The 288358-nt window shown below is 43.1% G+C and overlaps 1 protein-coding gene across 1 annotated transcript; it reads left to right on the top strand.

Moving 5' to 3' along the window:
• Positions 1-73737: 73737 nt before the first annotated feature.
• LOC126355096 (uncharacterized) lies at positions 73738-207349 on the top strand. The gene is made up of 5 exons (XM_050005291.1): positions 73738-73864; positions 100131-100348; positions 137849-138060; positions 171487-171844; positions 206722-207349. The coding sequence occupies exons 1-5, from the start codon at positions 73801-73803 to the stop codon at positions 207076-207078; spliced, it is 1209 nt and encodes a 402-aa protein (XP_049861248.1). The 5' UTR covers positions 73738-73800; the 3' UTR covers positions 207079-207349.
• The last annotated feature ends 81009 nt before the right edge of the window (positions 207350-288358 follow it).

Below are 288358 nucleotides of genomic sequence, written 5' to 3'. Positions count from 1 at the left end.
GCCTGTTCCTCGCAATGTGTCCGAACTGCTGTGAGTACTCGGCAAGATGTCGTACTACATTAGGTTCATTTTCGAATGCCGATCAGATCAAGGCCCCATTGCATCGCTTGCGTAGCAGAAATGTATCATTTATGTGGTCTAACGACTGTCAAGACGCATTTCAGAAATACGAAAATGCTTTGGTTAGTGACAGATGTTTAGCGCATTTTGACCCTGCCGCACCGGTACTTTTGCAAGTCGACGCTTCTTCCTTCGAAATCGGCGCTGTGTTTTCGCACAGAATTGGTGCACAAGACAGACCTATTGTTTTTGCCTCAAAGTTCTTAAAGCAAAGTCAGTGCAATTATTCTCAAATAGAAACAGAGGCCATCATTATTGTGTATGTTGTCACCAAATTCCATGACTATTTGTATGGTCGCAAATTCTATTTAGTGGCAGATCACAAGCCTTTGCAGTCCTTGTTTCATCCGTCACAGCCAGTTCCTACACGCAACAACTCAAAAATTGCAACGCTGTGCTTTGCTGCTTTCGCAGTATCAGTATGATATTGTGTGCCGACCTACGACAAAACCTGACAACGCAGACGCCCTATCTCGCCTTCCGATTGGCCCAGACTCTTGATTTTGATGCATCTGCCGCTTCTTGTTGCCAAATCGATACGCAGGACTATGAATTGCTGGAAACTTTTCCCTTGCACTACTGAAAAATTGCACAAGCCATGGAAGCAGCTTGAGGTAGCCGCGCATTCTGAGGCGTCTTGTCACGGCCCAGGCTGTTTCACCGTCGCAGGTTCGAGTCCCCCCTCGGGCATGGCTGTGTGTGTTGTCCTTAGCGTAAGTTACTTTAAGCTAGATTAAGTAGGGTGTAAGCTTAGGGACCGGTGACCTCAGCACTTTGGTCCCATAAGACCTTACCACAAGTTTCCATGGAAGCAAACCCAGACCTCAAGATTTTGTTTCATTAAATTCGTACGTCTTGGCCTCGTTCATTGAACAGTATCCGGAACTCAGTTGCGGGCCAATACTTTTCTTGTCAGCATAGCCTTTCAGTTCAACAGGGAGTGAGTCTAGTTCAAAATGACAGTGGACAATCACATGTGCTTATTCTCAAAGTATTGCAAAAGGATGTGTTGCGATTGGAGGAATGGTTCGCACCAAAACGTTAGCGTGCTGGTACTGTACTTGGCTGGGCATGGGCGCCCACATTGAACAGATGACGTAACAGTGTCGCGGATGCGCGGAAAACCGATCAGCTCCTCCACAGACCTTCTCAACTTGGCCTATGGCTCAATCGCCATGGCAACTAGTGCTCATTGACTTTGTAGGACCATTTTGGAATACTCGTTGGCTCATACTGGTAGACCCTTTTAGCAAGTTCCCATTTGCGGTGCTTATGAACTAGACCACGTCACATAGCATTCGGGAGGACGACGGTTCAATCCCGCGTCCGGCCATCCTGATTTAGATTTTCCGTGATTTCCCTAGATTAGTCCAGGCAAATGCTTGGATGGTTCCTTTGAAAGGGCACGGCCAACTTCCTTCCCCACCCTTCCCTAATCCGGGCTTGTGATCCGTCTCTGATGACCTCGTTGTCGACGGGAGGTTAAACACCAATATCCTCTTCCCACGTCACATACCACCATTCAAGCGTTGTTCTTCATACTTTGCACAGAAGGGTTGCCAGAAGTACTTGTGACGGACAACAGACCACATTTCACTTCATATGATTTTGAACAGTTTAGTGATGAAATGGCATTGTCATCTCACAAGTGCTCCATTTCACCCGCAGACCAGCGGAGAAGCAGAACATTTCGTATGCACTTTCAAATAAAAGATGATCAAACTTCACACCACCCACACAAGGCAACAGGCGATGCAACTCCTTCTCGCCTCCTATCGCTCCCACCTATGAGATGGACCATCACTCGAGGAACTTCTGCATGGCCCGCCTATGGACACTGCTCCATTTATTACGCCCACTGCAGCATCTGGCCACCAATGCTCTGCAGAGATGGTTTTGTGCCACGCGATCTTGTTCTTTCCAGTTTTATGGCAACCGTGAGCGCTAGGAAAGAGGTGTGATCCAGGAATTCATTGGTTCTTCTATGTGTTTGATTTCAGGTCCCGATGATTTGCACCACTGACACCAGAAGCGTGCGTTTCATTTGTCCCCTGATTCTGGTGCTTCTCTAAACCAAGATTCACCACCTCACAGGATCACGCGGCCTTCGCAGCCCACCCCCCCCCCCCACCCTCCCCTCACTGGTGCCACTGTGTATCCCAGGAGGATTGGATGGACGATGTGCCCTCGCCACTGCCGTCCCCACTCGCCAACCCAATGGACCTGGACCCACCATTGCGTCATTGCCCCACGACGCATCCTCAGATTTGGACATATGCTCTGGCAGCAATTTTCCAGAGGATGTTCCTGTCGGTTCAGAAGCCAGATGGCAGGGTACGGTCCAGAGTATGTCGTCCTCCACAGCTACGGCTCCCGGCTCGTCTCTATGTCACAGCAATCTGTCTCCCCGTTGTCATTCACAGCCTCACCACACGACAATGACGAAGCATTTCGTGGGGGGGGGGGGGGGGGGGTTGTGATGTGCCTAAGCTGTCGTCAGCACACGGGGCGGAGAAGAGGTTGTGAAAAGATCGGTAGAGGCCAAAGACAGATTCGCAAGAACCGCACCGCCAATGTCCTCTCGGCCACCAGTTTTTAGATCACAAATGCGGACCAGAGGGCCCAGTCAGTCATCCAGTGAGTCCACGAGTCGAGTCATCTGACGCAGCCCAGTTGGAGTCGCAGTCGCAGTCTGATCCTTTAGCTCAGAGTCAGTCAGTACCTAGCGACCAGAGTATTGTACATAGCGGGATGTGTACTTCAGAAGTGAGGCTAATGTGGACTGTTATGGAAGAGCTTGTACCACAGCGTAAGTGGCTTTCTTATTAACATAAATACAGGATCCTGTTAATATATGCATGCAGTTGTGTTGTAGAAAGAGGATACCGGCTATCAACAACATCCTCGTCTTGTTTCCCACGGTACAAGCCTACGCTAACAACGAGGTGACACAAAAACTGAGGACGAGTATAATTCAGTGCAGATTTTGCTTTCTTCTCTTGTGTTTTAGCTTGGAGGGGTGCTCATTTCTTATTGTTAATTTCTTGTTGTGTTCTTGAATGTATTCCAGGAGGGGAACAGCGGAACTAATCAAATTTCTCTTTTCAGAAGCCATGCATACTTTTTTGCTACAACGTTATTTGTGTAAACCATAGCTATCCCGCCCCTTCAACCCCCTGTCACCGCGCCACAGCCGCCGATGGCCAATGTAATGTATCTTACACAAGCTTCCCACGGAGTCATCAGATGCAGACCAGTGGGAGTCGCAGTCGCAGAGTCAGTCAGTCAGTACCTAGCGACCAGAGTAGTGTGCATAGCGGGACGCGTACTTCACCAGCAGTGAGGCTAACGTGGACTATTATGGAAGTGCTTGTACCACAACAACTACCTTAGGTAGCTTTCTTATTCTTATGAATACAGTTTGCTATTAATATGTGCATGCAGCACATCGTACAATCCTACAGTGACAACGAGATGACACAAAAGAACGCGAGAGTCATAACATGTGGTACTTGTGTATAATAAATAGGAGGTCCCTTCGTCACACGTCGCTGTTGCAAACCGACATTTCACCACGACACGGACGCAAATTTCAATATACACATCAATGACTGGGTGGACAGTTCATAATTTTGTGTAAAATGATAACAAATATGAAATACGAGTGAGATTCGAACACGGACCTTACCGTTTGTAGTCCAACACCGTGACCATAGAAGCACGAGACCGTCGTTATTCAAGTGCGCCCGATACTTGACGCGCCATCTTACCGCTAAATCTGAGACGGGTGCGATGGGAAGTTTCCCTTATCAGTTGCGTAGCGTCACGCGTGCGCTAAGGCAATTAAATCGGGACTGTCAAACAGTTTCCGATCCAACCACCAGGACGCCGTGTTTTGTATATGTTCTTAGGATTTCAGCGTATGATTTTTATATGTTCTTGCATATTCCATGTTTATTTGTTCTGTACTTAGTATTACTCCGGGTTCCTAATCTCCTGATTACAATAATAACGAGTAGCCTGCTTTTCACGAAATATTCTTAAGCTAAGGAACGTTACTGCTGTGCGTAAAGTATTCGCCGGCCGTGGTGGCCGAGCGGTTCTAGGCGCTACAGCCTGGAACATCGCGACCGCTACGGTCGCAGGTTCGAATCCTGCCTCGGGCAAGGATGTGTATGATGTCTTTAGGTTAGTTAGGTTTAAGTAGTTCTAAGTTCTAGGGGACTGATGATCTCAGAAGTTAAGTCCCATAGTACTCAGAGCCATTTACTGATGACCTCAGAAGTTAAGTCCCATAATACTAAGAGCCATTTGAACCATTTTTGTAAAGTGTTCCTGACCTTCTACTTGTCTCCTGTAACAATCTGTTTTCCGGGCTAATAAACAGATGAAATTAGTCATCAACGAAGAATTTTAATACAGCTCTTTTCTTAGTCTCACCCGGAATACGCTATTTCAAAGGTCGGTCAACCCAAATTACGCAGATCCCGATACCACTGACAGGTTATAATGCATATTTTTCTCTACCATTTTAAACCATTCCATGTTTTGTTGTTTCCATGTTTTCTTGTTTTTCTTTAATCTTGTTGCCACAGTGCTTTATCTGCATTTGTAGCCTTTCCTACTAGTGTCAAAATACAGAATACACCAAAAAGATCTGCTTCAAATGTAAGGTTAAATTGAAAGTTTTGCTGGTATGTATGCGAGCTAATTTGACACGACCGTGGCTATGTAGGAGCGAACTTGACAGAGAAGTTTTACGAGGGCTTTTACACATTATTAAAAATTTTCTTACACATTCGAAGGAGGCTGATATAAATAATGGTTTCTGTGAGTAATGACTCCTTTAGATTTTCGTGGATAAATCCACTGATCTCTACACTACATGGATTTAGAACTCTGATCATAGAGCGTGGAACTTTGACATGCTTGCACAAACTTACGTTTGCTTAGCCCACAATGTTGTAGTTAGGCCAAAAAATTTCCATCGCTGTATGTGATACATAATTCTTTACTTATTTCTGGCTTCCAACTTTATGTCAACATGCAATGTAATAGACTGATGAGAAAACAGAATCGAAAAATATTTTCGCTTTGCGCTCTCGTGACATTTCGTGGCAGCCATGTTGGTATTGAGCAAGAAACGTATTACGAGCTTCTTTGGCCGTCATGCTCAGACAGCTGGAGTTCGACATCAAATTACCTGAGTACAGAGGTCACTGGGTAAATCCACAGAGTATATACATATACGGAGTGAGCATAGCCTACTGCGCATGTTCTCAGCATCAAACCGGGCTGCTCACGTGATTTTGGGACGACGCTGCTTGTCTTCATTCTGCGCTAATAGCAAAACTTGAACATTACGCTTATCTGCGCTGTATTATATTACGTTTCTGCAGGTTTGAGAATCAGTGACAGCTACTGTGTATCGTTGTTGTAGCTACTGGTGTAAAGAGAATTTTGTGAAAGGAGGGCCAGTTACTTTTCATAGGTATGTACAACAAATGTATAACAGTAAATGTCATATTGATATGAGGCACTAATATGTTGAAAAAATCGGAACACGGTATTATAAAGCCTTGTATTGTAGAGCCAACTTCTGCGATTTTTAGACCATGTGTTTAGGAGACAAGAGCTATTTAAATTTGCAAGTGTGTTTGAGTAAACTGGCAGTCAGCGTATACATATTTGAGCTACGTTCATGTGCAGATAAAATTTATACTTGATAGTCTGATTAATTTCATCCAGTTTATGCAGGTTTTCAAACCGTTCTGTGTATTTCAGTACTTCTACCGTGAGACAGTTCCCTACATTATGCGTGGTATTTGTATTCTAGCTTCCTGAAAGATGAACAGAAAGTCAAAATATTGCTCCACAAAGTGAAACGGAAGCATTTCATCTCTACAAACATATTCAAAACTGTGCTGTAAACAGTTCGCACAAGATTGTTTTGATATGTTAGGTAACATGAATCGCTTTTCAGTTCCATATAAAAAGCTCACAGTACTTCTGAAGGTGATGTATATCTACCGGCGAAGCAATAACACCAAAATACGCTAAGCATTCTATGGGCTAAAATGCGCTCAAAATAACGTGACTTGAGGTGCTGCAGATGTTGCGCGCAGAATTCTCTTTACATATTTATACTTTATGAGTAAATCTCACTCTTATTTTAAGGCAGTCCCTGGACTAGCGTCTTGTTTCTTCTTCCTCTTCTTCTTTAAAGACAGTGCCAAGCTCAATGCCAAAGTGCGCGTGCACTTGTGGCCATTCTTACTACCGTCAAAGTACTCAGGAACACGAGCAGCGTCTGCTTCAAAGTTCTGACAAACCCTATTTGAACGAGTACAAACGTGTTTGACAAATCCGCAGCTGGTAAGGCCGAATCTGACAACCACGTTTGCCCCTTACGATCAGGAATGTGTCAACAGAACAAACAGAGAACACCTGCATACAACTAAAATAAAAAATGGTAATACTTATATAGCTACATACAGACCACGTACAGGCATTATTTTCTTTAAAAACAAGTAACTCTCTCTACACAGAATTTCTCTATGGTATAGAAGGGATTATCAAGGAGAAACATTTTAATTAACATCTGAAAAAACTTATGCTATGTCTCAAAAATTTTATTTCGAGAGCTGGAAATTTACCTTCCAACTATTACAGAAAAATAGATATGTTATTTGCAGTGTATAACTGTTAATGTTTCCTCTAATGAAAGTATTTGAGAACAGGAAGGAGGTCATACCACTTACAAATCAACAATGTTTGTGGAGACGGACTGCGTTGATCAAAATGCATATTTTTACCTTTCTATTATTTTCCAGACATGATTCGCTGAAGTTTCAGCATCAGTAGTGGGCTTACATAATCTTTCTACAAATCAGGAAGAATGCTCTTTACTAATTGCACACAAATAAGAAAGTATTTACAAATTTGAAAAACAGTTAAAGTTTTGTATAAATACCGTGCCTTGTTAGTAGCAAAAGAATTCATGAAAACTGCAGCATGTAGTAAAGAGGTACATATAAAAACGCTTGGTCTGTTTTCAAATTTGTAAACACTGTCGCAAAAACTCAAATTCCGATGTATGCAAGTAGTAAAGAGAGTTTTCCTGTTTTATAGAAAGACTAGCCGTACGTCCACTGCTTCACTCGCAAGGGTTGCATGGCCTGCACAGACCTTTTTTGTTTCTCTGTAATCGAATTTTTATGGTTTTTTTCACAAACTAGTAAGTTTTCGGGCTAATTACTGCCACAGAAGCTTTGTCTTTCGTGGATGTGCTTGTGACCAAAAAGCGATTCTGGTAGACCGAGTTCAAGGTGTTTGTTAATCATGCCTCTTGCGTCCTTACGGTGATATTTCCATAGAAAATTTTTCTAGTGACACATATTTTTTAAATATCTAATCTAGACCTGAAGTAACAATTTTCATAGATTTAGAATTAAAGTTATTTTAATACAAAGAAATATTTTCCTAAAAATTTTCATACCCTGTTTCAGCCACTTAGGAGATGACTTTCCGAAAACATTGAAACACATATTTTTTTATCCCTAACTTAGAAGTCAAGTACCAGTTTTCATAGATGCAACTTTAAAAATACTTTAGTACTTCTTTAATACTTATCTGCTTTCAAAAAACTTTTCACCCACTATTTACCCTCTCAGCAATTGAATTTCCAAAAACGTTGAAAGAAGTATTTTTTTTTATTTCTGACAGAGAAACCAAATACCAATTATTGTAGTTCTAGCTTCAAAACTGCCTTAATAGCGACATATTTTCAAAAAGTCTTTTATAAACTTAGGAGAGGAATTTCGACAATCTCTTCTCAAATGATGCCAACGTTATGAGATCCACACCCTCTCCACCCCATGAGACAGTGAGGCAGTCTGTTGGTACATTGCCTGTTATAGAAAGAGATAATGACAGCCCGCAGATGATGCTGGAACTTCAGCAAATCATGTCTGGGAAATAACTGAAAACTTAAAAATTCTCTTACTCAAGTCGGACCCTCCACATGGTGAACCTACTTGTATACTAATAAATGCAGTTCATTGTTAACCAAGCATTTTCTTATCACGGAGATACTTGTTTTCTTTCAGGTCGTCTTTCCACGATATCTTCTCTTTGAGTAAAGGGTCTCATAACCAACATTCATTTTCTTATCACAGATTTATCACGTTGTAAAGGCTCCATTACCCATTGGCAAACCAAACTCTCCAAATCAACCAACCGTTTTTGGTAATTCCCCTTGATCGCCTATACGGAGTAAGAGCAGCTTGTTTATTGCCTCCCAGAGTTTGCTTTCGTATACTGCTTTCGAATCCTAACCTTACGTTACCTGCCACGTTCCCGGTGGGTGACAGCCCTTCACCGCCTTGGCTTCGTACAGAGATCTGCATTCATCTTGAACTTAGTTCATTTCCCAAAGACCCAAATAGATTCGATCAATCGCTGTTAAGTTTCTCGAACGTTGCACACAACTTGGAGACAGCACCTGCGTCTATACTGAGAGCTTTAACACCGACTATGGTGTTGGGTCCACATTTTTCATTGGCAGCAAGCATTTTAGATTCCGGCTTCTAGACCAGTGCTCGATTTTTACTGCAGAGCTTTCCACTCTCTACCAGTCCACCCAGTACATGCGACGACACAGGCTTCTCAATATTGTGTATTATGATCTTCTGTAGTGCCCTCCAGGGCCTATATGTACTGTACACATAGCACCCCTTTGTACAACGAATCCACGAATTCCTCCATTCGCTCGCTGATGTTCATGAGGGTTGTGATGTTACAAAATAGAAGTGATGTTGTTATTCAATTGAAAAGTTGGAGTTTGAGATTTCGCTTACTGTTTTATCAATCACAACTGGCGTAAGAATCATGGATTGACCATTGTCATAAAATATTGCAGTATGAAATGTGAATAGTTTTTACTTGCAGTTTCGCGTGGCTTGAAGCAGTCACAGCTAGCGTGCTATTGATTAATAAATTGCATTATCGTCTTTCTAATTACTTCATGATCGTAGATACGATCATACCCGAAGTTATTGTTATGACAAAACAATTTCCTAAGGGACCAGAAAGTTCTTAAGGGCGCAAAAACAACTGTAACATCACACAAAAGGGAAATTCAGTAGTAAAGCTGATGCAAGAAGAGGATAAAACAGTTTTCTTTTTATCAGTGTAACACGCACATTGGACTGCTGATCTTGGTGTCTGTAATCTTAGCAAAATTCATAATTAAAATGAAAATAATACTGAGGGGATGATAGGAATGAGCACTGCTAAATGATTCAGTATTCCCAGAAAAAATATTTATTATAATTAAAACATATATCGTACCTTAAGCTTAGTACTACAATGACGGTAGATTTTTATGTCCGTATCATGTCCATTAAGCGCTCTTTTATATAGCCATTGTCCTTTTGAGTCACCCGTGCGTCGTCACGATAAGTTGTAACAGTTCTTCTTACACTTCACTCAAACTTAGACGGAACACGTTTTTATTTATTTTGTTAAAAAATTAGATCAGACCGCCACAAATCTGCGTCCGTCTTACTTCAGAAAAACAGTACAAGTCTTTAGCGCTCAAGGCTTCATTTGTTCTCCAGCGAACAAAATAGTGAAGGATCGCATACCTATCCGTATTTTTCTGTTTATATTGCCGCCCAAAGACGACGAATTACATTATTTAGAAAATTCCACCGTCGCTATGCGACGCCTTATTGTACATTAATCATTATTTATTAAGAAGTATTTGCCTTCTTGCTGAAAGTATTAACTACTCGTATTTGCTGTTTTAATGAAGTCAAAAATAGCGAATATCACATGGTCCCTGGTCACGTCGGGGAATAAAGCTGCCGATGCTGCTGCGAAGGCTGCAGTCCGAATACCTATGCCTTTTATCTATATGTGAACAAGCTCCGGTAAATGTGGCATATCCTGTCGGCTTCCTGTCGCACCTTCTCTTAGTGCGGAGTTCTTTATAGCCCGGCTGCGTAGTGGGCACGACGCAGTCGGTCATCGTTATTAATTGAATTAAAATTGCACTTCTCCAGATTTACTACAATCGGTCACGGAATCTAGCAACACGTGCACCCCTCATCGTATCTCCACGTAATGCGTTTACCACATGTTGTGAAAGTTCATTTGCCGTTCGGCAAATACTCCCCACAAAAATTGATACTCAGAAGTTATTTCATTGCACACGACACGAATGAAACGAAGGTATATGCAAACAATCGTTATGATAAACGTCAAGCGAGTATGAAATATATTCACCATCAATATTTCGGATACACGTTAATTTATAACCACTCCTAGAACGACCAAGGTACCTGTAATCGTGGATATGAGTCTTACTTCATTTCTGGCCACAGAGAACTTCAAAATAGAAACTAAAGTTAACTACCGCCTTTGGATACAATCGAGCGGAATTCCATACATCAGTTGCTCGGCTTGGTCAACAGATGGCAGAGCAGCGGTGCAGTCTACAGTGTGGCAGCAGTACGACAGATCGCTGTTGTCTATGTTCGCAACACTAATCATTTGCGTATAGAAGTCGTTGTGTACTTATCTGTTTGTTCTGTCACATTTATTAACTTGATTTAGCACCGATAGATACATCATACTGCAAGTCAGATGTGCAGCGGTAATCTTCGAATTAGATTTACAAACCAGCATTTGTAGACTACATGCAAGATGGCCATATTTCTAGAAGTCGCAACTGGCGAGAATTTTAAAACTCCTTACTATTCGTAATGCAGCAATGCTGTGATATTGGATTTCATTACTAAAGTTTAAATGAAATGACAGCAGGGGCCAAATGATAATATAACAAACATAATACAAAACAGAGGCACATGCCAGGAACTGTATGATTATGATAACCGTAAAGTACAACAGCTGTTGCCCACTTCTCCCGGTTTTTGAACGTTACAGTTTATTATGTCTTGCATTTTTGTCAGTATAGAGCACCAGGTTCAAACATATTCAGCATAATTTCTAGAGGAAAATAATTTATATTTTTTCTGTATGTAGAACAAAGTTGTCCCAAAGGACCAAGTTGGCTCAGTTTTGATCTTAAAACTTAATACATGGGATAAAACGAATTGGACTCAGAAAGAATTCTGAACAACTGTATTTCAAACTAATTTTCATCATCAGAATTGCTTTCAAAGTCTCTACTTTCATTTGACTTTCCTTAGAAATCCATATCTTATTCATCAAAGAAAAGAGACACGCGACTGGTGCATTTGTAATGGGAAGACATAACATTAATTCCACAATTTTAGAAATATTTTCAAGATATATGTTTGGGTGTCAAGTGTTGGACCTTTTTCTACTCAACATATATTGGTGAGAGTTTTTTCTATACTTCGTTTCTCTTTTTGTTGAGGTGTGACAAATTGCTGTATACTAACATACTCTTGAAACTAGTCATTGTCATTACTTTTTTCAATTTGGTAACACATTTGTCAGAGACTTGTAGCATTTTTGTACCTCATTCCATATAGATATATTGTGCAAAAGGCTCTACTCATAGTCTGAAAAGGCATTAACACGATATCCCTCCACTTCTCAGAGTATTGTGCTCCGCTATCTCAAAATTCACAGACGGTTTTAGTGAACTTCGTAACATTTATATTGCACTCTTGTTAAGTTTACTTAATGGGCTTCAGAAAGCCTATCTTTCCAACGTTAAAAGTTAAAACAGAGCTTATAAATTACGTGTTTTCTAGGGAAGTATGTGAGCTAGGAAGCTGAAATTTTTGCAAGTTATTTATTTGAGTATTGGCTCCAACTTAACATGGGGTTTTTTAAAAATTTGAATTCTGATGTTAGAGATTAATTTTTTTCTATTGTGATGCAAATGCACTACTTTTTGTACCATTTTTTGTTTATAAGTCAACAATACTCATGTTTGTGGAAAAAGCCTGTGTTAAGTTACATGTTTTCCCTAATAGCCATTCCATAAAATATCTTTATTTTGTCAATTACACTGTCAGTTAACCTTCCCTTCCCATCCAGCCCTTTACCATGACTGAATTTTTCTTTTTGTATCAAGGTTTCAGTTGCTGAAGTCTTGATGCCATTCGTTTTTGTACATCTCCAATACACTCAAACTTCTCATCTACATCATTGTCATAGGTTCAGTTCTTGAAACTTTTAGAATCACCATCACTAATGTAATTCAAATAGCTTACTTTATCACACAGAATAGAACGTTGAAATATATTAGCAACACCAGCCACTTTCATTCCTCCACTACTGCCATTGTAGTTAGTTGTGCAACTATTTTCAGATGTACCTTTATTGTTTTAGTGGGCAGCTAAAATACACTCCTGGAAATTGAAATAAGAACACCGTGAATTCATTGTCCCAGGAAGGGGAAACTTTATTGACACGTTTCTGGGGTCAGATACATCACATGATCACACTGACAGAACCACAGGCACATAGACACAGGCAACAGAGCATGCACAATGTCGGCACTAGTGCAGTGTATATCCACCTTTCGCAGCAATGCACGCTGCTATTCTACCATGGAGACGATCGTAGAGATGCTGGATGTAGTCCTGTGGAACGGCTTGCCATGCCAATTGCACCTGGCGCCTCAGTTGGACCAGCGTTCGTGCTGGACGTGCAGACCGCGTGAGACGACGCTTCATCCAGTCCCAAACATGCTCAATGGGGGACAGATCCGGAGATCTTGCTGGCCAGGGTAGTTGACTTACACCTTCTAGAGCACGTTGGGTGGCACGGGATACATGCGGACGTGCATTGTCCTGTTGGAACAGCAAGTTCCCTTGCCGGTCTAGGAATGGTAGAACGATGGGTTCGATGACGGTTTGGAAGTACCGTGCACTATTCAGTGTACCCTCGACGACCACCAGAGGTGTACGGCCAGTGTAGGAGATCGCTCCCCACACCATGATGCCGGGTGTTGGCCCTGTGTGCCTCGGTCGTATGCAGTCCTGATTGTGGCGCTCACCTGCACGGCGCCAAACACGCATACGACCATCAGTGGCACCAAGGCAGAAGCGACTCTCATCGCTGAAGACGACACGTCTCCATTCGTCCCTCCATTCACGCCTGTCGCGACACCACTGGAGGCGGGCTGCACGATGTTGGGGCGTGAGCGGAAGACGGCCTAACGGTGTGCGGGACCGTAGCCCCGCTTCATGGAGACGGTTGCGAATGGTCCTCGCCGATACCCCAGGAGCAACAGTGTCCCTAATTTGCTGGGAAGTGGCGGTGCGGTCCCCTACGGCACTGCGTAGGATCCTACGGTCTTGGCGTGCATCCGTGCGTCGCTGCGGTCCGGTCCCAGGTCGACGGGCACGTGCACCTTCCGCCGACCACTGGCGACAACATCGATGTACTGTGGATACCTCACGCCCTACGTGTTGAGCAATTCGGCGGTACGTCCACCCGACCTCCCGCATGCCCACTATACACCCTCGCTCAAAGTCCGTCAACTGCACATACGGTTCACGTCCACGCTGTCGCGGCATGCTACCAGTGTTAAAGACTGCGATGGAGCTCCGTATGCCACGGCAAACTGGCTGACACTGACGGCGGCGGTTCACAAATGCTGCGCAGCTAGCGCCATTCGACGGTCAATACCGCGGTTCCTGGTGTGTCCGCTGTGCCGTGCGTGTGATCATTGCTTATACAGCCCTCTCGCAGTGTCCGGAGCAAGTATGGTGTGTCTGACACACCGGTGTCAATGTGTTCTTTTTTGCATTTCCAGGAGTGTATCTCTCACTAAACCTATGCGGCGATACATCACACTTTCAGAGAGTCAAAATTTGTCTCAATCAAAGGTACAATCAATTTCTGTACCTTTTTCGACACAGAGAACATACGGTTGCTTGGATACAACAATATTAGGTGGATGGTCTTGATGCCAGTAGTTGACAGAGTTGTGCAGCTGTATGGACCACTAAAATCACATTTTTTGAGAGAAGGAAAATGCCTCAAAATATGTAAGACTTTTTTTTTATCAAGTCCATGTTCTGAATTCCTTATGTTTTTACATAATCAGGGATAAACTTTTCAACAGCAGTATTGAAGGTAGAAGGATAGCCTATTACATTTGCAGAGGTTGGAGAAGCATTGAGTGATTTAAGAATGTTTATGACAGGAAAATGAAAAACCATATTCATGCCACACCTTATATTAAAAGTGCTTTAAGGGGCTCTTAAATGTTCAAAATCATGAAATGTTCAATTTTTATTTTTTCTCATTTAAAAAATCTACAGACTTTCACCTTGCGATTGATATGTAGTTTATTTAGCTCAGAAGACTACAACTATTTCTAAAATATTTTTGAAATACGTTCTGCATGGCTGTGACCCACTGTGGGCTTTTTAACTGCTGTGAAATGCTGTACTCATGAATATATGCTCATCATGTACATTTTAGTGATGCAAGAGAAGGTAAATGTTACAAAATAAGTGTTGTGGCTAGCCTTTGGTAGTTCGATATACATCTCTCATAATCATGGGTAAAGGTAAAGTGACTAGAAATCCTCTGAAGGCTTTTAAGAAAAGGAGAAATGTTGAAAAGCCAAAAGTAGGTGTTATTACCGTAAACAATAAAGACGATAACCAAGTGTTGGTACAGCCACTTTGCCGTGGCATACGGAGCTCGATCGCAGTCTTTAACACTGGTAGCATGCCGCGACAGCGTGGACGTGAACCGTATGTGCAGTTGACGGACTTTGAGCGAGGGCGTATAGTAAGCATGCGGGAGGCCGGGTGGACGTACCGCCGAATAGCTCAACACGTGGGCGTGAGGTCTCCACAGTACATCGATGTTGTCGCCAGTGGTCGGCGGAAGGTGCACGTGCCCGTCGACCTGGGACCGGACCGCAGCGATGCACGGATGCACGCCAAGACTGTAGGATCCTACGCAGTGCCGTAGGGGACCGCACCGCCACTTCCCAGCAAATTAGGGACACTGTTGCTCCTGGGGTATCGGCGAGGACCATTCGCAACCGTCTCCATGAAGCTGGGCTACGGTCCCGCACACCGTTAGGCCGTCTTCCGCTCACGCCCCAACATCGTGCAGCCCGCCTCCAGTGGTGTCGCGACAGGCGTGAATGGAGGGACGAATGGAGACGTGTCGTCTTCAGCGATGAGAGTCGCTTCTGCCTTGGTGCCAATGATGGTCGTATGCGTGTTTGGCGCCGTGCAGGTGAGCGCCACAATCATGACTGCATACGACCGAGGCACACAGGGCCAACACCCGGCATCATGGTGTGGGGAGCGATCTCCTACACTGGCCGTACACCTCTGGTGGTCGTCGAGGGTACACTGAATAGTGCACGGTACATCCAAACCGTCATCGAACCCATCGTTCTACCATTCCTAGACCGGCAAGGGAACTTGCTGTTCCAACAGGACAATGCACGTCCGCATGTATCCCGTGCTACCCAACGTGCTCTAGAAGGTTTAAGTCAACTACCCTGGCCAGATCTCCGGATCTGTCCCCCATTGAGCATGTTTGGGACTGGATGAAGCGTCGTCTCACGCGTTCTGCACGTCCAGCACGAACGCTGGTCTAACTGAGGCGCCAGGTGGAAATGGCATGGCAAGCCGTTCCACAGGACTACATCCAGCATCTCTACGATCGTATCCATGGGAGAATAGCAGCCTGCATTGCTGCGAAAGGTGGATATACACTGTACTAGTGCCGACATTGTGCATGCTCTGTTGCCTGTGTCTATGTGCCTGTGGTTCTGTCAGTGTGATCATGTGATGTATCTGACCCCAGGAATGTGTCAATAAAGTTTCCCCTTCCTGGGACAATGAATTCACGGTGTTCTTATTTCAATTTCCAGGAGTGTATTTTGTTTTACAATGTACATCTCTGAACTGAGAGTTACCACAACTATGGAAATTACGATCTGGGATAGAATCGAAACAGCACTGGCAATTGTCAATATCGTAGAGATGTCACATATTTCCCAACCATATTCTATGCATTACATGTAAGCAGGAATGCAATGAAATATAAAAAATGGAAATTATCCGGTTATTCCTCAAATGATGTGAGACATATCTTCCTACATTGTGGTATTTTAATGAACTGTCATTAGACGACCGAGTAGAAGACAATTTACGCATATTTGTGCAGTCATTTTCAATGTGAGGGCGAACTAGCTCTACACAAGCTATTAAAAGTTTTACTGTCGATCCACAGAAAGTTGATGTAATTATCAGGTTTTGATTGCAACATTTCCCTCGTAGCTTCAGCAATGGTAAACACATGTGTGTGTGGCTCAGAGGATGATTTGGAGCTTATTTAGGTAGACATGTGGTATCAGTATAACACTGAAAGAAATTTAACTGTACATCTGAATTTCACATGCTGTTGTCAGCAGCGTGATGGCCATTTTTCCCCACCCCAGACCGCCATCTTGGATTACGTCATCGAGGGGATGACAGCACTCTCTGGTGGTGGTACTGTGTTCTAGGTCACTTGGACTCTGGTCCTTGTTGTTTACATAAAGACTGCATGCAAAATAAAGTCTTATGTCCAGCACAGTCTGAGCCCATTTCCCGCCAATTCCTAGGATTATGCCGCAGTCAGATGACTTAGGTTAGTGGAGGTAGCCCAAGTGACCTATTTTCCCGCCATTTCCTTATGTTAGTGGAGGTAGCTGTGGTGTGTTGCATTGTCCTGATGGAATTTGAAGTTCCCACCATTTTCTGGGGGAGGGGAGGGAAGGGGTTTAGGTAAATAGAGGTAGCCCAATTGACCTATATTCCCACCAAAATTCAAACTTCTCGCCAAAAGCCGCCACCTTGGAAAACGGTATTCGTGCCATCAGCTGCGCCACATCCACCATCTTGGATGACGTCACGTGCTGTTGCCAAGTCTACAGGGCGCCATCATGGATGACATCATCGCCGCCATTTTGGATACACCTGGCAACAGTGGAGAGTCGGGTGACACATACTTTGTCCTACTACTATGGTGAACCTAATTTGAAGAGAGCTAAACAACGTGAGCTGAAGAATGCTAAACAACCACTGAATTTACTAGTTCGTGTGATGACCTGCAAACCAAAGATGTCCAAACTATCGGTCCGTTTGCCTCCCTTCTGGGCCAACATGCTAGTGCTGTTGTTTCCACAAATGGAAGCAATCCTTTGCTAGGTGAGAATCAAGGCTGACTCGACGAAGCTTGCTCTCGACGTGAACGCAGACATTCAGGCAGTCACTACTGTGTCACCACGAGAAAAATCATATGAGAAACTTAAATCCGAACTAATCTGGTGAGTTACCGTATCACAAGAGGCTCAAATGGGGCAGGTACTGAAGAAAGAGAACATGAGTGATCGCAAGCTGTCACAATAATTACGTCAATTACGAAGCAAGGTAGACACAGTAGGTGTTCCAGACAAGCTACTAAGCACCCTGTGGAGCATTCGACTACCAGCACAAGTCAGAGCAATCGTGGTATCTCAAACGGAGCAGTCATTGGATGATGTGGCGGATCTCGCAGATCGCATCTGAGAGGGCATTTCACCTGCTCAGGTTAATGGCACGTGGTAGTAGAGCAATGGCTCCCACAGTCTCACGTGCAGATTTGGACTCCTTTGCGTCAAACATGGAATTGTTATGCATGCATAGTGGCACACTTCTGGAAATGTTAGGGGGCGTTGTCGTTGGCTTTCCCAGAGCCATTGAGTGTCCAAGGCTGCATTGTCTAACATGCAACAACTACCTGCTAGTATCACCATATGTTCTGTGCACAGGCACAGAAATCTACAACAACCTGCTGATTCCCAAACGCCAGCAGCAGTCAGTCAGCTGTAGGTGGAACTGATTAAGTCACAACACTGTTCATCAGTGACAGAAGATGCAAACAGAACTCCCTAACAAACTGCAACTCGGACTTGAACATCTTACTTCACAGTTCAGTGCATGGTTACAGACCGCTGACAGAATTATGTTTGTCCATCACTAATAACTCCTCCAACTCTATGTATGGAACACAGTGGATTGAACTAAATTTTTGATGTCGCCACCCAATGATGTGGGATTTCACCTTGACGGACGTCACGGAGGCCATTATAGGAGCTGATCTCTTGTCACTATACCACCTCGTTCCTGAGGTGACCAACACTCGGCTGGTCGGCAGCGTTATGGACTGACGGCGGTAGGATTCCATTGTGATGCAACCGTGCACAGCCCCAAGCTGCTAAAGGCGTATGACGAGGAGTATACCTTCCTATGAAGATTGTTCCCTGTTTGTACCAGACCTGCAGGTGCACCTACGCAAGTGTCTGACTATATGGTGCAGCATACACAAATATTGCGGAAATGGAAAGTGCTATTGGTGTGCAGTCTTCTACTTCATTCATTACGTACAAAATAATAACAAACAGTATCACGTGACTGCTTGTTTTCTCTCCACATGGAGCGCTAATGTCGCTCCAGCTGTCAAACGGAACAACTTCCACAACAGTGAGTGTCGTGACTGCATGTACTAGACTGTGCTACACCACTGGATACATATAATGCGACCGGTTGACACGAATCTTGACTGACACTGTCACTCGTGTAGCAGATGCTACATCAGCCCCTTTCGTAGAAGCGGAGTATCATCTTGGAGACAGGGGGGAAAATAACTTATCCAGGCGGAATAGGTTGTGGAACCATGTCGTCTTTTTGTGTTGGACAGTTGAGTCATTCCATGTCAAATCAACACACCCATTTTACCTCACCCTCTTAGATTTTGCTGAAAGTTGGTATACTTGTAGTGGGCACTGAGACTAAGAAAAATACCAAATTTCAATTTTTTATCTCAAACCATTCCTGACATATGGCTAGGTAAACTTTTCAAAAACCAGCCAATAATGTGTGAATGGACTTTTTTTAAATTGTCCTAGGAGCTGCCCTAATTGAACTAGAGAACTGGGAAAGGCGTCATTTTGCAGCATCGTGACATTAAATTAACCAAAGTAATACGAGTAACGAGTGAGCAAATGGAATACCACAGACTAACACAAGAATGCCTAAATGCATGTCGTACCTTCCCACCGTGAGGCAGACGCAGTTCCGAGGGGAGAAACGAGGACAGAAGCCGAGAGCAGAACCGTGTTAAGCTAGATAAGGTAGGGGCTGGGCACCCACGCCGCGAGCCTACCTGTACAACTATACAACCCGCACGTTTTAGCGTGAGGCTGTTTCGCGTCTCAGGTATGTCAAGGACAACCCCCAGCCCATGTTAAAAGCTAGAGCCCTCCAGAAAAGCAGTATAGATCTTACGATAACACTAAAGAGGGCCACTACCACCCGCAAGTTTTAGCGTGAGACTTTTTCGCGTGTCTGTTACATTAGGATCACTCCCCAGCCCATGTTAAAAGATAGAGCCCTCCAGAAGAGCAGTATAGATCTTACGATAACACTAAAAGGACCACACTAGCTGCAGGTTTTAGCGTGAGACTTTTTAGCGTCTCTGTTACGTTGCAAACTTTAAAAAACATTGCCCCACCACGAAAAGTATAACGTTTCTCATTGGATAGATAGAATTTTTGTAGGCGGAGCTTAAGGTTAACATTGAGACCCTGATTGGTCAGATGAAAACATAGCCAGATAGTTTTTTTTAAACTAACTTCTGTAAATTGTAGTAAGGAGAAGTTAGAGGAGAGTTAGTTCCGAGACGGCGGGCTGGATGGCTGCTGCGCCGGCCGCTGCGGCCCTGACGCTGCTTAGACACCGACAAGGTAATGAACGCACGCGATGCCGCATTTTTGAGCGCATAAGGCTTCACTCAGAACTGCAGAAGTCTCATCTGTTACACTCCTTTTTTCCGTAAAACTAATGGTGATCGTTAATTCAAACTCATGGTGTTCACATTTGCCACTTGAAGAACAGATCTGAAACGCGATGATTTTTCTTTTATATAGTTATTGAGAAGCCACATCAGCTACTGTAATTTACGACAAGTTAGATCAGTTATTAAAGATAATTGAGGGTCACTGTAGACCATTTTGATAGTTTTCTCTTTTGTGAAACTTAAATTAAACCTAGATTATAGATGTGATATGGCATAGGTCATCCTTCGATCGATTGTAGAACTTGGAAACCCATTTAGGGAATATTCGTTCACATTTTTGTTGAACGCTGTTGGTTTTTACCATCTTGTATTAAAACATTTCCTTTTATCAATAGTGCAATTTATAAACGATGTTTTGTGATTAGAATAAATTTCCAATGGTAAACTTAACTGCTTTTACGACGTTATTTTACCAGCTAACTAAAAATAGGAAAGCCTTGAACCCTTTCCACTAAATTTAGTTAGTATTAAGATTCTTTTACAGGGAGTACAGTGGAGCTGACGCTGAGATCATTTAGTATTTGGTTATATCATCGCTAGTCTCACTGAACTCTTCTGAATTCTACATGTCATGTGTGGTCTGGCGTCTCCTTACCAGCAACAGGTCCCAGGTTCAAACTAGTTAATTCCCTAAAAAACACTCTCAGAGCGTCGTTGCGCGAAAGTGGTAGGGAGACATGATATAGAACAAATGTTTAGAAAATGGCGACCCTTCCAGGATGGTAAAATACCATGATTGAAGGTCGACCACATGCCTAAGTAGGTCAGAAAAATATCATATTTAAAAAATTTTGTAAAAAAAATTTCTTAAAGTTATACATAGTCGTAAACAGTAGCTGCAGCGATAGATAGTAATAAGGTATTCAACAAAAAGTGAGTCAGTCTAGCAGAGACAATAGCATAATTAAGTTACGAATTTTAAAAATTGTTAGAATTAAGTTTTCTCTCCAATGCAAGCGCGCAGGTGGCGGATACATCTTTGACAAGTTGGTTCTGTCCCAACAAGTAAGTGAATGGATTGTCGGTCTTGATAGTGTCAAGTCGTGTGAACAAAAAGGTTATGAAACGTGTGAGATCTTATGAGCGCATTTTGACGCGAAGTAGGGCGCGTGAATTGCTTTTAAAACAGAAAATAAGGGATTCGGAAAGATTAGCAATGGCAAATCGAGATCTTGACCGAATTGAGGTACAGACCCAGCATGAAAATCGACAGAGAATAGAGGACAGGACAACAGACGATGCAGTATCGCGAGAAGTAGGACAGATAACGAACCATAACGAGGATAATGTATGCCAAGGCATAGAAAACCTAGGTCAGAGTACGACAGAGGAGCAGGAAAGTAGAGAGACAGTCGATGAGGATTCTAACTTGCGTCTTGAATACGTAGAACCCATAGTACAAGTAATCAGAGCTCCCTCACCACATAGTACAAGGAATGCGAGCAGAAACGCGTCACAGCAGAGTTCAATGCAATCGGTTGCGATCCAACACTTGGGAGAAAACACAGAGCGAAGGACGTCGGAAGAAAACGCAATAGGACCCACCAATCTGGCAGAATTATTACAACAAATTACGGAAACCATGACAAGGCAAAATAAAGACATTGCGAACCAAATTAAAATTCAAAATGCGGAAACCACGAGACAAATGCGTGAGATTAAAGAACAAACCAAAAAAATTCAGTTACACCAATATGACATTGAAAACGAGGCAAAAGAATCTCGAGAAGTGATAGGACACTTAATAACAGGTCACAATCAATTGAGAACAGACATTGACAAGGTACAAGCGGACGTACAAACATTGCGTAATGACACTGAGGACGAGATCAAAACATTACGTAACAACACCCAGGGAGAAGTCAAGAAACTAAAGAAACAGATAAACGAAATTACTAGACAAGCCGCAGGTACAGCGCGTGAAATTGTTGAAAACAGTGTGTTACACAAACGTATCACAAAAGCAGCGCTGAAAAGATATGATAACCGCATAGTCAAAATGGAAGCCCAAACGAAGCGACAATTTCAGAAATTGCGAACAGAGCTGTTGCAAACCATTGAAGAGCGTAGTGAACAGGATCGAACAAGCACAGAGTCTGCAATCACATCCGTATCTGTAACGGCACCGGAAAAAACAAGCAATTGACGAAGATATTACGCATTTTCGATTCCAATCACAGGCGGAAAGTAACATACGTGAAATCAGACATCCTGCACCGCGGGTATGCGAAAGTTACAGTGGACAATATCCAATGGATCTACCACAACAGGAAAGAACGACGAGAGAAATGATCAGAAACAAAAGTGGCGAAGAATCGCGAATTTCATATGGAACTATGACGAAGTACGACAACGATCATTTCCTCACAGTCAGAAAATTTCAACACTTTCGAGAAGGAAACTCATTACATCCACGAACTTTTATTGATAAATTCCGAGTAGGATTACGAGAACACTGGACGCTAGCACACAAATTAGACTTTATATGTGCACACATGTCAGGAACAGTCGCAGAAATCATGCAAAATGTTGCAGCGACATGCCGATCGTACGAAGATTTCAGAGAGAAGTTTCTCTCACGATATTGGTCAAGGGAAGCACAGAACAGAGTGAAGTATGGATTATTACAGAACCCATATTTTGAAAATTCTGGAGAGAAGAGTCCCGTGAAATTTTTCGAAGCAATGGAAAACAAAAATCAATTCTTAGATGTACCATACAGTGACGAAGAGTTGATTAAATTATGCGCAATGAAGCTACCATTGAAATACCAGCAATCATTAGTAGGTCGCGGAGGCAATGACGTCGAAGCATTTAAAGGTATTCTAAGGGAACTAGAGTTCATATTTTCGGAAGATGACGCAAGAAAAAGACGAAGCGCACGTGAAAACGAAAGCAAAAAGCGGTGGAATCCACAAGACACAGTACGAAGAAACAATAATTACGAACCACGTGATAACTTCGCACCAAGAAACGACAATAGATTTCAACAAAGAACCGGTTATGGATTTAGAAGAGAATATGGCAATAACTCTAATTCACCCAGGAACGGCAACAACTATTATAGAGGGAATAACGACAACCGGAACGGGTACTGGAGAACCAATAGACCGACAAATTATCAACAAAGAAACCACTATCAACAAGCTGAACAAGGAAAGCGAATACAGACAGAAAAGGTTGAGGTAAGACCACCAAAACCCGATAAACGTTCGGATTGACAACTAAGCGCCCATGCGAAAGAGAATGACGCACCGACCCAGGACAATTGCAGCACCTGGAACAGAGAAGTAAAAGTCTTATCACGAGAAGAGAAAAAGGAAGAAACAAATCCGCAGGGACCAGATGAAAACGAAGACAAGAAAATAAGAATATCATGTTGGGACGAAATTAATTGGGAGAATACTGACGAAGAAGATGAATTACCAGAGGCATGCACAACGAATGTAGGACGAAAGGACGAAGTAATGAGTATTGCAGAGCTATTTGAGATGGAAACCAGGGAAAGCGAATTCAATGAGGATAATGCACAGTCGACAGAAGTTGAAAATAAGTTACGAGTGGGCACACAACACAACGTATATGATGAAGGAAGTTATGAAGCGATAAATAGTGCATTTAGATGCGATTATGTGGAAGTAGCGACAGAAAAAGGAGAAGATAGACGAGGATGAGGAAAAAGTAGAGGATGTAGAAGAAAGCGCAAATGAAGGAAGAAGTAGAGAAGAGGAAATAAAAGAGAGAAAAGTAGCAGTCGAAGCTTATCCTACAGAAAGTTCGAATTCACAAGGGAAATTCCTAAAAAAGACTCATGTATGATTCAGTGGAGGATTCGTTGATGCAAGAGGAAGAAGAACAGAACCAACCCTTTCAAATTCAACCAATTGTGAAGGCCATGGTAAAGAATATCCCAGTCAATATTGTAATTGATAGCGGAAGTGAACTGACTGCGATCTCAGAAAATTTATTCATGCAGTGTAATGCCAATGAGGAATTGCCAGTTCTGAAAACACGTAAGATTAAAGTAAGAGGTCCTATTAGAAACAATGCTGCGGAAGTTACGAGACAAACAAGGTTAACTCTTTCGTGCCAAGGTCAAAAGATCGAAGCCTACTTCGTGATTATACCTAAGCTAACTGTAGATTTGATTATAGGTGCGGATTTTTTAAATGAGAGACGAGCGATAATAGATATGGGGAAAGGTAGCGTAACATTCGGGAATGTCAGACTTCTCTTTGAGCAAAAGCTAAAATTAGAAGTAGTACCAGTTATAAACAAACAATTAAGAATGATGCGAGATTAAGAGGATAAAGAATTAGAAAGGTATGCACAAAAAGAAGGAATCGCTTCAACTCATGTTAGAAGTCCATAAAGAAATCGACGAGTAATTGCAAGAAGTTCAAGGTATTTTGGAACACAGTAAAAGGGAATTAGAGAGTATTTTACGAGATAAAGCAGAGGTACATTTACCTAAGACTGGCAGTATTAAACACTTTCAGTACAGGTTTGAAGATTAATTTTATTACTCGTAAATAATCAGCACAATATTTCAAGATTATGTTGCAGATAAGTTCGTCAGGTGAAAGAAGAATGAAGAGAGAGAAAGGTGGAAAAAAGAAAGTAGTTTCAATATTAACACCAATAGTACCATAGATTAAGGTGAAGGGATAAAGCGTAGATAGTCTAACAGCATGAAATACTAAAATGCTATACACCACGACACTACACAAAAATAAAAAACGAATTTGAGGATTCTTGAGTAGACGTTAAGACTCCAAATATCTTAGAATTGTAACATGGAAAGGGCGCCGAAATTTGTAAAGCTTTTTAAGAAGGTGTATAACAAGTAGATACTAGATATATGTTAGATGATTATAAGTAAAACTTTTTGTAAGAACCATTGTAAAAACTCCAGCAAGGAAGAGATGCAACGACCCACAAGTTGCAACGCGAGATGTATCAGGAAAGAAAAGGACGTAATCAGCAAGACTCGATTCCCACATAGCAGGAGCGTCGAGAGAAGGGAAAGGCGAAACTAACAGACGGCCCTTGTAGCGAAAGTGGGCAATAAATGTGCCCGCTAGGTAGAACCTTGCTGGGATGGAACAGGAAGCCGCACAGTGACAGCCCTGCAGAGGCGCCACGGGACGCCAGGACACCGGATTTTCACCGCTCGTAAACCCCAGGGCGCCCCCGACTCAGCGGAGCGAGCAAAAAACGGCCGGACGAGAAGACCGCTTGGGCAAGCAACCCCTGGCAAAAAATATGTGTAAAAGTCACACTACTGCTATTAAACAGCACGCTGATGCACGAAACTGAAGAAAACTTCCATAAAGTAAAAATGACACACCTAAACAATTTATCAAACTGTTACTAGGAGGAGAACTTCAAAGCGACTAGTTATCAATAAATATTTCCATATCCTGCCTAGAGAAGAACCAAGAAGCAAGTAAGAAGCAGAGAAAAAGCGGGAAGAACAGAAGTTGAAGATTCGCAAGATTGAGACCAAGAAAGAAGATGGGTGAAGAATAGACGACATACCTTCCCAAATCCCTAGCCTATTGTAAACTAGTCGTCTGCGAAGTATTACAACGAAAAACGACCGCACTCAGCGACACATAACGATGACTTTCACGCATACAAAGCCAGTAAACCACGGGATTCTGCACTCACAGCTCCATTCCATTATGGGACCGCCACAACAGCAACACACACTTGCAAAGCCAACCAGGAACGACGAACGAAGCTGTACATCAAATGCTTGCCCACATCCATCTCGCTCAAGTCCATCACCTTCGTTCAAAAACATTCGCCAACGTCATGCTTAAACATTCATAGGATTGTGTGAACGTGTGAAATCAAATTATGTGATGTAGGAATTGTGCAAAAGAAACGTGTGAAAAACTAAATACGTTAAGCACACCAGACAGCTAATAAACTACAAAATAACAGCCATTGACTATGGACTTAAGTAAAAAATAGACTGTCGATAAAAACAAGTCATTTGTTCTGAAATGGACAGTATATAAAGAAACAATATGCCACTTATTTTCTCCTCATAAAAATGAAAGAATAACTATATTTTACTTATTTTCTCCTTATAAAAACAAAGAATAAAAAATTATCTTGTTGGATGTTTTCCCTTTCTTTAACATTTGTACCATTTATTAGGATAATACCTCAAAACGTGTGTATGTATATTTCTCTGTCAAAGCAATTTTTTTAACATTTGTACCATTTGTTAGGATAATATCTCAATACTTGTGTATGTATATTTCTTTGTCAAAGCAATTCTTGGAAATAATTCTTATTTGTTAGTGTAACAATGTTGAAATGAGTGTCTAAGAACAAAGACATTTTTCTTGCACATGATATTTAGAAAATGTGTTAGGAATAGATCTTACTCAATTACTACATTCATAAAAAAAAAATATTTCTAAGAAAATCGATGTGAAAGACTCCTCACTTTCGATAACAAACTTCTTAAAAAACAAACATCACACTTAAATAAAGAAAGAAAATAATTAAAAACTAATAATAGTATAAAAATATTCTTCTCTTGTCATTTTAACTATAATGTTGAAGAATATAAATAAATAAATTAGTAATAAAAACTAGCATAGAACAGAATAATGTGGCTGAACAGTGTGCAAAATTATTGACTGACTTAGACAACGATTCAATCATTGCCTAAATTCAGTGCAAAAATTAAGTTCGAAGAGTGGTGATATGTAAGGTGTCAGGCACATCCAACACCTTACATGAAAACCCTAACATAATAAGCAAATCTACTAGTATGTCACATAGCTCGGAATAAATCGTGACATTAAATTAACCAAAGTAATACGAGTAACGAGTGAGCAAATGGAATACCACAGACTAACACAAGAATGCCTAAATGCATGTCGTATCTTCCCACCGTGAGGCAGACGCAGTTCCGAGTGGAGAAACGAGAACAAAAGCCGAGAGCAGAACCGTGTTAAGCTAGAAGGCCCTACGATAAGGGAGGGGCTGGACACCCACGCCAGGAGCCTACCTGTACAACTATACAACCCGCACGTTTTAGCGTGAGGCTGTTTCGCGTCTCAGGTATGTCAAGGACAACCCCCAGCCCATGATAACACTAAAGAGGGCCACTACCACCCGCAAGTTTTAGCGTGAGACTTTTCGCGTGTCTGTTACATTAGGATCACTCCCCAGCCCATGTTAAAAGATAGAGCCCTCCAGAAGAGCAGTATAGATCTTACGATAACACTAAAAGGACCACACTAGCTGCAGGTTTTAGCGTGAGACTTTTTAGCGTCTCTGTTACGTTGCAAACTTTAAAAAACATTGCCCCACCACGAAAAGTATAACGTTTCTCATTGGATAGACAGAATTTTTGTAGGCGGAGCTTAAGGTTAACATTGAGACCCTGATTGGTCAGATGAAAACATAGCCAGATAGTTTTTTTTTAAACTAACTTCGGTAAATTGTAGTAAGGAGAAGTTAGAGGAGGGTTAGTTCCGAGACGGCGGGCTGGATGGCTGCTGCGCCGGCCGCTGCCGCCCTGACGTTGTTTAGACACCGACAAGGTAATGAACGCACGCGATGCCGCATTTTTGAGCGCATAAGGCTTCACTCAGAACTGCAGAAGTCTCATCTGTTACACCCCTTTTTTCCGTAAAACTAATGGTGATCGTTAATTCAAACTCATGGTGTTCACATTTGCCACTTGAAGAACAGATCTGAAACGGGATGATTTTTCTTTTATATAGTTATTGAGAAGCCACATCAGCTACTGTAATTTACGACAAGTTAGATCAGTTATTAAAGATAATTGAGGGTCACTGTAGACCATTTTGATAGTTTTCTCTTTTGTGAAACTTAAATTAAGCCTAGATTATAGATGTGATATGGCATAGGTCATCCTTCGATCGATTGTAGAACTTGGAAACCCATTTAGGGAATATTCGTTCACATTTTTGTTGAACACTGTTGGTTTTTACCATCTTGTATTAAAACATTTCCTTTTATCAATAGTGCAATTTATAAACGATGTTTTGTGATTAGAATAAATTTCCAATGGTAAACTTAACTGCATTTTCGACGTTATTTTACCAGCTAACTAAAAATAGGAAAGCCTTGACCCCTTTCCACTAAATTTAGTTAGTATTAAGATTCTTTTACAGGGAGTACAGTGGAGCTGACGCTGAGATCATTTAGTATTTGGTTATATCATCGCTAGTCTCACTGAACTCTTCTGAATTCTACATGTCATGTGTGGTCTGGCGTCTCCTTACCAGCAACAGGTCCCAGGTTCAAACTAGTTAATTCCCTAAGAAACACGCTCAGAGCGTCGTTGCGCGAAAGTGGTAGGGAGACATGATATAGAACAAACAGACACCACCATGAATGTTTAGAAAATAGATCTCGTGCGGTTTGGATCTGATTTTGGTATGGCCTTTGCAAACTTGCATGAGCTTGCCAGTCTCTTTACTGAACCCCCTACTCCATCACAAGGCCCTTTCCCATTTGCTGTGGCTGAAAAGTGCCACTCAGCTTTTATGTTGAAGTCTTCCTCATGAAAACAAAGGTTCAGGAAGTTTTTCTTATTTTTATACTGAGCGGCAGAACTGTCACAATAATAGCATATCTTTTTTGGAATCTTTTGAAATTTATTTGTTATGAAATTAGCTTCTTTTGAAAGGTGTAAACCGCAGTTGTATTGTGCTCCAGGCAATCAGAAACAATGACAAAGCTCATATGCTCAATTTTGTCTTCCTGTTTGTAATATATAACGAAAGGATGAATGGTAATCTGTTGTCTTGTCCCGTGGAAACTCTGAGCTTCATTCTGTAGAAATATACTATAATTTTCTGAAAAATCACATATTACGACAAATTCAGATTCCATAAGGTTTCCTCTTGTGGAGTTAAGGTATGTCTGTTGTTGCTTGGCAATGAAGTCATGCCGAATCGAAGTCGACATCTTATTGCAAAATAAATCTATGAATTCTTCAGAAGTTTTCTGAACAATTTCCAGATTACATAGGTCAACTGACACCCACTGCCAGAACTGAACTTGTTCAATTAAGTTTTCATGAAAAGAGTTTTAAAATTTTACATATGACAGTTTCTCCTGGGCGGTATTCACAGTTTCCCATGTTGCAAACAACTGATGATGGGTTGCAAAGCATTTTTGCAACGCACTGCTTAAAATTGTTTAAGCTGCTGTTTGTTACTGTATTTAGTTTGGCATTTTCTATCATTAATTTTATGTTTTGGTGAGATGTGCACACGCAGACAGAGTGTGAGCCACTCCGGTCAGCAAATACACAATGTTTTGGTCTCAACCCAGCAAATTTAGAGAAATCTCTTTTTATGTTAGGAAACTTGTCTTTAAAATGCGTGTAAGATTCTTTAAGGTTACACAAAATAAGTCTTTTTGATATTTTTGTTTTATTTCCACTTGTTTCTATAATTGTCACACAATCTTTCATACCTGGCATTGCCCTGCTAACTTCATCATTTTCATAAAATGAATGTACAGTTTTGACAGTTTCTGTTGGTAAACACTTCCTTGGTTTTGGGTTTGGACCTTCCATGAATCCTTTCTCTACAAAAATTTTTTTGGACTGTTGAACAATGTAATTAGGAGCATTAAATTCTCTCATTATTTTCCTGACACTCCACTTTTCAGGTAAACTTGTAAGAATCATTAGTTTTTTTGCTCTACTTGTAGAATTTTTAAAGAACGGATCCATCAGTATCAATATCTGGCGAAGAAGTTTCACGAGCAACAAAAAGTTACGTGTCGTTGATGAGATTTTCTTCACTTTTGATTTGGCGTAATGTCTAGATGTTAGTTTTCCCTTGTCAATTGGGGACTAACCTAGTTCTTAAAGTGTTGTGTTAAATGTTTTAACAGCTACTGCAGTTGGAGTGAAGTCAGGGTCTTGGTCTCAGGTGATTATCTCTGATCCAGAAGTTTCTTCTTCAACACTTTCAACATTGATGGGCTCTGGTGTATTTTTCAATTTGGTTGCACCTTTCCTACATTTATCACAAATCTTGGCACCACTTGGTATCTCTATGTATACAGTCCTCTACTGACGTACTACCTTAACGGTCAGTTTGGTCAAACTAGGGCCGTTAGTGAAAAATAAGAATGTGAAATAATTTTTTTAACAATGAACCCATCATCATCCCACATTTACATTTTGCCATGTGATTTACAACAGTATGAAGTAGTTATGGAAACATTTTTAAAATTATCAATTATATACTGTTTGTAAAAAAATTTAATCGAAATATTAATTACCATTTTGAAAAAGGTTATTAATTAGAAGCTATATTTTGTTGTATATCTCTGGAAACAGCATGAAAAATGCTGCAAAATGACACATTTCCCAGTTCTATAGCTCAATTTGGGCAGCTCCCAGGACAATTTAAAAAAAGTCCGTTCACACATTTTTGGACAGTTTTTGAAAAGTTTACATGACCATATTTCAGGAATGGTTTGAGGTAAAAAATTGAAATTTGGTATTTTTCTTAGTTTCAGCACCCACTATAAGAATACCAACTTTCAGCAAAATCTAAGAGGGTGCGGTAAAAATTTTATTTAAAATGTGTTGATTTGACATGGAATGACTCAGTTGTTGCAACCCCAGTGGAGGATGTGGCGCTGGTGCGGGCAGACGCTGCGGTCTCGAAGCTCCCACGGTTGGTGGTGCTTCGTAAATACTGTACCCTGGATTCACGAGCTCGGTTGACATAGTTGGGGATTTCTCGTTTACGGCAATGTCTAGCATCTGCATATCTTTTATTAAGAACGACACGGGCCAGGATAAGGATGTCGCTCGCCATCTTGAGTCCGGAACATTAAGTGGGAGCTGCAGTATAGATCGCGATGCACGTAAGTGGTCAGTGCACTGTGCTTGGAGGCCCTGGACAGTCGCATCTGGCCGGCCGGAGTGGCAGTGCGGTTCTAGGCGCTACAGTCTGGAGCCGAGCGACCGCTCCGGTAGCAGGTTCGAATCCTGCCTTGGGCATGGATGTGTGTGATGTTCATAGGTTATTTACGTTTAATTAGTTCAAAATTCTAGGCGACTGATGACCTTAGAAGTTAAGTCGCATAGTGCTCAGAGCCATTTGAACCAACCAGTCCCATCTGAGCGACAGTCTCAAAACTGATGTAGGAACTCCGGCTGGTATCTGTAGAGAATTGGCGTCTATAAATCCTCCAGGAAGACGCAATGTTTCGTCACAGACTAATTCTACGGCGAAGGAGTCGATGTAGAACTCGGCAAATAATTATTAGTCCGACGAGAACCGTCAGATGGACAGACATCCAGGTAGTTATTCAGAACAAGCAGCCAGGGAATGATGCGAATGCTCGATCGTACCATTACTCACAGGACGGCAGCTGGTGGTCTCGTGGTGTACGTATCCGCAGAAATTTGCCAGCTGTGCGCACAGATGAGATGTGAACGGCCGGCCGTAGTCAGTAGTTACGTGTGGCGAGCACCCGAATCTCGCTAGTCACGCTGAAGTGAATGTGGCGGCTACTGTTTCCACAGAGGTGTTTCCTCCAGACAGTACGTAAAACGATCTGTTGTGATGAGGAAATCCTGCTGGCCATGTAACAGAGGAAGCAGGCCTACAACATCGTGGTGTTCACGTGCAAAACGTGAAGTTGCATCTGGAAAATCATCGACGTTTACATGCGTGCACATGACGTGACACGTTACAGCGCCGACACTGGAGACATGTCCGTGTCCACTCCCAACAGTCTTTCTCCATACCAGACCGTACAAAAAAGTGCGACCTAAGCCGAAGGTTACACGGATTCCAGGGTGGGGCACATCGTCAAAATCGTCGAAAACTTCCCGTCGAAATGCGAATCGGTAAGAATGCATATCTAGCTCACTGTTTACATGCGAGGGAGCCGGCCACTGTGGCCGAGCGGTTATAGGCGCTTCAGTCCAGAACCGCGCTGCTGCTGCGACAGCAAGTTTGAATCGTGCCTCGGACATGGATATGTGTGATGTCCTTGGGTTAGGTTTAAGTGGTTCTAAGTCTAGGGGACTGATGACCTCAGATGTAAGTCCCATAGTGCTTAGAGCCATTTGAACCATTTTGAACACGCGAGAGACAATCGTCCGCTACATTGTCAGCGTGAGAAGTGTTCCAAGTTGCTACTCTTGGCGGGTGTAAAATGAATGTGCGCAACGGAGATACGGGACGCGAAAATGAAGATTTGGCCCTGTTTGACTACCCCCTGAAGCAGATCTTAGTAACTCTTAATTGTGATTATCTCCTCCTTCTTGCACTTTAACATATAAATTACAACACAAACATAAATGAATGATTAAGGGAACTAGTAACTACCAAATGATAAATGATGTTTCCGCTTATACATTTATTGTAGATTAAAACCCCTTTATATTACACCATGACACAACAAATAGGAGGTCCCTTCCTTACAACTCGCTGTTACAAACGGATGTTACACGACGACACAGACGCATTATTTCAATACATCGAGTAGACATGCCACTGACTCGGCGAAGAGTTCATAATTTTGTTGGGTTGATTTGGCGGAGTAGACCAAACAGTGAGGTCATCGGTTACGTAGGATTAGGGAAGGAGGCGGAAGGAAGTCGGCCGTACCCTTTCCAAGGAACCATCCCGGCATTTGCCTGGAGCGATTTGGGGAAATCACGGAAAACCTACACCAGGATGGCCGGACGTGGGATTCAAAGGCCGTCCTCCCAAATGCGAGTGTTGTGTGCTAACCACTGCGTCACTTCGCTCGGTCATAATTTTGTGGAAAAGAATATGGAGCACGACAGAGATTTGAACACAGATCTTACAGTTCGGAGTCCAACACCGTGGCCACATAACCACGGCACATTGGCTGTTCAAATGCGCTTTTAATTTAATATCTTTTAGTGCACGATGTACAAGATACACCAACCTGCTGTGATAACCTCCTTAACGACTTGCGGAGACTTCTCGTAATGTCCATACGATTCTTTTTCTATAGTGTCAGGGTCCTCACTGTCGGTGGCGGATTTCTCTGCACGTTCTAAACGGGTCCTACAGCCCTCCATTTTTTGTATAGCTCTTGAACAGTCCTGGTCGTGAGGAGTTTCCTATGAGGATCCTATGCTTGAAACATTTCTTTACGCTTCTTGACGGTGAGTGTCTTTATGTACCAATCCACAATATCAATTCGCTGTTCTATGCAATCTGCTCCATTTCTGTAAAAACTATTTGGGCTTTTCACAACAACTGTCGCACAAGCACACAGCTGCACTTAACTTTCTGTTAAAATGCAGTGTAGCCAACTTTCGAAACAGCGTTGCCACTTCACAAGCAATTCGACCAGAGGTCACTGGTATATACTCCTCCTTTTAGCTAATCTATAATTAAACATTCACCTTTCATCAGTTAATTGTCTATGAGGTTCTGTCCCTACCATATTGCGTCTTTTGAGGCCAAAAGCTTTTACGCAGTAAAATAACAAGGAAATTTGCAAATCTTCTTTCCGCAAAGGCGTTGGATCGGGAAGTGTATTCTCACGCGTAAGCAAGACTTTACCATAATAACTTTATCAGTATAGAAAATATGACGCACCAGTTGTCTAGATGTGTGCTTTATTTCATTTTAAGTCACAAGATGATTGGGAAGGACATGATTGCATTATGATTACAGGATCGAGTAATATTTTTAAGAACTTGATAAGGGATCATGTCTTTCCAGACATGTTGTGTTTTTGAGTTAAATAAAGCACACACCTGGACACATCCGAACTGACACCATAATACAGATGTAATATAGCTTCACAACAGGTTTCTTTTAATACTGCATCAAGGGATCACAAATTTAGCATTGGAGGGCAGCGTGGAGGGTAAAAATCGTAGAGGGAGACCAAGAGATGGATACACTAAGCAGATTCAGAAGGATGTAGGTTGCAGTAGGTACTGGGAGATGAAGGAGCTTGCACAGGGTAGAGTAGCATGGAGAGCTGCATCAAACCAGTCTCAGGACTGAAGACCACAACAACAACAACAACAACAACAACAACAACAATCATCACTGTTGCAGCCATACCTTCCAACATTAATGAAAGGATGTACCTAACAATAAGTTTTAACATTTGTTGATTATTGTTAATGAAGTTGATCGAAGTCAGGAAAGATTCGTCGTCCGAAGAAGATGTGGTGGCACGTTACTAACTATTCTTACTTCTTTTAGCGTCGAGTAAGGCGCGTGACACGTCAGCGCCACGTGTCTGGCGCACCACGTGTCACATCACTTGATTGTCACACCTCGTGTGTTAGGCGGCGTCCTCTGTGAGCTAACTGTGACGAACGCTTACGGGCGCTGCGACCGCGCGAAAATGCATGGTGACAGTTACTGAACAGTATGAAATACGAGGCGTGTTTTTTTTCCATTTGAACACAAGTACACAACGAAAGGTATTTCAAAAAAATAAATTTATTTTCAGAAAGTACATACTTCACTCTATTTTTCGACATAGTTACCAAGTTTGTTCAAACACGTATCATGCCTCTCAACCCATTAAAAAAAACGCTCCTCGTAAAATCGTCATAACTTCTGAATGGTTTGCATTAGAATCTTCAAACTGCACTATTGGCCGGGGAGCATGATGAAATTAGTACGCAATGTGTGATCTGGTTTAGCGACGAAGCCCCTTTCATTTGGACGGATTCGTCAGTAAGCAAAACTGGCGAATTTGGGGAACTGAGAATCGGCATTCTCAACATCTATGTCCACACACTACATTCGTAGCGTCCCACCCCAACACACTCATTACTCGTGGAAGACATTCTTACCAAGCCCAGTAAGAGTTCGGGGAATATGAGTGCATCCGCACAGAATACGAAGGCCACGGCCGGTATTGCCAGAATTACATACTTATATGGAGATGGTGTCTGTTCTTTCGGATATGTCCGAAAGAACAGACACCATCTCCATATAAGTATAAAAATCAAAATATCTTTCAGTTTCTCTATATGGCATATAGGTGGTGTGTAATTTCATTTAGGTGTAGGTTGCCCCGGTCCCTGGATTCCCCCTTTCGCTATGTCTTTCGATTGTGTAGAGGGAAAGTAGTTTAAAAGTTTATCACTATTAACTCGATATTGATAGATAAAATTGCATCATAAATACGCAAAATGTGTCATTAACAGCCACCTCCTCCCAGGTTCTTCCCGGGTTTCGATTTTAAAAGGCCAAATATGTTGTTTTCATCTCTGCGGTTTAACCCCCAAAATTGGCACTGCAGTTGTCGCTCCAAAATGGTACACATTTTTTTAAAATTAATTTTAACATCTGTTAGCCCTGAAATGCGTAAGTTGGATATTGTCTCTGGTGTTTCATTTTGTACACAAGCCAGCTTAATTAGTTTAGTTTTTATCCCTTCATCTGCATCAAAATACTGAACAATATAGGAAATAATTTCAATGGTTTATGATTGACGCCATCATTTGCTAGTCCGTAAAACGACCTTTTTTTTCCAAGTCCAGATTTCGAAGGGATACAGGATGAGGAGCAAGAATAAGTTTGATAACTGCTGTGGCTTCAGTTCTTGCAACACTTTGCTTTTTAGCAGTCAAAAAGCTGAACACTATTTGGTCGTGTAATCAAGTGACTTAAATGCTTTCGTCAGTTCAGCGGTAACAGTCACCATTTGCTTTATTGTATCCAGCTTTACAAAAGAAAGGTTGGATGCTTCTCCCTGAGCTCCTGAGCTCTTCGTTTGTGCTTTTGGGTCTTAAAGTACGACCTACGACAGATTTCCCACCATACTTAACTGAAAAATAAAAGGAACCATATTTGCAGAATGCTTCGTCATCTGGTTTGTCTCTTCTTATGAAATGCCATGATTTCTGTGTATCCGTAGCAGAAACAGCACTTACTGGCTACGATTCGCTTTTGCAACACAAAACAATGAGAACTGTTGTTGTTGTTGTTGTCTTCAGTCCTGAGACTGGTTTGATGCAGCTCTCCATACTACTCTATCCTGTGCAAGCTGCTTCATCTCCCAGTACCTACTGCAACCTACATCCTTCTGAATCTGCTTAGTGTACTCATCTCTCGGTCTCCCTCTACGATTTTTACCCTCCACGCTGCCCTCCAATGCTAAATTTGTGATCCCTTGATGCCTCAAAACATGTCCTACCAACCGATCCCTTCTTCTAGTCAAGTTGTGCCACAAACTTCTCTTCTCCCCAATCCTATTCAATACCTCCTCATTAGTTACGTGCTCTATCCACCTTATCTTCAGTATTCTTCTGTAGCACCACATTTCGAAAGCTTCTATTCTCTTCTTGTCCAAACTAGTTATCGTCCATGTTTCACTTCCATACATGGCTACACTCCAAACAAATACTTTCAGAAACGACTTCCTGATACATAAATCTATATTCGATGTTAACAAATTTCTCTTCTTCAGAAACGCTTTCCTTGCCATTGCCAGTCTACATTTTATATCCTCTCTACTTCGACCATCATCAGTTATTTTACTTCCTAAATAGCAAAACTCCTTTACTACTTTAAGTGTCTCATTTCCTAATCTAATTCCCTCAGCATCACCCGATTTAATTTGACTACATTCCATTATCCTCGTTTTGCTTTTGTTAATGTTCATCTTATATCCTCCTTTCAAGACACTGTCCATTCCGTTCAACTGCTCTTCCAAGTCCTTTGCCGTCTCTGACAGAATTACAATGTCATCGGCGAACCTCAAAGTTTTTACTTCGTCTCCATGAATTTTAATACCTACTCCAAATTTTTCTTTTGTTTCCTTTACTGCTTGCTCCATATACAGATTGAATAACATCGGGGAGAGGCTACAACCCTGTCTCACTCCTTTCCCAACCACTGCTTCCCTTTCATGCCCCTCGACTCTTATGACTGCCATCTGGTTTCTGTACAAATTATAAATAGCCTTTCGCTCCCTGTATTTTACCCCTGCCACCTTTAGAATTTGAAAAAGGGTATTCCAGTCAACATTGTCAAAAGCTTTCTCTAAGTCTACAAATGCTAGAAACGTAGGTTTGCCTTTTCTTAATCTTTCTTCTAAGATAAGTCGTAAGGTAAGTATTGCCTCACGTGTTCCAACATTTCGACGGAATCCAAACTGATCTTCCCCGAGGTCTGCATCTACCAGTTTTTCCATTCGTCTGTAAAGAATTCGCGTTAGTATTTTGCAGCCGTGGCTTATTAAACTGATAGTTCGGTAATTTTCACATCTGTCAGCACCTGCTTTCTTTGGGATTGGAATTATTATATTCTTCTTGAAGTCTGAGGGTATTTCGCCTGTCTCATACATCTTGCTCACCAGCTGGTAGAGTTTTGTCAGGACTGGTTGTCCCAAGGCCGTCAGTAGTTCTAATGGAATGTTGTCTACTCCTGGGGCCTTGTTTCGACTCAGGTCTTTCAGTGCTCTGTCAAACTCTTCACGCAGTATCGTATCTCCCATTTCGTCTTCATCTACATCCTCTTCCATTTCCATAATATTGTCCTCAAGTACATCGCCCTTGTATAAACCTTCTATATACTCCTTCCACCTTTCTGCCTTCCCTTCTTTGCTTAGAACTGGGCTGCCACCTGAGCTCTTGATATTCATACACGTGGTTCTCTTCTCTCCAAAGGTCTCTTTAATTTTTCTGTAGGCAGTATCTATCTTACCCCTAGTGAGATAAGCTTCTACATCCTTACATTTGTCTCTATCACACTGTAATAACACAGAGGCACTGCAAAGGCAAACGAATTTATGGAACTCAAGGTTATGCAGCAATATGAACAAGCGAATAAGGGCTATTAGAGAAGTTACCCACTGCAATCAAATGAAGTAGACAATAGTTTGACAGTAAGTTGCTGGCGGTTGCTTACATGTTATATTTTAATAATGTACTGAACCAGTAGAGTATATGTCTTCGTTTCTCCTACTTGAAAATTGATACATTTAATCGATAGCTTAAATAAATTTACATTCGATAATCTAATCATGTAGGCTCATAAAAGCCATACAATTTGTGTAAGAATTTGTTAGATCGTCGCTGAGCAGCGAACACCTGATATTTCAAAAAATATCTTACGCGCCACAGCGCAGAATACGAATTTTTCATAAATTTTATCGATGTGTTTCTTATTTTTTGACAGCTGAAGCATTGTAATCCTCTTTTGTTACCATAGTCCTGATGTATTTTTTAAAGACGGTGGACGCGTATGTGGCGTGCTCCGTAATCACTAATTAGTTACAATAAAATATTACTATTGTTCAGTGCTATGTAAAAGTTTGTGTGTTCATCTAAGATGAAATATCGATGTTAAAGGACTTTCATCAAAGAAACAGCCAGCAAGATAGAAAATTGAAACTGTACAGTGCCTATTGTTAGCAATACTGACTACGGTAATTAAATTGGTTATTGTGCTCTCAAGTGCTGTATTGCCTGTATCTTACTTAAAGTATTTCCATGCTATCCGTCTCCTATTAATGGTAACAGAAATAACGGTGTTTTTATTGTTTTCAAGTGGTTCAAATGCCTCTGAGCACTATGGGACTTAACTTCTGAGGTCATCAGTCCCCTAGAACTTAGAACTACTTAAACCTAACTAACCTAAGGACATCACACACATCCATGCCCGAGGCAGGATTCGAACCTGCGACCGTAGTGCTCGCTCGGTTCCAGACTGTAGCGCCTAGAACCGCTCGGCCACTCTGGTCGGCTATTGTTTTCATACAGCTACCAGGGACCGACTGCGTGTCGGCAAACGTCGTAGTTAAGGCATTGCCATTTACCTTGTTTCTCATCCAAAACCAATTTTTTTAAACGTGTGGTGTAGTATAACAAAGAAAATTTCCAGCTCTGTCTGGTCCCTTAGGTTTCTCTGTTCGTAGTTGCTATATCTCATATCCAGTCGTGATCGAACACGAACACGACACAAATAAATTAAAAGTCGATGCGAACTCTGTTCTTAATCTTGAGAACGGTATGCCTTCTGCAAACGATTTCAGGCGACATATAAACTATTACATACAGTACTTAAGTTTTTGAAAAGTCTTTGCTCTCGCCGCCAAGAAGCGGTACAAAACTTACAACAGTATTTAGGGAAAAAAAGATGACAGCTTCTTGTAGAAGGCTACAGAGTCAAGTAACCAACTAAATAATTGGTCAAACAAGCACATGCATAGAGGCATATAAATGAATCAATTATATATTCTAAGTGACTAAGTGAATGAAATGCAAAAAGCAATTGCAGCAGAATAAGCGCTCGTATATAAGTGTTTCTTGTTTAGTTAGCATGATAATTTTTATAATGCCCAGAATATTTTAATGCTGATTTTTGTGTTTCTTTATAAAATCTTATTCAAAACACCGACCCCTGATAATCCTTCAAACATCCTATTCCAAGGATCAGTTCGAAGAGGTTTACTTGTACCGTCTGGCCGAAGCAACTCATATAAAAAGCGTGTAGGTTCGCGACGAGATCAGTTAAATTTTGCTTTTTGAAGCCAACTAAAGTCAAGACACTTGTTTGGCATGCAATTGAGTTTGTTGTCTTTGTAACGCACGATTAGTTAGACACCGCCCGTATATTTTTAAACGAATAGTATGCCGCATGGAAAAGGAGGCAGTCTGTTTGTAGGCTGTCCTCAATTTAAATAACACAGCAAACACAAGTTAATGGACACACAAATGAAAAGAGTGATAAAAAGAGGCGTCTACTAAAAGAGGAAATCAATTAGTTAAAAAATGTAATAAGAATTTGACGGTAAAGAATAAATGAAACTGGTAGCTGAGTTAATAAGAGGAGATTGAAAAACAGTCTTAAGAGGAAGACGTAAATTTTAACTGGTAGGCAAGAGAGAGCTATAAAGAAAATTATCGACAGCAGTTCTGTACCGGACGTGACATGTAAATATTATTAGTCAAGGTATCTTGTTATCCTTCTGTGAAAGTGTTATTTTTGCAAAGAGTAAGTGAGATGAAGGACGTTTAGCTCAAGAACACCTATCAAAGTGAAAGTGAAAAATTTTGCGTCGAAAGGCGAGTCTGTGTAACGACTCTTTATACCACATCTTGTGTGAATCAGTTTTATTTTTAACGTGTGCAACGGTCACTGAACAAGAATCGTTCACCATGAAGCCCTGGCAAGACAGCAAAATAACTTCCTTTTCACTTACCTGTGAGTCCTTTACGGACAGTAGACAAGTGGTACGACGAGATGACTTCGTGCAGGCTTCCTCGGTGAAGCAACAGCAGCAATCCTCAAACAACGTGCTTTAAACGCAGCACGTTATCGGCGGACAACACACCCAATCTTCGACTGCGCGCGCGATTTTGGCCGGTGTTGGTATGTCAACATTGCCGCGCAGCGACATATGACGAAATAATGGATATTTGAAACTTTAATGGCCGGGTCCACTTGACTCGCTCTGACAATAATTGAGACTTCATTCTACTTTGAAAGACATTGTTCTATTTGTACATTGCAAACATCATATTTTAGATACTGAAAGAGAACGGTTTGTATTAAACAAAGTCACAACTAGAATAAATTTCTGTCACGATCAGAATGAGGTTGATATTTGCCTTAACCGCTGTCATAAACAAGAGCAGAAATCAGTGCGAAATGAAAGAAAGAAAGAAATGATTCTTACCCATGCTGAACCCATTGTAAATAAACCGATAATTTTAAATAATACTCTTGCAGAGTATTCTCTATTTATGTGCCATATTCCATGAGTTGACGGAGAGTGGCAAATTCCATTCAGTGAAGTGGTAGAAAAGAGATCCCATCGTGAGCGATTGTTGACAAACAATTCGACGGCACAGTGTGATCCACAAACCAATGTACAATGTGTGTAAAATAAGAAGGAATATTACGATGAAATAAACACGAACCTATTGAGCTTGGAGCGACATTGAAAACTAGGAAAACATGTGAAAGAATGATGAAGATGTCATGTCAGTTTCATAGTATGTAAGCATTTTAGGATTATGTAGGTACTTCTACAGGGTGTTTCAGAAATGACCGGTATATTTGAAACGGCAATAAAAACTAAACGAGCAGCGATAGAAATACACCGTTTGTTGCAATATACTTGGGACAACAGTACATTTTCAGGCGGACAAACTTTCGAAATTACAGTAGTTACAATTTTCAACAACAGATAGCGCTGCAAGTGATGTGAAAGATATAGAAGACTACGCAGTCTGTGGGTGCGCCATTCTGTACGTCGTCTTTCCGCTGTAAGCGTGTGCTGTTCACAACGTGCAAGTGTGCTGTGGACAACATGGTTTATTCCTTAAAACAGAGGATTTTTCTGGTGTTGGAATTCCACCTCCTAGAACACAGTGTTGTTGCAACAAGACGAAGTTTTCAACGGAGGTTTAATGTAACCAAAGGACCGAAAAGCGATACAATAAAGGATCTGTCTGAAAAATTTCAACGGACTGGGAACGTGACGGTTGAACGTGCTGGAAAGGTAGGGCGACCGCATATGGCAACCACAGAGGGCAACGCGCAGCTAGTGCAGCAGATGATCCAACAGCGGCCTCGGGTTTCCGTTCGCCGTGTTGCAGCTGCGGTCCAAATGACGCCAACGTCCACGTATCGTCTCATGCGCCAGAGTTTACACCTCTATCCATACAAAATTCAAACGCGGCAACCCCTCAGCGCCGCTACCATTGCTGCACGAGACATTCGCTAACGATATAGTGCACAGGATTGATGACGGCGATATGCATGTGGGCAGCATTTGGTTTACTGACGAAGCTGATTTTTACCTGGACGGCTTCGTCATTAAACAGAACTGGCGCATATGGGGAACCGAAAAGCCCCATGTTGCAGTCCCATCGTCCCTGCATCCTCAAAAAGTACTGGTCTGGGCCGCCATTTCTTCCAAAGGAATCATTGGCCCATTTTTCAGATCCGAAACGATTACTGCATCACGCTATCTGGACATTCTTCGTGAATATGTGGCGGTACAAACTGCCTTAGACGACACTGCGAACACCTCGTGGTTTAAGCCCGGCCACATCGCACGGCCGACGTCTTTAATTTCCTGAATGAATATTTCGATGATCGTGTGATTGCTTTGGGCTATCCGAAACATACAGGAGGCGGCGTGGATTGGCCTCCCTATTCGCCAGACATGAACCCCTGTGACTTCTTTCTGTGGGGACACTTGAAAGACCAGGTGTACCGTCAGAATCCAGAAACAATTGAACAGCTGAAGCAGTACATCTCATCTGCATGTGAAGCCATTCCGCCAGACACGTTGTCAAAGGTTTCGGGTAATTTCATTCAGAGACTACGCCATATTATTGCTACGCATGTTGGATATGTAGAAAATATCGTGCTATAGAGTTTCCCAGACCGCAGCGCCATCTGTTGTTGACAATTGTAACTACTGTAATTTCGGAAGTTTGTCTGCCTGAAAATGTACTGTTGTCCCAAGCATATTGCAACAAACGGTGTATTTCTATCGCTGCTCGTTTAGTTTGTATTGCCGTTTCAAATATACCGGTCATTTTTGAAACACCCTGTATGTATGTGTATTTTTTTTCTCTGCGACAATGCCTGTCATCTCCACTTAATATATATAGCCCTTTATTGTGAATAGTAATACTTTCCATGTTGTTGTAGGTGTTAAGGAACCCTGTGACAAAAACACAGATGCAGATGGACTGCACAAAGACAATTTTTACTAATGGTCTTAACAATGAATAGTTTCTTTATTATGGTAACTTTATGAAACGTCGAACGCATAGTACTACATGACTACTCAATTTCAGCAATAGACATGTACTGGAAGCCATTAATATTACGAGTGACATGAGGATGGAAGTAATACCTCCGGTATTCCTCCGGTATTCCTCCCCTCCTCATGGAAGGCAGTGTAATATTACTATCTGTCTCGATAGCTCTAATAAACTTACATTCGATAAGCTAACCATGCAGGCCATGCAATTTGTGCAAACATTTCTTAGATCGTCACTGAGCAGCGACCACCTGACATTTCAAAGAATATCTTACGCCACACGACGCATAATACGAATTGTTCATAAATTGTATCGATAGCGATATTTTGTGTTTCTTATTTTTTGACAGCTGAAGCATTGTAATGCTCTTTTGTTACCATAGTCCTGATATATTTTTTAAAGAGGGCGGACGCGAAGGTGGCGTGGTACGCAATCACTAATTAGTTATTATAAAATATTACCATTGTTCAGCGCCTTGTAAGATGAAATATCGAAGATGTTAAAGGACTTTATTTAAAGAAACAGTCAGCCAAGACAGAAAATCAAATAGTACGGAGCTTATTGTTAGCAATACTGACTAAGGTAATTAAATTGGTTATTGTGCTCTCAAATGCTGTAGTGCCTGCTTATTACTTAAAGTATTTCTATGGTGTCCATCTCCTATTAACGGCAACAGAAATATCGGAGTTTTTATAGTTTTCATACAGCTACCGCATGTCGGCAAACGTCGTGGTTAAGGCAGAAGGCGCATTGCCATTTACCTTGTTCGTGATTTAAATCCATTTTTTTTAACATGTGGTGTAGTATAGCAAAGAAAATTTCCAGCTCTGTCTGGTCCCTTAGGTTTCTCTGTCCGTAGTTCCCATGTCTCATATCCGGTCGTGATCCAACATGATCATGACACAAATAAATTAAGTGGCAATGGAACTCTGTTCTTAATCTTGAGAACACTATGCCTTCTGCAAACGATTTCACATGACATATAAACAGCATTTAAGTTTTTGAAAAGTATTTGCTCTTCCCGCCAAGAAGTGGTGCAAAACTCACAACAGATTTCTGAATCTTTACAAGAGAATAATAATTTAATCGAAATATGAATATTTTTTTTTTAAAAACACCACAACATTCTTCCATTACCTTCCCTTTTTAATCCTCATGTTGGCTGCTATGGACACAGTCCTTTGTTGAATGCTTACTGGTAATACAGTTATTAAAATCCTCTCTGTACAACACCAACACCTCATCAGTTTAACATACCAATTTCCAACAGGATAACACCCAAAATAAAGAAAAGAAACACCCTATGCCTTTCACACCAACAGTTCAATACAGACCGACTTTTTCTGACAGTTTTGTTCAGTGAGGGGAGGGGTGGGGTGGGATGTGGAGGTGAAGGAGGATAGGGAAAAATCCATGATGTCATCAGTGCACTGTTGACACATTTACACCAGGAGTCAGGGGCAGAGTGGTGGAGGGTCTGCTATCTTGAGTAAATCTGCATTGTTGCAAACTATGCTCATTCTCTCTTCACCCCTCTACTGCTGATTACATAGAAACTAGGGTGAGTGGGACTGCACTCAGACATAGATAACTTTCAGATTGTAGTAGTGTAAGGATACACATGGCAGCGTGTCTATGCCAATGTCTCCTAATCGTTCATGTGTCCAGCAGTAATTGTCTTCACTTGTGGTCCTGTTGCATGAAACCTCGTTCTGCATATGACACTGTACTAAAACCATGACATACTGATATGTGCTGAATCTACCTTGAAAATTCTTTATACGCTCAATTAGCATTCTAAACACAGCAAGTTCGAAGCTCTCCATATGCTACTGCTGTACTCCTATAATTAACTATTTTGTTTTGTTTCCTTTTGCATTTCAACTGAGTCTGATAAAACATATTGTATGTGAGCTGTGCACGGTTGATGTTCATCACATTAATTGTTTGTCATCTTCTATTACGGTAGTGACACCTCGTTTTCTTATTCCATTTACTAGGGTCACTACCTTCCTGCCTTACTTGCCCGTGAGTGGCAGCAGCAGCGCGTATCGATAAGCGCACTGTCGAACCATCTCTGCAGCGACCGATAGTATTTCCGGGTCGTCGTGTGTCGGGTGGTCAGTGAGTGGGAGGCGCACCAGCAGTGCAGTCTCGACGGAGCAGCGGTCTCCGACGGACCAGCAGTCGAGTCGGTTGGCTGGCGTGGAGCAGCAAGCAAGCCCAGTCGCCCCGAGTGGGGGGGGGGGGGGGGGGGGGCAGCAGCCGCTGGCGGCGTGCACGCGCGGTTGGAATGTGAGGTGCTGCTTGCGAGTGCTACGAAGTTCGTCGCCCACCGATCTTGAACATAAAAGTTGAGTCCTCACTTAAGCCTCAACTGTTAACATTTCTTCGTTGGATCCTGGTAATCGCTTTTGGGACTTTCCCGGGAGCAACAACGTGTGTGCATTTAAGTCGGATGAGGTTCCAGCTGTCTTCCTGTGAAATTTAAATTAATTTATGCCCGGTTATTGAAGTTTACCAGCGGTATCTTTCACCTTGTGGCCATTGACGTTCCAGTTTCCTGCCCTGGTCTCTGACGTAATTTTAGGCAGTGTATTTTCCTCATCGTGTTGTTGCTGTCCAGTGCGGTGTGTAGTTCGACAGCTGAGGTGTTGTTGTTCGTTGTGGGCGCCAATATTGTGTGTGTCGTGTATTGAAATCTTGTGGTCATTTTTCTGGTTGCGCGGAGAGGAACTGATTTGGTTGATTGATCAGTCGCTTGGGTTGCTTCCAGATTAAGAAGTCAGTGGACAAGCTGCCTGCCTCACCTAAACGGGCGTTAGTGTTGGAACCCAGGCCGTTCATTGGAAACTTCTGAGCGCCGTTCCCTGTGTTATGTAGTAATTTCCCTGTTTGGATTTTAGTTATTTGGTTGATGTGTGGCTTTCAGCCGAGTATCAGTATCTCTTAAATTAATGTTCTTGTCAAGCCCTTAAGACATGAGATTGTTATATTTTTATATGGGGCCTTCAGCCGTACTGGAGAGGTTTTAAGATAAGGTCTTCTGCCTTTTAGATTGAAACTCTTTCTAGGCCTTAAGCCGTTAAACGGCGTTCAGCCGAGTATTAATATCTCTTAAATTAATGTCCTAGTCTTGCCCTTAAGGCATGAGATTGTTATACTTGATTTTATATGAATGTTTTAAGATACGGCCTTCTGCCATTTAAAATTCAAACTCTTCTGCTAGGGCTTAAGCCGTTATTGTTGGTGAGCGTCCTTCGGCCGAGTTTTAATATCTCTTAAATCAATCTTTTTCTCTTGCCCTTAAGGCATAAGATTGTTATGCTTTTGAATGGGGCCTTCAGCCCAATTTGCTTCAAATGTCTCAAGATAAGGCCTTGTGCCTTTTGATTGAAACTCCTCTTATTGCTTAATATGAGACTTCGAGCCTAGTTCCATTAAAATTAAATTGCTAAGGCCTTCAGCCTATTAGATTGAAGATTTAGAAAATATTCTTGGGTGAAACCTCCAGAAGAACCTTGTATTTCAATTTTGCCTAAGCCTTGTGTCTTGGATTTTGAATGTGGCCTTCAATCGATCTAAGGTTAATCAAAGGAGGTCGATTAAAGTTTTGAATGTTTCGCATCCTTGTTGAATATTATATGTTGATAAATAGAGGTAGTAAGTTGAGTGCAACTGACAGGAACTCAGTTTGGCCCCTTTCCACAACCTATTCCGCTCTCTCCTGCTAGCCCAGGCATTTCACTGGTAGCAGGGCGTGGTTACCTTTGTGCTTGCCACTCCAGTTACTGTCAGTTTCACCCTTGTTTCTGTTCTATGGCACAGTATTGTTTTGGTGGTTGATTCTTTCAGGTGTATTCTAATGGCGGTCAGTGTCCAGGGATCGGCCTGCTCAGGAAGGACCATCTTGTTTACGAGTTGGCAATAAGGCGCCAACCTACTGAGGGCAGTGTTCCGGATTTAGTGGCTCGTTTGCACGCTGCCGTACTTCATCCGGTTAACGTCACGCCGGCGTTGGTGGGTGAGACAGTAGCGGCCACTGAATTTTTGTTTAAGTGGGGTAGGACGTCAAACAGGCCGACTTGGAGCAGGAGAGGCACCACAGGACATTTTAATTTCCACTGTCTACACTTTTACAAATAAATTCATAAAACTTTAACAGCATGACCAGGAAGGATTCAGGATTCAACTCATAGCAGTGGAAGCTCAAAATCGTAACAAAACACTTTTTTTAACATGTGAAATTTCATCATTTTTTCATTTACTACTGGCTGCATTTGTTTCTATAGGTAAACTTTTCTTCCTAAGTAAGAGAGATTCTTCGATGACTTTTGTACAGCAATCAAACCATAGCTACAGGTGTATGAAATTCTAGAATTTTCCAAATCTATTAAAAAACTGTGGACAAATTGAGATAATTAACTATAAAACTTGAGTTTTTTCTAAACATGAAGTTTAAAATGTAACAGTTCATTCATTTTTTTCATAAATTAAATAACTTGTAGAGTTTCATACACCTGTAACTATGGTTTGAATGCTGTACAAAAGTCATCGAAGAATCTCTCTTTCTTAGGAAGAAAAGTGTACCTATAGAAACAAATCCAACCAGTAAGAGAGAAAAATGATGAAATTTCACATGTAAAAAAAAAGTGTATAGTTACGGTTTTGAGCTTCCAATGCTGTGAGTATGAATCCCGAATCCATCCTGGTCATGCTGTTAAAGTTTTATGGATTTATTTGTAAAAGTGTAGACAGTGGAAATTAAAATGTCCTGTGGTGCCTCTCCTGCTCCAAGTTGGCCCGTTTGACGTCCTACCCCCCCTTCAGGCTGTTAGAGGCATTGAGGACACTATTTGTGTTTTAGAAGGAACCCAACCTAGTGACGGTCAGCTGGATAGGGTGCTGGCGCAGTTAACGAAACGATGTACGGCACGAGGTTAAGGGGCAGGCCGTCGGTGCTGGTTCCCAAATCCCTACATCAGCTCAAGTCATTGGAAGGGAACCCCGGCGTTGTTTCAGGTCCGGCAGTACGGCTCATTTGATGCACTCTTGCGTTCAGTCTCGCGCACTCAGAGCCAATAAATGACGCCGGACTGTGCAGCGACCTCGGGATCGAGCCTTTAGACCCTGGTGTACCCGTGTCGTCGCTCCCTCATCACCGGCCTTGCCTTACGTTTGTTCTCGACTAGGTGGCGAAACGATTGGTGCTCTTCTGGATTCTGGTAGCTCCTTTTCATTATTGAGCTTCGAGTGGTTTTTGGAATTTCGGCACCTTACGAAACTTCGATCGGTTCCTTCTCCCGTGCATAGAAGTCGGGTGGCCAATGGCCAAGTGTTGCCTTTGCACGGTTGCGTCAGAGGGAGTATTTCGGTGGGGGATTTTTAATCAAAGGAGGACGATTAAAGTTTTGAGTGTTATGCATCCTTGTTGTAATATTATGTGTTGATTAATAAAGTTTTCATGTTGAGTGTAACGGACAGGAACTTATTTTGGCCCCTTTCCACAACCCAATCCGCTCTCTCCTGCTAGCCCAGGCATTTCAGTATGTGTGTTGCATCTCGCACCCCTGCAAGGAAAGTGACAAGTTTATGTCACTGAAAAATACGCGTGAGGTGTCCCAGCTTGCAAGAAAAATGTAATGAAATTTGCTTCCATTTGAAATTTAAATCAAGCTTATAATCTTTTATGGAATTACTTATTTTATTCGAATTTTCTCCAGTACTGCATTTTTAGCTGTGTCACTGTTCATGCCAAGTTGCAATATACTAGATATGGCCACAGTACTATACATGCAATAACTCACAATAATTTATTATTTAAGTGGCGATTTTCAAACTGGTGGTTGTAGTGATATAGTTAGTTTTGTTTAAAACCATGCCTATTAAAAGTAATGCATAATGTAACACTGGAGATAATCGAATGAGCTAACCATAAGCTCTGAGAGGATTGGCAGTACTCAGTAGAAAGTCCTATATCGATTATTCCTGGTAACTATATTTGTGTTTCTGGAAATTAAGTGACTTAGCAGATAGTTATAATTAAATTTCTGATATATCCAAATTTATTTTTGACACCTGAGCCATTATACTTGTTAATTCTCGAAGTCGACATTATACTTTCGTTACCTTAATTTTCATGCACCATATGAAACTCTCCATTGTTCAATTAAGTCACTAATTAAAAATGTGTATAAATTAGCATAATTTCAAACGTGATATCTGTACGTGTAAACAAGGTAACTCATAGCAGATGCATATTAAATAGTTGTGTAATATTTTGTTACTTTAACTAAGAATACATAATGCAAATGAAGTTGTCGTTGGAACACACAGCTCATCTACAATAATAGACCTTACTCTACTGGTTTATAAACTAATGCGTCTCTACTGAAATCATAAACTATCTACAAGTACATGCCCCTTCCTAAAAATAGTCAGGACACGCTTGGAGTTATCCAGGCTAACATCTCCGCGTTCTCGTTTACTGAACAACGTTAGTCATTTACCTTTATGAACTTATTTGGTAAACGTTAGTCCAGGCTTGGACGCCTTAACAGCGACATCATGTACTATTTTCCATTGTAATCTTTTATTACCTGTTTGTGAGACCACATAAGAACAAGTCCGGATAACGGATCGATGCAGCCGGCCGCGGTGGTCTCGCGGTTCTAGGCGCGCAGTCCGGAACCGTGAGACTGCTGCGGTCGCAGGTTCGAATCCTGCCTCAGGCATGGATGTGTGTGATGTCCTTAGGTTAGTTAGGTTTAATTAGTTCTAAGTTCTAGGGGACTGATGACCACAGCAATTGAGTCCCATAGTGCTCAGAGCCATTTTGTCGATGCAAGTTCGCAGCTCGCTTCATGGAAATGTAACAAGGCTCGCGGATAGCACTTATGTGGCCACGTTTTCTATGAACTGCGATTAATGAAAGAATGTGGTCTATGATACGTGTTGCTACTGAACTGTAACTACTCATATGCGCTACACTGGCTTTTGCGATGTATAAGCAGGTTCAGGACCCCACGACAAACTTCGAGGTTTGGTAGATCACACAAATACTATCACTTTCCGTTAAGGAACATATCCGTTTTGGTCTTCCACTCATGAGTTATCCACATGGTCGTGATGTGCTCTGACACCAACTCATCTGCTGCACAGCTCCTAGGGAGCTTCTTATTCTGTGCAGCTCGTGTTGTTGTAAGATTACATCTTCAGAGTCACACATCTTACTAGTCCGAAATGCAGGTTTTCTTGCTGTTAGTACTCAACATGGAGTATGGATTTGATGAGCTTGCTGAATGATTAGATTATGTGTCAGAGTTAGTCAAGGGGAAACAGAGGAGCAGCTATTCCTATCTGCGAAAATCGATTCCCAACAGAAGACATCTGCGCCACGGCACCTTTGCTGCAATTCAAGGACACTTACTAGAAAGGAAGAGTTCGCGTACTCTGCATGTTGTTGGTAGGTGTGACGTGAGGACACTAGATTTTGAGGATGAAGTGATTCGTAGATTTATCAATGAACCTTCAAGCAACAGGGGTTCTATACGTATGTTTTTGGATAGTGTGCGCATTTAGCGAAACAGTTTTCTTTTTAACCCTTGACATGTTTCACTGCAGTTGCAACATCTTCAGTGGGCTTTTATTTCTTATGTTCTTTACTATTTGTATACATGTAACTATTAGTTTTTAAATAGTAATTACACATTTGAAAAACACATAAATTATCAATTCGTACCTTTTTTACGACATGGTGTGGTTTTTCTGATGTGTTGTGTTTCTAAGTGACTGTTTTGTTCCGAAGTTTGTCATTTGCAACTACTTACACCTTAAAGTAGATAAATTATTTAAGCCAAAATTACGATTTGAAATTGTTATTTCTATGGCTGATATTAATTAATTCTATGCTTTGTGTGTAGGTGTGTGTGTGTGTGTGTGTGTGTGTGTGAGAGAGAGAGAGAGAGAGAGAGAGAGAGAGAGAGAGAGACAGAGGTTCTATGGCTCGCCCTTTGGGAGAAGGTCAGTTATCCATTTGGGGAGCACTGAAAGGTACAGCGTACACGCATACCGTCTTCGAAGGGTGCAGGTTTTAGCACCGGTTGATTACCTGCATCCTATGCAGTACTACCTACATTCTGAACATTCATGGTGGTGTCTGTTTGTTCTATATCGTGTCTCCCTACCACTTTCGCGCAACGACGCTCTGATCGTGTTTCTTAGGGAATTAACTAGTTTGAACCTGGGACCTGTTGCTGGTAAGGAGACGCCAGACCACACATGACATGTAGAATTCAGAAGAGTTCAGTGAGACTAGCGATGATATAACCAAATACTTAATGATCTCAGCGTCAGCTCCACTGCAGTCCCTGTAAAAGAATCTTAATACTAACTAAATTTAGTAGAAGGGGTTCAAGGCTTTCCTATTTTTAGTTAGCTGGTAAAATAACGTCGAAAAAGCAGTTAAGTTTACCATTGGAAATTTTATTCTACTCACAAAACATTGTTTATAAATTGCACTATTGATAAAAGGAAGTGATTTAATACAGGATGGTAAAAACCAACTGCATTCAACAAAAATGTGAACGAATATTCCCTGAATGGGTTTCCAAGTTCTACAATCGATCGAAGGATGACCTATGCCATATCACATCTATAATCTAGGTTTAATTTAAGTTTCACAAAAGAGAAAACTATCAAAATGGTCTACAGTGACCCTCAATTATCGTTAATAACTTATCTAACTTGTCGTAAATTACAGTGGCTGATGTGGCTTCTCAATAACTACATAACAGAAAAATTATCGCGTTTGAGATTTTTACCTCAAGTGGCAAATGTGAACACCATGTGCTTTAATTGACGATCGACACTAGTATTACGCAAAAAGGGGGTGTAACAGATGAGACTTCTGCAGTTCTGAGTGAAGCCTTATGCGCTCAAAAATGCGGCATCGCGTTCATTACCGTGTCGGTTTTTAGGCAGCGGCGGGCAGCACAGCTATGCTCACCTCGCCATCTCGGAAGCAACTCTCTTAACTTCTCTTTACTACAATTTTCCGAAGTTGGTTTAAAAAAACTATCTGGCTGTGTTTTCATCTGACCAATCAGGGTCTCAATGGTAACCTTAAGCTCCGCCTACAAAAATTCTGTCTATCCAATGAGAAAAGTTATACTTTTCGTGGTCGGGCAATGTTTTTAAAGTTTGCAACGTAACAGAGACGCTAAAAAGTCTCATGCTAAAACCTGCAGCTGGTGTGGTCCTTTTAGCGTTATCGTAAGATCTATATTGTTCTTCTAGAGGGCTCTATCTTTTAACATGGGGTCCTAATGTAACAGACACGCGAAAAAGTCTCACGCTAAAACTTGTGGGTGGTAGTGGCCCTTTTTGTGTTATAGTAAGATCTATACTGTTTTTCTGGAGGGCTCTAGCTTTTAACATGGGCCCGGGGTATGGTCCTTGACGTAACAGAGACTCGAAAAAGTCTCACGCTAAAACGTGCGGGTGGTAGTCTTAGAGGTAGGCTGGCGACATGGGTGTCCAGTCCGTCCCTTATCGTAGGGCCTTCTAGCTTAACACGGTTCTGTTCTCGGCTTCTGTTCCCGTTTCTTCCTTCGGAACTGCGTCGGTCTCACGGTGGGAAGGTACGACATGTATTTAGGCATTCTTGTGTTAGTCTGTGGTATTCCATTTGCTCACTCGTTAGTCGTATTACTTTCGTTAATTTAATGTCACGATTTATTCGGTGCTATGTGACATACTAGTGGATTTGCTTATCATGTCAGGGTTTTCATGGAAGGTGTTGGATTTGCCTGACACCTTACAACATGGTAGGCAGTTTGTGCACTGGTTCGTACACCAAAGATGCTGCCTTCCACACACATATTTTATTTGCAGATGATGCCTTCTTTACACGTCATGGGTATTTTAACAGCAGGAACAGCCACATCAGAGGCTATGAGAATCAGCATGCTGTTGCTATTAGAAGGCACCAACCAATGTTTTCCGTAAACATTTGGGCGGGAAGAGTGGGTAGTCTTTTAGGACATGTTGTACTGCCACCTAGGTTCACTGGAGGAGCTTACTTACAGATCCTACAGAGCACATTTCCGGAACTTCTGGACAATCTGCCACTTTCTGTGCACAGAGGCAGCTTGTTCCAGCAAGATGAAGCCACAGCAAACTTCAGCGATGATGGATGAGCACAGCTGCCTTTCAGTTTTGGGGGAACATTCAATAGGACGAGAAGGACCTGCTGCGTGACCAGCGCTTTCGCCTGTCTTGACGCCCCTTGATTACTTTCTTTGTGGACACGTCAAAGTATGGGTTACGTTACTCCAATTGCCACTAGGGTTGAGCTGACACCCCGAATCATTGATGTACTCCACCAAATGCAACAGGATCCTGACATGTTCTTCGGAGTTGAACGGGCAATTATATGAAGATGAGAAGCATGTATTGAGACACACTTCGGATTGTTTGAATAATTCATGGAAATTACTGTCAAAACTTGCCTAATAATAACAAAAGGTAATTTTTGTGCAATAGTATTTATTCACTATTCTAACCTTATGTACACGCTTAAGAGTATATGTTCCGTAGTAAAAAATGATGCTCTTTGTGTGACCTATTGTTCTTCAAAGTTCGTTGGCGAGTTGTTGAAACACCATGTATGACGAGCAGAGTTAAGAAGTCAGTCATCGTTCAGAAAGTCGATTTAAATTTAATAAATGAGTGAACATGAGAAATTAAAAACAGTGGTGTTGCGTCCATTATTGTTTAACACCAGTTTTCAGTTTTGAGGCGACAAATTTGTGATGCTACCGAAAAGAACAGGTGACAACCGCGTTAATACCACTACAGTTTGCTAGAACAGCTGCATCAGGATGCCTATTAAAAACGATCGATGGGACGAGTAATATCAACAGTTCTCCGCATAAATAGAATCCCTTCCTGTCGCTATATCCTTCATTAAAAAATTACTACCTTCGATTTCAACGTGGAAAATTATAACTATATGGCAAAGAATTTTAATTTTACTCGGACCATGGAACCAGGACGCCTAACTTGAAGAGGCTATACATCGAGCGTGCAGCAAAACATGCTGCATCCCCTTCCCCGGTACTACTCATTCTATATGACATCGATTAATTGTGCTGTTTGCATGTCGCAGTCATCTCTCATTTGTAGAAGACATATACACTCCTGGAAATTGAAATAAGAACACCGTGAATTCATAGTCCCAGGAAGGGGAAACTTTATAGACACATTCCTGGGGTCAGATACATCACATGACCACACTGACAGAACCACAGGCACATAGGCACAGGCAACAGAGCATGCAAAATGTCGGCACTAGTACAGTGTATATCCACCTTTCGCAGCAATGCAGGCTGCTATTCTCCCATGGAGACGATCGTAGAGATGCTGGATGTAGTCCCGTGGAACGGCTTGCCATGCCATTTCCACCTGGCGCCTTAGTTGGACCAGCGTTCGTGCTGGACGTGCAGACCGCGTGAGACGACACTTCATCCAGTCCCAAACATGCTCAATGGGGGACAGATCCGGAGATCTTGCTGGCCAGGATAGTTGACTTACACCTTCTAGAGCACGTTGGGTGGCACGGGATATATGCGGACGTGCATTGTCCTGTTGGAACAGCAAGTTCCCTTGCCGGTCTAGGAATGGTAGAACGATGGGTTCGATGACGGTTTGGATGTACCGTGCACTATTCAGTGTCCCCTCGACGATCACCAGAGGTGTACGGGCAGTGTAGGAGATCGCTCCCCACACCATGACGCCGGGTGTTGGCCCTGTGTGCCTCAGTCGTATGCAGTCCTGATTGTGGCGCTCACCTGCACGGCGCCAAACACACATACGACCATCATTGGCACCAAGGCAGAAGCGACTCTCATCGCTGAAGACGACACGTCTCCATTCGTCCCTCCATTCACGCCTGTCGCGACACCACTGGAGGCGGGCTGCACGATGTTGGGGCGTGAGCGGAAGACGGCCTAACGGTGTGCGGGACCGTAGCCCAACTTCATGGAGACGGTTGCGAATGGTCCTCGCCGATACCCCAGGAGCAACAGTGTCCCTAATTTGCTGGGAAGTGGCGGTGCGGTCCCCTACGGCACTGCGTAGGATCCTACGGTCTTGGCGTGCATCCGTGCGTCGCTGCGGTCCTGTCCCAGGTCGACGGGCACGTGCACCTTCCGCCGACCACTGGCGACAACATCGATGTACTGTGGAGACCTCACGCCCCACGTGTTGAGCAATTCGGCGGTACGTCCACGCAGCCTCCCGCATGCCCACTATACGCCCTCGCTCAAAGTCCGTCAACTGCACATACGGTTCACGTCCACGCTGTCGCGGCATGCTACCAGTGTTAAAGACTGCGATGGAGCTCCGTATGCCACGGCAAACTGGCTGACACTGACGGCGGCGGTGCACAAATGCTGCGCAGCTAGCGCCATTCGACGGCCAACACCGCGGTTCCTGGTGTGTCCGCTGTGCCGTGCGTGTGATCATTGCTTGTACAGCCCTCTCGCAATGTCCGGAGCAAGTATGGTGGGTCTGACACACCGGTGTCAATGTGTTCTTTTTTCCATTTCCAGGAGTGTAAAATAGATCTTGAAATTTATTAAACTGTTAATCGTTATATTGTCGGATCATATAATTTTACAGGAGATTCGTCTTAATTTACTGTCTAAAATGTGAACTTGTTATACAATGTGGTATGTGATAGCATATGGTCTCTTTTAACCATAGTCTTACAGTCATTCTCTAACATAAATATTCAAATGCTTACGGCTTCTTGTTCGCCAAGCTTTTACATCCGTACAAACTTGAAGACAATATTATGTAAAGGGAAGGAAGAAGAAGCTAATGGAGGAGATATGATACTGTGGGAAGAATCTGACATAGCACTGAAAGACCTGAGTCGAAATAAGGTATCTGGAGTATACGACATTCGCTCAGAATCAATGAGATTCTTGGGAGAACATGCCATCAGAAAAGTATTTCACCAGTAGGGCAGGATTGTATTGTATTGTATGTTAACCGGGGACCTAGAAACGACGGAGAGGCTCCGTCCCCGCCGCAGCCGCAGTGGTCCACAACCCCACGACGACCACCGCAGTCCACTTCACCCCTCCGCCGCCCCACACCGTACCACTCTTTCAGGGTTATTACGGTTCGGATCCCGGTGTACGCCTCCCCCCTCCCGCCCTTCGCCCCCCTCTAGGGAACGTATCACAACAGACAAGTCTGATCCCTATGTTTGCATGGTAGAGTAATGGTGGTGCACGCGTACGTGGAGAACTAATAGGCAGGGTACATATGACGTGCGAAATACTATCAGAGTTCAAGAAAAGTGTGAGAGATGCATGTAGTGTCACCGCCAGACACCACACTTGCTAGGTGGTAGCCTTTAAATCGGCCACGGTCCTTTAGTATACGTAGGACCCGCGTTTCGCCACTATAAGTGACTGCAGACCGAGCGCCGCCACACGGCATGTCTAGAGAGACTTCCTAGCACTCGCCCCAGTTGTACAGCCGACTTTGCTAGCGATGTTTCACTGACTACATACGCTCTCATTTGCAGAGATGACAGTTTAGCATAGCCTTCAGCTACGGCATTTGCTACGACCTTAGCAAGGCGCCATATTCAGTTACTATGTCTTCTGAACAGATAATATTGTGACTCGTGTACCGTCAAGAGCGACGTTCATCATTAAAGCATTAAAGTTAAGTATGAAACTAATTACGTCCGCTTTCTGAATTCTAATTCCTTGTCATGTTCCAGACCTCACGTCAGTATAGTCCTTCCCTCCTCACGCCAGACTGCGTGAGCTAAACGCGTGCATTTCGGCCTCCTCTCGTAACATGGTGTTGGCTCTTCTGCCAACATAACAATGCATTCGGTAAGTAATGCAACGTATGTTTTTTCTCGGTCCATTTCGGTTGAAAAAATGCGGGATTGGTGGTGGTGCATCGTGGAATATTCCTGTTTCAGCTCTTACAGTTCCATAGAGTACCGGTAGGTGGCTGCAGTACATGTAGCCTTCAAAACGGCGCCTGTAACGGTGGTGCGTTCCAAGAAGAGAGTTGTCAGTGAGTTCCTTTTCGTGAAAAACCAGAGCATCGCACATATTCATTGGCGCTTGTAGAATATCTACGGAGACCTGGCAGTGAATAAAAGCACGGTGAGTCGTTGGGCGATGACTCCGTCAGCATCCCAACAAGGTTGCGTAAGCCTGTCCGATCCCCTGGACGCAGGGCGGCTACACACAGTAGTGACTCCTGCAACGTTGGAACGTGCGGACACTCTCATTCGAGGCGATCGATTGATCCCAATCTGACACCTCGCTGCTCAGCTGGATGACTCTGTTGGTAGTACTGACACACTCGTCCACCAGCTGGGGTACTCAAAGATGTCTGCCCTACTTCCATCTGTTTGGTCCAATGAAGAATGCACTCCCCAGAAAGCAGTTCGTGGATGAATGGAAGGTTATTGTTGCAGCAAGGGGTTCGCTCCGACATAGACCAGTAGAGTGGTACCAAGCTGGCATAGAGGCCCTACCCGTAAAGTGGCGTAAGCCGTTACAGTGAATGGAAATTATGTTGAAAAACAGGAATTTGTAGCCAAAAGAGTGCGGACTAATATGGTGTAATAGAATCTTGAACAAAACTAACCTGCGTTCAGAAAAAAAAATTACGTTACGTATTCAGCTAAACTAAGAGCTGAAAAAGTAAACTCCATCCGAGCAGGCCTCGGAAGGCCCAATGGTACTGACCGACCGCCATGTCATCGTCAGCCGATAGGCGCCACAGGATAAGGAGAAGAAGGGGCATATAGTCAGAAGACCGCTCTCCTGGCCGTTGACAGTTTTCATGGCCTTATTTATTCAACGCCCCCATAAATAATTCCAATTCCAAAGAAAGTTGGTAATGACAGGTGCGAATGTCATTGAGCCGTCATGAGTAATGCAATATTGACACGTATTGTTTCCAAAACAAAGGTAAAATGATAAAAGCTGGCCTTAGCAAAGTTGAGTACCGGTTCCGGAGAAATACAGAAACATGAGAGGATATTCTGACCTTACAACTTGAAACAACCTCTTAGAAAAATTACTGAGTGACTGTGTTGATAAACCTCTTACGTTATTTGATTTTCAAACAGCCGAGCAGAATTGAACGTACTCAGACATTTCTCTCATTACTTATTCTGAACTGACACAAAATATTTTTAGCGCAATCCCTGACAGACAATAACCTACACCTTTCATGAATCACTTACCTCACAAAAATCTTCGTTACTCGAACTACTGCAATACAGCGAGTGCCAATACTGCCAGCTAAATAAAAATGTCTATCTAATGAAGGCACTAACTACTGATAAGCATAGTTAGCAAATGAAAGATTTTGATAGAGAACAAACAATGTATTTACCTTAATAGTGTTCAAATAAAGTAGTACAAATTTACTCTTTCTGATGGACACACGTCCAGATCGTCCGCTCTCAAAAATCTGCCATCTCACTTCCCCACATCCACCACTGCTGGCGGCTCACCGCCAACTGCGCAACGCTATGCGCTGTTCACATCCAACTGCCCAACACTACAATAGCGAATATTCCAACAATGCCAACCAGCCACAGACTGCACACAACACAGCCAGTGATTTTCATACAGAGCGCTACGTGACGTTACCAACATAAAAACGTAAACAGCCTACTTACATAGCAAACAACCTACTTACAAACTTATCTTTGAAGACAGAAGAAATGAAGGTGGTGGTTAGTGTTTAACGTCCCGTCGACTACGAGGTCATTAGAGACGGAGCGCAAGCTCGGGTTAGGGAAGGATTGGTAAGGAAATCGGCCGTGCCCTTTCAAAGGAACTATCCCGGCATTTGCCTGAAACGATTTAGGGAAATCACGGAAAACCTAAATCAGGATGGCCGGAGACGGGATTGAACCATCGTCCTCCCGAATGCGAGTCCAGTGTGCTAACCACTGCGCCACCTCGCTCGGTCAGAAGAAATGAAAATACACTCCTGGAAATTGAAATAAGAACACCGTAAATTCATTGTCCCAGGAAGGGGAAACTTTATTGACACATTCCTGGGGTCAGATACATCACATGATCATACTGACAGAACCACAGGCACATAGACACAGGCAACAGAGCATGCACAATGTCGGCACTAGTACAGTGTATATCCACCTTTCGCAGCAATGCACGCTGCTATTCTCCCATGGAGACGATCGTAGAGATGCTGGATGTAGTCCTGTAGAACGGCTTGCCATGTCATTTCCACCTGGCCCCTCAATTGGACCAGCGTTCGTGCTGGACGTGCAGACCGCGTGAGACGACGTTTCATCCAGTCCCAAACATGCTCAATGGGGGACAGATCCGGAGATCTTGCTGGCCAGGATAGTTGGCTTACACCTTCTAGAGCACGTTGGGTGGCACGGGATACATGCGGACGTGCATTGTCCTGTTGGAACAGCAAGTTCCCTTGCCGGTCTAGGAATGGTAGAACGATGGGTTCGATGACGGTTTGGATGCACCGTGCACTATTCAGTGTCCCCTCGACGATCACCAGAGGTGTACGGGCAGTGTAGGAGATCGCTCCCCACACCATGATGCCGGGTGTTGGCCTTGTGTGCCTCGGTCGTATGCAGTCCTGATTGTGGCGCTCACCTGCACGGCACCAAACATGCATTCGACCATCATTGGCACCAAGGCAGAAGCGACTCTCATCGCTGAAGACGACACGTCTCCATTCGTCCCTCCATTCACGCCTGTCGCGACACCACTGGAGGCGGGCTGCACGATGTTGGGGCGTGAGCGGAAGACGGCCTAACGGTGTGCGGGACCGTAGCCCAACTTCATGGAGACGGTTGCGAATGGTCCTCGCCGATACCCCAGGAGCAACAGTGTCCCTAATTTGCTGGGAAGTGGCGGTGCGGTCCCCTACGGCACTGCGTAGGATCCTACGGTCTTGGCGTGCATCCGTGCGTCGCTGCGGTCCTGTCCCAGGTCGACGGGCACGTGCACCTTCCGCCGACCACTGGCGACAACATCGATGTACTGTGGAGACCTCACGCCCCACGTGTTGAGCAATTCGGCGGTACGTCCACGCAGCCTCCCGCATGCCCACTATACGCCCTCGCTCAAAGTCCGTCAACTGCACATACGGTTCACGTCCACGCTGTCGCGGCATGCTACCAGTGTTAAAGACTGCGATGGAGCTCCGTATGCCACGGCAAACTGGCTGACACTGACGGCGGCGGTGCACAAATGCTGCGCAGCTAGCGCCATTCGACGGCCAACACCGCGGTTCCTGGTGTGTCCGCTGTGCCGTGCGTGTGATCATTGCTTGTACAGCCCTCTCGCAGTGTCCGGAGCAAGTATGGTGGGTCTGACACACCGGTGTCAATGTGTTCTTTTTTCCATTTCCAGGAGTGTAAAATAGATCTTGAAATTTATTAAACTGTTAATCGTTATATTGTCGGATCATATAATTTTACAGGAGATTCGTCTTAATTTACTGTCTAAAATGTGAACTTGTTATACAATGTGGTATGTGATAGCATATGGTCTCTTTTAACCATAGTCTTACAGTCATTCTCTAACATAAATATTCAAATGCTTACGGCTTCTTGTTCGCCAAGCTTTTACATCCGTACAAACTTGAAGACAATATTATGTAAAGGGAAGGAAGAAGAAGCTAATGGAGGAGATATGATACTGTGGGAAGAATCTGACATAGCACTGAAAGACCTGAGTCGAAATAAGGTATCTGGAGTATACGACATTCGCTCAGAATCAATGAGATTCTTGGGAGAACATGCCATCAGAAAAGTATTTCACCAGTAGGGCAGGATTGTATTGTATTGTATGTTAACCGGGGACCTAGAAACGACGGAGAGGCTCCGTCCCCACCGCAGCCGCAGTGGTCCACAACCCCACGACGACCACCGCAGTCCACTTCACCCCTCCGCCGCCCCACACCGTACCACTCTTTCAGGGTTATTACGGTTCGGATCCCGGTGTACGCCTCCCCCCTCCCGCCCTTCGCCCCCCTCTAGGGAACGTATCACAACAGACAAGTCTGATCCCTATGTTTGCATGGTAGAGTAATGGTGGTGCACGCGTACGTGGAGAACTAATAGGCAGGGTACATATGACGTGCGAAATACTATCAGAGTTCAAGAAAAGTGTGAGAGATGCATGTAGTGTCACCGCCAGACACCACACTTGCTAGGTGGTAGCCTTTAAATCGGCCACGGTCCTTTAGTATACGTAGGACCCGCGTTTCGCCACTATAAGTGACTGCAGACCGAGCGCCGCCACACGGCATGTCTAGAGAGACTTCCTAGCACTCGCCCCAGTTGTACAGCCGACTTTGCTAGCGATGTTTCACTGACTACATACGCTCTCATTTGCAGAGATGACAGTTTAGCATAGCCTTCAGCTACGGCATTTGCTACGACCTTAGCAAGGCGCCATATTCAGTTACTATGTCTTCTGAACAGATAATATTGTGACTCGTGTACCGTCAAGAGCGACGTTCATCATTAAAGCATTAAAGTTAAGTATGAAACTAATTACGTCCGCTTTCTGAATTCTAATTCCTTGTCATGTTCCAGACCTCACGTCAGTATAGTCCTTCCCTCCTCACGCCAGCCTGCGTGAGCTAAACGCGTGCATTTCGGCCTCCTCTCGTAACATGGTGTTGGCTCTTCTGCCAACATAACAATGCATTCGGTAAGTAATGCAACGTATGTTTTTTCTCGGTCCATTTCGGTTGAAAAAATGCGGGATTGGTGGTGGTGCATCGTGGAATATTCCTGTTTCAGCTCTTACAGTTCCATAGAGTACCGGTAGGTGGCTGCAGTACATGTAGCCTTCAAAACGGCGCCTGTAACGGTGGTGCGTTCCAAGAAGAGAGTTGTCAGTGAGTTCCTTTTCGTGAAAAACCAGAGCATCGCACATATTCATTGGCGCTTGTAGAATATCTACGGAGACCTGGCAGTGAATAAAAGCACGGTGAGTCGTTGGGCGATGACTCCGTCAGCATCCCAACAAGGTTGCGTAAGCCTGTCCGATCCCCTGGACGCAGGGCGGCTACACACAGTAGTGACTCCTGCAACGTTGGAACGTGCGGACACTCTCATTCGAGGCGATCGATTGATCCCAATCTGACACCTCGCTGCTCAGCTGGATGACTCTGTTGGTAGTACTGACACACTCGTCCACCAGCTGGGGTACTCAAAGATGTCTGCCCTACTTCCATCTGTTTGGTCCAATGAAGAATGCACTCCCCAGAAAGCAGTTCGTGGATGAATGGAAGGTTATTGTTGCAGCAAGGGGTTCGCTCCGACATAGACCAGTAGAGTGGTACCAAGCTGGCATAGAGGCCCTACCCGTAAAGTGGCGTAAGCCGTTACAGTGAATGGAAATTATGTTGAAAAACAGGAATTTGTAGCCAAAAGAGTGCGGACTAATATGGTGTAATAGAATCTTGAACAAAACTAACCTGCGTTCAGAAAAAAAAATTACGTTACGTATTCAGCTAAACTAAGAGCTGAAAAAGTAAACTCCATCCGAGCAGGCCTCGGAAGGCCCAATGGTACTGACCGACCGCCATGTCATCGTCAGCCGATAGGCGCCACAGGATAAGGAGAAGAAGGGGCATATAGTCAGAAGACCGCTCTCCTGGCCGTTGACAGTTTTCATGGCCTTATTTATTCAACGCCCCCATAAATAATTCCAATTCCAAAGAAAGTTGGTAATGACAGGTGCGAATGTCATTGAGCCGTCATGAGTAATGCAATATTGACACGTATTGTTTCCAAAACAAAGGTAAAATGATAAAAGCTGGCCTTAGCAAAGTTGAGTACCGGTTCCGGAGAAATACAGAAACATGAGAGGATATTCTGACCTTACAACTTGAAACAACCTCTTAGAAAAATTACTGAGTGACTGTGTTGATAAACCTCTTACGTTATTTGATTTTCAAACAGCCGAGCAGAATTGAACGTACTCAGACATTTCTCTCATTACTTATTCTGAACTGACACAAAATATTTTTAGCGCAATCCCTGACAGACAATAACCTACACCTTTCATGAATCACTTACCTCACAAAAATCTTCGTTACTCGAACTACTGCAATACAGCGAGTGCCAATACTGCCAGCTAAATAAAAATGTCTATCTAATGAAGGCACTAACTACTGATAAGCATAGTTAGCAAATGAAAGATTTTGATAGAGAACAAACAATGTATTTACCTTAATAGTGTTCAAATAAAGTAGTACAAATTTACTCTTTCTGATGGACACACGTCCAGATCGTCCGCTCTCAAAAATCTGCCATCTCACTTCCCCACATCCACCACTGCTGGCGGCTCACCGCCAACTGCGCAACGCTATGCGCTGTTCACATCCAACTGCCCAACACTACAATAGCGAATATTCCAACAATGCCAACCAGCCACAGACTGCACACAACACAGCCAGTGATTTTCATACAGAGCGCTACGTGACGTTACCAACATAAAAACGTAAACAGCCTACTTACATAGCAAACAACCTACTTACAAACTTATCTTTGAAGACAGAAGAAATGAAGGTGGTGGTTAGTGTTTAACGTCCCGTCGACTACGAGGTCATTAGAGACGGAGCGCAAGCTCGGGTTAGGGAAGGATTGGTAAGGAAATCGGCCGTGCCCTTTCAAAGGAACTATCCCGGCATTTGCCTGAAACGATTTAGGGAAATCACGGAAAACCTAAATCAGGATGGCCGGAGACGGGATTGAACCATCGTCCTCCCGAATGCGAGTCCAGTGTGCTAACCACTGCGCCACCTCGCTCGGTCAGAAGAAATGAAAATACACTCCTGGAAATTGAAATAAGAACACCGTAAATTCATTGTCCCAGGAAGGGGAAACTTTATTGACACATTCCTGGGGTCAGATACATCACATGATCACACTGACAGAACCACAGGCACATAGACACAGGCAACAGAGCATGCACAATGTCGGCACTAGTACAGTGTATATCCACCTTTCGCAGCAATGCACGCTGCTATTCTCCCATGGAGACGATCGTAGAGATGCTGGATGTAGTCCTGTAGAACGGCTTGCCATGTCATTTCCACCTGGCCCCTCAATTGGACCAGCGTTCGTGCTGGACGTGCAGACCGCGTGAGACGACGTTTCATCCAGTCCCAAACATGCTCAATGGGGGACAGATCCGGAGATCTTGCTGGCCAGGATAGTTGGCTTACACCTTCTAGAGCACGTTGGGTGGCACGGGATACATGCGGACGTGCATTGTCCTGTTGGAACAGCAAGTTCCCTTGCCGGTCTAGGAATGGTAGAACGATGGGTTCGATGACGGTTTGGATGCACCGTGCACTATTCAGTGTCCCCTCGACGATCACCAGAGGTGTACGGGCAGTGTAGGAGATCGCTCCCCACACCATGATGCCGGGTGTTGGCCTTGTGTGCCTCGGTCGTATGCAGTCCTGATTGTGGCGCTCACCTGCACGGCACCAAACATGCATTCGACCATCATTGGCACCAAGGCAGAAGCGACTCTCATCGCTGAAGACGACACGTCTCCATTCGTCCCTCCATTCACGCCTGTCGCGACACCACTGGAGGCGGGCTGCACGATGTTGGGGCGTGAGCGGAAGACGGCCTAACGGTGTTCGGGACCGTAGCCCAGCTTCATGGAGACGGTTGCGAATGGTACTCGCCGATACCCCAGGAGCAACAGTGTCCCTAATTTGCTGGAAAGTGGCGGTGCGGTCCCCTACGGCACTGCGTAGGATCCTACGGTCTTGGCGTGCATCCGTGCGTCGCTTCGGTCCGGTCCCAGGTCGACGGGCACGTGCACCTTCCGCCGACCACTGGCTACAACATCGATGTACTGTGGAGACCTCACGCCGCACGTGTTGAGCAATTCGGCGGTACGTCCACCCGGCCTCCCGCGTGCCCACTATACGCCCTCGCTCAAAGTCCGTCAACTGCACATACGGTTCACGTCCACGCTGTCGCGGCATGCTACCAGTGTTAAAGACTGCGATGGAGCTCCGTATGCCACGGCAAACTGGCTGACACTGAAGGCGGCGGTGCACAAATGCTGCGCAGCTAGCGCCATTCGACGGCCAACACCGCGGTTGCTGGTGTGTCCGCTGTGCCGTGCATGTGATCATTGCTTGTACAGCCCTCTCGCAGTGTCCGGAGCAAGTATGGTGGGTCTGACACACCGGTGTTAATGTGTTCTTTTTTCCATTTCCAGGAGTGTATATGCTTTTGTACTATGGTGGATATTTGGAAATCATATTAGCTATGTTATAAACAAAAACCGGAAATAATAGGCCTAATGGACAAGAACGTAGAGAATAAGTGAAAGAAGAGTATTAAAAAATATGGAGCAAAAAAGGCAGACAAAAGAACTTCAGTAATATGTTGAAAATTCTGATATAAGAACGAGGAGTAGGGTAACGGTATAATTAACACCGACATGAAAAATGAAGGCTCTAAAGGAGGGGACTGTTGTCGGGTGTGAAGTGTGGTGGGATCTTTGTGGGCCCGTGGCCGCTGAAGTAGCCGTGAAGGCCTCAATATAGCTTTATAACAACCCTGCCTAGAGGGACACAATGCTACGGAACAAAGAATACCTACGAAGTCGGGGTCAACAAAGTACTGCCTGCAAAGATATGAGCCTCATGTGTGGGCGGCGCAGCTAGCTTTCTTGGTTGCCTGTTTCGCCGCAAACGACAGACCGTAGGCGCAGACACATTTTGCAGCGCCGTCGTAGGCTCAGCCACCTCCTGATCGATCCTGCGGCCGACGTAGCGGTTGGCCGCGCCTCTGACGCTCGCCTGCCGCACTCTCATTATTTGTAAGAACTGTAAAAAAGGGAATCTCTTACAGCCGTCTGACGTCTAATGTAAAGCATCTAGAGCCACTAACTGTACCTGTGTTAGCCGGCCGCGGTGGTCTCGCTGTTCCAGGCGCGCAGTCCGGAACCGCGCGACTGCTACGGTCGCAGGTTCGAATCCAGCCTCGGGCATAGATGTGTGTGATGTCCTTAGGTTAGTTAGGTTCACGTAGTTCTAAGTTCTAGGGGACTGATGGCCTCAGATGTTAAGTCCCGTAGTGCTCAGAGCCATTTGAAGCATTTGAGCAGATGGCGTTAGTATCGCGTACACAAGGTATGAAAGGTCAGCGCCAGGTGCTGGTCTTTCAATTTGACGCCACTGCAATCGATGAGGATGATAGCATGATTGTGAATACAGCACAACACCCAGTCCCTAGCCGGAGAAAATTCCCCGACCCAGCCGGGAATCGAACCCGGGCCCAGAGGATTGCAAATCCGCCACGCTGACCACTCAGCTACCGGGGGCGGACTCGTACTGAGTTAACTCATGTGAATATGTTTTCGACTTGATTACGGGCGCACTGCGGGGATTAACATACTTTGAACAGAAAATGGAATTTAGAGCTAGACGCATGGGACATTTCATTTCAGAAATAGTTAGGGAATTAGATATTCCGAGAGCCACAGTGTCAAGAGTGTGCAGAGAACCCAATTTTCAGGCATCCGATGGCCTTCACTTAACGACCGAGGTCAGGGACGTGTGCGTAGTCAGTGCTGACAGACAAGAAACACTGCTTGAAATAACAGGAGAAATCAATGTGGTACGTACGGCGAACGTATCCTCCAGGACAGTGCGGTGAAATCTGGAGTCAATGGCGGCAGACGACGGTCGCGAGTTCCTTTGCTAACAGCACGACATCGCCTGCAGTGCCTCTCCTAGGTTGGTTACCATACCGGTTGGATCCTAGACGACTGGAAGCCCCGATTTCAGTTAGTACGAGCTGATGGTAGGGTTCGAATGTGACGCAGACCCCACGAAGCTATGGACTCAGGTTATCAACAAGACACTGTGTTGGCTGGTGGTAGCTCCATAATGGTGCGTGCTGTGTGTACATGGATTAGACTGGGTTCTCTGGTCCAGTTGAGCCGATCATTGACTGGAAATGGATATGTTCGGCTACTTGGGGGCCATTTGCAGCCATTTTTGGACTTCATGTTCCCATACAACGATGGAATTTTTATGGACTACAATACGCCACGTCCTCGGGCCACAGTCGTTTGCGATTGGCTTGAAGAACATTCTGGACAATTCGTGCGAACGGTTTGGCCATCCAGATCGCCCGACATGAATCCCCTTGAATAATTACGGGACGTAATCGAAAGGTCAGTTAGTGGACAAAATCCTGCAACAGCATCACTTTCGTAATTATGGACGGCTGGAGAGACAGCATGTCTCAATATTTTTAGTGGGGACTTCCAACGACTTTTTGTGTTCAAGCTAATTCGAGTTACTGTACTACGCCCAGCAAAAGAAGGTCCGACATGATATTAGGAGGTATCCCATGACTTTTGTCACCTCAGTGTAATTTTAAATGTTGGGAAGTCTTTTCTGAATGTACTAGTCATGAGTGTAGACTTTCACGGGAGTCAAACATGGACGATAAACAGGTCAGACATGATACGAATAGAAAAAAAATGGCTCTAAGCACTGTGGGACTTAACATCTGAGGTTATCAGTCCCCTAGATCTAGAACTACATAAAGCTAACTAACCTAAGGACATCACACATATGCATGCCCGAGGCAGGATTCGAACCTGCGGCCGTAGCAGCAGCGCGTTTCCGGACCGAAGTGCCTAGAACCGCTTGGCCTCAGCGCCCGGCGAGAATAGAAGATTTTGAAAATTAGTGCTAGATAGGTAGGTCGGATTACAAACGAGGAGGTATTGAATCGAAATAGGGAGGAAAGGAATTCATGGTACTAGTTCACAAGATGAGCTGCCTCTTCTCTTATTTTAAATTTACATCTAGGAATCTGTAGACCAGTTTCGTGAACCTACTGGTATTGGAATCACAATTAGTGGGCATAAGACAGACAATCTGTCTTAAGCCGCTAGAGACGAAAGAAGACCTAGAGAAGGTCCTCAGGACAATGGAAAGGATTTTCAGTGATCAGGATGGTATGAGAATAAACTAGCGAAAAAGTAAAGTGATGGTATGCACTATTGAAGAAAAATATGAACGTCTAAGATTTGGGGTAGATAAATTAGAAGTGATAGAGGAATTTACTTACTTGAGGAACACGAACACAATCAACTGTAGTAGCTGAAAGAAATTGTGAGCGGAATACAGCAGGTCAAAACTGCATTTAATGTGATAAAGATATTAAGCTCTTACTCACCAGCAAAGAACATCACTATGTAAATAAAAGAAAGGATCAAGAAAGTATTGGTTCGGAGTGTGGCCCTGTAAGGGTTTGAAACTTGTACGATAGGAAAACCGGAGAGAAGGCGGTCAGAAGCCCTGGGGATTTGGTGTTACAGAAGGTTCGAGAAACAGAGTTACCAATGAGCAGGTTCGATCAACAGCCAAACAAGAAGAGACAAACTCGTGGGACACATTTTAAGACACGAACAGATGGTGCTATTGTGGGAAGAAATCGCCAGGGACGACCAAGGATGTTATACATGCAGCAGATTGTTACGTACGAAAAAATGAAAGGGAATGCGGACAAAAGAGAAGAATGGCGCATTTGTACAAACCAACCTCAGTGTTGAAACGTAACACGTGGGAACCTTTCCACTTCATTGAAATTTATTACCGCCAGATTTTCGTTCGCATTTGGTTAATTGAAAAGCTAATAACATATCAATAGTAATCCTATGTTGTTGTTGTTGTTGTCTTCAGTCCTGAGACTGGTTTGATGCAGCTCTCCATGCTACTCTATCCTGTGCAAGCTGCTTCATCTCCCAGTACCTACTGCAACCTACATCCTTCTGAATCTGCTTAGTGTACTCATCTCTCGGTCTCCCTCTACGATTTTTACCCTCCACGCTGCCCTCCAACGCTAAATTTGTGATCCCTTGATGCCTCAAAACATGTCCTACCAACCGATCCCTTCTTCTAGTCAAGTTGTGCCACAAACTTCTCTTCTCCCCAATCCTATTCAATACCTCCTCATTAGTTACGTGATCTATCCACCTTATCTTCAGTATTCTTCTGTAGCACCACATTTCGAAAGCTTCTATTCTCTTCTTGTCCAAACTAGTTATCGTCCATGTTTCACTTCCATACATGGCTACACTCCAAACAAATTCTTTCAGAAACGACTTCCTGATACATAAATCTATATTCGATGTTAACAAATTTCTCTTCTTCAGAAACGCCTTCCTTGCCACTGCCAGTCTACATAGCAAAGCCAAATTTGGGCGATATATGTAATATTACAAATTGTGAACTGTTAAGATGAAATAAACCTATGAAATATACTCATTATGTCTAAGGTACACACAGTAATTGGTAGGAATGATCGAAACCATACCATTTACTTAAAATCACTAAAATACGGTTACGATATTTGTCTGCGACACTTACTTTAAATTCGATGTTATTTGTAACTAAAAAGCCGAATTAAAGTAAAATGCAGCCCTTACTATGTAATTGCAAAGCTTTTTCCTGTCTGTGTCAAATGTAATTACTGTGTTGTAAACAAAAAAGCTAATTGCCATATGTAAAGAAACTACTTTAAGAAACTTCAAGCCAGTTTTTCGAAATACCGTTATTACTGAAATGGTGTACGTTTTTATTGCGGCTAGAAAGCATGCTAGGAAGAAATTACAGTCGATGTTTTTCATGTAATCCAGTAACATGCAATATGTACTGTTATATTTACATATTTGATGTTTTTCATCTAATCCACTAACATGCATTATGTATTGTTATGTTTACATATTTGACTATTTTCATTGTGAACTGGGCTGTTCTGTAACGAGATTCGTTTACTGCCTAATGACATTTTATGTTGCAAATCATACTGCATATTCTGTTGGACTGTATGCCAAATTTCATCGTATTTCATTAATTTTCGACCACCGAAATCGTAGCTACATGTACACAAGGCCCACTGTTCTATGCCAGTTTTGCACGAACTGCCGAGGTGACTACTGTGCCGATGTTATTTGTAAAAATGCAACGATTCTTGAAGGCACACATTGTGCCAATTTAGCTCAGTTGTGCTATTGCTCACTCTGGATGACTTCAAGATGGAAAAGCATTACTTAGAAATTCAAAAATGTGTGTGGCACTAACTAATCTGAGCAATTTGCTACTTTCGTCAGTTGCTGATGTACCCAGATTTGGACTTTCCTTTTTTACAGCAAAAGACATCGTTTCGACGCAGATCACACAGGTAAATGTTCAACGAATTCATCTACCGCTTTCACTTTCTGGGGATACTGTTATTTAACTGAATAAATTCAAGAATTTTTGTTACGGCATTATATCAACATAATTCAGTAACTTTATAAAGATATGCTCGTTAACTGACTTTCAAGTATATGATCCCAGTCAGTTTCAGTTACTTGAGACATAGTATGAATGTTATTGCTTTTCTTTTTGTTAAAGTATCTTTTCATTTGAACACCAACAAGAAGTTTGAAACATAACTAAAAACCAGGATCTGTTGTAGAACACCTGTTGAAGCAACTACAGATCTTCAATTTGGCAATGGAGGGCGCTGTAGAAGCTAAAAATTGTAGAGGAAGACCAGAGCTTGACTACAGAAGACAGGTTCAAGTGGATTGCTGTTGCAGTAAGTATACAGAGAGGAGGAGGAATCCACAGCATGACTTGCATGGAGAACTGCATCAAACCATTCTTCGGGTTGTAAATGACAACAAAAACAACCGAGCTCTGCTGCAGATGTCCTTACGCTTCAATTTGTTATCAGAATTTGGGACACCATAGCTTGCGCCAATGTACAGTCTGTATGTAAATGAATATCGGGGTTTTAACGCTTTATAATATTTATTACATTAAATTTACAGTTATAAATGATATGTCAAATGAAAGAGCAACTCAAACAGTTGTGTATGGCACCAGTGTTCATGCGCAGTGCGCAATGTTTCTGCCTCAATCCGCTAGACAGCGGTAGTAGCGAAGATGGTGACTAGTGAACAGAAAGCAGTTTGTGTTTTGCAGTTTGCAAAGACTGAATCTGTAGTTACCGTGCAACGTTCGTTCCGGCTGAAGTTCGATTGTGATCTTCCAAGTGATAATATCATTCGTAGATGGTATCATCAATTTGGTTACTGGCTGCATTTCTAAAGGGAAGAGCACAGGACGATCAAGAGTTAGTGAAGAGATTGTTGAGCGAGTGAGAGTCGTTCACTCATAGCGCAAAGAAATCAGTCCGGAAGGCTAGTCGTGAATTACAAGTAACCGCGTCGACTGTTTGGAAAGTTTTAAGAAAACGCGTACAACTACGTCCTTACTGTTTACAGTTATTACAGGCAAACGAAATGTTGCTTCATGACAATGGAGATTTTCTGGATCATGTTGTCTTCAGTGATGAATCGATCTTTCACCTTAGCGGACATGTTAACACTCACAATGTGTACATGTGAGGCTCAGAAAATCCTTGCGAGGTGGTACAAATGCAATGAGATGCCCCTAAAGTGACTCTTTTTTTATGCTGTATCCCGGCAGAACGTTTATGGGCCTTTCTTTTTTTTTGGTGAACTGGCATTTCTTACCTTGATACACTAGAGCAATATCTCTTCCCTCAGTTGGAAGAAGATGAGCCAGAGAACTTCATTTTCCAGCAAGATGGTGCGCCAACTCGCTGGCATAGCGAAGTATGCGATTAGTTGAACTTCACTGTACCCAGGCACTGGATAGGCCGCAAGGGGCCCAGTGACAGGGCTTGCTTTGCACAGCCTCCACGTTCACCCGACCTAACGCCATGCGATTTTTTTCCTTTGGGGCTTCATCAAAGATCGTGTGTTCATGCCTCCGCTACCAGCAGACCTCGAAGAATTGAGAAACCGGATTGCAGCAGCTGTTGCTACAATCACTGAAGACATACTTATCAACGTTTGGGAAAACATCAGCTATAGACTTCATGCGTGCCGTGTGACGAATGGTGCTCACATTGAACACTTATAAGGTTCTTGGTAAAACTGTTCGAGTTGCTCTTTGATTTGACATATCATTTATAACTGTAAGATTAATAGAGTAAATACACTATTGGCCATTAAAATTGCCACACCCTGAAGATGATGTGCTACAGACGCGAACTTAAACCGACAGGAAGAAGATACTGTGACATGAAAATTATCAGCATTTCAGAGCATTCACACAAGGCTGGCGCCGGTGCGACACCTACAACGTGCTGACATGAGGAAAGTTTCCAACCGATTTCTCATACACAAACAGCACTTGACCGACGTTGCCTGGTGAAACGTTGTAGTCATGCCTCGTGTGAGGAGGAGAAATGCGTACCATCACATTTCCGACTTTGATAAAGATCGGATTGTAGCCAATCGCGATTGGGTTTATCGCATCGCGAAATTGCTGCTCGCGTTGGTCGAGATCCAACTGAGATTCGCAGAATATGGAATCGGTAGGTTCAGGAGGGTAATATGGAATGCCGCGCTGGATCCCAACGCCCTCGTATAACTAGCAGAGTCGAGATAACAGGCATCTTACCCGCATGGCTGTAACGCATCGTGCAGTCACATCTCGATCCCTGAGTCAACAGATGGGGACGTTTGCAAGACAACAACCATCTACGCGAACAGTTGACGATATTTGCAGCAGCATAGACTATCAGCTCGGAGACCATGGCTGCGGTTACCCTTGACGTTGCATCACAGACAGGAGCGCCTGCGATTGTGTACCCAACGACGAACCTGGGTGTACGAATGGCAAAACGTCATTTTTTCGGATGAATCAAGGTTTGTCCTGTTTACAGCATCATGATGGTCGCATCCGTGTTTGGCAAAATCGCTGCGAACGCACATTCGTCATCGTCATACTGGTGTATCACCCGGCGTGATGGTAGGGGGTGCCATTGGTTACACGACTCGGTCACCTCTGGTTCGCATTGACGGCACTTTGAACACATTTCAGATGTGTTACGACCCGTGGCTCTACCCTTCATTCGATCCCTGCGAAACCCTACATTTCATATCCTTTCTGGATACGGAAAATGTTCGACTGCTGCCCTCGCCAGCACATTCTCCAGACCTCTCACCAATTGAAAACGCCTGGTCAATGGTGGCCGAGCAACTGGCTCGTCACAATACGCCAGTCACTACTCTTGATGAACTGTGGTATCGTGTTGAAACTGTATGGGCAGCTGTACCTGTACACGCCATCCAAGCTCTGTTTGACTCAATGCCCAGGAGTATCAAGGCTGTTATTACGGACAGAGGAGGTTGTTCTGGGTGCTGATGTCTCAGGATCTATGCACCCAAATTGCGTGAAAATGTCAGTTCTAGTGTATATATTTGTCCAATGAATACCGGTTTATCATCTGCATTTCTTCTTGGTGTAGCAATTTTAATTACCAGTAGTGTGTTATAAAGCTTTAAAAGACCGATATTAATTTATAAACACCCTGTACTTATAGTGTACCGCCTCGCTTCGGCCATCTGACGCCTTATCTTGCTTCCTAGATAGGAGAATTTTCCACTACTTTTTGCTCTATTTTGTCTTCCTAATTTTTCGATATTCAGAAAATCGCTAGTCTCCTTTCAGCTGCTCGTCTCATCTCTCGTCTTCACTTCTCGCGTGGTAATGATCAGGGATCAACCTAGGCGGGAGCATATCTCGTGCGCTCTGTCTCCGAAGCGGGGAGTGTTCCTTTCGCCAGCAAACTGCGCGTCTACTCTACGAAGCAGGCTATCGCGAAAATGAGAGGAGAGACTAGTTTTCTGCGAGAGGTGAGTCGCGAGCGTGTGAATGGTGGGCGGGAGGGGGAACGGAAACGTTCCCATTGAAGTGAGGCCGCACGTCCAACATTAAAAACAGTTACTGCTGCCGCGGCCGCGGTCGCTGTTGCACACACTCGTGCACACCTGTTCCGCGCCGCCGGCCGCAGGACCGCTACCGAGATGCGCGCCGTCTGTTACTTGCTGTCACTCTGTCTGACGTACTTCGCGCACGCCCAGCGTTACGGTAAGTAACTCAGCAACATTCAACACACCGCAAACAATATTCGTCCACTTCTGTCCCACTCGCACTTGCACACCAGTCTCTGCACCAGCTGCTGCCTCCAACCACGTCAATTCGATCCCACTCCGGTAACCTAGAAATAACTGTACACTCCTGTGTTCACAGGAACGCTGCGTAGGCAGCACACAGGACTACAAGGGTAACACTCAAAACGCCATAACCAGTGTTCTCAGAAACTAAGCTCAGTGGAAGAGGAGTGAAAATGAGCGAACGCGTGTCCTGGCTTGTCCGTACAATGGCGACCGTTTCTGAGAAAACGACTTTCGAAGCTTGCGACGTAATTTATATGCTTCCACGCGAGCCGTAATTTCAGCTGGAATGGTGGCGCCATGGCTAGCATCGCGGCGTATTACTTTCCCGCTCGGTGTTTGAAACCTTGTTATTACTTTCATTTATTTATTTCATTTATCTATCCACGTCCGTAGAACGCTACTGGGCGAATGTTTCTTTTCATGTTAGGGGATATAAATTGTAAAATTGCAACTGGATTTCACTATAAGTACCATACATTCATTATGTGATACACAGGGTGTAAATTTTAAGCTGACAAACCAGAATAACTCGAAAAATAAGCGTCACACGAAAAAATGTGTAGAATCCAAAGTTGATTATTTTCGAGGGGGACATTTACTGGTGCTAAACTTAGCCCACCACCCCAGCCCCCTTGCAGCGGGGCGGGAGGCAACTTTAAAATTTCAAATGAGAACGCCCATTTTTTATTTCAGAATCAGATTTTACGTAAAAAAACTAAGTACATTTTGTCTTAAACATTTGTTTTGATTCTTGGTAGTTGGCGCTGTAATTAAAGAAAATCTATGTTCTCATTTCTGCGTGGAAAATGGTTACGGATAGATAAAAAATACTTATTTACTTCATAAATTTTGATTCGCTAAAACTAAAACTAAAATTCTGACTCTCTCCCCATAGAGCAGGGTTTGAGAGAGAGGAATTAGAATTTTACAAATGTTGACCCAAATATTAATTTTTTCCGCATATTCGGATAAGTTTTGTTTATGCCCACATTTGTGAAACTCCAATTCCTCTCTCTCTCAAAGCCCACCCTATGGGGAGAGAGGGAGATTTTTGGTTTTGGCAAATCAAAATTTGCGAAGTAAATAAGTATTTTTTATCTATCTGTAACCATTTTACACGCAAAAATGAGAACATGGATTTTCTTGAATTACAGCGTCAACTACCAGAAATCAAAACAAATGCTTAAGACAAAATGTACTTAGTTTTTTATGTGGAATCTGATTCTGCATTAAAAAATCGGGGTTCGCATTTGAAATTTTAAAGTTGCCTCCGGCCCCACACCCAGGGGGCTGGGTGGCGGGCTAATTTTAGCACCACCAAACGTCCGCCTTTAAATAATCATTCTACACATGTTTTCGTGTTAAGCTTATTTTTCGAGGTATTCTGGTTCGTCAATTTAAAATGTGTATTATATCTTCAACGGTTTCAATCTTTTTAAATTCTCCTATTCTTGTATTTCACTCGTATATCAATTTTATTCTTATGTTTATTCTCCAGGAAGATTTGGTACATTCCCTTGGTTTCTACCGATTGTTGAAACATTCGAAACATTAAGTGTACCGGCAGACGCACCAGCAGCGGTAGCAGAGCATTAGCTGCCTGATACACAGTTGTTTAGTTTCTTTACTTTATTTTTTTTTTTCACGTGCCTCTGCATGGAAGTAAACTACACCCGTGTATTTACTATGTAGACTAGTGGTTACACGCAGTAAGCGGCTACTAGGATAGCAGAGTACTTGTGGCGTGTACATGTAACTTTTTTTAGATTAGAGAAACCCTCCGTTAGGATCAAAGGTGATTTGCCTGATAAATTAGCTACAATGTGCTCAGAGAACGTTCCTCGTCGCAAATCAGAGACAGAAAAGGTTAATATGATTTTACTAACTTGCAGGAGCATCCAAAGACAGGTCTCAGAATTAGTATAGCTTACTGAACGTTATAATGCATAGATAGCTAGGATTAGGAGCACAAAGTTGGTTGAAACCAAACATTAATGGCAACGAAACCCTAAGTTCAGATTGGAATATTTATGGTAAGGAGAGGTTAGTCGGCAATGGCGGCGGGTATTTATTGCAGTAAGGAATTCCATAAAATCAAGGGAGATTACACGGATTCCAAATATGAATTAGGCTGGATGAAATTGATCAAAGAACGGTAGAAAACGGTGATCGGATGCCTTTTAGACCACCTGTGTCAGGATCTGTAGTTGTAGAGCGCTTCAGACAGAACTTGTATAATATCGTTAATGATTTTCTGACCATGCCGTTTAATAGAGGGTGACTTCAACTTGCCAGGTGTAAATTGGGAGTGTCATGCTACCAAAACTGGTGACAGAGTCAGGGATTCGTGTGACGTTGTTCTGCATGTCTTGTCCGAAAATTACTTTGAGCAGATAGTTGGAGAACCAACAAGTGAGGGTAAAGTTCTTGACCTCCTCGCAACAAACAGACCAGAACTTGTCGAATCAGTTAACGCACAGGAAGGTATTAGTGATCATACGCCTGTGATAGCGTCTATGACAACTGGTTTGACAAAACATTTTAAAAAGGTAGGAAGATGTTTTTGCTTAGCAAGAGGATACAAATTTCGGAGTATCTGAGTAGTCAACAACAAATATTCAGTGATGAGGCCGAAGATGTGGACAAGAAATGGGAAAAACTCAAATGAATCCCGCAATATGCCCTAGACAAGTATGTTCCGAGTAAGGTCTTAAAGGATAGGAAAGACCCACCATAGTTTAAAGGTCATGTTGAAAAACTGCTACATAAAGAAAGAGAATTGCATCTCATGACCAAGAGAAGTAAAAACCTAGCGGCAAACAAAAGCTGAACGCAGCGAAAATGAGCGTAAGGATAGCAGTGAGAGAAGCGTTCAATGACTTAAGTAAAACTTTGTCAGCCGATCACAGTAAAACCTCTAAGAGGTTTTGGTCGTGTTTAAAATCAGTCAAAATCATCTATTCCTTCACTCAGTGACCATACTGGCACCGAAACGGAAGGTAACAGATAGAAGGCCGAAATATTGAATTGGGTCTTCCGAAATGGTTTCACCGTGGAAGATCGATAACACGGTCCCTCCTTTCAATCGCTGTACGAACGACGAAATGGCAGATATTGAATCACCCGATCGTGAAGTAGAGAAACAACTACACCTCGCTTACTAGTAGCAAGGCTTCAGGACCAGATGAGGTACCTGTAAGATTCTACAAAGATTATGCGAAAGGTCTTGCTCTCCTTCTAGCAGTAATTTATCGTAGATCGCTTGAGTAACGAAGTTGCGACTGGAAGAAAGCGCAGATCATTCCCGTTTTTAAGAAGAGTCGTAAGACAGATGCATATAATTGCAGACCTATAGTGTTGACGTCAATCTGTTGTAGAATTATGGAACGTGTTTTATGGTCAAGAATTATGACGTCCTTGGAGAAGGAAAACGCCTCTATAAAAATGAACATGGATTCCGCAAACAGAGCTCCTGCGAAACCCAGCTGCTCTGTTCCTCACTGAGATCCATAGTGCCGTAGACAATGGCGCTCACGCTGACGCCGTGTTCCTTGACTTCAGGATGTCATTTGACACTGTCCATATATATATATATATATATATATATATATATATATATATATATATATATATATATATGAAATGGAAAAAAGAACACATTGACACCGGTGTGACAGACCCACCATACTTGCTCCGGACACTGCGAGAGGGCTGTACAAGCAATGATCACGCGCACGGCACAGCGGACACACCAGGAACCGCGGTGTTGGCCGTCGAATGGCGCTAGCTCCGCAGCATTTGTGCACCGCCGCCGTCAGTGTCAGCCAGTTTGCCGTGGCATACGGAGCTCCATCGCAGTCTTTAACACTGGTAGCATGCCGCGACAGCGTGGACGTGAACCGTATGTGGAGTTGACGGACTTTGAGCGAGGGCGTATAGTGGGCCGGGTGGACGTACCGCCGAATTGCTCAACACGTGGGGCGTGAGGTCTCCACAGTACATCGATGTTGTCGACAGTGGCCGGCGGAAGGTGCAAGTGCCCGTCGACCTGGGACCGGACCGTAGCGACGCACGGATGCACGCCAAGACCGTAGGATCCTACGCAGTGCCGTAGGGGACCGCACCGCCACTTCCCAGCAAATTAGGGACACTGTTGCTCCTGGGGTATCGGCGAGGACCATTCGCAACCGTCTCCATGAAGTTGGGCTACGGTCCCGCACACCGTTAGGCCGTCTTCCGCTCACGCCCCAACATCGTGCAGCCCGCCTCCAGTGGTGTCGCGACAGGCGTGAATGGAGGGACGAATGGAGACGTGTCGTCTTCAGCAATGAGAGTCGCTTCTGCCTTGGTGCCAATGATGGTCGTATGCATGTTTGGTGCCGTGCAGCTGAGCGCCACAATCAGGACTGCATACGACCGAGGCACACAAGGCCAACACCCGGCATCATGGTGTGGGGAGCGATCCCCTACACTGGCCGTACACCTCTGGTGATCGTCGAGGGGACACTGAATAGTGCACGGTACATCCAAACCGTCATCGAACCCATCGTTCTACCATTCCTAGACCGGCAAGGGAACTTGCTGTTCCAACAGGACAATGCACGTCCGCATGTATCCCGTGCCACCCAACATGCTCTAAAAGGTGTAAGTCAACTACCCTGGCCAGCAAGATCTCCGGATCTGTCCCCCATTGAGCATGTTTGGGACTGGATGAAGCGTCGTCTCACGCGGTCTGCACGTCCAGCACAAACGCTGGTCCAACTGAGGCGCCAGGTCGAAATGGCAAGGCAAGCCGTTCCACAGGACTACATCCAGCATCTCTACGATCGTCTCCATGGGAGAATAGCAGCCTGCATTGCTGCGAAAGGTGGATATACACTGTACTAGTGCCGACATTGTGCATGCTCTGTTGCCTGTGTCTATGTGCCTGTGGTTCTGTCAGTGTGATCATGTGATGTATCTGACCCCAGGAATGTGTCAATAAAGTTTCCCCTTCCTGGGACAATGAATTCACGGTGTTCTTATTTCAATTTCCAGGATGCACTGTAAGACTGTTCGCAGATTATGAGGTTGTCTGTAACAACGTAGCAACGCCAGAAGATAGTAACGATTTTCAGAATGACCTGCAGAGAATTGATGAATGGCTCAGGCTCTGGAAGGTGACCCTGAATGTAAATAAATGTAACATACTGCGCATACAAAAGAAAAGAAATCGACTACTGTATAGCTTGATGACAAACCGTTGGAAACAGTATCAGCAATAAAATATCTAGGAGTAATATATGAAGATAGTAACTGTTCTCGAAAGAACAGATACCAATGATAACCGTGCAGCTTCTCTAGAATAAATGATAATTCATTGAAACCCTCAGCTGCCGACAGGTGTTATTGATATACGTCGATGAGGACGGCTGAAAATGCGCACAGGTTGCCCGAACTCTAACGGGAATCGTCACCTTAGTGTGCACGAGTAATTAGTGGATGGGCAAATATCTATTAGGTAAATTACGTATGTAGATTGTGGACAGTTGGGAATGTGGGTCTCACGGGAAGAGTGCAATGTATAAGTCCCTGCAGTCGCGCTATTTATCTATGTCCTCGTTGGCTCAGATGGATAGAGGAGCTGCCATGTAAGCAGGACATCCTGAGTTCGAGTTCCGGGCACATTTTCAGCTGTCCTCATCGAGGTATATCAACAACACTTGTCGGCAGGAAGAATATTAAGGAAATGTAACTCATCCACGAAGGAAGTGACTTATAAGGCGCTTGTTCTAGCGATTCATGAGTATTGTTCATCTATCTGGTATCCCTTTCAGATAGGGCTGATAGAATAAATAGAGAAGATCCAACGAAGAGCGGCACGATTCGTCACGGGATCATTTAGTCGGCACGAGAGCGTTACGGAGATGCTCAACAAACTGCATTGGCAGACGTTACAAGAGCGGCGTTGTGCATCACGGAGAGATTTACTGTTGAAATTTTGAGAGGGAAGAGTCATCTAGCGCAATGACCATGAGGAGGAAATTCGAGAAATTAGAGCCAATACAGAGACTCACCGACAAGCATCCTTCCCACGCGCTATTCGCTAATGGAACAGGGTTGGAGGGCTCAGTTAGTGGTCCAAATGTACCCTCAGCCACACATCACTGGATGGCTTGGAGAGCATGTCTAAGTAAGTTTTTATGTTGGTAACGCCACGAAGTGCTCTGTTTGAAAATCGCTGACTGCGCTGTGTGCAGTCTGTGGCTGGTTGGACTCATTGCTGGAATATTCGCTAGTGTAGCGTTGGGCAGTTGGATGTGAACAGCGCGTAGCATTGGGCAGTTCGAGGTGAGCCGCCAGCAGTGGTGGATGTGGAGAGAGAGATGCCAGAGTTTTGAGAGGTTACTATAAGCGGACGATGTGGACGTGTGCCCGCCAGAATTTTTTGTTGTTGTAAAGATGGATGTCATGACTTGATAGATACATATATATATATATATGACTTTTGAACATTATTAAGGTAAATACATTGTTTGTTCTCTATCAAAATCTTTCTTTTGCTGACTTTGCCGATCAGAAGTTAGTGCCTTCAGTAGTTAGAATCTTTTATTTAGCTGTCAGTATTCGCGCTCGCTGTATTGCATTAGTTCGAGTAACGAAGATTTTTGTGAGGTAAGTGATTCATGAAAGGTATAGGTTACTGTTAGTCAGGACCATTCTTTTGTGAGGATTATTGAAAGTCAGATTGCGTTGCGTTAAAAATATTGTGAGTCAGTTTAGTGATGATCAGAATAAGTAAAGAGAGAAATGTCTGGGTACGTTCAGTTTTACTCAGCTGTTTCTGTGTCAAATAATGTAGAAGTTTTCCAGCACTGTCATTCTTTAATTTTTCAAAGGGGACGTTTCACATGATGTAGATGTACAAGTTCTGAACACCATTAGCATCGCGCGAAGGCAGATTTGCCGCAGCATTTCTTTGTCTGAAACTCACTCAGGAATGAAAAGGCTTTAACGTTGCTGAAGATTCACTCGTTGGCAATTACTTCGCGCCAAATGACGCATAACATAGCACTTTACCAAAATCAGACGTTTACCGTTGGTTGTGAGTGTAGTAGTTTTCTACAGACAGGAACGTGGGGTGAGAAAACGTGGACCCGTGTTGCTAGCCATTGTGCCACTACTTCGGCTGAACAACTTACCCGCTAAAAGGCTTGTAAAGTACCTTGAAAACTTGAAACTTCGTTTTCTCAGAAACGGACGACTATCCACGGTTACGACGTGATATGAGCGATGTTTCTGGGGAATCGGGTTATGGCACACGGCGTGTTCTTCTCCTAAGCTTAGATGCTGATAAGGTGCTACTTGGTCTTAGTTCAGTTTCATGGCGTAGTACTGAGAATACGTCAAACCGAAGTACCCACAAGATGTCGGTACGGCGCTGATGTTTACATTTTCCACTACGACCCAAACAGCAACACTTATTTGCCCTGGTTTTACACGTTTATTCGTCGCTAATAACAGTGGTGCTGAATTGTTGTTGTTATGGACGCAAATCGAAATTCATCACTGGAGGAAGCTACTTTACCTGGAAGGTTCTAGTAAGATAGTAAGAGGCGCTTTATATGGTGATTCATATCGAGGTACAGTATAACGAAGTCAAGTGCTACATAAACTTAGTACCGTAGGAGTCTTGAATACGCATTTAGAGCAATGTCCATCTGCAGGTGAAAATTATGACAGTTTGGTTCAGTTCCTACACAGTATACAATTTCCAAACCACCGTCGTTATTTTAAAATGGTCACGATAGGAAGCTACACTACTTGTACCTATGACGTGGAACATAATGTTTTAGTTTTCCTAAGGATGAACTGAGATCTAAAGTATGATAATGCAAAGTAAGAATAGGAGAATTTCATCTCTAAAATATTCCTTAGTGTAATTATTCGTTAAGCTGCTACATGTTGTGGTTCCCAATTAGTTGTTTTTCGGAACACTTTCACGTGTCCGTACTAGGAAATGATTCCCCGATATTACCTTTGCATCACTACATATTATAAATTTTAGACACGATAATTTAGGTTTCTTGTCTCAAACGGTAAAAACGGAACCGTTATACTGCAGAGGTCGTCAAACTTCGGCCCATATCAAGTATCCGAGCGGCCCTTGTTTCTCAGCGGTATTTTATAATAACACAGTATGCTTGTAGCAGCCAACAGCCGAATTCCAAAACGTCAACTAACGTTAAGAACTTCTGAAGAGTGTATTTTTCTTGTTCAGTAATAAATAAAAATGCTCACAGACACAGTAATGTTTTAAGATATGTTCAGTTTTAATCATCGTTGGTAAATGAAGCCGTGAGGTAAGTAAAGTTGGCCGCTTACCTCAGGGGCAGAGTGGCATGTACCACGGCCTATGCAGAGTGAATGGAAGTGAGAATATTTTACTATTTGTCTTCCAATGCTGACAACTGACGAGCGTGCAGAACTAATACCGATCAGCCAGTATGGCATGAATATCAAACGGAAGTAACAAGGATGCGTAAGTGTGCATTGTAGAAGAGGCGGTCAAAAAAAAAAATAAATAAATAAATAAAATGTTCAAACGGCTCTGAGCACTATCGGACTTAACTTCTGAGCTTATCAGTCCCCTAGAACTTGGAACTACTTAGACCTAACTAACCTAAGGACATCACACACAGTCATGCTGGAGGCAGGATTCTAACCTGCGACCGTAGGGGTCGCGCGGTTCCAGACTGTAGAGCCAGAACCGCTCGGCCACCAGTGGCCGGCTAGCAAATTAATGATTTTGATAAAGAACAAACAATGTATTTACTTTAATAGTGTTCAAAAGTCATAATGTATATAGCAGTTCATGACATCCAGTCTCACAAATTTCAAATTTACTGTCTCTGATGGACACAAGTCCAGATCATCCGCTCTCAAAACTCCACCATTTCTCTCCCCACTCCCCACGTCCACCACTGCTGGCGGCTCACCTCCAACTGCGCAACGCTACACGCTGTTAACAGCCAACTGCCCAACACTACGATAGCAAATTCCAACAATGCAAACCATCCACAGACTGCACACAGCACAGTCAGTGATTCTCATACAGAGCGCTACATGGCGTTACCAACATAAAAACCTAATCAGCTTACTTACATAGCCCTTATGCTCCTCAAAAAAAAATTTACAAATGGTTTTGGGCAGTGGCCAATACAGATTTGAAAAAAAATTTAATTTCAGTAACAAAGAAATCAAACAGTATTGATATATTGTTGATCAAAAGCAAAGATTTTCTCACAGTCCATAAAGACAGTCCTGATCGTTCATCACAGTAGTATTTGTAGTTTTTTCTCGAAGTCTGAGCAGTGAAGGAAAATGCACAGAGAAATAGTGGATTTCCATGCAGCTTTGAAGAAGTAGTGTTGTCATTCCAACAGGAAGACGGTGCTGACTCTTGACATGCAGACAGGTAAAGGGTCACAACAGAGCAAACCCACAGCAGAGTCAGTCGAAGTTTTGAAGAATATTGGTAGGTAGGTCATCATGGAGCAGACCACTGTATTCCTGGTAGAGATTATGGTATTGGTGGGCCACCAGAGGTGCAGTCCCACTGCTGTCCTTGTAGAAATAAGGGTGTTGGTGGGCCATCAAAGATGCAGACCCACTGTAGTCCTTGTAGAGATGGCCAGTAGCCATCTGCGACTGTGCAGGTGCACAATCACCATAGTGGACAATGTAGCAAGTCCATGAACCACCACTTGTGCACTCACAAAGTTTTTGGAATTGACTTTAGAACCAGCAATGCTGTTCACCTGTCCCTTGCTGAATTGTCAACACACGTGCAAATGCTAACAGCCCCCCTATTTTTCTCGCACATTGTGCGTGTACTAAGACCAACAAAAACGTGTGCAATGAAATGAAACTTAATTTTAAGAACTGGTGTCTATAAAATTATAAATTTTCTAATGTGAGAATACAATTACAAAGGTACAAAATACATCATTAAAGAAGATAACAATACAGATAACATTTGTAGTAGTACAGGCTTTACAAAAGAATAGAAATAAACATATACATTAGTGTTACAGAAATTATGACATAAATAAATAAATAAAATCATGAGAATTGTTTTCGAAACATTAATTTCATACATGAGCATTAAAACAGAACAGAATAAATAATGTCTAAACATCCTTCCAAAGTAAATAACATAGTATTAGAAAAATTCTACAACATAACTCTTATCAGCTAAAAACATAAAAACAGGAAAAACACAAAAACACAAGAGTACACAAACACATAGCGGAATAACACAAGAGGAAAGGACAGGGTTTGTTTTCAGTGTAACATTTATACTGCAGTCCAACCCAAAACTTCATTCCATAGATCTTTCCTCTTATTTCAACATTTGTTTCCACCAAAAAAATCCTATCCTAGCATGCTTTCTGTATTCTATTCACATCCTCTATCAAAATAGTTATTCTCCTCTGTACACTACTTTCTTTTTCGCCAAACCATTTTTGTATAACTTCCCAATGCATTTCTTCCAATTCATCACAGTTTCTTATATAGTCTACCCTCTCTTAAGCTAACTTAAATCTACTGACCTCAGATATATATACTAAGGGACGAGGTAATGCAGCAGCACAAAACAATTAACACAAACAGCAATGACAAAAAAATTGAAATTGGTGAAGCAAGTAGCAGTGTATCTAAATTATCAAAGCAAATGCAACATTACAACTAATATGAGCCAATGTGCAGCAACAGGAAAAATAAATCAGTAGTAAAACTGGCTTAACAGAATAATACATAGTGACATTCAGTAGCAGCAAATGCAATAACTTATACCTAAATATGACATAGCGCAAGCAGAAAAAATACTACACTAAAGACAACAATGCAGATAAGGGAAACGTCTATTCACATCTTAATGTCTATGTCATTAAAGTGGCGCACCACAACTTATTCTACAAAAGAAATTACCAATTACTTGAAAAGAAAATTATGTATGCAGTTACTGTTATTAGTCCCTTCTTATTGTTCTTTCCTTTCCAAGTGCTCCTTTTTCGAAGAATGTGGATCATAAAATTATTATTTAATAGCTCTGTTGACAGAAAGTGTTCACATTAGCAAATGCATTTAATTTTATTTTATATAACTAATGCTGCAACGCAGCTGGAAACCAGATATCAAATGAAATAAGCAACTATATAAAGCTAAGCATAAAAATATCATTCATTAGTCATGTGGCATTTCATAAGTTAGTAGAAATTCTCTCCACTTTCGTAGAAAGACACTTGTCATAATCAGCTGTTCAGATGTAAAAACATTTCCCATCAATTCATATGCAGTTCAATAAGTAGCACAAAGTACGAGTAATAATATGTTTCCAAGTAATGAGCGTGTCGTATCTGTGATGCTTTCTATAAAGTAATGTCAATAGTGAGGTTAAGGGCCTCTTTTTTCTCCACCTAATGGCTGTTCCTCCAGATGGCTGGCACAGCTGGATGCCCACAACACATTACGTCAAGGTCGCTTAGCTTTCTTACCGAAATATTTACGACAGCAGTTTCCGCTACAGTGACAGTCTCATATAAAAATTTCACAGGTCGAGAATTTGCGTTACAAATGTGTAGAAACAAAATCCTATAAATATAACAGTGTCCAAAAAATACTCGTCGGCATTGTGATACATTCACGCATTTACACACATTTCATAACTCTTAAAGTACGATTCTTGGTTTCCAACATCCTTTTTCACAAATCAGAGTCCCTAACCACTACTCACTATTCCTTACCTTTTTACACATATACATATTCGTCGACGCGTCAATCTTGCGTCGACACTTCAATATTTCATCATAATAAATATGTAGCATAATCAGATTCCTCATATAGCATCAACTTATTGATCATAAACATACCTCAACAGCATAATGCACATCGTCGTCGTAATAATAACACCATAACACCTCAGACAAATCTCAAACACGTCGTAGCTTTCTGCAATAATTTCAAAATCTAAGAAAAATTCTCTGCTCATTTCAATAGTGCCATCTACCTCAAATGTACTTTAAAAATCATGATCCCATACCAAATACATCATTCAAAGCTCTCATAGTATCGTAATGGCTCCAAAAAAATATAAACAGTTCACAAAGTACAGACAAAATACTATTTCATATGTATGAAGTTATTCAGCTGTGTAATTGTGTAAACATGTGTTACTGAGGTAGTAAAAAAAGTGTGTTTCTGTGTTAAATAATCAGATAGGTGTGTAATTATGTGTTAGAGAAATATGGTACCGATGTGTAAAGTTGTATAAGCAAATACCATATTAGCTAGGGCTCCTAGAGCTTGCCACACGCTTGGTACACAAAGTAGGCGTGTACCCCCTGAGGAGTAATGTAATTATACCCTCAGGTGTTACAGATTACAGCAATGGAATGAAATGTATCACGGAAAACCTTTGTATCTTTGTAATTCAAAAATCTTTAAAAATAAATGTTTTAAGTACAAAATTAATCACTCAAGTGCGTGTCCTGCAGCGCTAAATTTGCGTCTTGCTGTAAGATAATTCTGTGGATGTGTCGTAGTTATCGTCGTCTGTAAGCAAAGTTCCGTGGAACTCAATGTACTTACATCGTAATAAACATAGTGAAATGCTATGCGTATAGATATCGTAGTTATTACGTTTATTGCCTCGATGAAGTAAGTACTGTACTGTAACGTATAGTTGTGCTATGGAAAAGGCTGTCTCATTGTAGCTATACCACAAAAGTTACTACTAAAACATGTTTTACTTTCCAGAAGAATTCAGAAAAAGTGTGCAGATTTGAAACAGATACAGTGCAAAAGCAATAATATGAATTGTGTCATCCACTAGTACCGTCGTGATATAATCGTGTAGCTGTCAAACAAAGTAACCACTGAGTCATCTGATATCTCTTAAATCCATAACGTATTTTCAAGTAAACCAAGAGGTTGCATTAAAATCTCATTATCAGTAGCAGTAAATGTTCTAAGTATGTGAGCCTTATAGTCGTCACGTAATCGTGCAACTAACAAGCAAGAATGTACACACATAATAACACTGTGTCGTCTGTTCACTACAACAATGCAGTCGTAATTACTGTCTAAATATGTTCCCTATGTTCTAGACTGGATAGTTAATTTTAAAACATAGTTGCATGTTAACAGTTTCTAAGTCTGTCAAAGCATACTAGTAACATGAAGTGAAAGGTTTTATGGCAAAGACTAAGTTAAATAGCAGATTATCTCTCAATAAACGGTTTTACATGTGAAATATTGTGTAACCCTTTACCCTTCATAGTACGCAGAGTTTCAACTTCAACGCAATTATCAGGTGATATACGTCGGTAGAGAATACTGGAATTTTTCTCAAGGTTAGCGTCTATGTCATTTTTCTCTGAGCCAGCCGGCGCACGTGGCTGCCTGCGGTGCGAGTCACTGTCTGTCTCTTTGTTGGCGCTCGTCGTTGTTAGGATTAGGAGACCAAACTTCTTCAAATTCACCTTGCTGAGAGGGCCCTGCCCTGTTTGAATCCCGCCAGATCTGATGAAATTCAGGTCTGTCGTTACGATTATATCGTGTGTCGTCATGTCGGTAGATTACATAGTTTTTTTTTTTTTTCGGTCATGTGGAGAATTTCTCCCGGAATCGTAACTGCACGGTGGACCGTTGCATCTGAAGTTATTCTGTCTCACTTGATAATAATTATTTTGGTTCCCATATTGTCTGTTTCTCTGGTTGTCTCTGTGATAGTCATTACTGCGGAGAGGTGATGTTTTCCTGTAACTATTACCACTCTGCCAACGGTTGTCATGCGGGTGGTGTCTGTTTTGGTCACGATTTACGTTGTAAGAATAGCCTTGTCGTGTCCAGTTATTATTTCTTTCATCGTGGAATTGTGACAGATGTGCCCTGTAATTGTTGTGTTCCTGTTTTCGCGTCCCGCGATTGTCAGTGTCAATTTCCAATTCTTGTAACAGTCTCTGAAAAGCTTCAACGTCGTCTTTGCAACGTCCTTCCAAAATAATATGTCGTAAATGCTCAGGCAATTTGATTAAGCAAATGCGGATGAGTTCTGAGGGGCTGTATGGGTTTGACAGGTACTGATTCTTGTGCAACAAGTCTTCAAAATATTTCACTAGACTGGAAAATTCAGATTGTTCTAAATGTTTCATCATTATGATGCTATGTTTTACTCGGTATTGTGTAGCTTGGGACCAGTATGCCGAGAGGATGGCATGATAAAATTCTCCTTCACTGTGACAATCGTGAATGATCGACCGCATTCTTACAGCTGGTTCATTCTCTAAATAACCACACATTAATTCTAATCTGTGCTCTAATGACTAGTTGGGAGGAAAACAATGAGAGAACTGATGGCGCAACGCTTATGGATGAATGTCGTTGCCAGAATTATTAAATGTTTTGAATTTATGTGTAGTAATGAACAGCTTATAGTCAAAATCATCGTGTCGGTGAGTCGCATATCGGTCATTGTTACGTCGTTTCGGCGGTACCATCTCAAAATTCGGTGTACCTTTCCAATTTCTTTCATAATTTCCAAAGTGGCCTGTGTTATTATTTTGTGGCTGTTCCTCATTTCTATATCCCTCTTCCCGTAATGGTCCGCGAGTGTCTCTGAAATATATAATTCTTGTATTACCTGTGTCAACTGGTCTTGTACTTCCCAGATTTTTCTTTGGTGTTGCGTCTTAATTTGATTCTGATTTTGTTTGAATTTCCTAATTTGTTCGAACTCTTCTGTGTCATTAAAGATTACCGAATTTGTGTCATTCAGATTATCATCTACCTTCGTAGATAAATTATTTAGCTGATCCGAAAGTTCAACTACTTTCTCTGATAATGAACTGATTTCTGCCATGTGTCTTTCTGAACCAATTTTCGGAGTATCTACTGTGTCCTTTAAGTTTTCCTGAGTTTTTGCAAGTAGCGTAACCGAATCGGTAGATGCAACTGAGTCAATTTTAGTCCACAAGGTCTTGTAATTTTCATGAACAATAGTTTGCAGTTCTTTTATGGCTGCTTCGTGATTCTGCAATGCATTTTCATGCAGAGAAAAAATAGGTTGAAATTGCTGACAAATTTGTGCTTTTACGACATTACAGACTTTTGACATTTCGATTCGATGTTACGTAACTCAGTAGTTAAATCTTCTCGTGTTTGTTGAAGTGTTTCTTTAATTTGTTTCTCATTGTGATCCATTTGTTGCTGTGACTGTTTTTGAAGATTTTATTCCTTTGTGTCTAACTGTTGCTGGGTTTGTCCATGACTTTGATAATATGTTGCATTAATTGCAATAATAATGTATTAGTGTCTGGAATCTGTTCCTCTATGCTTTTGGGCAGTGCATTTTCACCGGCAGCAATCACATTTTGACAGGCAGAAAATGTGTCTTGACTTATTTGTGAAAACAGTAATGACCCAAAACCTGAATCTACATTATTTGCGAGAGTGTGTTCTGTCATTTCGGATTTCTGAGGCGAGCTTGTGCCAACAGATCGATCGATAATGCTTCCCTGTTCACTAATTGTTTCACTGTCTACACCATTATTTGCCGCCCGCTCCATTTCCCTGTGCACAATTACCAAACTGCTACTTTGAGTGTCTGATAATTCATTACACGGTGGTGCTGATAAGCTATAATCGTCGTCACTGTTGAAACTTCCTGGTAGATTAAAACTGTGTGCCCGACCGAGACTCGAACTCGGGACTTTTGCCTTTCGCGGGCAAGTGCTCTACCAACTGAGCTACCGAAGCACGACTCACGACCGGTACTCACAGCTTTACTTCTGCCAGTATCCGTCTCCTACCTTCCAAACTTTACAGAAGCTCTTCTGCGAAACATGCAGAACTAGCACTACTGAAAGAAAGGATACTGTGGAGACATGGCTTAGCCACAGCCTGGGGGATGTTTCCAGAATGAGATTTTCACTCTGCAGCGGAGTGTGCGCTGATATGAAACTTCCTGGCAGATTAAAACTGTGTGCCCGACCGAGACTCGAACTCGGGAAGTTTCATATCAGCGCACACTCCGCTGCAGGGTGAAAATCTCATTCTGGAAATATCCCCCAGGCTGTGGCTAAGCCATGTCTCCACAGTATCCTTTCTTTCAGGAGTGCTAGTTCTGCATGTTTCGCAGAAGAGCTTCTGTAAAGTTTGGAAGGTAGGAGACGGATACTGGCAGAAGTAAAGCTGTGAGTACCGGTCCTGAGTCGTTCTTCGGTAGCTCAGTTGGTAGAGCACTTGCCCGCAAAAGGCAAAAGTCCCGAGTTCGAGTCTCGGTCGGGCACACAGTTTTAATCTGCCAGGAAGTTTCATATCAGCGCACACTCCGCTGCAGATTGAAAATCTCATTCTGGTTGTCATTGTTATTTCTCAATTTACTTTGGAGCCTAGTGTTACGTTTTTCACACGCCATAATTATCACGTATTTCACACGATAACAAGATAAGCACAATTTGAAGAGCAAAAAGAAGAAAACACTTTAGCATAGCACTGAAAATAATATCTAGTAAATTGCAAGCGCAGCTGCGAAATACTTGGTGCAAATCTACATGCATGCCAGATCTGTTTTACTGTACAAGAATGAAAAACTACAACTACAAAAGAAATTCTCTCTACAATTATGCTCTAGCAATAAACAATAGCTACACTAATTACACATACAAGAAAAAATCAGAAGATCCCAGTGAAGGGTCGACATATGAAACGTCCGCTTAGAAAAATTTATGAATGACTGTGCTGATAAACCTCTTACATTATTTGATTTTGAAACAGCTGAGCAGAACTGAATGTACTCAGACATTTTGCTCTTTACCTATTCTGCTCAACACTAAACTGACACACAATATTTTTAGCGCAGCGCAATCTGACTTTCAATAATCCCTACAAAAGAATGGCCCTGACTAACATTAACCTATACCTTTCACAAATTACTTAGCTCACAAAAATCTTCGTTACTCGAACTACGGCAATACAGCGAGCGCCACTACTGCCAGCTAAATAAAAGATTCAAACTACTGCAGGCACTAACTACTGATAGGCATAGTTAGCAAATGAAAGATTTTGATAGAGAACAAGCAATGTATTTACCTTAATAGTATTCAAAAGTCATTATATATATATATATATATATATATATATATATATATATATATATATATATATATCAATTCATGACATCCAGTGTTACAAAAATTTCAAATTTACTGTCTCTGATGGACACATGTCCAGATCATCCGCTCTCAAAACTCCACCATTTCTCTTCCCACTCCCCACATCCACCACTGCTGGCGGCTCACCTCCAACTGCCCAACGCTACGCTCTGTTAACAGCCAACTGCCCAACACTACAATAGGAAATTATACAATGCAATCCAACCACAGACTGCACACAGCACAGTCAGTGATTTTCTTACAGAGCGCTACATGGCGTTGCCAACGTTACTTACAGTCAGATGAGGCCTCCTCGCATTTGGTCAGTTTCTGTGTGTGTGTGTGTGTGTGTGTGAAGGCTAATCTCAAGAACTACTGTAGGGGTTTCGACACGGTTTTCACTAATAAATATACTGATTCGCGAAGAAGCTTTGTGTATCATGTTTCTCCATTAAATCGTACACCATGTGATCAAAAGTATCCGGACACCCGGCTGAAAATGACTTACAAGTTCGTGGAGCCCTCAATCGGTAATGCTGGAATTCAACATGGTATTGTCCCACCCTTAATCTTGATGACAGCTTCCACTCTAGCAGGCAAACGTTCAATCAGGTGTTGGAAGGTTTCTTGGGGAATGGCACCCCATTCTTCACGGAGTGCTCTACTGAGGAGAGGTATCGATGTCTGTCGGTGACGCCTGAAATGAAGTGGGAGTTCCAAAACATCCCAAAGGCTTCTATAGGATCTAGGTCCCATTACAGGGTTGTTATTATCGTGTAGCCACTCCGCCACTGGCCGTTCATTATGAACAGGTGCTCGATCGTGTTGAAAGATTCAATCGCATCCCCCAAACTCCTCGTCAACAGTGAGAAGCAAGAAGGTGCTTAAAATATCAATGCAGGCCAGTGCTGTGATAGTGACACGCAAAACAAGGAGTGCAAGCGCTCTCCATGGAAAACACGACCACACCATAACACCACCGTCTCCCAGTTTTACTATTGACACTACACACCCTAGCAGATGAGGTTCACCGAGCATTCGCCATACCCACACCCTGCCATCGGATCGTCACATTGTGTACCATGATTCGTCACCCCACACAACGTTTTTGCACTGTTCAATCGTCCAATATTTACGCTCCTTACACCACGCGAGGCGTCGTTTGGCATTTAGCGGTGTGATGTGTGGCTTATGAGCAGCTGCTCGACCATGACATCCAAGTTTTCTCACCTCCCGCCTAACGGTCATAATACTTGCAATGGACCCTGATACAGTTTGTAATTCCTGTGTGTTGGCCTGGATAGACGTCTGCCTATTACAATTTATGATCGTCTTCAACTATCGGCGGTCTCTGTCAGTCAACAGACGAGATCGGCCTGTATGCTTTTATGCTGTACGTGTTTCCTCGCGCTTCCACTTCACTATCACATCGGAAACAGTGGCGCTATGGATGTTTATGTGTGTGGAAGACTCGCGTACAAACCTATGACATAAGTGACACCCAATCACCTGACCACGTTCGAAGTCAGTGATTTCCGCGGAGCGTCCCATTCTTCTCTCTCAACGATGTCTAATGACCACTGAGGTCGGTGATATGGAATACATGGCAGTAGGTGGCAGCAGAATGCACCTAATACGAAAAAGTATGTGTCCTGAGCACTTTCCTGTCGTACCCTCATTACATCATTTAAATTGTTTGAAAGTGATAAATCAGTTACGTAACGTCGTTCTCTGAATTTTAATCATAACTCTACACTGTGGTTCGTAAACAACTTTACCGCTGAGCCAAACAAGTCTTCCGGTCGTAGACAGTAGTGTTTGTGAGTAGCCGGGCGTGCTCCCTATTAATTTATTAAAACAGAGAACTGGAAATGAGAGCAAGTGTAGCACAAAACCTAAAAATTTCAGTGCCTATCTCTTCTTTCCACGCAAAAAAAGAAGGAAAATGGCCAGGTGCAATGAGCTCTGGTGCAGAGGGTTCCGTACAAACTTAATTATGTATACAGACGTCTTAGCCATTCCTGGAATTGAGAATCTCGACCGTTTTTGTCTTTCATCGAAATTGATGCTGGCAAGAGATTGGCCCCTAAGGTTCCAAAATTTTCGAGATCGTTTTAATTTTAATAATATAAATTTGACGTAGAGTCATGCGAGCGGCAGGCTAGCATTATTATAATAATAAGTAAATCTCCATTCAGGTTGACTGGATCGCTGTAGTAAAAGCCAAACATCGGGCAAGGAATGACTTTATTGCTCGTATGATGTGTTTCGGACTTTTTTCCATTATCAGATATCCAGGAGCAATTACTGCCCGTAGATGCAGCATTTCAAGTTGTATGTGAAATAAGCATTTGCGGACTAGTCTGCGAATGGTGGTTTCACATACAACCTGAAAGCAATATCTACGTGCAGTAATCGTTCCTGGATATCTGATGGATAAATTCTGAAACGTGTCACATGAGCAGTAAAATTATTCCTTGCCCGATGTTCGACTTTTATCATTGCGATCCAGTCGCCCTGAATGCAGTACTACTGATTGTTTCCATTTCAAGTTTGACATTGGGTAACAAATGACGAAACAAATTTTGTTTTCGTTTGAAATAATTATAGATTTTTTTCCTTTACTTGTACTGTGCACCCTTGCATCTTGTCAAACTTCATGATTCTAGGCCATCGGAAAGTGCCCTGTAGGTATTAATGAGTAAATTAGCGAGTATCAAAATATGTGACATAAATGACCGTATCTTTCGACAACGCTGACTTAAAAACTTCAGTTTTTTAGACCGACAAGAGACCGTAGACCTTAGTATGTGACACAGATTTCAACATGAGGAAAAGGGGTCTTCAGAGACGTATTCACAGACAGACAAATAGCAACTGACAAAACATTTTTTTTCGTGTGATATAATTAAAAATTTACGGTTTCGGATTTTTTCCCTTTAGTTGTACTGTAAAACCTTCTTCTTTAGCAAATTTCATGATTCTAGTCCTTATAGATTTTAATGAATGGCTTTTCCGAGTGTTAAAATATGTGACATAAATGGCAGCATCTTTCGACTGCAGTGACTTACAAGATTCAATGTTTTGCACCCCATGCCAAGGCACCATGTCTTTAAAGTATATTGTGATGTGGATATAGGTTTACGGATATCTGGCTACATTCATGGCTGTTGTGATTAGGTGAATTTCCAGTTTGATGATTACCTTATAAAGTTTGGCCTGCTGATCGGCATGGTGGGAACAGCCAAGCAGAAGCTGAATTAGTTCTGCTGCTTTTGAGGGATGATCTTCGCAATATAGAGAGTCTAGAACTTCGATTTTGTAGGCATGTGTAGGCTAACAGCCATGTTTATTTTGCATCTTGTTTTGGATGTTGTGTATCATCATGAAAGTTTTAACTTTGAATACCATGGTGTTTTTGGAATGCACTGTTGAATCCATGCAACATTTTGTCCTTTCCTCAACTGAGAAGTTTTCCTGAATTGGTACCCATCATAAAATGCCCCCGTTATATGTAGTGGTTTCGAAGTTGTTTAAGGCAGACGTGTAAAGAAAGATATTCATCCCAAGATGCTGTTCTTTGCTAACTTATTTTGCGCACTCTCTATAGACCGATCAAAATTATTTGATGGTTGACGCTTCACGCATTGCAGCACATATTCTCCAATCAGAGTGCTTAACGTCACGCCCGAATCATTCCCCGCTGCCAAAGTGTCACAACAACTGGTCAGTTCGCTTCCAATTTCTTGTCAGGCTTTCTTTCTTCATGTATTTGGATCCCGAATGATGGGTCCAGTACTTTTATGTCGTATTTCATCACACATAATAACCATACCAGAAACAACACACACACACGCACACACACACACACACACACACACACAGAATGATGCTAATGGCATACACACGTTCATACACTGTACTAACCGAACACTACCGGAAATTTCCGCACAAGCTGCGATTCAAGGCACATACAGAGTTATCATAATTACAGAGATCAGCTTAGATTCGATAAGCTCTGTAGGGCGTTGCTGAAGTCGAACTTTTTAAAAGCTGCAATTCATCATTGCGACTGGATCACCACACTTATAAATACACAACTGGCCATTAAAATTGCTGCATCACGAAGATGACGTGCTACAGATCCGAAATTTAACCGACAGGAAGAAGATGCCGTGATATGCAAATGATTAGCTTTTCAGAGCATTCACACAAGGTTGACGCCGGTGGTGACGCCTACAACGTGCTGACATGAGGAAAGTTTCCAACCGATTTCTCATACACAAACAGCAGTTGACCGGCGTTGTCGGGTGAAACGTAGTGGTGATGCCTTGTGTAAGGAGGAGAAATGAGGACTATCACGTTTCCGACTTTGATAAAGATCGGATTGTAGCCTATCGCGATTGCCGTTTTTCGTATCGCGACATTGCTGCTCGCGTTGGTCGGGATCCAATGACTGGCAGCAGAAAATGGAATCGGTGGGTTCAGGAGGGTAACACGAGACGCCGTGCTGGATCCCAACGGCCTCGTATCACTAGCAGTCGAGATGACAGGCATGTTATCCGATTGGTTGTAACGGATCATGCAGCCACGTCTCGATCTCTGAGTCAACACATGGGGACGTTTGCAAGACAACAACCATCTCCACGAACAGTTCGACGACGTTTGCAGCAGCACGGACTATCAGCTCGGAGACCATGGCTGCGGTTACCCTTGACGTTGCATCACTGACAGGAGCGCCTGCGATGGTGTACCCAACGACGAATCTGGGTGCACGAATGGAAAAACGTCATTTTTTCGGATGAATCCAGGTTCTGTTTACAGCATCATGATGGTCGCACCATGTTTGGCGACATCGCGGTGAACGTACATTGGAAGCGTGTATTCGTTATCGCCATACTGGCGTATCACCCGGCGTGATGGTATGGGGTGCCATTGGTTACCCGTCTCGGTCACCTCTTGTTCGCACTGACGGCACTTTGGACAGTGGACGTTACGTATCAGATGTGTTACGACCAGTGGCTCTACCCGCCATTCGATCCCTGCGAAACCCTACATTTCAGCAGAATAATGGGCAGCACATTTTCCAGATCTCTCACCAATTGAAAACGTCTGGTCAATGGTGGTCGAGCAACTGGTTCGTCACAATACGTCAGTCACTACTCTTGATAAACTGTGGTGATGTGTTGAAGCTGCATGGGCAGCTGTACCTGTACAAGCCATTCAAGCTCTGTTTGACTCAATGCCCAGGCGTATCAAGGCCGTTATTACGGCCAGAGGTGATTGTTCTGGGCACTGATTTCTCAGGATCTGTGCACGCAAATTGCGTCAAAATGTAATCAGATTTAAGTTATAGTATAATATATTTGTCCAATGAATACCCGTTTATCATCTGCATTTCTTCTTGGTGCAGCAATTTTAATGGCCAGTAGTGTATCATGAGTTTATGTAGTGATGTAGTGTAGCACGATGTTTATCATATTAGAATTTGAAGGTCGTAGGTTCGAACGTAGTCAATTTTTAAATCGAATCAAAATAATTTGTTATTTTTTTATTCTAATAATTGGTTTAAATGTAATTTTTTATTTAATCTTCTTTTTCGGGTCATTTTTCGACACTACATTGGCTTTTTTATTTGCTCTTATTTTCCTTCCTAATTTTTTTGTTTGGAATCTACCTATGTAGTCTTCAATCTGCAACCAAGTGTCTACGAGAACTGGTCATCAGTTGGTAACGCCGCAGCTCATGTAGCCAGTGTGAGGATGGTTTCAGGTAACCAATGATAGCGAGGAGTAACAGTTTGCTTTTGCTGAAACTGAACATTTTCTGTCTTGAATTTGCTTGCAAAAGTTAGGTTTAATCACTGGCAACAAAGCAATCATGATTAGTACGGCCGCATATTACTGACCATCTTTTTCTTGGCTCTATTCCACATCGCGAGGGTATGGTTAGCTTAGAAAGTGAGTTTAAATTCAGGGCTACAAACACACGTCGTCAACCACAGTTCGTTCGCTGGTCGCTTAAAATCAGCAGTTGACAGAGCATTTCGCATTTCGGCAAACATCGCGGTGGCCACTTCCAGTATTGCTCAGCATTACATATTAACAGATAGTATGACGTGACCCGCTTTTTTTTCCTTTTCTTGCAAGTTACTTAGCGTCATCGGTTCACATCCGGTCCAACTGTCTTGGTAGACAAGTAAGAGGAGACCCAAAGCAACGGCTAAATAACAGCCGGGCATAGCACTTTGAAGGTGTGCCGGTGGAGCGTTCAGTTCTGTGCCACCCGCCGACGGTGGAAGGACAGAGGCAGCGTGCAGTAATGCGCCAACTCTATCGTCAAGGAGGAAAGTGGCTGGACGAGAACAGATCAATGCTAGTGACTGTACGAAACGGGCAGAAAATCGTGATCGTATTGGGCCTGTCGCCAGTCATAGCCCGAATACGAATCCTCCAGGATGGTGAGCGGAACGGGGTGTCCGTGCCAGCGCCGTGGAATTGTAGTGCCCATGGTTTGGAGTCCGGCGAATGTCTCACGGAGGACGTCCACTTTTCTGTACAGTTGGTGAGCCTTACGGCGAATGGTCGTCTTGAGAAGGGCTGTATTTGTCTCCTCATGTGGTGAGCGGAGGGGCGTGAAGACTCTACCTGAGAACTTTATTCTGTAGGATCTGGAGCGTCAGCATCTGGGACTTACTAATCGTGGCCCACGCAGGGGAACCATACGTTAGTGAGGGTAGGACAACAGAGTGATACAGCCGGAGCTTGGTATCTAAATTGAGCTCTCGTCTGGAGAAGAGCGGGTACAAGGCCTTTGTCAACTTTAACCCTTTATGGGTGACCTATTCTGCGTAGCGGTGGAACAAAAGTTTCTTATCCAACCAGACCCCTCGATACTTGGTAGCTGGGGCCCACGGGACCCGGACGCCTCCGAATGAGATGCTGTTGTGGAGTATGGGGCGTCGTTTAGTGAAATACATAGCCGTGGTTTTGGCGGCAATGAGGGCCATTTTATTGGAGCGACACAGGTTGACTGTTGCGTCCACTTGCCTCTGTAGGCAGGCAATGAGTTGATCAGGATTGCGGCCGGTCGTATAAAGAGCCGTGTCATCGGCATATTGCGCCAAATAGCAGTGACGGATGACGGGCATGTCATTGACATACACATTAAAAAGAAGAGGGGACAGAACAGAGCCTTGAGGGGTACCCATTGACATGTGGCGTACACTGGAGCGCTTTCCCCGTTGAGCAACGAGGAAGGTCGTCTGGTGAAGGAAATCATATCTTAACGTAGATGATGTCAGCATCTTATCCACCAGGTTGTCCTGCGAAGTCTTACCATGAGCATTCGGCACCTCCGAGAACACATGCTGGAATTAAAACCCTTGCTGATGTGCTCCGTGATCCAGAGAACTTGCAGGTCAGCGGACAGGTGGGACGTAAACCCAAACTGTTTTGGACGGATCGTTCCAGCTGCCGCCAGAGGCTGGGAAATGCGGTGGAGTATGAGTAGGATGACCAGACGTCCGGATTAATCCGGACGTGTCCTCCTTTTTAGCTCTTTGTTCGGGGTCCGGGCGGATTTTTACAGCGTCCGGCTTTTTCGCAAAGTTGAGCATAATACGATTAAATTTACAATTAGTCCCGTTCTATTGATCTTTTCTTAAGTACTTTAACTATTGGCACAGCCTTCCTGATAAACACGCACGAAGGCTGTGTCATGTAGGTGGCACCAGAATCGTTGATGTTGTCGTTGGTCTACCTATAAGCGAATGCAGATATCGATTATTTAAAATTTTCGTTTTGTATCTTCGCTTTGTATTGGCTCGGCTTCCAGTAGTGCACGTGTGATTTGTGAGAGTAATTTTTAACCGAGTGAGTTACGTAAAATATTTGGCTATACCTAAACGAAAGTGTATATTTTCTGATGTCCTTTCTTACAAATATCCGGCTTTAAGAAAGGGAGAAGTGAATTTGAAGCGAGATGTAAGATATCTGGAGCTGGAGCGTACGTTTCAGTGGCCAATAAAGGTAACAAATAACTCGGCATATTAAGTGTCATGGTTTTATTTCATTGTTTCATAGTCATTCAATTTATTTGTATTTGGAAGGTTAAAGCGCAGTTTACCTGTCGTCAGCTGCTGCTTGAATTGTAGATGTTGGTAGCGGTAGAGATGTAAGATATCTGGAGCTGGAGCGTACGTTTCAGTGACCAATAAAGGTAAGAAATAACTCAGCATATTAAGTGTCATGGTTTTATTTCATTGTTTCATAGTCATTCAATTTATTTGTATTCGGAAGGTTAAAGCGCAGTTTACATGTCGTCAGCTGCTGCTTGAATTGTAGATGTTGGTAGCGGTGCGCTGAATGAAGGGAGGTGAATGGTCTTACGATTTTCGTTTTTTTTGAAAGCAATTCCGTGTTGTTGACATAACAAAACAATTGACGCCACACTGTCACCACAATCAATGTTTTAAATTTTTTTATGTTGCTGAGTTACCCATCACCTGACCATCTGCAACAATTAGCTACTAGTTTTACCGGTAATTCCCGGCAGTCACGTGACTTTTCCTAAGCTGACGGGTGGTATCCTCATCTGCAGTTGACCCCTCTGATTTGTCCTCTTTTTTCTTCTTTTGTCCTCATTTTTGAAGCTGTTTGTCCCCCTTTTTAAACAATTGCATCTGGTCACCCTAAGTATGAGAGACTCCAGGACCTTCGCCATGGTGTTCAAAAAGCTGATGGGATTGTTGTTGGTAGATACAATAGGGTCTCCAGAAGGCAGTTCAATATCCTGATGATAGAGGATTCGGGGCACTTACGCTGTGGACGTGAGGTGACCTGCCGTGTTTGTTTACACCCATAACCGAGAGATAGCCGGGAGCCAATGTGGCAACATTTTAGCGGCAAGTGGCAGATATCAACTATCAAGTAATTTTAATCGCATTATAATGTTGGTGGTGTGTGTGCTGATTCGCAGAGGGATGTTCGGTGGACGTGTGGCGCGTGAAGAGCCGACACGAGCCAGTGCTGGCAGTGGGTGGTGCGCTGGCGCTGCCGGACCACGAGACGGGACAGCTGCTGCTGCCCAATGGCGGTGTCGTGCTAGTCGGCTGCCCCGGGGCCGGCAACAGCCTCAAGCTGGGCAAAGGACTCCGCCACGCCAACACCACTTGCACGTCGGCCGGCACCTTACAGGTACCGAACTCTCCTCGCCTTGCCCTAGTTCCTGCCACTGCACCGCTGCCTATAAAACTCTATTTAACATACAGGAGACAATATGGAACTGTTTGAAAAAAAAAACCGTAAATTAGTCACAAACTACGGCGTGCACACACTTTATTCAGCATGCAAACGTCACTAAATATTTTGATTTAGGTTATGACATGTTCGATATGCCTGCTACCATTGGCGATGATATGGCACCAGATAACAAACTACGGTAGCACACACTTTATTTAACATTGAAATGTGGTTTCGCAAGACAAAGCGGATTCAATTGTGGAAAGGGGCCAAGGTCAATTAGCTATACAAGGTCAATTAGTTATACAAGAACACACGCAACTTTATTCATCAAACCAATGGACAGTTTTTTCTTTAAAACAAAAAAGATCAATCCACAGCTGAGGGCCCAAGTATGTTGTTGTTGTTGTGGTCTTCAGTCCTGAGACTGGTTTGATGCAGCTCTCCATGCTACTCTATCCTGTGCAAGCTTCTTCATCTCCCAGTACTTACTGCAACCCACATCCTTCTGAATCTGCTTAGTGTATTCATCTCTTGGTCTCCCTCTACGATTTTTACCCTCCACGCTGCCCTCCAATACTAAATTGGTGATCCCTTGATGCCTCAGAACATGTCCTACCAACCGATCCCTTCTTCTGGTCAAGTTGCGCCACAAACTTCTCTTCTCCCTAATCCTATTCAACACCTCCTCATTAGTTATGTGATCTACCGATATAATCTTCAGCATTCTTCTGTAGCACCACATTTCGAAAGCTTCTATTCTCTTCTTGTCCAAACTATTTATCGTCGATGTTTCACTTCAATACATGGCTACACTCCATACAAATACTTTCAGAAACGACTTCCTGACACTTAAGTCTATACTCGATGTTAACAAATTTCTCTTCTTCAGAAACGCTTTCCTTGCCATTGCCAGTCTACATTTTATATCCTCTCTACTTCGACCATCGTCAGTTATTTTGCTCCCCAAGTAGCAAAACTCCTTTACTACTTTAAGTGTCTCACTTCCTAATCTAATTCCCTCAGCATCACTCGACTTAATTCGACTACATTCCATTATCCTCGTTATGCTTTTGTTGATGTTCATCTTATATCCTCCTTTCAAGACACTGTCCATTTCGTTTAACTGCTCTTCCAAGTACTTTGCTGTCTCTGACAGAATTATAATGTCATCGACGAACTTCAAAGTTTTTATTTCTTCTCCATGGATTTTAATACTTACTCCGAATTTTTCTTTTGTTTCCTTTACTGCTTGCTCAATATACAGATTGAATAACGTCGGGGAGAGGGTACAACCCTGTCTCACTCCCTTTCCAACCACTGCTTCCCTTTCACGCCCCTCGACACTTATAACTGCCATCTGGTTTCTGTACAAATTGTAAATAGCCTTTCGCTCCCTGTATTTTACCCCTGCCACCTTTAGAATTTGAAAGAGAGTTTTCCAGTCAATATTGTCAAAAGCTTTCTCTACGCCTACAAATGCCAGAAACGTAGCTTTGCCTTTCCTTTAACTATATTTCTACGGAATCCAAACTGATCTTCCCCGAGGTAACTCCTCCAGAATAAGTTTGAAAGATTGCTTTTAAAACACCAGGATTTAAAGTAACGGCTGATGGCCTTACTTAAGCAAAATTAGAATCTCTTCTCGGCAAAGGCCGAAATAATATTTCAGGTCAGCTAAGGACATTCTTTAAAACCCAGACATTTACAAATTCCGGCTAAACGCCATATTAAGGAAACTTCAAGATAATTCTTTGGCTGAAGGCCCAATAAAAAATTTTTCTTTACATAGTAAAAGAGGGGTAAGATAGATACTGCCTACAGGAAAGTTAAAGAGACCTTTGTGTGGAAGAGAACCACGTGTATGAATATCAAGAGCTCAGATGGCAACCCAGTTCTAAGCAAAGAAGGGAAGGCAGAAAGGTGGAAGGAGTATATAGAAGGTTTATACAAGGGCGATGTACTTGAGGACAATATTATGGAAATGGAAGAGGATGTAGATGAAGACGAAATGGGAGGTACGATACTGCGTGAAGAGTTTGACAGAGCACTGAAAGACCTGAGTCGAAACAAGGCGCCCGGAGTAGACAACGTTCCATTAGAACTACTGACGGCCTTGGGAGAGCCAGTCCTGACAAAACTCTACCAGCTGGTGAGCAAGATGTATGAGACTGGTGAAACACCCTCAGACTTCAAGAAGAATATAATAATTCCAATCCCAAAGAAAGCAGGTGCTGACAGATATGAAAATTACCTAACTATCAGTTTAATAAGTCACAGCTACAAAATACTAACACAAATTCTTTACAGACGAATGGAAAAACTGGTAGATGCGGACCTCGGGGAGGATCAGTTTGGATTCCGTAGAAATGTTGGAACACGTGAGGCAATATTGACCTTACGACTTATCTTAGAAGAAAGATTAAGGAAAGGCAAACGTACGTTTCTAGCATTTGTAGACTTAGAGAAAGCTTTTGACAATGTTGACTGGAATACTCTCTTTCAAATTCTCAAGGTGGCACGGGTAAAATACAGGGAGCGAAAGGCTATTTACAATTTGTACAGAAACCAGATGGCAGTTATAAGATTCGAGGGACATGAAAGGGAAGCAGTGGTTGGGAAAGGAGTGAGACAGGGTTGTAGCCTCTCCCCGATGTTATTCAATCTGTATATTGAGCAAGCAGTAAAGGAAACAAAAGAAAAATTTGGAGTAGGTATTAAAATTCATGGAGAAGAAGTAAAAACTTTGAGGTTCGCTGATGACATTGTAATTCTGTCAGAGACGGCAAAGGATTTGGAAGAGCAGTTGAACGGAATGGACAGTGTTTTGAAAAGAGGATATAAGATGAACATCAACAAAAGCAAAACGAGGATAATGGAATGTAGTCAAATTAAATCTGGTGATGCTGAGGGAATTAGATTAAGAAATGAGACACTTAAAGTAGTAAAGGAGTTTTGCTATTTAGGAAGTAAAATAACAGATGATGGTCGAAGTAGAGAGGATATAAAATGTAGACTGGCAATGGCAAGGAAAGCGTTTCTGAAGAAGAGAAATTTGTTAACATCGAATATAGATTTATGTATCAGGAAGTCGTTTCTGAAAGTATTTGTTTGGAGTGTAGCCATGTATGGAAGTGAAACATGGACGACAACTAGTTTGGACAAGAAGAGAATAGAAGCTTTCGAAATGTGGTGCTACAGAAGAATGTTGAAGATTAGATGGGTAGATCACGTAACTAATGAGGAGGTACTGAATAGGATTGGGGAGAAGAGAAGTTTGTGGCACAACATGACTAGAAGAAGGGATCGGTTGGTAGGACATGTTTTGAGGCATCAAGGGATCACAAATTTAGCATTGGAGGGCAGCGTGGAGGGTAAAAATCGTAGAGGGAGACCTAGAGATGAATACACTAAGCAGATTAAGAAGGATGTAGGTTGCAGTAGGTACTGGGAGATGAAGAAGCTTGCACAAGGTAGAGTAGCATGGAGAGCTGCATCAAACCAGTCTCAGGACTGAAGACAACAACAACAACAACAAGTAAAAGAGAATCTTTAAAGATAAGCTTTTACACAGCACAACAGAGAAACATCTCAAGAAAACTGAAAACTTGAAGTATCTTGTCGGCTGAAGGCCCAAACCGGCCGGAGTGGCCGTTCGGTTCTAGGCGCTATAATCTGCAACCGAGCGACCGCTACGGTCGCAGGTTAAAATCCTGCCTCGGGCGTTTATGTGTGTGATGTCTTTAGGTTAGTTAGGTTTAATTAGTTCTAAGTTCTAGGCGACTGATGACCTCAGAAGTTAAGTCGCATAGTGCTCAGAGTCATTTGAACGATTTTTGAAGGCCAAAACAATAACTCAAGAGTAATTAAAGACAACCTTAAGTTAAACATTTACAGACCATGCCTGAAGGCCGTTTCAAGAATTCAAGATAATTTAGGAGAAACCTTACAGACAAGGATTTACATATTAAAGCCACAGATTCTGAAACAAACGCTGCTGAAGGTTAAATACAGAGCAACAAGAATTTTGAAGGCCTAATCTTAAAATTGTTATAAAGTTCGGCTGAAGGCCACATACTAAACGTAAAACAAACGATATTAGTAGACGGATGAAGGCCTGACACAGTAACTGCAACCAAATAAAATGACAATCACGAACAACAAACAGTTCTGCTGAGAAGTGTTCGCAGGGTCGGAACCTCTAACCACAGTTTAGGTGAGACAGGCAGCCAAGCGTAACACCAAACAATCGGGTGGCAACACTACCTAGGGATGGCTGAAGAACCAACCAACAGCCTAATCAATTTCGTTCCACCTGACACACTCTTTGCTGTATTTCAACCCACCGACTGACTACTCCAGTACGCAGACGGCATTCATCTGTTGGAAATCACAGAAGCTACATACGGTTCCACGTAAACACACTTGCACAAGAACCCGAACTATCGTAAAAGCAATCACTGTGGAACAACAAGAACGAATCAATTCGACACACAGAGTTTCCACAAGCGGTCGGCGACAAAATACACCTTGTCCGATGAGACGAACTTACATCAACATCAGGAGACAAGAAAAGTCGCATTACAGTGAAGAGTGTTGCAGCCCACGCCCTCGTCGATGGACCTTGTGTATTTCTTGGATGTTCTCTTAATTTTAGCCTGGATGTAAAAGACACTTTCTCACATGGAAATGGATGGTTCACCGTCGCCATAGGAAGAGGTGGTAGCGGAGTTCCTAATGTACCAGGACTTGAAAGTTTTAATGATAGAGATGTAATTGCCTATAGTACTTATCATATTTTTGAAATTGGTAGTAAAGATTTTGGTAAATCAGCTTATGACTCAACATCTCCTCTTGTCTTGTAGCAAAAGAAAAATTAATCAAAATGATTCTGTATTTATTTGGGTTAAAAGTAAAGGTGTATGTGAATATGTAAAATTTGTATCTGATTGTACTGTATATTTCCATAAGTAATGATCTGTAGCGTTAGCCACTAACCGGACAGGGGTACATCTAGAACCGGAGGCTCAAGGATGTAACAGTTTTGTTATGTAAGCACTTATCGCTTGGCGTCGGCTGTCCGCGCCTCACTAGCGATGCTGTGTCCTGTCTTCAGTCCTGCTGCGCCCCGACTGGGCTCCCACCTCCTCTCGAGACACACGACGACCCGGAAATACTATTGGTCGCTCTAGAGATTGTACGACAGTGCACCTTCGATAAGCGCTACTGCTGCCACTCACGGAAAGGTAAGGCAGGAAGTTAGTGACGCCAGTAAATTAAACAACAAAACGAGGCGGCAGTGCCGCAAGAGAAGATGACAAACAATGAACGAGATGAACACGAGCCGCGCATGGCTCATACATGTAAACGTCACTAGATATTTTTATTTACATTATGAAATGTTCGATATGCCTCCCATCATGAGCGATGATGTGGCCCAAACGAATAGCGAAATACTGCAAGAGCCGCTGAAGTGTCGGAACATCGATATTGTCGATGACCTCCTGAATGGCTGTTTACAGCTCAGCAATGGTTTTGGGGTAAGTGCTGTACACCTTGCCTTTAATATAACCCCACAAATATGAATCCATATGTTCATATCCGGAGAAAGTCGCGGCCAATCTAGGCCCACACCAGTGGCCTCTGGGTACCCCAGAGCCAGAATGCGGTCCCAAAATACTCCTCCATCCAACACTCTCCTGCTTCGATGTGGCGGAGCTTCGTCTTGAATCATCTTCCCAAACCTTTAAGTACCATTCGGTAGTCATCGTGCCATCAAGAAATATCGCACCGATTATTCCGTGACTGGACACTGCGCATCACGCAGCACCTGATGAGTTTGAAGAGACTTCTCGATCGCGAAATGCGGATTCCCAAACGCGCCAATTTTGCTTATTGATCAACGAACCCATCCAAATGCAAATGCAAGTGGGCTTCGTCGCTAAACAAAACCATGCGTGCACACACTAATTCCCATCATGCCCCCCACTAATTCCCATCATGACCCCCCCCCCCCCCCCCTCAGCCAACAGTGCAGTTTGAACGTCCTAATGCAAACCGTTCAGAATTTATGACGATTTTATTTCATATAGTTCAATAATTATCACCCTGTACACATAGACAGGCTGTAATCGAACCGCACCACCGTTTATTGACAAAACTACTATACGATGTAGCAAACAAAATTTTTTATTGGTTACAGGAGTTTTTGGTATGGGAAACGAAGCATGTTACCTCGAAAGGACAGTCATTGGCATACGTAGAAATAAGTTTAGATGTGCCCACAGGGGAATGTGCTGGCACTCTTGTTGTACATGTCGTATCTTAATCATCTGGCGCATTATATTAATAGTAATCTCAGATTTTGTAACTGATGCTGTTGTCTACAGTGATGTAATCTCTGTAAAGAGCTGCACAAACATGAAGTAAAAGTTCCTGGCAGATTAAACTGTGTGCCCGACCGAGACTCGAACTCGGGACCTTTGCCTTTCGCGGGCAAGTGCTCTACCAATTGAGCTACCGAAGCACGACTCACGCCCGGTACTCACAGCTTTACTTCTGCCAGTATCCGTCTCCTACCTTCCAAACTTTACAGAAGCTCTTCTGCGAAACATGCAGAACTAGCACTCCTGAAAGAAAGGATACTGTGGAGACATGGCTTAGCCACAGCCTGGGGGATGTTTCCAGAATGAGATTTTCACTCTGCAGCGGAGTGTGCGCTGATATGAAACTTCCTGGCAGATTAAAACTGTGTGCCCGACCGAGACTCGAACTCGGGACCTTTGCCTTTCGCGGGCAATTGCTCTACCAATTGAGCTACCGAAGCACGACTCACGCCCCGTACTCACAGCTTTACTTCTGCCAGGGCACACAGTTTTAATCTGCCAGGAAGTTTCATATCAGCGCACACTCCGCTGCAGAGTGAAAATCTCATTCATGAAGTAAAACGTTGATAAGATTTCAAAGTAGTACAGAGAATAGCAACTCATTTTTGTTGTGTACTACTTCGTACACATTGGTAAGGAAAGTAGGCATATAGAGTGATGCAGCAGGGAAGCTGGACATAAGCAGAAATGATTAGCGAATACTTAAATACAGTAAACAGAAGTTTCACTTAACTTATAGATTTTTCCAAGCATTAAAATGTAAATGTCTTGTGGTTAGGGCATCCCGTCGGGTAGGTCGTTCTCCGTGTACAAGTCTTTCGCTTAGGACAAGACAACACCCAGTCCCTGAGCGGAGAAAATCTCCGGGAATCGAACCAGGGCCCTTAGGATTGACATTCTGTCGTTCTGACCACTCAGCTACCGGGGGCGGACTCTCCAAGCATTGCGAAGACACTTTACAAAAAAACGAACACCAATAAATTTCAGCAACTAAATAGTGGCGTGCAGAGTGAGGCTACCGCTACTAATGGACGAGTGACCTGTCGAAGGCTAAGACTGAAGACTTTCGAAGACTGCGAAAGAGACTCGGGCGTATAGCTACCGCCGGAAATCGTATATCGCGGCGGCAGAGGACGCTCGCAATTGGAGGTGCTTAAAGCGTGGCTCGGTGGGCTCACATCACTCAAATCGCCAGGTCACTGTTTCACCGATACCGGCGTCCGTCGGAAATGTGCTTTCCGTTGCGAACTATGAAGCACTGACGGGGGTGGTATCAATGTACGGTAACACAGTTTAATGTACCGCAATGTTCTTCACAAAATTCGAATAGCTAGTATCCTATGAGAACAACAGCAGTGGGCCACAGCTGGAATCAGTCAACACACGAAAATATCTGGCTGTAACAATTTGTAGGCATAGAGTTACGTCAAGGCTCATTCGTAGGGAAGAAAAGTGGCAGACTTCTGGTCAATGTGCGAAACAGGGTGCCTGAAAATCACTTTGGTATTCGATCTCGCTCTAGAATACTCCTGAAGCGTGTACGATCCATGGAATTGGAAATGCTGTGTGGCTAGGGCTTCTCGTCGGGTAGACCGTTCGCCTGGTGCAAGTCTTTCGAGTTGACGCCACGTCGGCGACTTCCGTGTCGATGGGGATGAAAGGATGATGATTAATGGCAACACAACACCCAGTCCCTGAGCGGAGAAAGATCTCCCACCCATCTGCGAATCGAACCCGGGTCGTTAGGTATGACATTCCATTGCGCTGACCACTCAGCTACCAGGGGCGAAGTGTAGGACCCATACCAGATATGAGTAATAAGAAATACTGAACACATACAAAGAAGGGTGGCACAAATAGTTGCAGGTTTGTTCGCCTCACGGAAGACTGTTACGGAAATATAGTGTCACGTAAATATAGGGTTTCAGGGAAATATAGGATGTCAAAGAAATACAATATAGAGTTTCAGGGAAATATAAGAGTGTCACGGAAATATAGGAAAACCTCAAGTAGACTCTTGAAAAGAGAGTCTGTTATCCTGTGAAATCCAACTGCGCCACAGGAAATGGTGAGAGTGGAAAAATGCTGGGGGTTGTGTTAGCGTAACCCCTTAAAAAGTTTTCCACACATTTATTAATCAAACTCAACAAATCCGAGCGCGAGCTTACGCCGATGATAAACAAATAATCCAGCGCACAATTTACAAAATATCAACTTACTATCAAGCACAATATAACACATTTTATAAAATACTGTACTCTTAAGATAAAATGTTTCACCAAAGCTGGCACCCTAAATTAAAACAAGCACAGCATAATTAATAAAGGATGCCAACCGTAGCATATTTAATAGAGCACGACAACCACATTATCCAATTCTAACCACAGCCACAATAAATGAGAGGGCAATTCAGTCAACGCCAGCGTAAAATAGATCACAATTTCAAAGAACACAATAGTCAAAATAGTACCAATTCTTTAACACAGTAGCACCTACAGTGGCCTCAGCGTCTTGGCGGTGTGGCGTCTTGCACTACTTAAAAAGTTCGAGCCAGACGCAGATACCATAAAGGTTTGCACTGGAGACAAGCAGCAATACTCCTTTAACTGTCATAGCCGAATACACCCAGTAGCTAATAACAGCTCGTGTCCCGGCAGCACCACATGAAACTTCCCCTTTGTATATAAAGAATGACAGTGCTGGAAAAACTCTTACGTTATTTGATACTCAAACAGCTGGGTAAAACTGAACGTACTGAGACTGTTTTTTCTATACTTATCCTGATCATTTCTAGACTGACACACAATATTTTAGCGCAGCGCAATGTGACTTCCAATAATCCCTGACTAAGAATAACTTTTATGTTTCATGAATCACTTACCTCACAAAAATCTTTGTTACTCAAACTACTGCAATACAGCGAGCGCCAGTACTAAATAAAAGATTCTAACAATGGAGGCATTAGCTACTGATAGGCATAGTTAGCATATGAAAGATTTTGATAGAGAACAAACAATGTATTTACCTTAATAGCGTTCAAAAGTCATAATATATATTTGTGACATCGAAGTAAACAAATTTCCTTTTTCTGACGGACACACGTCCAGATCGTCCGCTCATAGTGACCACCTCTCAAAACTCTGGCATCTTTCTTTCTTTCGCTTACGCCATAGTCCGGCGGCAATCGCAGGGTCGGCGTAGTTACAACGGTTGGCGATGTCAGTGTTAGGGATGGCCGGATGCCCTTCCTGCCGCCACCCCTTACCCCCCAGGACGGAATCAGTGTACCCCAACTGTCTGCATCTAGCGTAAATCGTGAAATAGTGCGGATGTGTTTCAAGTGTCTGAGACGCGTGTAACTGAGGCGGAACGTGTGGGGACCAGCCCAGTATTCACCTAGCAGGATGTGAAAAACCGCCTAAAAACCACAGCCAGGCTGGTCTGCACACTGGCCCTTGACGTTAATCCGCCGGGTGGATTCGATCCGGGGCCGGCGCGCTACCCGAGTCCAGGAAGCAGCGCGTTAGCGCGCTCGGCTACCCTGGCGGGTCTCGCAAATCTCACGCATCTCTCTCCCCACACCCACCACTGCTGGCGGCTCATCTCCAACTGCCCAACGATACGCTTTTCGCATCCAACTGCCCGCCTCTACACTAGCGAATATTCCAACAATGAGTACAACCAGCCACAGACTGCATACAGCACAGTCAGCGATTTACATACGGAGCACTACGTAGCGTTACCAACATAAAAACCTAAACAGCCTACTTACATACGTTCCTTGGATCCACAAGGCTAGCTCTATCCGCTCATTCACACTGAAACCGATGCTCTGTGTTGATTGGACAGCAAGCGCTACAAACCCAGGCTGCAGACTCTACCGGGCCGCCTCCGTCATTTTGCTGTGCGAACTTCTGCTCTGTCTCCTGCAGCTGGCTACCCTTTTAAATGGTCATTAGCTATCGTGTCTTCTTGCTGGCCACTGCTTCTCTGCTGAGGCTCCCTTCTGCAGACGTCAGCGGCCGTCCTATCCTCCTAATGCAATGGGCTGTTACCACTGGCTATCTCCAGTCTTCTAGTTTTGCTTTCACCAAACAGTTAACTACACTCCTGGAAATTAAAATAAGAACATCGTGACTTCATTGTCCCAGGGAGGGGAAACTTTATTGACACATTCCTGGGGTCAGATACATCACATGATCACACTGACAGAACCACAGGCACATAGACACAGGCAACAGAGCATGCACAATGTCGGCACTAGTACAGTGTATATCCACCTTTCGTACCAATACAGGCTGCTATTCTCCCATGGAGACGATCGTAGAGATGCTGGATGTAGTCCTGTGGAACGGCTTGCCATGCCATTTCCACCTGGCGCCTCAGTTGGACCAGCGTTCGTGCTGGACGTGCAGACCGCGTGAGACGACGCTTCATCCAGCCCCAAACATGCTAAATGGGGGACAGATCCGGAGATCTTGCTGGCCAGGGTAGTTGACTTACACCTTCTAGAGCACGTTGGGTGGCACGGGATACATGCGGACGTGCATTGTCCTGTTGGAACAGCAAGTTCCCTTGCCGGTCTAGGAATGGTAGAACGATGAGTTCGATGACGGTTTGGATGTACCGTGCACTATTCAGTGTCCCCTCGACGATCACCAGAGGTGTATGGCCAGTGTAGGAGATCGCTCCCCACACCACGATGTCGGGTGTTGGCCCTGTGTGCCTCGGTCGTATGCAGTCCTGATTGTGGCGCTCACCTGCACGTATACGACCATCATTGGCACCAAGGCAGAAGCGACTCTCATCGCTGAAGACGACACGTCTCCATTCGTCCCTCCATTCACGCCTGTCGCGACACCACTGGAGGCGGTCTGCACGATGTTGGGGCGTGAGCGGAAGACGGCCTAACGGTGTGCGGGACCGTAGCCCAGCTTCATGGAGACGGTTGCGAATGGTCCTCGCCGATACCCCAGCAGCAACAGTGTCCCGAATTTGCTGGGAAGTGGCGGTGCGGTCCCCTACGGCACTGCGTAGGATCCTACGGTCTTGGCGTGCATCCATGCGTCGCTGCGGTCCGGTCCCAGGTCGACGGGCACGTACACCTTCCGCCGACCACTGGCGACAACATCGATGTACTGTGGAGACCTCACGCCCCACGTGTTGAGCAATTCGGCGGTACGTCCATCCGGCCTCCCGCATGCCCACTATACGCCCTCACTCAAAGTCCGTCAACTGCACATACGGTTCACGTCCACGCTGTCGCGGCATGCTACCAGTGTTAAAGACTGCGATGGAGCTCCGTATGCCACGGCAAACTGGCTGACACTGACTGCGGCGGTGCACAAATGCTGCGCGGCTAGCGCCATTCGACGGCCAACACCGCGGTTCCTGGTGTGTCCGCTGTGCCGTGCGTGTGATCATTGCTTGCACAACCCTCTTGCAGTGTCCGTAGCAAGTATGGTGGGTCTGACACACCGGTGTCAATGTGTTCTTTTTTCCATTTCCAGGAGTGTATTTCTGCTTGCAAATAGCAGATGTCCCTATCCCTTCTTCTGAACTTATCTTCTACAGGCTTCTTTCCTCACATATATTTTTTTGTAATTCTTCATTTTGTTTAAAACAAAATTGTGTAAAAACATAGATAATAATCTCATAAAAGACTATAATAATGCACAATGATGTCAGTCAGAATACAGGATGTTTCAAAAAAGTGCCACATATTCCTGAAAGAGGTACCACTGTCACAATTAGCAGAAAATTCCCTATAAAAATAGTATGCCTGTAAGTCAATACCTGTTGTGCTATGGGAAGTTTTACTTCTCACGAGTAATGTGCAGTATTGTGGTGTAGGCGTGATTCGAAGGAGATGCTACAGCAAATTATGACAGCACACACGCATGAGCAGATGCAAATCCTCGAGCAGTCATGGAGGTGAGGCATCAGGATCGCTTCAGTGTATGGGCACGAATTGTCGGTGAGAGACTCTTAGGGCCAAACAGAGTCCTTCATGATGAGATACCAGCGCTAGTGGAGCATGTTACTCTTGTAGCGAGGCAACGATTGTGGTTTATGAACAATGAGTCACCGTCTCATTTTCTACAGATCGTGCGACAATGCCTCACGTCAATGTTTCATGAGTGCTGAATCGGTCGAGGATAGCCTTACATCCCTTGGATTTCTTACTGGGTGGAGACTTAAGGGCACTGGTGCATGCTCAACCCTTCAACAATTTGCAGATGTTACAGGAGCACGTGATCAATGCATGTGACATAATACGACGGGAAACACGTGTATTTGAGAAACTACGTGATTCGCTGAGAATAAGGGATCATGGGTATATCTGGATGTGTGGTGACTACATGCAGCATTGCCTATAGTGTCTTCTACCATGTAACAGAAAGATGAGAATGAGAGTACAGATTAGCCCACATCTCAAATAGTAAACTGCTTGACAATTGCTAAGGAACAACAGATTCTAGCTGAAGAACAACTGCCAGTTGCTACAGAACAAGTAGCAACTGCTATGCAACACCCAACCAATGGTGCACTGACGGAAAAAATTGCAACAACAAAAAATAATTAATGTAGAGTAATTAAATTTCGGGATTACATTTACCTAGATCACATATTTAAGTGAGGAGCACTGTAAGATTACAGGTTAATGTAACCGAAAGATAGGCCATTGAAAATGTGAAATGCTTGTACATTAACAACTGGTAAACCGCCAGAATGTTGAATGCAGGAATGCGAACGTGCGCGAATTGAGTTGCACGGGTGCTAGCCAACTTGTGGGACGGTGTTCCATGCCTGTTGCACTTGGATGGGCATTGAAGGAACGGTGAATGCCGTTTGTGTATGAAGCTGGAGTTGTCGTCCAATGATGTCCCATATGTGCTCGATTGGAGATAGATCTGGTGATCGAGCAGGGCAAGGCAACATGTCGACACTCTGTAGAGTATGTTGGGTTACAACAGCGGTACATTTGCGAGGGTTATGCTGTAGGTAAACACCCCTTGGAACTATGTTCATGAATGGCAGCAGAACAGGTCGAATTTGCAACAGGGTGCGTGGAACAACCATGAGAGTGCTCCTACTGTCATATGAGATCGCACCTCACACCATAACTCCGGGTGTAGGTCCAAGGCGACTACCACGCAGTCAAGGTGGTTGCAGGCCCTCAAGTGGTTTCCTTTAAAGAACACACGGCCTTCGCTGGCACTGTGGGAGAACCAGATTTAATCAGAAAACACGACAGACCTCCACCATGCTCTCTGATGAGCTCTTGCTTGGCACCAGTGAAGTCGCAAATGGCGGAGGTTTGGGCTCAGTGGAAGGCACACCACAGGGCCTCTGACTCAGACCTGTCCTTGAAATAACCAATTTGCAAGAGCTCATTGTGTTCTTGTGATGCCAACTGTTGCTCAAATTGTTGCTGAAGATCCAGTACGTTGCACCAGAGCACACGATGGTCTTCCTTCTCGGTGGTGCCATGTGGCAGTCCGGAACCTGGTCCTCTTGCAACTGTACCTTCTGGTGACCACCGCTGCCAGAGATCATGTACAGTGGCTACATGCCTGCCAAGTCTTTCGGCAATATCACAGAAGGAACATCCAGCTTCTCGTAGCGCTATTATATTACCTCGTTCAAACTCAGTGAGGTGTTAACAATGGCGCCTTTGTCAACTTAAAGGCATTCTCGATTAACGTCAACTTACTACGTCCAATCTCAAAAGTAGCTCAAAAATGGCTCTGAGCACTATGGGACTTAACATCTGAGGTCACCAGTCCCCTAGAACTTAGAACTACTTAAACCTAACTAACCTAAGGACATCACACACATCCATGCCCGAGCCAGGATTCGAACCCGCGACCGTAGCGGTCGCGCGGTTCCAGACTGAAGAGCCTAGAACCGCTCGGCCACACCGGCCGGCTCAAAAGTAACTAACGCTTATGAGCGTTACACCGTGTACTTAAAGCAAACCTGAGTTCCATCCTCATAGTGGCTCTAATTGCGCCACTCTTATGTGTTTGGCGCGAAATTTAGATAACACTTTTCAGATGTATAAACCCGCTTACCGACTCTCGTTTGTGCCACACAACTCCTTCTTGGCGTTGCGATTTTTTTCCATCGATGTAGTAAAAGGAAATGTAGAGGGTGGGACGTGTTAACTCCACCGAAGCCTGTGGATAAATGCCCTGAATGCATTCGACAGTTCATGCAGTACAGAGTTTGAGGAAGAGTGTTGTGGAACCGTTTAGTGTGACATTCCGTGTAGTACAACATGTCTGCAAGACATAATTTGAGTGCTTACGACCATGGACGAACTGCTGCCGGCCGCTGTGGCCGAGCGGTTCTAGGCCCTTCAAGCTTGGAACCGCGCGATCGCTGCGATCGCAGGTTCGGATCCTGCTTCGGGTATGGATGTAGGTTAGTTAGGTTTAAGTAGTTATAAGTTATAGGGGACTGATGACCTCAGGTGTTAAGTCCCATAGTGGTCAGAGCCATTTGAACGAGCTGCTGGACGGCTCGAAGGTGGTCAAAATGTCAGTACTGTGACAGTAATGGATGAGTCCAAAAGTGTCATCTCAAGATCAAAAAAGACTCCTGAAACTGAGAATGTTATGTAAAAGCATGATAGTGGTCGGGTCGAACACAGACCACCACATTGTAAGAGCGTCGACACGTAGCGCTAGGGTTGCAGGGAACAGACATCTCACTCCTTGGCAGGTCGCTGCAGACCGAGCAACCGCTACCGGTACCCGTGTCTCTGACAGAGCCATTTTGCGGCAATCAAATCAGGCTGGTTTGTATACTCGGAGATCTGTTAAATGCATCCCACTTCAACCGCTCCATCGTCGATAAAAAGGTCGTTGGTGTAGGGAGCATGTTGTTGGAGTCAGCAACAGTAGTCGAGAGTGATGTTCTCTGACAAATCCCGCGCCACTGTGGAAAGCGATTCTGGCCATCAGTTAGTGTGGAGAGAGAGAGAGAGAGAGAGAGAGAGAGAGAGGGGGGGGGGGACAGGTTACACATCGCAGAATGTTCAAGAACCCCATAGGTATGGCCTAGGCGTTATGGTGTGAACAGGCATTATGCCTAACACCGCTGCATACCTTTGCGAGAGGCACCTTTATAGCATAGTGGCATTGCAGGGAAATTATTCCTCGTCATGTCCTTCTGTTTAGGGATGTGATAGGTCCCGACTTTCTATTTATGGATGGCAATGCCCGCCCATACAGGACCGCTGAGTTGTCGAAAACGTCCGAAGTGAAGATCGAACGTGCGGAATGACGTGCGTACTTTCCGGACCTAAACATTATAGCACATGCATGAGATACTCTTGGCAGACGTGTTTCTCACAGAACACCCCCTCCCCGAACAGTGCAAGAACTGAAAAGCGCCTTGATTGAGGAGTGGGACAATATCCACCAAGGACTCCTCAACAGTTTGGTAATCAGCAAGAATAACAGGTGTAAAATGGGCAAATTTCTTACTGAGAGTCCGATTTTGACCTTTATGTTGGGAGTCTGACCTGTGTCAGATATGAACGTTATTTAAGTCTAATTTCCGTTTTCTCATGAGATGAAATCCGTGCCATTTTTCGTTATGAATGTACCTCTTCACCTATATTACGTATGTACTGTGTTTCATGTCGTCCATCATTACCTGTGATTATTATTCTTGTCCAAGAATGTCTCCATTCTTTAGCAATCGTCAAACATTGTAATATGTTCAAACTGACTTTATATTGTGGTTGCATGATGACTATCACAAAATAAAGATTAAGCAATACGCAAAAAGGAAGAAAGAACTGTCTGGCATTGTCGCCTAATCCGCGAAGGTTTTCGTCCCCCGTACACAATGGCCACTTTTATCGTGGTACGTGAAAATTGTGTCTTAAGTCTGTCTTTTGAGTGTAGATGACTATGATAGATGTATGTATAGTGTGATAACATGTTTGTTTTGTGTAATAATGGAGGAAGGGAAAGTCTATTCCTCTCGCATAGCACCAAGGCGACACCGGGCTTAAATTATCATCAACAACGTCACATGCTTTCACTCTATATGAAACTCCGTGAAGGTTGGCTAGATGGAAGAAAAAAAAATCGCGCAAAATCGTATAAACCACACAAAATCGTATAAATTATCTGTACCAAGAACGACTCGCACAATATCTACAGAACGAAATTACACAGAGCAATGTAAAGAAAGAAAGGTAAAAATCAAGTCACTTGTTTACAGAGCAGCAGTGGAAGTTTTAAGGAGAAAAAAGAAATTCAGGAAAGGAGAATGGTCTCATAATACGGAAGGATGAAACAGAAAATGCAGTTAAAGAAAAGCAAAAATCATACCTAAAAAGTTTACGCGAAAATACAGAAGAGATTCGAGGGACGCAGGTGAGAAGGCGCAAATTGAACGAAATCGTAGTAAGGAAAGATCAACGAGAATCGTGCAACAGATTAATATAAACTACTCAAAATGACATGCATGGTAGGCCAGACTTGGAATATAAATTCGTGAAACAACTAACGAAGGAAGAAAAATGTTGCAAGAAGAAATGTCGTAGAAAATACTCAGATAAACTACTAAGGTCTATGGGCTGAAGAAGGCGACAAAGAGAAAGAAACAACAACATTAGAGGATTAAGGGGATCCACTTATGTGTCAGGGAAATGACAATACACTAGATGAGATGGAGGACGATGAATGCAACGTAGAACTTCTTAAATATGGAGGATTAATGTTCAAATGGAGATTTTTATACCTCTTAAATGATTGCTGGAAAATGAGGATGGCACTGTCAGTGAGACTATAGAAGAATAATACTTCTATGCTTCTTACAAACTCTAGAGAAGAATTATTAAAAATAGAATGAGAAAGATAGTTGATGCCCTCCTAATGGAGGAACAAACTGGCCTTAGAAAGGGACGAACTTGAAGTTACGATATTACTGTCGTACGACAGTTAACTGAAAAACGACGAAAATACAAGCTGGAGACATACATCGCATTAACTGATTATGCAATGGCCTTTACTAGAGTTAGCAGAAGCAAGTTTTGGAAAATCACGAAGAAATGAGGGAATTTGAAACTTTCGATACAAGTAATAAAGAGTTTGTTTCAAAGCACGGAAATTATAATAGATACAGGGAAGAGACAGCAGGACCAGTGAAGGTCAACAGAGGAGTGTGGCGACTTCACCTGCTATATTAAGTATATACTTAGACAACATTGTTGCACAATGGAAACGAGAAATTAAAAAAATTGTCAGTTTAATGCAGGACACACGTACACACAAGCACTATGCTGTTTGCCGATGACCTATGAATAATACAGTAATTCAGAATACAGTTCTAATGTATTGTCTAAATGAAATTTGTAAGAATTAACATCTAAACATTTTAGTTAAAAAAAGACTAAAGTAATGGCCTTCAAAGGACAATTTACGTCTACAGCAAGCTCCATAACAGTACAAGATGATCAATCAATAGAACAGATGTCACTATTTTATTTGTCGGACTGCTATATTACTACGTGTATGAAAAGACACATTCGTAAATTAAATAAGTTTCATATGACATTTGGCTTAGTAAAAGAACGCTTGGTAACAAGAAAGGATACAAAGCTAAAATTTTACAAGGTAATGACTATCCCAATAGCAATAATATCGAAATGAATCTAGCTCCATAGCACAGGCTTGTGTTACCAACCTTGCCTACATACATATAGCGATATAGAGAAACCACAGAAAACAAAAATATGTTTGGTAGTACGGACCTTCAAACCGCCGTCCTCCCAAATGCCAGTCCAGTTTTTTATCCGCTGCGACAATTGATCCTGTGCACCCTTTAACTGTCCTGAATCAGTCTTATGGAACAACTGCTTAATTAAAGAAATATTGCCTCTATTCAAGGTCGGGAAGTGACGTCAATTCTAAATATTCGCTCTGCCTCGACAGCGTTGCCTCGATAGCGTTGCCTTGATGGCCAGTACGAGTTGTTTCTATGATTCCAAATGAACTGTGTTTCTTCAGAAAAAAAAAGAAGCAGGTGTCCGTTTTGGTTTCGCCACTAGGTCAAAAAGGTGCACGTATAGTGACGACAGCTATAAAATGAACACAGCAATTAACGCAGGTGGGCATGACGTGTACTGCAATAAAAGAGCGTAACCTTGTCTGCGCGGCACATTTTTGCGTCAGGTGCGTATGGCCTCTTAACGTGCCAAACAAAATGTTCTCATTTATATTTTAAGTAGTTGCTGCCCCACTGTTTGCTTCCAGCTTTTTGCCGAAAATCGTATTGTACTACATTCAGCTTCTACGAAAACAAAAAGTATTTCATCTACGTTATGTGTATAGATGCATACAAGAAGCACCATCCCACTTTAACTGTGTCAAAAACAGTGTATTCTGTTGTCCAGTTCGTGTTTCTGACATTGCTTAAAGTGGAATGGGACGTTATTTTGGCTCCCAGAAAAATACTGTAGTTCAAAAATTTCTTATAGATGTACGCAGCTCGTGGTCTTGCGGTTACGTTCTCGCTTCTCGCGCACGGGGTCCCGGTTTCGATTCCCGGCAGGATCAGGGATTTTCTCTGCCTCGAGATGACTGGGTGTTATGCATCCATCAACATCATTTCATCATCATTGACTCGCAAGTCGACAAAGTGGCGTGTCCTTCAACATCATTTCATCATCATTGACTCGCAAGTCGCCAAAGTGGTGTCAACTAAAAAGGACTCGCAATACGGCGGCCGAATTCCCCTGCATGGGGCCTCCCGGCCAACAATGCCATATGGTCATTTTATTTTTTCTTGTAGCTGATAACGGACAATAAAAACTGAAACTCGTAGCAATAATAAAGATGTTCATAGCAAATGACAATGATACAACGTGATTGTCGGCCCTCATTTTTCTTATTTTTAGTTCTCCACGTTTTCCAATGTGGTGCATTGTGAGCTATTTAAAAACGTAGTTTCGCTTCTGATTTTGTGCTACCTGTTGGTTAATATACATGATGGTCCAAATAATCTGAAAAACTAGTAAGGATGCTGAGAAATAACTGATTCTATACGTGTGCCATTCCCGAGTTGATTAGCGTTGAAATTAGCCAATTTGAGGGCGAAAATTCGGCAGCCACCCAGAGGCAGTGTCACCAAACGTTTGCTTCGTTTAGTTTCCTAAACCAGAACAAGAAAACGATACAAAAATTGGACACAAGACGGTAGTAAAAGCTGAGCATTCTCGTGCGTTATCTGGCGGGCCACTTGAATCCGTCCACGCAGCTAACTTCGATGTCAATTGACTCAGAAACGGTGCAGCCCGACGAGGTTTTTTCTTTACAATTATTTCTCAGCATTACCTATCCTGCCAAGTTTTTCATACTGTTTTTGATCGCCCTCCATAACAGCAGCGTCTCATCGGAACCGTTTCCAAGATTTAGCTCATTGTAGCGACTACCAAAAGCCATACGATGTCTGTGTATGAACTGACCCCCATGCTGAGAAGGACATCGAGGACAAGAAGTCCACGCCATCGTATCTCTTTCTTGGTGGTAACTGCAAGAATCGAACAAAAAATAAGAAGACATAGGGAATGAGTAAAGGTAGAACAGACTCATGTCAGAGGTGCGTGTCTGTTCGACCATCCTTTTTGAATAAGAGAATTACTTGCGCTTTCTTCCAATCACTAGGAGTGTTTCATTCTTCCAACGATCTATGGCTCATTGCTTCTAGAAGAGGAGCAATTTGTTTCGCGTACTCTATGTGGAATGGTACTGGTTTTCCATCAGGTCAAGTGGCCTTTCCTCTGTTCAGAGATCTCAAATTTCTTCTTCCAGCATATGTCATTTTGATGTTCGTGCGACGATTTGAAGGAGAAACCACAGTACGATCACCCTCAGTGAAATGCGATTTCATTGGACCCAAGTCAGTGACCACACAAAGGACGAACATTTTATCAACTGGTCATCTGTTACCGAGTCTGGCCTATTTACAGTCAGTATATGGCCATCCACAGAATTTTAAATGAACACACTTCGTACGCCGCGGTCGCAATTTATACACTTTTATTGCAACGCGATGACTAGTTTTAACAGTCTTATACTGCCATCATCTAGTCTTAATGGAACTTGTTACAAAATTGCCATGTTACAGTTCGTGAAGTCAAAGCACAAAAGGCATTCTTGATAAAAATCCAGTTGATAAAATACAAACAATTGGAAAAATGTACGCAGACGATAAAAAAACCACTCAGTTAACATCCTCCTATCGGCCGTGCGCGCACTGTTAAAATAGAGCTCTGTGTTAGCTCTCCGTAGGCATAGTGCTGCGCAGCAAACTTGTGTTCACCACCAGGACGCATGGACGATGCGAGGGTTGCAACTGTGTGCTTTTTATCATCTGCGTGCATTTGATCAGCTGTACGTATTTTATTATCTGGATTTTTATGAATACAATTGTACATTTGGAGCGCCTTTTATGCTTTGACTTCATTAAATGTAATACGGCAATTTCACGTCATAACAAGTTCCATGAGATGAGATGATGGCAACATAAGATTGTTGAAACAGGTAATCTTGGAGCAATTAAAGACTCTACACTCCGATCGCGGCGTACAAAGTGTATTCATTTTCAACCATACCGATTCCTCACATCACACCATGTGTACCAAACATTCAAAGAGTGTTTTGGAGTGGTCGTCTTGCATGTGTGACGCTATTACTGGGACACGGGAACCGCACTCGCAGTGAGTGGCGTTTAGATCTGCGCCAGCTGATTAATATTTTCCCCTCTTTGTAATTTCGCTAAATCAGTTAAAGCGAATGCGATGATAGCGCCTTTGAACAGGAACATACCCAGTTTATCTGTTTCTCAACATCTTATCCGTTTTAACGATCTCGTCGCTGATCTTCTTCCACTAAAGGTAATACCTTGTTAGTGAGGGCATTCTGCTCTGTTTATGAACACGTGTGTTATTCGCTTGTAACTGTTGGAGATTCATTACATTAATCACCCTTTGCAGTACGGATATTCTAGACACGCCTCTTTATTTTGTTCCAACCATATTTTTCTCGAAGATATTCTTTGTAAATGCGTTATGCGGAACTGGATGTCAAATTAATTTAGTTAATTTCTTTTCTCTAAGGTGTTAATAATTTTTTTCGACTGTCTGTTTGCTACTTTCTTATTCGATGTTTTGTGATACTTGTTCATATTCCATCTTTGGCCTTTCTAATTTGTTTTTCCTATCACATTTTTTCCAAGAGTGCGAGTCCATTTTTGAAACCTCCAAAATTTCTGTTACCATCGGTTCTTCTGTTACAAGAGTAGAAGAACTACTTGTTTTAGAATTGTAGTTCTTATTTGAATGTTTGCTCCAATTTCCATGTCGAGTTTTTCTGCCACGTTTGTTTTCTTTTTATGATTGTCCTTAGGTTACTCCTGCTTAGGGCATCAGTGAAAATTACGTGCTGTACACACAGAAGCATACAGTACGTAAGTATTCACCACATTTGGCGTTCTAATAAATTTAAAACCATTTCACAAGTTATATGATAGGGTTCACAACAAATAAATCCATCGTAAACTCTACCAAGTAGTGAAAAAAATACTTTCTGGCTATCCTAGTGCAGAAAACCAATAACGGATACAAAACAAGGCCCAGCAACAAACCAACGCAACGTACAACAGCAATCTGACGATGACTTTGGAAAAAAAAAAAAAAAAAAAAACGAATCGGTCATGCTTTGAACCTTATTAAATCATACTTTTCGCTGGTTGCTGTTTCAATTATAAACTTTATAGTATTACAGCCACGGTTCTCAACATGTAAATTTTATACTTACGAAAGAATGGAAAAAAACTGGTAGAAACTGGTGTCGGAGAAGATCAGTTTGGATTCCAGAGAAACATAGGAACACGTCAGGCAATACTGACACTACGACTTATCGTAGAAGATAGATTAAGGAAAGCCAAACATACATATATAGCATTTGTAGACTTAGAGAAAGCTTTTGACAATGGTGACTATCATATTCTCTTTGAAATGTTGAAGGCAGCAGGGGTAAAATACCGGGAGCGGAAGGCTATTTACACTTGTGCAGAAACCAGACGGCAGTAACAAGCATCGAAGAGGATGGAAGCGAAGCAGTGGTTCAGAAGGGAGTGAAACAGGGTTATACCTCTCCCCGATGTTATTCAATCTGAACACAGAACAAGCACAAAAGTAAACAAAAAAATTGGTGTAGCAATTAAAGTCCAGAGAAAAGAAATAAAAACTTTGAGATCTGCCGATGACACTGTAATTCTGACAGCAAAGGACTTGGAAGAACAGCCGAATGGAATGGACATTGTCTTTAAAGGAGGATAGATATAAGATGAACGTCGACAAAAGCGGGACAAGGATAATGGAATGTGGTCGAATTGAATCAAACAATGCTAGGGGAATTGGACTAGGATGCGAGACACTTAAAGCAGTAGATCAGTTTTGCTATTTGGTCAGCAAAATAACATGATGGCTGAAGTAGAGAGGATATAAAATGTAGACTTGCAATGGAAAGAAAAGCATTTCTGAAGAAGAGAAATTTGTTAACATCGAATATGGATTTAAGTGTTAGGAAGTCTTTTCCGAGCATATTTGTTTGGAGTGTACCTATGTATGGAAGTGACATATGGTCTATAAACAGTTTAGACAAAAAGAGAATAGAAGATTTCGAAATGTGGTGCTACAGAAGAATGTTGAAGATTAGATTGGTAGATAACGTAACTAATGAGGAGGTACTGAACAGAATCGGGGAGACAGGAAATTTGTGGCAGAGGTTGACCGAAAGAAGGAATCGGTTGCTAGGATACATTCTGAGACATCAAGTGATCACCGATTTATTACTGGAGGGAGACCAAGAGATGAGTACAGTAAGAAAATTTAGAAGGATGTAGGTTGCACCAGTTATTCGGAGACGAAGAGGCTCGCAAAGGATAGAGTAGCATGGAGAGCTGCATCAACCAGTCTTCGGACTGAAGACCACAACAACAGCGTGTAGTACAATTGTTTTAAGAGTCTAATTGGAACGGCTGGTTCTGTTGCTTGAACCCTTACCGCTATTTTCTGTTTTAGGGACTGTCATTGTTTTACGTTTTCAAAATCCCAATGGTAATGTTCCATCCTCAATAACTCTTACAATACCTTCGAACAGCTGTTTATTCTTCAGCGTTCTTTAACCACTATGCTGTAACGGTACCTGTTCTTGTCCTTTGTAGATGTCCGTGTTATGTGAATCGTTATTGTTGCAGAACAGATTCAGTCACACAGTCACTAAAAAAAACAAAAAACAAATGCAAAGAAAACTGATGAAGAAGACTTAATACCGTCTCGTGCATCCACAAGAAGGACTGTGCCTGTAGCCAGCAATAATTTCACGCACAGATGGTGACGAAACATAAATCAGAAGGTGCTAGAAGTTTCTTGTTATGTTTAACGTTTTTGAACGGATCAAACCCTCTACTCATTTTCTAGCCAGCGATTCTTGAACTACCTACTACAGAACATTGGAGTTAGTGGAGATCATTCACTGGTTATATGGCTTTTTTCGTTGCATTCCAGACAATAACTTAATAAAAATTAACGTCTCTACGAAATAAAATAATGGAATAACAGTTAACCCTTGCTTCCACCTAATAATATAAATAGTCGGTACGAATGCGACGCCATTAGCGATAAGGCTGTGTTTATCATGCAAACACAAATGGCCATGTTGCTACTTTTAACAACTGCAATGTGTGGAACAGAGTTCTCGGCTTATGTGTCGACAAAAAATAAATGCTGCAACAGACCCTATGCCGAATGTGCAATGACAACTCAATCTTCATCAATAAAGCCTAATATTAAGTATATCTGGAAATTAAGAAATAGTACCACTGGTTTCATTAAAATTGAAATTTAACAGAGCTCTTTGATTGCGTTATGTTAAATGTGTCTTTAAGAGGCTGGGGTTGACTGTGAAATGATCTTCCGAAGCAAATAAATGTTATGTGGGAACGTTTTTGTTGCAGATAATCCATTTACAGAATGTAGAAACCTGAGACTTGTCTGCCATGTGTCACGCACACATGAGGAGAGGCCTCAACGGCTGTATAGTCAAGTACTCCGCAAAGGAAGAGTACTAAATTGATTGACAAATACTGCTTCCCGTCATGGATTCATACTGAAGCTTAAATTACAAATCCAATGAAGGTAATCATGGGCTGATTATGTTAATATTTAACGACTTGGAAAGCCTGCTAGGCAAAATTTTTTAATATTATCAGTTTTCTTCGGCCTTCTGGACCCACAGATGTGTTGCCAAGATGCAGGGCCATCAGATGTGTGGGGCGAATTAATTGTAATATCAAACAACTTGTTTAAGAAAGCCACAAGATGACACAAATGCGATAATAATCATTATTGTGTTAAGATTGGTGAGGCAGAGACCTAAGAATGAAAAGAGGCTGTTTTCTTATGGAGATCACCCTCCTGGCGCCATCATAGCGTGTCCAACCTAAAAAATGTGAATTACTGCTGCCCCTTCGGCAAAAAAGCGAAAGGAAGTGTTAGTTCTACCCATTCCCCCTCCCCAAACCCTCGGTAAGGTTCGCCATAGGAATCCCTTTTGCTACTCAGGTACTCCACTGTTGTTCCCCTGAGAGAATAAAACTATGGATAACTTATTCTGACAGAGACCACTCGGAAACATCTTTTTGACGGAACAGTACGTACACAGAATATTATCGGTCACTAGTGTGGAACTCACTGTCCTCGTCAAGTAAAATGAACTGACTACCATTACTCTGGAATCAGTCTTGTGTAAGACCACATCGGGAAAATACCGGCCGCGCAGTTAGTGTATGCTCGTGCCTACCTCAATTGCTGTAATTACGCGAGTATGCAGCTTGCACCCCAAGCCCGCTGCACAGCACACACACAGATGTTGATAAAGTAATAATTGCTGCACTTGCTGCGCTTTGTATACGTATCTCACATCTCTCGCGGTCAACATCTGTACCTCACGTACGTTCCTTCGTTGGTATCTCAAGTTTCACTATTTAGAACTCTCTTGACGGTGGACGATCTTTATTTCTTATTCAATAGATTTTCTCTTGTTACCGGCTATCCGAGAAGTAATCCATGCCCAACAAGACGACTTCGCGTTCAAATGTGTTTCTTTAATTTCAGTATATAATTATTCCATTAATTAGCTGCTTGCGTCTTACTTCTTTGTGGTCTTCCCAGTATCTCTGTCTGTATCGTCATCCGATTCTGCCACGGTCAGGAGCAGAAGATATGCAGCTAATAAGTCCTTTACCTGTTGATAAGTAAGTGGTAATTAATCTCCCCTTCATCATCGATTTATGTATCGCAACCGCTTCAAGTGCTTTATTAAAAAAAATTGCTACAGAAACAAATCAGGGGTTCCACCATAAAAGTGAACATTAAAAAGGCTTCCTCTTATCGGAAAGATTAGAAAACGCTGTTCTAGTGGACCAGTCTGGTGCTGAAGCTGAAGTAATGAGACAGACAGCCAAACTGTTAATTTCAGTATTTTTAAACGCACCCGCCATGTGGATACAGCAGCTACACAAGTGTTCAACTACAACATGCATTGAAACAAAAGGCTTCTCAAAACGATCTAGAAAGCAGTTCGAGAACGAGTTCTTAACATTAATGCAGAATTAACTTCTTTTCTAACTCATATTTATCGAGAACAGAACGTGCACCGAAGAGTCCCACGTGACAACAAAAGAGCGCACCTTACTCTCGTCAACAAGACGTGGAAAAGAGGCTATGCACAGAACTGTAGACCAATGTCGCAAACGTACCTTTGCGGGATAGCAGGCATCCTTTGAGCCCAGACTGTCGTTTCTGGAAGGGGGAAAAGCATGTAGTTGGTATAGGTGAACAGTTGACCGTCTGCATTAATTTCCGAAAATCGTCCAAAACTGTATTACAGTCTCGACTGCAAGGTTTCATCATACGGAATATATTCACATACAGTGTGTTCTAGGAGAACAGGTCAATATTCAGGAATATCATAGAAAAGATTCATTCGAAGTAAAAACATCTAGTCAACATAGGCTCTAAAATACGTGCCTTAAGACCTAAGTGCACATTTTCAGTAGAAGAGTTGTCGTTTACAGCAGTGAAGATGAACAATTCCTCATAGTTCTTTACAGACTATGTTAACTGCATGAATGGAAAGCAAAGAACCTGCAGTAGAGTAGATTTGTTTCACACTATTTAAGATGAAGAAGTGTTCATAGGTTTTAAGTTTTTTAGAGCTCATGTTTCCGTCCTCTCATTCCCATACGTCCCTTAAGTAAAAGTAGACACTATAGATAGTGCTGCGTGTGGTTACCACCCATCCCGGCACATCTTTCAGCCCATCTTTGCAGCAAAGAAACCCTTCATGCAGTCAGATCTGGTGATCGGGAAGGCCATGCTACGGGACACCCTCGCCCAATCCACCGCCTATGAAACGTTGCACTGAGAAAGTAGAAAATAAGGCTGTGTCCCGCCGAGCATAAACCATCGTCGTTGTCTTTCTGTGAGGGCAACTTTCTCCGATTGTGCTGGTAATTCGTCGCGTAGCAGTCAGTGACACTCAGCACCTGCTAGTCTGTATGGTAAGTTGCGTGGACGAAAGAGTCTATCGCTGACAATTCCTGACCTTACACTGATACTGAAGCGCTCCTCATGCCTTACGTATCCCTTCGGATTTCTGGCTGTGGGAACATTTAAATGAATTGTTGTATGCTCAACCCACCGAAAATGTGCAGACTTAATAAGTGTGGGTGACCAACGCACCTGTTGCAATCCAAACTGGTGCATATTCGTTAGGAAGCGTGGGTGATTGACTGCGAAGAAGGGCTTAGGGATGTGTCAGAATGCGCAGTAACAACATGCAGCACTGTCTATACTGTATACTTCTACATAACGGACAGATGCCAATGAGAGGACAGATTTGCTCATACTCAGCAAGTACTGTTTTCCGGACATGTCGTTATAGAAACCTTTCTTCTAGTTTTGACGAATACTACTTTCAGTAGGAGTATGTGATAGTATATTCGCCATTCTGGTTAAAAAATGGCAATTTTACAATCTTTTCGGTTTGTATATATTTCTGCTGACTCCCATGGTCATCATCGTTGCTCTGGAGATAATTAGTAAGTTGGTTACATTTTCCTTAGATAATTTGAGCAATTCTTTTATCGGAATAATGTAGAACGTGTCATTTTACACGGTATGTGTGCATGATTGGTGTTAACATTAATGAACACAATTATTTTTAGTCTTACTCATGCTGCTACACTTTTTTTTACTGACTGACAGCTTTCAAGTAGAAATGAAAAGGATAGTTGCTAGTCACCACACATCGAAGATGCAGAGTGGCAGATAGGCACAAAAAAAGACCGCGGCCGAAAACTTTGTTTGACAGTCTTTTTGATGTGCCTGTCTGCGACTCAGCATCACCGCCATATGGTGAGTAGCAACTATCCTTTTCATAATATTGTCAGAAATCGTTTAAATTAGATTTAAAACTTGCTTCGCTGCCTGTCAAACATTTTATATTATTGGGCAAATGACCAAAAACAATTTTTTTGCTGTATGCCGAACCCATCGAGATCTTTAACAATGGGCATTACAGCACTTTTTCCCTCTAGTGTTGTAGTTATGGATATTTCTGTTCTTCTCAAATTGTTATGGATTATTAGTCGTAGAAATTAAAGTTTGACAGCTAGTTGTTTACTCAAAGATTTTTATGTTGATACGGTTCGTGTATCTATGGAACTATTACTGATATGTTTGCAATCTTTAGTATTTTGATTATCTGTTATCCCTGTATCAAATTTCAATAATTTTTTTTAAAAAACTGTGCGTGCTATAAATCGGTTTGTTCAAGTGAGGATATTCTTTAGTACATATGTATATTTCGAATTCCTCCGAAATATTCATGTTTTCACCTTTTGGGATTTTGTGCAGGATCTGTAGTGCGTTTTCAATGTTCTCAACATAGTGTTTTTCGAAGTTTTATATAAGAATAACGAATAAATAAAACACATCAATAACAGTTCCATACATACACGACCCGCAACAACATAAATATCTTTGTGCAAACAACTACCTATCAGACTTGAAGTTCTACAACTGTCAAAATTGCAAAAAACGTATTATAATATAAGCGCAACGGCAAATCATTGAACAAATGTTACATTTAATACTATGGACAGCAGCAACAGTTAACCCAAAGTTGACTATGTCCATTTATGGATCTAGAGGAACGTTCTATACTAGCTGTCATCTTTGACCTGTGACGTAATGGGTGCTACGACGTCACGTTTTGGTGGATATTTTGAACTGAATTTCTCTGTAGCCTTACATTCTCTCGATCCAGTCTCGTTGGTTCACACAGAAAGTAATAATGCAAATACGCTTCTCGGGTTGGCCGCCGGATCATATTGTGTAAATCACACAATATTTCTTCTACATCTACATTTATACTCCGCAAGCCACCCAACGGTGTGTGGCGGAGGGCACTTTACTGCCTTGCAGCAGTGACAGCAGCAGTTGCCACCACCTGATGATGTCGAGCAGTTGCATCGAAGAAATATTGTGCGATTTACACAATACGATATGGCGGCAAACCCGAGAAGCATATTTGCAACGGATCCGTCGGGAAAGCATGAAAAGTCACATAATTAGTTAATATTTGAAATATCTTTAAGTATTAGTAGCATCACGAAATATGGAGGCAAGTGTGGGGTCAAGTTCTACTCCTAATTTTGAAGATGTGGAAAATAGTATGACAGGGGGGAACAACATACTCATCACTTCGTTTCACTTTCGTGAAATTTGCTGATGAATTGAGGAAACCAATGAATGTCATCAGTTTTGTCAGACAGTACAATTTAACTGCTTCTTATTGTTAAGTGTAGTGTTTGTGGCAAGGACATGACATTGTGCAAGGTTTCGAAAAAACGCATGAGCGTTTTTACATGTGGTGCTGTGGAAAAGATTGTGTATGGCGGTCTATTCGTAGAGGAACGTGGTTTCAGAAATCAGGGCTTTATATGAAAAGAATGTTATTACTTTCTTCGTTTTCTTGTTTAAGATCCCCTTTTTGGTTTGCTGCTCATGAGACATAAACAGATTGTAAAAAAGAGATGAGAGAGAGCATGATGATGTTGGACCGTGGTTGTGCGGGACAGTTCTTTCAGGGAATCTCTCTTCTCAAGACATGATTTTAAGCTAATTAAGGATAGAACAGCTTGTAATACTTTTCAGTTAGTAAAAAGTTATATAGCAGATGGGTCAACCACATCAGGTGAGTGGGTTGGTTATAAGGGGTGAAATGAAATTGGGTACATGCATTTGGCTGTGAATCATTCCGTTGAATTTAGGGACAAAAAAACAGGGGCATGTACAAACACAATTGAAGGGTATGGGGGGGGGCGGCAACAAAAAGTGTTACTTGGAGAGAAAAAAAGATAATATCAGTACTACAGAGTCATTTAGATTGTAAGGTGTCAGGCAAATCCAACACCTTCCACGAAAAACCTGACATAATAAGCAAATCTACTGGTATGTCACATAGCTCCGAATAAATCGTGACATTAAATTAACCAAAGTAATACAAGTAACGAGTGACCAAATGGAATACCACAGACTAACACAAGAATTCCTAAATGCATGTCGTACCTTACCACCGTGAGGCAGACGCAGTTCCGAGGGGAGAAACGAGGACAGAAGCCGAGAGCAGGACCGTGTTAAGCTAGAAGGCCCTACGATAAGGGAGGGGCTTGACACCCACGCCGCCAGACTAGCTGTACGACTACACAACCCGCACGTTTTAGCGTGAGGCTTTTTCGTGTCTCAGGTACGTCAAGGACCACCCCCAGCCCAAGTTAAAAGCTAGAGCCCTCCAGAAAAGCAGTATAGCTCTTACGATAACACAAAAAGGGCCACTATCACCCGCAAGTTTTAGCGTGAGACTTTTTCGCGTGTCTGTTACATTAGGACAATCCTCCAGCCCATGTTAAAAGATAGAGCCCTCCAGAAGAACAGTATAGATCTCACGATAACGCTAAAAGGACCACACCAGCTGCAGATTTTAGCGTGAGACTTTTTAGCGTCTCTGTTACGTTGCAAACTTTAAAAACATTGCTCCACCACGAAAAGTATAACGTTTCTCATTGGATAGACAGAATTTAAGGTTAACGTTGAGACCCTGACTGGTCAGATGAAAACATAGCCAGATAGTTTTTTTAAACTAACTTCGGTAAATTGTAGTAAGGAGAAGTTAGACGAGAGTTGGTTCCGAGACGGCGAGCTGGATGGCTGCTGCGCCGGCCGCTGCCGCCCTGACGCTGCTTAAACACCGACAAGGTAATGAACGCACGCGATGCCGCATTCTTGAGCGCATAAGACTTCACTCCCCCCCCATGAACCATGGACCTTGCCGTTGGTGGGGAGGCTTGCGTGCCTCAGCGATACAGATGGCCGTACCGTAGGTGCAACCACAACGGAGGGGTATCTGTTGAGAGGCCAGACAAACGTGTGGTTCCTGAAGAGGGGCAGCAGCCTTTTCAGTAGTTGCAGGGGCAACAGTCTGGATGATTGACTGATCTGGCCTTGCAACATTAACCAAAACGGCCTTGCTGTGCTGGTACTGCGAACGGCTGAAAGCAAGGGGAAACTACAGCCGTAATTTTTCCCGAGGACATGCAGCTTTACTGTATGATTAAATGATGATGGCATCCTCTTGGGTAAAATATTCCGGAGGTAAAATAGTCCCCCATTCGGATCTCCGGGCGGGGACTACTCAGGAGGATGTCGTTATCAGGAGAAAGAAAACTGGCGTTCTACGGATCGGAGCGTGGAATGTCAGATCCCTTAATCGGGCAGGTAGGTTAGAAAATTTAAAAAGGGAACTGGATAGGTTAAAGTTAGATATAGTGGGAATTAGTGAAGTTCGGTGGCAGGAGGAACAAGACTTCTGGTCAGATGACTACAGGGTTATAAACACAAAATCAAATAGGGGTAATGCGGGAGTAGGTTTAATAATGAATAGGAAAATAGGAATGCGGTAAGCTACTACAAACAGCATAGTGAAGGCATTATTGTGGCTAAGATAGATACGAAGCCCACACCTACTACAGTAGTACAAGTTTATATGCCAACTAGCTCTGCAGATGATGAAGAAATTGAAGAAATGTACGATGAAATAAAAGAAATTATTCAGATAGTGAAGGGAGACGAAAATTTAATACTAATGGGTGATTGGAATTCGAGTGTAGGAAAAGGGAGAGAAGGAAACATAGTAGGTGAATATGGATTGGGGCTAAGAAATGAAAGAGGAAGCCGCCTAGTAGAATTTTGCGCAGAGCACAACTTAATCATAGCTAACACTTGGTTTAAGAATCATGAAAGAAGGTTGTATACGTGGAAGAACCCTGGAGATACTAAAAGGTATCAGATAGATTATATAATGGTAAGACAGAGATTTAGGAACCAGGTTTTAATTTGTAAGACATTTCCAGGGGCAGATGTGGACTCTGACCACAATCTATTGGTTATGACCTGTAGATTAAAACTGAAGAAACTGCAAAAATGTGGGAATTTAAGGAGATGGGAATTGGATAAACTGAAAGAACCAGAGGTTGTACAGAGTTTCAGGGAGAGCATAAGGGAACAATTGACAGGAATAGGGGAAAAAATACAGTAGAAGAAGAATGGGTAGCTCTGAGGGATGCAGTAGTGAAGGCAGCAGAGGATAAAGTAGGTACAAAGACGAGGGCTGCTAGAAATCCTTGGGTAACAGAAGAAATATTGAATTTAATTGATGAAAGGAGAAAATATAAAAATGCAGTAAATGAAGCAGGCAAAAAGGAATACAAACGTCTCAAAAATGAGATCGACAGGAAGTGCAAAATGGCTAAACAGGGATGGCTAGAGGACAAATGTAAGGATGTAGAAGCTTATCTCACTAGGGGTAAGATAGATACTGCCTACAGGAAAATTAAAGAAACCTTTGGAGAGAAGAGAACCACGTGTATGAATATCAAGAGCTCAGATGGCAGCCCAGTTCTAAGCAAAGAAGGGAAGGCAGAAAGGTGGAAGGAGTATATAGAAGGTTTATACAAGGCCGATGTACTTGAGGACAATATTATGGAAATGGAAGAGGATGTAGATGAAGACGAAATGGGAGATACGATACTGTGTGAAGAGTTTGACAGAGCACTGAAAGACCTGAGTCGAAACAAGGCCCCCGGAGTAGACAACATTCCATTAGAACTACTGACGGGCTTGGGACAATCAGTCCTTACAAAACTCTACCAGCTGGTGAGCAAGATGTATGAGACAGGCGAAATACCCTCAGACTTCAAGAAGAATATAATAATTCCAATCCCAAAGAAAGCAGGTACTGACAGATGTGAAAATTACCGAACTATCAGTTTAATAAGCCACGGATGCAAAATACTAACGCGAATTCTTTACAGACGAATGGAAAAACTGGTAGATGCAGACCTCGGGGAGGATCAGTTTGGATTCCGTCGAAATGTTGGAACACGTGAGGCAATACTGACCTTACGACTTATCTTAGAAGAAAGATTAAGAAAAGGCAAACCTACGTTTCTAGTATTTGTAGACTTAGAGAAAGCTTTTGACAATGTTGACTGGAATACTCTTTTTCAAATTCTAAAGGTGGCAGGGGTAAAATACAGGGAGCGAAAGGCTATTTATAATTTGTACAGTAACCAGATGGCAGTTATAAGAGTCGAGGGGCATGAAAGGGAAGCAGTGGTTGGGAAAGGAGTGAGACAGGGTTGTAGCCTCTCCCCGATGTTATTCAATCTGTATATTGAGCAAGCAGTAAAGGAAACAAAAGAAAAATTTGGAGTAGGTATTAAAATTCATGGAGACGAAGTAAAAACCTTGAGGTTCGCCGATGACATTGTAATTCTGTCAGAGACGGCAAAGGACTTGGAAGAGCAGTTCAACGGAATGGACAGTGTCTTGAAAGGAGGATATAAGATGAACATTAACAAAAGCAAAACGAGGATAATGGAATGTAGTCAAATTAAATCGGGTGATGCTGAGGGAATTAGATTAGGAAATGAGACACTTAAAGTAGTAAAGGAGTTTTGCTATTTAGGAAGTAAAATAACTGATGATGGTCGAAGTAGAGAGGATATAAAATGTAGACTGGCAATGGCAAGGAAAGCGTTTCTGAAGAAGAGAAATTTGTTAACATCGAATATAGATTTATGTATCAGGAAGTCGTTTCTGAAAGTATTTGTTTGGAGTGTAGCCATGTATGGAAGTGAAACATGGACGATAACTAGTTTGGACAAGAAGAGAATAGAAGCTTTCGAAATGTGGTGCTACAGAAGAATACTGAAGATAAGGTGGATAGAGCACGTAACTAATGAGGAGGTATTGAATAGGATTGGGGAGAAGAGAAGTTTGTGGCACAACTTGACTAGAAGAAGGGATCGGTTGGTAGGACATATTTTGAGGCATCAAGGGATCACAAATTTGGCATTGGAGGGCAGCGTGGAGGGTAAAAATCGTAGAGGGAGACTGAGAGATGAGTACACTAAGCAGATTCAGAAGGATGTAGGTTGCAGTAGGTACTGGGAGATGAAGCAGCTTGCACAGGATAGAGTAGCATGGAGAGCTGCATCAAACCAGTCTCAGGACTGAAGACAACAACAACAACAACAACAAGACTTGACTCAGAACTGCAGAAGACTCATCTGTTACACCCCCTTTTTGCGTAAAACTAGTGTCGATCGTTAATTAAAACTCACGGTGTTCACATTTGCCACTTGAAGTAAAGATCTGAGACGCGATGATTTTTCTTTTATATAGTTATTGAGAAGCCACATCAGCCACTGTAATTTACGACAAGTTAGATAAGTAATTAAAGATAATTGAGGGTCACTATAGACCGTTTTGATAGTTTTTTCTTCTGTGAAACTTAAATTTAACCTAGATTATAGATGTGATATGGCATAGGTCATCCTTCGATCCATTGTAGAACTTGGAAACCCATTCAGGGAATATTCGTTCACATTTTTGTTGAACGCAGTTGGTTTTTACCATCCTGTATTAAAACATTTCCTTTTATCAATAGTGCAATTTATAAACGATGTTTTGTGAGTAGGATAAAACTTCCAATGGTAAATTTAACTGCTTTTTCGACGTTATTTTACCAGCTAACTAAAAATAGGAAAGCCTTGAACCCTTTCCACTAAATTTAGTTAGTATTAAGATTCTTTTACAAGGAGTGCAGTGGAGCTGACGCTGAAATCATTTAATATTTGGTTATATCATCGCTAGTCTCACTGAACTCTTCTGAATTCTACATGTCATGTGTGGTCTGGCGACTCCTTACCAGCAACAGGTCCCAGGTTCAAACTAGTCAATTCCCGAAAAAACACGCTCAGAGCGTCGTTGCGCGAAAGTGGTAGGGAGACACGATATAGTACAAACAGACACCACCATGAATGTTTAGAAGATGAGTATTTCAGGGAGCATGTATGCGCCAAAGAAAGAGAGATAACTTTCTCTTTTAGAATTAGGTGCATTTTTTGTTTTTTATTTTAATTTTTACAGTTAATTGTGTTAATTTTGTTACATGTTTGGTTTCGAGGTATTAGAATATTTTTTTAATAGTTCATAAACAGCCTTGACTTCTTGGACGTCAGCGTATAGGGAATAATAATCTACTGTTGGTAAGTACTGGTGTGTACCTTGTTACCGTAATTTTCATTTCTATGCTGGTTTTGTCCAATAGTGACTAGCCGTTTGGAGGTTGTTGGACTGTGTGCTGATGCTGGCAATTGTTGAATTAGAGAATTTGTAGTTAGCAACTGAGTACATGTCGAAGAGTAGGTGGAGTGAAAACGAGAGATGTATCTTCTGAAATTACTGAAGAAGTTACGAATTGCTGAAAGAGTGATTACCTCGTGAGTGGGGTGAACAGCTTAATGTCACTATAAAGGACTGCGTTAGGTGGAGGTTTAGGTTAGGATAGAATGTGACGATTTGGGTCTGAGTTGGCAAAGCCAACGGTTCTTACAGTGGAAAAGTTGTCTGTGGTGACACACTGGTCTGTAGCGTAACCTGAGATCTAGGTTAGATTGGAATGCAACAGTTTCGTTTTGTCCTGGCGAAAGCCAACAAATCTGACAGCGAATAGGGTTTCTGTGGTGCTACAGTGATCTGGAGCGTAACCTGAGGTCTAGGTTAGGTTGGAAGGCAACAATCTGGTTTTGAGTTGGCGAAGCCAAAGAGTCCGACAGCGGAAGAGATTTCTGTGGTGACACACTGATCTGCTGTTTAGACCGAGATCTATGTTAGTTTGGAATGCAACGGCTTAATCGTGAGGTGGCAAAGCCAACGAATGCGACAGCGGAAAAGATTTTTGTGGTGAAAGACTGATCGGAACTTAGCCCGTGGTCCATGTTGTGTTGGAATGCAACGGTTTGGTTTTGAGTTCGCGAAGCAACGGAAGTGACAGCGGAAAAGCTTTCTGTGGTGACAGACTGATCTGCAGCGTAGCCTGAGGTAGGTTGTAACTCAATGGTTTTTCTCGTTAAAGCCAAGAAAGCTACACTTATTAAGAGACTCGCCTGTAGTGTTGGGTGTAATGTGCCAATTTCAATGAGGCCTCGAAGGAAATGAATGCCAACGCGAATTTCGGTGCGTGGTTGATCTACATCGTATGTCGTGATATGTGATGCTCTTCGCAATATCCTTCTTGTATTTACGACTTTGTCGAATACTTGGACTATGTAATTCAGTTAAGAGGTATTAGTAGAAATCTGCAGCAGATATTATCTACGAATGATTATTGTTATTAGCTGAAAACATACTAACAATTTAACGTTAAGAGCATGTTCGTTGTGATGCTTGTTCGGCTTAGTTCCGAATACGACTTGATTTACGAGGAATTATTTATCAGAAATATTTCGCTGTTTCCGAGTGTAATATTAGCTACGGTTATTCGCGGAGCAAATATTGTTTCCAAGAATCGTGGGAGCCATCATCAACAGTAGCAGACTTTGGAGAAGTCTGTACTGTATTTATAGTTTACATTTAATATGATAGTTTTGGCTCTTTCCTTCAGCATGATTTTTTCCAGTTAAATGGGCTGTATTTTGAGAAAATTAATGTGTAGCTCTTACTTTGGTAACTTCTGACGTTTTCCTCAGATACCCGTAATTATAGTTCTCGGCTGTGATTCGATTTAGTCATCTAAGGCGTTTGTAAATTCGTAATGAAATGAATATATATAAGAGAAGCGTATTTTCGAATAGTTTCAATTTTTCCCAGAATCATTTCTTTCCGCACCATATTATACCTCCTGAAGTCCATTATAAGGGTAGAGTGTGTCTTTACCATAGGGCCTGCTCGATTCCATTTTCGTTGTAAAAACTGTTTCTTTCGTTACAATATTCATAATCCGAAGTATTTGCTGGGCGACGTTACTATTTTTTTACTTACTGTTTCTGTCTGTTACGTTGAAGAAATCCACTTTAATAATATTTGGCATAATGTTTACGACTTTGTCGCATGTTTTTAAGTCACTCTCGAAAGCCAACGCCTCGTATCGAAGCCTCCTCTTCATCTCGTTAGGACGTGAGTACAAAATCTAAAAAAAAATGTTTATAATTTGTATATTACGTAAAATATAAATAAGTGCAATGGTTTACAGATGTACTGATGAAGGTAACAAAGCCGAAACAAGCCTGTATATAAAAATTAAATATCAAGTAGCATACTGTCTACTAATTCTCTGCGTAATGTCCTACTGTAACATAATATATGCTGCAGGGCCCATAATAAAAAAAATTATTGTCTGAATTATTCAGCACAAGCTTTCGCATTATGTTTGTTAAGTATGAGTCAAACCGTCTGTGCGTAAAGGCATCAACTCCGTATAGATTTCGAGTTTTTCCCGTACGCTGCTTCATGATGCGTTTTCATGTTCTGTAACGCGTTCAGCTGTGAAGACGACTGCCTTTGCAGGTATCCGGCAAACGTGTTACGGCTGGCGACCTGTGGTGTGAGAGCCGCTCCTTGCCCGTGGCCCATATGACGAGACGCCGCTGCGGCCCGGCTGACAAGTTGCACGTCTTCGAGCTGGGCTTCAACGTCTCCCACCGCTGGCTGCCCGCCATACAGGTGTGCCACGACACCGACGCTGCCAACACCTTGTACTCCCACCACCGGCTGCTCGGGTATGTCGCTCACACCAGCGCTGGCATATGTTTCAGATACTGACAAGTCACTAAGAAAATTCCGTAGATTATAGATTTGTAGTTGTATGCTACCTGTTCGGTGCTTTATACATGTCGTGCGGATGATTGCTGTGGTGTAGAGATGGGCAGTAAATATCGACTTATGGAAACATCGCAATTTTAATAACAAAACCGATCAATACCGATAACACTTCATTATCGATATATTGATTCGTCAGCATCAAATATTGTCTATCGAAATTGATACTTTTTATTCCCAGAATGACATTTTCACTCTGCAGCGGAATGTGCGCTGGAGAGCTTCTGTATCTCAGTTGGTAGAGCACTTGCCCGCGAAAGGCAAAGGTCCCGAGTTCGAGTCTCGGTACAGCACACAGTTTTAATCTGCCAGGAAGTTGGCCGTCCTTTCTTGACTCGTGGGCACTGTAGTTCTCATAGGCAGATTTCTTCCCAATTCCCTCTACTACCAGTTATGGCAGTCTAACAGTAAATGTCTTACAACGGGATTAATTTAATTTGACATTCAGTGATAAAAATGAACACCAGATCTATACATGAATGTAAATATCCTCGGAGTAGTGAAGCAACTCAAATCACTTAATAAAAGCAAGTCTTCTGGTCCAGACTGTATACCCAATAGGTTGCTTTCCGAGTATGTTGATGCATTCGCTCCTGCCCGCATCTCGTGGCCGTGCGGTAGCGTTCTCGCTTCCCACGCCAGGATTCCCGGGTTCGGTTCCCGGCGGTGTCAGGGATTTTCTCTGCCTCGTGATGGCTGAGTGTTGTGTGATGTCCATAGGTTAGTTAGGTTTAAGTAGTTCTGAGTCTAGAAGACTGATGGCCATAGATGTCAAGTCCCATAGTGCCCAGAGCCATTTGAACCACTGTAGTTCGGCGGTCCTCAAACGTCAGTTAGTAGTTATACGGATGATCTATGATTTTTCCGTCGCACACGCATCACACTCAATATAATCCCTTCGCTAGGCTGTAGCGTTTACTCTTATCGCGGCTCGGCCGTTATTTTCACTATTATCAGGTCTTACTGTTTTTGTATCACTTCACACGTGCGAGTATGTTACTCGTCCGGTGCGTTGCACTTCCCATACATACACTCCTGGAAATTGAAATAAGAACACTGTGAATTCATTGTCCCAGGAAGGGGAAACTTTATTGACACATTCCTGGGGTCAGATACATCACATGATCACACTGACAGAACCACAGGCACATAGACACAGGCAACAGAGCATGCACAATGTCGGCACTAGTACAGTGTATATCCACCTTTCGCAGCAATGCAGGCTGCTATTCTACCATGGAGACGATCGTAGAGATGCTGGATGTAGTCCTGTGGAACGGCTTGCCATGCCATTTCCACCTGGCGCCTCAGTTGGACCAGCGTTCGTGCTGGACGTACAGACCGCGTGAGACGACGCTTCATCCAGTCCCAAACATGCTCAATGGGGACAGATCCGGAGATCTTGCTGGCCAGGGTAGTTGACTTACACCTTCTAGAGCACGTTGGGTGGCACGGGATACATGCGGACGTGCATTGTCCTGTTGGAACAGCAAGTTCCCTTGCCGGTCTAGGAATGGTAGAACGATGGGTTCGATGACGGTTTGGATATACCGTGCGCTATTCAGTGTCCCCTCGACGATCACCAGAGGTGTACGGCAAGTGTAGGAGATCGCTCCCCACACCATGATGCCGGGTGTTGGCCCTGTGTGCCTCGGTCGTATGCAGACCCCATTGTGGCGCTCACCTGCACGGCGTCAAACACGCATACGACCATCATTGGCACCAAGGCAGAAGCGAATCTCATCGCTGAAGATTCACGTCTCCATTCGTTCCTCCATTCACGCCTGTCGCGACACCACTGGAGGCGGGCTGCACGATGTTGGGGCGTGAGCGGAAGACGGCCTAATGGTGTGCGGGACCGTAGCCCAGCTTCATGGAGACGGTTGCGAATGGTCCTCGCCGATACCCCAGGAGCAACAGTGTCCCTAATTTGCTGGGAAGTGGCGGTGCGGTCCCCTACGGCACTGCGTAGGATCCTAGGGTCTTGGCGTGCATCCGTGCGTCGCTGCGGTCCGGTCCCAGGTCGACGGGCACGTGCACCTTCCGCCGACCACTGGCGACAACATCGATGTACTGTGGAGACCTCACGCCCCACGTGTTGAGCAATTCGGCGGTACGTCCACCCGGCCTCCCGCATGCCCACTATACGCCCTCGCTCAAAGTCCGTCAACTGCACATACGGTTCACGTCCACGCTGTCGCGGCATGCTGCCAGTGTTAAAAGACTGCGATGGAGCTCCGTATGCCACGGCAAACTGGCTGACACTGACGGCGGCGGTGCACAAATGCTGCGCAGCTAGCGCCATTCGACGGCCAACACCGCGGTTCCTGGTGTGTCCGCTGTGCCGTGCGTGCGATCATTGCTTGTAGAGCCCTCTCGCAGTGTCCGGAGCAAGTATGGTGGGTCTGCCACACCGGTGTCAATGTGTTCTTTTTTCCATTTCCAGGAGTGTGCATAAATGGTTCTCCTTGAAGAATAAAATTTCACATAAAATGATAATACATGTTACATAGACACAGACATTGACAATAATAAAGCTGACAAATAAATGTACAATTCACATTTCATACTTGGACTCTATGACAGGCACCATCTTACACACTAATATGTAAATTAGGAGGAATCTTGCATTTATACTGAATATTTGCATTTTCCTTTCTTCCTTGCAGGACCGACGCCATGCGCGCACTACACATAAAAAATACGTTCCAGCACTACTCACTACATGGAACGAAGAGGCTTTGCTAGGATCTGCTTCACAGATCAAGCTACTTCTAGGATTGCTACTTCTAGTGCGTCGTTCGTGCACTTATTCTGTCCTTGGCATTTGATAAATCTTCATACTATGTAAGATATTTACAAGCGAGCGAGTATGGGGAATGTTTTATCCCTTGACAATCCTGATTTCATCACTGCTTGTTAATCGTCGAATATTTCACATTCATGTACACATATTTCAAGGAGTATATCTCCCTTATTGGTGCGGCAACATATACATGTTTACCTTCGTAACGCGTGACCTCTAACTTTTTCGTGTGTAATTTCACTCATAATTCATTCCCACTAAAGAAGAACGTGCTTATGCTAAATGTACTGCTTTCGCTTCTGCATGCGTCAAGAACTCAATGTAGAAAATATTGTTTCACTTCAAAAAAATGGTTAAATGGCTCTGAGCACTATGGGACATAACTTCTGAGGTCATCAGTCCCCTAGAACTTAGAACTACTTAAACCTAACTAACCTAAGGACATCACACACATCCATGTCCGAGGCAGGATTCGAATCTGCGACCGTATCGGCCTCGCGGTTCCAGACTGTAGCGCCTAGAACCACTCGGCCACTCTGGCCAGCGTTTCACTGCATTTTGTGTTCATACATAGTACGAATTGTGTATCATATTTTCATTTTTATTCAACTTAGGGCTGCTCAAGCTGTGACAATTAGTTGGTAAGGCAACAATTTTCATTTTAGGTTTTTTTGCATTCTAATGCATGTGCTGCAAATGACTGTGCTGTCGTGTACATTAAATGTACAGTGTACCTGTGAACTACTGGCTTGACTGTCTCTTCTTTACTCTCCACTGCTTCTTCAAGGTGTTCGTTTTCACAATTATTTACCGTACATGGATCATAATACTTCGCTTTCCACACCCATACAATCATTCAGTCTAAGACTTAAAACTATATAATCAATTCTTTCTTACGTCGCTATCGTGGCCCTTTGCTAGGTACCACTGTAATATTCATCTTCATATTCATCACCGTAGACGCATAAAATTATTCATTACAAATCTTCCACATAAATTTTCATATTTATCCATATATTACGAGTGGGTTCCTCACACTGGCACCATCACTCTACTTATTTCTTCCCACAAATATAAATAAACTCGTATTAGTCTAATACACTTTCATGCTTTTCCTGGTTTCACTCCATGTGTGATATGTCACCACAAACGTACATTAACTAATTAATACCTCCAGTTGAATCTAAAATCTTTCACACTCTCTCTTCTTCCAAGTATAATCCAGCAGTGAAATTTCATTTTTTTCTCCATATTGTTTTTTAAACATACAGTACTTAGCTCAATTACTTAGTTAAAGTTCATGTGATTACGTTGTGTGCGTATTGGTTTGTCGCTTGATCTCCCGCGTCTTGTCCGATTCATGTTTACAGTTTTATTTTGCTACCTACGCTTTTCATATAAGGTACTATGTAATTAACAGCAACTAAATTAAGTGAGTTCTGTAACACCAGATTTGTGGGTATGTATTCTCCCTGTACTTTAAGCTCAATACTTTTAATGCTGTTTGTAAAGAAGTGTAGTTCTATAAGTGCACAACTGCTCCTCTCGCTAAATCTTGTACGATATGTTATTTTATAGTTTACATCCTGGCCATTTTTCTATGTGTATATTTCTTTCTATTTTTCTTACCATCGCTTTCTTGCGTGCAGTATGTAAGTAGCTTTGTTCTTAAGTTCTGTGCTAATAGTTTTAAGTGTACATGTTATTAATTCTTTTTAAAACTTGTTTTAAGCCTGTTGTGTATAGTCGGATAGGTCATTTCCTGTGTATATTCTCTTCTGCTTTTAATCCTGATACTTATTTCTAACTATGTACATTCAATAGCCCATGATACGTTCACAAATGTGCCGTACTCTATGCTCCTTACAGTTTACTTGCGTCGATGCGCTCCTTTTCTTAAAACTACGTATGCTTAACCTAATGGTACACTCTTAAAATCAGTGTTCTTTACAGTATAGTCTGCGACTTGGGAATAAATGTTTCTCTTCGTTTTGACTGTGTAGCTGATTTACGTTATAGTAATTACCTGATAGGTACTCCATTTTGTATTGCTTCTGTTTTGTCCAGCCGCGCGGGATTAGCCGAGCGGCCAAAGGCGCTGCAGTGATGGACTGTGCGGCTGGTCCCTGCGGAGGTTCGAGTCCTCCCTCGGGCATGGGTGTATGTGTTTGTCCTTAGGCTAATTTAGGTTAAGCAGTGTGTAAGCTTAGGGACTGATAACCTTAGCAGTTAAGTCCCATACGATTTCACACATGTTTTGTCCAGTTGGCTGCGCGCCGCGGATGCCGATTCGCTTAAATTCCAAAATAGTTTCCATCGTGGTGCACGGTGTGTCTTTGCACACCTCGGCTGTAGTCGCCTGTCCTTAAAGGCGACACTGACCTTGATTTTGCATTTTGCCTGCTCTACCCCTTCGATCAGCTGTTAACCACTTCACATGTAGTTATTACTGTACGCTCAGCTTTAAGCGCGGTTGCGTGTCTCAATACATTTCACCACTCGTTGCTCTTGCTTAAATCTCACACGCTGTGAATTCCTACCTTTTCTATTACTCTTTTTTGCGCATGATGTAGTACAACTACGTCATCTAATGGCTTTCACGTGTTCAGTATTATGTATAGTTGTCTTAATTCTTGTTGTATATTCCCTTTTACCTTATGAAATATCAAAAGTTTTCCTTTGCTTCTATAGATATTTAAGTCTTAAGAAAGTACAATATCAAAAGAAAGGATAATTTCTATTCACTAGGTTGCATGTCATTCTTTGCATTTTAAGATAGTAGAAGAAAATTGAACATTCCTTATTGGCTAAACAGGATAGTAGAAGAGGGAGGGAGTACCGGAAATTGGCTAAACAGGGTAGTAGAAGAGGAAGAGAGCTGCAGAGCAACCGAGCGCCAGTCGGTTTATTCGTCAAAGGGTTCAAATGGTTCAGAGCCCTATGGGACTTAACATCTGAGGTCATCAGACCCCTAGAACTTAGAACTACTTAAACCTAACTAACCTAAGGACATGACACACATCCATGCCCGAGGCAGGATTCGAACCTGCGACCGTAGCGGTCGCGCGGTTCCAGACTGAAGCGCCTAGAACCGCTCGGTCACACCGGCCGACCGTCAAAGGGTGACAAACCTCCTACCTTTATGTGCTTTATTGATACGACAGATAGGGAAAGAACGAGGCTTCAGTTTTAATTTCACAAATTACCGCAAATCTTTATGTGCATACATGCCTTTTATTTTACCATTTGTTATATTTCCTATCAAGTAGCACCCAGGATGTAGCTTGTCAACAGTGATATATGGCGTATAATAATTGCCATTTTTGATTTAATGCTTTTAACTTCGATGATTTTGGATGATTTCTTAGTAGTACCTCTTGTCCAATCTGGAATTACATTCTGTTTTTCAATTTCCTGTAGTAAATTCCTTTCCTTATTTGAGCTTTCTCTTCCAATGTTATTAGCACTCGTTGTACTTTCTCATCTAAGGATATGTCCTTTTTCCCTAATTTAGGCATTGATTTTGCCCATTCATCAAGTTCCACTTTTTCAAACATAAGTTTGTCCAGTGTGTACCCTGTTGATGTGTGTGGTAGGTGATTTACTATATGCTGAAATGGACCCAGGTATTCTATCCATTTCTTTCGATTGTGTGGTATATATGTCGAGATAAATCTTTTAAATTCACAAAAGTATTGTTCAATGGGACTTTCTTCCGGATGGAATTTGGATACTAAAATATGAAGTATGTTTTGTGATTTCAAAACTGATCTCCATTGGTCACTTGTAAAATTTGGTGCGTTATCAGTTAGTACTGCACGGGGTTCCTCAACGCATCGTATGTAGTCTTCTAGAATCCGCCTTATAACCGTTCCAGACTTAACATTTTTGACTGTGTATAGCTGGAGATACTTACTAAAAACGTCATACAGGGCTACGATGTATTTCATCCCGCCACAGTCTTGGGGTCCTGCGGTGTCAGCGGATATAAGATCTCTTGGTTGTATCGCGTAACTTTTTGAAAATGCTGTTAATTCATACAACTGTGCCTTTATTCCTGTTGTATGAAATGGTTTTGAAAATACTTTTTTTGTGTTTGTTAAAAGCCATGGCTAAATTTTCTCAGGGCACTATCGCCAGAAATATCATACGTATCCCAACGTGAAGATATCCGTCTTACTCACAATGGATTAAAAATCTTTCTTTAACATTACGCGATAATCCATTAAACACAAAACTTGACTTTTTTCTATGAGGCTTGATGCTACAGGATAGCTGTCTATGTGCAATGGTAGTCTAAGCAGTTATAGAAATTCCTGTTAATAAAAAAACTGTACCTCTGGCCTAATATGAATTGGAAAATATTACAAGACGCCATTTTCCGTTTATTGAGATTATTCTTTTTAATACTTTTAGCATTAAATGACTATTAAAAGAGCTTATATCATTTTTATCATTAATGGCGTCGCTACAACAATGAGCCTACACAAAAATGGCCAGGGAAACATTTAATTATTACATACTGTGGACAATAAGCGACCGTCACCTAGAACATCAGAATCAAGAAGACAATGAAAGATAAAACGCTCATTCTTTTTATAAAAATGGACAAAGATCACAATTATTTCGATTCGGAGAGCGCAGATCACGCTTCTTTATTGTTGTGTATCGATAACGTATTTATACTCCTTTTTTAGCGGAGGCTACGCTATAGTTGCTTTGGTATTATTGGGTGTAGTACGTTAAGACAGGTCCTCTTCTGATGCTTGACATTTTGACAGTGTCTGATAACAGTGTCTGACAACGTGCTCTATACGTCGCCCCATATTAGGAAAAGAACAAAACACAGAAATTTTGGCAGCGCACTTTAGCATGCCATAGTGTCCCCATATGCGGTGCGTGTGTTGAAGTAAGTTGTCCACATATTTTGCTAAGCAGTCCCGTCCAAGTACTCTGTCTAATACTTCAATAACCACACCAGCGCTCATGTTTAATCCAAAAGGTAGCACCCTAAACTGGTAGCTCCTTCTGGCATTTGTGAAAGCTGTATACTTTCTACTCTCTTAATGTAATAAAATTTGCTAGTATGATGTCTTTAAATCTAGGGATGTTTAGTACCTAACGCCATGAAACTTTGATAACTGCTCTTCTAAATTCTCTGGCATTGTTCTTATAGCAACGATGATTTTGTTTATTTCTCTCGTATCTAATCCCAAATGCACCGTTCTGTCAGTTTTACCAACTGAGAGAATTGGCTGCATTAAGGCGAGTGTGATGTTTCAATAACGTGCCATCTAATCATACGCTCTATTTCTTGTCTTAGTGCCTCATTCTTTGCCCAAGGAATGCCATATGACGTTCTACAATAAGTTTCATATGGCTACACTTCCATTTTATATTCAAATCGCTGAATAACACTGAATTGTTTACGAAAAATGCTATGGTACTTAAAGAGTAATTTTGTCAGTTCGCTTCGCTGTTCATTGTTAAGAGCAGTGGATTTACTTATTTTACTGTCTACTGATGGCTTATTGAGGATCTCTCTGTCAACATCATCATGTTCTATTTCATTTACCATTAAGATTCGGCGGGTTCCCGGGTTCGATTCCCGGCAGGGTCAGAGATTTTCTCTGCCTCGTGATGACTGGGTGTTGTGTGCTGTCGTTAGGTTAGTTAGGTTTAAGTAGTTCTAAGTTCTAGGGGACTGATGACCATAGATGTTAAGTCCCATAGTGCTCAGAGCCATTAAGATTCGGGGCTAGATAAGTTTAACACTAATGTCAGGAGTCTGCCTAGTTGGATTTGTCGTTGTAGTTCTTATTAAGTCTATTGTCAGTGTGCATTCTCCTATGTGAAATTGACATTCCCCTGGCGGTAGCTATCTTTACTCCATACCTTCCGAACACCTCCATTGGCCCTGAGCGCTATGGGACTTAACATCTGAGGTCATGAGTGCCCTAGACTTAGAACTACTTAAACCTAACTAACCTAAGGACATCACACAGGATTCGAACCTGCGACCGTAGCAACAGCGCGGTTCTGGACTGACGCGCCTAGAACCGCTCGGTCACAACGTCCGTCTAACACCTCCATACCAAGTACACATTTCAGTTTAAGTTTGTTTACCAACAAGAAAGTACGCTGCAAAATTACACCACATATGCTAGTGGGTATGCTGGCCTGTAGTTTTATAACTTTAGAGTTACTTCCCATCGCTGTTACAATCTTACAGTTCTCTAAGGATAGCGTAGGTACATTTACTTCCTGTACTGTCTTCAAACAATCTTGTTGACATCAGGCTTGTTGACACGCCAGTATACAAAGCAACTGATATATCTATGTTTCCCACCTTTACCTTTATTTTTGCTTGAATAATTTCGCTTGCCTTGCAGGTTATTTCCTTCTTTTCAGAGAACAAATCTTCATTCATTTTTGCTCCCTTATCATACCCTAAAATTAGATTACGGATATGCTGTTCATGTAAGCTTGTTTCAGCGCCTACCTCTTCTTTCCTATTTCTGTTCATGTTAGTGTTTATACCGCTAATATTATTACTGTGGTCCACTGTCAGTTCATTACCTTCCTCCTCTTGAAAATCTGTTTTTAATCTTTGGTTTAGTCATGCTGATTTATTGTTATTTCCTGGAGATGGTAAAGGTATCGTTTCATTTTCTGCTTTTTCTTTTACTATGTTCACTGTATGTTCGAGTGCACCGCAGTTCGTGTCCCGGCTGTTTCGGTTTGACTATATGGCCTGCCGGTTCTCTCTATGATCCCTGTGTTCCACATTCCGATCCTGGTAATTTACATCTCCTTGTCGTCGAGTATCAAAGTTTTCTCTCGAATTTCTCCTACCTCGGCCACTGCCATACCGATGGGGCTGATATTTATGGTTCAAATGGTTCTGATCACTATAGGACTTAACATCTGAGGTCATCAGTCCCCTAGAACTTAGGACTACTTAAACCTAACTAACCTAAGGGCATCAAACACATCCATGCCCGAGGCAGGATTCGAACCTGCGACCGTAGCGGTCGCGCGGGTCCAGATTGAAGGGCCTAGAATCGCTCGGCCACACAGGCTGGCGCTGATATTTACTTTCGTACCTTCGGTCACCATGTGGGTGACAGGTAATCGACTGAACAGATTTCTGTTGTGTGGCGGTGCATAAGGATGCCATTCACTCTTACTCACAAGACCATTACAGTTTCCAAAGCGATTGCTGTTGCCGTAGTTGTTTCTCCCATTTGGGTTGTGTTCATTACCGTTCCGATAACTAAGCATGGCTTCCCGAACCTCATGAATTAGATCTATTGAGTCGAGCACTGAGAGATAGTACTCGAGATCATAATCGGGAATCGTTACTAATTTTTCCCTAACATTTGCAGGCAGTTTGTTCTTTAAGATTTTCAGTGCGTTGACGTAAGATATCGGTTTACTACAGTAGCGGGTCTTGTTTAGATATGCTTCAAAATAGTTACTTAGTCCCCCAAGTTTTGGATGATACGATAATGGATTAAATTCTTCTCGTCTTAATCTCTCCTGGGCAGCTGTTGACCAGTATTTATCTAAAAATGCATTCTCAAATTGATCATATGTCTCGCAGAGTTCCGACGCCTCTGTAGCACACAAAAGGGCGTCACCGTCTGTGTGCCTTACCACATATTTGATCTTTGAGCTTCTGTCCAAGTACTAGGCAGTACATTCCTAAAGACTCGGACAAACACTACCGGGTGTGTTCGCTTTGTTTCATTTGAAAATAGAGGAAACTGTCGGCGTTTTACTAAACTCTCGTCCATTAACAACGCTGTCCAGCCGGATGGAAGAGCAGTTACACGCTGTGTGACATACCTGTCTCACAAACGTTTTGCCTATTGCTCACGTCGAGCGTCGGCATGCGCCCGCGGGGCGTGGGTTGGCCATTGTTGCCCGCGCCACTTATTTCTCTCACCGGCGGACGGCTGTTTATAGCTCCGCTTACCGCCTCCGGCGATGATATTACCGTACTTTGTTTGCTGTTTCGCCCATGAATCTTTGTTCTACCTCTTTGATATCATGTCCTACGCGTTTTAAAATTTCTTTTTCCTTCTCCCCCATTATATCCTTTACCGCGAACTTTGTGTTTTCGTCTTTTGTAGTATCCTTTACTCTTTCGTAAAGTTGCACAATAGCTGACTTGGTTCTTTTATGTTCTAACTTGACTAATCCTATCTCCACTGTGATATTCTCTACATTTTATGTCTTCGCTGCTTCTGACTGTACATTATCTACGTTAACCTGCGTATTCTTTTGCATTACCTGTAAATTATCCGAACTTCCTCTGATTTCTGCTGGCTCCTATCCATACGTGCGTGTTTTTCAAATTTTTCTTCCACTGTGCCTCGTAATTTCTCACTCATATTGCGAACTGAAGTTTGTACTTATTCGTTAATTTTCCGCGGAGATTCGCGAAATTTGCTGTGTGTACTTCGTATACAAATTATTGAGTTCTGCGAGCAAATTTTTTACTTCGCCTGATATGTGTCATGCTTGTATTTACCTTCGAGATCTCGGACTTTACTGTGGTCATGTCTGCTCTCATATTAGTCATGTCTGTTTGTATTGTGTGTAAACTCGACGTCTTTGAATTTATTGTTTCTGTACTTGACATTTTTGAATTTACTGTGTTCAAATTGGTCTCTAAACTTGACACTTTTGAATTCATGTCTGTTTTCATAGCGTTCCTGTCTGTTTGTATTGTTTCTGTTAAGGCTCGAAATAAGACTTGCATATTTTTCGCCAGTCACTTCTGGCCTACACCTGTCAGCATCTGCATCTGTACTACGCATACTACTTCCATTTAAAATATGCCTTTGCCTTGAGGTGTCATTAATTTCGTTTACTGTAGTCGACGTATTGCTTGTAATGAAATGTTCCGTATTCACGAGCGTCAAATGCAATAATGGCGCCGGCCGGGGTGGCCGAGCGGTTCTAGGCGCTTCAGTCTGGAACTGCGCGACCGCTAGGGTCGCAGTTTCGAATCATGCCTAGGGCATGGATGTGTGTGATGTCCTTAAGTAAGGTTTAAGTAGTTCTAAGTTCTAGGGGACTGATGACCTCAGAAGTTAAGTCCTATAGTGCTCAGAGCCATTTGAACCATTTTTTGCAACTATGTCAGGTGGCACCCGGCATCCAAATAAACACCATTTGACAGTTCCAAATGCAAGTCTGCTACATTAGCATTTGGATTTTGAAATCACATTTCATTGTCGTTTTATCCACCCATTATGAAAATCATTACATCTCTGCAGTTACAAAAATTAATATCTTGTCTGTTTGGATTTTACTTCCGCGCCATTTCTCACGCGACAGAATGCATATACAGCTATATCTAAATGTAATCTCAATTGTTATTCACTCATTATGTTTCTTTTTCTGACAAATAAATGTCATTATCTATACTTGATTGTAGTTGCGTTACCCTCTGAAGGTTTAGGTTCTGGATTTTAGGAAATAGGTGCTTGGATTTTCTAATAGGTCTACTAGGCACAGTCCTACCTTATTGTTGTCTTGTAACTGACACTTTCCTCTATTATACTTTTAGTTGCCACCCTTGGTGTTGACTTCTTCCTCATAATTAGTTTATTATTATTTTTTTCTCAGATAGTATTTTACCAGTACTACATTGTTTCCGTCATGTCATCAGAGTATATGGATCATAAAGAAATTATTAACATACATGTCTATGCATTATCTTAGTAATACTAGTACTCACTGTTTAACCCAATACATATCGTGCCTGTCACTTGTCGCCACCTTATAATATAATAAAAAATAAGAATTAGATATATGGTGAAACGTCCCCTTAGAAAAATTATACACGACTGGTCTATATGAAACGTCCCCTTTGAACAATTATACAAGACTGTGCTTAAACTGACACACAATATTTTTAGCGCAACGCAATCTGACTTTCAAAAATCCCTACGAAAGAATGGCCCTGACTAACATTAACCTATACATTTCACAAATCAGTTACCTCACAAAAATCTTCGTTACTCAAGCTACTGCAATACAGCGAGCACCACTACTGCCAGCTAAATAAAAGATTCAAACTACTGAAGGCACTAACTACTGATAGGCATAGTTAGCAAATGAAAGATTTTAATAGAGAACAAACAATGTATTTACCTCACTAGTCATAATATATATATAGCAGTTCATGACACCAATTCTTACAAATTTCAAAACTCCGCCATCTCTCTCCCCACGTCCACCACTGCTGGCGGCTCACCTCCAACTGCGCAACGCTACACGCTGTTAGCATCCAGCTGCCGCTGCCCGACACTACAATGGCAGACAACAATGCAAACTAGCCACAGACTGCGCACAGCACAGCCAGTGATTTTTCATACAGAGCGCTATGTGGCGTTACCAATAAGAAAATGTAAACAGCCTACTTACATAGCCCCCATGCTCCCCACTAAAAAATTTTTGGGCCATGGCCAATACAGATTTGAAAAATATTTTCATAATTACAATAAAAAAGAAATGAAATGCACACACTTATCGATACAATGTTGGTCAAAAGCTAAAATTCTCTCACAGTCCATTAAGACAGTCCTGATCGTTCATCATAGTAAAATTGCAGTGTTTTTATCAAAGTCTGAGCAATAAAAGAAATTGCACTTGGAAGTAGTGGATTTCTAAGCAGTCTTGAAGAAGTAGTGTTGTCCTTCCAACGAAAGACAGTGCTGACTCTTGACATGCAGACAGGTAATAGGCCACAGCAGAGTCAGTCGACGTTGAAGACTATCGGTAGGTCATCACAGAGCAGACCCACTGTAGTCCTGGTAGAGATTACTATTGGTGGGCCACCAGAGATGCAGACCCACTGCAGTGCTTGTAGAAATAATGGTATTGGTGGGTCATCAAAGGTGTAGACCCACTGTAGTCCTTGTAGAGATGGCCATTAGCCATCTGTTTGACTGTGCAGGCGCACAATCACCATTGAAGAGTCTTGCGGATAATATAGCAAGTCCATAACCACCACTTGTGCACTCACAAAAATTGTTTTTGAAATGTCCTTACAACCAGCAATGCTGTTATCCAGTCCCTTACTGAATTATGAACACACATGCAAACACTATCAGTTCTTCTTCTCACATATTGTCCATATACTATGACCAACAGAAACGTGTGCAGTGAAATGTAATTTACAAGTTACTTAATTTGTTGAACTGGTGTCAATTACAATTTTATAACAAAAGAATACAATAACAAAGGTACAAAATACATAATTAAAGAATGTAACAATACAGATAACATTTGCTGTAATACAGGCTTTACAAAAGAATCGAAATAACAAATACATCGGTGTTACAAAAATTTCAACATAAGAACATACATAAAAGATCAGAATAACTTTTGAAACATCAACTTGACACATGAGCATTAGAACAAAACAGAATAAATTATGTGTAAACATCTTTACGAAGTAAATAACATGTTATTAATGCAAATTATATTTGAGGAAAACAGTATTCCTCATCATAGTGAATGTAGCTTAGTGTTAGAAGAGGAAAATTTCTATGAAACAGTACACAGAGACAGGAAGAAAATAAATACACAAGGGTACACAAACACATAGTGGGATAACACAAGGAAAGGGCAGGGTTTGTTTTACTGCAGTATTTTGCAAACAAAACTTCCTTTACTTCTCGGAGATCTCCCTTCGTTCTTCATTATTTCCAAAAAGTCCTATCTATACCTGCTTTCAGTACTTTTCTCATATAACCTCTCAGTGCATTTCTTCAAATCCATCGCAACTCATTCTCTTATATAGGCTACCCCCTCTTAAGCTAACTTAAATCTACTGAGCTCAGATGCTTAATTAAGAGACGAGGCAATGCAGCGGCACTAAACAATTAATACAAACAGCAATGACAAAAAAATGCAAGTAAGCATAGCGAGCAGCAATAAATGTAATAATTTATATCTAAACATGACAAAGCTGAAGCAGAAAAAATATTACAGTAAAAATGTTTAATACCTATGTCACATCTTAACACTAAAGTGATGCATCACGAGAACATACGCTAGCACACAAGTTACCAAATAGTAAAAAAATTATTTATGCAGTTCCTGTGAAGGGAAATGCCTATTTATGTTCCCTCATTTTCTTGGAAGTAGATCATAATTTTTTTTACTGGGTCTGTAGGCATAAAATAACTATATTAGTACATCTACTAAATTTTATTGTAACCAATGCTGCAGTGGAGCTAGAAACTAGATATTAAACAAAATAGGCAAAGCAAGGCGTGAAACGTCATTCACTAGCCATGAGGCATTTCATAACTCAGTAAACAATCTTCCAACTAGCAAAACAGTAGACATGAAACGTTGCTCATCATTTCATTTCAGTAAATATCATAAATTAAGAACTCTACAGTGTAATCATGTTTTCAAGTTTGAGGGTGTCGTATTTACTATGCTTTCTGCAAAGGAATGTCAATAGCGAGGATAATGGCTTCCCTTTTTTCTTTTTTTTACCTGTGCCTCTGAAAGGCACACACTAATGGCTTTTTTCCCAGGCGACTGTCGCACAGCTGGGTGCCCACGACGCATTACGTGCAGGTAGTCACTTACCTTTCTTACTGAAAAAATTACGACAGCAGTTTCCGCTACAGTGACAGTCTCATATAAAAATATTTTCACAGGTTGAGAATTTGCGTTACAAATCTGTAGAAACAAAATCCTTTAAATATAATAGTGTCCAAAAAATTTTCGCCAGCAAAGTGATACATTCACGCATATACACACATTTCATAACTCTTAAAGTACGATTCTCGGTTTCCAACATCCTTTTTCACAAACCAGAGTCCCTAACCACTACTCTTTATTCCTTACCTTATTCGTCGACACTTCTTCAATATTTCATCATAACAGATACATAGCATAATCAAATAACTCATATAGAATCAGCTTATTGACCGTAAACATACCACAAAGGCATAATACACAGTCATCGTAATAATAACATCATAACACCTCAGTCAAATCTCAAAATCGTCGTAGCTTGCTCCAATAATTTCAAAACCTAAAAAAAAATTCTCTGCTCATGTCAAGTGCCATCTACCTCAAACGTACTTTAAAAATCATGATCTCATACCAAATATGTCATTCAAAGCTCCTACAGTATCACAATGGTTTTGAAAAAATATGAACAGTTCACAAAGTACAGACAAAATACAATTTCGTAAGTGTGAAGTTATCCAACTGTGTAATTACGTAAACATCTGTCACTGATGTAGTAAAATGAATGTTTGTCTCTCCCAGTTAAATGATCAGATAGCTGTGTAATTAATGTGTTAGAGAAATATGGTACCGATGTGTAAAGTTGTATAACCAAATACCATATTAGCTAGGGCTCCTTGTGCTTGCCACACACATGGTACACAAAGTAGGAGTGTACCCCCTGAGGATTAATGTAATTATATCCTCAGGTGTTACAGATTACAGCAATGGAATGAAATGTATCATGGAAAACCTTTGTATCATTGTACTTCAAATATCTTTAAAAATAAATGTTTTAAGTACAAAATTAATCACTCAAATACGTGTACTGTAGCGCTAAACTGTGCGTCTTGTTGTAAGATAATCTCTGTGGAAGTGTCGTTGTTATCGTCCTCCGAAAGCTAAGTTCTGCAGAAGTCAATGTACTTACCTCATGATAAACAAAAGTGAAATGTTTTGCGTATAGACATCTTAGTTATTACGCTTATTGCTGTGATGAAGAAAGTACTGTACTGTAACGTATTGTTGTGCTATGGAAAAGGCTGTCTCATTGTAGCTATACTACAAAAGCTACAACTAAAACATGTTATACTTTCCAGAAGAATACAGAAAACTGTGCAGATGTAAAACAGATACACCGCGAAAGCAACATTGTAAATTGTCACTCATTAGTAGCGACGTGATATAATCGTGTAGCTGTCACATATACTAACCACTGTGTCATCTGGTATCTCACAGACAGTACTTTAAATCCAGAATGTATTTTCAAGTAAACCAAAATGTTGCATTAAAATCTCATTAGCAATACTGGTAAATGTTCTAAGTATGTGAGCCTTATAGTCGTTACATAATCGTGCAACTAACAAGCAAGAATGTACACACGCAATAACACTGTGATGTCTGTTCACTATAACAATGCACTCGTAAATACTGTCTAAATATGTTCTGTAGGTTCTAGACTGGATAGTAAACTTCAAACATTGTTGCATGTTAACATCAGAGAAAGTAGTTGAACTTTCGGATAAGCTAAATAATTTATCTACGAAGGTAGATGATAATCTGAATGACACAAAACCGGTAGTCTTTAATGACACAGAAGAGTTCGAACAAATTAGGAAATTCAAACAAAATCAAAATCAAATTAATACGCAACACCAAAGAGAAATCCGGGAAGTACAAGATCAGCTGACACAGGTAATACAAGAATTACGTATTTCAGAGGACTCTCGCACACCAATACGGGAAGAGGGATATAAAAATACGGAACCGCCACAAAATAATAACACAGGGCACTTTGGAGATTATGAAAGAAATTGGCAAAGTACACCGAATTTTGAGATGGAACCGCCGAAACGACGTAACAATGACCGACATGCAACCCGCCGACACGATGATTTTGACTATAAGCTGTTCATTACCACACGTAAATTCAAAACATTCAGGAATTCTGGCAACGACATTCATCCACAAGCGTGGCTTCATCAATTCTCTCATTGTTTGCCCCCCAACTGGTCATTAGAACACAGATTAGAATTTATGTGTGGCTATTTAGAGAATGAACCAGCTGTAAGAATGCGATCAGTCATTCACGATTGCCACAGTGAAGGAGAATTTTACCACGCCTTCCTCTCAGCATATTGGTCTCAAGCCACACAAGACCGAGTAAAACATTGCATCATAATGATGAAAAATTTCGAACAATCTGAATTTTCAAGTCTTGTGAAATATTTTGAAGACATGTTACATAAGAATCAGTATCTTTCAAACCCATAAAGCCCGTCAGAACTCATCCGCATTTGCTTAATCAAATTGCCTGAACATTTACGGCATATTATTTTGGCAGGCCGTTGCAAAGACGACATTGAAGCTTTTCAGGGACTCTTACAAGAATTAGAAATTGACACTGACAATTGCGGAACGCGAAAACAGGAACACAACAATTACAGGTCACATCCGTCGCAATTCCGCGATGAAAGAAATAATAACTGGACACGACAAGGCTATTCTCACAACACAAATCGTGACCAAAACAGACACCACCCGTATGACAACCACTGGCAGAATAATAGTTACAGAGAAAGATCGTATTTGCGTAGTAATGAACATGACAGAAACAATCATAGAAACAGACAATATGGCAACCAGAACTATTATTATCACGGGAGACAGAATAACTTCAGACGCAACGGTCCAGCGCGCAATTACGATTCAGGAAGTAATTCTCCACCACGTGGCCGACAAGAAAGAAACTATGGAATCTACCGACAAAATGACAGACCTGAATTGCATCATAACTGGCGGGATTCCTACAGGACAGGGCCCTCTCGGCAAGGTGAATTTGTAGAAGTTAGGTCTCCTAATCCCAGTAACGACGCGCGCCAACAAAGAGGTAACAGACAATGACTCGCACCGCAGGCAGCCACGTGCGCCGGCTGGCTCAGAGAAAAATAACATAAGACGCTAACCTTGAGAAAAATTTTAGCATTCCTTACCGACGTACACAACATGATAATTGCTTTGAAGTTAAAACTCTGCGAACTAGAAAGGGTAAATGATGGCACCACATTTCACATGTAAAACTGTTTATTGAAAGATAATCTGCTTTTTAACTTTTGTCTTTGCCATAAAAATTTTCACTTTACATTACTAGTTTGCTTTGTCCTCCATGTCTCTTTCTGAACCAATTTTCAGAGTATATACTGTGTCCTTTAAGTTTTCTTGAGTTTTTGCAAGTTGCGTAACCGAATCGGTAGATGCAACTGAGTCAATTTTAGCTTGCAAGGTCTCATGATTTACATGAACAATTGTGTGCAGTTCTTTTATGGCTGCTTCGTGATTCTGTAATGCGTTTTCATGCCACGAAAAAATAGGTTGAAAATGCTCACAAATTTGTGTTTTTACGTCATTACAGATTTTTTGACATTTCGATTCAATGTTATGTAACTCAGTAGTTAAATCTTCACGTGTTTGTTCAAGTGTGGTGTCTAACTTCCGAAGATTTTGTTCCATTGTGTCTAACTTTTGAAGATTTTGTTCCATTGTGTCTAACTTTTGAAGCTTTTGCTGTGTTTGTCTCTGATTTTGTTCCATTGTGTCTAACTTTTGAAGCTTTTGCTGTGTTTGTCTCTGATTTTGTTCCATTGTGTCTAACTTTTGAAGATTTTGCCCCATTTGTTTCTGATTTTGTTCCATTTGTTGCATTAATTGCAATAATAATGTATTAGTGTCTGGAATCTGTTTTTTTATGCTTTTTGGCAGTGCATTTTCACCGGCAACATTTACATTTTGACGGGCAGAAAATGTGTCTTGACTCATTTGAGAAAACGGTGAGGACCCATAACCTAAGTCTACAGTATTTGCAATATCGTGTTCTGTCATTTCGAATTCCTGAGGCGAGCTGTTGCCGACTGATCGATCGATAATTGTTCCCTGTTCACTACTTGCTTCATTGTCTACACCATTATTGGCCGCCCGCTCCATTTCCCTATGCACAATTACCAAATTACTGCTTCGAATGTCTGTTAATTCACTACACTGTGGTGCTGATAAGCGACGCTCGTCGTCACTATTATTTCTCAGTTTACTTTGGAGCCTAGTGTTACGTTTCTCACACGCCATTATTGTCACAATATTTCACACGATAACACATAAAAGCACAATTTGAAGAGCAATAATAAGTGAACACATTAACATAGCACTGAAAATAAGATCTAGTTAATTGCAAGCGAAGCTGCGAAATACTTGGTGCAATTATACATGCGTGCCACAACTGTTTTACTGTACAACAATGAAAGACTGCAACTACAAAGGAAATTCTCTCTATGATTACGCGCTAGCAATAAACAAAGGCTACACTAACTACACAAACCACAAGAAAAAATCAGAAGATTCCAGTGAGGTATCCTTGGTTAAGGGTCGACATATGAAACGTCCCCTTAGAAAAATTATACACGACTGGTCTATATGAAACGTCCCCTTTGAACAATTATACAAGACTGTGCTTAAACTGACACACAATATTTTTAGCGCAACGCAATCTGACTTTCAAAAATCCCTACGAAAGAATGGCCCTGACTAACATTAACCTATACGTTTCACAAATCAGTTACCTCACAAAAATCTTCGTTACTCAAGCTACTGCAATACAGCGAGCACCACTACTGCCAGCTAAATAAAAGATTCAAACTACTGAAGGCACTAACTACTGATAGGCATAGTTAGCAAATGAAAGATTTTAATAGAGAACGAACAATGTATTTACCTCACTAGTCATAATATATATAGCAGTTCATGACACCAATTCTTACAAATTTCAAAACTCCGCCATCTCTCTCCCCACGTCCACCACTGCTGGCGGCTCACCTCCAACTGCGCAACGCTACGCGCTGTTAGCATCCAGCTGCCGCTGCCCGACACTACAATGGCAGACAACAATGCAAACTAGCCACAGACTGCGCACAGCACAGCCAGTGATTTTTCATACAGAGCGGTACGTGGCGTTACCAATAAGAAAATGTAAACAGCCTACTTGGAAATAATTAAATTAATTAATGACAGATAAGAAAATAATAAAGAGGTTATCTGAAATTGGAATTTTGAGTACTGCCTCTATATTCTTCCTTCGATGCACATCAGACATACAGCCTTTTTACTTATTCTCACAACCAAAATGCTACCACCGATTACGCTCTAAAATAACGTGCGTCTACCTTCATTCATTAACAGAGATCGTGTCCTTTCTCTTACCGAGAAACAGTAAAGATATCTTTTTTTTTAACATTTAAAAATCAAAAATACATGACGGTAGGCGCAAGCTCTACGCCTGGCTACCGCTTCACATTTTCTCTTTGCCTTTGTAGAAAATGAAAACTTAAAGCAAGAAATGCGAAAGGTACATCATAAATGGTTGCATGGAAAAAGTGAAGAAATCGAAAAAGCATATAGAATGGTCAAAATAACTTTCTGTGAAATTAAAGGCAAAGGTGGTAACACGAAGTGGAATGGAATTTCTACAGTTAAATGCAGAAGAGAGAGCAGATAGGTAGAAAGTGTACATTGAAGGTCTCTACGAGGGGGAAGACTTGCCTGATGACATAATAGAAGAAGAAACAGGAAACGACAGGGAAGAGGTGGGGGTCCAGTATTAGAATCCGATTTGAAAAGAGCTTTGGACGACTTAAGATCAAATAAGGCAGAAGGGATAGATGACATTCTATTGGAGTTACTAAAGTCTTTGGGGGCAGCGAAAAAAAAAAAACAGGTACCCACGCTAGTGTGTAGAATTTGTAAAACTGGCGATATACCATCAGACTCTAGGAAAACCATCATCCACATAATTCCGAAAGTATTAAGAGCCCATAAGTGCGAGCATCAAAAGCCGATAAGTGCGAGTATTGTTGCACAATCAGCTTAACAGCTCATACATCCAAGTTGCTGATAAGAATCATATACAGAAGAATGGAAAAGAAAATTGAGAATCTGTAGGATGACTATCGGTCTGGCTTTAAGAAAGGTAAAGGCACCATTTAGGCAGTTCTGACAGTGAGGCTGATAATGGAAGCCAGACTGAAGAAAAATCAAGACACGTTCATAAGATTTGTCGACATGGAAAAAGCTTTTAACAATGTCAAATGCTGCAAGATTTTCGAAAGCCTGAGAATAACTGGGATAAGCTATAAGGAAAGATGAGTAACCTACAATATGTTCAAGAACCAAGGGGGAACAATAAGACTGAAGACCAAGAACGAAGTGCTCAGATTAAAATTGATAAACCAAGGGTGTAGTCTTTCATCCCTGTTGTTCAATCTATACTTCGAAAGAGCAATGACAGAAATAAAAGAAAGGGTTCAAGACTGGGATTAAATTTCAAGGAGAGAAGATATCAATGATAAGATTCGCTGATAACATCGCTATTCAGATGATAGTGAAGAATAATTACTGGATGTGTTGAATGGAATGAACAGTCTATTGCGTACAGAATACCGATTGAGAGCAAATCGAAGAAAAACGAAAGTAATGAGAAGGAGCACACAAATGAGAACAGCGAGAAACTTAACATCAGAATTGGGATCACAAAGTAGGTGAAGTTAAGGAATTCTACTAACTAGGCTGCAAAATACCCATGGCGGACAGAGCAAGGAGGAAAAAGCAGACTAGCACTGGCAATAAGGGCAGCCCTGTCCAAGAGAAGTCTGCTATTATCAAGCATAAGTTTCATTTTAGAAAGAAATATCTGAGAATGTACGTTTCGAGCACAGCGTTGTTTGGTAATGAGAGAATGACTATGGGAAAACCGGATCAGAAGAGAATCGAAGCATTTGAGATGCGGTGCGACAGAAGAATGTTGAAAATTAGGTCAACTAATACGGTAAGGAAAGAGAAAGTTCTGTGCAGAATCGCGTGAGGAAGGAAACATACGGAAAACACTGTCAAAAAGAAGAGACAGGCTAGTAGGTCACGTGTTAGGATCTTATGGACTATCATCCGTCGTTCTAGAGGGAGCTGCAGAGGGAAAAATTTGTGGAGGAAGACAGATATTGGAATTGCATACAGCAAATAATTGAGGACGTACACTACTGGTCATTAAAATTGCTACACCAAGAAGAAATGCAGATGATAAAGGGGTGTTCATTGGACAAATATATTATACTAGAACTGACATGTGATTACATTTTCACGTAATTTGGGTGCAGAGATCCTGAGAAATCAGTACCCAGAACAACCACCTCTGGTCGTAATAACAGCCTTGATACGCCTGGGCATTAAGTCAGAGCTTGGATGGCGTGTACAGGTACAGCTGCCCATGTAGCTTCAACACGATACCACAGTTCATCAAGAGTAGTGACTGGCGTATTGTGACGAGCCAGTCGCTCGGCCACCATTGACCAGACCTTTTCAGTTGGTGAGAGATCTGGAGAATGTGCTGGCCAGGGCAGCAGTCGGAACATTTTCTCTATCGAGAAAGGCCCGTACAGGACCTGCAACATTCGGTCGTGCATCATCATGCTGAAATGTAAGGTTTTGCAGGGACCGAATGAAGGGTAGAACCACTGGTTGTAACACGTCTGAAATGTAACGTCCTGCTGTCAATGCGAACAAGAGGTGACCGAGACGTGTAACCAATGGCACCCCATACCATCACCCCGGGTGATACGCCAGTATGGCAATAACGAATACTCGCTTCCAAAGTGCGTTCACCGCGATGTCGCCAAACACGGATGCGACCATCACGATGCTGTAAACAGAACGTGGATTCATCCGAAAAAATGACGTTTTGCCATCGGTGCACCCAGGTTCGCCGTTGAGCACACCATCGCAGGCGCTCCTGTCTGTGATGCAGCGTCAATGGTAATCGCAGCCATGGTCTCCGAGCTGATAGTCCATGCCGCTGCAAACGTCGTCGAACTGTTCGTGCAGATGGTTGTTGTCTTGCAGACGCCCTCATCTCTTGACTCAGGGATCGAGACGTTGCTGCACGATCCGTTACAGCCATGCGGATAAGATGCCTGTCATCTCGACTGCTAGTGATACGAGGCCGTTGGGATCCATCGGCGTTCCGTATTACCCTCCTGAACCCACCGATTCCATATTCTGCTAACAGTCATTGGATCTCGACCAACTGAAGCGCCTAGAACCGCACTGCCACACCCACAGGCCGTCGCACTATCCCCTGTGTCCTCGGTGGCTCAGATGGAGAGAGCGTCTGCCATGTAAGCAGAAGGTCCTATGTTCAAGTCCCGGTGGGGATACACATTTTAAACTGTCCCCTTTGATGTATATCAACGCCTATTGACAGCGTAGGGTCTTTATTTAATTATCATTTCATAGAAACTTGCAAATCCTTTGCCAACTGCATGTCGTCCCTGAGGGGGTATCGATACATGATACCACAATATAGGTGACAGTATACAACCTTGTCAGACTCCATTTGTCACATCGAAAAACTCTGAGTGTTCGCCACTCACCTCATGGTTGAAGTATTGCCGTTATCAATATTTCGAAGTAATGATGCTAGGTGTTCTGAGCTTACGCCCCAACTTTTCCTACAAACACTGTAAAAGATCTTTTTGTAACCTTATTCTGCATGTGAGTGTAAAGTGCATGACAGATTGTTTCTTTACTGTAAGTGCACCGTTGAAAGAGTCGCCAAATGACATGTGCCTGTCACTATTAAAATGTGCATCCGGAGTATAGATTAAAATAGTTATTTCAGTTTAGAGAGAGCTCCTTTCCTCTAAGTTTTAAATGTAGGCCCAGATCATTGCTTGCATCTGATGGCCATTTAAAAAGAAAGCGCAACCGCTTACTATTTTTTATATGTAACATGTTAATCAAGGAGACAGAGTGGACTTCTAATTTATTAAGGAGGTTTTCAATTCATTCTTCCACAAAAGCACTAGAGAAAATGGGATGGGATTGCAATATAGAAATCGTGAATTACTTTTCAGCATGTGATTCGAATGATTTATTAAACAATTTGATTGAACGTGGACGAAATAAAGACTGAACAGCAGCATTCACAAAGTAATAGGTTTGTGCGATCCCTGCTTTACACGAAGATTCAATGTAATTCATTAGGGCACCAAATCGAATAATAATGCGGGAACCAAGGCGAAAAGGAATTATGAAAACGAATTCAGCGCTTGTACACCCTCTCATACCACAACGCGCCAACACACCGAAATAAATACTCAATTATTGTTACCAAAACTACCAGAAAAAACAATGGCTGTTCAGAGGAGAGTATCTTGGCTAGAGACATGACATAGTACGTGGGCTGATCAATACGTGGTCGCACGTGGCCCTTGTTATAGCTTCGACAAAATCTACCGAAATGTAGTGAAGCGTACATACGATCCACGAATGCTGAAGGCGCGACCAGTTGTTGGAAACGTAAGAAAAGGACGAACTCAATGCAATCAAGTTCCTCAAACAGCGAAAGTACTTTGAAGTGCTCAGTCCTTGTATCACAAAATAGCACGGATAAGCAAATACATATTCCACACTATAGATTGAAATCAGTCTATTAATTGATTGCACAGATGCAATACACTTTGTTCACACGTGATTGAGAAACCCAAATTCCCACAGTGAAAAGCATAGATTTACAACAGAAAAATTCATTCAAATTGGGATTTCATTTCACACAATACTCGCGCACTAAAAGTGCACACATTTACTGTAGGTTAACAAAGAATGAGGTTAGACACTGCCATCGACACGTATCAATGTGGCTCTAGAAAGACACTGACTTTCAAGCTCCAAAAAACTCATGAATTGTCTAAAATTCAATCTCGCGCCTCTCGTAATTAATGAAGTTATCCTGTACAGTGACTCTGAATCCCCTACACTACCGGCCTGGAAAGCCAAAGTCTTTTTATTCTGCCCTAAACATCGAGCCTAGCGCACGTATACACAGAGTGTTCTTACTGACATCCAACGCCCTTGTCGCAGTGGTAACACCCGTTCCCGTCAGATCACCGAAGTTAAGTACTGTGGGGCTGGGATGACACTAGAATGGGTGACCATTCGGTCTGCCGAGGGCTGTTGGCAAGCGAGGTGCACTCAGCCTTTGTGAGGCAAACTCAAGAGCTACTTGACTGAGAAGTAGCAATTCCAGTCTCGTAAAATATCATATGGCCGGTAGAGTGGTGTACTAACCACATGCTCCTTCATATCCGCATCCAGTGACATCTGTGGTCTGAGGGTGACACGGCGGCCGGTCTCTACCTTTGGGCTTTCATGGCCTGTTCCGGCGGAGTTTTATTTTCAGTTTTAGATATTACCGAAAAACTCAAGAATGATATTAAATTTTCACATGAAATTATTTCCACGATAACTAGCATAATTACTGCTGACTACCAGAGAAACTGAAATAAAAATGACTGAAATTCAAATTCTAGATAATTCAAATAACTCCATCCGTGGCCTGCCCCATATCAGTCTGTACTCACCAGGCTCCAGCAAAGCAGTAACCCTTCCCCCCTCTCCGGCTCCGCCGCTGCTGTGGTGGGGAGGGGAGAGGGGGGAGGGGGTCACGAAAGATGCACCAGCTCTCACTACCTAGCTAGACCCCTCTGCCTTTCTACTTCCGCTAAAGCTGTTGACAATACTGGAGGAAAAACTACTTTAGCAGACAGCTACTGCCTACTCTCACGAAAACTAACATTCACTCGTTGCTATCATGCAACACCTTAACCATTATGCTAATGCAGCTCGTCGTTTATCAGAATTTGCTGGGATAAGAATCACGCTAAATACCGACAAACACTGTTGGTATGACGATGAATTACTCACGTTTCGTTGAAGTACAATAGGAAATATACAATTACCGCTGGTCTTTATTGCGAAAAAGCGGTTAGTGAGAATGAATTTCCTTACTATCGCCTGAATTAGGAGGCTTATTGCTTGTTTGGTTTAATTAACTAATAGAATATGAAGCAGTTGGTATAAACAATGTTTTTCCAAACTTCCTTTTATAGAAAATCTGCTATCAAGAAATTGCTATTGTTCAATTACTTTCTTTATGACTGAACGTTTCTAAAACTGAAGACACTCGTCCGTGCTCTGCACTGCAGTCGAGCTCTGGCAACGTCGTTCTCCGTTCATTGGCTGACTGTGTTTTGTGACATCAGATGCGCAGAAAGAACCTAAACTCGGCCGCCGTCGTAAATGACGCCCACTTTAGTGCCGCACATGCAACAGATACGATTATATAGGCACAAAGATCTCCACAGAATGATTACGCAACAGTGCACAAAAATTTAACAGGACATAGAGGATGCTCCACAGCAATTTGAAATAGGGAACCTGGGGCCGAAGAAGCCACTTTAAGGAGAAAACATTACTGTGTACTTTTTTATTTACATGATTAACACTTAACTGCAAACACCATTGCTGACACAATGAACGTATCATTTTTTCTGTATCTTACAAAATGTGCTGAAATTGACAGCCATCAACCTCAATGTAAGCATGGCATCGGCGAACAAGATTCTAATGCACCCTGACAAATATCCCTCGTGTGTTTCGAATCGCACCACAAGTAGCTACAATTCTGGCAATTAATACCATCTCTGTATCCACTGGGGTCTCATACACAAATGACTTCAGATATCAAATGGCTCTGAGCACTATGGGACTCAACATCTGAGGTCATCAGTCCCCTAGAACTTAGAACTACTTAAACCTAACTAACCTAAGGACATCACACACACCCATCCCCGAGGCAGGATTCGAACCTGCGACCGTAGCAGTCACGTGGTTCTGGACTGAAGTGCCTAGAACCACATGGCCACCACGTCCGGCACTTCAGATATCCCCATATGAAATAATCGAGGGGACGCAGGTCAGGTGACCTTCACTCCCAACCCAGCGACAAGGAAGTACAACATTAGAATGGTTCCGGGTATCTACACTGAAGATGGGGCGGTGCATCGTCATGTTGAAACGTCCCCTTAGAAAAATTAATGAATTACTGTGCTGATAAACCTCTACGTTATTTGATTTTCAAACAGCTGAGCAGAACTGAACGTACTCAGTCATTTCTCTCTTTACTTATGCTGATCAACACTAAACTGACACACAATATTTTTAGCGCAACGCAATCTAAGTCCATGATATCCAATATTACAAATTTACTCTTTCTGATAGACACACGTCCAGATCAACCGCTCTCAAAACTCCGCCATCTCTCTCCCCACATCCACCACTGCTGGTGGCTCACCTCCAACTGCCCAACGCTACGCGCTGTTCACATCCAACTGCCCAACACTACAACAGCGAATATTACAACAATGCCAACTAGCCACGGACTGCACGCAGCACAGCCAATGATTTTCATACAGAGCGCTAGGTGACGTTACCGACATAAAAACCTAAACAGCCTACTCACAATGTGTATCCACATCCTCCCATGAACAGCCAAGGGTACATTCTCCAACAACTCTGGTAGAACTCTCTGCACGAACCTTAAGTACAGGTGGCCATTCAGACGGCCAGGTAGAAGGTATGGCCCAATGCGATTGTCGCCTACGATGACGGCGAAGAATGTGCATCTAAATAAACAGCACAGTAGGTGTAAACCTGTACACATGTTAGTTGTAAATAAGGTGGAAAGCAGTAATTCTAAACAAAGCGGGAGACAGATCTACTTCCATATCTCCTTAAGCTGGCATCTCCGACCCTATGTTCCATACCTCAAATTGTACAGTGGACCATTCTCCATTCCCTGTTACATTTTGCACGCTCTTACGGAAATACCTTGTATATGTACGTATACAGGATGGTCCATCGATAGTGACGGGGTCAAATATCTCACGAAATAAGCATCAAACGAAAAAACTACTAAGAACGAAACTCGTCTAGCTTGGAGGGGGAAACCATATGGTGCTATGGTTGGCCCACTATATGGTGCTGCCGTAAGTCAAACGGATATCAGCTGCGTTCTTTTTTTTTTAAAATAGGAACCCCCATTTTATTACATATTCGTGTAGTACGTAAAGAAATATGAATGTTTTAGTTGGACAACTTTTTTCGCTTGTGATAGATGGCGCAGTAATAATCGCATACGTATAAGTACGTGGTATTACGTAACATTCAGGAAGTGCGGACGGTATTTGCTTCGTGATACATTACCCGTGTTAAAATGGACCGTTTACCAATTGCGGAAAAGGTCGACATCGTGTTGATGTATGGCTATTGCCATCAAAATGCCCAATGGGCATGTGCTATGTATGCTGCTCAGTATCCTGGACGACATCATCCAAGTGTCCGGACCGTTAGCCACATAGCTACATTATTTAAGGAAACAGGAAGTGTTCAGCCACGTGTGTAAAGGTCAACCACGACTTGCAACAAATGATTATGCCCAAGTAGGTGTTTTAGCTGCTCTCGCGGCTAATCCGCACATTCGTAGCAGACAAACTGCGCGAGAATGGGATTCTCAAAAACGACGGTGTTGAGAATGCAACATCAACATCGATTGCACTCGTGCCATATTTCTATGCACGATGAATTGCATGGCGACGACTTTGAACGTCGTGTACAGTTCTGCCACTGGTCACAAGAGAAATTACGCTACGATGGCAGATTTTTTGCACGCGTCATTCACCAACAGCGGTAACGTAAACCAGCATAATATGCACTATTGGGCAACGGAAAATCCTCGATGGCTGCAAGTGGAACATCAGCGACCTTGGCGGGTTAATGTATGGCGCGGCATTGTGTGAAGAAGGATAATTGGCCCCCATTTTATCGATGACAATCTAAATGGTGCAATGTATGCTGATTTGCCACGTAATGTTCTACCGATGTTAGTACAAGATGTTTCACTGTGTGACAGAATGGCGATGTACTTCCAACATGATATGTCCGGCACATAGCTCGCGTGCGGTTGAAGCGGTATTGAATAGCATATTTCATGACAGGTGGATTGGTCGTCGAAGCACCACACCGTGGTCCACACGTTCACCGGATCTGACGTCCCCGGATTTCTTTCTGTGGGGAAAGTTGAAGGATATTTGCTATCGTGATCCACCGACAACGCCTCACAATATGCGTGAGCGCATCGCCAATGCATGTGCGAACATTATGGAAGGCGAACTACTCGCTGTTCAGGGGAATGTCGTTACACGTATTGCCAAATGCATTGAGGATGACGGACATCATTTTGAGCATTTATTGCATTAATGTGGTATTTACAGGAAAGCACGCTGTAACAGCATGCGTTCTCAGAAATGATAAGTTCACAAATGTACATGTATCACAGTGCAACAACCGAAATAAAATGTTCAACTGTACCTACGTTATGTATTTTAATGTAAAAAACCTACGTGTTACCGACTGTTCGTCTGAAATTGAGAGCCATATGTTTGTGACTATTACAGCGTCCAGAATTAGATTTTCACTCTGCAGCGTAGTGTGCGCTGATACGAAACTTCCTGGCAGATTAAAACTGTGTGCCGGACCGAGAGTCAAACTCGGGACCTTTGCCTTTCGCGGGAAAGTGCTCTACCAACCTTTTTTTATCTCATTTTGTTCTAGATTGTTCGTTGAATTTGTTCGTGGCGGACGTCCGATGACGCCTGTTCAGGTTGATCGTTGATTCGTTCACACAGTTTTTTTGTTACAGAGGGTAGCTAAACCCTCTGACCGAACACGCTGAGCTACAGTGCCGGGAGCCAACTGAGCTATCCAAGCACGATTCACGCCCCGTCCTCACACCTTTACTTCCGCCAGTACCTCGTCTTCTACCTTCCAATCTTAACAGAAGCTCTCCTGAGAACCCTGCAGATCTAGCACCCCTGAAAGAAAGGATATTGCGGAGACATGGCTTAGCCACAGCCTGGGGGATGTTTCCAGAATGAGATTTTCGCTCTGCAGCGGAGTGTGCGCTGATATGAAACTTCCTGGCAGATTAAAACTGTGTGCCCGACCGAGACTCGAACTCGGGACCTTTGCCTTTCGCGGGCAAGTGCTCTACCAACTGAGCTACCGAAGCACGACTCACGACCGGTACTCACAGCTTTACTTCTGCCAGTAACCGTCTCCTACCTGTGCTTCGGTAGCTCAGATGGTGCTCTACCAAGTTTGGAACGTAGGAGTCGCGGTACTGGCAGAAGTAAAGGTGTGAGGACGGGGCGTGAGTGGTGCTTGGATAGTTCAGTTGGTAGAGCACTTGCCCGCGAAAGGCAATGGTCCCGAGTTCGAGTGTCGGTCCGGCACACAGTTTTAATCTGCCAGGAAGTTTCTTGAATAAGTAACGTAAAATTTTTCTCTGAAAGCAGGTTAGTTTTATACAGGATTCTAATACAACATATTACGCCGCACTCTTTTGGCTACTAAACGTCATTTTTCTACATACTCCCCATTCACTGTAGCGGCTTACGCCACTTTACTGAGAGGGCCTGTATGCCATCTTGGTACCACTCTACTGGTCGACGTCGGAGCCAACCTCTTGCTGCAGCAATAACCTCCCATTCATCCACGAGCTGCTTCCTGGGGAGTGCATCCTTCAGTGGACCAAACAGATTCAAGTCGGAAGGCGAAGAGCCCAGCGGGCACACACCTTTGAGTGCCCCAGCTGGTGGACGAGTGTGCAGTACTACCAACGGAAACGTCCAGCTGAGCAGCGATCCGTCGATCACCTCGAATGAGAGTGTCCGCACGTTCCAACTGTTGTGTGCAGCCGGCCGGCGTCCAGCAGATCACACAGGCTTACACAACCTTGTTGGGGTGATGATGGACTCCTCACCCAACGACTCAACGTGCTTTTATTCACTGCTAGGTCTCCGTAGATATTCTACAAGCGCCAATGAACATCTGCGATGCTCTGGTTTTGCACGAAAAGTAACTCAGTGCCAACACTCTGCTTGGAACGCACCAACATTACAGACGCCATTTTGAAGGCTACATGTACCGCCGCCACCTACAAGAACCTTATGGAACTGTAGGAGTCTCGGTCCGGCACACAGTTTTAATCTGTCAGGAAGTTTGATTATAGCGTCATCTATCACAAAGCGAAAAAAGTGGTCCAACTAAAACATTCATTTTTCTTTACGTACTACACGAAAATGTAATAAAAAATTGGGGATTCCTTTTTAAAAAACGTAGCTGATATCCGTTTGACCTATGACAGCGCCATCTAGCCGGCCAACCATAACGCCATCTGGTTTCCCCCTTCAAGCTAGAGAAGTTTCGTTCTTTGTAGTTTTTTTTCGTTTGACGCTTATTTCGTGAGATATTTGTGCCGGTCACGAACAATGGACCACCCTGTATATACACTCCTGGAAATGGAAAAAAGAACACATTGACACCGGTGTGTCAGACCCACCATACTTGCTCCGGACACTGCGAGAGGGCTGTACAAGCAATGATCACACGCACGGCACAGCGGACACACCAGGAACCGCGGTGTTGGCCGTCGAATGGCGCTAGCTGCGCAGCATTTGGGCACCGCCGCCGTCAGTGTCAGCCAGTTTGCCGTGGCATACGGAGCTCCATCGCAGTCTTTAACACTGGTAGCATGCCGCGACAGCGTGGACGTGAACCGTATGTGCAGTTGACGGACTTTGAGCGAGGGCGTATAGTGGGCATGCGGGAGGCCGGGTGGACGTACCACCGAATTGCTCAACACGTGGGGCGTGAGGTCTCCACAGTACATCAATGTTGTCGCCAGTGGTCGGCGGAAGGTACACGTGCCCGTCGACCTGGGACCGGACCGCAGCGACGCACGGATGCACGCCAAGACCGTAGGATCCTACGCAGTGCCGTAGGGGACCGCACTGCCACTTTCCAGCAAATTAGGTACACTGTTGCTCCTGGGGTATCGGCGAGGACCATTCGCAACCGTCTCCATGAAGCTGGGCTACGGTCCCGCACACCGTTAGGCCGTCTTCCGCTCACGCCCCAACATCGTGCAGCCCTCCTCCAGTGATGTCGCGACAGGCGTGAATGGAGGGACGAATGGAGACGTGTCGTCTTCAGCGATGAGAGTCGCTTCTGCCTTGGTGCCAATGATGGTCGTATGCGTGTTTGGCGCCGTGCAGGTGAGCGCCACAATCAGGACTGCATACGACCGAGGCACACAGGGCCAACACCCGGCATCATGGTGTGGGGAGCGATCTCCTACACTGGCCGTACACCTCTGGTGATCGTCGAGGGGACACTGAATAGCGCACGGTATATCCAAACCGTCATCGAACCCATCGTTCTACCATTCTTAGACCGGCAAGGGAACTTGCTGTTCCAACAGGACAATGCACGTCCGCATGTATCCCGTGCCACCCAACGTGCTCTAGAAGGTGTAAGTCAACTACCCTGGCCAGCAAGATCTCCGGATCTGTCCCCCATTGAGCATGTTTGGGACTGGATGAAGCGTCGTCTCACGCGGTCTGCACGTCCAGCACGAACGCTGGTCCAACTGAGGCGCCAGGTGGAAATGGCATGGCAAGCCGTTCCACAGGACTACATCCAGCATCTCTACGATCGTCTCCATGGTAGAATAGCAGCCTGCATTGCTGCGAAAGGTGGATATACACTGTACTAGTGCCGACATTGTGCATGCTCTGTTGCCTGTGTCTATGTGCCTGTGTTTCTGTCAGTGTGATCATGTGATGTATCTGACCCCAGGAATGTGTCAATAAAGTTTCCCCTTCCTGGGACAATGAATTCACGGTGTTCTTATTTCAATTTCCAGGAGTGTACATGAAAGGAATCTGATGGAGCCCTCTCGCTGTATGCACAGGTCGTTGCAGCGATTCCGGCGGAAGCAGACGGCACGGCCGTCGTTCTCGCAGGGCAGCGAGACTGGGACGCTGTACGTGGGCGTCTCGCCGCCCAAAGTGTACTCGCCCTCTGCCGTTCTTGACACTCTGGCGGCGGCGCTGGGGTCGCGGGAGGCGGCCAGTCAGATGCTCTCGCAGTCTACGCTGAGTCGCGGCCACCTCGCGCCCTCCGGAGACTTCATCCTCAACACGCAGCAGCACGCCTCCTTCTTCTACGCGAACGCGGCGCCGCAGTGGCAGACATTCAACCACGGGAACTGGCTGTCCGTCGAATCGGCGCTGCGCAACCACGCTCAGCGCCAGTCCCTGGACCTGGAGGTGAGTCACACCGCTACACTTTGCACATATAGCCCAAACCCATTCAATGATGACCAAAAGAAGCGTGCGTGTCTGAAGGAACAGACATTTTAAAATAGCTATTACGAGGGGCGTTTGAAAAGTCGGTGCAAAAACAAAAACTACTTACGTGTTTTCGGTAAACACTTTTTATTTTTCGACATAGTCTCTTTTTAGACTAATAGACTTCGTCCAATGCTGTTATAGTTTGTTGATCCCTTCCGAATAATAGGAATTGTCCAAGTCTGCAAAATAGGTATTAGTTGCTGCAATCACCTCCTCGTTTGAATAAAATCTTTGTCCCGCCAGACGTTTCTTCAAATTGGGGAACAAAAAGTAGTCCAAGGGAACCAAGCTTGGAGAATAGGAGCTATGTGAAACGAGTTGGAATCCTATTGCCATTAAATTTGCAGCCACAACTGCTGAGGTGTGTGCTGGTGCATTGTCGTGATGGAAAAGGACTTTTTTGCGGTCCAATCGCCGGCGTTTTTCTTGCAACTCGGTTTACAAACGGTCCAATAATATGCACCTGTAATAGTTTTACTCTTTTTCACATAGTCGATGAGGATTAACCCTCGCGAATCCCAAAAGACAGTCGCCATAACCTTTCCGGCCGAAGGAATGCTCTTCGCCTTTTTTGGTGCAGATTCTCCCTTGGTAACCCATTGTTTAGATTGTTGTTTGGTCTTAGGAGTATAGTAATGTAGTCATGTTTCATCCACAGTGACGAAACGACGCTTAAAGTCCTGTGGATTGTTCCTGAACAGCTGCAAACCATCCTTGCAACACTTCACACGATTCCGTTTTTAGTCAAGCGTGAGCAATCGTGGAACCCATCTTGTGGATAGGTTTCTCATGTCCAAATGTTTATGCAAAATATAATATACCCGGCGATTCAAGATGTCCATAGCACTAGCAATCTCACGTACCTTAACGTTTCTGTCATCCATCACCATATCATGGGTTTTATCAATGATTTCTGGAGTCGTAACCTCCACAGGGCATCCAGAACGCTCAGCATCACTTGTGCCCATATGGTCACTGCGAAAATTTTGAAACCACTTAAAAACTGTTCTAATCGAAGGTGCAGAGTCACCGCAATGTTTTATCAAGCTTCTCTTTACGCCTCTTGAGGCGTTTTGCCTTTCATAAAGTAATGTTTAACCACCACACGAAATTCTTTTTCGTTCATTTTTTGACAATCACTCGACTTCCTTGATTCACACGAATTCAAAACACAAAGAAATAGACCAATATGGCTGAAACTTGGTGTGCGTTCTTTCCAAAGATGCTACTAACTAAACATGACCTCGATACGCGCCGGTGGTGCATCTGACTGACTTTGCACGGACTTTTCAAACGCCCCTCGTACATACCTGTACGGACAAATCGTCGCTCATAATACTAACGTTGATCACGATTGTCTCATTAACCCGCTTGCTGGAATCTAAGTTACGTTGCGAGCAGTTGTAGATAGTAACGGCATACGGAGGTCTGGAAGTGCAGGAAGCGTGCACAGGTAGCCTAGCGGTAAGGTGACCACTCGCGATAAGCGTTGTGAAGAACGTATCAGATGAGAGCGAATAGGACATACAGAAAAATCAGCCATATCAGAACACAGCATAAAGGAAGAACACACCTTCAACCTCGAAAACACTAAGGTGCTGTGGCGAACATCTGGCTTCTGGGAAAGTATTATCAAAGAATCCCTAGAAATAAGGATTCACGACAAACTGGTCAGCAGGATTGAAGGATATCAACGAAACGCAGCGTGGAACTCTGCGATAGCGGCATTTCGTCGGGAACGCGCCCACCAACGTCCTGCAGACAGAATGCCCACACTGAGAGACGAACGCGACAGGACCACCGTAGCCTCCCCAGGACTAGTGGAGGAGGGAGAGCGCATGTATAAATACCCTGCTCTCCGCGCATCTCGACACATCGCCAGAATATGCGTAATATGAGACTTCCCGAAACGTCGCGATATATCTGAAACTCCCCTTAAAAAAATTATACGTGACTGTGCTTAATCTGACACACAATATTACCTATACGTTTCACAAATCACTTACCTCACAAAAATCTTCGTTACTCGAACTACTCAATAGAGCGAGCGCCACTACTGCCAGCTAAATAAAAGATTCAAGCTACTGAAGGCACTAACTACTGATAGACATAGTTAGCAAAAGAGAGATTTTGATAGAGAACAAACAATGTATTTACCTTAATAGTGTTCAAAAGTCATAATATATATATATATATATATATATATATATATATATATATATATATATATATATATATATCAGTCCATGATATCCAGTATTACAAATTTACTCTTTCTGATGGACACACGTCCAGATCGTCCGCTCTCAAAATTCCGCCCTCTCTCTCCCCACATCCACCACTACTGGCGGATCACCTCCAACTGCGCAACGCTACGCGCTGTTAACAGCCAACTGCCCAACACTACAGTAGCAAATTCCAACAATGCCACCCAGCCACAGACTGCACACAGCACAGCCAGTGATGTTCATACAGAAGTTAAGTCCCATAGTGCTCAGGGGCATTTAAACCATTTTCCTTCAGCATGGGGCCTAATCACTATCAATTACTAAATCACTACAATTCATGATCTCTCTCTCTCTCTCCCTCTCTCTCTCTCTCTCTCTTTCTCTCTTTCTCTCTCCTTCTCTCTCCCTCCCTCTCCCTTTTTTTACAAACCGACTTGATCACCTCCAAAAACACTCTGTTACACTTAACACAGTTGTTCAATCATCCACTGAATTGTTGGAAATATATTTGATACACATCTACAATGATGGATTAACCCCATCTTCTGTTCTTGATGGCATCTATGTCATCAAATCGGTCTCTGTTTATGTCCCTCTTCGCGTAAATTAACAAGAAGAAATTGCAGCTAGATTAGCTGAGTCAGGTTCAAGGGACGCTATCACTCAGTACGGCGATCACTCGAGACACAGTTTCGTCCGCGTTCTGGCATAATGGATGAGCTTCCGCCTTCCCCGTATGCAGTATAACTCTTCTACATCTACATCTATACTCCACAAGCCACCTGACGGTGTGTGGCGGAGGGCACCTTCAGTATCTCTATCGCTTCTCTCTTCTATTGCAGCCTCATATTGTTCGTGGAAAGAAAGATTGTCGGTATGCATCTGTGCGGGCTCTAATCTCTCTGATTTAACCTCACTGTCTCTTCGCGAGATATATGTAAAGAGGCAGCAATATACTGCTTGTCTCCTCGGTGAGGGTATGTCCTCGAACTTCAACAAAAGCCCGTACCGAGCTACAGAGCGTCTCTCTTTCTGAGTCTTCCGCTGGAGTTTATCTATCATCTCCGTAACGCTTTCGTGATTACTAAATGATCCAGTAACGAAGCGCGCTTCTCTCCGTTGGATCTTCTCTATCTCCTCCATAAACCCTAGCTGGCACGGATCCCACACTGCTGAGCAGTATTCAAGCAGTGGGCGAACAAGCGTACTGGAACCTACTTCCTTTGTTTTCGGATTGCATTTCCTTAGGATTCTTCCAATGAATCTCAGTCTGGCATCTGCTTTACCGATGATCAACTTTATATGATCATTCCATTTTAAATCACTCCTAATGCGTACTCCCAGATAATTTATGGAATTAACTGCTTCCAGTTGCTGACCTGCTATATTGTAGCTAAATGATAAGGGATCTTTCTTTGTATGTATTCGCAGCACATTACACTTGTCTACATTGAGATTCAATTGCCATTCCCTGCACCATGCGTCAATTCGTTGCAGATCCTCCTGCATTGTGTTCCAAAATTCTACAACTGATCGACGTTAGAGGTATAGGTCTATAGTTCTTCGATGCGGTGCCTCAGACACTTCGGCTACCTTGGTTACAGAAGCACCCACCGTACACGCACTCACCATTTGCCCACATTCGAATGCATTGAGCCCCGCCGTAATGCGGACTCAATTACACGGAACACCGCGCCGAGCACGACTGACTCTTGCAATCTGTTGAAGATATTGGGCAGATGTTGTTCGTTGTGAAACAGAACAGCGCAACTAGCAGGGTTGGCTAATATCTGCATTTACACTGAAGCGCCAAAGCAACTGGTACAGATATGTGTATTCAAATACGAAGATATGTAAACAGGCAGAATACCACGCTGCGGTCGGCAACACCTATATAAGACAAGATTTATCTTGCTCAGTTTTTGGATCGGTTACTGCTGCCACAATGGTAGGTTATCAAGATTTAAGTGAATCTGAACGTGGCGTTATAGTCGGGACACAGTATTTCCGACGAAGCGATGACGTGGGGATTTTCCCGTGAGCCATTTCATAACTGCACCGTGAATATCACAAATCCTGTAAAACATCAAATCTCCGACATCGCTGCAACCGGAAAAAGATCCTGCAAGAACGGGACCAACGATGACTGAAGAGAATCGTTCAACATGACAGAACTGTAACCGATATAAGAACGTAGGCTTCCGCGGCCGCTGTCATAGTGATTAAAATTCTTCTGGGTAATATGCCGCGTCATTTCTAAAAAACTAACAACAATAATAAATTAAAACCGACGTTTCGGCCGAATTGCAACGGCCTTCCTCAGGGCACGACTGGTTTTGCATGGGGTAGGTGCTACCATTTATTACAGACTATCGATGTCTGACGTCACGGTTGTAGAATTTTAATTGGCCCTCTAAAATGATTGGCTAGTCATGACGTAAGGGAAGATGGAAGGAAAGGGGCTATTCGTGGATATCCATGTCGTCAACGATTGGTAGCTGACCGCCAATCAGCGTTCCGCTTCTGGTCGGCAAGTTTTCCTCCTGTTGTGCGCGGAAGTGGACTGACAGTTGCTCTACAGCTGTTTATGTAGATACGTCCGTGTCCCGTGTAGCTTCTGCCCCGCGGCCGCTCGCGGCCCGTTGGACTGGGATGGCCGGCAGCCAGGACGCTGAGAGTTTGTAGCCGTCTTCTCTGTTGATGTTGTCAGGCTGCTTAATAATTTCGATCGCCTCCCGAATTTTGCGTTCTCGCATCCACGATTCTTTCGCCAGTACTCGTGCTTCCTGGAACCTGATAGGTTGTCCACAGTCACGGTGGTGTTCCGCTATCGCCGATTTATTGTGTTGTTGTAGTCGTACGTAGCGTTCGTGTTCTGCTACTCGTAAGCTGATAGGTCTTCCTGTTTCTCCTATGTAGGCAGCTCCGCATTCACACCGTAGTTCGTAAACACCTAAACAGCTACCAATCGTTGACGACATGGATATCCACGAATAGCCCCTTTCCTTCCCTTACGTCATGACTAGCCAATCATTTTAGAGGGCCAATTAAAATTCTACAACCGTGACGTCAGACATCGATAGTCTGTAATAAATAGTAGCACCTACCCCATGCAAAACCAGTCGTGCCCTGAGGAAGGCCGTTGCAATTCGGCCGAAACGTCGGTTTTAATTTATTATTGTTGTTAGTTTTTTAGAAATGACGCGGCATATTACCCAGAAGAATTTTAATCACTATGACACCGGCCGCGGAAGCCTACGTTCTTATATCAGTGACCTGTATGGGCAGGAAATCTACCAACGCATACGGAAACTGGAGCTGCTGAGGAAGAGGAAGGTGAAACTGCTGAATGATTTGGCGTTCCTTAAAAGGTGCCGTGATCATCATGTCATCCCGAAATTTATCAGTGTGCGGCCTCAAATCGATACAAGAAGAGCAAGAGCCATTTACTATCGGGCCAGTCATGCATTATTAAGGGAGAGGATACAACACCTCCGGCGCTTCATAGACCACAACAACAGGCAACTATACAGCATGCATTTATGGCTGTCAACTACGTTATCAGCGAAGGACTGGGATAACATCGACAGAATAACCCACAACCAGGCCTGCATCGAGGAGGACTTGGTCAGCAGTCGACAGAAAAAGAAATTTGAGGAGCTAACGGGAGACAAACACCACTCACAGCTAAGTCTGGATACAGCTCGTACCGTGGTTAACATCTCGACACAGACCATCAGTGAGGCAGCGACGTCGGTTCTGTCCAAAGGGCTAAACTTCGCAGCTACGCCCACAAAGATTCCCGCAGAAGAGATCATTCAATCTGTAGAGGCGTCACTCCACCAAGTACCACGTGTCGAAGCAGAAAAGATAAGGCAGGAAACTGTAAGAATTTTACAAACAGCAAAACCACCCAGAGCCAATATCACACGTGAAGAAAGACAGGCCATAAAGGATCTCAGGAATAACAAGGATATTGTGGTCCTACATGCGGACAAAGGAAACGCTACGGTTCTGATGGACACTTCTGAATATGAAAAGAAGATGGACGAACTGCTAAACGATCCCATTTACAGAGTACTAAGGAGTGACCCGACGGCGAGGATAGGCAGAAATACGAAGGCCCTCGTAAAGGACTCGAGAATTGATCCTGACACAGCCAAGAGACTAATCACTAAGGTGCCTGTTCCTCCTAGAATCTACGGAGTACCTAAGCTCCATAAGGAGGGTTATCCGCTGAGGCCCATAGTGAACGGCATAGATTCACCTACGTATTATGTTGCGAAACATCTGGCACCTAAGTTACGCCGTCTTGTGGGGCAAACAGACTCCTACGTGAAAGACTCTTCCCACTTCATACAACTGATTAGTGAACAGCGAATAAAGCCATCAGACATTATGGTCAGTTTTGACGTCAAGTCTCTCTTCACTAACGTCCCTATTGAGGAGATTATGCGCATTCTACAGGATCGGATCCCACCAGATATCTGCGATCTGGTGCGCTTATGCCTGTCATCAACATACTTCACCTGGCAGGGAAAATATTACGAACAGTTAGATGGTGTGGCAATAGGTTCCCCGCTCTCCCCTGTAGCTGCGGACATCTTCATGGAAGCTTTTGAGCAAACGGCCCTAGCTTCTGCTCCGTTACGTCCCAGTTGTTGGCTACGATATGTGGACGACACATTCGTTATCTGGCCTCACGGTGAAGCGGAATTGGGAAACTTCCTCCAGCACTTAAATAGCCAGCACAAAAAATATAAAGTTCACACATGAGACTGAAAACAATGGTACCTTGCCATTTCTGGATGTGGAAGTATATAGAGCTGCGGAAGGTAAACTGGGACACAAAGTGTACCGGAAACCAACTCACACTAATCGGTACCTGCACGCTGAGAGCCACCACCACCCAGCTCAAAAGTATTCTGTTCTGCATACGTTAACTGCCCGAGCCTACCGGATAAGCGATGAAAATAATATCAAAGAAGAATTAAAGGAGCTACAAAACACGTTTCGTGCCAACGGCTATGATGACAACATCATAAGAAAGGTAGCTAAAACTAAAGGGAGCAGAACACGAGAAGAAGGCAAAGAAGACAAGCTTCCAATGGTACACTTACCATATGTAAAAGGCGTCAGTGAACGGCTAGGCAACATCTTCCGCCGACGAGGTTTCAGACCGATTTTTCGAAGCAGTCACAGGATCCACGAAATGATAGGTTCCACCAAGGATGCAGTCAACCATCTGAACACTGCAGGTGTTTACGAACTACGGTGTGAATGCGGAGCTGCCTACATAGGAGAAACAGGAAGACCTATCAGCTTACGAGTAGCAGAACACGAACGCTACGTACGACTACAACAACACAATAAATCGGCGATAGCGGAACACCACCGTGACTGTGGACAACCTATCAGGTTCCAGGAAGCACGAGTACTGGCGAAAGAATCGTGGATGCGAGAACGCAAAATTCGGGAGGTGATCGAAATTATTAAGCAGCCTGACAACATCAACAGAGAAGACGGCTACAAACTCCCAGCGTCCTGGCTGCCGGCCATCCCAGTCCAACGGGCCGCGAGCGGCCGCGGGGCAGAAGCTACACGGGACACGGACGTATCTACATAAACAGCTGTAGAGCAACTGTCAGTCCACTTCCGCGCACAACAGGAGGAAAACTTGCCGACCAGAAGCGGAACGCTGATTGGCGGTCAGCTACCAATCGTTGACGACATGGATATCCACGAATAGCCCCTTTCCTTCCATCTTCCCTTACGTCATGACTAGCCAATCATTTTAGAGGGCCAATTAAAATTCTACAACCGTGACGTCAGACATCGATAGTCTGTAATAAATAGTAGCACCTACCCCATGCAAAACCAGTCGTGCCCTGAGGAAGGCCGTTGCAATTCGGCCGAAACGTCGGTTTTAATTTATTATTGTTGTTAGTTTTTTAGAAATGACGCGGCATATTACCCAGAAGAATTTTAATCACTAGAACTGTAACCCTTCTGCAAATTGCTGCAAATTTCAGTGCTGGACCATCAACTGTCGCCGTGCGAACCATTCAACTAAACATCATCGATATGGGCTTTCGGAGCCAAAGGCCCACTCGTGTATCCTTGATGACTGCGCGACACAAAACTTCACGCCTCGCCTGAGCCCGTCAACACTGGCATTGGACTGTTGATGACTGGAAACATGTTGCCTGGTCGGGCGAGTCTCCTTTCAAATTCTATCGAGCGGATGGACGTGTACGGGTATGGAGAGAACCTCGTGAATCCATATGGGCCCTGCATGGCAGCAGTGGACTGTTCAAGCTGGTGGCGGCTCAGTAATGGTGTGGGGTGCGTCTAGTTGGAGTGATATAGGACCCTCATACTTGTAGATACGACTCTGACAGTTGACACGTTCGTAAGCATCCTGTCTGATCACCTGCTTGTATTCATGTCCATTGTGCATTCCGACGGACTTCGGAAATTCCAGCAGGACAATTCGACACCCCACACGTCTTGAATTGCTACAGATTGGCTCCAGGAATACTCTTCTGAGTTTAAACACTTCCGATGGCCACCAAACTCCCCAGACATGAACATTAATGAGCATATCTGGGATGCCTTGAAACGAGCTGATCAGAGCAGGTCTTCACCCCCTCGTACTCTTACGGATTTATAGACAGTCCTGCAGTATTCATGGTGTCAGTTCCCTACAGCACTACTTCAGACATCAGTCGAGTCCCTGCCACGTCGTGTTGCGGCACTTCTGCTTGCTCGCGGGGGCCCTACACGATATTAGCCAGGTGCTCCAGTTTCTTTGGCTCTTTTGTGTATTTGAAGCACGAATTCCTTCCGCTGTTTCCATAGTTTTGTCCACCCTCTGTAATCCACCACTGACGGCAGAACAGCAAGTTTCGGGAAGCTGAGCCTGTACTATGCAGTGGCCAGCTGAATAATTACGTCAGTGACTGGCCCGCATATCCCTTGGCTGGTTGCGAAGGCCGGCGTGCAGCTGCCGCCGCAGCAATGGTGCATGAAATGCATGCCTTAGAGTATGCAAAATTCCAACTCGCGTAAATAATCGAGTTTCCACGCGTGAAACAGAAAAATGTATTCATCTTGCTCACGTACCTTAGAAAAATGGTTCAAATGGCTCTAAGCACTATGAGACTTAACATCTGAGGTCATCAGTCCCCTAGAACTTGTACTACTTAAGCCTAACTAGCCTGAGGACATCGCACACATTCATGCCCTAGGCAGGATTCGAACCTGCGACCGTAGCAGCAGCGCGTCACGTACCTTACATTAGAGATATCAGCTACTGCGTAGGCAAGGTACTGCCCCACACAGGAAGTAAGCTTCTATTACAGAGTGGCCGACGAATTCGATATAGAGTGAAACCCATAAAAGAGTCCATAGACCCTCTGCACACCGCAGGCGTTTACAAGCTTCGATGTGAGTGCGGCGAAGTCTACTGGAAAACGTACACCGACGCAAAAAAAAAGAAAAAAATGAGGCACCGAAAAATAATTAATGTAGAGTAATGAAATTTCGGAAATACATTTGTCTGTGTAATATATTTAAGTGATTAACATTGCAAGGTTGCAGGTTAATGTCAGCGCTAGATAATCCACTGCACATGTGAAATGCTGGTACATTAATAACCGGTGTCTCCGCCAGAATGTTGAATGCAAACAGGCAGACGTGTATGCTTTGTGTTTTACAAGTGCCGCATGTCTGTTTGTGGGATGGCGTTCCATGCATGTACCACTTGTCGGTCAATAGAGCGACAGTTAATTATGTTAGTGGGTGGCGCTGGAGTCGTCCGATGACGTCCCGTATGTGCTCGATTGGAGACAGATGTTGTGGTAGAGCAGGCCAAGGCAACGTTGGACACTCTGTAGGACAAGCTGGGTTACAGAAACTGTATATGGGCGAACGTTATCCTGTTGGAAAGCACCGAATGTTGTTCATGAATGACAGTACAACAGGTCGTATCACCAGACTGACGTTCAGTTTTCAGTCAGTATATGTGGGATAACCACTAGAGTGCCCCTACCGTCATACAAAATCGCGCCACACACCATAGCTCCGATCTGTCTAGCACGCAGACAGAGTGGTTTCAGGGCCTCAACTCGCTTCCTCCCAACCAACACACGGCCATCACTGGCACCGAGGCAGAAACAGTTTCATCAGAAAACACAACAAACCTCCACCCTGGCATGCAATGAGCTCTCGCTTGACACCACTGAAGTCGCAAATGGCGGTGGTTTGTGCTCAGTGGAATACGCGCTTTTTCTCGAAGCTGCCCTTGAAGTAATCGATTAGTTAGAGTTCGTTGTGTCGCTGGGAAGCCAATAGCTCGTCAGATTGCTGCTGCAGATGCAGTATGATGTGCCACCCATATGTGGAACACGGTCTTCCCTCTCGCCGGCCGCTGTGGCCGAGCGGTTCTAGGTGCTTTAGTCCGGAACCTCGCTGCTGCTGCGGTTGCAGGTTCGAATCCTGCCTCGGGAATGGTTGTGTGTGGTGTCCTTAGGTTAGTTAGGTTTAAGTAAATGTCAAATGTTAAGTCCCTTAGTGCTCAGAGACATCTGAACCATTGCTGCCAGCAATCTTCTAGAGTGCCTACATTCCTACCAGGTATTCCTGTAATATCGCAGAAGGAACATGTAGCTTCTCCTAGCGCAGTTACACTACCTCGCTCAAACTCAGTGAGGTGTTGGTTACGGGGTCGATGTCACTTTAAAGACATTCTTGACTAACATCAACTCACCATGCCAAATATCAAAGGTAACTAAATCTCATGACCGTTACAGCGTATAACCTAATTTGCGTCCTCATAGTGGCTCTAGTAGCAAATGGCGCAAAATTTGAATAGATATTTTTTAACTGCAGGAACACCCGTAACAACTTTAGTCCTTGTCGTACATCTCCTTCTTGGTATTGAGATTTTTTCCATCAGAGTATTAATATACTCGTAGCGGAACATGAATGCTACTTGAGACTGTGGCATCACATAAATTCAGCAAAACTGAACACTATGGCTGTAGGCGATAGATCGATTTTCAAGCAACGCGTCCGCTCGGTCGGCAGCCATGGGTGCATCAACGGGATTGAAGAGCATATTTAGCGAGACGCTGTGGCCGAGCGGTTCTAGGCGCTTCAGTCTGGAACCATGCAGCTTCTACGGTCACAGGTTTGAATCCTGCCTCGGGCATGGATGTGTGTGATGTCCTTAGGTTAGTTAGGTTTAAGTTGTTCTAAGTCTAGGGGACTGATGACCTCAGATGGTAAGTCCCATAGTGCTTTGAGCCATTTGAACCATTTGAAGAGCATATTTACATAATAAACAACACAACAGCGCGAACAGGGACGATAGTTACAAGCAACTGACAGCCTAGTTGCCAGCGATTCCAGTCACCTCTATTTACAAGCCAGATGCTCCAGTAGATTGGATCTCAACAAGATCAGCAAACGGGCGCAAGAAAGTTGATGTGCGCTACCTAACATTTACTACAAGTAAACTATGCTCCTGTGTACAAACTATCGATTCGTATAGCCTAAAATATAACGTGTTAGAGAACCACAGACAATAGCCTACAGTATCACCACCTCTCCATGGAGTCTTGAATCTGAACTGTCTCAGAACATACAAGACTGTGGCATCGGTTGCCACCTGATACTCGAAATAAGACCGTATATAGATACGGAAAAGCATCCCCAGAATTCAGTAGTTTACTCAAGCTGTTAACATCGAGTATAGATTTATGTGTCAGGAAGTCGATTCTGAAAGTATTGGTATGTAGTGTAGCCATGTATGGAAGTGAAACATGGACGATAAATAGTTTGGACAAGAAGAGAATAGAAGGTTTCGAAATGTGGTGCTACAGTAGAATGCTGAAGATTAGATGGGTAGATCACATAACTAGTGAGGAGGTATTGAATAGAATTGGGGAGAAGAGGAGTTTGTGGCACAACTTGACAAGAAGAAGGGACCGGTTGGTAGGACATGTTCTGAGGCATCAAGGGATCACCAATTTAGCATTGGAGGGCAGCGTGGAGGGTAAAAATCGTTGAGGGAGACCAAGAGATGAATACACTAAGCAGACTCAGAGGGATGTAGATTGCAATAAGTACTGGGAGATGAAGAAGCTTTCACAGGATAGAGCATTTTGGAGAGCTGCATCAAACCAGTCTCAGGACTGAAGACCAGAACAACAACAACAATTCAAGCTGAAAAGGACCGCTAGAAAGATGGTCGAAACGTAGGTTGTTTACTTATATTAGTGTTTAATAAAGACGCAGCCAAACACCGAAATGTATTATATTAAAATTGACCCTACCCAAGGAGCCTTTCAACAAGTTTATTCTCGCTTTTTAGCTTAAATTGAAATGGCTCTAAGCACTATGGGACTTAATATCTAAGGTCATCAGTCCATTAGACTTAGAACTATTTGTACCTAACTAACCTAGCGACATAACACACATCCATGTCCAAGGAAGGATTCGAACCTGCGATCGTAGCAGCAGCGCGGTTTCGGACTGAAGCTCCTAGAACCGCCCGGCCACAGCGGCTGACTAGCTAAAATTACATGCCGATAGTTTCTGTTCCCTTAGCAGTATTCGTCAGCTACGAACTATTCTTTATCTCTCCGAAAAAATAGCCTAATGATACGAGTATAAGTCAATTATTGTACGTAGTTTAGTTATATTTTTCTTTATTTTGGTAGTACTGTCGTTTTACATTGATGACGCATGCTTTGTTTATTTGTTGTTATATCTTTGCAGTTTTCGAGCTGTTAGGGTAGTTCCGTTATCGCTGCCGTGCTGTTAGTCATGGGTTCTCCGCTGTCTATTCGCACCAAAGAAGAGCAACGTTCAGTGATCCTTTTTTGTGGTCGGAAGGCGTATCAAAGGCCGAAATTCGCCGAAGACTTTCGGTACAGTACAGGAACAGTGTTTTGCCACAACAGGGTGTCTACGAATGGATTGAAAAATCCCGAAATGGTCTCACAAATGTTACGCACGATGTTCAAGACCCAACCGTCCGCAGGAAAACTGATGCTTACGGTTTCTTGGGACGCACAAGGTCGTACTCGAACATTATGGGGCAAGGGGCACAACAATAAACAGTGTACGTTACAGTGAGATGTTTACTGTCAGTCTAAAGCCTGTAATTCGAAGCAAACCCCGAGGTTTGCTGTCGGAAGGTGTTGTGTTGTTGCACGACAATGCCCGTCCACATACTCCTGCCCACACTGCTGAAACGCTCCAGAAACTCAAATCTGAAGTACTGGATCATCCTCCATATAGTTCTGATCTTGCCCCTTCTGACTATCACTTGTTTGGTCCACTGAAACAGGCATTAAGGGGCCGTCGATTTACCTCGGACGAAGCAGTGAAAGAAGCGTTGCATTCCTGGCTCGCAGCTCAACCGTGAATCTTCTTTTATGAGGGCATCAGGAAGCTTGTACAACAACGGAACAAGTGCGTTGAAACGAAGGAGACTATGTCGAGAAATGATGATCTTGTAAGTTCCCTATTTCATTACAATAAAATCTTATAACTACTTTGCGGTTAATAATTGACTTACCCTCGGACATTTGCGGTTGTATAGTCCCCAAGCGGCTGAGTGTTTAAACCTATCATGACAGCGGCATGTTGCAAGCAAGTAGCTTCAAAAGGTGACACATGAGTGTGGCGCAACACGAGTGAAAGCTGAATTAAATTAGCATGTTTAAAGCTGTACCGAACCTGTAAACGCGTCCCATTCAAGTCAGGCTGGTCATCAGAATAAAATAATTATTAATCAAGAACCTAATCAGCACAGTATTGATAAATACATTTCCGTTTTAGCGCATTTCATTGAAACAATTTTGTAAAATGAATCGTTATCCCATTGTGTCCGCTTATGCAAGTCGAGAGCGTGCAGTGCTCGTTGCTTTTACACGACAGCACTTAAAGAGTACAGTGTACTGATGCAAGACGAGCGTGTGCAGTGGACGTTGTTTCAACAGAGGAATATCTGGAGATACAGCTTCAATGCTCTTTACTTTCACAAAATAATATGTAAGTTATCATAGTAGTAATCCTCTGTGCACAAGGGCGAAGCCAACACAGTGAAATAAACCATCTGGGAACGCAATCGGGCCGGCCGGTGTGGCCGTGCAATTCTAGGCGCTTCAGTATGGAACCGCGTGACCGCTACGGTCGCAGGTTCGAATCCTGCCTCGGGCACGGATGAGCGTGATGTCCTTAGGTTAGTTACGTTTAAGTAGTTCTAAGCTCTAGGGGACTGATGACCACAGATGTTACGTCCGATAGTGCTCAGAGCCGGTGAACTCTGGTCTGTAAACTTTCAACAGATAATTGATTCTAAATGATAGAATGCAGCCGCGCGGGATTAGGCGAGCGGTCAGGGGCGCTGCAGTCATGGACTGTGCGGCTGGTCCCGGCGGAGGTTTGAGTTTTCCTTCGGGCATGGGTGTGTGTGTTTGTCCTTAGGATGATTTAGCTTAAGTAGAGTGTAAGCTTAGGGACTGATGACCTTAGCAATTAAGTCCCATAAGATTTCACACACATTTGAGCATTTTGATAGAATGCATTACCGTGATAAAGAATCTGTCATGCTGTTATCGCTTCATATTGCTGCAGGGTTGTTTATGAAAGCCTGTGATTCTCTTTCCTGAAAAAAAAAATACGCTTCCAGAGCTTTGCATATTTTATTGTTTTAGACGGAATGATTTTTAAAACTACATCTTATCCTCCAGAGGTCTCTAGTACTTGTTGATCCTTACGTTCGGACCAGGAGTCACACAGTTGTAGTGACTTTGTCGTCAAATGTGGAAACAAAACTGACTGAAAAAACGTCTTCAGATGTTCTTTCGGCATCTTCTCGCTCATACTAGCATCTAGAAAGACATTTGGACGGCAGACGTTTTTATTTCTCTTGCCACACGGGGTCCAAACTGTCTGTCTGGTTCTTGGAAGCATAGATAGAGTTTGCCTGCCAGTCGTCCATCCATTGATATAGCAACAGTGATAAGGTAGCTGAGTGTTAAACTGTTAACTGATAGTAACATCTAGACAGGACTTCTCTCCCATTTCATGGATAGCGTAGTTGAACTGGCTCTGATCACAGATGTATTTCAGCAACAAATATTTCGGGTCTTTGAATTATCTCTCCTTCGTCGTTGTTATCTTTTCGTGCTTGGAGCTTACTTATACGGTTATCCTAACCCCTTATTTCAAATTAGTAATAAATCCCAGTAATAAATCTTCATGGTTTCTGACTATGTACGCCGCCCGCAGTAGCCGAGCGGTTCTATGCGCTACAGTCCGGAACTGCGTGACCGCTACGGTCGCAGGTTCGAATCCTGCCTCGGGCATGGATGAGTGTGATGTCCTTAGGTTAGTTAGGTGTAAGTAGTTCTAAGTTCTAGGGGACTGATGGCCTCAGATGTTAAGTCTCATAGTGCTCAGAATTAATTGAACCATTTTTTATGACTACGTCTGGTGCCAACAATGACAGAAGAGCCACATTCTCACGCTTCATAGAACTTCGACATTGCACTCTGCTTGATGATAATGAACTGCAGCATATGATTTTCTTTGAAAATTGAATTGCCTTCTCTTTTATTTGCCACATTGCCCAGCAAGCTTTTAATATTGCTTTAAGCCTTCACTTAAGAGTATCTTTCCCGGAGAATGTCACCTGTGTTGAAACCTTTGACGTTCTAATCATAGAACATGTTCCTCAGTGAGTTGTCGTCAAACACCGAGATGACACTTTCGACTTTAAACTTCTTATCAGGAGAAGGTTGGAATTCACTTCCACAGCTTCCGTCGCCTTTTCTCTAACTTCTACATCTACATGACTACTCTGCAATTCACATTTAGAGGGTTCATCGAACCACAATCATACTATCTCTCTACTATTCCACTCCCGAACAGCGAGCGGGAAAAACGAACACCTAAACCTTTCTGTTCGAGCTCTGATTTCTCTTATTTTATTTTGATGATCATTCCTACCTATGTAGGTTGGGCTCAACAAAATATTTTCGCATTCGGAAGAGAAAGTTGGTGACTGAAATTTCGTAAAAAGCTCTCGCCGCGACGAAAAACGTCTATGCTGTAATGACTTCCATCCCAACTCGTGTATCATATCTGCCACACTCTCTCCCCTATAACGCGATAATACAAAACGAGCTGCCCTTTTTTGCACCCTTTCGATGTCCTCCGTCAATCCCACCTGGTAAGGATCCCACACCGCGCAGCAATATTCTAACAGAGGACGAACGAGTGTAGTGTAAGCTGTCTCTTTAGTGGACTTGTTGCATCTTCTAAGTGTCCTGCCAATGAAACGCAACCTTTGGCTCGCCTTCCCGACAATATTATCTATGTGGTCCTTCCAACTGAAGTTGTTCGTAATTTTAACACCCAGGTACTTAGTTGAATTGACAGCCTTGAGAATTGTACTATTTATCGAGTAATCGAATTCCAACGGATTTCTTTTCGAACTCATGTGGATCATCTCACACTTTTCGTTATTTAGCGTCAACTGCCACCTGACACACCATACAGCAATCTTTTCTAAATCGCTTTGCAGCTGATACTGGTCTTCGGATGACCTTACTAGACGGTAAATTACAGCATCATCTGCGAACAACCTAAGAGAACTGCTCAGATTGTCACCCAGGTCATTTATATAGATCAGGAACAGTAGAGGTCCCAGGACGCTTCCCTGGGGAACACCTGATATCACTTCAGTTTTACTCGATGATTTTCCGTCTATTACTACGAACTGCGACCTTCCTGACAGGAAATCACGAATCCAGTCGCACAACTGAGACGATACCCCATAGCTCCGCAGCTTGATTAGAAGTCGCTTGTGAGGAACGGTGTCAAAAGCTTTCCGGAAATCTAGAAATACGGAATCAACTTGAGATCCCCTGTCGATAGCGGCCATTACTTCGTGCGAATAAAGAGCTAGCTGCGTTGCACAAGAGCGATGTTTTCTGGAGCCATGCTGATTACGTGTCAATAGATCGTTCCCTTCGAGGTGATTCATAATGTTTGAATACAGTATATGCTCCAAAACCCTACTGCAAACCGACGTCAATGATATAGGTCTGTAGTTAAATGGATTACTCCTACTACCCTTCTTGAACACTGGTGCGACCTGCGCAATTTTCCAATCTGTAGGTACAGATCTATCGGTGAGCGAGCGGTTGTATATGAGTGCTAAGTAGGGAGCTATAGTATCAGCGTAATCTGAAAGGAACCTAATCGGTATACAATCTGGACCTGAAGACGTGCCCGTATCAAGCGATTTGAGTTGCTTCGCAACCCCTAAGGTATCTACTTCTAAGAAACTCATGCTAGCAGATGTTCGTGTTTCAAATTCTGGAATATTCCATTCGTCTTCCCTGGTGAAGGAATTTCGGAAAACTGCGTTCAATAACTCCGCTTTAGCGGCACAGTCGTCGATAACAGTACCATCGGCACTGCGCAGCGAAGGTATTGACTGCGTCTTGCCGCTTGTGTATTTTACATACGACCAGAATTTCTTCGGATTTTCAACCAAATTTCGAGACAATGTTTCGTTGTGGAACCTATTAAAGGCATCTCGCATCGAAGTACGTGCCAAATTTCGCGCGTCTGTAAATTTTAGCCCATCTTCAGGATTTCGCGTTCTTCTGAACTTCGCATGCTTTTTCCGTTGCCTCTGCAACAGCGTTCGGACCTTTTTTGTGTACCACGGGGGATCCGTTCCATCTCTTACCAATTTATGAGGTTATGAGGTATGAATATCTCAATTGCTGTTGCTACTATATCTTTGAATTTGAGCCACATCTCGTCTACATTCGCATAGTCAGTTCGGAAGGAATGGAAATTGTCTTTTAGGAAGGCTTCTAGTGGCACTTTATCCGCTTTTTTAAATAAAATTATTTTGCGTTTGTTTCTGATGGATTTGGAAGAAATGGTATTGAGCCTAGCTGCAATGACCTTGTGATCACTAATCCCTGTATCAGTCATGATGCTCTCTATCAGCTCTGGATTGTTTGTGGCCAAGAGGTCAAGTGTGTTTTCGCAACCATCCACAATTCGCGTGGGTTCGTGGACTAACTGCTCTAAATACACTCCTGGAAATTAAAATAAGAACACCGTGAATTCATTGTCCCAGGAAGGGGAAACTTTATTGGCACATTCCTGGGGTCAGATACATCACATGATCACACTGACAGAACCACAGGCACATAGACACAGGCAACAGAGCATGCTCAATGTCGGCACTAGTACAGTGTATATCCACCTTTCGCAGCAATGCAGGCTGCTATTCTCCCATGGAGACGATCGTAGAGATGCTGGATGTAGTCCTGTGGAACGGCTTGCCATGCCATTTCCACCTGGCGCCTCAGTTGGACCAGCGTTCGTGTTGGACGTGCAGACCGCGTGAGACGACGCTTCATCCAGTCCCAAACATGCTCAATGGGGGACAGATCCAGAGATCTTGCTGGCCAGGGTAGTTGACTTACACCTTCTAGAGCACGTTGGGTGGCACGGGATACATGCGGAAGTGCATTGTCCTGTTGGAACAGCAAGTTCCCATGCCGGTCTAGGAATGGTAGAACGATGGGTTCGATGACGGTTTGGATGTACCGTGCACTATTCAGTGTCCCCTCGACGATCACCAGAGGTGTATGGCCAGTGTAGGAGATCGCTCCCCACACCATGATGCCGGGTGTTGGCCCTGTGTGCCTCGGTCGTATGCAGTCCTGATTGTGGCGCTCACCTGCACGGCGCCAAATACGCATACGACCATCATTGGCACCAAGGCAGAAGCGACTCTCATCGCTGAAGACGACACGTCTCCATTCGTCCCTCCATTCACGCCTGTCGCGACACCACTGGAGGCGGGCTGCACGATGTTGGGGCGTGAGCGGAAGACGGCCTAACGGTGTGCGGGACCGTATCCCAGCTTCATGGAGACGGTAGCGAATGGTCCTCGCCGATACCCCAGGAGCAACAGTGTCCCTAATTTGCTGGGAAGTGGCGGTGCAGTCCCCTACGGCACTGCGTAGGATCCTACGTTCTTGGCGTGCATCCGTGTGTCGCTGCGGTCCGGTCCCAGGTCGACGGGTACGTGCACCTTCCGCCGACCACTGGCGACAACATCGATGTACTGTGGAGACCTCACGCCCCACGTGTTGAGCAATTCGACGGTACGTCCACCAGGCCTCCCGCATGCCCACTATACGCCCTCGCTCAAAGTCCGTCAACTGCACATTCGGTTCACGTCCACGCTGTCGCGGCATGCTACCAGTGTTAAAGACTGCGATGGAGCTCCGTATGCCACGGCAAACTGGCTGACACTGACGGCGGCGGTGCACAAATGCTGCGCAGCTAGCGCCATTCGACGGCCAACACCGCGGTTCCTGGTGTGTCCGCTGTGCCGTGCGTGTAATCATTGCTTGTACAGCCCTCTCGCAGTGTCCGGAGCAAATATGGTGGGTCTGACACACCAGTGTCAATGTGTTCTTTTTTCCATTTCCAGGAGTGTAATTTTCGGAGAATGCATTTAGGACAATCTCGGAAGACGTTTTCTGCCTACCACCGGTTTTGAACAAGTATTTTTGCCAACATACCGAGGGTAGGTTGAAGTCCCCACCAACTATAACCGTATGAGTGGGGTATTTATTTGTTACGAGACTCAAACTTTCTCTGAACTGTTCCGCAACTGTATCATCGGAGTCTGGGGGTCGGTAGAAGGAGCCAATTATTAACTTAATTCGGCTGTTAAGTATAACCTCCACCCACACCAATTCGCACGGAGTATCTACTTCGACTTCACTACAAGATAAACCACTACTGACAGACACCAACACTCCACCACCAATTCTGCCTAATCTATCTTTCCTGAACACCGTCTGAGACTTCGTAAAAATTTCTGCAGAACTTATTTCAGGCTTTAGCCAGCTTTCTGTACCTATAACGATATCAGCTTCTGTGCTTTCTATTAGCGCTTGAAGCTCAGGGACTTTTCCAGCGCAACTACAACAGTTTACAACTATAATTCCGACTGTTCCTTGATCCAAGCACGTCCTGTAATTGCCAAGCACCCTTTGACATTGCAGCCCATCCCGCACTTTCCCGAGGCCTTCTAACCTAAAAAACCGCCCAGTCCATGCCACACAGCCTCCGCTACCCGTGTAGCCGCCAGCTGAGTGTAGTGAACTCCTGACCTATTCAGCGGAACCCGAAACCCCACCACCCTATGGCGCAAGTCAAGGAATCTGCAGCCAATACGGTCGCAAAACCGTCTGAGCCTCTGATTCAGACCCTCCACCCGGCTCTGCACCAAAGGTCCGCAGTCGGTTCTGTCAACGATGCTGCAGATGGTGAGCTCTGCCTTCATCTCGTAAGCAAGACCGGCAGCCTTCACCAAATCAGATAGCCGCTGGAATCCAGAGAGAATTTCCTCAGATCCAAAGCGACACACGTCATTAGTGCCGACATGTGCCACCACCTGCAGCTGGCTCCACCCTGTGCTCTTCATGGCATCCGGAAGGACCCTTTCCACATCAGGAATGACTCCTCCCGGAATGCACACGGAGTGCACACTGGATTTCTTCCCCTCCTTAGCCGCCATATCCCTAAGGGGCCCCATTACGCGCCTAACATTGGAGCTCCCAACTACCAATAAGCCCACCCTCTGCGATTGCCCGGACCTTGAAGGCTGAGAATGATCCTCTGAAACAGGGCAGGCAGCTGCATCTGGCTCAGCCAGAGACAGTGCCTGAAACCGGTTTGTCAGACGCACCGGGGAGGCTTTCTGATCAGCCTCCGGGGACGCCTTTCGCTGCCTGCCACGCCTTGGAACGACCTCCCAATCAACCACAGGCGAGGGCTCAGCCCCACTGCGGGCAGCAACCGGGGCAACCACAGCGGCAGACCGATCTGGGGACAGACGGGATGGGGTTGACATCCCCGTGATACCGCTTGCATTGAGGTTTTCTCCGTTATCATCACTAGCATCATAATTATGTGTTAGTGTTACAACAGTATACGTTTCTAGTCGGTGATAATGTTTTTTTCACTATAATAGATACCAGGAAACAAAGGAATGATGGAAATGGAAATGAGCGTTTAGCGTCATTGGCCGGGAGGCCCCTTGCGGGGCAGTTCCGGCCGCCTTGGTGCAGGTCTTACTACATTCGACGCCACACTGGGCGACCTCCACGCCGGTTGGGGATGAAATGAAGATGAAGACAGCACAACACCCAGTCCCTGAAATCTCCGACCCAGCCAGGAATCGAACCCGAGCCCGTAGGATGGCAATCCGTCACGCTGACCACTCAGCTATCGCTGGCGGATATACGAATAATGCAGCTACATCAATACGATTTTCACGAAGAAGAGTTCATGGTAACTTCACGTCAACCAACTGCAATGGATAAGGATAATTGCCGGCCGGAGTGGCCGTGCGGTTCTAGGCGCTACAGTCTGGAGTCGAGCGACCGCTCCGGTCGCAGGTTCGAATCCTGCCTCCAGCATGGATTTGTGTGATGTCCTTAGGTTACTTAGGTTTAATTAGTTCTAAGTTCTAGGCGACTGATGACATCAGAAGTTAAGTCGCATAGTGGTCAGAGCCATTTGAGCCATTTGATTAGGATAGCTGGTTACCAGTCGCCGACCAATCTGACGCGTGGCTACGCATATAACTTCACAGAATGCAGCTTCACATACACACTGCACCATCTCTACTGGTCACGACTGACGTAGCGGCAGACGAAGGTTGAATTCGGCATGGCTTATTCAGGGGCCTCTAATGGACGACTGCAGAGCATTACAGATAAACGTATATCACCGGTGCAATAAGGGACCTTTAAACGATCCCTCGCGGGATTGTGGTGTACATGTGTTTGTTCGAGACCCGATACTCTCCTTGTTAGTGATAAATATGTGAACGGAATCTTCTCGTCCTTTCAAGAACGTTCAAATGTGTGTGAAATCTTTTGGGACTTAAGTGCGAAGGTCATCCATCAGACACTAAGCTTACACACTACATAACCTAAGTTATCCTAAGGACGAACACACACAGCCATGCCCGAGGGAGGACTCGAACCTCCGCCGAGATCAGCCGCACAGTCCATGACTGCAGCGCCTGAGACCGCTCGGCTAATCCCGCGCGGCTTCTCGTTCTTTTCTTTCAAGGTTTTGGCCTGTCGACCATTCCCGTCTCAGTCACGCCATCTTCTGCAGGGTCTCCCCAGTGGTCGTCTGAGAGGGCGGCACTCATTTGTCAACTACGGGACTCTGTGGTCTTCCATGCGTTGCGCAGGTGCATTCCTCTTACATTCCTCGGCGATAAGGCTAATTTTGAAAGACCCTCTAACCATAACGTCCCATATTCTGCGTATCACATATGAAATACCTTGTCTCTCTTGGAAAAAGATTGTTACAAAACAACTGAATACTGCTGTAACAAGGAATGTAAACAAAAATAGGAAGATATTTCTACTTAGAAAGTGAGACTAAAAACAGTTTAGGAGGTTACTTGAGCGGTCAACATAAACGTTCATGTCCAGAACTGAAAATGTTGAGCATAAACGGACAAAGTTCAAGAGTGCTGTACAGTGAGCCTAAGACAGTTACGTGTCGAGCAAAGTTGTGACAAGACACGCCGTGGTTGAACAGCCGTATTAGAAAAGTGCTCTGAAAGCAATGAGAGCATCACAGCCGTAGCTTCAGACAAACTAGGGAAAAGAAGCAATGCGTGAAGTGTTCAGAGAAGTCGAAAGTAACATTCTATCTCCCAATATGACGGAAGGTCCAAAGTCGTTTTGGTCTTATGTTACGTCAGTTAACGGATCGAAGCTATCTGTCCAGCCACTTTGTGACCATAATGATGCCGAAATGAAGGATGACACAAAGAAGGCCAAAATAAAAAAGTAATTTTTGCATAACTCTTTCACTGACGAAGATCGTACTGTTTTTCCTCGTTTAAAATTGTTTCGTTAGTGACAAATTAACGGATATCAAAATAAATGATCGCGGGATAGACAATGAACTGAAATCGATCAACAGAGAAGAGACCATTGGACCTCTTCGGGCATCTATGCAGGGTGTCCTAGAAGTATCGTGACAGACTTCGAGGATTGTATAGGGTGGCTTCAGGAATAAATCAAAGATGGGAACTCGTGTCTGGAAACATCAACCAAAGACACTACAGAGCGTCGAAGTTTTAGGCACCGGCCCTTGCCATTAGGCCACCCCTTCGGCAGCAAACGTGACTTTGTGCGCTGATGGGGCGTAGGAGGAATATCTCACAAAGTTGTCTGTTATTCAGTGATCACGACTGTCAGTGGACAAGATGAAGATAGTTGCGTCTGCTATAGATGCGATGCTCTGTTGTCTCGGTGGATGATGCTTTTGTTCACAGGTTTCCATCTTTAGTTTATTTTTCTCCTGTATACCGAAGAACTCTACAGAGTCTACTAGAAAAATGAACAGCAGATGGAAACCGTCATCCACTAAGACAACAGAGCATCGTATTCGTAGCAAACAAGGCCTGTCTACGTTACAGCTACCTCCATCTTCTCCGCTAGTTCCACCTTTTCCACTGGCGACCGTGAAAATCTGTCGCGATCACTGAATAACAAGCAACATTACGAGACGTGCCGCCTACGGTTCGTCAGCGTACAATGTCAAGTTTGCTGCCGAATTGGTGGCCTAGCGTCAGGCGCGGATGCCTGTAAGTTCAACGCTCTGTAGCGTTGCTCAGTGACGTTTCCGGACACAGTTTCCTGTCCTCGATTTGTTCCTGAAGACACCACTTACAAACCCCTTGAAGTTTGTCGCAACGTTTCTGAGACAACCTAATAACATATGCGGAAGAACTTGTCCCTGGCCGACCGGAGTGGCCGAGCAGTTCTAGGTACTTCAGCCCGGAACCGCGCTGCTACTACGGTCGCAGGTTCGAATCCTGCCTTGAGCATGGATGTGTGTTATGTCCTTAGATTAGTTAGGTTTAAATAGTTCTATGTCCCATACTGCTTAGAGCCATTTGAAACATTTGCACCGCGAGTACGCAGAAGTGCCACAACACGACACGGCGTAGACTCCACTAATGTCTGACTGAAGTAGTGCCGGAGGGAATTGACACCATGAATCCTGCAGGGCTGTCTATAAATCCATAACAGTATGAGGTGGCGGAGACCTCTTCTGAGTAGCACGTTGCAAGACACCCAGATATCCTCAACCATGCTCATATCTGGGGAGTTTACACTCAGAAGAGTGTTCCTGAAGCCACTCTGTAGCAAATCTGGACGTGTGGGCTGTCGTCGCATTGTCCTGCTGCAAATACCCAAGTCCGTCGGATTGCACAATGGACATGAATGGATGCAGGTGATCAGACAGGATGCTTATGTACATGTCGTCTGCCAGAATCGTATCAAGACATAACAGGGGTCCCATATCACTCCAACTGTACGCACCATTTCAGAGCCTGCACCAGCTTGAACACTCCCCTACTGACATGCAGGATCCATAGATTCATGAGGTTGTCTCCATACCTGTACACGTCCATCCACTCGATACTATTTGAACCGAAACTCATACGACCAGACAACATGTTTTCAGTCATCAACAGTTCAATGCCAGTGTTGACAAACCCAGGCGAGGTGTAAAACTATGTGTCGTGCAGTCATCAAGGGTATACGAATGGGACTTCGGCTCCGAAATCCCATATCGATGATGTTTCGTTGAATGGTTCGCACGCTGACACTTGTTGATGGCCCAGCATTGAAATCTGGACCAATTTGCGTTAGGGTTGCACTTCTGTCATGTTGAAGGATTCTATTCAGTCTTCGTCGGTACCATTCTTGCAGAATCTTTATTCCGGCCGCAGCGACGCCGGAGATTTGATGTTTTACTGGATTCCTGATATGCACGGTACATCCGTGAAATGGTCGTACGGGAAAATCCCCACTTCATCGCTATCTCGGAGATGTTGTGTCCCATTGCTCGTTTGCCGAATATAACACTACGTTCAAATTCACTTGAATCTTGATAACCTACCACTGCAGGAGCAGTAACCGAATTGACAACTGCGCCAGACACTTCTTGTCTTATATAGACCTTGCCGACTACAGCGCCGTATTCTGCCTGTTTACATATCTCTGTATTTGAATACAGGCTGAGGCTGACACGGCGGCCAGTAAGTACCGTTGGACCTTCAAGACCTGTTCAGACGGTGGTTGTTTTAACGCACAGGAAACAGCTAGTCATTCTTAGAGGAGAGAAATCTTCAAGCGTAAAATTGACTTCAGATATACCCCAAATGAGGGAACCATCACTTTTCAATATACAGGGTGGTCCATTGATAGTGACCGGGCCAAATATCTCACGAAATAGGCATCAAACGAAAAAAATACAAAGAACGAAACTCGTCTAGCTTGAAGGGGGAAACCAAATGGCGCTATGGTTGGCCCGCTAGATGGCGCTGCCACAGGTCAAACGGATATCAAATCCGTTTTTTAAAATAGGAAACCACATCTGTATTACATATTCGTATAGTACCTAAAGAAATATGAATGCTGTAGTTGGATCACTTTTTTCGCTTTATGATAGATGGCGCTGTAATAGTCACAAACGTATAAGTACGTGGCAATACGTGACATTCCGTCAGGGTGGACGGTATTTGCTTCGTGATACATTACCCGTGTTAAAATGGACCGTTTACCTATAGCGGAAAAGGTCGATATCGTCTTGATGTATGGCTATTGTGATCAAAATGCCCAATGGGCGTGTGCTATGTATGCTGCTGTGTATCCTGGACGACATCATCCAAGTGTTCGGACCTTTCACCGGATAGTTAGGTCATTTAAGGAAATAGGAAGTGTTCAGCCACATGTGAAACGTCAACCACGACTTGCAACAAATGATGATGCCCAAGTAGGTGTTATAGCTGCTGTCACCGCTAATCCGCACATGAGTAGCAGACAAAATGCGCGAGAATCGAGAATCTCAAAAACGTCGGTGTTGAGACTGCTACATCAACATCCATTGCACCCGTACCATATTTCTATGCACCAGGAATTGCATGGTGACGACTTTGAACGACGTGTACAGTTCTACCACTGGGTACAACAGAAATTACCGGACGATGACAGATGTTTTGCACGCGTTCTATTTAGCGACGAAGCGCCATTCACCAACAGCGGTAACGTAAACCGGCATAATATGCACTACTGGGCAACCGAAAATCTACGATGGCTGCGACAAGTGGAACATCAGCGAATTTGGGGGGTTAATGTATGATGCGGCGTTAAGGGAGGCAGGATAATTTGCCCCCATTTTATCGATGACAATCTAAATGGTGCAATGTATGCTGATTTCCTACGTAATGTTCTACCGATGTTACTACAAGATTCTAAACATTCATGGCGGTGTCTGTTTGTTCTATATCGTGTCTCCCTACCACTTTCGCGCAACGACGCTCTGAGCGTGTTTTTTAGGGAATTGACTAGTTTGAACCTGGGACCTGTTACTGGTAAGGAGATGCCAGACCACACATGACATGTAGAATTCAGAAGAGTTCAGTGAGACTAGCGATGATATAACCAAATACAAAATGATCTCAGCGTCAGCTCCACTGCACTCCCTGTAAAAGAATCTTAATACTAACTAAATTTAGTTGAAGGGGTTCAAGGCTTTCCTATTTTTAGTTAGCTGGTAAAATAACGTCGAAAAAGCAGTTAAGTTTACCATTGGAAATTTTATTCTACTCACAAAACATCGTTTATAAATTGCACTATTGATAAAAGGAAATGCTTTAATACAGGATGGTAAAAACCAACTGCGTTCAACAAAAATGTGAACGAATATTCCCTGAATGGGTTTCCTTGTTCTACAATCGATCGAAGGATGACCTATGCCATATCACATCTATAATCTAGGTTTAATTTAAGTTTCACAAATGAAAAAACTATCAAACTGGTCTACAGTGACCCTCAATTATCTTTAATTACTTATCTAACTTGTCGTAAATTATAGTGGCTGATGTGGCTTCTCAATAATTATATAACAGAAAAATTATCGCGTTTCAGATTTTTACTTCAAGTGGCAAATGTGAACACCATGAGTTTTAATTAACGATCGACACTAGTATTACGCAAAAAGGGGGTGTAACAGATGAGACTTCTGCAGTTCTGAGTGAAGCCTTATAGGCTCAAAAATGCGTCATCGCGTGCGTTCATTACCTTGTCGGTGTTTAGGCAGCGTCAGGGCAGCGGCGGGCAGCACAGCTCCGCTCACCTCGCCATCTCGGAAGCAACTCTCTCCTAACTTCTCCTTACTACAATTTACAGAAGTAGGTTTAAAAAAACTATCTGGGGCTATGTTTTCATCTGACCAATCAGGGTCTCAATGTTACCCTTAAACTCTGCCAACAATAATTCTGTCTATCCAATGAGAAACGTTATACTTTTCGTGGTGGGGCAATGTTTTTAAAGTTTGCAACGTAACAGGGACGCGAAAAAGTCTCACGCTAAAACCTGCAACTGGTGTGGTCCTTTTAGCGTTATCGTGAGATCTATACTGTTCTTCTGGAGGGCTCTATCTTTTAACATGGGCTGGGGGGTGGTTCTAATGTAACAGACACGCGAAAAAGTCTCAGGCTAAAACTTGCGGGTGGTAGTGGCCCTTTTTGTGTTATCGTAAGATCTATACTGTTTTTCTGGAGGGCTCTAGCTTTTAACATGCGCTGGAGGGTGGTCCTTGACGTAACAGAGACGCAAAAAAGTCTCACGCTAAAATGTGTGGGTGGTAGTCTTAGAGGTAGGCTGGCCACGTGAGTGTTCAGTCCGTCCCTTATCGTAGGGCCTTCTAGCTTAACACGGTTCTGATCTCGGCTTCTGTTCTCGTTTCTCCCCTCGGAACTGCGTCTGCCACACGGTGGGAAGGTACGACATGCATTTAGGCATTCTTGTGTTAGTCTGTGGTATTCCATTTGCTCACTCGTTATACGTATTACTTTGGTTAATTTAATGTCACGATTTATTCGGAGCTATGTGACATACTACTGGATTTGCTTATCATGTCAGGGTTTTCATGGAAGGTGTTGGATTTGCCTGACACCTTACAAGAGGTTTCAGTGCATGACAGAATGGTGATGTACTTCCAACATGATGGCTGTCCGGCACATAGCTCGCGTGCGGTTGAAGCGGTATTGAATAGCGTATTTCATAACAGGTGGATTGGTCGTCGAAGCACCATACCATGGTCCGCACGTTCACCGGATCTGACGTCCCTGGATTTCTTTCTGTGGGGAAAGTTGTAGGATATTTTGTATCATGATCCACCGACAACGACGGACAACATGCGTCAGCGCGTTGTCAATGCATGTGCGAACATTATGGAAGGTGAACTACTCCCTGTTGAGAGCAATGTCGTTACACGTATTTCCAAATGCATCGAGGTTGACGGACATGAGTTTGAGCATTTATTGCACTAATGTGGTATTTACAGGTAATAACACTATAACAACATGCGTTCTCTGAAATGGTAAGTTCACAAAGGTACATGTATCACATTGGAACAACCGAAATAAAATGTTCAAATGTAGCCACGTTCTGTATTTTAATTAAAAAAAACTACCTATTATCAACTGTTCGTCTAAAATTGAGAGCCATATGTTTTTGACTAATACAGCGCCATCTATCACAAAGCGAAAAAAGTGGTCCAACTAAAACATTCAAATGTTTTACTTACTACACGAATATGTAATAAAAAATGGGGGTTCCTATTTAACAAAATGCAGTTGATATTCGTTTGACTTATGGCAGCGCCATCTAGCGGGCCAACCATAGCGCCATCTGGTTTCACCCTTCAAGTTAGACAAGTTTCGTTCTTTGTGGTTTTTTTCGTTTGACGCTTATTTCGTGAGATATTTGGCCCGGTCACGATCAATGGACCACCCTGTATACAGCTGACATTTGAATATCGTTATGAGTTCTAAGAGGCTTCTCACCGATGAAAGTGTGTACAGAGCAGTTGCAACGCTAGAAAACTGTACGGAAATGCAGGAAAACCTGCAGGGGCTTGATGCCTGGTGCAGAGACTAGAGACTGTCAGTTGGCGCTTAACATAAACAAACGTAGCATATTGTGCATAAATAAGAGAAATTGCAGAACAATCGCTGGAAGCAGCAACATCCACAAAATGTCTAGAAGGAAGGATACGGAGCGATTTAAAGTAAAATGATTATATGAACTAACCGCAAGTAAGGCAGAAGCCTTAGAAAGTATAGCCCACCCACACGGGAAGTAGTCTGCAAAACCTGCATTCAACAAACACTTGAGTATTGCTCTTCGGTCTGGGATTAGTGTCAGATAGGATTGACAGGAGATATAGAGAAGATCCAAAGAAAAGCAGCTCGTTTTGTCACAGGTTAATTTACTTAGCGCGAAAGCATCGCGGAGATTTTCATCCGTCTCCGATGGTCGACGATAAAAAACACTCAGCGTCGTACTGTGGTTTAATGTTAAATTTCCGAGAGCACACTTTTCTAGAAGAATCAGTTATTATATTTCACCCTCCTATGGATATCTCACGAAAACTCCACAGAGGTAAAACTAAAGAGATTCGATGTGAGACGGATTATTACCAACCATTCGCGATTGGTTAGTAATCTGATGTACCAATCTAATCATCAGTATCCTTCTTCAGCACCACGTTTGATAAATCTGTATTGTCGGTGCTGCTTGTCGTATATGTTTCACCTCCGTACAAGGTTACACTCCAAATGCTATCAAAAAGACTTCCTAATATATATTAGTTTACACAAATTATTGGCATATATCTCTTTTCCAGAAACATGTTTGTTGCCGAAGCCAAACTGTATTTTATATCGTCTCTACTTCTGTCAGCATTTATTTTGCTGGCCAAACAGCACAATTGATCTACTATTTTCAGTGTGTCATTTCCCAGTCAGAAAGGCACCCTCAGCATCACTGATGTAATTCGACTATACACCACATCCTTTGTTTTAATTTCATTGATATTAGTAACTTCTTTTCAAGATACTATTCATTCCTTTCAACTGCTCTTCCAAGTCCTTACCCGTCTTAAAGAGAATTACTGTGTCATCGACACACTTCATAGTTTTTATTTCTTCTCCCTGAACTTTAATTCTCTTTCCCAATTTCTCTTTGACTTCCTTTACACTTTGCTCAATGGATTGACTGAACAATCCTGTTTTACTTGCTAAGCAGCTAACACCTCCCTTTTATATCCTTCGACACTTCAGTCTGGTTTCTGTAAAATTATGAAAGTCGTTGATAACCGTTCGCTTAATGCATTCTATCTTTGTTAATTACATAATTTGTGAGAGTGTATTCCAGTCAACATTTTGAAAGCTTACCCTAAATCTAGAAATGCTATATAAGCAGGCTTGCCTTTGTACCATCTTCTATCGTCTGTAGACGCACCATAAATAAAACTTCTTATGTAATCAGGTATGCGTTTACTGTGGTAGTTCCTTAGAAGAAGTTCAGTGGATAAAAAATGAGACAGCATGTCGGAACTTCGTAACGTGAGGAACATATGAATGCTGCGGGAGCACAGACGGTCTGTTTTTAAATATTGTAGTGACACACATCCTGCTCTAGAAGGAAAGCACACCTTAGATGCAACCAAAACGCTGTTATGACATACCAGCAAAGCCAACTTTTATCCCGTCTCCTCGCTAAAAATATCTTCCCTACATGGATGACGCTCATAATTGGAACAGTAGGAGTTATATGATTCAAATGGTTCTGGGCACTATGGGACTTAACATCTTAGGTCATCAGTCCCCTAGAACTTAGAACTACTTAAACCTAACCAACCCAAAGACGCCACACACATCCATGCTCGAGGCAGGATTCGAACCTGCGACCGTAGCAGTCCCGCGGCTCCGGACTGCAGCGCCCAGAACCGCACGGCCACCGCGGCCGGCGTAGGAGTTATAGATAACATTTCTCTCCCTGTTTAGTGTGATCCAGAGGAGCCATGGAAAACGTAATCTGGATCGCCATTGTTCCAGATACAAGCATAGGGTTTTAACCATTTCACCATATCGATCTAGTTAAAAAAATACCTGGTTAGCTGTTACTAAATGAAATGGCTTGGGCAAAGGTAAAGTATATGAGAAACTTCGGTTCACTGTTAGGGTAATGGGAGAAAGCTGTCCTAAAATGTTGCTCAAGTGTGAGGGACCCATACCAAATACAACTAACAGGGTACAATGAGCGTATATTCCGATCCATTCATGATCTGTGCTATGGATTTTCCGTTAATAGCTTCAGTTTCCCGAGATCGTGCGACTGTAGTCCACAGCCATATTTCATGGATGATGGTCGATGAGATGCTGTAGCATGGCCTGTCTTATCACCGGAACTGAATCCATTGGATTTCCTGCCTTGTAGACATTTAATAGGCTCATCCATCGACAGTGTGGAGTCGTTATGGGAGCGAGTGATCAAGGTATGTGACACAGTCCGATTGAAGCCAGATGTATTTGAAAGAGCATCTGATTCACTACAAAGAAGTGCTAAAAGATGTGGCAAAATGCATGATAACCAGATGCGCCACCGCGTGTGTGTACTGCTATGGAGGTTTTCTTCTAGTTTTGATTGATATTACCTCCTGTAGGAATATGTGACACTGTTTTTCAAGCACCGTATGTACGAGTGTGGTATGATACGACTGTTAAAAAAAAGAAGTTTTTTCCTAAACAATTCACCTTATTTCGCGACGTTGTCTTCTTTCAGGAATGTACACTTGGTCCAGCGATCCTCCAGGTTTTTCATCCCATCGGGAAAATAGGTTCTATCAAACTCTGCAAAATGCTCGTTGACTGCAACTGTCACGTGCTCAATTTATGAAAATTTCTTCCCAGAAATCCAAAGTTTCAAGTTAGGGAACAGGAAAAACTCACTTGTGGCCAAGTCTGGTGAAAAGGGTAGATGAGGAAACAATTCAAAGCCAAATTCATGCACTTTCGTCAATGCTAACGCTGATGCGTAGGACGGTGAATTATCATGGCGAAAGAGCACTTTTTTGGGTGCAAACGTTGGTATTTTTCAGCTAACGCAAGTCTGAAACGGTCCAACAAGAAGCATAATAGGGTCCAGTTATAGTTCTGCTTTTTTCACAATAATCTATGGCGATTATTCCTCGGGAGTCCCAAAAATCAATGGTCATCGCCATAGCAGATTTGTTTTCTTCGGTGCTCCTTCACCGGCTTTTGTCCATTATTTTGATCGCCGTTTCGACTCGTGTGTAATGACGTATCCAGGTTTCATCAACAGTCATAAATCGGCCCAAAAATTCTTGAGGATAGCGATCAAACATTGTCATATATTGTGTTGAAATATGCCAGATGAATTTTTGATCGAGTGTGAGCAACTGCGGCATCCATTTCACACGCGGCTTCTTCGTAGTCAATCATCTATGCAGGATGTTATACACTCGCTTAGCTGAGGTGCGTACAGTCTCACCAATCTCACTGATTTTTATTGAGCGGTCTTGCATTACCGTATCATGGATTTTTCTAGTGACCTAAGTTGGGCGGCCGGTGCGTGCTTCGAATTCGGTGCTTGTTGGACAACGTTTAAATTCATTAGTAAATGGTTTTCAGTGATGTTGCAAACTGTTTTGATTTATGCAGCAATCTAGCTCTTCAATTTAGAGTGTTTGATAAGAGCTGGAAACTCTGTTTCTCTATTTTCAATCGCAGTCGACACACTGACCAATCATGACAGATGTCAAAAATGAACTGTGCGCTGTACATTGTTGGAATTCTTTATATGTTCCTTGGAATAATGAAACTAACCAAATGTAAAGGTGCAACAAAAACGTTGCATTCTTTCATGGAAATATGCCAGACATAGCAAATCACCCTCATACCACAGAGCCCCCAGAGGAATTCAAGCGATCATTCTTACCACGCTGGTTAAATGAACGAGAAAGGAAGAACAGGGATATTCGGTACAGCCGGAAGTACTCACTGCCATGCATTTCACAGTAGTATATACAGTATAGATGTACACTCATGCTCATAAATTAAGGATAATGCTGATACATTGTGAAACAACGCTCTGGTGGGCGGTTTGCGGGTTTAAATCACCTCGACGTATGACCATGCGGTGCATTTGACCTGCTGTCGTCGCACGGTGGCGTTGACAGCAGTCTGCGTACGGAGAGGTGTGTTGGTGCATGCCAGAGTACGGTGCAGCGGGTAAGTGTGCGCCGTTTTCAGACGTGCTAATGGCGACTGCGTGCTGAAAATGGCTCAAAAAACACATATTGATGACGTTATGTGAGGTAGAATACTAGGGCGACTGGAGGCTGGTCAAACACAGCAGGTCGTAGCACGGGTCCTCCGTCTGCCACACAGTGTGATCGTAAGATTATGGCAACGATTCAGCAGACAGGAAACGTGTCCAGGCACTACAGTATGGGACGGTTACAGCGTACAACACCACAAGAAGACCGATATATCAACATCAGTGGCCGCAGACGGCCATAGAGTACTGCAGGTAGCCTTGCTCGGGACCTTAACCCAGCCACTGGAGCAGTTGCCTCCAGATACAAAGTCTACAACCGACTGATCAGACATGCAAGTTGCATTCCACTGTCCCCTGGCCACAGGAGAGCCCATAAAGCCTGGTGTGAAGAACACAGTACATGGTCGTTGGAACAGTGGTCCCAGGTTATGTTCACTGACGGGTCCAGGTGGAATCTGAACAACGATTCTCGCCGGGTTTTCATCTGGCGTGAACCAGGAACCATATACCAGCCCCTTAATGTCCTTGAAGAGGACTAGTATGGAGGTCGTGGTTTGATGGTGTGGGGTGGGTTTATAATTGGTGCACGTACACCCCTGCATGTCTTTGACAGAGGAACTGTAACAGGTGAGGTGTATCAGGACGTGATTTTGCACCAATATGTCCGCCTTTTCAGGGGTGCAGTGGATCCCACCTTCCTCGTGATGGACGATAACATACAGCTCCACCGAGCTGGAGGAGTACCTCGAAACATGAGATATCAGGCGAATGGAGTGGTCTGCCTGATCTCCAGACCTAAACCCCGTCAAGCACGTCTTCAAACTCCTAGGACACTTCAGGAGCTCCGACAGGCACTGGTGCTAGAATGGGAGGTTATACCCCAGTAGCTGCTCGACCACCTGATTCAGAGCATGCCAACCCAGTGTGCCGCCTGTGTACGTGTGCATGGTGATCGATGTCGGGGTACATGCACAGGAAACAGTAGCGTTTTGTTGCACATGTGTTTCGCGAGGGTTTTCTCAACTTATCACCTATACTGTGGACTACTGTGCCTATGCTATAGCGCTAGTTTTGTGTAGTGCCTATTGCGTGGCACCACATTCTGCAAATATCCGTAATTTATGAGCATGAGTGTAGATAAGACACTTTTGGGAAGGAGTTGGCTACTCTACTTGTTTTATGCTATAAATTTTACACTGGAAACAAAAAACCTTTTTTCCTTGACATTGCGCAGGTTTGGACTGGGACACACGGCGTGCTGTCGCTGGATGACACAGAGGAGCTGTACCTGGCGGGGGGCCGCCGCATTGCGGTACCGCTGTTCTTCTGGAAGCTGGTGCACGACCCGCGATCGGGCACGGCGATAGTCTTCGTGGGGCTCAACAACCCGTTCGCATCGTGCAGGGCGGTGCAGGTGTTGACGCAGGTTTGCCCCGAAAACGTGTGCACCACGGCGGGCTGGGCGAGGCGCAACTGGAACCGACCCAGCAAGGGGCTCATCACCTGCTGCTCTGCCCAAGAGCTGGCCGCCGCCGTGCCGGGGGCGCCACAGGTTAACGCCACAGGGCTCTTACGTGGGCCACGCGCCTGACCTGAACCCTGACATAGGGCTGGGCCAAAGTAATGCTGGCACCTACTGCGGCCGACACCTCCACCACCTCTCGACTCAGTACAATATCTGATGGTCTCACTTAGACTATGGTCGGACGAATCAGGTTAGAAAATGGACCGGATCAGTTGTAGAAAATTCCTTCTAATCGTTACAAGCAAACTGGTGAAGGAGGTACTACCATATTGCAGCTCGGCAAGAAGAGTGACACAACTCAAAAATACAATACTTGAAAAAAATCGGCTTAAAGAATACTATAAAACTTATGTGAGGATGTAGGCTTTCTCGGTGAATCTCGATGATAAAATCTTCTCGGGTTGACAGCCAAGTCAATGCGTCGTTCTCTGGTGCATTGATTCGGCTGTCAATCCGAGAAGACTTAATTATAAAAGTGATATTGAAATGGTATAAGCGTCCTTTAAATTTCGAGTAAGTAGTTTTGGCTGTAAACTCCATTACATACAAAAGTAATAGGCACACGTAGTTCTGTACTCGAAAATGAGAGGTGCTATCAGGTAATTATTAATTAATTATTCCATTGTATCACTTTTCTTGATGTTCTAAAATATTTTTTTGTTTTTGTTATGACCACTCACGTAATAATTTTGCCACTTTTCCGCACCATATAATATACTTCTGAAACGTCCCCTCAGAAAAATTATTGAATTACTGTGCTGATGAACGTCTTACATTATTTGATTTTCAAACAGCTGAGTAGAACTGAATGTACTCAGACATTTCTTTCTTTACTTATTCTGATCAATACTAAACTGAAACACAATATTTTTAGCACAACGCAACCTGACTTTCAATAATCCCTTCAAAAGAATGGCCCTGACTAACAATAACCCATACCTTTCATGAATCACTTACCTCACAAAAATCTTCGTTACTCGAACTACTGCAATACAGTGTGCGCCAATACTGCCAGCTAAATAAAAGATTCAAACTACTGAAGGCACTAACTACTGACAGGCATAGTTAGCAAATGAAAGATTTTGATAGAGAACGAACAATGTATTTACCTTAATAATATTCAAAAGTCATCATATATATATATATATATATATATATATATATATATATATATATATATATATATATATATATATATATAACTTCATGATTTACAGTATTACAAATTTACTCTTTCTGATGGAGACGCGTCCAGATCGTCCGCTCTCAAAATTCTGCCATCTCTCTCCCCACATCCACCACTGCTGGCGGCTCACCTCCAACTGCACAACGCTACGCGCTGTTCACATCCAACTGCCCAACACTACAATAGCAAATATTCCAACAATGCAAAGCAGCCACAGACTTCACACAGCACAGTCAGTGATTTTCATATAGAGCCTACTTACACTTCTTTTTCACTCAGTGCTAGATAACACGACATTCGAACCTCCATAAGGCAAAATTAGTACTACAGTGGAAATAAAAATGGAATAACACGTTGAAATTGTTTTATAAGAGAGGTGCAAAATGCAAAATTGCAATTTATGAAAATGAATGCAGGGTAATAAGGAATATCAATTAGACACAATTTAAGGAACGTAATTTACGAAAACACAGAATTATAAATGGGCTTATGTACTGCTGGAATACTTTTCGCCGAGAAAAGGGATTCAGTATGAACTTTTTTTGTAGCAGAAATGTTCGTCGTTTTATCGTACACTGCAACGTACAAAATTTCGTAACATTTACAAGATCCAGAATCTTTAAAACAATTTCTCTTCTTTCAGACATCCGTGCTCTCTGAAGGATATTATAATGTAAGATACAGACACTGTATAAACACAGACATTGTAAATATCATTGATATTAAAAATTACATTCAGCTTACCTTCTATATACAGAATGTGCGTCTCTTCGTGAATGACACTGCTCTTGTCGTGGTGAATCATGAAGCAGCCTACAACAAAACTGACACAACTGTCTGCAGTGGGCAAATTACGAGGTAGAGGTGTGATCTTTTTCGTGCACGTTGGGGCACTTCACACTATTTTTCAGTGGCAAAAACTAAAAATTTGCAAATTTTTGACTTGTGTCACTTTTCTTCCTGGGTGCAGTATGGTGGTAACCGTTGAATATATACATCATGTTGAAAACTAGAAGGCGTTGTTACGTGTGTTCATTGCTGAGTTGGAATGTGTGGATATTTTCCTGTCGTTTTAAATCATGTAAACGTTTTGCTTTGTAAAATAACTTTGGGTTCGAATGAATATATGAATCACAATTCGTTTAGTAATTTATTAAGTAAAGTATTAGTTCCTTTTTTACTACAGATGGTAAAATACAAAAGAAAAAATTCTTCTTTGTAGACTGAGAACGACATGCAAAAGACTATTAAAGCTTACTGTGGAGGTAAAAGTTAGTGCAACACAGTGGTCTCCCAGCTACAGCAAACTGCCGTTTGAAACTGGTTTTCAAATCTGGAAATCTATTGTTTTACTCACTAGAGAAATTTTAAAAAGATTTTCTGCATAAATGAATACTCAATTAATTTGCTTCACCTAAGGAAAGTAATCCAATTACCAATTAAATACAGTGCAGTTGCATATGTTCCACCTTGGGAACAGCTTCTACGCGCCATCAGAGAATGAAAGTTAAGTCATTATACTCTGTAACATAATTAACATATTTAAATACTTATAAGTTTCTTTGGTTTTTTTTTGGGGGGGGGGGGGTGCGGTACGTAAAAACGAAAGTAAAGTTACTGTAATCTTAAACATAATTTACATATCTATAATAAGAGTATCACGTTTCCCTTCAGATACACAAATGTACAAGATTCACACCAAAACAAATTCTATAATCCATACCATAAAAATGAAAAATTAATCTTGTGATAAAGTGCACTGCATACTATCAAAAACAGGGTCTAACAAGATAAAATGTTCATCAGTACAAATTACAATGGCACATCACCTTTGCGGCATGTGCACAGCCTCTTCGCTTACAGCTAAGAAAAACACAAGACAAGACGAAAGTTTCAAACTTCATCAGCAATGGCTAAATTAGGAACAAACAAGACAAGTTATTCCATGAACGATTTCACTATCTACAGATGAAGTAATGCAAGATAAGACAGCGTGATATTTTCCTAGGAACAGACAAGGAAATAAAATGAATGGAGGTGTGACTATACAAAGTGCATAAAGGCAATAATACAACAGTCACCACGGCAGCTCCACAGGAGAGGAATTATCATCAAGGCAAAAGCACAAAAAAATACAAATGTTACAGTACAAGTCACAAAGACAGTTCCATTAGAAAGGAACAGATACAAAGCAGCACAATATTAATTCTAGTATTGGTGTTAAACTACACTCATTCTGTTGTTGTGGTCTTTAGTCCACAGACTGGTTTGATGCAGCTCTCCATGCTACTTTATCTGGTGCTGGTTAATGTTTTCATCTCTTGGTCTCCCTCTACGATTTTTACCCTCCATGCTTCCCTCCAATACTAAATTGGTGATCCCTTGATGCCTCAGAACATGTCCTACCAACGGATCCCTTCTTTTAGTCAAGTTGTGCCACAAATTCCCCTTCTTCCCAAATCTACCCGTCTAATCTTTAGCGTTCTTCTGTAGTACCACATTTCGAAAGCTTCTATTCTCTTCTTGTCTAAATTATTTATCGTTCATGTTTCACTTCCATACATGGCTACACTCCATACAAATATTTTCAGAAAAGACTTTCTGACACTTAAATCGTTAACAAATTTCTCTTCTTCAGAAACATTTTCCTTGCCAGTTCCACCCTACATTTTATATCCTCTCTACTTCGACTATCATCAGTTATTTTGCTCCCCAAATAGCAAAACTGGTTTACTGCTTTAAGTTTCTCATTTCCTAATCTAATTCCCTCGGCGTCACCTGATTTAATTTGACTACATTCCATTATCCTCTTTTCGCGTTTGTTGCTGTTTATCTTACATCCTTCTTTCAAGACATTGTCTATTCCGTTCAACTGCTCTTCCAGGTCCTTTGCTGTCTCTGACAAAATTACAGTGTCATCGGCAAACCTCAACGTTCTTATTTCTTCTCCATGGATTTTAATTTCTACTCCAAATTTTTATTTTGTTTCCTTTACTGCTTGCTCAATATATAGACTGAATAACATCGTGGTTGGGCTACAACCGTCTCACTCCATTCTCAACCATTGCTTCCCTTTCGTATGCCTCGACTCTTATAACTGTCATCTGGTTTCTATACAAATTGTAAACAACCTTTCGTTCCCTGTGTTTGACCCGTGCCACCTTCATAATTTGAAAGAGAGTATTCCAGTCAACATAGTCAAAAGCTTTCTCTAAGTACAGAAATGCTATAAACGTCTGTTTACCTTTCCTTAATCTATATTCTAAGGTAAGTCGTAGTGTCAGTATTGCCACACGTGTTCCAATATTGCTATGGAGTCCAAACTGATCTTCCCCAAGGTCGGCTCCTATCAGTTCTCCATTCGTCTGTAAAGAATTCGTGTTAGTATTTTGCAGCCAGGCAATGGCTAAATTAAGAACAAAAATACACTTATTTCATGAACTGTTTCACTATCTGCAGATGATGCAATGAACTGATAGTTCGGTAATTTTCACATCTGTCAACACCTTCTTTCTTTGGGATTGGAATTATTATATTCTTCTTGAAGTCTGAGGGTATTTCGCCTGTCTCATACATCTTGCTCACCAGATGGTAGAGTTTTGTCAGGGCTGGCTTTCCCAAGGCTATCAGTAGTTCTAATGGAGTGTTGTCGCTCCTGGGGACTTGTTCCGACTTAGACCTTTCAGTGCTCTGTCAGATTCTTCATGCAGTATCATATCTCCCATTTCATCTCCGTCTACATCTTCTTCCATTTCCATAATATTGTCCTCAAGTATATCGCCCTTGTATAGACCCTCTATATACTCCTTCCACCTTTCTGCTTTCCCTTCTTTGCTTACAACTAGTTTTCCGTTTGAGCTCTTGATATTGATGCAAGTGGTTCTCTTTTTTTCTAAGGTCTCTTTAATTTTCCTGTAGGCAGTATCTACCTTACCCCTGGTAATATATACCTCTACATCCTCACATTTGTCCTCTAGCCATCCCTGCATAGCCATTTTGCAGTTCCTGTCGATCTCATTTTTGAGATGTTTGTATTCCTTTTTGCCTGCTTCATTTACTGCATTTGTATATCTTCTCCTTTCATCAATTAAATTCAATATCTCTTCTAGTAGCCCTTGTCTTTTTACCTACTTGATCCTCTGCTGCCTTCGCTATTTCATCTCTCAAAGCTACCAATTCTTCTTCTGCTGTATTTCTTTTCCCTGTTCTTTTCAGTCGTTTCCTAATGCTCTCTCTGAAACTCCTTACCCTCTGGTTCTTTCAGTTTATCCAGGTCCCAGCTCCTTAAATTCCCACCTTTTTGCAGTTTCTTTATTTTAATCTATGGCTTAACCAATAGATTTTGGTCAGAGTCCACATCTGGACCTGGAAATGTCTTACAATTTAAAACCTGGTTCCTAAATCTCTGTCTTACCGTTACATTATCCATCTGAAACCTTCCAGTGTCTCCAGGCCTCTTCCACGTATACAACCTTCTTTCGTGATTCTTAAACCAAGTGTTAGCTGTGATTATGTTATTCTCTGTGCAAAATTCCACCACCAGGCGGCATTCTCTTTCATTCCTTACCTCCATTCCATATTCACCTACTACTTTTACTTCTCTTCTTTTTCCTACTATCGAATTCCAGTCACCCATGATTATTAAATTTTCGTCTCCCTTCACTATCTCAATAATTTCTTTTACCTCATCATACATTTCTTCAATATCTTCGTCATCTGCGGAGCTAGTTGGCATATAAACTGGTACTCAGGTGTTAGGTATGGGCTTCGTGTCTCTCTTGGCTACAATAATGCGTTCACAATTATGTTCATAGTAACTTACCCGCGCTTCGATTTTTTTAATTCATTTTAAACCTACTCCGCCATTACCCCTACCTTATTTTGTATTTATAATCCTGTATTCAGGTAACGAGTAGTCTTGTTCCTCCTGCCACCGAACTTCCTTAATTTCCATTATAGCTAACTTTAACCTATCCATTTCTGTTTTTAAATTTTCTAACCTACCTATCAAATTCCACTCTCCGATCCGTACAACACCAGTTTTATTTCTCCTGATAACGACGTCCTCCTGAGTAGTCGCCGCCCGGAGATCCGAATGGGGGACTATTTTACCTCCGGAATATTTTACTCAAGAGGATGCCATCCTCATTTAACCACAAGAGGATGTCATCATCATTTAACCATACAATAAAGCTGCACGCACTCGGGAAAAATTACGCCTGCAGTTTCCCCTTGCTTTCAGCCGTCCGCAGTACCAGCACAGCAAGGCCGTTTTGGTTAATGTTACAAGGCCAGATCAGTCAATCATTCAGACTGTTGCCCCTGCAACTACTGAAAAGGCTGCTGACCCTCTTCAGGGACCACATGTTTGTCTGGCCTCTCAACATATACCCCTCCGTTGTGGTTGCACCTACAGTATGGCGATCTGTATTGCTGAGGCATGCAAGCCTGCCCACCAACAGCAAGGTCCATGAGGGGACACTCTTTCTACACGTGAAAAAAAAGCTGAAAAAGACATAACTCACACGTTTCACTATGTGTTTTACATCAAATTGTAGCTACCACAGCGACAAAAAAGAAGAAAGTTATTCACAGAAATTCAAAATATTAGTTACCAATTATCTCCTGAAGGATCCATGTCCCACTGAAGGACATAAACTGTTTCAGTTAAGATAAAAGGAAAATTAGAGTGTATAATACTTTACTTTCGAAGCACATACTTTGTTACCTGTAGAATGTTTCTGTTCATTTCCTAACATAAATGGAGAAAGAAGCAAACAAAATTTACAATTATCATTCCCAAATCCAGATTCCAGCACACCACTATCCATCTCCACATAAGCTTTTATTTAATCAATACTACAATGTCTGCACCTCGTTTTTATCAGTTCCTCTGCATATTTCATTGTGTAGGGATTGTGATGTCTCATACTCTGTAAAATTAAATCTTCGTTAGTTTCCTTCTAAACCTCCAGTTGGATACAAGCTGTGAATCTTGCTCTAGGTTATAGATGAATGCTTTATCCTTATTCAACCAACAGTATTCTTCTTAATTCGTTTCAAACAACAAATAGGCTGCAGTGCTCCAGACAGCAGGAAACACATTAATGTCCTCACTATGTCACACAGGACTGTCCTTTCATACACAGGCAGTCATAAAACATCATAAATTCACATGGTCCTGGTCCTATTCCTTCAGACACTAGCAAACATAAATTCCTAATCAAAATTACAAGATTGTCTAGTCTTTCAGACTACTGCACAAGACTACAATTACGGCAAAAATTGTCACCGAGTAACAGTCTCCAGCCAGTTGCTAAACCAATTAACTTTACATCTCCAACTAATCCACAAGACAACATAAAACCACAATGTTTCATCCTCTACCTTAGAGAAAATACAAAAATCCATCGCTGATAGTACATAAACAATAATCAATACAGCCACAAATGAATGAAAGTAATCATTTAATTCTGGACATCCTTACAAACAACTCTGCGCACAAACACAATCTGGAGAAACCATTACAGAACATAATCAGACGTCACTGGAGCAAAAGCCACATCAATATCTTAATTGCTATTATCCTTTAAGGCTCACACAACTAGAATTAATCAATTTACTCTCACTTCACATGGATACTAGATTTTCTCACAGATTATCAACTGTACCGAAGACTTTCACACGAAATGCAGTGATAATAAAACATATATATTCACATGGACATAGGACAGGGCCAAAGTAGTAAACATCACAGAAAATAAAAAGTGAAATGTGTACTGTCCCAGCGTATGTGGCCTTATGCTCCCTACAAGGATCACATATGAAATCATCATGTGCCCTCAGGGTTAAGATAGTAACTTCACTACATAGCAGGTTCACATTCATTGTCACAGTTTACTTGTTAATCACAGAAGTGGCAAAACCTCTCTCACATTATCTAGATGCATCACATTAACCAAACACAACCAATGACAAAATCAAAACTCACTTGTCAGTGTACAAGAGTAGAATCAAACTAGATGCAAACAACTGTGCAATCATACACTCATGATTGATAATTCAAGAAAATATAAACTTTTACAAAATGTAAGATCATGACTAACCTATCTTGCTTAAGAACTGGTCTCTGTTTAAGACGGCTGTTACTCATTCACAGAAAAACGTAATCAGACCAGTGAAATAATAAAACATCAAGGAAAGGTTACATACTACTGGGCATAAATTTTTCTGCATTTCATTCACATCTTGTACCAAACCCCACTGCACAGAGGATATCCACTCATGATGACATATAACAGTTCCAGACGCACTATAACCAAAAACATTATCATCTTGTGTGAGTTCACTATATATACAATATTCAGACATGTCTAATACCATTATATTAAAATGTTCATGAAAAGCACATGACAAAGCACCTACGACCACTCAATACTAAAACCACCATATGGAACAACACTGTATACTATCAAACCAGACACGACACTCAAAAGAAGTGATCACCTAAACTATATGAATAATTACGTTATCAATGGATAAAATAAAAGTAACAAAATATGGAGAACATATGGCAACCCCATTCCTAGTCAAATTATCATTTTTAAAATCACTACACACAACTCATTAACCACAATAAATGAAAAATCACTTAAAATATCTCATCAACTCCAATCTTCAAGAACACTAAATATTCCTCATTGCACAGATGATTCTCAAATGGAAAAAAATTATCTAAATGCTTGACTGATACCTCACTTGTATAAAAGATCCTAACACAGTAAATATATTGCACATAAAACAGCATATATGAATGCTGCCAGGTTACACAAGAAAAATCCAGTGAAGCAATTTGATTACAGAAAAATCATTTCATATAAAGGCAAAATCACAGGAATTGCAACATGATTCGTGTTGGAAGCCTTTCAGGTTAAACTCACCAACTCCCAAACAGATTGAGTTCCACTTCTCTTGGTAGCACCACAGTGATTGAAATCAGACACTGTATCACATCCATCTGGCAACAGAAAAAAGAAGATTATATGTTTCAGAATGAAAACGACAAGTTTGGGAGCTTAGGCCTTTTTTGACACAGCATTCACAAAACTACACCCATTTTCAACAAAGGGGTTGCAGTAGTTGTGAACTCACTTCTCACTAGTAATTTAATCACTACTGGGTCCCCTACTCTTTCTCAATCAAATCTACACGTGATACTGAACATTTATTGCAACCAATGTTAACTCAGGTTCATCTCTCAATTCCAGTCTGTTATCTACTGTGTGATAAGGAAATTTACCCACAAACTCCTCATGATGAACTGTAATCCCATCTCGTACAACAGTTTCCTCTTGTCATTCACTGGCCTTATATTTTCATTGCTTTTTTGTTTCCCTTATCAATCCCTTAAGATCACTCTGTCTGGCCACACATTTCTCTCAACATTTTGTAATCAGCCTTCAGTTCCTCACTACTCTACCTCATTTGTTCTCCTATTCTGTCATAAGCAGCCTTCTCTTCATTTATAATTCTCTCATTACAGGCCTCAAGAATCTCCCCTATATGTTTCCCTAACAAAGCAACCAAGCCTTCTGTATGTATACTTGTACCTGTGTAGGGTAGAGCAACACACAGTGTAGGCACTTGAATGTTCTCCATTCCAAATTCACACCAAAGGATAGAGTAATAAATCATACACATACTGGTGTCAAACAAGAAGCAAATGATCATTACTGGTAGAAAAACGACCAAAAATTCCACAGTCAAAACCCAACAGTCACTCAGACCTCAACAGAACACAACTTTTAAAGGTTTGCACTACACTTTCTTAAGTAAATAAATGAAGCAAAATCACAAAATCCATTAATTACAGTCCATTTAGAACATGCAAAACTGACCATACACTCCACTGTAAAACATTCACCTCACAACCAATAAATGTGTGTGTGTGTCTGTGTGTGTGTGTGTGTGTGTGTGTTTGTGCATGTGTGTGTGTGTGTTTGTTTGTGGGGGGGGGAGGGGGAGGAATCACTGACACTGCAAAAACTACAACTCTCACCACAGCTTAACATAACTAAGGAAGTGAATTAGCCTCCACTACGATTTCAGTGTTTCAAATCCACCTATTGCACTCACCCATAAGTGTTCCAGAAGTGTGTTTCACTAAGGAAATTAATTCAGACTATTAACAAGCAAAAGTTACACTTCATAGCCCTATTAATATTCTACAGAACAAATACGGTTCCATTTAACTACCAATTAAATTCTCATATGTTCTAGAAAAGAACATACACTCCAAAAAGAAAAGCAGATGTAGGGACAATACCCCACCATCATCCTTCCTCCATCTCCAACCCAGCACCCCACTCCAACATCCCAGCCAGATCCTGTGATCCTTCAGCTTTAAAGCATGTGACCAAGAGCAGCGCAAACAGGTCAAACATGCGCAATTTCCCCTATATAGGTTATGTGCAATATTATGTATAGGACAACAAATGGCTGAGTAAAAAGGACACAGAAATGACTGTAAGTAAAAAACAACAACATATAATTGTAAATAGAAATTGCTAGATCCAAACGAACTGCAAAAACCCCAAGAATGTATGGCACAAATTTAAAAATTTACATGTATTATAGGCCACTGAAGATGCCTAAAATGAATAGGCAAAACACTTCGGGAACTCAAGAATAAATTTCCGTTGTAAAATAAGAAAGTTTCCTTATCTTTAGTATTAGTTGAAAACAGTCTTGCTTGCAATTTTAGTTATTTTTTATCAACAACGCCTTTCACCTTATTTAGGCATCTTCAGGCTGATCTACATAAAAAAAACAAAGAACAAATACATTTATTTAAGGATCGCGATAGCGTTGTGCAGACTTGGATAACCTAAAAACATCTATAAGCAGATAAAATACTAAAAGACCAAATACCTTTATTTGGTATTTCTTAGAACGATCATTTAGACAGTGTAGTTAAAGGGCATCGTTGAGTACATCAGGTGAACATCTCCTTCGTTAACCTCAGTAAGTACTAGAAATATGAAATAGTAAAAACGGATAAGAGAATTGACCAATGATCGGACACTCAGAAATGCAATCACATTGACGAAGCCTTATGATAAGGCCTTACCCCTTTCAGTATTTTATCTGTTTATAGATGTTTTTAGGTTATCCAAGTCTGTACAACGCGATCGCGATCACTAAATTGATGTATTTGTTCTTCGTTTTTTATGTCGATCAGCCTGAAGATGCCTAAATAAGGTGAAACCCGTAGTTGATAAATAAAAAAAAACTGAAATTGCAACCAAGACTGTTTTCAATTAATATTATTAAACACTGGTTTGCTGATTCATGCCACAGATGGATTGGAAGAAGTCTTTATGACGAAACATAATTGAACTGTATTGTGATTAGCAATAGCGAACACGCTGTGACCTCTTTACTACCTAGGTGTACATCTCTGATCTCAGAGCATGGAACTTCGACGTGCATGCAGATTCTTGTCAGCTGTATAGTCCACCACGTTGTAATTAGGCAACAAAATTTGCACAGGCCTGTAGTTGATAAAGAATTCGTTACATATTTCTTGCTATGAACAGCAGCATGTGATGATTGGTCTGATTTGGGAGCAGAGTCGGGAAGTATTTACATTTTGCACTCTCATGTCACTTTGTGGCAGCCATATTGTAATTAGGCAAGCACGAAATACGAGCATCCTTGGTTGGTTTGTTCAGACAATTGGTGTTCGGCATCCAGACAGCATAGAGATCATTAAGAACCCGAGTCCGGTAAATCTTTGCAACAGACCTCAGAGTAAATATCTCTGGAGTGAGCAATCACGTGCGCAGAACAGATTTTGTGTCGTCAACATACATTGCCGGCCTGGTGACGTGTTCTCAGGACATCGTGTTTTTGTCTGTATAGCGCCCTGTATATTTAGAATGTCACTACATCCCTAGTACAGACGGATTCTTTTCGTACGTGTCGTGGATTATTTACATATGTTGCGCAGACATTTTAACAGTATCCATTTGATACCGGGAATAAACCAGCTACGTAATTTTTAAGGGCAAGTGATATTACATCCTGCTTCTTTGCGATAGGTGTCACACTTCAGATGCACTCGATTTTTGGTAGTTTTCGGTATGATACGGTACTTTAGAGTATTACAAAGCCTGACGTACATTTTTGCAGTGATAGTCATGCAAAACGACTTGACAGTACGCTAGTACTTTTACAAGTGTCCGAAAAACACCGAATTTGCCACACATTAGCGATTATATCTCTACTAATTCGCCCTTTTTTCTGCTATTTCTGCGTGTTTATTTTCTCGTTTTTGCGACCTAAACCACAATTTTTCTTACTGGTGCCACTTTGAAGAATTTATTTTTACGTACCTGCTCCCAGTTTATTAAATAAATGGTAGACTGAGTAATGTAAATATAATATCGACAAGTCACCGATAAATGCATGGAGGATAGTATTTGCTGAAACTACTAACCATTCCCTTTCCTGTTCCACTAGCAACTTTACGAGAGGAAGCGATTTTTTGTAAGCTTTTGTACGAGCTGTGATATCTATTATATAGTCATAAAATCGTAGAAAAATAGGTCTACAGAATCAAGCCTTAATTATAACGCGTCTCGAAATTTTTAAACATATACAGTGTCTCTTACTAATATGATAACTATAATTAGAACTACATGGTATGTACCCATGAAAAGTTACTATCCTTTCACATGTTTTCCTTTGCATCCGTAGCAACAACAGTAATTCACTATCGCTATTACACTATCAACAAACGGTGAAACACAACAAAACTCTTGATATTATAAACTTCAAACGGTGCAGACAGCACAGCGAAGTCCCGAAAACACGTGACAATCCTGGTTTAATGTTGACAACATGTGCAGAACGCAATTCTCACTCCAGAGACATTTACTCTATGCAACAGACCAGCGACTCGCGACTCGAAAGATGATTTTTATGAACTGCTCTCACTCTGTTGTACTCTACTCCTTATGCGCAGTTTGGTAGGAAGTTGATTCTACGTTTGGAGAAAATTTCCTGTGACACTTGAAGCTCTTAATCAGAGAGACGACTTAAGCAAGAAAACTATGGAGCGGAGCTTTTAAAACAAGCACGTGCGCCAGCGTTGAATGTGTCTCTGCCTCAAACGGTACTCGCTTATTGTATGGTCTTTCTGGTTGATGGTTTGTCTGGTGATTTCAGTGACTTGCATGAGCTTATAGAGGCTAAAACCTTGTGATGAAATCAGAACTCTCATTCATGGTGAAAGTGTATGGGAACGCTGTAACGGACATCAGCAATGTACAGCGTTGTGTAAAGATGTTTGGTGACAGAATTGCATATAAATTGGACAGCGACAGGGCGACAACATGTGTCACAGATACCAATAGAGGACGTGCTGATGAAGTGATCTGAGGAGAAAGATGCGTTAGAGTTCACAATAAACAGCGAAACCTCTGCAGCTGTACTTAAGAAGCATCAGGAGGCCAAACGCTGAATTTTTCCAAACTGGTTTAACGATCTTGCAAATGCGTACAAATGCATGGCGACTATGTTGAACGATGTTGTGCTGAGGACAGTTCATAGTACGATATATACTAATTCCGCAGTTACATGTTCATTATTAACATGTTTATGACACAGGAGGCGTTCCTTTCTATTTAATCCTCATTTCAAATATTAAGTATCTAAACCATTGATGGTTACAATGTATGTGTGTTTATGGTATGCAGTGTCTGTGTCTTCACAATACAATGTTCTTCGGACGTGCATGCATGGTTACAAAGTGTGTGTTTATGGTATACAGTGTATCTTCACAATACAATGTCCTTCGGACGTCACTGACGATTACAGCTGTGGTAAAAATTTTGAAATAGATTCGCCTTCCGCGACTGTGCATAGACGTAAGCTGTTTGCGACACATGAAAACTTGTGCTGCATTCGAATTTGAACCCATACTTCCCACTCATCGTGTCGCCGTAACCACTTCGGCTTTCCGAGTACGCCTCCAGGACTGATCAAAACTTCCATATTTCACCCAGGCACAACCCTTATGCTACCACAATTTAATTCCCGCACAGGGAGACAAACATCATGTTGTCACTATAGCTTGCCGACACATGGATACGTCATTGATGGTTACGATGTTTGTGTTTGTGCAGAGTCTGTGTCTTCACAATGCTGTAGCTTTCAAACTTCGACAGGCAGGCAAGGCTAACGACAGTGATAACGTCACAAAAAGTTAAATAACATCTAACCCTATAGTGCAAGACAAAACGAGAACGAACAGATAATTTCAGAGAGGTACATAAGTATGAATATGAATATGAAAATGTAAACTGCTAGTGAACTGTATATGCTTCTTGTCTTACTGAAATTATCATACCGTATAGTTTACCATGTCATTTGTGTCCTTGGTCACTTTTTTTTGTACGTTAGGATGTGGACCAAAGCATTCTTCCGAGCCTAAAATTTCGTTTCCCAATGCTGGAGACGTTCTCCAAGAGTATAAATACTCAGACAGCAGTTTCATACTTAATCAAGCCTAGCAAGACAAACAGTAGGGTCGTGACGTCATCAGACCACTGTCTGAAGGTGTAATTTCAATGTTGCACCTGTGGCGAGGCAAACTGCATGGCGTCAGTCCAAAGGCATTCTTTTTATGTAACTGGATGCAATGCTTACCAGACACCTGTGCAATGGCATTCTCTCAAAGTAACTAAATGCAACGCTTTCCAAAGATGCCTCACAAAAGGTATTCCTTTAATGTAACTGAATTCAATGCTTTCCAAAGACACCTGTCCAATGGCATTCCTTTACAGTAAATGAATGCAGCGCTTTCCAAAGACGCCTGTCCAAAGGCATTCCATTAATGTAACTGAATGAAGTGTTTTCATAGGTGCCTGTGCAATGGCATTCTTTTAATGTAACTGAATGCAACATTTTCAAATATCACATCTACTGTCACACGATTACAGTGACACTTTTGAAAAGCTTGCATTCAGTTACATTAAATGATTTCCATTGGCCATGTAGGTTGTATCACCACAGGTACCACACTGAAATCGAACATTAAGATCACGAAGTATTGCTGACGTGAATTACGGAAGTTGTAGTTTAGAAGTATAGGCGATGCCAAAGCTATTTTTGTCGTTTGGAATGATTATTTTGTGATAAAGGATTCTTTTCTGCACAGGTTGCTTTGGTGTATTTGAAGGATTCTAGTGCCAGATTAGGCAAACAACACCCATTATTTCCTACCATAATTCCGAAACAGTTTGGCTTGAGCTTATTTAACTTAGAAACTGCTGTCTGAGTGTTTACAACTTCTGACGATCTCTCCAGCATTAGGCGATGAAACGTTAGTCACATAATGAGTCTAATTCCCATAAAACAAAAATTAGTTAAAAGAGTTTTTTCTCTTTCTCGTACATACAAATTGGTTCGTTTAGAAAAGTCAGTATTTCGCGTTCGCTCATTTTCTGCCTAAATTAATACACCCACATTTTTATCTTTGTTGTGCAAATAACTATAGACTTCGTGATAGACGCTACCTTTCACTGAACCATACACTGAACTTTGCTCCTGCTCCATTCGCAGATGGGGAATGATTGCTTTTATGCTCATGCGGGAGCCTAATTTCATCTGCACGATCTCTGTTGGGCAGATAAGTAACAGTTTGGGCATTCGTTGTCTCTGCGCTGGAATATGGGTCTTGGAGTTTTTCAAACACGTTCTTGAGAGATGTGTGGGGTCCTGCTTCGCGTTCTGCCAGTTAAGATTTCTCTCCTAATACTGCCATGTTAAAAGTAAGCATTTTCAGAAACATTGTATTCTTGGAAAGAGAACGCTCTATTATTGCAACAGTCATAGATTTATTTATTTATTTTTTCTCGAATCAGGAATATGTCGCCAATACGCCGTGGTAACTTGATATCAGCTCTGCTAAGTCTTGTATACGAGACTTTTATGTACATTTGTACTTTGAATGAAGCTCTTATCAACACTAGCTGTGCTGGGAAAAGAAGACACATTTCATGACAAAATATCAGGTAATAGATACGAAATAAGGTTGTATTGTTACATGTGCGTCTCTGACATACACCATTCGTTAAAACCAGGTATTTACGTGGTAATAAATATTTTCAGTGATTGCATAAGAAACTGTTGAGTCCAGTTACGAGCTCTGTTAGCCTCTGTCCTCCCAAAGCTTGTCGATGTGCGTTTCTAGTACTGTAGTTCTTTTGTTAGGCACCTTGCACTCAACAACTCTTCATTTACAGGTGTTGAAAGTTTCGTCAAGTAGCTTATTATACAGGGTGTAAATTTTAAGTTGACAAACCAGAATAACTGGAAAAATAAGCTTCACACGAAACAATGTGTAGAATCCAAAGTTGATTGTTTTCGTGGGGGACATATGCTGGTGCAAAAATTAGCCCTGCACCCCAGCCCCCTGGGGGTGGGGCGGGAGAAAATTTCAAATTTCAAATGGAAACCCCCATTTTTTATTGGAGAATCAGATTCTACATAAAAAACTACATACATTTTGTCTTAAACATTTCTTTCGGTGCTTGGTAGTTGGCACAGCAAATCAAGAAATTCCATGTTCTCATTTTGGCGTGGAAAATGGTTACGGATAAATAACAAAATACTTATTTACTTCGTAAATTTTGATTCGGTTACTTAGTTAGTTAGCTAGTCAGATGACTTGTTTGATAATTAAAAGTTGTGTGGCCTCATGACCACGAAATAAACAAAACTTATCCGAATCTGCGTAAAAAATTAATGTATGTGGGTCAACATTTCTAAAACTCTAATTCCTCTCTCTCAAACCCCACCCAATGGGGAGAGAGGGATAGTTTTAGGATTAGCGAATCAAAATGTAGCAAGTAAATAAGTACTTTTTATTTATCCGTAACCATTTTCCACGCAAAAATGAGAACATGGATTTTCTTGAATTACAGCGCCAACTACTAAGAATCAAGACAAATGTTTAAGACGAAATGTACGTAGTTTTTTATGTAGAATCTGATTCTCCAATAAAAAATGGGGGTTCCCATGTCAAATTTTAAAGTTGCCTCCCGCCCCACCCCCATGGGGCTGGGGGAGGTGGGCTAATTTTAGTACCAGCAGATGTTCCCCTCGAAAATAATCAGCTTTGGATTCTAAACATTTTTTCGTGTGAAGCTTATTTTTCGAGTTATTCTGGTTTGTCAACTTAAAATGTACACCTTGCATAATCCTTTGGTGCTAGCAATTTCTGATAGCAACCGGACGAAATTTCGCACAGGTTAGGCACTTGCGATTCAAATTCTCATTGCCTATCGACGCTGAAGTTTTCCTTTATTTCCCCAAAATCCCATGAGACAAATGGCGAGTTGGATATTTTGAAACGAATACTGCCGGTTTCCTTACACATCCTTCCCCTACCGGGTTTTCGCTGTGTCTCTAATGCCCTCTTCGTCATGTTGGCATGAAACCCTAATCTTCCATCTTTATTTTTGACAGCGCCTTTCCCTAGCAGCCTCATGTACCTGCAATGTCCATGCTCACAGACTGCAAGGCCTCAGCCAGTATTTTATGAGGGTTACCGTGAAAGTAATGCACCGCATTTTTTTCTCATCCGAGAACAATTCTAGGAATGCGAAACAATACGTATGTATTATTTGAAGTCTCCTGAATGCGTGCGCCAAGTTTCCGCCTCTTCCGACAGATAGCGTAACTGCAGGACCGTTTCGAAATGGCGTCTGTAGGTGATGTACGTTACAAGCATCGTGCCGTGTTTGTATTTGTCACTGCAGAGAAACTGTGGGGAATATTCACAAACACTTGTGCAAAGTCTATGTAGCATCTGCCGTCGACAGAAGTACAGTTAGTCGCTGGGCACGGAGGGTGAAGTCATCAGAAGGCGGTTCGGCAGAGCTCCACGATTTGCAGCGTCGGAGAGGCCATGCACGGCTGTCACTCCTGCCCCCTCGGACTTCACTTGTTTCGGCCACTGAAGGATGTCATTCGTGGAAGACATTTTGAGGACGATGAGGAGGTGATCCACACACTGAAGCCCTGGCAACGCCACCAGGACAAGGATTGGTACCGATGGGGCATACACGCCCTTGTTTCGCGCTGAAGAAAGGCCATAGAATGAGATGGAGATTACATGTAAAAATGGGGTATGTAAATAAAACACTATTCTTTCGTATGTTTAATTCCCATTATCAATAAAGAATTGTTTAAGAAAAAAATGCAGTGTATTACTTTCTGGGCAACCCTCGTCATGCTTTCAGCTGGTTTTACTGAATCTGAAAAGAATAAGATTATATTTTTTAAGATCTATTGTTACACTTTGTCACATTTCATACTCTTACGAATTATATTTGTGAGATCCTCAGAAATATCAGCGTTGTACTGAAAGTACTCATGAAACATGTTTTTAAATCCTACCATTGTAGCATGCTCTGAGTAAGAAATCTGTATATGTTCCAAACATTTGTAAATACAGAGATGTTTCTTGATTAATTTCTTAATCTCTACAATACTAATTAGGACTTAATTTAAATTGTGGCTCGATTATTTTTTTACACCACTCTGTACGCCACACATAGTGGATGGTCCGTCACATCTCTGGTCGCAACACTTGTTCACATGTAGCCTCTTTCGTTCTGTATGTTTGTTTAACGGATGCTTGTGTCCTAATGCCGATTCATTTTTGACCTGAGTAAAGGAGGCAAATGATTCGCATATCTTTATATTAGAATGATCTCCAAAACAATAATTCAACAAAGCGAGAGACTTCTCTTGACTAATTGACTTTACTAATTTTCTCTTCACTTTTTACTATTTCTATATCTTTCCAGAGGAATCTTATCGTCATGAATATTGCCCTGCTCATCCCAATCCAGCCCTGCTGCTATCGCCAGGTAGTGTCGTTAATTGTGCGATTATTTTTTATCGCATAACCTCTTGGGGTAAACAACATATCGCGGCGTGACGTGTTTCCCAACAATACAGGGCTCTCTGCAGCTGCAGACGCCATTGCTTAGCAACAGTTAGATAAGACGGCTGTCGAGCAACGAAAATGTATCCGGCCCCTGTCCTTAAGAAAAACGTGAAGTGCAGCAAGAACACGAGGAAACAATAGCAGTCAGAAAGTAAGCCATCTTCGTAATTTTCAAGGTCACTTGCAAGATACATATATATCAAATGCGCTACTGTCATTGCGGCAGATATCGATCAGTTTTTGCTCTTGTTTACAACGTTTAGCCTATAATGGAAGATCTTGTTATAGTGAACCTTGTCAGCAGTGTCCCACAGATGAGTGAACGGAAGCCCGTGCTGTGTGGATTTGCACTATCATCTGGAGGGAGTTAATTTCGAGACTGGTAATATCCAAGATTACTTGCACCCGAAACGTAGGCGTCAAATCGATTGCCACTTTTTCGCCGACGCACAACATAAATTCTCACACGTGCGTAAATTTAACGAATGTAGAGATCTTCAACACTACAGTTACATTCAGGGCACTCTGTTTTTGCGAACCAGTCAGCGAGGTTGTTCAGTGTTTGTTTGGGGCAGTTTGCGTTAAAAACCATGAAGTTTGTAAATATTGTAATCGCAGAAAAATCTGCGCACTAGCTATTATACATTGTCCTACGATGTTTCCGTGCCAAGTGAACTCTGTATTCTCACGTATAAACTTTTTTCTTCAAGTTGAATGTGTCACAAGGGTGCCTTGAAACACCTTTTCCATGCACATATGATAAAAAATAATACATTTTAAGAATTTCTAAGGATTATAGATGAATTAGAAACATTAAGCTTTTGAAACAAGACTTTGTTGACAGAATGAAAAATAATCTGGAATTGTTGTTTCTGCTTAGGAAAAATTAAATAAGGTGGATCGTCATCTTTCGTCTTTGACGTAGTGCTGTTCGCATCCTCAGTCCTAGTACAATGTATCCACATTTTCTTGGTTTATCGTCTTTCTAGAACTAATTCGAGCAACTAATGTGTTGATTCTTCTCACTGCCGAGGTTGACTATCAAATGTTACTGTGCCTCGCTTAATGCAGTGTTTTATTTTGCTGATTAGTAATTTGTGGCAGACAGTATCCTCAGTATACGACCTCTCACGCCTTTGCGTACACCCTCAACTGACACAACAAGTATCAGTCTCCCTCGGAACTGTGGCTAATTGGAGTAGCTGGTTCCATAGGAGTCGAGAGACTGTGCATAACGTCGGCCTGAGATTCACTTGTTTCCGGTCGATGTCAATCTTAGCTTTCAGAATTGTAGGCAAAGAGTATCTTCACTGATCGTAGCAATAAATTTAAACCATTTCAGATTCAGTTAATTATAATGTTTCTGTGATCTTTTGGCTCTGCGTGATGTTTGCTTTCAGTTCATAGACGTACTGCACACAGCATTACCTGTGTGCTAAAGTTGACTAAATGATTCACCTATCTTGAAGTCAAAATCATTTTAACACAGGGAAAGACTCCACTTGATTGATCAATTTTACTAATTTCTCCTTGTTTGTTTTTTGCGTTTCTTCCGAGGACCAGGTGTTCCTAATTCTCAGGGGTCCCACGATACCACCCTGGTTGCCCCAGGCTAGCTACGCCCGTGAACCGCAAACCTACGAGAGGGAGGCGGGACTAGTTTAATTGACTTTTATTAAAAGAGCGTATGTCAAGCTGAGTAAATTTCTCAGGAAACACTAAAAACCTATGCCAATCAAAGTAAGATATATACATGGATTTTAGTGTTTTAGTGCTTGATACGTTAGAATTTGAGAATATATCAAACAGTTATTCACCGTAATTAATTATGCTCTGCTTTATCGAACTATAAACTACACTGATCTAAAGCCTTTAAAAAATACGTATTTAATTAAACAATTAAGGTCAGAAGTAACTGAGCTTTGCTTTGTTTTTGCATTTCATTTAATAATTTTTCAACGGCTTGAAAATATTATTAAGAGTCATAGTTCATGTTTCAGAACAGAATACTTAGTAAATAATATAACACTGATACTGCTATCAACTGTGCTAAATCTTTTCATTGTTCTTATCTGTGGCATTTTCATGCTCAGTTGGCTACCAAATTATCTCTGAATAGAAATCCTTGTGCCCTTTAGGAACGTAGGTATCAATTTTCATCAGGTGCTCAATCTTTGATCTTTTTATTAGAATGTTTACAGAAGACTATGACACTGATGATGGTGGTTCTGGTATCTAAGACCGACGAAGAAAGTATGGCAGACCAGACTGTTTATTGTCGAATACCCCATGATGTAACATTTCCTTTCATGTAAATACACAAAGTGAAGAACACTGACGGAAACCCAATTCTTCCCATTCTAAGTATGCCTTTTGTCTCTTCAGTGACAACGTATTTTTTGTTGTGCAGTTTCCACCAGCTTTTAAAATCCAGAATATCTCTACGTGACACTTCTTTCTCTACAAACTTTTCTGGTGTAGAACTCTCTATATGTTACAGCGGGGCTGTTCCGCTCATATCAACTGTAAGCCGCACCTAATATGACATGAAACGTTTTTAAAAAATCAGTCAGTGTGATACAATATGGCAATTTAATTGTGGATACATTCCAGTATATAAAAGGTGGAAAATCGTTTACAAGAACAAAACCATGTAGCAGACTGTTTGTGTTTCAGGGACATAAGCTCGGAAACTCTCTGTCTCCATGTTAGAGCTCAATTTGTACCACCGTCTAACCCAATAATCGTCAACCCTGAAACTAATCTTCGTCCGTGAACATCGTATTTGCACTAAAATGAGTACTGACTAATTGTTGAATAAACTATTCGCAGAAGTGTTGCTCGTGTAGGACAATCAGCTGCTGATAGTTCCTGAAGAAGCTATACATGATACGGATGCAGCAGGTTCTCACTTAGCACTATCAGACAGCCATGCGGTCAACATTAACTGCTGCAGCTAATTGCCTTACGCTGACACTAATCTTGTCGTCAACTGCACGAAGAAGTTCCGCCTACAGCTAACGTGTCCTTTTCCTCCTAGCCTTCCCAGGCGCGAGTAGTGAGCTTGAATGTCTCATGCTCCCTAAGACGAGAGTCAGTTGCTTCAAGCATCCTCCTATTGGGGCACAGTCGTTCTGTAAACCTCTCCTGATTGAAACATTGAGTGCCACGACCATTACCATCTGCTGATCTGTACAGCAAATGGGCGCCTGGCAGTTCTGCATTTGAGTTCACTTCCACTGTACTCCAGCTGAAACGAAGTCCGCAGGTGAGCAGTAAAGAGATAATGCTACGTGGTTTGTGCTAAAAGAGCAATGAAGTTAGCTGCACGTCAACACAAGCAATGAAGTGTCTCACACGTCATCGTTATCTTCGTTCAGTTGGAGCAGCAAGCAGACACTGGCGGTGATCCGAAGAACTACAACTTACTATCTATTCTAACTTAAAATAACTAATAGGGTATTTTGGTCACCTGACGCGAGAAAACGTTTCATTTAATGCTGGTACATTCTGTTTGTGTTCCCCTTGATGTAATTATGAAGAGAAGTAGAAAGTAATTCTAAAATGGAAACAAAGCGTTTCCGTACCCATGTCCATGTAACACATTTTATTTCTTTATGCATGAGGAAAATACCTTTTTGGTACGACCTGTCTGAAAGTGTGCGACAAAATTATATTCTCCGCTGTAATGCATGCACTGGAAACTGTTGGCTCTTCCCGCTGCGCATTATTTCGAGCTTAAGTACCTGTTGTATTAGGTAAGTTATTTGTGTAAATAAAACATTAAACATTCACTTCATACCAAAATATTCAGATTAAGATAGTCTACTATCTATATAATTTCAATACCAAAGGTTTTGGGGCACCCCGTATATGGTACTCATACCTACAATTGGAATTACTGTACATTATGGTTGGGAGGTTGCAGCATGATCACTACGCCTTGTGACGAACAAGGAACACCATACATTTGATTTTATCCATAACTGATATGAGGTCGTGGTTGTAAAAATCAAAGTCGATCAACAATACACTGCGATTTAAGCTAAGGAACAATTGGCAGCATGAAATCGACAAATACGAGAGAACTTGGTATCTACAAAATTTAATGCAACTCCTGCAATGTGAACTACAGAGGCCAAACTATTAAGTCTTTTAAATTAAGTCACAAAGAACACAGAGACGCTATTCGGTTTATCAGTTTCGAGAAGTCAGCCGTAGCCATACGTATTCATAATACCGGCCACCCCATATTTGGAAAGTGATGTGTACTCGCAATTTTGTATATGCAAGGTAAACGCAAGAAACTGAATCTAGTAGAGTAATTGTAGATTGCCTTATAAAGAGTGGAGAATCATAATACATTAAATGAACAATTTACAGGTGACACAAAAAATCTTTTACAGAAACTTTACAGAGTCTTTTTAACATTTGTAATTATTCAGCCTCTAAACATTCATGGTGGTGTCTGTTTGTTCTATATCGTGTCTCCCTACCACTTTCGCGCAACGACGCTCTGAGCGTATTTTTAGGGAATTAACTAGTTTGAACCTGGGACCTGTTGCTGCTAAGGAGACGCCAGACCACACATGACATGTAGAATTCAGAAGAGTTCAGTGAGACTAGCGATGATATAACCAAATACTAAATGATCTCAGCGTCAGCTCCACTGCACTCCCTGTAAAAGAATCTTAATGCTAACTAAATTTAGTGGAAAGGGTTCAAGGCATTCCTATTTTTAGTTAGCTGGTAAAATAACGTCGAAAAAGCAGTTAAGTTTACCATTGGAAATTTTATTCTACTCACAAAACATCGTTTATAAATTGCACTATTGATAAAAGGAAATGTTTTAATACAGGATGGTAAAAACCAACAGCGTTCAACAAAAATGTGAATGAATATTCCCTGAATGGGTTTCCAAGTTCTACAATCGATCGAAGGATGACCTATGCCATATCACATCTATAATCTAGGTTTAATTTAAGTTTCACAAAAGAGAAAACTATCAAAATGGTCTACAGTGACCCTCAATTATGGTTAATAACTTATCTAACTTGTCGTAAATTACAGTGGCTCATGTAGCTTCTCAATAACTATATAAAAGAAAAATCATCGCGTTTCAGATCTGTTCTTCAAGTGGCAAATGTGAACACCATGAGTTTTAATTAACGATTGACACTAGTATTACGCAAAAAGGAGGTGTAACAGATGAGACTTCTGCAGTTCTGAGTGAAGCCTTATACGCTCAAAAATGCGGCATCGCGTGCGTTCATTACCTTGTCGGTGTTTAGGCAGCGTCAGGGCAGCGGCGGGCAGCACAGCTCCGCTCACCTTGCCATCTCGCAAGTAACTCTCTCCTCACTTCTCCTTACTACAATTTACCGAAGTAGGTTTAAATAAACTATCTGGCTGTGTTTTCATCTGACCAATCAGGGTCCCAATATTAACCTTAAGCTCCGCCTACAAAAATTCTGTCTATCCAATGAGAAACGTTATACTTTTCGTGGTGGGGCAATGTTTTTAAAGTTTGCAACGTAACAGAGACGCTAAAAAGTCTCACGCTAAAACCTACAGCTGGTGTGGTCCTTTTAGCTCTATCTTTTAACATGGGCTGGGGCGTGGGCCTTGACGTACCTGAGACGCAAAAAAGTCTCACACTAAAACGTGCGGGTGGTAGTGGCCCTTTTTGTGTTATCGTAAGATCTATACTGTTTTTCTGTAGGGCTCTAGCTTTTAACATGGGCTGGGGGTGGTCCTTGACGTACCTGAGACGCGAAAACATGCGGGTTGTGTGGCCCTACTGGTTAGCTGGCGCCGTAGGTGTCCAGACCTTCCCTTATCGTAGGGCCTTCTAGCTTAACACGGTTCTGCTCTCGGCTTCTGTCCTCGTTTCTCCCCTCGGAACTGCGTCTGCCTCACGGTGGGAAGGTATGACATGCATTTAGGCATTCTTGTGTTAGTCTGTGGTATTCCATTTGCTCACTCGTTACTCGTATTACTTTGGTTAATTTAATGTCACGATTTATTCGGAGTTATCTGACATACTACTGGATTTGCTTATCATGTCAGGGTTTTCATGGAAGGTGTTGGATTTGCCTGTCACCTTACAAGCCACTTTACAGCATACCGTTAGATTTCTTTTCATGATGGAATTTGTATTTCTGGGCTACCCGGTATGGCTTTACATCATCTTTGTCTCTTCGATACGTATTTGATTTCGTGTTTACATTCAGGAAGTGATCACTCCAATTAATTCTGTATTTATCCGCAGGATGTAGCTTCCAGGAGGATACATGGGCCGTGCACGTGTATGGCTGTTATTGCGCCGGTGACAAATATCCAGGATAACACATGCCATTCCATTTTCGTTTATTTTATCAGTTTCCGGGGTGTATCACCTTAAGAAGACACGGATGCAATTGAAGTACTCACGTTATTTTATCTTTATTCTAGGTGCATGAGCCGGTATTTTAACGCTGGACGCCATGCACACTAATGCAGTCTAAAAGAAGCACATTCGTCGACATTAGTTAATGTGTTTTTGCGTCGCAGAATGGGTAATGCGATGTGAACTTGATGTTATGACGGCATATAGAGTAACAAAAGTGTCTTCATTAAACTTCTTGCGCTGTTATACAAGCAAAAAGATACAAAACTGCTTGCAATAAATTAGAAGTTTACTGCAGGCTGAAAAGTGTGACCGCGCGACTGCTACGGTCGCAGGTTCGAATCCTGCCTCGGGCATGGATGTGTGTGATGTCCTTAGATTAGTTAGGTTTAAGTAGCTCTAAGTTCTAGGGGACTGATGACCTCAGATGTTAAGTCCCATAGTGCTCAGAGCCATTTCAACCATTTTTTTGATAAGTGTGAAGTAACTGTAGCAATTACATTTTAGGAAAAAGTAAAACAGAAACAGAAATGAGTGTCCTCGACAAAGCAGGAGCAGGTGCACATTGTGTGATGAAGACATTTGTTTCTTTTATGAGCTCAGTTTAAGATCGTGCTTACAGGCAGTTTCTGAACTTTCGCTGGCTACTTTAAAATAACGAAAATTTCAGGAAGCATAATTCGCGGAACAAAGGGCAACAACGTTAATTTCATTCTCTTATCTTACCGATGGTCACGGTAAGCAATGCGGAGCCTTGTTTGGTCTGTGTCTTAAGATGAATGGCACTTTAGCACCAACGGTGTTCTGCATTACCCAGCGACTCTGCACAAGCAGATGCAATCGCCGACTGTTAAATGCTTCAGCCACACAGTGCGACGTTATCCGTAAAGTACGACCCCCTTCCTAAAAACATTTTGGTACTTATTTCTTCTTTGTTCGACAGCTGTAGTGATATATGGTATGGCCTCGCTCTTCAGTGTCTATATTGTTGCTGTAGTTGTATTTGTGGTAGTCTTGAGTCTGAAGATTGATTTGATGAAGCTCTTCACACTATCCTACCCTGTGTTAATCTGTACATCTCTTTATAAGTACTGCAACATGCACTGATGAGCCAAAACGTCGTGACCGCAGCCCATCGCCATGATGGATGCTGCCTGTTGGCAGTGTGGCGTGTGACGCGGTAATAAAAGTATGTAAGCGGAGCAGACACGGTCGGACGGAACATCCTTGCTGCAAATGGTGAAATCCATTGAGATAAGCGACTTGGACAATGGGCAGATTATTATTGCGCACAGTCTGTGAACGAGTATCTGGAAAACGGCGAAACTGGCCGAATGTTCACTTGCTACGATCATCAGCGTCTACGGAAAGAGGTAGAAGGACAGAGAAATTAGAGAGTATATGCTGAACGTCCGCAACTCTTCACAGAACGTGAGGTTCGGAGGATTGTCTGCTCTGTAAAGTAGGACAGATGGTGATCTATGGCACCTCCGTCTGAGAGTACAATGCTGGGGCACGCACAACCATTTCGGGACACACCGTTCATCGTACGTTTTTGAAAGCGGAGCTCCGCAGCAGATCACCCCTACGTGTTTACAGTTTGAACGAACATCATCAAATACTATAGCAGTGGGCACGGAACCTTCAGGATTCGACCAACAATGGAAACGTGTCGGCTCTTCGCTTGACTCATAGTTTTGCTACACTAGGTCCATCCATAATGGCAGCTCGAAACGTGCAGCGCGCCACGGACGCAGCCTTGTCGAAGCAGTATAATTCTCCTGCACTTGCATGTGTCCTGTGGTAGTAAACTAAGACTTAGGTACCCCAACAAGTCGGCGGTCGCAGAGCACTGTTTGCCCGAAAATCACGAAATGGACACCCACATACCAGGGTCTTGGCACAGACATCTAAATACTGGGGACTGTGTCGCTGGAGGGGCTATCGTAATTCGTACCAGGGACGGACTCATCAACAGAGATTGCGGCTATAATCTCAGCAAGGCATGGGAAGCAGCATAGAGTCTAACTAAAAAGACGCTCAGCAAAGGAAACGAACGGGCGGACGAGGCAGTTACACCGACACCACCACAGACGCCGACGCCAGCGTCTCAGCGACCGCTGACGCGCGGGCGCGTACCGCGGAGAGAACGCCTCGCGAGGGGTGGCCGCCCGCCCTCAGGAGCTCAGTTCACGCGACATTCCGAGCTGCGATGTCGAGGCGGAAGGGCGTGTTTGACGGTCGAGCAAAGGGTGTGGCGGATCGCTGTCCGGCGGGGTCAGCTCAGGCGACTGAGTTGCTCCCGCCGGCGGCTGCATCCGGCCCCCCAACTTATGACGAACCGGCGCCGACTACCTAATACTGACTTGAATGTCTCTACTGGTGACGTTTCTCGCTCCCAGGAGCGCATGCTCGGGCGAATGCACAAGCTCGCACATGGGGGTGACTACCCCGGTCGTGAGGACGACGTAGCTGCCGTGCCTGCATACTGCGGGACCCGGAAGGCTGGTGCGCTGCCGGGCACAGGGCGACAAGAGGCAGGTGAGCCGGTGGGGGCCTCGCCAGGCGCAAAGTCTGCGTCCCTGGCGACGGCGGTCTCACTGGGTGCGCCACAGGGGCCGGCCGTGCAAGAGGTCGCTTCGCTCGTGGTTGCCCCTACGGCCCTGCAACAGCAAGAGCCTGTAGCCACGCCAGTTTCTGCCCTGCCCTGCGCGAAGGGCACTACCGCGGTCTGGGCGGGTGCAAAGCCAGCTCAAGAGCCGCCCTGATCGAAGATGACAATTAAATGTCAGACGCCAATCTCACGGAGGTACCTGCCGACGCAGACAGACGAGACGCTGACGATGCACGAGCACTCCGGAAGCGCCGGGCTGACACAACTGACGACTCTGACGTCCGCTCCCGAGCCTCCGACACTGCTCGGCCGCGGAAGAAGGCCCCCTACGGCCTCCCGCGCCGCCGCTGCCCCCGCGGCTCAGACGGTCGCGAAGAAGACGCGCGCGAGGGAGCAGCGGTCCACCACAGGGTGTGCTGCCGTGCGCCACCCTGATGAGGACGGGTTCATCACCCCTGCCAGGCGGCACACGGCAAGAGCGGCTGTCCTACAGCCTGCGCTGCCGCTGCCGACCGCCAACGCCTTCCAGGACGCGTCTGACGACGTCACGGATAACGCCGGGATTCCACCCCGGAAAGCGGCGCCGCGCCCCTCACCGATTGTGGTCCGCTGGGACGGCCATTATAAGCCGTTCGAGAAGAAGATCACTCGGGTGGCGACCACTGCCAGCGTCAGGACTACCGGCAATGATCTTTATCGGCTCTCCGTGACCACTGCCGAGTACTACCGTGCAGTAATGGATGTCATCTGCAAAGGTGGCCTCCGTTGCTACACACACCGGTCGGAACCGCTCAAGCTGTTGAAGGTGGTGTTCCGCCGCCTCCCCCTGCAGTTTGGGGCGGATTACCTAAGTGAAGAACTGGAGGACACGGGCTTCGGCATCCGCCACACGGGGCTCATGAACTCCCCACGCACCCCCCGCCCCATGCCGCTGTACCAGGTCGTTCTTGTCGACAACCTGGAAAACCGCAAGATCTTTCAGGTGCGGCGGGTTGGGCGTGTCGACGTCGCAGTGGTGCCACTGCGGGCCAAAGGCAAGAGGGCCCAGTGCTTCTGTTGCCAACGGCTCGACCATGTGTCTCGCTACTGTTCGATGCAGCCCCACTGCGTCAAGTGCGGGGCCCAGCATCAGAGCAAGGAGTGCACGCTCCCACGAGAGGATAAGCCGACGTGCTGCAACTGCAACGGCGCGCACGTCGCGAGCTACCGTGGATGTCTGGCCTTCCAGCGTGGCCGACACCAGCACCGTGGCCGGGCTGCCCCTTCCCGCAAGGTAGAGCCTGGCACCAGCTTCGCTGATGCCGCCAAGGGAGGGGCGCCCGCCCCCTTCCCCCAGCGGCCTGCTGCCTCCGATAGCGCTGCGCAGCAGCGGCCTGCCTCGTCCGAGGCGGCTGCTGCCCCTGCACCCACGCCTACCGCACCAACTGCCGCTCCCCACAGGCGCCGCCGACGGCCACACCGGACCGTCCCCGCGGCGGAACGTCCGGCCACTGATGCCCCGCTAGCGCAGCAGGCTTCCCCTCGGGCTGTGTCCCCTCGACAACCGCCTCCTGCAGTCCCACCGCAACCTGCTGTTCCTGCTTTGGAGGCCGCCCCAGAGGCCCCAACGGCTCCCGATGCCGCTGAGCTCCGTACGCTACTGCGTTCGTTGAGTCGGCTGCTCGAGCAGCTCCCGGTACTCGTCACCGCCGTCACGTCCGCCCTCCAGGCCGGCGTTGTTCCTGCTAACCGCCATGGATAATGAGCATGTCCATGGGCTCACAGTGTAAGGTGTCGGGCAAATCCATCACCTTCCATGAAAACCCTTACATGATAAGCAAATCCAGTAGTATGTCATATAGTTCCGAATAAATTGTGACATTAAATTAACCAAAGCAATACGAGTAACGAGTGAGCAAATGGAATACCACAGACTAACACAAGAATACGTAAAAGCATGTCGTACCTTCCCACCGAGAGACCGACGCAGTTCCGAAGGGAGAAACGAGGACAGAACCTGAGAGCAGAGCCGTGTTAAGCTAGAAGGCCCTACGATAAGGGACGGACTGGACACCCACATCGGCAGCCTACCTCTAAGACTACCACCCACAAGTTTTAGCGTGAGACTTTTTCGCGTCTCAGGTACGTCAAGGACCACCCCCCAGCCCATGTTAAAAGATAGAGCCCTCCAGAAGAACAGTAGATCTTACGATAACGCTAAAAGGACCACATCAGCGGCAGGTTTTAGCGTGAGACTTTTTAGCGTCTCTGTTACGTTGCAAACTTTAAAAACATTGCCCCACCACGAAAAGTGTAACGTTACTCATTGGATAGACAGAATTTTTGTAGGCAAAGCTTAAGGTTAACATTGAGACCCTGATTGGTCAGATGAAAACACAGCCAGATAGGTTTTTTTAAACCAACTTCGGTAAATTGTAGTAAGGAGAAGTTAGGAGAGAGTTAGTTCCGAGACGGCGAGCTGGATGGCTGGTGCGCCGGCCGCTGTCGCGCTGACGCTGCCTAAACACCGACAAGGTAATGAACGCACGCGATGCCGCATTTTTGAGCGCATAAGGCTTCACTCAGAACTACAGAAGACTCATCTGTTACACCCCTTTTTTTGCGTAATACTAGTGTCGATCGTTAATTAAAACTCATGGTGTTCACATTTGTCACTTGAAGAACAGATCTGAAACGCGATGATTTTTCTTTTATACAGTTATTGAGAAGCCACATGAGCCACTGTAATTTACGACAAGTTAGATAAGTAATTAAAGATAATTGAGGGTCACTGTACACCATTTTGATAGTTTTCTCTTTTGTGAAACTTAAATTAAACCTAGATTATAGATGTGATATGGCTTAGATCATCCTTCGCTCGATTGTAGAACTTGGAAACCCATTCAGGGAATATTCGTTCACATTTTTGTTGAACGCAGTTGGTTTTTACCATCCTGTATTAAAACATTTCCTTTTATCAATTGTGCAATTTATAAACGATGTTTTGTGAGTAGAATAAATTTTCCAATGGTAAACTTAACTGCTTTTTCGACGTTATTTTACCAGCTAACTAAAAATAGGAAAGCCTTGAACCTTTTCCACTAAATTTAGTTAGCATTAAGATTCTTTTACAGGGAGTGCAGTGGAGCTGACGCTGAGATCATTTAGTATTTGGTTATATCATCGCTAGTCTCACTGAACTCTTCTGAATTCTACATGTCATGTGTGGTCTGGCGTCTCCTTAGCAGCAACAGGTCTCAGGTTCAAACTAGTTAATTCCCTAAAAAAAAAAAAAAAACACCCTGAGAGCGTCGTTGCGCGAAAGTGGTAGGGAGACACGATATAGTACAAACAGACACCACCATGAATGTTTAGAACAGTGTCCGGTTTTAAGGCCCGCGGCTTGGTTCCCCAACAAGAGGAACTCCGCCAATTCCTCCGTGATGAGGCGATATTCATTTGTCTCGTTTGCGAGACGTTTCTGAAACCTGGTGTGGCCGTCGGGGTGGCGGACTACCGCTGCTACCATACCGACGGCCCACCCATGGCGGAGGCACCGCCATTTATGTGAAGTGTTCGCTGAGGCACCATGAAGTCCAGATACCGTCTCTTGCTACGGTGGAGGCCACTGGGGTGGCTGTCACCACCACGGCGGGGGTCATTACCTCCGTCGCAGTCTACAGGCCACCGAGGGGCCACCTCCTGGAGGCCGACCTTGATGCACTGCTGACGCTGCATGGGAAGCTGTTCATTGCGGGCGATTTGAACGCCAAGAGCCTGCAGTGGAACTCTCGAGTCACCAACGTCAGCGGGCGGCGCCTTCATCGCATCATTCAACATCGCGGTGCTGTCGTCCTGGGTCCATATGACCACACCTTCTTCCCCAACAGAGGCCTGGCCAACGTGCTCGACGTCGCCGTCCTGAAAGGCGTCGGGCACTTTACGTCGGCTACCGTCCGCCGCGCCCTGTCCTCCGACCACCTTCCGGTGGTCTACGACATGGACGTCGTCGGCGCCTCCCTGCCGCCTGACCGCCGCACCTTCCGTGATATTGATGAGGTCCGATTTCGTGCTAAACTGCTCGGTCGCTTCGACGGTGCTTCCGATCCTGCCCTGGAGGGGGCCGATGCTGCGCTGGCCTTCTTTACGCGGCACACTCTCAGCGCTGCTGCAGCTGAATCGCCCCGACAGACGCGGTGGCCTCGCGAGATGTCACGGCAGCTTCCGCCGCACATCTTGGAGGCTATGACGGCCAAGAACCGTCTCCTCCGTGAGTGGCAGCTCACTCACCAACTTGCGACCAAGCGCCGCCTCCATCGGGCACGACGCGAAATCCGGGCCACTATCGATCAACACCGGAACCGTGACTGGGCTGGCCTTGTGGCCACCCTGGACACGACCTATGGGAGTGCCTGGCCGCCATCAACCTGTTCCTCCGCTCCACGTCGGCGGCGAGTTTGTCTGTGCCGCAGACGCCAAGGCCAACGCCCTCGCCGACGTGTTCGCCGACAACTTCCGCCCCATCGCGGACGTCTTGGATGCCGACCACGTCTGTCTCATGGAAGACCGCCTGCCGGTTTTATTCGCCGCCAGGGCCGATGACGATGTGAACGCACCCATCACAGCCGATGAGGTTGGACTCCAGCTCCGCCGCCTCAACCCCAGGAAAGCGGGTGGCTCCGATGGTGTCACGAACCGCCTCCTGGAGTTACTGCCGCTGGAACTCCATCAATCACTGGCGGACACCTTCAACTGCGTTCTCCGTTCTGGGATCTTCCCTTCTGCGTGGAAACGCGCGGAAGTGGTGGCTATCCCCAAGGCCGGCAAGGATCCGCACTACCGGCCGATCAGCCTGCTCCCGTCTCTCTCCAAGATCTTTGAGAGACGGTACGCGGAGCGGCTGTGGCGCCACGTCACTGCCGAAGGGCTGCCAGCGGAGCAGTTCGGGTTCCGGCGGGGCCACGTGACCACGCAACAGCTACTACGCCTGGTGGAACAGGTGATGCGGGCGCTGGAGACGCGGGAGTGCCTTGGGGCGGTACTCCTCGACATCTCCAAGGCGTTCGACTGCGTGTGGCACGAGTGCCTCGTGTACAAGCTCCTTGCACATGGGGTCCAGACGTCACACGTCCTTCTGGCCTTCTGGAGCGGTCCTACCTCGCGGGCCGCACCTCCCACCTCGGGGCCGCCGGCGGCACTTCCATCGACCGGCCGATTCGTGAGGGGTTACCGCAGGGGTCGGTCCTCGGCCCCCTGCTGTACACCTTGTACACTGCTGACGCACCGCGGGTGGCGCGCCTGGAGTTGGCTCTTTATACCGATGACACTGCGCTGTTCACCCGCAGCATGAACGTGGTCGCGACGTGCCGCCGACTCCAACTAGCGCGCGACGTCCTGGGGGCGTGGTCCACCAAGTGGCGACTGAAGTTTAACGCCGCCAAGAGCCAGGCGGTCGTCTTCACTGGGAGACGGCTGCCTCTTGACCTGCCGCCTGTCACGATCTCGGGAGGCCCCATCCCGTGGTCACCATCAGGCAAATACCTCGGTGTGACGCTGGACAGGCATCTTACTTGGCTGCCGCACATCCGAGACATCAGGGGGCGAGCGATTGGGCGTCTCCAGGCGCTCTACCCGCTGCTGGACCCCTCATCCACCCTCCCACCCCGGCACGGCCTGAATGTGTACTTGGCCCACATCCGGCCGGTACTCGAGTACGCCGCCGTTGTGTGGGGGAATGCCGCCCCGTCGCACGTTGCGTTGCTCCAACGCGTCCACAATCAGGCACTAAGACTCGCTCTCCACAAGCCACCTCGTTACTCAACGAGGCTCCTTCATGAGGAAGCAGGCGTCCCGCTGTTGCGGGATCGCTTCAGGCAGTCCGCCAAGGTGTTCTACGCCTCTGACGAACACTCTGGCAGTCGTCTTATTCGTGGACTGGGACACCAAGTCCACCGCAGGCCGACCACGCGTTGGCCTGATCTGCTGCGGGAGTAGTTTCTTCCGCAGCCCTGATGTCACTTTTGACGCACCCACGCGGCCGCTCACATAGGCCAATCCTACACGTGAGGACAGAAATAGTGCTTGAGGTATAAACAGGAACAGCAGCTTCGCTGCTTAGCCTGTCTCACTCCTGGTAGATGTAACCAGAGATTTGCAGTGCAGTGCAGTGCAGGAGCTCAGTTCCTCAGCGCATGTCTGATCGCCGAAATGTTGTGCCCGTTGGACACTATGGACCGGCAGTACACACGTGAACTGCTCGAGCAAGAAATTAGCCGGGAGAAACTGAAGAATCACAGAAAATATATCGGTTTACGACCCATGTCTGGCTTATTTCAGTTACTCTCTACAAAACTTATTCTGGTAGAATAATATCTTTCCACCTCACAATAATATGCCCATTGTGTTAATAATTACCTCATCGTCACTGTCTACAGTTTTCATTATTAGTTTGAGAGAAGCAGAACATCGTCAGGTGGCACGAAATTACTGGACGGCGTCCGAGCGGTTTGAGAAGTGGCTGTTTCACTTTAAATCATACCTCTTGTATTTCGGCTGATCACAAAAATAATTTGTAGACGAGGAAGCAAAAGACAGATCAGGATTGCTCGGTACACTAAAAAGAAACTATAGACAGTCTATAATTGAATAATGAAACATATTTACTTATCAGAATGAAATTTTCACTCTCCAACGGAGTGTGCCCTGGTGTGAAACTTCCTGACAGATTAAAACTGTGTGCCGGACCGAGACTCGAACCCGAGTCTCTAATTTTAAAGTCTTTCTCACAAGTCCTAGCAGTAAAGTTTCTCATACGAGAGGGCTCTGTCTCCTAGAGTTTTGCAAGATTCGTTATGATATGTGCATACACCAATCGCATTCGTCACTTAGAAATATTTGGCTCTTGAACAGCATTATTTGACAACAACTACCATTGTTGTAGCATAAGGTCCTCCTTTCAATCGTTTGAGGAAATTCACACGCAAAAGGAAGGTCCACTTTGAGAGTACCTTTGCACCATCTTGAATTATATTTTTTTCTGATATTTCAAAAAGTCCATGTCAGGATCAATTGTCTATTTTACAGGCGGTTTCAACAGTCGTAATGGTACTGATGTTGCCTCTGCAGAGCAATAAAAAGGTATGAGACGGGTCTCTCAGCCTTGCATCTACAATGATCTACCAGAAGATGCCCACAACGCAATTGTCCAATTAGGTGTGTCTGTTGGGGTGGTACTATATGACGAAAAACGTTTCTCTATTTCTGTTTCTCGGACTGGCTGGTGATCTGTACTGCAGAGACACTAAAATGTGTTGGATACCGTTAATAAACACTTGGAATAAGTGAACATCTCGTGTTAAACGCATGACGGTATTAAATTTAGCAGCAGTAATGGTAGGGAACTGTAACAGTGTCAGTCGGCCGGGGTGGCCGCGCGGTTCTAAGGCGCTACAGTTTGGAACCGCGCGACCGCTACGATCACAGGTTCGAATCCTGCCTCGGGCATGGATGTGTGTGATGTCCTTAGGTTAATTAGGTTTAAGTAGTTCTAAATCTAGGGGACTGATGACCTCAGAAGTTAAGTCCCATAGTGCTCAGAGCCATTTGAACCATTTTTGCGATAGTGTCATGTCATTCATCGCCAATCATTTACAAAATAGAGCTCATCCACGTTATTTAAAAGAAAGCAGACTTGAAATCGAGAATAGGCAAACCTACATGACTGTGACCACAAAGTCACCGATGTCTTTAAGCTGTTAAAAGTTACTTGCAGTAAAATGTTATCTGGGGCCCTCCGGTTATAGGATAGATAAGCTTCTTTCAATCTGCGGGCATTAGAGACTGAGCATGTACTGTGTACAACATGTGCCGAGGATATAAGAATGCATTGGACAAACCATGTTTCAGAATATTCCGAGAGCGGTTAAGTGAAAGTACTAAAACCTAAAATCATAGTAGCCAGACTGGATTCAGACCAAGTTCTTGTCAGTTATAGTGCAATACTTTTGTATTTAAAAGTCCTGTTACTGAAGCTGTGTTTCTAATTGTTGTTATTGCAATCTTTAATCCGAGGATTGGTCTGATGTGGTTGTCGACTTCCGTCTATCCTATGCAGGCTGCTTCATTTCTGCTCAACTACTGCAATGTAGCTCTATTCGAATTTGGTTCATTACTCAAGTTTTGATTCTACCAATATAATTTTTATCACGCACACGTTCAACTGATTACCAAACTGACTATTGTATTATGCCCCACTATATGTTCTATCAACTGAGGTAGAGCTATAAATTTTCTGCCCTCTGAAATTTATTTTTCAGCATTCTTTTGTATCTTTAAAAGCTTCTACTCTTTCCTGAAAAATTGGATGATAGATTCAAGACAAACGGCTTCGCATATTGAGCAAGTCAAGCCAGTAACGCGCTAGTTAAAAAAGGTTCAAATGGCTCTGAGCACTATGGGACTTAACTTTTGAGGTCATCAGTCCCGTAGGACTTACAACTACTTAAACCTAACTAACCTAAGGACACCATACACATCCATACCCGAGGCAGGATTCGAACCTGCGACCGTAGCGGCCGGCTGGCTAGTTCACATCTGGCCCTTATGCAGACAGTTGTTCGGCTTGACATTGATTGATAAAGTTGGTGGATTTCCTCCTGAGGGAAATCGTGACAAATTACGTGCAATTGGCGCATTAGATCGTCAAAACCACGAGCTGTTTCGAGGGCCCTTCCTGTTATCCGACGACCTTGCTGGCCAATGCAGGGTTAGACAAGCAGTAAGGCAAGCAGCAGAAACTCTCGCAGTTTGCGGACGGGCGTTATCTTGCTGAAATGTACTCATAAACAAAGAATGAGGTGCCTTGAGTGGCAACAAAAGCGGGGCGTAGAATATCGTGACCGTACGGCTTCTAACAATACCACCACTTGCAAAGTAGGTTAGAAATGAGAATAATAATGTTGCTCACGCAGCATATGTTCGCTTTATCGGGCAACAACAAAGTTATTGACTGTGGATTGTATCGTCAGAATGGAAATAATGAAGCCACTATAAAAAAAGTTATTAATTTTGGTACTTATCTTGAATGGATTCAGACGTAGATTTCGTCGAAGTTGTTATGGCTCATCTTATTGATTCTAGGGTGATTCCACTTTGAGTGCTAGAAGGTCCAGATCTGTATTTTAGCAATATTTTAAGACCTAACAAATGCGTTTTTCAGGAAATTCTTAATGATCAAACAATACCAGTTCAGAACAATGGTATGGTAAAAATAATTTTTGACTTGGTGTTCACGATCCACATTTTGATTAAACTTAATGTAAATTCACATATACTTCTTCTTAATTGTCACATCATCAAGAAAACAGTTTTGTATCAATCTTCATATATTTAATTTCCACTTTAATCAAACACAAGACTTGACTGTTCTTTTACAAAGCGAAATAACCACTTAACTTCTGCTAAGTGAAACAAAGACTGCTCTGTGCGCATTCGCGCCAAAACGGTTACAAGTAAGTCAAAGATTATGACAGTCTCACAGAAATGAATACACACAAGAACCGTATCACTGTAATGTATCAATACATTGGAGTACCTCTACATTAATAAAACCAAATGTGAATATTGTCACAAAAATATGTCTGTTACTTCGCAGAAAAGTAGTACGATATTACTGGTATCGAGAAATGCGGTCGGAGTGCTGTAATGGTCACGTAAATAAAGAACCATTACAGGCTGTACTGTAAGGTTGCCCCGGATAACAATAAAGGTGGTCCTGCTATGAAATGGAATGGCACCGCGTACCATCACTCCTGGGTGTCAGGCGGGCGACAGTCGGGTTGGTACACCACTGCTGTCTGGGGCATCTTCAGACACGTGTTCGCTGGTCATCTGGACCCAGTTCGCAGAGGGACTCGTCGCTGAAGACAGATCTACTGCAGACAATGAAATTTCAGGCAGAATGTGCCCAACATCACTGGAAATGAGCTTGTTAGTGTACAGAGGGCTATGGCAGTAGGCGCATGGGGCGCTGTGAGCTCAATCCCCTTTCTGTGAGCCGCCTATTAATAATCCTTGTGCTCAGTGAAGTACCAGTTGCACATCCGATCGATGAAAACGATGAATCAGTGGCTCTGAATGCCTCTCTGACGATTGTCCGGTCCTCTCCTTCTGTCGTCTCTCTAGGTCGACCGCTCCCTACTTGACGCTGTGTTCAGTCATGGTTCTCCCATTCCTGCCAACATCGTCGAATAGTGACATCGCTTCTGTTGAAACGACGAGCGATTTGCCGATTACTGCAACCGGCTTCTTTGAGCCCAGCTGTACGCCTGCGTATTCTGCTCACCGGCCTGTCGACGAAGCATAGTGACTGTCCTACTGAGTACATGGAATGAAATCCGCGAAGAAATATCGCCTGTCTACTGTCCTTGCCAGCTGCATAGTGAGACTGCGCTGCAGCGCCACACATTTATCCACCGGCCGCCAAAGTTTACAGTTCTGCGTTTTCCGCCAATACCTGTGTGAATATAAATTTGTGACCTATTTCCATAATTCCTTTGTGGTGCGTCATTTCTTAAAGTGGGCTTCATAACACGATATTAATAATTTGTCTTGCAGAAACGCATTACTTGCTACTGCTACTCTGCGTTTCATAGCCGGCTTGAGTGGCCGTGCGGTCCTAGCCGCTACAGTCTGGTGCCGAGCGGCCGCTACGGTCGCAGGTTCGAATCCTGCCTCGGGCATCGATGTGTGTGATGTCCTTAGGTTAGTTAGGTGTAATTAGTTCTAAGTTCTAGGCGACTGATAACCTCAGACGTTAAGTTGCAGAGTGTTCAGAGCCATTTGAACCATTTTTTTGCATTTCACATCATCTCTGTTTCGCCAACCGTCATTTACTTTCTTGCACAAATTGCAAAACACGGAGCATAATCCATTAACCTTACACTGATGAACCAAAACATTATGACCACATGCTTAATAGCTATATGAAGATGGTATCTGTTCTTTCGGACATGTCCGAAAGAACAGATATCATCTACATATAGTTCAGGTTAACCGCCCATTGACCTTCTTCCTCTGTGCTGGACGCACACGCAATGCCCGAACTCTTACGCGTTTAGGTTGTTTTGGGGAAGGAGACCAGACAGCAAGGTCATCGGTCTCATCAGGTTAGGGAAGGACGGGGAAGGACGGCCGTGCCCTTTCAAAGGAACCATTCCGGCAGTTGCCTGGAGCAATTTAGAGAAATCACGGCAAACCTAAATCAGGATGGCCGGACGCGCGATTGAGCCGTCGTCCTCCCGAAACTCTTACGGGACTCGGTAAGATTGACTCCCGTGAGTAATGAGTGTAATGGGCAGGGGCACTACAAATGTAATGTGTGGACATCAATTTCGGAATGGGGGTGTCACGGGGAGCGTGCAAGGGATAAATCCAAACAGTCGCACTATCCTCTGTGCCCTCGGTGACTCAGATGGATAGAGCGTCTACCATGTAAGCAGGAGATCCTGGGTTCGAGTCCCAGTCGGGGGACACATTTTCGACTATCCGCATCGATGTACACTACTGGCCATTAAAATTGCTACACCATCGAAGAAGACGTGCTACAGACGCGAAATTTAACCGAAAGGAGGAAGATGCTGTGATATGCAAATGATCAGCTTTTCAGAGCATTCACACCAGTTGGCGCCGATGGCGACACCTACAACGTGCTGACATGAGGAAAGTTTCCAACCGATTTCTCGTACACAAACAGCAGTTGACCCGCTTTGCCTCGTGAAACGCTGTTGTGACGTCTCGTGTAAGGAGGAGAAATGCGTACCATCACGTTACCGATTTTGATAAAGGTCGAATTGTAGCCTGTCGACATTGCAGTTTATCATATCTCGACACTGCTGCTCGGGTTGGTTGAGATCCAATTACTGGTAGCAGAATATGAAACCAGTGGGTTCAGGAGGGTAATACGGAACGCCGTGCTGGATCCCAACGGCCTCGCATCACTAGCAGTCGAGATGACAGGCATCTTATCCGCATGGCTGTAAAGGATCGTGAAGCCACGTCTTGATTCCTGAGTCAACAGATGGGGACGTTTGCAAGGCAACAACCATCTGTACGAACATTTCAACGACGTTTGCAACAGCATGGACTATAAGCTTGGAGACCATAGCTGCGGTTACCCTTGACGCTGCATAACAGACAGGAGCGCCTGCGGTGTTGTACTCAACGACTAACCTGGGTACACGAATGGCAAAACGTCATTTTTTCGGATGAATCCAGGTTCTGTTTACAGCATCATGATGGTCGCAGACGTATTTGGTGACATCGCGGTGAACGCACATTGGAAGCGTGAATTCGTCATCGCCATACTGGCGTATTACCCGGAGTGATGGTATGGGGTACCTTTGGTTATACGTCTCGGTCACCTCTTGTTGAACAGTGGACGTTATATTTCAGATGTGTTACGACCAGTGGCTCTACCCTTCATTCGAAAAATGCCAAACCCTACATTTCAGCAGGATAATGCACGACCGCATGTTGCAGGTCCTGTACGGGCCTTTCTGGATACAGAAAATGTTCGACTGCTACCCTGGCCAGCACATTCTCCAGATCTGTCACTACTTGAAAACGTCTGGTCAATGGTGGCAGAGCAACTGGCTCGTCACAATACGCCAGTCACTACTCTTGATGAAATGTGGTATCGAGTTGAAGGTGCATGGGCAGCTGTACCTGTATACGTCATCCAAGCTGTGTTTGACTCAATGCCCAGGCGTATCAAGGCCGTTATTACGGTCAGAGGTGGTTGTTCTGGGTCTAAGCACCAAAATTGCGTGAAAATGTAATCACGTGTCACTTCCAGTATAATATATTTGTCCAATGAATACCCGTTTATCATCTGCATTTCTTCCTGGTGTAGCAATTTTAATGGCCAGTAGTGTATATCAACGCCTGTCGGCAGCTTAGGGTCTTGATTTAATTATCATTTCATGCTTAATAGCTTGTTTGTCCGTCTTTAGTAAGATATACATCACTGATTCTGCGTGACACGGAATCGACAGTTTGTTGGTAGCTTCGGGAGGTACATGGAATTAGATGCCTAAGCACTGGTCATGGAATTCGCGTAAATAATTACCGCCGATTTGCGTTCGCTGTGTTGGCGCCTGCTAGGCCACAGATGCGTTCCATAGGATTTACATCAGGCGTTGGTCGCCGAGATGTGAACTTGAGTTTACTATAACGCTGCTCAAACCACTCAAACCACTGTAGTGCGGTTCTGGCTCCGAGACATGGACAATTATACTACTGAAAGGTAACATCATCGTCGGGGAAGACATCAAGCGTGAAGGGATGCGGGTGGTTCGCAGCTGTCAGCGTGTCTTCGATTACTGGCACAGGTCCCATGCAAGCGTAGAAAAATGTTTCCCATAGCATAACATTGCTCCCACCAGCCTGCGTTTGTGGCGCGCTACACGTTTCGAGCCGCCGTTCACCTCGATGACGGCGTTTGTGATGACGACCTTCGACCTAGTGTAGCAAAAACGTGATTCACCCGAAGAGCCGACACGTTTCCATTGGCCGACGGCCGAATCCCGATGAACCTGTGCCCATTGAAAACGTGGCTGACGATATCGTTGGGTCAATGTGTAAACTCGTTGGGGTGGTCTGCGGCGGAGTTCCATTTTCACCGATGTCTGATGAACGGTGTGCTCCGAAACCCTTGTGTGTGCACTACCATTGTGCTTTTTTGGTAGAGATGCCCCAGATCACCATCCATCCTACTTTACACAGCAGACAAGCCTTCACGTACTGTGAAGGTCATGGACGTCCAACCATTAGCGCCTAGTGGTAGTTTTACTGTCCTTCTACCTCTTTTAATAGATGCTCGCGACTGTAGTAAGTAAACAGTCGACCGGCTTCGCCATTTTCGAGACACTCGGTCGCAGCCTCAGCGTAATAACTATCTGCCCTTTGTCAAAGTCGCTTGTCTCAATGGATTTCCCCATTCGCAGCCCATATCTTCGCTAGGGTGATCCACTGTTCGTGTCTCCTTCTCTTACATACTCTTGTTAGAGCGTCACGTGCCCGTAAACGCCATCCAACGTCGCGGTGGGCAGTGGTCATAATGTTTTGGCTTATCAGTGTATTTCACATTCGTTGATATTCATCTTACAACCTCTTTCCAAGATACTGTCCATTGTGTTCTACTCATCTTCCAAGTTCTTTGCTATCTTTAATAGAGCTACAATGTGACTGGCAAACCTCAAACTTTTTATTCGTTTTCCCGAACATACATTCTCTTTCAAAATGTCTCCATGCTTTCCTTTGCTACTTGTTCAATGCACAGATTAAATAACATCAGGGATACATCACAATTCTTTCTCACTACCCTCTCAGCCATACTTTCAAGTCTTTCAATTTCTGTAGCTATTGTTTGATTGCTGTACAAATTAGGGTAGAATGTTGTGTCTTGGAACACTTTTCAAACTTTCCCCTCTAGTCAGTCCTGTAACAGAAGTTTAATAAATTTACTTATTCCATTTTGAAATGGTAACATTCCGTCTGTGTGTAATGAAGTCTTTTTCTCAAATTACAAAAATTACTTCGGAAAAGTAAGGTTTTTTTCAAATATGAAAAGCCGTTCCAAGGTACAACATGGTCATGTAGCTAGGAATAAATATCCCATTCAAATTTAAAAGTGTTGCAATCAAGAAAAGCTTATTAATACTGTGTTTAATAGTCTACATATTATAATATCAATCTATTACACACAAATAAACGGTAAGAGAAATCAAATTAAGAAAATGTGCTATCACAAACTAGTTACAATTTAAATACATTTTGAAACAGAAGCTATGTATTTGTAAATAACATTATTTATTTATTTAGCCTATGGTACTACATATGAACAGCGTCTAGCAATTGTGGATTACATAGTTTTACGAAATTTTATAAAAAAAATTATTAATTTCATAATTTATAATTTAAAAAATAAGTCTTTAAATTAATATCTAATTTGTAGATCCATTCAAGGGCTGTCTCGGTCACTTCAAAGAAATCTTCCAAGTTCCTATGGTAGGCTCTTCTGCTACAGATTGTTACAATGTGATGGATCGTCTGGTGTTCATTTCCACAGTCACACTGAGAAGATGAAGCCCTTCCCCATCGGCAGAGGTTTTCAGCACAGATGCCGTGGCCCGTGCGGATCTGATTAATTGTTTTCCATGCACGTCGCGTTAGTTCCATACCGGCTCGTCTTGTGTCAGGTCTTTGTAGGGCCTGGCGTTCCTCATGGGCAATAGTGTTCCACATTTCTGTCCACTTGTTGTTGACACTGAAAGTAGCTGCCTGTAGCGATTCTGCCAGTAAGACAGATGGCTGTCTAGATTTTAATCGGTTCATCTGAAGTGCAGGAACGTCAGAGTGCATTGGAAGCTCGGGGATTTTAAGTAATTTGTGGTATTCCTTGAGGAGGACGTTCTGTCTTCGGAGGTCTGGTGGCCAAATGTTGCTTAAAGGTGGTAACCAGTATAGAGGAGTAGGTTTGATGCAGCCTGTTATTGTCCTCATTGCTGCATTTAGCTCCACGTCACTTTTTCTCGCACGTGTGCTATTGAGCCAGACTGGGGCACAGTATTCAGCAACAGAATAGACCTGCCCTAAGGCAGCGCATCGCAATGTCGTAGTTCTTGCGCTCCATGAGGTACCACTCAACTTCTGTATGATGTTATTGCGTGATCTCAGCTTTGCTGCGGTGTTTTCTCATCTACTACACTTCTCCTGGCTTAAACATGAACGCGAAACTATTACGGTAAATAACAAAAGTTCACATTCTCAAGTATGAGAAAATTGTTAAGACATTAACGAAACTCACTTCATTTGCAAATCTGACGAGTTCGTTGTAGAATGCGTTTCATTCCAGGATACAAGATGGTGCACGAACAGAACGACACAGTGTCTAACAATTTTTTCGCGTAATTAGTTCTATAGCCACAATGTAAATGTGAGGTAATGTCTGTCATATGTACCTTTTATTGTTTTGTTTAATATTGTCACATAATTAAATGTAAGAGAATTAATTCAAAGAAACTAATTATAAAAGAATATTTATGACAAACTACAATCGCTGTCCTAGTCACGGAAATTTGCTGTTGTATAGAGTCAGAAACACGTTTGAAGTAAGGAGAGCCGGCCGATGTGGGCGAGCGGTTCTAGGTGCTTCAGTCTGGAACCGCGCTGCTGCTACGGTCGCAGGTTCGAATCCTGCCTCGGGCACAGATGTGTGTGATGTCCTTAGGTTAGTTAGGTTTAAGTAGTTCTAAGTTCTAGGGGACTGATGACCTCAGATGTTAAATCCCATAGTGCTCAGAGCCATTTGAACCATTTTTTTTTTTTTTTAAGTAAGGAGTATTGTCACAGGGCACATAAGCGCGGAGTCGGGCAGAAGTAATCGGCGAAGAGAGTTGCTAGCGACAAGCTGTCAAATGCCGATGTGGTGCGCGGGAATGTAAGGAATAAACAGCAAGATTTTAATGTATGGGCAGGCCTATTATGTGGTTGTAAATGGCACAGTACATTGTGATCAAGAGAAATTAGTATTCAAGAAAAGTACTGTGGTCCCAAACTTGTTACATAGAGCGACGAGAAAGAAGAGCCTTTTGCCCCACGTTGTGACGAATAATACCTTACATCGCACCAGAAGCAAATAATCAAAGCAAGATCCGACAAGTATCATCTTTAGGTTGTACAAGGCTAGCCAACTTAGTAGTTTTTCTTAGTTTAATAACAGAGTGTTTAGTGCAGCACCTGTTACAGCATAATGAACTTTCCCTTTGTTATTTACCTAACAGAGTCCTACGCTTCGAGAAGATCACCAGTGGAAGAGTAGTAAAATATTGAAAGCGATGAGATTATTTCATTTCAATTACTAAGTCAAAGAAGTGCAAGTTACAAAACTGAGAACTACCCAAAACTGTTTAACAGCAATGAACTTTGTTGTTTTGTAGAAAAATTAGTTACTTAAAGAATAACGACTAAGAGTAAAAGAGTAAAACATAATTTAAATGAATGTTTGTGTGCATTTCAAACTCTCCTCACATTTGAAAATTACGTAACAGTGAAGTGTAAAACAGATTATTCTTACTTTACATTTGTATAAAGGTTCCCAAGCAGAGACTGTTAGTTGCACATGTCATTTAAAAATATTAATTAACAGGAAATGTAGGCCCGTTATAAAGCGAGTAGCCGTAGCGCAGGACCCTGTTAGATAAATGACTGATGTAGTGTTCATTATGACATACCATTTGTTGCACTAAACACTCTGTTATTCAATTAAGAAAAACTACAATGTTGGCTAGCCTTGACGAAACTTGCCGGGTCCTAGTTTCATGAGTTGCTTCTGGTGAATTTTTCGGAAATAATAGCATAATAGCAAACAAGTGCATTTCCAAAATCAACAACAGTTAGCATTACAGTGAGTATCGCGAAGCTGTTTATTTAAGTGAACTGTTTGACAAAAAATTAACGTTTCCGTGCATGTATTCAGTACAAATGATTTTGCTGGTTTTCTGCTTAACTTTAAGCAAAGATAATAACTGTGTTTTTACATCTGACCTCGACCTAGTGCTTCTGATTCCGTTCTTGCCTGATAACAATTCGGCGATTAGTTCGTAATTATAGTCTATAAACAATGGATAACCATATAGTAATTTTTGCTCACACAGTGAGCCGGCGACCGTGATCTAAAATTCTAACAGATTCAGTTTATTTGCTCCATATTTCACTAACTATTATTTTTAGCATTTGGCCAAAATTTCTTTCGATCTTTATCGTGCAAAAGTAGTCGCTAGATAACGATTCGGTTATGTCTGTATCTGCCCTTTTCCGGATATTCGTTATTCTTCGGAACTGATGCCTTTCCCAAACAACAGAGGATGTTAGGTGCATGTGTCATTTAAAAATTTTTATTAACAGGAAATGTAGGTCCGTTACAAAGTGAGTCCTGGTAAAGAAACGCCCGTACAACTTTAAAAGTATGGGATTCCAAGCTGACAAGTGAATTGCGAAAGTAAGTTGAGGAAATTGCCGCAGAGAGGAACAGTAAATTCTGCCTGTTTTCTCCTGACGTGCCTTAAACAGAGAGCCAGAGCTGGAGTGTGGCCTTGACAGCGATGGAATTTGCCTGCCCCCACACCCCCACCCCCGCCCCCACTTCCGGCCCTAAGCTACCAATACCTGCCCTCGCGTGCCGCTGTGCATACATTTATGCCCTTCTGTTCGTGCCACAAGTATTGATAATCGATGGCTGGCTAGCACGATGAAACCTCATTTGCTGGCGGAATCAATAGGTGGCGCTCTGACCTCGCTAGTTGATTGCCTACTGCGAGAGTTCAGAATGCATTCTCACCTGTACGCCTTCAACTTGATAATGGGACATTTTTGGATTGTAAACCCTTAGAGAAACATTTCTGATCGAGATCTAGTGTATCTGCATGTTACCAACAGTAGTGCTTTTTTTTGGGTTATCAGTTTTCTGACTGGTTTGATGCGGCCTGCTACGAATTTGTCTCCTGTGCCAGCCTCTTCATCTCAGGATAGCAACTACACCCAACTTCCCTCTATTATCTGTTGCTTATGCTCCACTCTCGGCCTTCCCGTACAGTTATAACACTCTACAGCTTCCTCTACAGTCTAGTACCTATTCACTATCATCTTGAAAATCCATCTTATTAGTGTCTTCCACGTATTTCATTCCTTGTCGATTCTGTGCAGAACCCCCTCATTTCTTCTTTAACAACTCACCAAACTTTCAGCATTCTTCTACATCTACCTCACACATTTATACTCCGCAAGCCTCCCAAAGGTGTGCGGCGGAGGGCACTTTCCGTGCCCCTGTCATTACTTCCTTTTCCTGTTCCAGTCGCGTATGGTTTGTAGATGGACTACATTTTCTAAGGACTCTCCCAATGAATCTCAACCTGGCACCCTGCTTACCAGCAGTTAATTTTATATGATAATTCCACTTGAAACCGTTCCATACGCATACTCCCAGATATTTTACAGAAGTAACTGCTACCACTGTGTGTTCTGCTATCATATAATCATACAATAAAGAATCCTTCTTTCTATGTATTCGCAATACATTGCATTTGTGTATGTTAAGGGTCAGTTGCCACTCTCTGCACCAATTGTCTATCCGCAGCAGATCTTCCTGCATTTCGCTGCAATTTCCTAATGCTGCAACTTCTCTGTATACTACAGCATCATCCGCGAAAAGGCGCATGGAACTTCCGACACTATCTATTAGGTCATTTATATATGGTAGCACCACATCTCAGATATTTCCATCTCTTCTGTTCCGGTTTTGCAAAGTCTGTGTTTCACTGCCACACAGTGCTGCACTCCAGAAATTTCTTCCTCTAACTGAGGCTCATTTTTTAAACTAGTGAACTTCCCTTGGCCAAGAATGCCCTCTTTTTCTGTGTTAGTCTGTTTTTTATGTCCTCTTCGGTTTGCCCTGATATTTTATTTTGCATCTAAGGTTGAATTCCTTCACTACATCTACTTCGTTGGTCACAATTTTTATAATAAGTTCATCATTAATCTGATTTCTGCTACTCATCTTCACCTTCATCTTTCTTCGGCTTACTCTCAGTTCACATTCTGTATCCAGCAGACTGTTCATTTCGTTCAGTATATCTTATAATTCATTCTCTCTTCCACTGAGTATACCACTGTCATGGGCGAATCTAACTGTTAATATTCTTTCACCCTCAATTTTAGTCCCACTCTTGAACATGTCTTTCATTTCTGTTATTGCTTCTTCTGCGCACAGATTGAACAGCAGAGGAGAAAGATCGCATCCTTGTCTTACCAATTTTTAATCGGAAAAAATTCGTTCTTGGTCTTGCTGTTTTCTTGATCCCTCTTGATTCTTGTACTTGTTGTGTATCGCTCGTCTTTCTCTCTAGTTTACTGCTATTTCTGTGAGAATTAGTATGTGACAGAACATGAGAATCGTCGTCCATACACACGAGCTTATTCTCAGCTAGTGCAAATCTCCGCTCGAATTCCAATCCACCCAAGTCTTGTCACTCCCATTAAACAGCTCTTTCTCCCAGATGAAATAATGCCTGAGGTCTACCCTCACTTTCAGCTGCAACCTATCCCACACATTCAATCAAAAACGAAGACTCCAATACACCGTTTTCCTCTCTAACAACAAGCTTACTCGTCTCCTAATTCCTACCACCCAAATCACATTCTTTATAAATCAAAGACTCAACTACAAACCTCCCCCAATAGAGGAAATGTAGATAACAAGCAAATACGATGAAGATGTTGGCGTCTTAGGAGATTTACGTGAGAAAGTGATTCAGCAGGTGTGGCTTGACACTATAGCGTTGGGGATTAAGCAGTTAATGGCACTCAAACTGATACTGCGTAGTGTCGATGATTTGTTTAGTTGTAGTTTTCAGGTCCGGTAATATCTATGCATGGTACATCAGTGTTGAAGATAACTCGACAGATTCTCTACGGATGAGCAATGCGTTGATGTTTTACGTTACTGAATGGATGGTTTGTGGGGTAGAGTTTGAGCCAGAGATGACATTACTGGAGAACGAAGCTTTGGTTTCAAGGACAGGATCTGGAAGTATCACATATTGCTACAAGAGGTAGTATTGGCTAAAAAGAGAAGAAAAGCCCCTGTAATTACATGTCCACAACCGTTGGGCCTCCTCCTCTGTTAAGGAAAGCAAAAGTGAAACTTACTGGCTGATTATATGTGTGTGCCAGACCGTGACTCAGTGCCGGGACCTTTGCCCTTCATTGGCGAGTGGTCTATAAACTGAGCTACCCAAGCAAGATCCAGGACCCGTCCTCACAGCTTTAGTTCCGCCAGTACCTCATCTCCTACCTCCAAACTGTGGTATCATCCAGAGATCACTGTGCCGCACCAAAGTAGTACCACACACGTTAACAAGGACTCGCTGCAATCCGCAATAATGAATGGGAGGTGCTCCTGAAAACCACACCTTTCAACATGGCAGCGCCCTCACATCGAAGTCAATACAGAGCCAGACACTGAAGCACTCTGCCCAGTTCATTACCCCATCTGAAGCAGTCAGCATCGTTCAGTAGAGCTAAAGAGTTATTCAAGTCTCGGATGGAAATGTGCTTTTGTAAATGTTGAACATTTTGTGCTTCAAGGGAACAGTTTGTTAACTAGCGCATCAAATGGTGCTTTAATAGTCAATAACAGTTGTAAATTGTGAAGCACTTGTAACGTATTACTACGTTTACACCGATTATCATCGAGCCATATACGTTATCTCGCATTTTTAGTTGCTTCTCTCATAAAATTGATGATAAGAATTCAGAAATTCAGGGTCGCCACCAGCCTAAGCCCTTCCTAACCACTTAGAAAAAAAGCCGGAGCTGGAAAATTATTAGTTTAATTACTTTAATAATTTAATTACAAATACGCAAATTTCTTTAAGCAGCCAGATAAATAGCCAGGTAAATAGCACTCCATGTCGTGCATGAAGCAACTTGATTAATTCAGGATTGAAAATTGGTGTAAGGGGGTAAGTGTGTTCAGCTTTCATAAAATAGAAACTGTTTCGGAAAGAACTAGGGTCTAAAGCATCGCTCATTTCAAATAGCTCAAGAAAATTAAACATTTACTAAATTTTGGGTAGAAACTGAAAATCTTTTATGTAAAACATCTGACATTGTTGAAGAAATAGATGTCATATTTAGTGATGTGAAAACAGTTGAACCCTCATTTTCGTTCCTGTAGAATATCTGTCTGCACATTTTGAAGAGTACGGTATATGAGGCACACCCTAGCCACGGAAAAATCGAAGAAACCAATATAAGAAATATGAGGGAAAATCTTGCTTTACATAGGTTGGAAGACGTGGAAATGGTGCTGAAGTTAAATTTCCGCCAATGTATGGGATGGGAACTAAACCTCTCCATAGCGCCTCACACACTATGTGATAAAAAGTATCCGGACACACCCAAAAACATACGTTCTTCATACTAGGTGCATTGTGCTGCCACCTACTGCCAGGTACTCCATATCATCGACATCAGTAGTCATTAGACATCGTGAAAGAGCAGAATGGGGCGCTCCGCGGAACTCACGGACTTCAAACGTGGTCAGGTGATTGAGTGCCACTTGTGTCATAGGCCTGTAGCGAGATTTTCAAACTCCTAAACATCCGTAGTTCCACTGTTTCCGATGTGATAGTGAAGTGGAAACGTGTAGGGACACGTAAAGCACAAAAATGCACAGGCCGACCTCGTCTGTTGACTGACCGAGAGCGCATAAGTTCATGGCGTTTCGGTTTTGCAGTTGACATTCCGGTTACTACGGATTTATTTATCGACTGTAATTTTTCGTTTGTTGTTCACTGTTGCTATTTGAGTTTACGTAATGTCAGTTTGTCATTTGGAGAGACTGAGTGGAGCTGTGGACGGTAGAAAATGGAATGGCAAGTGGAGAAATCGGAACATTTCCGAGATATTCTTATGTTAGAGGTTAACAGAAAGGCGACAGCAGTCGAGGCAGCCAGAAACATGTGCGCCGTGTATTGGGATAATGCCATAGGACAGAGAGCGATTGAAAACGGTTGTGCCGGCCGCGGTGGTCTCGCGGTTCTAGGCGCGCAGTCCGGAAGCGTGCGACTGCTACGGTCGCAGGTTCGAATCCTGCCCCGGGAATGGATGTGTGTGATGTCCTTAGGTTAGTTAGGTTTAAGTAGTTCTAAGTTCTAGGGGACTAATGACCACAGCAGTTGAGTCCCATAGTGCTCAGAGCCATTTGAACACATTTTTTTTTTTTTTTTTTTTTTTTTTTTTTTTGAAAACGGTTGTCTCAATTTAAGAAAGATCGTTTTGACATTCGCGACTCTCCACGTTCAGCAAGATCTTCAGGGTTCGATGACGGTCGTGGTCGATTTAACGCTTTAATCCACAATGAACACGGCAGTGTACTCGAGAACTGGCAAATTTAATGAAATTTGATCACTCCACCATCGTGAAACATTTTGCATGCGGTGGAGAAGGTCCAAAAATCTGGAGTATGGGGTCCCGCATGCTCTAAACCAAAATCACAAAAAACACCTGGTGCCCGTATGTGCATCTCTGCTTGCTCCTCATCTCTGCTTGCTCGCCATCAATTGGCTCGTGGACAATGCCGACGATTCCAATAGCGTGTCGTTACAGTGACGGGAAATGGTGTCTTTATGCTAACATAAACGAAAGAAAGGCATTTCAGAGTCCAAACAAAGCAGCAACTACCCGTACAAAGACCTGTGCGCGTCGACAAAAGGTAATGTTATGCACCCGGTGGATCAGCGATCCTGTGGTGTATTACGAATTGCTTCTCCGAGATGCAACACTCACTGCTGACTTGTGCACAACCGAGACGTCTTGCTGACGCAGTCCAAGAACAACGACCAGGAAGACAGCATGCGCCGGCCGCTGTGGACGAGCGCTGCTAGGCGCTTCAGTCCGGTACTGCGCTGCTGCTACGGTCGCAGGTTCGAATCCTGCCTCGGGCATGGATGCGTATGATTTCCTTAGGTTAGTTAGGTTTAATTAGTTCTGTGTTCTAGGGGACTGATGACATCAGATGCAAAGTCCCATAGTGCTTAGAGCCATTTGAAGACTGCATGAAGTGTGTTACTCCACAACACCCGTCCGGCTTCTGCTACACTGACAAAAAACGCTATGCAGGAGTTGCTTTCGGAAGTCATTCCGTACCCACCTTATTCACCCGATTCTGCGCTCTGATATTTTCACCTTTTGCGCACTCTACCGACGTCTACAGACAACTTCCCAACCGGCTTGAAACCTTCCCGTCTCCTATATGCCTCTTGTGTTATTGATAACCTTCCCTTTTACAACAAACTATGTAACATTTTTTTAGGATTTCTATCTGTTGCTTAATAATAACAAATGAAATCTTCCCTTTGAAATTTATTCTCTTTCTCAATATTCGCATACAAATTTATTTGCTGCTTATTAAAAGTGATTTTCTGATTATTACGTAATTCATAGTTAAGCTTTTTCTTGACAACAATAAAATTTTGCAAAGTTTACGTTGATGGTTTTTGGGATGGACTATAATTAGAAATGCAGTATTGCTGGCAAAAGTTAATTATATTCTGAATGAAATGATTTTACAAACGTTCAAATGGGACTTACTTTTTAACAATAATCTTACAACTAGCAATGTGCAAACATACCTTCGGTAGTCTTGAGTATCTCAAAAAATTAATTCAATAATATTAGTTCATCTTATTATAATAGTTATCTGATGTTTCTGTACATCCGTGTATAATCTCTTGTAAATCATAGCTAGTGGCTGGCAGGCACACCGCTCCTCTCAACCTCTCGCTTCAGACCTGCTACCGACTCGCTTCACTTCTCGCTTACTACTCACTTCCTACGAACGCTAAAGTGCGGCATCTCCTGCCAACAATGCTTTCTGGTGCAGACAATCCCTACTACCATTACAAAAAGTATCAATGCGCGGTCTTTCCCGCTCTTTTCTTAAAATGTATCCATACGCGGTCTCTCCCGCCCTTTTTAAAATTATATCAATTTGCGGTGTCTCTTGCCAACAATACTTTGGTGCAGACATTCCCTTCTACCACAATTATTTCCAACATGACAAATATTAATTATTCCTTTTTAATCCTATTAATAAAATATAAACATCTTTCATAAATTTTGGTTTGACAATAAACGATAGAAATATACACGTCTTACAGGGTAAAATGCGCTCCGCACATGGCTCAACGAGTTCTTTGCCTCAAAACGGCGTGATTTTTGCAGTCGCGGAATAGGAAAGTTATCCTAGCGTTGACAGACTATTGTAAACAGCGGAGCAGAATATATATTGCTGATGACTAAAGTCTCTGTTACATACATCTTTTGTTTACATCTACATCTGCACTGAGTCTGTGCAAATTAGACTTAAGTGCTTGGAAGCACTTACTGCGATACCATCTTCCAGTGTCACAAGGACAGAATTATGTAACAGTGGCGTAAGGAGCATAAGAGTTGCTGTCTTTGACATGAGATTCCTCTGGTCTGATTAAGGAATGTTGATATTTTCAAAAACATCGGGAGCCCGACATATCGATATTTAAATGTTTCAAAGCCGGCCTTCAGTACATCGAAAAAATATCGATATGTCGACGAAAATAATATCGACGTACCGGCCTATAAAAATATTGGCTGCACATTGTAAATATACTGCCGGTTTTAGAGCTTTATATTTAAGTATTGGTTTATTACTAGGCATTCTGTACATCAACAAAGCAACGGTCGCCGGCCGCGGTGGTCTAGCGGTTCTAGGCGCTCAGTCCGGAACCGCGCGAAAGCTACGGTCGCAGGTTCGAATCCTGCCTCGGGCATGGATGTGTGTGATGTCCTTAGGTTAGTTCGCTTTAAGTAGTTCTAAGTTCTAGGGGACTGATGACCACAGATGTTAAGTCCCATAGTGCTCAGAGCCATTTTTAAAGTAACGGCCAGCATATTTAGCTGAGAACAAGAATTGCAAGGAAAACGATGCAAGTTAACGCTTGGCGACAACTACTTTGCTAACAATGGTAACTGCATGTGAGTGGCACAAGAGAAATTGTCCCATGTGTCACCGTCGTTCGATTTCGTGACATATCGGGATTGTCCGGAACACTTAAAGTCGATTTCCCTGAGATCTCATTTCTGAAAACGCCATTGACCTAACAGCTGTAGTGTCCAAATTGCATGGTGAAGTTAAACGTTGCAGTTTCTCGGGGTAGCGCCGAGCGCCGATTATGTCAGCATTTCCTCTCATTAATTTTTTTAATGCAACTGTTCTGGTGTTTCTTCACATTGGAAATCTTGTTATTAAAGTCAGACCACCATCCCCCAGTGTAATCCGACTTCACCCATACTTGCTTCACACAGTCAAAGAGAAAAACTGGACGTGATGTAAGCTCAAAAAGTAGTAAGACTCCTCCACACACCGAACGTAAAATTATGTCCTATAACAATTTCAAAAGAACAATTTTTAACATATATCAAAAATCCTGAAAAGTTTAATATAAAACAAAAATATCGGTACTTGATATTGCCATTTCGATACCTATATATCGATATATTGGGAAAAGTGGTACAGCCATTATTTACCGAAACTTTTTGGAAAAATATCTATTTATCGATATTTTATCATCAGCGCTAGTCTGAATCCGATGGAACTCATCTGGAACGCAATCGTACATCAGCTTCACGATCACAAACGCTCACCCTATAATGTACGTGAATTGTGTGACCTGTTAGTAGACTTTTGGTGCCAGATACTCCTGAAACGCTACCAAAACTTTGTCCAGTCCATGTGACGCAGAATCGGTGCAATATTGCGCAGTTAAGCAGGTGGCAATAATGTTTTGACTCGTCACTTCCGTACAAGAATCAAGATTGAACTGTGAAAATGGAAGTGTAGGATTAAAAAGGGCTCAAGGCAGGAATGGTGTCATTCTTTTATTCTATTCAACCTGTATATCGAATAGGCTACGAAGTATAAATAAAAGATTTTGTGTGTGACTCGAAGTCAGCAGTGACAGACATCAGCGATTTGCTGCGTGGTGGCATTGCTAGCCTGTCCCAAAGCGAAGAAGAATTCCAAGACACATTGAATGGAATGAATTGTCTGATGAACACAGAATATGGATTGCAAGTAAACGAAAGAGTGACTAAAATATTGAGGATAAGCAGAAATGAGATTAGCAGCAAACCGAACATCATGAGAATGAATTCTGCTTCACTGGAAGCAAATAATGCGTCACAATTGAAATAATTACATTAGAAAGAAGCTAGCACAGGCAAAAGGAGGCTTACACTCCGGAAGGCATATGTTAGTGTAATCATAGGTGGAAATTTGAGAAATAAATTTCTGGGCTTGCATAACTGATGCAGAACAATGTAGCAAAATGAATAATAAACTGTGTGAAAAACGGAAAAGAAGAAAAGATGGGGATGGATTGCAATAAAAGTTGTGAGGAAGGAGGAACTGCATTTAGAAGTCGAGTCGTTATCAGTTAACAATCATATATATAAAAGTTAAGTGAAAGGAGTGAGTACCTTTCTAGTGTGAGTACAACTAAAGTTATTAGTTGGAATTTACGTGAACGGACAACCTACAGAGACTGCACTGAAAGTTGAAACTAGTATCGATAAAAAAGGCAATATCAATTAAGTGGTGACGTCTATGGGATGACAAATTATCAGCGTTGATTACAAAATTGTGGGTATGGAAGGTAAAGGTAGCAACGCTGTTAATAAGCAACCATTAACATAACTTCACAAGAAACATGTTGTCGTTTCTAACAGATTCTTATCATATATATTTACCAAATCGATAATATGAAATGATTGTATGGCGTTGTTAGCCGAAAGAACACATGTGACGTTGTTCGCAGCCTAAGTCAAGTCTTTCTGTTCGATGCCACTTCGCCGATATGTGCGTCTTTGCGGTGAAGACGGGATGAAACGATTACGATAACACAAATGGTAACTAATTACAGGTACGTCACGAACAAACAGGTAATGGGCTTATTTCTTTGGTGGTTGTGATGTGTTTCAAGTCGTCTCGCTCAAAAATCTGATCGCCGATCAACTAAATAAACAATAATATATGTAAATTCCAAAAAGGCGAGATTACAACAGCTTGTGAGTTTCCGTCAAATCTTATCCCAATTAGATGTAGACTTAATCGAAAAATGTATATTTAAAACACATTTATGCTAACTGGATAATATTTCATACTGAGCTCAGTAGCTCTTCGTAAGCACACAGTTGGGAGGAGCACACCACAGAACTGCAGAAACGCCTTAACAAATCTGTATTTGCAATTCGAGTGTTAGCAGACATAGGCGATATAAAAGTGAAAAAGCTTGCATACTTTGCCTACTTTCATTCCATAATGTCATATGGTATAATATTTTGGGGTAACTCTTCAAGTCAAACAAAAGTTTTCAGAGTCCAAAAGCGTGTAATACGTATTATTTGTGGAGTAAATTCACGGACGTCCTGTAGAAACCTCTTCAAAGAACTGGGTATACTAACTACTGCCTCTTAGTATATTTACTCCTTGATGAAATTTGTCCTAAATAATATATCCCTTTTTCCAACAAACAGCTCAGTTCATACATACAATACCAGGAACAAAAATGATCTGCACAAGGACTTAAAAGCACCTACTTTAGTTCAAAAAGGGGTCCACTACTCAGGAACACTCATCTTCAATAATTTCCCAGAAAACATAAAAAATTTAGTTACAAATAAAGATCAATTTAAAAGGAGCCTGAAAGACTTACTAGTGGCCAACTTCTTCTACTCCATTGACGAAATTTAAATAGAAACAAATGATATATTGTATATATTCATACTATTAGTATTGTTATTTCAGCTTTAAAAAAAAGATGACATGTTCCACATCGACGAGGATCTCCTCAACACGGATCTATGGAACGAAAAACTAATCTAATCTAATCTAATCTACAACCGCAGTTACATCGTAGAAGTCTCGTCTCTTTTAGTGGAACGTTTTTGCATGTATTTTCATATGCTTTCATCCATGACAGTTTTCGCTATTAATCACGATAGATCCTGTGTAGCAGTTGAGGAATTGTATAGATCGTCTTAGTATTCTTTAACCTGTTGCTTCTAATTTGAGTCCCTATTAATTACGGACGAACAATTCCGTTAATGCAAATACTTCAAAGCGCCTGCTAGTGTCGTAAAAAACATTTGAGCAGCTGAAAGCGACCGGGGGCACTGCTAATCGACCTCGAACTACGACCTCGGCGACCGCAATGCGGCAATTGCCTTCCACTGATGCCACCTTTACTGACAAAAGACGGTCTACTGTGACCTTTCGACGCGCAGACGATGTTCCGGCGTTGACCTCGTTCTCTGGCGTCTAGTATCTACTTCTGCACTATACGGATCCATCTATGTAATGGGTAATTGACCACTCGATATCATTATAGGCGGACCTTCCAAAATAAGGCAAGGCAGAGAGTACTGTGTCGTCAGTAGAAAAGCAATTGTAGCAGAATTGGTCTAGCAGAATGGGTCTTTCAGGAGAGGTTACTGGCTTCGAACGTGTACTAGTCACTGGATTTATTTATCTGTTTTATTTTACACATCTAGTTCCGTAGGATCAAATTGAGAAGCAAATTTCGATGGTCATGGAACGTATCAGTGCACGAAATTACAACAGAAAAGTAATAACAGATAATATAAAATAAATCTTGTGATGACTGGGTGTTGTGTGATGTCCTTAGGTTAGTTAGGTTTAAGTAGTTCTACGTTCTAGGGGACTTATGACCATAGATGTTAAGTCCCATAGTGCTCAGAGCCATTTGAACCATTTTTTATAAAATAAATGTTTGTGAAATCTAAAACGACGACAAAATATAAGTTTATGTGAACGTAATCAAAAATTTAACACAAGAATTAGTTTACTTTTCCAAGGAACTCCTCGACAGAATAGAACGGGTGATCCATGAGGAAACTCTTCAGGTTAGATTTGAAAGCGCAAGGATTACTATTAAGATTTTTGAATTCTTGTGGTGTTGTTCTTGTGGTCTTCAGTCCTGAGACTGGTTTGATGCAGCTCTCCATGCTACTCTGTCCTGTGCAAGCTGCTTCATCTCACAGTACCTACTGCAACCTACATCCTTCTGAATCTGCTTAGTGTATTCATCTCTTGGTCTCCCTCTACGATTTTTACCCTCCACACTGCCCTCCAATGCTAAATTTGTGATCCCTTGATGCCTCAAAACATGTCCTACCAACCGATCCCTTCTTCTAGTCAAGTTGTGCCACAAACTTCTCTTCTCCCCAATCCTATTCAATACCTCCTCATTAGTTACGTGATCTATCCACCTTATCTTCAGCATTCTTCTGTAGCACCACATTTCGAAAGCTTCTATTCTCTTCTTGTCCAAACTAGTTATCGTCCATTTTTCACTTCCATACATGGCTACACTCCATACAAATACTTTCTGAACGACTTCCTGATACATAAATCTATACTCGATGTTAACAAATTTCTCTTCTTCAGAAACGCTTTCCTTGCCATTGCCAGTCTACATTTTATATCCTCTCTACTTCGACATCATCAGTTATTTTACTTCCTAAATAGCAGAACTCCTTTACTACTTTAAGTGTCTCATTTCCTAATCTAATTCCCTCAGCATCACCCGATTTAATCTGACTACATTCCATTATCCTCGTTTTGATTTTGTTGATGTTCATCTTATATCCTCCTTTCAAGACACTATCCATTCCGTTCAACTGCTCTTGCAGGTCCTTTGCTGTCTCTGACAGAATTACAATGTCATCGGCGAACCTCAAAGTTTTTGCTTCTTCTCCATGAATTTTAATACCTACTCCTAATTTTTATTTTGTTTCCTTGGCTGCTTGCTCAGTATACAGATTGAATAACATCGTGGAGAGGCTACAACCCTGTCTCACTCCTTTCCCAACAACTGCTTCCCTTTCATGCCCCTCGACTCTTATGACTGCCATCTGTTTCTGTACAAATTGTAAATAGCCTTTCGCCCCCTGTATTTTACCCCTGCCACCTTCAGAATTTGAAAGAGAGTATTCCAGTCAATATTGTCAAAAGCTTTCTCCAAGTCTAAAAATGCTAGAAACGTAGGTTTGCCTTTTCTTAATCTTTCTTCTAAGATAAGTCGTAAGGTCAGTATTGCCTCACGTGTTCCAACATTTCGACGGAATCCAAACTGATCCTCTCCGAGGTCCGCATCTACCAGTTTTTCCATTCGTCTGTAAAGAATACGCGTTAGTATTTTGCAGCTGTGACTTAATAAACTGATAGTTAGGTAATTTTCACATCTGTCAGCATCTGATTCTTTGGGATTGGAATTATTATATTCTTCTTGAAGTCTAAGGGTATTTCGCCTGTCTCATACATCTTGCTCACCAGCTGGTAGAGTTTTGTCAGGACTGGCTCTCCCAAGGCCGTCAGTAGTTCTAATGGAATGTTGTCTACTCCCGGGACCTTGTTTCGACTCAGGTCTTTCAGTGATCTGTCAAACTCTACACGCATTATCTTATCTCCCACTTCGTCTTCATCTACATCCTCTTCTATTTCCATAATATTGTCCTCAAGTACATCGCCCTTGTATAAACCCTCTCTATACTCCTTCCACCTTTCTGCCTTCCCTTCTTTGCTTAGAACTGGGATGCCATCTGAGCCCTTGATATTCATACAAGTGGTTCTCTTCTCTCCAAAGGTCTCTTTAATTTTCCTGTAGGCAGTATCTATCTTACCCCTAGAGAGATAAGCTTCTACATCCTTACATTTGTCTTCTAGCCATCCCTGCTTAGCCATTTTGCACTTCCTGTCGATCTCATTTTAGAGACGTTTGTATTACTTTTTGCCTGCTTCATTTACTGCATTTTTATATTTTCTCATTTCATCAATTAAATTCAATATTTCTTCTGTTACCCAAGGATTTCTAGCTGCCCTCGTCTTTTTACCTGCTTTATCCTCTGCTGTCTTCGCTACTTCATCCCTCAGAGCTACCCATTCTTCTTCTACTGTGTTTCTTTCCCCCATTCCTGTCAATTGTTCCCTTATGCTCTCCTTGAAACTCTGAACAACCTCTGGTTCTTTCAGCTTTTCCAGATCCCATGTCCTTAAATTCCCACCTTTTCGTCTCCCTTCACTGCCTGAATAATTTCTTTTATCTCGTCATACATTTCATCAATTTCTTCATCATCTGCAGAGCTAGTTGGCATATAAACTTGTACTACTGTAGTAGGCATGGGCTTTGTGTCTATATTGGCCACAATAATGCGTTCACTATGCTGTTTGTAGTAGCTTACCCACACTCCTATTTTTTATTCACTATTAAACCTACTCTTGCATTACCCCTATTTGATTTTGTATTTATAACCCTGTATTCACCTGACCAAAAGTCTTGCTCCTCTTGCCACCGAACTTCACTAATTCCCACTATATCTACCTTTAACCTATGCATTTCCCTTTTTAAATTTTCTAACCTACCTGGTTAAGGGATCTGACATTCCACGCTCCGATCCGTAGAACGCCAGTTTTCTTTCTCCTGATAACGGCGTCCTCCTGGGTAGTCCCCGCCGGGGGATCTGAATGGGGTCTATTTTAGCTCCGGAATATTTTACCCAAGAGGACGCCATCATCATTTAATCATACAGTGAAGCTGCATGTCCTCGGGAAAAATTACGGCTGTAGTTTCCCCTTGCTTTCAGCCGTTCGCAGTACCAGCACAGCAAGTCCGTTTTGGTTAATGTTGCAAGGCCAGATCAGTCAATCATCCAGACTGTTGGCCCTGCAACTATTGAAAAGGCTGCTGCCCCTCTTCAGGAACCACACGTTTGCCTGGCCTCTCAACAGATACCCCTCCGTTGTGGTTGCACCTACGGTACGGCCATCTGTATCGCTGAGGCACGCAAGCCTCCCCACCAACGGCAAGGTCCATGGTTCATGGGGGTAGTTTACTCAAAATGGATGTGGCGGAATACTGCACCCATTTCCGCACAAGGGTCAGGGTCAGTTTGCATTTCCGCCTAGTATTAACTGAGTGAAAGTTGCTAATTCTTGGACACAAGCTGATATTGTTAGCAAGAAATGACATAAAAGAATATATATATATTGAGAGGCCAATGTGAGAATACTCAGGCTAACGAACAGTGGTCGACAAGGGCTTCGTGAACTTACGCCAAAAATATCCATTGAGAATCGGAAGAGTTACCACAAAATATAGTACCATACATCAAAACTAATGCAAATAAGCATAGTAGACTATTGTCCATGTCGAACCATAACTTACTTCAGAGACTGTTTTAATAGTAAAAATGGCAGCATTAAGTCTTTGAACAAGATCCTGAATATGCGTTTTCCACGACAGTTTACTGTATTTCGAACACCTACAAATCTGAAGTGGTCAATCTCACCAATCGTATACCCATTTAGTGTAATTATAACTTCAGGTTTGTTGAATTGTATGTTAGAAATTGTAAAAACTGAGACTTACTGTGATTTAGCGTTAGTTTATTTTCTACAAGCTATGAACTTATGTCTTGAACTGCGCTATTTTAAACAGTGCCAGTGTTGTACACGTCATCATTTACTACCAGCAACGAACAGAAATATCTTAATACTAAAAGGAATATGGTTTATATAAATAGGGAACAGGAGTGGCCCCAGCACTGATCCCTGGGGTACTCTCCATTGAACTGTGCCCCACTCGTACCCTACATAACAGCCATTCTTAATAATGTAGAGAATGCCCTTTGGCTGTCTGTTTTTAAAGTAAGAGGTGAACCAACTGTGAGCTACTCCCAGTATTCAATAACTCAACCCAATCAAATGCTTTAGTTAAATCAAAAAAGGTGACTAGCTTTCGAAACATTTTCTCTAATCCATCCAGTATCTCATAGAGAGAAGAGAATGTAGAATCTTACGGTTTTAAACCACTTCTAAAACCAAAATAAACATTTGACAGCAAATTATGTGAAATGAAACGATCATTTATCCTTACAGTCATACACATCCTTTGCTATAACTGATGTCATGTCACTGTGAGTAACAAATCCATCAGTGATACTTAAACCCCTCTGAAGATGCCCAAGTTAAGTGTTGGTGATGTGACTGTGAAGTGGAAACATGAAGGATCAACTACATCTAAATCGAAACTAGAGAGACCTCATGTAGTGAAGGACAGGGACCGTCGTGTACGGCGGAGGGTGGCTGTGAAAAATCGCGGTGGGAATCACTCGTGAGTACCAAGATGCTACCAGCAATCTAGCTAGCGCAATGACTGTGCGTAGAAAGTTAAAAACAATGGCCTACAGTGGTCGAGCAGATTGTCATGAGCAACACATTTCATCAGTCAATGTTAAGCAGCGCTTAAAGTGATGTGATGGAGAGGCGACACTGGACAGCGGATGACTGGAAAACAGTGGTATGGGGTGATGAATGGCGCTGTAAGCTGTGGGTATCCGACAGGATGGATTTGAGTATGGCGAACGCTTAGAGAACGTTACGTGCCATCACGTGTAGCGTCAGCAGTGAAGAACAGGAGGTGGTGTTATGGTAATGGGGGTGTTTTAGTGGTTAGAGTGTGGTATCTTTATGGTGCTTAAGAAGACGTTAAATCTGGGAGGATATGCACACATGTGAAGCACAGCGTGCAGTAGAGAAACAGTTCGGAAACTAAGACTGTACCAGTGTGACTGTGCACCCTGTCGTGAAGCAGCATCTGTGAGGCAATGGTTTGTGGACAATGATGTTCCTGAAATGGACGGGACTGCCCAGAGTCCCGACCTAAACTCAGTGTAATACCTTTGGGATGCTTTAGAACGTTCAGTTCGCTCGACACTCCAGCATCCAATATTACTATTTCTCTGGTTCCGGCCCTTTAGGAAGAATGGGCTGCCGTTCCTCCAAAGACATTCAGAAACCTCACTGAAAGTGTCCCCACCAGAATTCATGCCGTTGTAAAGGCGAAGGGTCTACACATTCCATATTAATGTCCACTCTTAGGTGTCTTGATACTTGTGATCAGGTAGTGTACATCTACATCTTATTCGGCAAGTCACCTTACGGTTGGTGAAAGTGCGTGCTGCTGATACTACTAACTCGCCCCCTCTCCCTTCCTCCACCAATACTCCAACACCTTTTCCGTGTTTAATTGGTGAATGTCGTGTATGAAAAATGATTGACGAAGCAGCTCGGTATGAGCTCTAATTCCCCTTAGTTTTTTGTTGTGGTAATTTCGCGAGACATACACCACTGGCCATTAAAATTGCTATACCAAGAAGAAATGCAGTTGATAAACGGGTATTCATTGGACAAATATATTATACTAAATCTGACATGTGACTACATTTTCACGCAATTTGGGTGCATAGATCCTGAGAAATCAGTACCCAGAACAACCACATCTGGCTGTAATAACGGCCTTGATACGCCTGGGCATTGAGTCAAACAGAGCTTGGATGGCGTGTACAGCTACAGCTTCCCATGCAGCTTCAACACGATACCACAGTTCATCAAGAGTAGTGACTGGAGTATTGTGACGAGCCAGTTGCTCGGCCACCATTGACCAGACGTTTTCAAGTGGTGAGAGATCTGGAGAATGTGCTGGCCAGGGCTGCATTCGAACATTTTCTGTATCCTGAAAGGCCCGTACAGGACCTGCAACATGCGGTCGTGCATTATCCTGCTGAAATGTAGGCTTTCGCAGGGATCGAGTGAAGGGTAGAGCCACAGGTTGTAACACGTCTGAAATGTAACGTCCACTGTTCAAAGTGCCGTCAATGGGAACAAGAGGTGACCGAGACGTGTAACCAATGGCACCCCATACCATCACCCCGGGTGACACGCCAGTATGGCGATGACGAATACACGCTTCCAATGTGCGTTCACAGTGATGTCGCCAAACACGGGTGCGACCATCATGATGCTGTAAAGAGAACCTGGATTCATCCGAAAAAATGACGTTTTGCTATTCGTGCACCCAGGTTCGTCGCTGAGTACACAATCGCAGGAGCTCCTGTCTGTGATGCAGCGTCAAGGGTAACCGCAGTCATGGTCTCCGAGCTGATAGTCCATGCTGCTGCAAACGTCGTCGAACTGTTGGTGCACATGGTTGTTGTCTTGCAAATGTCCCCAACGCTTGACTCGGATCGAGACGTGGCTGTTGATCCGTGACAGTCATGCAGATAAGATGCCTGTCATCTCGACTGCTAGTGATGCGAGGCCGTTAGGATCCAGCACGGCGTTCCGTATTACCCTCCTAAACCCACCGATTCCATATTCTGCTAACAGTCATTGGATCTCGACCAACGCGAGCAGCAATGTCGCGATGCGATAAACCACAATCGCGATAGGCTACAATCCGACCTTTATCGAAGTCAGAAATGTGATGTTACGCATTTTTCTTCCTTACACGAGACATCACAAAACGTTTCACCGGGCAACGCCGGTCAACTGCTGTTTATGTATGAGAAATCGGTTGGAAACTTTCCTCATGTCAGCACGTTGTAGGTGTCGCCACCGGCCCCAACCTTGTGTGAATGCTCTGCAAAGCTAATCATTTGCATATAACAGCATCTTCTTCCTGTCGGTTAAATGTCGCCTCTGTAGTACGTCACCATCGTTGTGTAGCAATTTTAATGGCCAGTAGTGTATTTTTTCGCTGTGGTAATTTCGCGAGACATATATGGGAGGAAATAATGTCGCATGACTTTCTGGCACGTACCCACTCGGAATCTTGTCAGGAAATCTCTCCAAAATACAAACACTGGATCTCGTTGAACATTTTTAAACGCTCTTGCGTCGACTAAGCGACCCCATCACGAAACACTCTGCCCATCATTTGACCTTCTGTATCTTTTCTTTTGTTAAAACCTTGCAAGGTTTCTAAGTTGATAAGCAATACTCAAGAATTGATCGAGCAAGTGTTTTGCAAGCCACTTCTTTCGTTGATGAATTACATCTCCAAAAGATTCTTCCAATGAATTTCAGCCGGGCATCGGGAACTACAATTTGTTTTCTGTGCCCATTGCAGTTTACGTCGCTCCGAATGTCGTTCTACTCTGAGGCATTTTTTGATGTTCTGGTTTCAATGATTTCTCGTTAATAGCGTAATCGAAATTAATGGATTTCTTTGTACATTTATTATTATTTACGTTCAGTTTCAACTCCTATTCCCCGCATCAGACAGTCATCCTCTCCCTACATTTCACTACACATTTCTAGCGTTGGAACCTTCCTACAGACAGCAGCAACTTCCGCATACGGCCTCAGGGACCATTCGACATAATTCACTATATACATATATATACAAAAGCAAAACAAGGATAATGGAATGTAGTCGAATTAAGTCGAATGATGCTGAGGGAATTAGATTAGGAAATGAGACACTTAAAGTAGTAAAGGAGTTTTGCTATTTGGGGAGCAAAATAACTGATAATGGTCGAAGTAGAGAGGATATAAAATGTAGACTGGTAATGGCGTTTCTGAAGAAGAGAAATTTGTTAACATCGAGTATAGCTTTAAGTGTCAGAAAGTCATTTCTGAAAGTATTTGTATGGAGTGTAGCCATGTATGGAAGTGAAACGTGGATGATAAATAGTTTGGACAAGAAGAGAATAGAAGCTTTCGAAATGTGGTGCTACAGAAGAATGCTGAAGATTAGATGGGTAGATCACATAACTAATGAGGAAGTACTGAATAGGATTGGGGAGAAGAGAAGTTTGTGGCACAACTTGACCAGAAGAAGGGATCGGTTGGTAGGACATGTTATGAGGCATCAGGGGATCACCAATTTAGTATTGGAGGGTAAAAATCGTAGAGGGAGACCAAGAGATGAATACACTAAGCAGATTCAGAAGGATGTAGGTTGCAGTAGGTACTGGGAGATGCAGAACCTTCCACAGGATAGAGTAGCATGGAGAGCTGCATCAAACCAGTCTCAGCACTGAAGACCGCAACAACAACAACAACAACAACATACGTTGCACACTGTACGGAACCTACAACAGTCCTTTGCGGTATTCCGAGAATTACCTTTACATTTTTCGATTTTGTCTTCTTAAGAACGAAATATTGGTTGCTGTCAGCATGGACAGTCCTGGACGCAATCACGAATCTGGTGCGATTGTCGGTAAGCTTGTATTTTGTCCACTAAACTATAGTATTCGTGACCTGCTGTAACATCGAGCTGGGTCGTGCTAAAATAATTTGAAGTATTGAACAAAAAATTTCATCTGCCAACGATATTTCCAGTAACGTAGTGAAAGAAGGGTGACTGCATGTTTGTTGCACCCATGAGTGAACAATGTCACAACGCGGGTCAACCCACAATGTTCTCTTGCCAAAATCCTACTGGTTGCTGTTTGTCACTGCCCCAGACGAGCAACAACACTGTGTTGCCGTTCGTGGTAAGTTCATACTCAATTGATCACAATGTTTATGCTGCGATGGAAGATTTGACGACGAAAGCAGTGTGAATTGTGAAACATAATGGCTGTGGATGGCATAAAACTCCTGAATAATGCTAAACCAGTTGTAGAGATTTTCTCAGACAGACAGATTGCCGTAAAAAAATTACGTGCGCTCTCTTCGTAAGACTCTGAGCCAACTTTGATTACGCTATTGGCGTGGAGGAATCTTGCCGCATACATTTGGTCGGTTGAGATTTTCGAGATGCTCCTCCTGGAGTGTATGTATCGGGGAGTTGATTTTGCTACACCAAAGTGGGGACGTCCTCCAGGGATGGGAGGTTGTATGCATTGAGGAGTGATTCCAGGACACTGAGGTGAAGAGTTCGTCTGGGGACGCTGAGCAAGTGAGTTTCGTCCACGGGTGGCGATCGAGCGAAGGTCCAACGTTCGAGATCGAGCACGGCGACCTGGTCACGGATTTGCAGTTTCTTCGCAACAGTGAGCATGAGGTTCAGCCACGATGGGCAGCTATCTCTGGTGACCATCTTTGCAGCTCCTGCACTTGGGGACTTTTCCTTGTGGCTTTACGCCCTTAATGGCATGTTCTTTCGACCTGCGGAAGCAGTTTTTCAGTTAATGCATGCTGCAATAGGGGTAACGCAGGAGTAGTTTTATAATGATTAAAAAAAATTGGAGTGCAGGTAAGCTACTACAAACAGCATAGTGAATGTCATATTGTGGCCAAGATAGACACGAAGCCCACGCCAACTACAATAGTACACATTTATATACCAACTAGCTCTGCAGACGATGAAGAAACTCAAGATATGTATGACGAGATAAAAGAAATTATTCAGGCAGTGAAGAGACACGAAAATTTAATTGTCATGGGTGACTGGAATTCGACAGTAGGAAAAGGAAGAGAAGGAAACGTAGTAGATGAATATGGATTGGCGCTAAGAAATGCAAGAGGAAGCCGCCTGGTAGAATTTTGCACAGAGCATAACTTAATCATAGCAAACACTTGGTTCAAGAATCATGAAAGAAGGATGTATACATGGAAGAAGCATGGAGATACTATAAGGTATCAGAGACAGAGATACAGGAACCAGGTTTTAAATTGTAAGACATTTCCAGGGGAAGATGTGGACTCTGACCACAATCTATTGGTTATGAACTGTAGATTAAATCTGAAGAAACTGCAAAAAGGTGGGAATTTAAGGAGATGGACCCTGGATAAACTGACTAAACCAGAGGTTGTAGCGTGTTTCAAGGAGAGCATAAGGGAACAATGGACAAGAATGGGGGAATCAAATACAGTAGAAGAAGAATGGGTAGCTTTAAGGGATGAAATAGTGAAGGCAGCAGAGGATCTAGAAGGTAAAAAGACGAGGGCTAGTAGAAATCCTTGGGTAACAGAAGAAATATTGAAATTAATTGATGAAAGGAGAAAATATAAAAATGCAGTAATTGAAGCAGACAAAAAGGAATACAAACGTCTCACAAATGAGACCGAAAGGAAGTGCACAATGGCTAAGCAGGGATGGCTAGAGGACAAATGCAAGGAGAGAGGCTTATCTCACTAAGGGTAAGATAGATACTGCCAACAGGAAAATTAAAGAGACCTTTGGAGAAAATAGAACCACTTGTATGAATGTCAAGAGCTCAAATGGAAACTCAGTTCTAAGCAAAGAAGGGACAGCAGAAAGGTGGAGGGGGTATATAGAGGGTCTACACAAGGGCGATGTACTTGAGGACAATATTATGGAAATGGAAGAAGATGTAGATGAAGGTGAAATGGGAGATGTGATACTACGTGAAAAGCACGGAAAGACCTAAGTCGAAACAAGGCCCCTGGAGTAGACAACATTCCATTAGAACTACTGGCAGCCTTTGGAGAGCCAGTCTTGACAAAACTCTACCATCTGGTGAGCAACATGTATGAGACAGGCAAGATAAAAACATATTTCAGGAATTCGGCCATTACACTTCAAGCAATAAATTCGCTAACACCAAATCCGACAAACATGACAGAGACAGCTATTAACGTATGGTAGATTGACATGGAGATTACTGAACAACCCGAACCACAGGTTGCTCTAACCCGCCCCTACTCCACAAGGGAAAAATGGACCACCCAATCCATAAATAACCACCTTCCCGCGGGTGGGCAAACGGAGAATAATGATGGGACGACCTCAAAACAAAGCGGCTGGTGATCTCACCAAGAAAACAAGTCGAATTTAACAAGTTAATGAAACAACATATCTCCAATCACTGAACTTCTAATAAGCTGCGATTTCTGGCGAAGACCTGGTGCAGCACCCCCAACGCTCTCCCGAACCGTCCCTTGCTAGCCGCTTCGACTGTGTTTTGTCAAAGTTTAATGAAAACCCATTTGCAGAGAACCACTTAATGATTTTCTGAAAAACATCGTTTACAATTTCACCAGTTAATTCTAGTCTGTTGGGTTTAATAGCTATACTTGCATCATCGGAAAAAGGTACCATCTTTGCACCTTCGTGAATATAGAATGGCATGTCATTAATATATATTAAGAACAGCAGAGGACCCAAGACCAAACGTTGCGGCACCCCATTCTTGATTGTTTCCCCGTTTGAGAAACCGCCAATTTTTTTGCATATTATATGACAGCTTATTTCAACCTTCTGCACTCTTCCATTTAGATATGATTTAAACCAGCCTTTGAGAGATCAAAAAAAAAAAATCCCAGTGGGTGACTTCCGGTTACTCAGAGCATTTAATATTTCATTAGTGAAAGTATATATAGCATATTCCGTTGAAAAACCTTTATGGAAACCAAACTGACATTTTGTTAAAACTTTATTTTTACGAAGTGTGAATTTACAATACATCACTTTTTCAAGAACTTTGAATAAGGGAGTCAGAAGAGAGATTGGGCGGTAGTTGTTGACATCAGACGTATCTCCTTTTTTATGCAGTGGTTTAACAATGGCATACTTCAGTCTATCTGGGAAAATACCCTGCTTCAGAGAGCTATTACGTATGTGGCTAAGAATCCCACTTATCTCTTGGGAAGAAGCTTTTGTTATCCTGCTGGAAATGCCATCAACTCCATGTGAGCTTTTATTCTTGACAGAGTTCATTATCTTCCTAATTTCAGCAGGAGAGATAGGTGGAATTTCAATTGTATCATATGTTGTGGGTAAGGCCTCTTCCATTAATTGCCTTGCTTTTTCTAATGAACATTTTCTCTACAACATTTAAAAGATGATTGTTCAAAATGTTTTCATACTGTACTCTTGGTTGTTCTGTCTACCTTGCAATTACATTCCAAATTGTTTTGATTTTGTTTATCAGAGGTATTAATCTCAGACATGATTGACATGCTTCTGGACTTTTTAATAACCTTTCTTAATGTAGCACAGTAGTTTTTATAATATTTGGCTGTTTCTGGGTCATTACTCTTCTTGTTGTTAGATACAGTTCCCTTTTGTGATTGCAAGATATAAGGTTTTTGCGCGGTTTCTTATAATTGTATTTAACTACGTTCTTGGGGAAACAGTTTTCAAATTCTCTTACAAGTGTATCATGAAATAATAACATCAGAAACCTTTTCTCATGAATTACCTAAGTGCAAATGACATTCCCTCCAATGTTCTGCCCATGTGTACTTTGTGTACAAGATACTACCGCCATCTGTATGTGTACATATCGCTATCCATGACTTTAAAATGGTTCAAATGGGTCTAAGAACTATGCGACTTAACATCTGAGGTCATCAGTCCCCTAGACTTAGAACTACTTAAACCTAACTAGACTTAGAACTACTTAAACCTAGCTAATCTAAGAACATCAAATACATCTATGCCTGAGGCAGGATTAGAACCTGCGGCAGTAGCAGCTACGTGGTTTCGGACTGAAGCGCCTAGAACCACTTGGCCACAGCGGCCGGCTCCATGCCTTCGTCACCTAAGTGTGTACCAGTACAGGCCACATTCATTTAACTCAATAAGTGTGCAATAGCAAGCACTGGACTAATTCCTCTAGGGGAGTGAAGAAAATTGTACTGTTAGGTCGGATAAAACAGGTTGGCGGGAAGTCAGTGCTTGGAAAAATAAGTCCAAATCGCAAACCATAGCCCAGTAGAAATGCCCAGGGTGGATATTTGATGGCAGTCGAGGTTGAAGGTGTTCAGACAAGACCGGAACTGGTTGTAGAAGGCAGTGGCAGCCCAGTTAACACACGTTACCGGCGAGTCGTTGTGACGCCTGCAGCGTCCAGTTCCTGCATTGTATATTGTCTACAGTGTCGCTCTGACGAGCAGACTATCGACATTCCATAGTAATCGCTAGATCATGTATAACAATTCTTACAATTCTTCCTTAAAAAGTTAAATTATATTTTAATGTTAATCATACAATAATTATGCTTGATATTTTATAATTTTAAAAAGTTAAGGAATAGTGTATTTTGTGGAATACTAATCCTTGCACATGAGAGCCTTGCTATCGATTGTGAGTACTGAATGTCGAGAAGAGACTGAGGGGTGGATGACGGCCAGTGTAGTGCGAGACATGATATACTGTGGCCTACGATGCATTAATGAAACGTTATGGAATTGGGCACGCTATATATATAAATTTTATGTGCTTAGTGGCATTTATATGGTTTCTATAGTAAAGTATAACAATTTTCTGTGCAAACGTGCTTTTTTTACAACTAGGTCACCTTTTGCAACGATACACTTTTACATTAGCCCGTCTTGGACAAAAAGTGTCTAGCTGGTCATTTGGCTATTGTATACGAAATGGTTTAATTACGAGCACTTTTCTGGCGTTCCAGTTACTGCATCGTCGTCTACGTGGTAGTGATGGAACTTTGATTTTCAGCTTCAAAGTAACGTGCAGCTCTGAACTCAATATTGTGAGGAAGTGTTACAGCAATTTCAAACTGTCGTAGCTGTACCGGCACACGAAGTTAAAACTGTCTTGGGTATCAATAAAAGCAGAAACTGACACGCTCAATGAGGTATCGTGAACTCATTGTACACTACTGGCCATTAAAGTTGTTACACCACGAATATGACGTGCTACAGATGCGAAATTTAACCGACAGGAGGAAGTGCTGTGACATGCAAATTATTAGCTTTTCAGAGCGTTCACACAAGGTTGGTGCCGGTGGTAACACCTACAACGTGCTGACATCAGAAAAGTTTCCAGCCGATTTCTCATACACAAACAGCAGTTGACCGTCGTTGCTTGGTGAAACGTTGTTCTGATGAATCGTGTAAGGGGGAGAAATGGGTACCATCACGGTTCCGACTTTGATAAAGGTCGGATTGTAGCCTATCGCAATTGCGGTTTATCGTATCGCGACATTGCTCCCCGCGTTGGTCGAGACCCAATGACTGTTAGCAGAAAATGGAATCGGTAGATTCAGGAGTGTAATACGGAACGCCGTGTTGGATCCCAATGGTCTCGTATCACTAGCAGTCGAGATGAGAGGCATCGTATCCGCATGGCTGTAACGGATCGTGCAGCCACGTCTCGATCCCTGAGTCAACAGATGCGGACGTTTTCAAGACAGCAACAATCTGCTCGAACAGTTCGACGACGTTTGCAGCAGCATGGGCTATCAGCTCGGAGACCATGACTGCCGTTACCCTTGACGCTGCATCACAGACAGGAGCGCCTGCGATTGTGTACTCAACGACGAACCTGGGTGCACGAATGGCAAAACGTCATTTTTTCGGATGAATCCAGGTTCTGTTTACAGCATCATAATGGTCGCATCCGTGTATGGCGACATCACGGTGAACACACACTGGAAGCGTGTATTCGTCATCGCCATACTGGCGTATCACCCGACGTAGTAGTATGGGGTGTCATTGGTTACGCGTTTCGGTCGCCTCTTGTTCGCATTAACGGCACTTTGAACTGTGGATGTTACACTTCAGATGTGTTGCGATCCGTGGCTCTACCCTTCATTCGATTCCTGCGAAATCCTACATTTCAGCAGGATAATGCACGACCACATGTTGCAGGTCCTGTACGGGCTTTTCTGGATACTGAAAATGTTCGACTGCTGCCCTGGCCAGCACATTCTCCAGATCTCTCACCACTTGAAAACGTCTGGTCAGTGGTGGCCGAGCAACTGGCTCGTCACAATACGCCAGTCACTACTCCTTATGAACTGTGGTATCGTGTTGAAGCTGCATGGGCAGCTATAACTGTACACGCCATCCAAGCTCTGTTTGACTCAATGCCCAGGCGTGTCAAGGCCGTTATTACGGCCAGGGGTTGTTGTTCTTGGTACTGATTTCTCAGGATCTATGCACTCAACCTGTGTGAAAATATAATCACATGTCAGTTCTTGTATAATATATTTGTCCAATGAATACCCGTTTATTATCTGCATTTCTTCTTGGTGTAGCAACTTTAATGGCCAGTAGTGTAGCTGCAGTTAAATTTTTTTCTTCCTCAGTTCTTGCATATGATAGTAAAGACTTCAAACGGCTTTTCTATTTAATTCCATCTACATCTGCGTCTATACTTCTCAAGTCACCTCACGGTGAGCGGCGGGGGATATTTTATGTGCCAGTGTCATTTGCCCCTTTTCCCACTACAGATACGAATGGTTCACGGGACTGCTGGTAAGCATTCGTGTGTGCACGAATCACTCTTATTTTATCTTCATGGTCTTTTTGCGAGATATACTTAGGAGGAGCAATATACTGGATTACTCTTCCAGGAACGTACACTCTCACAACTTTAACAGTATGAGAAGCGTCAGGCCTTCCTCTCCTCAATTTTTTAATACGCTAATACAACTAATAATTCGACAATACGTGTTCAGGTGAATCGAATCTTTCCCTGATTTAATAACACTAGGTAACAAAATTTTGCAGTTTTTCTGTAACTGGGATGAAAACAGTTAATCTTCATGTTTTCGGGTGTATTGATAACGAAAATATTAAATGGAATGCAAGATTAGCTCCCGTTTTGAAGTTACCGTATCTTTACGTTCTTGCCTGTACCATCTTATGAATCTGTTTACCTTGCATCCCTCGGAAGAAAATCATCGGGGGCGCAGCCACTTTGCCTGCCGTTTGTAGTTTTCTGCTGGTGATTCCCTGATTACTATCCAGCAGTAATCAGCTAATGTTGTTGCATTCTACTTTCGTTGGAATCTCATCTCCATGTCTGAAATATGCTGGTGGAAGTATTTTCGCCACTTGCAGCAGCGCAGTTGTTAGGAAAGAAGTCCAAGTGAGAACGTAGGAAATATAACTTTAAGGGCATGTTGCACCCCAGCCTTCTGTAGTAATGCAGATGATTTGCACCAGTTCGTTAATATTTTGTGTCCTCTTCTTTCCTAGAAAGTTTGTTGACATTTGAACAAACTCATCTCTAGCTAACTTTTTATCACCTGTCAGGAATGGTGTTGAAATACTCATCTTTGTACAGTTTGCGTAGCTGACGGCCGACGAAAATCCACTGTTTTATTTTCGCCTCACTAAGATGTAGTAGTATCTCGTGCAAACAGAGAAATTGCTGCCCCAGTTCCGTCCGTGGCGGTAACGAAGTTTATCATCAGCCCCAATTTTATATGAAGAATAGGGAGAATTGTGTCCTTAGATTAACAACTGCTTCGTGCATAACATTGTGATATCCTGGTTCAAGTGATTGCCGCTTAGGCCAATCTTTGCTTTTATAATGAAGAGCTTTAGCGCGGCTATCCCAGTCGCACAAGAAGCAACGGAATTTGGTGTAGCGGTGTTGCAGCCTAAGTAACATGCCTATGACTTTCAGATACCTGGAAATCCGCAATTTAAACTTGTCACAGTTCAATCGCAGTAACAATTGTTTCATATTATCGTATATTTCTTTCATGTACGGTGCATATGCTGTCGGAATCGATGGCAACGCGTTGTTATTATTGAATACCACACAATTGAAACTTGCGTTGGAGAAGTCGATGAACAACCTCCACTGACCAGTTTTATAATCAATACCCATAGCTGCCATTAGTCCTGTACATCACTACAAAACACCACGTCCTTTTCACGTTCGAAAAATGGAAGGAATGGCGGGTACGGAACGAAGTCACATTTACCGTCTTATACCGCTAAAGTTCTGAGAGCGTATGTTCCTACAAGAGTCAACCAAAATATTTTGCTTCGTCCTAGGTATATCTCGCAAACAGACATGACGGTAAAATTACAAACATTCATGCACACACCAGCAATTCCACTGTTGTAGCCTTGCCGCTAACAGTTCAGCTTTACTTTTCGACAGTTCCAGATCTGTCACTAGATCATTAAGTTCACACTGTGTTATATTGTGAATATCTGTATACTCATCGTTACACACAATATGAAGATATTTTGAATTACTGGGTTTTGAAGGTTATGGTTGCAGCACCAGCTTCAAATGGTTCAAATGGCTCTGAGCACTATGGGACTTAACATCTGAGGTTATCTGTCGCCTAGAACTTAGAACTACTTAAACCTAACTAATCTAAGGACATCACACACATCCATGCCCGAGGCAGGATTCGAACCTGCGACCGTAGCGGTCGGGCGGTTCCAGACTGAAGTGCCTAGAACCGCTTGGCCACTCCACCAGACGCACCAGCTTCACTACCGCCTTTCCCACTGTCGATATCAGATGGGACAGGAACAGCCAGTGTTAGGCACTGGTAGCAAGATCGACGGTATAATAGGATATGCAAGGAAGACTTTTTCTTCTTCGAAATACCTACGTGCAACTATACTTCAGTAACACGTTCTTTCAGCACACGAGCAGAACACGGATAGTAACAGGCTGAAACTACACTTAATGAAACATGCTCTGCTCCTCCTTTCCTCTTCCTTCCTCATTTGTTGCTACAAGCCCTGGCTAAATATAGCGAACAGAATACATAAAGCTATTGTGGCCTGAAACTTCATCACTCTATCTACTTTCAGCGGGATTTCGAAGCCTGTAAGGGAAGGGACTGACAACGAATGCCAATAAAATATAATTGTAATTAAATGTACTGCCATTCAAAAAAATGGTTCAAATGGCTCTGAGCACTATGGGACTCAACATCTTAGGTCGTAAGTCCCCTAGAACTTAGAACTACTTAAACCTAACTAACCTAAGGGCATCATACACATCCATGCCCGAGACAGCTTCCCAAACACCGTTTCCACGTACGCTTACACCATAATTATTCAACCGCGTAAACATTTGGGGCTACACTCGCCTGGTATGATACGTTCCAGCGGGGTCCACTGGGGTCCGAACAGCACAATAACCCTGGGTGCGGTGTGGGACAGCGGTAGGGTCGGTGGCCTGTTTTGGGGTTGTGAAGCACTGAGGGCTATGGCGGGTCGAAGCCTCTCCGTCGTTTCTAGGTCCCCGGTTTAATATACACTCCTGGAAATTGAAATAAGAACACCGTGAATTCATTGTCCCAGGAAGGGGAAACTTTATTGACACATTCCTGGGGTCAGATACATCACATGATCACACTGACAGAACCACAGGCACATAGACACAGGCAACAGAGCATGCACAATGTCGGCACTAGTACAGTGTATATCCACCTTTCGCAGCAATGCAGGCTGCTATTCTCCCATGGAGAAGATCGTAGAGATGCTGGATGTAGTCCTGTGGAATGGCTTGCCATGCCAATTCCACCTGGCGCCTCAGTTGGACCAGCGTTCGTGCTGGACGTACAGACCGCATGAGACGACGCTTCATCCAGTCCCAAACATGCTCAATGGGGGACAGATCCGGAGATCTTGCTGGCAAGGGTAGTTGACTTACACCTTCTAGAGCACGTTGGGTGGCACGGGATACATGCGGACGTGCATTGTCCTGTTGGAACAGCAAGTTCCCTTGCCGGTCTAGGAATGGTAGAACGATGGGTTCGATGACGGTTTGGATGTACCGTGCACTATTCAGTGTCCCCTCGACGATCACCAGAGGTGTACGGCCAGTGTAGGGATTGCTCCCCACACCATGATGCCGGGTGATGGCCCTGTGTGCCTCGGTCGTATGCAGTCCTGATTGTGGCGCTCACCTGCACGGCGCCAAACACGCATACGACCATTATTGGCACCAAGGCAGAAGCGACTCTCATCGCTGAAGACGACACGTCTCCATTCGTCCCTCCATTCACGCCTGTCGCGACACTACTGGAGGCGGGCTGCACGATGTTGGGGCGTGAGCGGAAGACGGCCTAATGGTGTGCGGGACCGTAGCCCAGCTTCATGGAGACGGTTGCGAATGGTCCTCGCCGATACCCTAGGAGCAACAGTGTCCCTAATTTGCTTGGAAGTGGCGGTGCGGTCCCCTATGGCACTGCGTAGGATCCTACGGTCTTGGCGTGCATCCGTGTGTCGCTGCGGTCCGGTCCCAGATCGACGGGCACGTGCACCTTCCGCCGACCACTGGTGACAACATCGATGTACTGTGGAGACCTCACGCCCCACGTGTTGAGCAATTCGGCGGTGCGTCCACCCGGCCTCCCACATGCCCACTATACGCCCTCGCTCAAAGTCCGTCAACTGCACATACGGTTCACGTCCACACTGTCGCGGCATGCTACCAGTGTTAAAGACTGCGATGGAGCTCCGTATGCCACGGCAAACTGGCTGACACTGACGGCGGCGGTGCACAAATGCTGCGCAGCTAGCGCCATTCGACGGCCAACACCGCGGTTCCTGGTGTGTCCGCTGTGCCGTGCGTGTGATCATTGCTTGTACAGCCCTCTCGCAGTGTCCGGAGCAAGTATGGTGGGTCTGACACACCAGTGTCAATGTGTTCTTTCTTCCATTTCCAGGAGTGTTTATGCAAATGGTCAAAACTCCTCTGTCATTGGATGGATCGAGTAACCGAACCGTTGCCATGATAGATGCTAAAACTACAGAACTAGCTATAAAAACAAATAAACATGAAAAAATGTACTACACTGTTGTCCTTTCATCTTGTGCTGACTGTACTAAATTTAATGCAATGATCATTGTCAAGCGCAAAACAATGCCAAAACCCTCCGAAATACCGCCACATTTAGGTGTTAACGTACATGAAAAGTGTTGGATGGAAGAGGCTAGTATGAAGTTATGGATCAACAAAATGTGAGAGACAAGGAAAGGTGGTTTACTGAAGAAGAGTTCTCTTCTTGTGCCATACCAAATTAGTAGTCACTTGAAAAATTCGGAGAAGGAGAAACTGATACAGGGAAATACAGAGCTTACTGTTATTCCTGGAGGACTTACTTCTCAATTGCAATCTCTTGATGTCTCGATGAATAAATAAAGTGTATATGAGAGAAAAATGGAACAAATGGATGATGGGTGAAACCCAACATCAATTAATGCCGAAGGGAGCTTTAAAACGACCTACAATAAAACAAGTGTGTAAGTGGATAAAACAGTCGTGATATAGAGTGAGAGAACAAAAAAAAAAAAAATGATTCAAATGGCTCTGAGCACTATGGAGCTAAACTGCTGATATCATCAATACCCTAGAACTTAGAACTAGTGAAACCTAACTAACCTAAGGACATCACACACATCCATACCCGAGGCAGGATTCGAATCTGCGACTGTAGCGCCTAGAACCACTCGGCCACTCCGGCCGGCAGTCGGAGAACACATTGTCGTTAAATCCTTAAAGAAGTGCGGCGTAAGTAACCCTCTCTATGGCAATGAAGACCATCTTATATATGAAGAGGACAACGATGGCGACAAGGAGGAGGAAGAAGAAAAAGAAGAAGATCCAGATTACGATTTTCAGGGATTTTAAAGGTCAGTTCGGTTTTATAAACTAAATAATTTTTTAGTGTGGCTTTACAGTCTAACGATAAAAATGTTATTTAATAATAACTGCTTAATAACTGAGGCGCGTCTTAGGTTTGTAGCTTCTTATAGTCCTTAAAATACGGTAATAGCAATGACTGTAAGGTCGGATTGTTATATCCACAGATTAACACACATGTACGAACAAAAAATTTTTATATGGTGGAGCAAGGCCACCGCTTAATTTTACACAAAGATAAACTTCCTTCAAAAAAGAAAAGGCTCTTCTCCTATCAAAAGTTTATAACAAGCCAAAGAATTATGCCACGTTATTGAATTGAAATATTAGCAACTGAGCTGAATTTACGTTCCTTTGTCAGGCTTTTTCTCGACGCTTTCCGGTGGATGCCGAGGAAGTAGACGGGCGCAGAGTCCGGGGTCGTTGGCCGGCGTAGCGAAGACATGGCACCTGGACGTTCCGGCTGCGTCGACGTATCTTGCGGGCGGCAGTCCGCTGAGGGTCGAAAGACGCCTGCTTCCTTTTTTTTTTTCTTTATTGTAATTTTAATCACCTCAATACGAGGTGGGCTGGCACCAGCATATTACCCTGCTCTTCAGCCTTGAGTGGTACAATAACATGACATATAGGTGGCACAGATAATACAATAAAAATGGCGGGCAAAAAAATGTAGATACAAAGAAGCAGTAAACATGAAGCCGTTCACGCTGGATGAGAAAAACACTAACACTTGGTGACACAGCGCACATAACACGGACGATTGCGGCGGCACACGTGAACGGTGGTGGCGTGACGGCGAAAGGACACTGAACACAAAACGAAGGCACACACACGAGACACTGATGGCGATGATCTCCAGCGCGCGAATGTTCACTGAGCGTCTGCGAGTCCGGCGACCTGCCAAGGGAGGGGGAGGAGGAAGGGGATTGGGACAGGGAGAGGGGAGGGCAGATGCCATGGGCAAGGGAGGCAGGGGGAGGGGAGGAAAAAAAAGGGGGGTAGCCCGGGGGAAGAGGGGTGGGGGCGCCTGCTTCCCTTTCTTCCGGCTATTTAACACGGCGGCCCCAGTCTTCCTCCGTTGATTCCGGAGTGGTGATTGGCGGCCGTTGGCGGTCGCTGATTGATGGATGGTGGTATCATAGTGTAACCATCCGCGCCGGAAAAAGGCTCGTTCGCGTGCGTAGTTCGCGGCTGATTGAATGTTTGGCGGGAACGCCTGTAGCGCTGGCTGGCGGAACGCGCCGGTACTACGTTGCAGGCGCCACTTAACTCTGCCGCGGTCGCGACCGTTGCGTTCGGGAGGCTGTGCGCGCCACGGCATAGATCATCTTCTTCAACAATATGGGCTCAATTAGGGGTTGTATTTCGCTTGTGAACCGCAGTTTTTGATGGCGCTGTGGGAGCGGAGTGTAGATATAGGTCAGACGCACGGTGCGGATGGCACACAGCTCAAAGGACGGAGGCCAGTGACAGAGTCGAATAGCAGGTAGGCGCCCAGTAAACCGAGGCCGCTTCACACAGACCAGTGACGCGACAATGCCGTGACCGGCTCGTGACTGCACCGGCAGAGATCCTCCAATAGCGTCTATTCACAGTGGTCTGTGTTTCTTCCGGTGTGTGGCTGTGCACTTGAGCGGCCGGGGTGGCGAAGTTCTCGGACATTGATCTCATGCTGATATCTATGATTTTGGATGAGTAAGAGAAAAAAAGTGAGAAAAAGAAAGTAGGTTCATTAGACGTGGAAAAATAGAGCAACAGGAGTGGAATTTAGGACTCTCTGCAGCGAACTGGTGGACGATGGAGCAACGTTTTATGAATATTTCAGAATGTCAGAAAATTAATTTAGATTACAATTGAACAAGTTGGAAATTAATCTCGAAAAGCGAATCACGCACTGGAGGAAAGATATCACACCAAGAGGACGGCTAGCCATTTGCCTGAGGTTTGTTTGTGTGTATTGTAATTGACACACACTTTGACAGTTTAGTGGTAGTTACATATATGAAAGCATAATTCGTCATTATTGCCTTCTGTTGTACAGTCTTGAGCATTTTCTTCTGTTCCGCACGATTCTGATCCATTACCCCTAAGACCACCTCCAGGATAAATTCAAGCAATATGATTGACAAATTGATGCCTACTCCGACACAAGAAATGTGACAGATCATCTCTGGTTTTCATTAAATGTCGCATTTTCCCCAACTTTATAGGAGCTTTGAATGGGAAACACGTTTCCCTTCAAACACGGGGTCCCTGTTCTTTTATTACACAAAGACACTGTCTATAACTTGCTTACCTCTAGCAGGCGCTCAGTGCAAGTAACAATGTAGTGTTGATGTCGGATTATACGGGAAAGAAAATGTTACAGCTGTATCCAGCACCCTCAAAGAACAATCTTTTTCTTATATGGTTGTATTCGTTAATGTAAGATTGGAGATATATGCATAAGTACTCCAACAGCCAGAATAATATGACCACTTTGTAAGGTGTCAGGCAAATCCAACATCTTCCATGAAAACCCTGACATAATAAGCAAATCTACTAGTATGTCACATAGCTCCGAATAAATCGTGACATTAAATTAACCAAAGTAATACAAGTAACGAGTGAGCAAATGGAATGCCACAGACTAACACAAGAATGCCTAAACGCATGTTGTATCTTCCCACCGTGAGGCAGACGCAGTTCCGAGGGGAGAAGCGAGGACAGAAGCCGAGAGCAGAACCGTGTTAAGCTAGAAGGCCCTACGATAACGGACGGACTGGACATCCACGTCGGCAGCCTACTGCTAAGTCTACCACCCGCACGTTTTAGCATGAGCCTTTTTCGCGTCTCTGTTACGTCAAGGACCACCCCCCAGCCCATGTTAAAAGCTAGAGCCCTCCAGAAAAACAGTATAGATCTTACGATAACACAAAAAGGGCCACTACCACCAGCAAGTTTTAGCGTGAGACTTTTTCGCGTGTCTGTTACATTAGGACCACCCCCCCAGCCCATGTTAAAAGATAGAACCCTTCAGAAGAACAGTATAGATCTTACGATAACGCTAAAAGGACCACACCAGCTGCAGGTTTTAGCGTGAGACTTTTAGCGTCTCTGTTACGTTGCAAACTTTAAAAACATTGCCCCACCACGAAAAGTATAACGTTTCTCATTGGATAGACAGAATTTTTGTAGGCGGAGCTTAAGGTTAACATTGAGACCCTGATTGGTCAGATGAAAACACAGTCAGATAGGTTTTTTTTAAACCAACTTCGGTAAATTGTAGTAAGGAGAAGTTAGCAGAGAGTTAGTTCCGAGACGGCGAGCTGGATGGATGGTGCACCTGTGGGGCGGC

This window comes from Schistocerca gregaria, chromosome 3 (assembly GCF_023897955.1).
Source record: "Schistocerca gregaria isolate iqSchGreg1 chromosome 3, iqSchGreg1.2, whole genome shotgun sequence".
NCBI lineage: Eukaryota > Metazoa > Arthropoda > Insecta > Orthoptera > Acrididae > Schistocerca > Schistocerca gregaria.
This window is presented reverse-complemented; position numbering and strand designations above follow the sequence as displayed.

What these genes read in the sequence shown, in the direction of transcription:
- LOC126355096 (XM_050005291.1), top strand. Translation starts at nt 73,801, where the DNA reads ATGCGCGCCGTCTGTTACTTGCTGTCACTCTGTCTGACGTACTTCGCG. An exon ending in TCCCACCACCGGCTGCTCGG is followed by an intron (nt 138,061 to 171,486) that starts GTATGTCGCTCA and finishes CTGTATGCACAG; the next exon opens with GTCGTTGCAGCGATTCCGGC. An exon ending in GCCAGTCCCTGGACCTGGAG is followed by an intron (nt 171,845 to 206,721) that starts GTGAGTCACACC and finishes GACATTGCGCAG; the next exon opens with GTTTGGACTGGGACACACGG.